Source organism: Chlorocebus sabaeus, chromosome 8, assembly GCF_047675955.1.
Source record: "Chlorocebus sabaeus isolate Y175 chromosome 8, mChlSab1.0.hap1, whole genome shotgun sequence".
Classification (NCBI taxonomy): Eukaryota; Metazoa; Chordata; class Mammalia; order Primates; family Cercopithecidae; genus Chlorocebus; species Chlorocebus sabaeus.
The window spans coordinates 145,041,105-145,321,436 of NC_132911.1; the positions used below are offsets into that span (position 1 = coordinate 145,041,105).

Sequence of the window (280,332 nt, forward strand, 5' to 3'; positions counted from 1 at the left end):
TCGCACTGAGGGGTGGGCTTGCTGAGGCCCAGCTGGGGGTCTTCCTGCAGACCAGCCTGTCCCTCCCCACTTGCCAGTGGTCTGGGCTATACCTGGGGAGGGCTTCTGCTCTGGGTCTCAGGACCTGGTGGGGGCAACTCATGGAGCAGTCTCTCCCTACATTGGTGGGGGTGAAAAGACAGGCCCACCCAGGCTGGTCTCTGGGGGAGGGTCCTGACCCCCGGGAGCCCTGGGTGCTGAGGAGGCCTCTCCCAGGGCCATAGTCTCCATGGATGGAAGTAGGGGGTGGTGGCTGGGCCAGCCCCCTGACACCCACCAGCTGCCAGGCCTGCTCCGAGAGTCCCCGAGCCCTCCACCACCCTTGGGTCCACACCCAGCTGTGGTATCCCAAAGCCCTGCTACTCTCCCCACCAGCAGCTCCAGGCCGGCTCTGCTGGACCCTGCAGGGCAGAGAGGATGGAGCTGGACCCCACCTTGATGGGCCACAGGATGGGGGCACATCAGACCATGAGAGGTCTCCCTTCGGCCGTGCCGTGTGTGCGGGAGCATCAGTCAGACTGTGAACACGCTCAGCCTCAAAGGACTGAGCGGGGGGCTCTGCGCTTGCAGATCGCATCCTCCTTCACCGGGACTGTGGGGTGAGGAGCAGACCCCGGCTGCGGCTCTGCCTCTCGCCCTGAATGGGGTGCTGCAGGGCTGGCATGTGCACGCTTTTTGCTGGCGTCTCCCCTAAATCCCAGCAGATGAGGAGGCCAGGTGGGGCTGCAGGCAGGACCTGACACGCAATTTTAGGGACCCGGGGCCAAATGGAAATGCAGGCCTCTCATTCAAAAATGTTCAACATCGCCCTACAGCAACAGCAGAGCATTCGACCTGGCTGAGGGCAGCGCCCGTGACCTGTGCCCAGCTCGCACCCAGTGCAGCAGCCCTGCCCACAGGCCCCACGAGGGGGCGCCCGTGTGGCGTGCCTGAGGCCCACTCCCCGCAGGCCCGCCCGCCCCGACCCTCCCGGGCATCCTCAACGCTGCAGCGTGGGTGTCCCGGCCTCCTCACTGGTGGGAGCATCTATGGACAGTGGTCCTCAGGGAGCTGGGGGTCACAAGTGCAATGGCAGGTGCCAGATGGGGCTGAGGCCAGCAGGGCTGTGTATGGTGGGACACCTGGCCACGGTCACCCCCAGGGAGGCCCCATCATCCCCAGGAGACACCCCAGCTCTTGCCTGGGACCCTAGCACCAGGCCACAGGGTCCCTGCTGACTCCCCCATCCTCCCTCCACCAAGGCGCCCCTCCTGCCTGCTGAGTACCAGCCCCTTTCCTCCAGGAAGAACACTTGGCCGGCAGGTCCCTGCTCAGATGCAGTGCCTGGGACGTGCCTCCTGGGTGCCCCCAGTATGGTAGCTGGGGCACTGTCTAAGGGGACTCCCACTGCAGGTCTCAGTGCGGCCTGGCACAGGTCCTCAATGAAAGTTTGCCAAACACAGGAGCCGTGGGAGCCAGGAGCCCTTTCAGCTGTCAATGGGCCACACAGCTAGAGCATACAGGCTTAGGGGAGCCCCACCAGTGCAGTGGTCCCAGCTCAGTGTCCCACTAAGCTCCCATACCCTACCTCATTGGTGGTCTCAGAAGTCCAGGTCAGACACTGCCCTACACCCACCCCAGCCCCCAAGGGGCCGGAGCTCAGCCTGCAGTGGTCTTCCCTCATTCTTGCAGGCAGCACCGGCTGCAGGCTCAGGAAGTCGCCCCACCCTGCCCATGCCAAGTCAGGGCATGCCTGGGTGCCCCACAGAACACAGTGAGGTGGTGCTGGGTGGCTTATGAGGCCAGATCACACATGTCTTGCTCTCCTGGGTCACTCCATATGGGGGAGGCCAGCCCCAGCGCTGGGAGGACACCCAAGCATCCCTACAGAGGGGCGTCTTGAGGAAGACTCTGAAGCAGCAGCTAATAACCTGCATGGCCTGGCCAGCTGGGACAGTGAGAGGGCTCCAAAGGGGATCCCCCAGCCGCAGTCAGGCCCTTGCACGTCTGGAACCCTGGCCATCTGACTGCATCTCATGAGACCCCCGACAGAACCGCCCAGCCCAGTCACTCAGAACTCTGACCACAGATGCACAAAGAGAGCAGGTTTCATAGGCACCACTAATACACAAACAAAAATTGCATCATCATAGTAGCATGGTTGCATTAATGAAAGTGGGGGAAGGAGGGACATGAAAATGACCTTCGCAGCTCCTGCATGCCAGCCCCCCAAGTCCTGGCCTCCCTCAAGCCTTACTTCCTCTTCGCATCAGGGGCATGGCTGCTTACGCTGGTTCCCTCGATAGCAGAGCCTGAGATGGGGACATGGGCACAGGTGGTTTATTTGTGATGACCAGGTGAGGGAGCCAACACAGGTGTGTGATCGAGGTCTCAGCTGGTTTCAGGACCTCCTGGGAAGTGTGCCGGACACCTGAGGAAGGTCCTTCTGCAGATGGGAGGCAGGCGTATCCGCCACAGCCTGGCCACACTGCGTAGGGCTGGCCCTCCTCTGCCCTTTGGGGCTTGGTACACAAGGAAGGCAGGCACTGAGGAGGAGGGTCCAAGCTCGCTCAGAATGGGCCACTGCCACTGAAATCAGGGCACAGGGGGGATGTGAGGTGGCCCAGAGAGCATTGTTCCCCACACTTACTCTCTTCCTAGATGTATACTCCTGCACCCCTCTTCTGTTTACCTAACTTACCACTAAACAACAAGCTCTTTTTAATCTTGTTTGACCCTCAGGGCTGGAGGAGGATTCAAAAGACAGTCATAAAGACATCTACTGAGCACCTGCTCTGCGCAGGCAGAAGCAACGCAGCACTTGACAGGCACCATCTTGTGGGGTCTTCCCAAGAGCCCTGTGAGGTTGGAGCTGTTACCATGACATTTATAGATGGGGAAACTGAGGCCAGGAGAGGTGAAAGTGTGCAGCACAGTGATGGCGGCTCAAGAGCTGCTGCTGGTGCCATTAGCTCACCCATGCCCTCCGTGGCTAGATCTAGGTCCCCTAGCCTGGGCCCCTCCTGTAGGGCCCTGGGAGGAGGCTTTCCAGAAATCCACTTAGCGCTGACCTCGTCTTTGTCCTCCTTGGAGCTAATCTGCTAATCCTGCCAGACCCAGAGGGCTCACCACCGTCTAGACCGTCCTACACGGTCGGCGCCCCCTCCAGCAATCCCCTGCCTGCTGGGGGCCTCCTCCTGGCCATGCCTCCAGGGCAGGGCAGGTCCAGTGACTGGGGCAGGTGGAGCTGGGATTCTTTCTGTGGAACATACCTCAATCCTGGGGGAGATTCTGGAGTCTGGAATTCAGAAGACTGGGCCTGGCTTCTAACCCCACCTTTTCAAGGCTCAGCCATCATCTCTGAGGCCCCATTTTCTCCTCTGTCAAACACAATCACTTTGAGCTCTCTTCCGGCTACGAAATCCCAGGATTCTCCCCAAGCCTCTTCATGCCCGGCCCTTCCACTCACAGCAGTTGGACGGCTCTGGCTTCACCAGGACTGGGTTTGAATCTTGACTCTGTTTTCACTTAGCTTCTGCTTCCTAATCTGCAAAACGGGGGTGTCAGGGATTCCTCTGCAGGGCTCAGTGTGGACTTGGTGGGTAGGTGTAAGTCCCTGGCATGTGGTCAGCACTCGGTGAATGTCTGAGAACCGAAAAGAATCCGGCAAGGAGGAGTCTCCTCCTTTGCTCCCAACTCCCTGCAGGATGACAAGAGTGTGGGGAGGAAGGAGACTCCAGCCTCTTGGGAGCCCACTCACCCCAGCAAATTTGGGTGGCTGGGATAGAACCTCTCTGGGATTTTGGGCAGGAGAAGAGGAAAATAGCATGAAACAGGCAGGGGGAGTTGGTGCTGCTCAGGCTAGATGAAGCCAAACATTTAATTATTCATGCTTTTTTCTGAGACAGGCTCTTGCTCTTTCACTTAGGCTGGGGTGCGGTGGTGCAATCAGGGCTGACTCTAGCCTTGACCTCTTAGGATCAGGTGATCCTCCCCCCTTAGCCTCCCGAGCAGCTGGGACTATAGGAGCATAACACCATGTCTGACTCATTTTTTATTTTTTGTAGAGATAGGGTCCCACTATGTTACCTAGACTGGTCTTGAATTCCTGGGCTCAAGTGATCCTCCTGCCTCAGCCTCCCAAAGTGCTGGGATTATAGTGTGAGTCACTTTGACTGGCCTGAAGCTAAACATTTAAAAAATAAGAATTAAAATGCAGCCACAATGAAATGGGAAGGGGCTGCTTTTACAGGTGCTGAACTTCCCGGCAATAGAAGCATTTAATGGGAGGTTCCCTTTTTCCTAGGACCTCACAGCTGGAGCACCAGGGATGTTGCCTTGACCTTCCCATGTGTGGATCTCTGCTTGAACACACCAAGTACAGGACACCCTATTTAGCAGTTAAACATGGGAATTGTACCAGCTTTACTCCCAACTTGCTGGGCAATCTTTGGGAGTTGCTGACATTCTCTGTGCCTCATCAGCAAAACAGGGAGAACACTAGCCCTCCCAGTATGGGCTGTGTGAGGACTAAATGAGCTGATGAGCCCAGATTTGAACCCGGGTCTGCAAGGTTATGTCCTCTGAGACATCCCCACCCCTACCCTTAAGGACCAGGGGCCTCTGGACACCATCAGCTCACCCACCTGTCCAGGATTTGCATGCACCAGCTCTGTGCCAGATGCTGGGCATGGGGACATGCCAGATGAGGTGTGGACTGTGACCTGTGTTGTCACTGATTGGGGGACTTTCTGGCAGAGTGGAGAGTGTAGTGGGCTGAGAGACAGGAGGGCCAGCGGAGGCTGAGCTCTCAGAGGTGGCGGCAGCTGATGGGGACCACGCAATGGGAAGGACAGAAGCCCTGGAATAGTCTGGGGTGAACTTCCAGGCAAAAGGAGCAGCAGGTGCAAACGCCCTTAGCTGGGAAGGAAACTTTGGGTTGGAGGAAGAGCTTGGCGCTGAGAGAGGTGGCAGCCAGGTGGCAGGGAGGCAGCCCAGTCAGGTGGTCTTGGGACAGTTTAGGGTCTCTGGCCTTCACCAGTGAGGCGGTGCCTGGAGGCTTTTGCAGAGGAAGGCGGCTCTCACTCCCACCTTCCCGGGGTCTCTCTGGCTGCTGAGGGTGGATGGGTGGAAGAGCATCTTTTGGGGAAGTGGAGGCAGGACTGGGGCAGTTGAACATCTGACTGGGCCAAGGGCCCAGGGATTGGCATGGAAAAGGGCTGGGTGGGTAAGGCCCCCTGGGAGACCCCAGCTTGCCTCTGTTTCCCCCTGTCCTGGGGCCTTCTGCATGAACCAGCACTGGTTTTTCCAGTAACCGGAGCCACAAGCCTCCCTAGGAAGGGTTGACCTAGAAGAGGATGTCCTCAAGGTCCCCAAGGGCTAGAGGCTGAGATGCCGCCCTCACCTGGGCTGGCCTTGCAGCCTGGAGGCACGGGGTGGTGCAGCTCAGGCAGGCCCCGTCCACAGGCCTTCCCGCTCTTCTGAGCACCACGTGTCCCGTGGGCGCCCTACCCGTCCTGATAACACGGGGGTCCGGGGGCCTCGAAGCCGGTCTGACCGCAAGTACCCGGGCCGGGTGGCTGCTGTCTTGTCGCCCCAGCCCATCCCCTCAGTCAGCCCGCCTGGCGGCAGGGGACCCAGCCCCAGTCGACTTAGGGGGAAACTGAGAACTCCAGAAGTTTCGTCAACTCCATGGCCTCGTCCACATCCCGCCCTCTGCCTCCTCACTCGGGCTTCAAAACTGCCCCTCCGACGCCCGCCCGCCCCAGGCCGACCTGGCCTAGGCGCCCGCCAGGTACACGAGCCAAGGTCAGCCCCCGAGGCCGCCCGCGCGGCCGCAGCCACCTCCTCCCAGCCCAGGGGCGGCCTCGGGGGAGGCGAGCGCGCGGCCGCGGCGTGGGGAACGCTCCCATTGGGCCGTGCCCCCACGTGACCCGGTGGGTCCGGCGCGCGCCCCAAGCTGGCGGCGCCGCGGCCGCGCCTGTGCACGAGGGCGCGCGCGTCCCGAGCCCTCCGCCCGTCGTGCCGGCGCCGCCCGGACCGCCAGGTCAGTCTCCTCCGCGCCCGCTCGGGGCGGGGGCGCGCGGCGCTTTGTGCAGGCGCGTGGGGGGCCGTCCGCGCGCGAGCTCGCCGCCCGCTCTGGGCACGGCTCGGGGCCGCGCAGCCGGGAGGGCCGCCGCCTTCCCCCTGCCGGCGCGTCCCGGGACCCTTCGCCTGGCGTCCGCTCCGGCGGGAACGTGGGCCTGGAGGCTACCACGTGCCGGGGCCGAGCCCCGGGAGGCTGCTGTTTCCCCTGGCGAGCCACAGGACACCCCTGGCTGGAAGGGGTGACCCGCTCCCGTTTCTGGGTGCGCGGGAGACCTCCTACCCTGAGTTCATCCTGCCCAGGGTCCCGCCCAGGATCTGGCTCTACCCCCGTTAAGCGCTCAGTTTCCTCAGCTGCACAGTTTGGAGGGCTGGAACCCCACAGCCTTCCGTGCCTCCAGGGCGGGTCGTGGATGTCAATGGAGGTCACGGGGAAGCCGAGCGTCAGGTCTCAGGCCGGGTGGAGTCCGGCTCAGACCATACCAGTGTTGGGACTCGGGCGGCGCCTCAGCCCTTCAAGCAGCACCCCGGTAGAATCAGGTCAGCAGCCTTGATCCACGTGCCTCAGGATTAAACGGGTGACGCCTGACACGCCCCTGGGCAGCTGGTGGCCGCCGGGGTGGGGTGGTGGCATGCTTAGCTCCAAGTGGGCAGAGCAGTTTCACCCTGGCCTGTCGCTTCCCGAAGGGAAGCCCTTTATGAGGGAGGCTTCCCTGGTCCTCTCTGATAGCGGCTCCAAGGGCAGCGTGGGGTCCAGGCTAGCTGGTCACACTGTGTGCCCGAGCACCCTCAGCCAAGGCAGAAAGGCACGTGCTGCACCTCCTCTCTCTGCCTGCAGGCTCTGGGGTGTGCCCTGCTCATGATGGTGAGTGCTGGGCGTCCACCTAGTCTGCGGACCCTGGGGGCCCTGTTCCCAGGCTGGAGCAGTGTCCTCAGCTGCAGACCAGAGGAGTTCACTGAACACAGGGTGCCTGTGGCCTTACACAGACAGAAGCCCCCTGGCAGCCCTGTGCAGAGCCGTGCTTCACAGAGTTCCTGCAATCCTCCCAAGAAGTTCATTAACCCCATTTCTCAGATGAGGAGATGGAGGCCCAGAAAGGTGGAGTTGGTGCAACCCCTAGCCTGTACGGCTAAGCAGAGCCTTGGTGTTCCCATCTGTGAAGGCGGCGTTGGAGCTGCTGTCAATGGGTGGCTCCGAGCCTGTCACCTGAGTGGAATTAGCCACTGGGGGTCTCCCAATCACCATGCTGGCCCCCCTCACTCTGGTTACTAAGGAGGAGAAGCTGCCCTGTGTAGGAATTCCTGGACTGTTTCCAAATAGCCCTGCTAGGGAACTGGTCACCCCTCAACACCCCCAACATGTTCGCCAAGCACTCTGTGCCAGGCCCAGTGCTGGACCTGGAGCTGGGGCATGGCTGGCTGGTGGAGCAGGGCAGGTTGCGGACAGGCCCCCACAGGCAGTCAGCATGAAGAGTGCTGGACCTGGAGGGGGGGCATGGCTGGCTGGCTGAGCGGGGCAGGTTGCGGACAGGCCCCCACAGGCAGTCAGCAGGAGGGAGAAAATGCAGGCGGGGATGAGACGCAGCCTCCAGGTGGTTTCCTCAGCTACCTGCTCCTCTCTGCCTTTGCCCTCCTCCCGGAAGCCTGCCCTGAGTAAGGCTGGGGGCCTCAGTTGGTCCTCTCTCTGTCCTCAGTACCAGCCCAGGACATGGGGAGGGTGGCTGGCTGAGGCAGTCAGGCACTGGACATGGGAGACAGCAGGAAGGCCGGGTGGGTGGCTTCTTTCTCAGACAAGTGGGCAGTTTGGATGGTGAGGAGGTCTTGGAGTCACCATGGGTGGCTGGGCTCAAAAATGACACGAGGGCACGCTTAACAAATACTTAACTAAATCCTGAATTGGCATTGGCCAATTTCTGTGGTGTAACTACACCCAAGCTACACAGATGTGACTTTACTGGCTGAGGACTCGGGCAGAGGTACACACAGCCTGAGAGGGGCACATAAGCTGGTGTGAGCCCTCCCGCTCACCGCCAGGGTGGGCAGAGTGTCCGCTGGTGCCCAGTGCCTATGCACGTGACCTCCTTAGGGAGTTACATCCAGATGGCGGTGATACAGCTTGGGGAGGCCTCTTCCTGGTTGGCAGGTCCTGGCGAAAGGGAGAGTTGAGTGGAAAGGGTACCGGGTTGGTGCCCAGGTGGCATTTGGCCAGAGGGGCTGAGCGGCGAGCTTCTGGGCCTGGGGCTGACAGATAGCAGTGATTTTTTGCCCCCCAAGACCTTGGGCTTGCCTTGTTCCATGAAGGTCCCAAACCTGACCAAAGGCTGTAACCAGATGGCTGCTGTCCCAGACCACCCCAGGGCACTTTCTCACCTCAAGAGCACCGCTTCTCCCTACCTCCACCTTGGCCACCCTTGCTGTCACCTACTCCGTCTGATCCCTGGCACCCCTCCCTGCCCTCAGTGGCGTTTCCTAGCAAGTGCAGCAGGCCGAGGCTGGGCTAGAGGCAGGAGGGCCTGGTTTCCCAGTGTCTTACTGGATGCTTGACTTCTTTTTTTTTTTTTTTTTTGAGACAGAGTCTCGCTCTGTCACCCAGGCTGGAGTGCAGTGGCCCGCTCTCTGCTCACTGCAAGCTCCGCCTCCCGGGTTCGCGCAATTCTCCTGCCTCAGCCTCCCGAGCAGCTGGGACTACAGGCGCCCGCCACCTCGCCCGGCTTATTTTTTTTGTATTTTTAGTAGAGACGGGGTTTCACCATGTTAGCCAGGATGGTCTCGATCTCCTGACCTCGTGATCCGCCCGTCTCGGCCTCCCAAAGTGCTGGGATTACAGGCTTGAGCCACCGCGCCCGGCCTGGATGCTTGACTTCTTGCTCCTCTGTTTCCACACCTGTAAAATGGGAGCAATGATGGGTCTTCCTGGCAGGAAATGGTGAGGCTCGGTCACACGGGTGAACATGTGTGAGGTAAAAAAGACTTCCCACCCCTCCTTCTGACCTGGACCTGCTCGCAGGACCCATAGGCAGGAACCTGGGCAAGGTCCGAGGGCCGATGAGCCCCGCCCTCTCTGCACAGTTCAGAGTTGGGTGGGAATGGCCGTGGGCCGTGGGTGGAGGTTCAGAGTTGGGTGGGAGTGGCTGTGGGCCGCAGGAGGAGGTACTGCACTTCGCACAGGTACGTGGTCGGGGTGGCATCGCCGCTGCCTGATTTCGGTGTGCTGCGAGTGGGGTGGGTGCGGTTGGGGGCAGCCCGGGGTGTGCCCCATGCCTGCCAATCGGGTAGGCTGGCCTCCCTGGGGGTCGGGTGGAGTGGGGCCTCCCGGAGGTGGGACGGGGACATAGACAGGTGTTTCCTTCCACCCAGGAGCCCGAGCAGAGAGTGGAGGGTCCTGGCAGCCGCCTATGGCAGCTGAGAGCTGCGCTCTTTAGCCAAGTGGGATCAGGGCTACGTGGACACAGCCGGTGCCAGTGTGGGTGGGGCAAGAGCTGTGGGTTCCGATGGCCCAGTAGTTCACCTGGCAGAAAGGGTGCACATGTCTCCCCTCCTTGGGGCGCCTCAGGTCAGGATCCTGAGAACCTCACTTATCTTTTGAGCTGCGCCAAGGCTGTTGTACAAAAGACAGTTTAGAAAAGGTGAGGCTCTTCTTCCCAGCCAAGGGTGTGGCCCTAAGGACCCCTCTCCAGGTCATCAGGTGGCATGGAATCTGGCCCCGGGCCGCCCGTCCAGCATTCCTCTCTCACCGAGCCCCCAACCCTGGAGCACCTACTGTGTATGCCTGCTCTGGCCCATTGGGAACAGGACAGTCTCAAGCCCTGCCCCGAGGAGCTGGCACCAAGTGGAGCAGCTGTGCCACAGGCACACGGGGGACAAAGGGCACCTGCTGATGATTGGGCCTGGAAGAGATGAGGTGGGGATGGGGGCTACAGAGTGGGGGGAGGTGGCCTCGGGAAAGGCTAACTTGGCCACGCCAGCTTGGCTATGTCACCTTCTGAGCCTCAGTGTACCCTTCTCTCGTGGGACGAGACCACGCATAACCTGATGGGCTGCGTGTGCGGAGCAGACAAGCTGACGTGTGGGCCCTGAGTGCACTGAGCCTGCTGGGGTTCCAGGCACAGTGGACGAAGGATCCAGGGAACGAAACAGCCTGGGCTGCACTCTCTGTGACCTGCCCTTGAGCCAGGTGTTCCTGTGGGAGGGTGGCCGGGCTGGCTGGGGGCTTGGATCCTGCAGCCTCTCCTCCCTTGCTGTTTTGCTGGCCAGGGAGAAAGCCAGGCTGGAAGGCCCCAGAGGGCTCAACGGGATGAACGCAGGTTGATTGGTGTTGAATGTGGCTTCAGCCACCTCCTCAGGGCCAGAGTGGCTCCTGGAGCAGGAGTGAGAGCTGTGTTACAGGCAGGGAAGCCAGGGCTTGGGGAAGGTAGTTGCCAGGGTGTGCAGGGCTGTGCCGACCCCATTCTGGTAGGTCTCTGTGACAACAGGGCAGGCCGTCTGCCCATTGTACAGTGAGAGGCTGAGGCTCTGTCACTTCATGAGGTCACACAGGCTCCAGGCAATGGGGGCTCTCTGAAGGAGGTCCCAGTGACCGGGATGGAGCCCCCCGGGTGGGCTGGGACATCTTCCTGTAAGGCCTGTCCTGGGTTGGGGTTGGGTGGCAGAGGACAGGAGTCCTGCTGGGAAGGGCCTCTGCCATGCCCAGCTCCTACCACAAGTACAGAACAATGACAGCTCTGCCACCTGGCTGCCCCACCCTGGGCACATGCTCCCCGCTGGCCTCAGTTGGGGTACAGTGAGTCAGGAGGTGAAGGTGGGGTGCACATCCCCTGCAAACCCTCACAAGGCAGGTGGGGGGGGCGGGTACTGGGCATGAGAACCCTGCCTCGGGGCCTGAGTGCCTCAGTGGCTGTGGAGCCTGGTTTTGACCTCTTTGGGACCAGTGTTCTTGTCTATAAAAGGCAGTGATTTTTCTGGATAGTTCAGTAAGGTTCTGTTATCCTTGCCCATCGGAGCTGGAAGGGAGTTGAACAACATGTTTTGCAGAAATTAGACCTCAGTTGGGCATTGCTCCTCCTGCTGCCCCTGGTTCTGAGGCCTTGGCACCACTAGCCCGCTCTCTGTCCAGGGTCGGCCTGGCTCCTGCGTTTATTATGTGTGAGCCTGGCTGTGTGTGGCTGAGTCCTGGACGGGCCGAGACCGGGACGTGGGACCCTGGACAGTCAGCACAGGCAGAGCAGGGAGGGAGGTGTCTGCTTGAGGCCTGCCTGGAGGTGCCCAGGCTGGAGCCCTTGGCCCTGGAAGATGTGGTCAGGGTCCAGTGGTGTTGGGATGGCCGAGAAGAGGGCTCCTGTGCCCTCTGCCTGGGGCTTGGCCTAGCCAGTGCTCAGGGTTTGTCTGCTGGATGAGAGGTGGAGTGGGCCAGTGGGGCCCAGGTCTCTTGCTAGGTGACCCTCAGAGGTGGGCATAACATCCCTTGGAGTCTCTGCTCTGCACTTGCAAATAAGAGGCTGGACCAGATGAGTGGTTGTAAGGTGGGGAAGCACCCCCGGATTGCTTGGTTCTGTTTGAGGCACAGCCCCCGACTCCCAGAGATTCCACTACCCCTGCAGGAGCCACCATTACTGATGTGGGCAGATGGGAGTCTGGGAACCCCCTAGACTGCGGCATGCTAGGGTTCAAGTCCCTGACTCCCATCCTGGGGCATGGAGTGGCAGAGCCAGGGAATGTTCTAGAGCAAGGCTATGAGGTGGGGCAGGGCCTGGGGGGATCAGATTTCCCTGGGGTGGGGTCTGACTCCCATCCTGGGGCATGGAGTGGCAGAGCCAGGGAATGTTCTAGAGCGAGGCGGTGAGGTGGGGCAGGGCCTGGGGGGATCAGATTTCCCTGGGGTGAGGTCTGACTCCCATCCTGGGGCATGGAGTGGCAGAGCCAGGGAATGTTCTAGAGCAAGGCGGTGAGGTGGGGCAGGGCCTGGGGGGATCAGAGTTCCCTGGGGTGGGTCCTGGAAATGGGGCATTAGGAGGGAGGCTCTAACCCTGGGAGTTGGAGGGTCTCGGGTCCGTGGCTGAGCGTGGATGTGCTAGACCTGGACTCTGGAAGCTGAATACCCCCGGATGAGGGTGCTCGGGGCCTGGCTGGGGAGACGCTTGCCTTGGTCTTCCCAGTGTCCGGGCCTGGGCTGCCCAGGGGACGCTTCAGTTGATGACGTCATTGTCCAAGAGGCTCTTCTCTTGGACCTCAGTTTCCCCTTCTGCAGGATGGGCTGGACCCAGTCTCTCTAGCTTTACCACCCCCCCGTCCCTCCGGAGAGCTGCAGGAGCCTGTTCCCACGGCCTCGTCCTCACCCGCCACGGAGACCTCGAACCCAGGCCTGGCCCAGCTAGAGGAGGTGACGGGTGGCCCTGCCCTGTCCCTGTCCCCATCTCGGTCCCCTTCCCACGGGACCGGTGCTCCCGGCTGCTCTCCTGGCCCTGGGGCCCTCCTGTGACTCAGGCTTCCTGGAAGAGGCTTGGGAGGGCTTGGAGGATTCCCCGCCACCCCACCCAGGTTTTCTTCCCGCCCGCCTCAGGTCCCCGTCACCACCCGTGCTGCGGCACACAGTGTGCTTTACCTGCTCATCCACTCTGCCCCTGCCCCTAGAGCGGGTACCTCTTACTCCTGGCACCCCCACTCTGGCATCTTCTACTGATGCCTGGAACGCTGGCCCCCTCCTCTGGCTCGCCTGGTCCTGGGGCCCCTGCCAAGGCAAACATCTTCTCCTTTAATCTCCCCGTCCTGGGTCAGCCGCAGAGGCACTTCCTCCCGGGCTTTGCTTCCCTCTGGCCAGCTGCCCAGAGGCCCATCTGCTGGGAATTGCCGTGTGGAGCTCAGGGGGTCCCTGGGGGTGCCCGGGGCTCCCGGCTGCCCCTCCCCTTGGTGGCCTCCCTGTCCTCTCTGCATGGCCCTAGGGAGCTACAAGGCCTGGCCCTGGCTCTGCCAGCTCTCCCTGCTCCTGCCCTTTCTGGGCCTCAGCTTTTGTGTTTGGAGAATGGGGAGACCCCAGCCCCCACAGCAGATGGGTGAGCCCCAGCCAGCTGAGCCAAGCTGCTTGCTTCTGGGCCGGTGACTGCCATGGATGGACCGGGTTGTGGTGGCACGCCTCTTACTCTCTTCCAGGCCTGTGACCTGGCAGAGGGCTGCCCACGGGTACCTCAGTTTCCCCACCTGCCAGGTTGTGTTCTTGGGGCAGGCTGGGGACCTGCAATGGCAGCACTACGGGACCCACGAGGAGCTCACATAGGGGAGAGGTGACATTTGAACAACACTTCAAACATGTAGTTATTGTTTTCTCTTTTTTGAGATGGAGTCTCCCTCTGTTGTCCAGGCTGGAGTGCAATGGCACGATCTCAGCTCACTGCAACCTCTGCCTCCCAGGCACAAGCGATTCTCCTGACTTAGCCTCCTGAGTAGCTGGGACCACAGGCATGTACCACTATGCCCAGCTATTTTTTGTAGAGATGGCATTTCACCATGTTGTCTGGGCTGGTCTCCTGGACTCAAGGGATCCTCCTGCCTCGGCCTCCCGAAGTGCCGGGATTACAGTGTGAGCCACTGCGCCTGGCCCACTCTGTGCCCGGCCTGCCACTGCGCCCGGCCCGCCTCTGTGCCCAGCCCAAACGTGGTTATTGTTTTAGTTGCACATTTGGTCACGTTCATTATAAAAATTCAAACAGCCCGGTGAATACATGGCTGCAGTAGCTCTGGGCTTCTGCTTCATTTCACAAGAACCAGGCCGGCCTTGGGTGCGGTTCTGCGGTGTCACTTGAAATTTCCCTGGGTGTTGACTGGGGTCCTCTCCCGATGGCACCCTTGGACCCTGGTCTCTGGGTCTGGCCAGATGCTTATTAACCAGCCAACTCCCCACCCCCATGATGGGCTCTCCTAAGTGAGGCCGTGGACAGCCAGGATGTGCATCTCGGCACCGGGGTGAGTCTTTCTTGGCCCACTGGCAGAACCCTGGCTCAGACGGGAGGGTTGTTGGTGCCCGGCTGTGTGTCCTGCCACCCCCTTCATCCCTATCCTGGCTGCTATGTAGTTCCCGCCTCCCCATACCTCTTGGGGGGCTGCCCGGGCCCACACTGGCCCTGTGGGGATGACAGTAGGCAGAGAGGGGCGGTCGTGACCCCAAAGAGATCCCATGGATGAGTAGGACTTATAGACCTAGAGACGGCAGTTCCCTAGAGATTGATAGACTTGGAGATGGCAGTTCCGTTCCTGGAGCGTGTGTCCCCAAGACTTAGAAGTCACGGTGGGGCAGGAAGCAGCTAGTCAGGGTGGGCTTTTGGGAGAAGATGGCATCACGGTGCAGAGGGAGTCGTGCACGAGGCACCAGGAAGGGGCAAGCCGGGTGAGGACAGGCTCCTCCTGGGCACCCAGCACCTGATGGAACAGCATCACTCTGAATGGTACCGTCGCGAGCCTCTTCTGGGCCGGCAGCCTGAGCTCACCCAGGGCACATCCTTAAACCTCAGGGTCCCCTGGTGGCAGCTGCCATGGCTGCCCTGTTTCCCAGGGAGGGAAGCTGGTGTCTGAGGCTGGCACTCTGCTAGGTGACACAGTTGGGGAGTGGCAGTGCGGGACGGAAGACAGACGAGCTGGCACCTGCACGCCTGCACGTCGTGGTGTTGTGGCCTCCAGCCAGCCAGCTCGTCTGCTCCTTTGCAGATGAGGCCAGAGTCAGGAGCCTCTGGTGTGGAGGGGAGGGCACTGGGTTTGATGGGCTCAGGGGTCTCGCGGCTGGCCTTGGGGTAACTTGCCTGCCTGTGCTTCAGTGTCCCCCTCTGTAAACAGGGTGTCACATCCCCCCCGGCCATGTCGGAGGCTCCAAGAGGGCAGCGGGTCCATCTCAGCAGATGCTCTGCTGATGGATACTGCTGGCCGGCCCCTGCTCCCACCCTCCCCTCCTTTGGTGGCGTCCCTGGGCCGGGCTGTTCCCACGGCTGCCCAGCCACAGGAAGCCATCTGGAGGCCTTGTTTACCCCTCCCCCAGCCTCCCTGGCAGGAAGTCACCGGAAGGGCCGTCCCGAGGGGCCCCGGGCCTGTGAGGACAGCCATCGGCTCAGAGGTCTGTGCCGTGGAGTCCCAGGAAAGCATGCGGGGGCAGGGAGCTCAGAGAACAGCAGGTGGAGCGGGGTGCTGGGGCACGTGGGCCGGAGCGTGGACCAAACCATTCACCGAGCGCATCCATCTGTCCATCCACACAGTCACCTACCCATCCCCCGCTGTGGCCCCAGCAGGACCCAGCCCCATGAAGTTCACAGTCTCGGGGCACAGACAAGGCCACTCCAGCTTCAGCCCAGGGTGGCCTGTGTGATGTCAGGGCCATTCCTCCAGCTCCCGGGATCCCACACCTCTCCTGACATCACACAAGCCACCCTGGGCTGGGGCTAGAGGAGGAGACCTGGGTAGCAGCTGAGGTGTCCAGGAGAAGGGAGTTGGGGAGAGGGGTGCCGGCAGAGGGTGCAGCCTCTGGGAACATTGGAGGCCGCCCTGGGTGACGGGTCTGAGGCTGCAAGGTGTGGGTGAGGCGGGTGAAGGGAGAGGTGGGCAGGTGCAGCCGGCGGGAGCTGAGGGCATGAATGGGACCAGTCGGGGTGCTTGTGGCCCTGCAGAACCCCTCTCTCCACCACCTCCTTCAGTCCTCTGGTGCCCTGCTCAGGGCTCCCTCAGGTCACCCTGTAGGTCTGGACCCTCCTGGAGCGGGCTCAGGGGCCTGGGCTTCCACTCCACAGGATGGGTCCAGCTACCCTGGCATTTGCGGCAACCCCAGTGCCCACTGACAGGCCTGAATGTAGCAGGCTGGGTCCAGGGCCTTTCCCATAGACACTGCCAGCAGGGCCTGCCTGGCCATAGGGGGATCTGTGACCTCCGTGGGGCCTTGCGCCCTGTGTTCTTGGCGGACTCGCACCTGTCCTGGCCTCCTGCCTTCAGGAGTCTGGTGGGGTGGGGCGGGGCGGGCAACCCTGCCCCCGCCCACATGGGGAGGCTGGGGAATGGCCCTTCCGCCTCTGGCTACCCCTCTTCCCCTCCCCCATACCTCCTGCTCCCCTCTTTCCTCACTTTCCCTCCACCCCTCCCCGCTTCTGCTTCCCCTTTCCCATCCCTTTAGAAGGTGTCTACACAGGATCTTCTAGGGTGAGCCCTCCCTGAGAGTGTGTTGGGGTTTTGGGCCTGGTGGGCGTCCCCAGCCTCCCATGAAGAGGAAGTGAGCGTGAGAACCTGGGCTTTGGCGGATCCAGGTGCCTGCAGGCAGCCCTGGGGCTTGTTTGTTGGGGGCCTGGCCAGCGGGCTGGTCCAGAGTAGGAATAGATGTCTCAGGAGGGTCCCTGGCTGGTCCCAAGCACCTCCTGTGTGCACCAGGGCCACTGTTCTTCCATCCAGCCTCCCAGCAGCCCTGGGGTGTGGTGCCCCTGATTCGGAGGGAGTGACAGGACTTAGGGTTAGCCACCTCCCCAGGTCAGAGCCGGGCCAACCCCAGGATGAGCCCCGTCAGCCTCTCCATCCTGACTCGTTACGAGACAGTAAGTGAAAGAGGACATGCAACCAGCACGCAGCCCCAGAGGAAAGGCTGCAGTGGCCTCGCGCAGGGCCGAGGAGGCTGGGCACCGTGTGTGCAGCGGCACTGCCCTCCCTGGTGTTGCCGATGCTGCTGAGAAGGGAGGATGTTGTGGGATGTTGGGGGAAGCTCTGGTCTGAGAGTCCCGGGCCTCGCTGGGCCCAGGCTGGCCACAGGGCACCCCAGACTTTTTTCCTGGGCACGGTGTACAGTGAGTCCTCATGTCACGTCATCCATAAGTTCTTGGAAGCTGCGACTTTAAGCAAAGTGATGCCAGTTGTCAGTGAAAATTGGTTTAAGGAAACTAGTATTACCATAAGTTGATAGATACAGGTAAGACTTAAGTTCCTGCCAGGTACTTCTGGTTACAAAAACATCACCAAGCTTCAAATGAAGACCCCAAACACTTCTAATATTAAACACTGAAGTAAATGTGAGCTACACATAATGTAAGAAAAGTGAATTAAACAGGGAAGAGAATTGCTTCCCCAGCTTTCCGCGCGTCAGTGAGTGACAGCGGAACACACATCTGCACGGTGACCGTAGTCTCCCGGGAGTGCCTCCTGCCACCACGCACTTCAAAATCAAACAGTCACAAACGTGGTGGCTTCCTGTATTGCCATGCGTTCGTCTGACTGTGTCTATTTGACGAATTTTTATTTTGCAATAATTTTTATGCATTTATTCATTCATTTTTCCAACCCACTTTCCAGTTCAAGGTCACGAGTGGCCGAGCCTGTCTCAGCAGCTCTGGGAACGAGGTGGGACCCGACCCTGCTCAGAACACCATCCCCTTGCGGGGAACACTCACATGCACACACCCACTCAGCCAGGGCCATGGCGACACGCCTGTTCACCTGATGTGCGCCGCGTTGGGGTATGGGGGAGCTGGAGGATAGGGAGAAAACCCACACAGACCTGGGGAACTGATGCACACGCCACGCAATGGCCCTGAATGGGAAGCGATTTTGTTTTTCTCATCAGCGTTATCACGAAACCACGTTGAAAGCAACAGTGTTATTTGAGGAGCTGCTGTACTTGATGGATGGTGCAGGACAAGGTGGGCCATCTTCGGGGCCTCTGTGCCTCTCCCCCTTTCAGGGGTTCGGGTAGAAACTGGGTCAAGGATAGGGGATTCTCATGGGGTTGGAGGGTCCACTGGGGCAGGGCTCCCCAGCAGCTGAGGGCCTCTCTCCCCCTGTCCTGGGGTCCTGGGGTCTCTGGCTGCCATGAGTCCAGCTCCTGATTGCTCTGCCAAGTTTGCTGTGATGCCAGGAACTGCACCTTTCTCCTCGTGAGCTCCCTTGGACCCGCAGTATAGCCATGGTATTCAGTAGGTGCCCAGTAAGTGTGGGCTGGTGAATGGGCCTCCAGGGAGGTGGGATTTGGATGGACAGAATGGACAGGTCCTCGGGAGGTGATACCGAGTCAGCCCAGAGGCTTGGAGGCAGAGCATCTCTGCAGAGGCAGGGGCTCCATCCTCAAGGATCCCCTGAGGGCCTCCAGGAGGAGGCAGCCATGGGGCGGGCGCAGAAGTAGGGCATGGAGCAGCGCCTGGCACTCAGGAAGTAACCACCAACTGGCAGCACTCATTGGGCACTGACTGTCTACATTGCCAGGAGTGTTCAAGAAGTAATTGAAACTGCCAGAAATCCTCATCCCACAGCGTTAACCGGCACCTGCTTTGGGCCTGACCCTGTGTCTGATCGTGGGGACCTGGCATGGGTCAGTCAACACTCCCGGTCTGCTGCCCACAGTTCATGACAGGGACAGACAAGTCACGAACAGGGCGGCAGGGGCTGCCCCAGGAATAAGCAGGACCTCTCTGGCACTGTTTAGGGCCCTGGCCCCCTGGTGAGGGAGCAGTGAGGCAGTGGGGACCCAGGTCCCTTGGGCCTTGCATGCCTGGCTCCTTGTCCTGTGGACCCCATGTAGAAGTGGTCCCCAGTTCTTTCTGGGTGCTTGGCATGTCCTGTCTTCCTTGGGGGCTCCCCAAGCAATTTTGGCTAGACACCCAGCAGACAATCCTTCCTCCAGGCCCTCCAACCTCCGGGTCCCTGAGGTTGGAGTTAGTTTTTCCCAAGACCACCCGAACAGTGACTTTGGGTCCATCCACAGATGCCCTGGTCACTGTGTTGCTGGGAGTGCTTGGGTGAGAAGGAATGGCTGCTGGCGGGTGTTCCTTTCTCTGTCCTCAGCATCCTCATCCCTCACTGGGAATGCTTGTCTCTGCCTTACTCCCACTCACAGGACAGTCAAATGTGTTCACACACCCACTAAGCCAGCACCTGCTGTGTACGGGGCTCACAGAACCAGGGAGCCGAGGTTGGGGCTGTGGCTGGGCTCTTGTCCTGTGCGGGGAGAGAGGTGGACGAGTTTGCCAGAAGGGGATGACCCCTACCGTGGGTGGGGGACGGAGGACAGGTCTCGGTGGCTAGCAGGAGGAACAGGAGGATGCTGAACCTGAGATCTGAGTGATAAGAAGGGGCCAGCACCGGACAACGTGGGGACAGAGCATGCTCCTGGCCACCGGCACAGCCAGTGCAAGGGGACGGAGGCAGGACTGTGCTTGGCAAGTTGCAGGAACAGCTGGGAGGCAGGTGAGGCTGCAGCAGATGAGGAGGGGACAGTGGTAGGAGGTCAGAGGGCAGGGAGCAGGTCGTGTGGGGCCTTTAGGGCGATAAGGACTTTTGGCTTTCCTGAGTGATGTGGGCGCCATTGGAGGCTTTGAGCAGAGGGGGCTGTGATCTGACTTAGGTCAAGGACAGTGGTGGGGGCAGCAGTGGGGATACTCAGGATGCCAGTGGGTATCCCAGATTCTTGGTGACCCTCGGTGGCCCCTCTGGGCGGTGGCTTTAGGTATCTGGGCTCAGGTGTCACCATTTCACTTGTCAGCCACCCATGGCTGCTTTCCTGCCCCGTCTGGGGATTCTGGGGACTTTCCACTTCTTCACCTTGCACTTGGTTCCGTGACGTGCCTGCACTGGGGATTGTGGAGGCCTGTCCATGCCCTGAAGCACTTCTGAGAAGCCGGGGAACAGTTCCCTGGGGTGTACCCCTGGGAAGTCCTGCCCTCCTCTCTCGCTGCCACCCAGAGCCCACCCTTTCCGGAGAGCAGTTCCCTGGGGTGTACCCCTGGGAAGTCCTGCCCTCCTCTCTCGCTGCCACCCAGAGCCCGCCCTTTCCAGAGAGCAGTTCCCTGGGGTGTACCCCTGGGAAGTCCTGCCCTCCTCTCTCTGCTGCCTGCCTTCCTGCCTCTGGCCCTTGCTCAAGCCGCACCCCCGTCTGGATGCCCACTTCTTCCACTCTGCTCTGTTGGATCAATTAGGCCAACTCTGGGGATGTGTGTCCCCAGTGTTTGTGATCAAATGGGGCCCAGACTCATTGACACCCTGCATGAACTACAGTTTTGGTAGAGGTGCAAGTGGATTCTTTGTGGCAGAGAAGATGGCGAGTGGTGACGGCTGTGTTGCCTGCACGCCACCGACAGCCCACCTCTTCTTTCCATCTTAATCCATCTCGCCAGCTCTCAAGGGCTGTAGGCACTTCGCCCTGAATCCTCCTCTGAGCCGGCTTTGCCTCCTGCCGTTCCCACTGAGCGAATTAAATAAGCCTTTGCCCTGTGCCCTGTGTGCAAGGTCATGCAGGTTATGCTTTGAACTTCCAAAAATGTGCTCAGAAATCTTTCTTGTCCTCTAAGGCCCGTCTCTGATGCCACCTTCACCTTCTGGTTTCTCTCTCAGGCCCTTGGGGGGTACCCTTTGCCCTCTCTTCGGGGATCCTGGAGGGTCCCTCCCCAACTCCCCTGGCCACTGGGACCTCCCTCCACCCTGACCTGCCCAGCATCCTCCCTCAGCAGCCTGGCACAGCCCGGACAGACCCTGGAAGGTGTGGATTCTGCCTACCTGCCTTGTGTCCCCACAGTCTACGTGCTGGCCTGGACTCCCAGGCCTCCCCACCCCCAGTCCCTCTCCTGCCCCCTCCATTCCTTCACACATGCGGACACAAAGCTGGGACTCCCACAAGGGTGCATCTGGTAGGACCTCAACCTCCTGTACGCGATGGGGTCTTGGGAGAACAGAAGTTGTGGGGTGACGGTTAAGGTGTAGCTCTCCCTTCAACCTTGCACAGTCCCCTGGCTCGGTCCCTGAGAATAAAATTCAGATAGACCTGGAAATGACCCAAATGTCTGTCAGCTGAGGAACGGACAAACGAAATGTGGCAGGCCCATATGGTAGAACAAGCTTGTCCAGCCCGCAGCGTGGCCCAGGATGGCTTTGAATGCAGCCCGACACACATTGGTAAACTTTTTTTTTTTTTTTTTTTTTTTTTGAGATAGAGTCTCCCTCTGTTGCCCAGGATGGAGTGCAGTGGTGGGATCTTGGCTCACTGCAACCTCCACCTCCTGGGTTTAAGTGATTCTCCTGCCTCAGCCTCCCGAGTAGATGGGATTACAGGCGCCCACCACCATGCCCTGCTAATTTTTCTATTTTTAGTAGACATGGGGTTTTGCCATGTTGGCCAGGCTGGTTTCAAACTCCTGACCTCAAGTGATCCACCTGCCTCAGCCTCCCAAAGTGCTAAGATTACAGGCATGAGCCACTGTGCCCGACCAAATTCATAAACTTTCTTAAAACATTATGAGGGTTTGTTTTTTGGTGATCAGCCATCATTAGTGTTAGTGTATTTTATGTGTGGTCCTAGACAGTTCTCCCAGTGTGGCCCAGGCCCAGGGAAGCCAAAAGATTGCACACTCCTGCAGTAGAATATAAGCAGCCAACGAGTGGAGCGGGCACAGACCCAGGCTGCGCTGTGGCCGAGCCTTTAGAACGCCAGGAGAAGCAAAAGGAACGAGGCACAGAAGGCCACGTGGTGAGGCCATTCATAAAAAATGTCCCGAACAGGCCAGTCCACAGAGACAGAAAGCAGACTGGTGGTTGCCAGGGGCTGGGGGAGGAGGGGCGGAGCGGCTGCTGGTGGGAGGGGGTGGTGGAAGTGTTCTGGAATTAGTGGTGGTGATTACACAGCACTGTGAACATATTAAAAACACTGAAGGGTACACTTTAAGATGGCTAAAATGGCTGGGCCTGGTGGCTCACGCCTGTAATCCCAGCCCTTTGGGAGCCCAAGGCGAGTGGATCACCTGAGGTCAGGAGTTTGGTACCAGCCTGGCCAACATAGCAAAACCCCATCTCTACTGAAAATACAAAAATTAGCTGGGTGTGATGGTAGGCGTCTGTAATCCCTGCTACTTGGGAGCCTGAGGTAGGAGGGTTGCTTGAACCCGGGGGTGGAGGTTGCAGTGAGCCGAGATCGTACCACAGCACTCCAGCCTGGGTAACAGAACGAGACTCCGTCTTAAAAAAAAAAAAAAAAAGACTAAAATGGTGGATTTCATGCGTTATGAATTTTATCTCAAAAAATAAATTAGGATAGCATCCCCGCCTACACAGGCTCTGTCCTGAGCAGCTCTCAGAAGTCTGTAAAATAGGGTGAAAGTGTCCTTGCCCTGCCCCCGGATTCCCAGTGCTGTGGGGACGTCACCGGCTACTGGAGAACACAGGGATGCTGGCACCCATCCAGGGCTCAGGGCAGGGCAGGAGCTTGGTGGGCACTACAGACTAGACTGAGAAGGCCCTTCCCCAGCCTTCGCAGAGTGCCTTGCCTCTGGAGAGTTGAGTGAAGGCACAGACAAGGTTGTGACGTACCCACGCTGCTGTGTAGCGTCACCAAGCCCTGATGTGGATAACCTGTTTTCTTTGCTCATCTGGGTGGACTGGTGGGGCATTTGATTCTGGAGGGTGGGGTTCCAGTCTGCATGGTTCCTTGGGGATTCCCGGCCCCAACATGAAGGCAGTGTGACCTGAGCGTCTCCCAGTCCCCAAGGTGCTGACCCACGGCTGCCTTCCCAAGTCCTCCCTGGGCCCTGCTGGGGGAGGCCTGGGAGCTGCCAGCATCCAGCCGGCCCATGTGAATGGCCTGGCTGCAGCACTGCCAGACAGGGCAAAGTTCCTGGCCCGGGGCTGTCTCTGAGTCCTGGAGCTGGCGGGGTAGGGACTGGCTCCTGTGAGCTCCCTCCACCCCCAGCTCCACCCTTCAGGTCCAGGGCTATTTGGTGGCAGATCCTGGTGGGGCAGGGGGATGGGAAGGATGGGAGCCTCCATCCGTGGACCTGGTGCCTAGTCTGCCTGCAGGCCTGGTGATTGTGGCCTGACCTCCTGCCCACCCCTTCTGGGCACCACGGCAATGCCCAGAGCCCCCAAGGGGCTGTGCAGGAGGGCATAAGATGGCACAGGGCTCTGCGTAGCCACTAGGCTGGCAGGATGCATTCTGAGCTGAGGTCCTTTGGAAAGCGCCTGTAGGTTTTTGGCTTCTCCCTGGCGTGCTCCCCACCTGCCTGCTGAGTCTTCAGATGCCTGGGAGAGCAGGTCTCCCTTAGATCTGCTGGTTCTGATGGTTCCCCTCCTTCTCTCCTGGGAGCTGGGCAGGTGCTCAAAGTGGGCAGTGTAGGCTGCTCAGCGTGCCCAGCTCCCAGGATGCGCCATGTGACCCAGGCCCCCTCCTGCCCTGCCTGGGCTGGTGAGGGGCCGTGGCTGGGTGCCCAGTGGTGCCTGCTAATGGGGAGCCCCCTCCCTGGGGCAGTGCCTACCTGCCACCCACCTGGGATGGGCATCCAGTCTGGCCTTGGCTGTTGTCATGGCAGCCAATGCCTGCAGCCAGGAGCTAAACTTGCTACCCTCAAGCCACCGTCACCACGGCTGTGATGAACATGGGGACATACAGGCTGGGTCGGGGAGGTGACCAGGCCTGGTTCTGCCCAGCCCCTGCTGCGGATGGTCACCATGGTCACAGCCCACATGGCCCGCCTGCCATCCCCTCATGCCATGGCCTGGGTTATCTGAAGTTCCATGTCACGGATGAGGCCCCAGAATCACAGAACTGCCCACAGCCACACAGATGGGCAGGAGTCGGGAGGCCCCGGCCCTCAGGCTCCCAGCCAGACTAGGGGAATGGGGCTGGCCCAATCTGGTGTTGCCAAGGTGGGGTTCTGTGAGGTACCACTGTTGCTAGTGCCTGGTTTCAAAAACATTCCAGAAATGCCCTGCTGGCCACCCGCCTGGCTCTGAGGTCCCCACATCTATGGAGAAACAGGGGCTTTAATAAGAAGCCCTGCGGGGAAGAAGCCCCATCTGCCCAGGTTCCCCTGAGGGTTGTCAGGTGCCTGCTGGGAACTGTCCTCCAAGTGGTGGTCTTCTTGGGGTGCTTGGTGTCCTCACAGCCCCTGTGGGTACCTGGCACAGTGCCAGTGTTCCAGGGACTCAGGCGAGGCCTCTTGGAAAGGGTAATGTCCCTCCGATCCCAGGAGAACACCAAGGGCAGGTCCACGAAGGACAGCCTTCCAGTGAACCCATCCTACAGATGAGCACACTGAGGCACAGAGGACAGTCTTCCAGTGAACCCGTCCTGCAGATGAGCACACAGCAGAGTGAGGTTGAGGGATAAGCCCACCACACAGCTCACAATGGGGAGCCAGGAGGGGAACCAGGTCACACTCCCAAGCTGGCAGCCCTGTGTGAGGACAGTGGCCACAGACTGAGCAATGGCCAGGCCTCCAGGATTGAAAGGAGCTGTCCCCTTCCCTGGACCCCAGAGAACCTACCTGCCTTGGCTTTGAGCTGAGGCTCTACCTGGGGGGTCACCGGCTGAGTCTCGCACCCTCTCTGAGCCTCAGGTTCCCCATTTGTCACATGGGGAAGGCCAACACCCAGGGTAGATGGAGCCCGGGCCAGTGCTGGCAGCACTGGTGGTGTGGGTTTGCCAGGTGTGGGGCGCCTCTGTGTGCACGGGGTGGACGTGTGTGTGCCCTGCGGCCTCCCTGCCACAAATCACCCTCCTTCTGTATGCCAGGGTCACAGAAGCTGAAGACAGTGGCCAAGCCCCGCTTTTTGTGCCCCACCCCTTGATTGTTTCAGGCACCGGGTCTGGTTTGGTTCTTTGTGTACCCAAGTGCCCAGCACAGGGCTTGGCATGTGGTGGTGGCCTCTAAAAGCCAGTGTGTGACTATGAAACTAATCCACTCATAGCACTGCACATGCCTTTTGGGAGGGAGATGGCTCAGAGAGGAAGGGCCATCGCACCGGTTCCCCCAGCAGGATCTAGGAACCATGGGGAGCCTGCGGGCCCCTCCAGCCCCTCCACCATGTGTCCTGGGGGTAGCCCCATCCCGCTGGGCCTTGGTGGCGCTGTGTGCACTGGCTCTGGGGGTGCCAGGCTGCATCTCACCATCGGGCCAGCCCAGAAATAGCTGTGACCTTCTGCAGCCAGCTTGGCAGTGCTTGGGGCCGAGAGGCCTACGTGCACGCCGGCTGAGTCCCCTCACCGTGCGGGGCTGGCTATTTTGGACGTGGCCTCCCGAGGCCAGGTCACAGCTCTTTCCCGCGGCTCCTCAGGCCCCTCTGACGTGCATCCACTAGAGCCTTGGCCAGTGGCCCTGGCCAGCTCCATGATCTCAAACCCCCCTCCTGCCCCCCTGACCCCACAGGCCCTGGGTGGCACAGAGGAGGGAATCCCAGGGGCTGAGCACGGGGAGACCGCGCCTGCTGGGACGGTGACATGGAGTGTAGGGCTTGGCTGTTTTAAGAAAATGCAGAGAAAGTGCCCACCTTGGGTGGGCCCTGAATCCCGTCTCAGCCTCTCAGAGCTCTTGCTGACTGCACAGCCTGAGCCTCAGTTTACTCATCCATAAAAGGGGGTGATGGGCGCCTTCCAGGACTGATCTGAGGACACACATGGACGTTGCCTGTGCTGAGGGCACCGTGCAAGGCCACTACACAGAGGGGCTCTTGGGCTTTCTCTGCCTTTCACGGGACTGGACACTGGGTTCAGGGAGGGGCGTTGTGGGGTGTATGGGGGTGGTGTGCTGGGCAGTGGCTGAGGCTGGGCTCTTCCTCTTCTGTGATATGGCAGAGGTGTACATGACGGCTGCCCTGCCCAGGGCGTTTGGGTATGGTGGAAATAGCCCCAAGGTCCAGCCACCCTCTGGGACCACCAGCTTCCTGGACACCCTGCTGACAGGGTCCCACTGTGGAGGAACAGGTCGGCCCAGCTCCCCACTTCCCAAGTGAGCACGGGTGGCTGGGTGGGCATGGGGGATGGGCTCCCCTGCTAGAGGGCAGAACTCCCCTTCCCGTGAAGGTGCTGGGTGGGGTGTGACCCTGCTCCTGGGTTTGGGGACAGGCATGCCAGGAACAGCAGGCAGGGGCTGCCTGCCTGCCTAGTGCTGATTGCATGCTCATGGCCCTCAGGGCCCTGTCCCCTGGATGGTCCAGGGGTCCCAAGGGGAAGCCATGGCCTCTTCTCCATGGAGACAGCCCGTGGGCCCAAGGCCTGGCTCCATCCAGGCAGGCACATGGAATTCAGTCAAACTCTGGATCCTTTCTGCAGAGCAGGCTTAGCTTGAGCACTCCCACAGCAAGTGTACCCGCTGCCCACCCTGCCCTCTTGGCCTCTCTGTGGGCACTGCCAGGGGCAGTTCCTGTGTGTTCTCACCTGGTGATGGGTTCATGATTCCCATGTTGTGCGGGTGACTAACAAGGTCTGGGAGCTTGGGAGAGGGGCCCAGAGGCACACAGCATGCACGGGAGGGTTGCGGAGTTCCCAGGGGCACTTGGGTGGAGGCTCAGCGAGGCCCAGTGGGCTCAGGGCTGGCCTCATGCCCTTCCCCCACTGCGGACCACTTTGGGGCCTCTGGCTGATGCTGGTGGGTGAGGACCTTCCTGGGCAGCCTCCTCCAGCCAGCAGAAGGGACCATCAGGCCATGCGGACCCTTGGAGAGCTTGGAGGTCAGTTCCTGTCCTGGAGTTAGCTGTGTCTGCTGAGGGTCCACTGGTGTGTGGCACAGGAGGGGTAGGGGCTGTGCCCTGGTGTGCCAGGGAGGCCCTGAGCTCTCCAGGAGGCCAGATCAGGGGCCTCCTCTGGGCCTGCTGGGGGCCTCTGCGTTCTTGGCAGGGGCTCAGGGACTGGGGCGGGGAGAGGCTCCCTCTCAGAGGCCATGAGCTCCAAATGAAACTCCATGCCCTCTGGGACACCAAGCCCACTTCTGGGTACTGGCCTTTAGGGGCCTTGGATGTGGGTGGCACAGCACGGGCTAAATGGTGCCCAGGAGGAAGGCAGCAGGACCGTGGGCATGCAGGCCTAATGCCAGGGCCAGGGCAGGCTTCATGCCTGCTTCCTCCCGTCTAGAATCCTGGAGCCGCACAATTTCTGACCCAACACCCTGTACTCCAGTGACTGACTCTCAACAGAAGCTGCTGCCGGCAGGTGTGTTATAACAGAGCTCTGGGGTGGGAGGCTGGGGGCAGGGAGGGTTAGGGCCGACAACACAGCTCCCACCTGCCCAGTGCCAGGTGTGGCCGCGTGTGCTCGTGAGTGTGTGAGTGGGGCACCTGAGCTGGGTGTGGCCTGGAAACCTGCATGTTACGGAGGCCATGGTTTTGGAAATACTCAGGAGTCCAGCTGCGTCTGTTCCAAGATGGGTCAGGGTTGCTGCAGGGAGGGCAGTGACTGGTCACAGCTGGTGTGGCTGTGCCATCCTCCTTCCTGTGCCATGCTCCTTCTAGCCTGGACAGAGGCCTTCCAGGCAAGATGAAAGATGGGGTGTGGACAGGAGGACATGGAGGATTCAGGGCTCATGGTGTCCCTGGAGGCTCTGGTGGGCACCGTAGGGCTGGACTGCTGCAGGGCAATGGAGTCCCCATCTTCCCAGCACAGGCATCTGATCTGGTCATCTGCTTCTGTGGCACGTGTGTGTGCGTGTGAGCACACATCTCTGTGTATGCAGGTGTGTGTGCTTGCCAGAGCTCCCCACTGGGCAGTTTCTACACTGGGTTCTCAGGCATCCTGGGAGGTGAGGCATGAGCACTGAACTGGGAGTCCTGTCTGAGCCACTGACTTGGCCTGCCGTTGTGAAGCTGTCCTGTCCAATCGCTGGACATTAGGCCACTTGTGTACAATGATCCCTGAGGTTTGTATCCTACCCTGGGGAGATCAAAAGGGGCCGAGTGTGACCCTGGGGTCTGGGGGCCCAGCCTGGTGGGTGACTCCAGGTAGACCTGGCTTCTGGGACTGTAGTGGGGGATGGTGGCTGTGGCAGGGGAGGTTCACTCACCGGGAGGCTGGAAGAGGTGGCTTGGTAGGGAGAGAGAAGGGCAGCCAGACAGAGTGCGCGTGGGAGCGGCAGCCTGGTGGCAGGTGTGAGTCTCCGCACTCTGTCTGGAGGAGCAGGAGAGGTTTGGGTGGGCGGCTGAGGACAGTGCGGGCACAGAGCTTGGGAAGAGCCCTAGGCTGGGGCGTAGTGACTGTTGGGCAGTCCCAGACTGGCACAGGTGGATGGGGTGCCGAGGCAGGGGTGGTGAGTTATGAGGCAGCTGTCTGGGTGGCTGGGGGGAGCAGGGATAAGTGTGGACTTCTTAGTGGCCACTCTCTGCCCCAGGAGGTAGAGTCCTGGAGGCTGGGCTGGGCTGAGAGACGCCCCCTCATCCTTTCCAGGGTGAGGTAGGAGGGCTCCACCCCCTCCTGATCTCACCAGGCCTGGGGCAGCATCCTGATGGGGGAGGGGCAGGTGACCCTGGCCCTGGACTGCAGGAACAGCCCCTCCTCCCCTAGTGAAGTTCCCACTTCCTGCGGAAGGAACTAACTATGTTAGAACTTGTGTGTGGGGGGTGGGGGTTGGGTGTGGGGGGTGGGGGGCCTGGGTGGGGACCACTAAGTTGCCTCCCCTGTCTGCCTGCACTTCCTCCTGGAGGAAATGGGGACAACAGGATGAAGTGAGGGCCTGCTGAGCCCAGGCCTGCCACCTGGGAGGGAAGAGGTCCAGGGGGCTGAGCAGCTGAGGCGGGCTGCAGGGTCCGGGCCTTTCTGTGTGGGCAGGTGGGCGTGCTGGGGATGCAGTGAGGCTCCCTCCAGCGCAGCAAGGAGCGGGCCCTGGGACCCTCTTCCCAGCCTACTGCAGGAAGTGAGGAGACAGGCCGGAGCCACGGGCAGTCCCCAGTCTTTCCCCACCCCAGTTGCAGGGCCTGGGTCTCCGTGCGCCACCCTCCTCCCGCCCCCTCCCGCTGTTACAGGGCCCTAGGGACAGCCCTGTCCCCTGTGGGCCCCAGAGCCCAGGCCAGCGCTGGAGGGGCCCTCCTGCCCTCTGGCCGGGACCACGGTACCCGCCTCAGCCCTGGGACCGTGCGGCCCCGGTCCCAGTTCGAGGCCCCAGCCGAAGCGTTCCGGGGTCCTTCGGGGGAGTGGCCAGCCCCGCGCCCCCGCCTCCCACATGACTCCGGGTGGGCCCTTTTGACGTACGCGGTGGGCGGAGGGCGGGGGGCAGGGGGCGGGGCGGGGCGAGGGGGGTGGGATGCAGGGGCGGGGCGAGGGGGGGAGAGGAGTAGGGGGCGTGGCGGGGAGAGGGGTAGGGGGCGGGGAGGGGGGGTTAGGGGGCCGCGGGGGGGCAGAGGGTTGGGGAGGGGAGTGGAAGGCGTGGGGAGTGGGGCGGGTAGGGCAGGGGAGGGGGGCGCGGGGGCGGGGAGGGCAGGCGCAGGCGGGGATAAAGCCCGCGGCGCGGCTGGGCTGACTCGGAGCGCGAAGGACCGGCCTGCCGGGTGAGTGTCTGCGCCGGCCTTGGCGGGCCCGGAACGTGGGACAGACCAGGGAGAGCGGCCCGCGAGGGAGGGGGCCCTGCCTTCCGCGCACGCGCGCCGCTGGGCTTGAGCGTGCAGTCGGTCGGGTGGGCGAGGGCGCCGCCCTGGTGGCAAAAGCGCCTCCTCCAGAGCCCCCCTGAATGGCGCCGGGACCCCGCTCTCCCCAGACCACACGTGGCGATGTGCGGAGACGGCTCTTTGAGCTGTGTCCCTATATCGCTGACCTCTGGCCTCGACTCCCAGCTGCACCATCCGGAGGCAGGGGTGGGGGTCAAGCGGGTGGGGGTCAACCTGATTCTTCTGCGAAGGAGAAAGCTCCCGATCCCCTCTGCTCGTGGCCTGTCTTAATAGCTGAGAGTCATCACTCTGTGGCCGCATGGTTTGTCCCTTATCACTCTGTCACTAAAGGAGGTCCTGTGAGCGGTCACTCCAGGACGGCAGGGTGGACCAGGGCTGCCTGGGTCACCCCAGTCACACAGGTGGCCTTGGAGGTGCCGTGGGACCGGAACCAGGCTGGCCACGCGGCCCCGTGGTCGGCATGGCCATTACAGCAGATGCGACTCTCGCCCGCACCGGAGTGTGGGCCAACTTCACCTCTTCATCCTCACAGCAGCCGGTGAGGCTGCTCAACCCCGCTGTGCAGTGCGCGGTCAGCGGGGGTTCAGAGCCGCAGACGCTCCCCATCTAATAAGCAGAGAAGACTCAAGACCTTCTGACCCCGACAGTCATCAGGCTCTGTCAAAAATCAGGTTCCCACCATGTGGCAAACGTCACGATTATTGTTAACAAATGGCAGCTGAGGTGGTCATTGGCTCTTATCTTGGGTTTTAATCATCCCTGTGAGGTCTAAAGTCTCAGTGGCTTTCTGGGTTGGTTGGCCAGTCCCTGGCTGAGTTGGGGATATGAGAAGCTGGCCTGGGGTGCAGTGGCTGAGTCCAGGCGTGAGTCTCCTGCCATCTGCTTGGCTGCTCTGCAGTCTGCTCGTGTGTCGTCAGCCTCCCCTGGGCTCTGAACAGATGAGGCTCTCAGGATTTGCTGGGGTGGAAGAGAAGGAGCCCTGGGCTTAGCACTGGCAAACCTGGTTTCCAGCGGCTCTGCCCCATCCGGCTGGCCTCTGTGTCAAATGGGGCTCATAAGGCTTGGGTCTCTGGTGGGGGTGACATCATGCATGGGGGCGGGGATGATGGAACGTGGGGCATGAAAGGGCTCTGAGATGCCAGTGGGAACAGACTTGATGTGTGCTGGTTTGTGGGGCTCAGTGGAGTCTGATACATTCCCCACCTTTGGAGCCCATACCACCCTCTGGGAGGATCTCACCCTGCCTGAAGGCCACCTCCTCAGAGAGGCCTCCGTGATTGCCCCGCCTCCGCCAGCAATCACAGGAGGGACGGGACTCAATGGTTCTGTGGGTCGAATGCCACTTCCCGTTGCCATGATCCTTTGCCTGGTTAGTGTGTGTCCCCCCGCCCCCACTGACCACCCAACCAGTGCCCTCTGAGGGTAGGTGATGGGGTTTGCTCACCCCTGACCCCCACCCAGCACCTACCATGGGGCCTGGAGCCCAGAGTGTGTTTGGCAGGTACCTGTATGAATGGAAACGTGGTAGGGGAGACCCAGGCACTGAGGGTACCTGCAGGCTTCCTGGAGGAGGAGGGACTCTGGTCTGGTCTTGAGCATGAGGAGGTGTGTCCAGGGACATTCTGGGGAGAGAGAAGAGGGTACCTGGAGGTGTGACTCCTACAATCCCTTCCCCTCCTCACCTGTGAGGGAGGCAAGGGCAGAGGGGCCAGTGGGCCAGGCTGAGAAGCCGGAACTTGGTTTTGTAGGCCATAGGGAGCCATGGAAAGTATGTGAGAAGCAGCAGGGTGGGGACCACCATTGTGTCTCCAATCCTGTGCCAGGCCTCGCTGTAGGGGGGTGGCTTGCCAGGTGGGTGGGCAGATGACGTGGGCTCTTGACCTGAAGTCTAGTCTGGCCTGGAGGTGGGCTGCACACTTACCAAACCTGAATCAAGCTGCCTTCAAGAGACAAGGATGTGTGTACCTCCCTTGATACCTGCCCTGGTGAGGAGGCTGGGCTGGCTGATTGGGTGGGGGTGGGGGATGGGAGGGGTGGTAGACTAGAGACCCCAACCAGGTGGGGAGACCAGTGGGTCCCTGGGGCCTCAATGGTAGAAGCAGGGCTGGCCCAGTGGTGGCCCTCTGGGGGCAGATCTGTGCTCTCCCATTTGGTTCTCTGGTTGGGGTCCTGAGCTGCCTGGGGGTGTCAGGGACATTGACAAGGAGAAGGCATAATGACATGGGTGAGAGGCCTGAGACCTGGGCCCACAGCGAGGTGGGGGTCAGGGAGGCAGCGGCCAGGGGCTCACTGTGGCCTCGGAGGACACCCAGGCCTGAGTGTCCCATTCTTGCCTGGACCCAGACCAAGACCAGAGGAGAAGGGGTGGCATCCTCTCTGGGGTTCGGGGATACAGGGGCCACACAGGCAGCACCAGGCACTGTTCTGAACACTTTTCATGCCCCCATCCATTTATTTCCGATAACTCTGTAAGGGAGGGACAGTTGCTGTCCCTCTTGACAGGAGGAAGTCGAGGTGCAGGGAGTGGCTGTTACTAGGTAGTGAAGGTTCCCCTGAGGAGGTGGTGTTCCCAGCAGAGCATGACCCAGGCCAGGAGGTGGGGAGGGAGCTTGTGGGGGTGGGCTGGGAGGTGAGGTGGGCGGCCCTGTGGAGGCAGCTTGTGGAGGCCTCTGCTAGGCTGATGGCTGGGGACAATAGGGGGGGTGGAGGCCTGATGGCCCTGGGACCTGATCTGCCTGCCATGGCAGTGTCTCCGCTATGAGCCAGGCATCCTATCTTCTAACCCTGTTTGTGACAGCCTGGGAACCTGAGGCACAGGTTGGCATGGGGTCTCTTTGAGGAACCAAGTGACTTGGCTCCAGGGAGGAAGTGACCCCCGACTCAGTAGAGATGCCAGTGTCTCAGACCCCTCCCTGGAAACCCACGATACTGTCATTACCTGGCCCACTCGCCCGGGGAGTCTGGGAGGCAGCTTGGCAGGGCAGGGGGTGGAGGGGTGACTGGGCAACCCCACCTGGGAGGGCAGGAGAAGGTGGGCGGGCTGTGTGCTGGTTCTGTCCATTTCTTTCCTGAATCTTCCAAGCTTAGCCCAGCACCTGGCCCTTGAAGGTGCTCAGTACATATTTGTCAAATTGGATGAATGAACGGATGAATGAGTGGATGAACGCCTGGTCTCCAGTCCTCGTTGGTGGGAGTCCTGTGGTCCAGGGTGGGAGTAGGGAAGGCTCAGAGGCACTGCTGAGCTTCAGGAGGGTGCAGAGCAGTGTAGAGAGCAGGATGCCCCTGCAGGGATGGGGAGGTGGGTGGTGAGCCTTGTGCAGGGCAGGTAGCCCAGGATGCAGGCCTTATGTGCCGGCACCGTGTGGTATCAACAGGTGGCCTGGCTGGCAGTGGCTGCTGGGATGCTTTCCAAGCACTGACACCCCCATCCTTGCCCCCAGGAAGGGCAGACGGGGGGCTGGGGTGCTGGGGGAATGACAAGGGCAGAGTGAGGGGAGCTGGGAGGGGGCCTGGCTGTGTCACACCCCCAGGCAGGGAAGATGCTCTGCCTGCTCTGCCACCAGGTGGGCTTCTAGGGTGGCAGAAGGGGTACCTGGAGGGTTTGCAAGGCCACATTTGGGGTCACAATTCCCCTGGCCGTGCCTCAGTTTCCTCATCTGAGCTGCTGCCAGAGGCTTCGTCTTCCAGCTGTCAGTGTCCACTGTCTCCTCATCCCCTCAAGACCCCGGTGAGCCAGGGCTTGCCATACCTTTTACAGGTGGGGAACCAGGGCTCAGAGGGGAGAAACAGTCACAGACAGCACTGACCTTGACCCCAGGCCCTGTGAGCCCAGAGCCCAGTCCTGACCGCGGTGGTTTGGTGCCACCTTGTGAGTGGGGTCAGAACTCCTCCCTGTGACTGTCCCCCTCCTCTACGTCCTCCTCCTGCCACCTCTGCTCCCTTGCTCCTTTCCTCTGGCATCCCTGGTTCCATTAGGGGACGGTCCAGGCCCACGGGTGAGGCTGGCTGAGCTGAGTCCAGGTATGGGGGGCTGGGGCTTGGCGCTGGGCTATGGGGGTAGGGTCTGAGTCCTGGGTTGGGATTGGTCATTGCAGCAGGCCACAGGGTGGTACTAAGCACCTCCTGGGGTCAGGTTTCTACCCGTCACTGGGTGGTTTTCCTGGCGCCATTGGAGCTTGGGAGGCTCCAGGTGGGCCTGGCAGGGCCTGAGTGGCCACAGATTTGGGAGGCTCCTGGTGCCTGCCTGATGCTGGGTGCCTGGGGCCCAGTGGCAGCCTGAGTGGAGCCGCATGGCCTCGCCCATGCTCTCGCCAGGTGCCCACCTACCTGCCTGCCTGTGGAAGCAGTGGTTACAGCCCCCAGGTCTGTGGTGGAGCTTTGGTCTGCCTGGGCACTGCTGGTGGCTGGCGGCATGTGAGCAGCTTCAGGAGGAGCAGGGCAGGCGTCTTGGGTTGGCAAGTTAGCGCCATGCCCCAGAAGGCACTGTTAAAGCTGTGTGCGGCCCAGAGGAGCAGTGGCTGAGCACAGGGGTGTGTCCTTGGAGCCCACACTCATCTGTAGATGCCCAGTGGGTAGAACCCGAGCCGGTGCCCAACAGCTCTGCTTCCAGGCTGCAGCCAGGCACCCCATGACTGGCTTGGAGCTGACACCATGTCGGAAGGTGGCTTTCCTCTCTGGCAGTGTCTCTATTTGTAAAGGTGGCCATGGGCCCCAGAGGGCTAGCACTGGCCCAGGGTTACACAGGGAGTCGGGGTAGTAGCCTGATGTGAGACTCCAGGCATCAGGAGCATGCCTGCCTCCCTCCTGGCCAGTTCTTCCAGGAATCCTTCCCTGACCTCCCACCCTCCAGATCACCTGCCACCCTGGGGCTGCTTCTGCTCAGGGGCTTTCCTCTTGCTGGTCCCCGTCCCTGCAATGATTGCTCAGAAGCACCAGAGAGGGGGCCTGGGACGGACAGCTTGAGAGGCTGCCTGAAGGTGGAGGTCACAAGGGATGCTAAGGAGTAGTGAGGTCCCCATCACCAGAGGTGTGCAAGCTGGGGCTTAGGTGTGGTGTAGGTGACCTTTGAGGTTCCTCTAGACCTCAGGGGTCGAGATTCTGTGATGGGTTCTGGATGTTTCCCAGATCTGGACCTCTGCCCAGAACGTTGGGTCATTTGTTCCTTCCACAAACAAGTGGGAGCCCTCTTGGTGCCAGGGCCTGTGTGGGAAGTGGGGTGAAACTGAGGACCTCTCAACTCCCCTTCAGTTGGGATGCCTTCCCTGGGGCCTGGGACACTCTGCTCTAAAGGACACATAGCAAGGGGAGAGGGGATGGGATGGGGTGGGGAGAGGGGATGGGATGGCATGGGGGGAGTGGCAGTGAGGGAGCTGGGCTCTTGGAGCTGCCGGGTGCAGGGGCCTGGAGGACTCTGGGAAGGCATCCTAGTGTATCAGGCATGGGCTTGGCCTGCTCGGGTCTACCCTTCTGGCCCCCCTAGCAATGGGCGGACTTGGGCTCGCTCTGGGAGGATTCCAGGAACGGCTCCTGCCCGGATATAAATAGACTTCTCCGAAAGGCCTGGGGCTGTGCCAGCTGTGGCAGGTGCCCCCCAGGCCTGGCCAGAGGGCCCCAGGCAAGGGGGTGGAGCCCGGGTGGGGGTGATGAGGATGCGGGGGTCCACCTTTGTAGCCCCAGAGGCATGATGGGCTCTGTCTGGTTGTAGCATCACAGAGCTTGATGGGAACTTTCACTCTGAGACCCTTTTATGGATAAGAAAACTAAGGCTGGGGTGGCAGGAGCAGCTTACCCCAGAGGTCCTCTCTCCTCGAGGGCTAGAGTTGGGATAAGCAGGGTCTCTGGGGGGCAGCAAGACCCAGCTCCAACTGTGGTTCCTCTGCCTTCTGGCTGTGTGACTCAGGAGGGTTGCTCAGCTTCTCTGAGCTGTTGTGGTTCGCCAGTGCAGTGTGGCAGGTGTTGGTGCCTTGCTCGGGGAATGCAGTGTCTAGCCTGGTATCCTTAGAAAGTGGCTGAGGTTGGAGACTGGTGGGGCAGAGTCCCTGAAGCTGACCCATTCCTGCCTTGGACCTTCACGGAGATGCTGCTGGAAGTGGTGAGCTGAGAGCACTGGGCAGGAGTCAGAGCCTAGTGTCTCCCTGTGATGCTGGGTGCACCCATGTGGGTGGGTGTCCTTGTCAGGGAGCTCACACCCTTGGGGGTCTATGAGCTGGCAGGCAGGGCTACCTGGCTTGGTGCGCCCTTGGGTGGGGGCTCCCATGGGTCCCTTCAGACTGGGCACAGTCCTCCTGTCCTTGGCCCCTGGCCTGCTTGCCCACCTGGGGGTGGGAGGAGACGAGGGTTGCCAGCACAGCTGGGCCAGGCTGATGGTGATGCTGTCTGGAAGTGTGGGTGGGGAGAGCCTGGCAGGGGGAGAGTGGGTCATGCTCTCAGCAGGGTCCCTTGATGACCTCAGATTGCAGGGACCAGGTTGTTTGAGAGCTGCAAGCAAGGCCAGGCCTCCAGGGACCCTGTGCTGGGGGTGCCACCCATGCCCCTCCACCCTGCTCTGGGTGGCCAGGGCAGGCACAGAGTGGATCGTGATGCCAGCTGCACCCTTGGGGCTCATAGTCTGGGGAGCACATGAGTTCCCCGCACAATGCTCCCAGGAGGCAGAGCCAGGAGTCCCAGGGAGGCTTCTGCTTGAGAGGATCTGGGAGGGCTTCCTGGAAGAGGGGACGCCTCTTCGGAAGTGCCCAGCCTCGGAGTTTGTGGAGCCCTCTCCCTGGCTGAATCCTGCCTGCCGGTGTTACCTGAGTGTGTTCCTCGTTTCAGTGCCTCAGTTTCCTCACCAGTACGCTAGGGGAGACCAGCGTAGCAGCCACAGCTGGGTCGTGAGGATTAAGTGAGGGGACAGTAGTGTCTGGCACACGGTAGGTGCTGAGTAAACACATGGAGAAGTGCCGGGGCTGTGGGCTGGTGAGTTGAGCAGGGTGTCTGAACAGGAGGGACTCGGGCGCCCTCCTCCTCTGGGTGCAGGACAGCACCTGCACAGCAGGGCCGCATTTACATTTCCAAAGCTGGGCGTGCTCCCTCCAGGCCTCCCCACCAGGAGCGCAGCCCCGCGGCTCCTGCCCTCAGGACCCCCAGCCCACAGCCCCGTGAAGGGGCCAGGGAGAGCTCCGAGGTTCTAGGGAGGGCAGGCAACGGGAGAGGGCGCTGGGCCGGCCGGCGGGAGGAAGGAGGGGTCCCGGGCTGCAGCGCCCCCGGCCCTCGCCGCGCCCCGCACTTCCCTTTCCTGGCCGGGCTTCCTCTTCTCCGCGCCCGCCCTGCGCGGCCCCTTTGTTTCCCGGGCAGGGCGCGGCTATATTTAGGCGGCAGGTGTGGGAGCCCTCGGCAGCCGGGTCGCCCGCCGGTCACGCCCCCCACGTGACGCCCGGGCACTATAAATAGCCGCAGGCGGCGGTGGCAGCAGCGCCTGGAGCCGGCTCCGCGGCGGAGGGGCGGCGCCCCGACCCGGGCCCAGCACCGTGGGCACCGCCCGGCCGGCGCGTATGGAGGCGGCAGGACGCCTGCGGCGCGGGTGAGCCTGGCAGGTGGGGACGCGGCGGATCCAGGCCTTCCGGGACCTCAGTCCCGCCAGGGAGGAGGTGTCACCCTTCGGAGGGCTGGGCGGGAGCCCCGCTGGCGTCCAGGGAGGGGGCCGCGCCCCTTACCACGACCCCACCCGCGACTGGTCCCCCGGGACTCCCCAGAGCGCCCACTTCAGCCCTGACCGCGGCGCAGCCTTACTTCTGAGACCCACTGAGCCCCAGGCCTCCAGACTCCTTCCCCAGTATCACAGAGGGGCCCTCTCTGAAGGGAGCTGGATTCAAACTTCTTAACCCGCTGTGCCATCGGGAAGGAGGGTGGTAGCCTCCCTGAACCTCGATTTCCTCTTCTGTACAGGGGGCTCCGTGTTGTTCCTGCCTCCTAGACTTGAGGCAGAGAGAACCTAGTTAACTGGACGCCTGGTGTGGCCCTGGCTGAGAATGTCCCCTCTCCCTGGCTTGTTTCCTCGTCTGGCCAACAGGGACAAGGATGGACTCTTCCTTTAAGGGTCTTGAGAAATGGCTGAGGGCTCTGCTGGCCGGAGGAGGCTGAGCCGGATCTCGGGAAGGGTGCTGCAGAGCTTGGAAGCAGGAGGGAAGGAGGGGCCGTGGCTGCCAGTGGGTCCCTGTGCTGTGGTCCACGGGCTTGGTGGGGGTGGTAGCGACTTACAACACACGGAGGCAGGGGCAACCTGTCCCCATTTCGCAGGTGGGAAGCCTGAGGCTTTGGCTTCAGGGAGTTCTCAGTGCCCATCCCTGGGGATCCTTAACCCTTGTTCTATGGGCCCTACCTGGTGACCTCAGTGGGGGCATGCGGTTAGGGAGGGGTGTTCTCCCTTGGGGGACAGCCACCAGGCAGGGCAGAGCCACATAGTGGTGCCAGGGCATCATTGCTTTGCTCTCACCTGGGGCAGGGGTAGGGGCTCCAGGGTGCAGAGACAAGTGGGGTGTGTGGCAAGACCCCAGCCCAGCCTTGTCCAGCCTCTCCCTGGACCCCTGACCCCATTCTAGCCTGGGTTGTGACCCCTGAGGTGGTTCAGAGCCTCCTCCCTCGCAGCAGCCTGCAGCCCTGAGGACCTGTCCAGGGCCACTAGGCAGTAGGGCCAGGCCACGTGCTGTTGCCTGTGGGGTCTTCCCAGGTCCTTGGCAGCTATGGGTGTGAGGGGTTGGTCAGCCCCTCAGGGAGAGGCCCAATGCTGTGGCTTCTCCAGCGCTTTTCCTTCTTTCTTTGTGTAAACATGGATTCGGCTCCCCCGCACAGGGACATCCTGCCGTCCCAGGAGGGACCCAGGTGTTTGTGTGCTGTTAGCACCCAGTGGCTTCCCTCACCCACACTCAGAGCCTATGCTCCCTCCAGCTGGGCAGGGTGGGGGCTGGCGGGACCAGGGGCAGGATCCTTGTCTCCACCTTTACCTCCTGCGGGAGGTCCCACCCCACCATCCTTTTTTTTATTTTGGGGGGGCGGGGGTTTGCTCTTGTTGCCCAGGCTAGAGCGCAATGGCGCGATCTCGGCTCACTGCAACCTCTGCCTCCTGGGTTCAAGCGATTCTCCTGCCTCAGCCTCCCGAGTAGCTGGGATTACAGGCATGCACCACCATGCCTGGCTAATTTTTTTTATTTTTGTTTTTAGTAGAGATGGGGTTTCTCCGTGTTGGTCAGGCTGGTCTCGAACTCCCGACCTCAGGTCATCCGCCTGCCTCAGCCTCCCGAAGTGCTGAGATTACAGGCATGAGCCACCGCACCCACCATCTGTTTTAACCTTCCCAGAACCACACAATGGACAGATCCTGAGGTGTGGCGCTTGCTCGGAGCCCGTGAGCACTGGCTGCCACCCCGGGTGTGGAGGGCAAGCAAGGAGGAGCCCACGGTCCCATGCAGCCACCCTCCGAGTCCAGGGGCCCAGGCCTCAAGCCCTCCCTGCGCCTGGGCTGAGACTCCAAGGGCCCAGCCTGCCTGGTGGGCAGCTGGGAAGGGGGTGCTGGGGCTGGGGCAGGGGCACAGGTGAGAGGGGGTGGGTTGGAGAATGGAGGGCTCTGCTGGACAAGGGACCCTGAAGTGCCTTTCCTTGGGTGGTAGACAGTAGTGACAGGGCCGGGCTTGGGTTAAGTCTAGGGGCCTGGAGAGTCTGCTAACAGCTGGGTCACAGCCGGAGGGAGCTTGGGTCACTTGTGTGGCCCCTCGTTGTGCTAATGGGGTAACAAAGAGGCTGGCACCTTGTACAAAGTCTCCCAGCCTTTCCATAGAGAGGGAAGGGGGCTGCGTGCTCTTGGAACCCCCTTGCCCGGGAGCTTTAGGGTTGTGAGACCCAGAGAGGGAGAGAGGCAGGCGTGGAGGTGCTTCAGGTTACTGTGGCCCCCCTGCAGCCTCTCTCTTCAGGGCCCTGTTACGGTGTGAACCCACTCCTGGCCACCTGTGCTGTCACCACCTTGGCATGTGTGCCTGATGGCTGGCCTGTTGGTGTGGTCTGTCCCCGCCTCTGTGAGCTCCTGGAGGGGCAGAGCTGGCCTGTTTATCCCCTGAGCCTGGCTGAGCCCTGTGTGAGCATCGGAGACACAGTGGCGGGGGGGACACTGGTGGGCAGGGGGCTACTGACAGGAGACTCTGCAGAAAGCAAGAGGCAATTAGGGTGGCCCATGGCTGCGTGTGGGGCCAGGCCCCTCTCCTCCCTGTACTGGCAGCACTGACTGAGTGCCTGGGCCCCGTTCCCTGAGGATGGGCCACCCAGAGAGACCTGGGCTCAGATGTTCGCAGTAGCCAAGAATTGGAAGAGAGGGCAGCTGTCCTGGGGTGGGGTTTCCACAGATCACGGCAGGTGGGCAGGGGCCAGGCTCAGGCTTCTTAGGGGAACTCGGCCTGTGTCCCCACAGAGGGACCCGTCGTCTGTGTGCTGGGTTCATCATGTCCTCGGGAGTGTGTGTGTCCCTGAAATCCCTGTCCCCCTCTGTCCTCCGTCATGCCCTGCTGGCTGTGTGGTGGCTGCCCTATGGCCTTCAGGCCCTGGGTCAGTCCTGGCAGGAGCCGTGCTTCCTTGTGCTCCCACGTAAGGAAACAGACCTAAGAGGGTCATTCACTCAGCATGGCCAGGAGGAGCGCTCTGGGAGAGGTGTCGCCTGTGACTGCAGGCTCAGGGCAGGCATGAACCCCTCGTGGGAGGTGGGGCCCCCTGTGACCCCTTTCTATTCATTTTCTTCATCTTCCCCCCAGATGCTGTGTGCTGCGGACCCGCCTGGGGTTCATGGAGTGGGCCACGGGGCCCAGCCCTGAGCACTGCTGAACCCAGGCTCGCCGCGCCTGCTGCTGAGGAGTCCCTGCGCTGCTGGCTCTCACCATTGCCCTCGCCTGCCGATGGCCTCTGCTGCCCAGCCTGGGGCCAGCTCTACCGCCTGAGCCCCCTGCCCCACTCCAGGACTCACTGTACCCCGATGGGGTAACGTGACAGAGGCCCCGCACGTCAGAGGCCGCTGTCCCCACGGCCGCTGCCTGTGACCCCTGGCCCAAGGCTGCTGGAGTTGGTTCAGTTCAAGTTCATTCTTCCTTTGGCCCTTGGGGGCTTGGGGCCCACCTCTGAGTGGAGGGGGCTGTCTGCCCAGCCACCGATGTGGAGAGGGCGCCCCCAGCGTGGGGTCCAGCTCTGGACACTGCTTGGCGGCCGGATTCTCTTTGGGCTTTTAAGTTTTCTTTGCTGAGCTTTTTTTGGTTGTTCTTTTTATTTTTTGCCTCTTTATGACTATCCAGCTGTGAGAGACAGGAGTTTGGAGTTGCCCGCTTTACTTTGGGCGGGGAGGGGGCTGTTTTTTTCCTTTTCTTTTTTAAGATTTGGGGTTTCTTTTTTAATTATCCAAACACTGGGCAGCTTCCTCCCCCACACCTAAGTATTTGCACAATATTTGTGCGGGGTATGGGGGTGGGTTTTTAAATCCCGCTTTTCTTGGACAAGCACAGGGATCTTGTTCTCCTCATTTTTGGGGGGTACGTGGGGACTTCTCAGGACGTGTCCCCAGCCTTCTGTGCAGCCCCTTCTGCCCTGCCGGGCCTGTTGGGAGGCGCCATGGCTCGGATGAACCGCCCAGCCCCGGTGGAGGTGAGCTACAAACACATGCGCTTCCTCATCACCCACAACCCCACCAACGCCACGCTCAGCACCTTCATCGAGGTGAGTGGAGACGGAGGTGTGGCAGGCAGGGGGCCCAGGTATCTGGGAAGCCCGGCTGAGCTGCCTGAGGCCTCCCGAGAGGGGTCCCCAGCCACCGCTGGCCAGACAGGGCTCACAGCCTTGAAGCAAAGCCCAGTCCCCGTTGCAGGATCCTGGAGGAGGGACATGGGGGTATCCTGGGGGTCGGGGGTGAGGGTGTTGGGGGATCAACTGGGTCCCCTGGGAGGCCTGCAGGGGGCTGGCATGTGATAGGAGGGACTCCATGCCATGTGGGTAGAGGCAGGGGGTGAGGCGGGGGGATACATGGGCCAGGCTCTGCGTGCTCAGCCGTGGCCTGGGCTGAGGCCCTCCCCTGCCCTTTGCTGTCCTTTTGACCTCTGTGCATAGGCTGAGCGGGCAGGAGGTGCCCTGGTATGAGAAGTGGCTGCTTAATGGGGAAACAGGCAGACGGGGGACAAGTATGCAGGGCGGCTCCATGGCTAGCCCAGGCTTCCACACGCTGCTGGGCTCTGGGTGAGACCTCAGGTTCGACGAGGCTGGACAGGGGCCTTCAGGGCCCAGATCTCTATGTGAGGAGGGACTGAGCAAAGGTCAGCACTGACCACAGGAGGGAGGGACCGCTGTGCCCTAGAGAGCCAGCAGAGATGCCTGCCACTGGCAACCCTGGCAGATGGGACCAGATGCATTTACAGAAGCTATCTTGGGAGTGGAGTCTGGAGAGACCTGCGTGGCCTCCTGGAGGAGCCTGGCCTCTGCAGAGCACCCTGCTGTTTGCAGGCCTGGGGCCATTTGCAGAGTCTGCAGCGGTGTGTGGGGCCATTGGCAGCCTCTGACTATGCCAGCTGTGTCAGAGGCTGCAGCTGTGTGCAGGGTCATTTATGACTGAGTCCTTTCCCCTGTGACATGAGATAAGCCATCATGGTCTTGTCATAATGAAACAGGAATTTGGGCATGAGAGGGTATTGAGAACTGTAGAGCAGCCGGACGCATTGGGCACCCTGCCATCAGGGAGCCTAGACCCTGGACACTGAGCCAGGTGCCCTACAGAAGATGGCTGTCCCTCTCACAGCTGAGACCCTTGAGATAACAGCAGGATGTACAAGAAAGATTGGCGAGAGCATCATGATGAGTGGCCAGGGTCAGTCCTCAGAATATGACTGGGATCAGGGTTAAGCCTGTCACCAAGGTCAGGTCTCAGTGTGTGACCAAGGTTGGGACTCTGTGGGTGTCCAGGATCAGCACTCAGTATGTGACCAAGGTTGGGGCTCAGTGTTTGACCAGGATCAGTGCTCATGTGTGACCAGGGTCAGGGTTTGGTGTGTGTCTGGGATCAGGGCTCAGTATGTGACCAGGATCGAGGCTCAGTGCGTGTCCAGGATCAGGGCTCAGTGTGTGACCAGGATTAGAGCTTAGTAGGTCAGCAGGGTTAGGGAGGGCTCAGCCTGTGACCAGGGTTAAGGCTTAGTCCAGGATCAGGGCTCAGTGTGCGACCAAGATCAAGGCTCAGTATGTGACCAGGATCAGGGCTCAGTATGTCACCAGGGTTGGGGCTCAGCATGTGACCAGGGTGAAGGCTTACAGGTGTGTGACTGTCAAGGCTCAGGATGTGACCAGGATCATGGCTCAGTGTGTGACCAGGATCAGGAAGGGCTCAACCTGTGACCAGGACCAGGGCTGAGTCCTGGGCTGGGTGGCCATTTCCTCTGCTGAGTGTGCAGAGGGCCTCTGAGGTACCCCACGGCCAGAGAGCCCAGCACCCCACATGTTCCCTGCATTCTCAGATAGTTGTGTACTGGCCTCTCTGTGTTCTAGGTACCCGTCCCGTGACCAGCAAGACCCAGCAGCTGATTCCTCACCCCTCCCAAAATAGCTGTGAGAGCAGGTGGGGTGGGAACAGCCCTCACACATGACCCCCGTGAAGTGGATCCCCCGCAGTGGGGGTATAAATATCGGCCTGGCTGTGAACTACCACGACCTTTTCCCTGGTCGTGTGGGGCTTCCCTGCTGGCGTGCAGGGCCCAGCTCCCTCCTGGCCGCCATCTGAGTGGTGCCCACCCTCCCTGCTCTGAGGTGCCCCAGCTGACGCCCGCCCTTCTTAGACCCCAAAGTCCCCTGGACTGGACCCATCCCTGCGGCTCAGCTGGGGTCGCTGCTCAGATGCAGGGGCTCACATGTGGACTGGGGGGTCCAGTTCCTGCTGCGGGGACCCAGTAGCTTTTCTGGAAGAAATGTCCTGAAATGTCCTTGCTGGTAGATCTGGGGTCCTGAGCAACCCAGAGGAGGGAGTGGTGTGCTGGGGAGCTGGGGTCCCAGCTGCTGGTGACCATGAATGTAGGTGGGGACACCTTTGCCTTTGCTGGGTGGCCCAAGGGACCTGGGACAGGCTCTTTCACACCCAGACACCACCTTGACCAGTCGTGGAGCCCAAAGTCCACTCTTGGTGGGCCTCACTGCATCAGGGTCTGCCTGGCTGGAGGGTGACATGCCCTTCCCTGGGGGCTTCAGGGACCATGCCCCTGCCCCAGGGGACTGAGGGGACAGGATTCCACCCCGAGAGGTCTGAGAGGACAGGGCTCCACCCCGAAGGGTCTGAAGGGACATGTCCAAGTCCTGGGTGACGGTGGGGGACACAGCTGTGCCCTGGGAGCCCTGGTGAGTGGGTCCTGCTCCCTGAGCACTGCAGCCCCAGCCCAGCCCTGCCTCCTCCATCCTCCCTCCGCAGGACCTGAAGAAGTATGGGGCCACCACCGTGGTGCGCGTGTGTGAAGTGACCTATGACAAAACGCCGCTGGAGAAGGATGGCATCACAGTTGTGGTGAGGCGCCCGCCACGGGGACCCTGGCCATGGGGACCCTCGTCGCTGCTGCCACTGGGGGAGGGTGGGGCGGGGGGCTCTGGGCCTGCACAGAGGGTTTGGTGCCCCTCCTGTGGCAGCCCTGGACATGTTTGTGCCTGGGCCACGTGTGTGTCTGGGTACCTCAAGGGAAGGCCAGGGTGTTGGGCCTTGTGACCTCAAGAAATTCACCCTTGTGTACCCCATCTTTCTGTCTCTAGATCGGGCCAGCCTGGCTCGCCAGGCAGGGGTGGCTGGCACATGCTTGGTGCATGGGCCAAGGTGGGGGTTGGGCTCCTCCGCCTGTCTCAGACCCTCCTCCCGTCCTGTCTTGGGTCCATCTCAGTCTCTGCCCGGGTGGCTGCGTCCCTGTTGCCAGGCAGCAGGCTCCTGGGGAGGACCCTTGGGCAGTTTCCTTGGCTCCTTTGGCCCTGGGGACCCAGGTCTGGGCGGGGTGTGGGGCGGTTCTGCTGCCGTATCCTTGGGGGGTGGGCCACAGCAGCTGCAGGCCCAGAGCTGGCCCCAGGGCAGGGGGGTCCACCCCCGGCCCGGTAGACGACTGCCCCCTGGTGCAGGCCCGCCCAGCTGCGTCCAGGCCTGTCTCCTCAGTGCGGAGCTTGAGTGACCCCTCAGTCACTGCTTTTCATCCCAGGACTCTGCTTTTGGCTGTGGTTGCTGTTTCATAATCTCAGCTTGGCGGTTTGGAGTGGTGGCAGTGCTGGCGCTTTGGGGTCAGATAGGTCTTGGGCTGCGTCCCGCCTCTGCCCTCCCCAGCCTTGTGACACTGCAGGTCACTCCGAGCCTTGGGTTCCTCACCTCAAAGCGGGGCTGCTTGGAAGAATGGGAGGTGAAGGCGTGTCCCCGCTTCTCTCATGGGGTGTACCCACACCCTCCTTCCTCTTCCACAGCAGTGGGAGGGATTGGGGGCAGACGTAAGTAGCTGTGCAGACCAGTTGTCTCTAGGAGTTGCCCTGCCTGGAGGCTGGGGAGGGGTGAGATGCCCCCAAAGGCTGCGTGTCTGCTCAGTGGGCCCAGCGGGCTCTCCCTGGCACCAGACAGCCCCAGGCCTGGCACAGTCCCGCGGCCCTGCACGAACTCTTTCCCAAGACTGAAATGTGTCCATTCCCGCCGCAGCGCTCTGGCCTGGGCCCTCCCCTGGGAAGACTCACTTGCCCACCGATCCAGGGCGCTGGGGAACGGGACAGTGGGAAGCACAGGTCATCTTCTAAGACCAAATTAACCCCCAGGAACAATGGGCTGGGGTCCCAGTGGAACCGCCTGTTTCGAGTGCCCTTGGAAACATGGGTGCTGTCTCGCCCCATAACCCTGTCTTCAGTCCTTCCTGGCACCTGGGCTGTGTGTGGCACATGCCAGCTGTCTTTGCATGCCACCACGGGGGACTAGACCTCTTGCACCAGCTGACCCAAAACCTCTCAGGCTGCCGCCGGCGCACAGGCGTGAGGGATTGTGACCCCAGAACCAGAGCTCGGGCTGACAGGTGTGGAGATTGGATTTGTGTGACTCTGGACGAGGCTCCACTCAGAAAGGGGTGGGGTGGTCTCGGAAGGCTTCCTGGAGGAGGGGACAGCTGCAGTGTACAGGGAATGATGAGGAGTCTAAAGCACCCACCATGGGGTGCCCATGGCCAAGCTGTACGCCTCCTGTGTGCCCTCTGGATCTGCTGCCCCCACCGTAGCGGGCTCCTGGCACCCTCTGCCTCTCAGAGCTCCCTGTTCTCGCCTGAGCCCCAGGGCCACCTCTCCACTCTCCCGCAGCTGGGGGTCCTCATGTCGCTTCCCTCCGCAGGACTGGCCGTTTGACGACGGGGCGCCCCCGCCCGGCCAGGTAGTGGAAGACTGGCTGAGCCTGGTGAAGGCCAAGTTCTGTGAGGCCCCCGGCAGCTGCGTGGCTGTGCACTGCGTGGCGGGCCTGGGCCGGTGAGTGTCGGGGCAGGGTGGGGCTCGCCATGTCAGGTGGTTGGGCATCTCGTGGTCTGATAGCCTTGCTTTTGGATGTGGGTCTTGAACACACATCCATGCGACCTTCCCAGGAGGCCTGTGCCCCAAGTACTGGGGCTCCCAGACTGGTCCTCTCCCAGCATCACAGAGAGGAAGTGCTTCCCAAAGTCTAACCCAACTTCTTCCTGCTGTGGTTGTAACCATCCCGACATCTTGTTCAGGAAAGGGCTGTCGTCCCCCTCTCCAGACACAAAGATCCACCCCCACACAGCTGGGGCCTCAGACCCCTGCTGGGAGAACGGGAGGAAGAATGGCAGCTGGGATGAGATGAAATGACCAGTGGGACACCCCCATCCGCAGAGGGAAGCCTAGGCGAGCAGGGTTGATAGCAGGCATGGATCCAGCTCTTAGCACTTCACCTGGGAGCCCTTATTTAACCCTCCCCCAGCAGATTGCAGAGAGGTTGCCTAGGAGGAAGTCAGGATTTGGACCCAGTGCTCAGGCTGGGCTCTGAGGCTGTGGCCTCCATGGGGGAGCTTCAGGCAGCGGGGAGTCTGGACCCCTTGGGCCCCCGTGCCCTGCGTCTTCAGCGGGTGCCCTGCCAAGGGGACAGGGGTGCGCAGGCTCCGAAGACCCCGGCCCTTCTGTTTGCCCCCAGGGCTCCAGTCCTTGTGGCGCTGGCCCTCATCGAGAGTGGGATGAAGTACGAGGACGCCATCCAGTTCATCCGCCAGTGAGTGGCCGAGGTGGCGGGGTGGGCTGTGAGCGCTGGGGGAGGGGAGATCTGGCTGCCCACGAAGGGCGTTGGTGTTGACTGTGTGGTTCTGTTGCCCTGAGGCTGCGTCGCTCAGCACAAGCTGGGACTTGCTGCAGAAACGGGGAAACCCGAGGTGTTTCTAATGGGTGGGGACAGCAGCCCCTGAGGGACCATGTAGCCATGCAGGGACACAGCGAGGCCGCTCGCCATGCCGTCCTGCCCGCCCTCCACAGACGGCGCTCCTTCCTTCCCAGCCATCCTGACGGGGGTGGAAGGACCCTCAGCCAGCCAGTTCAGTCCCTCCATGAAAAACAAGAGCCTGAAACCCCATGCCACACCGTGTCCACCCCTGGGGACGCTCACACTGGGCTGGTGTCTCAGAGCTGCTCTGAGTCCAGCTGCTCACCACCCCTCCCCTCCACCCTGAGCTCTCCAGCTCAGCCCCTCCCCGCCCTCCTTGGAGGCTTCCAGTCCGGCTTGCCTGCCCCTCCCTGTCACGTGGTAGCCTCCCCGGGGAAGGCTGCCATCTGCCCACTGCCAGGGGGTCCTGGGGGAGTCTGGCCGGGACAGCAGGGCCCACTCTGGAGGAACGGATGCGGCGCCTGAAGCCTGCCCCTGCCCAGCCCACCATGTGCGTGCCCGTGAGTGCCACACACCCGTGCTACTTGGACAGGCTTGGCTAGCGAGGCCGTCTCTTCCTCCCAGAGGCAGGCTTGTTCCCGGCCATACTGGCTGGCCAGCCCTGCGGGTCCGTGCAAGAGCGTGGCCTGCCCTGTGGGTCTGTGTGGGAGCGTGGCCTGCAGGTGCTCAGGTCTCCCTGGGGTCCCTGGGATGTGCACGCTCACACACAGACACACATGGGGGTCATGCAGGCACACACACAAGTACACGTGTGCACACACAGACCCAGACATACGCAGGCACACACGTACAGGCAGGTGTGTGAACACAGGCACAGATGAGTGGGTGTTTGCACACGTAGACACACATGGATGCACTCAGGCACGTACACACGTGTGCACTCATACATGACATGCACTTTCACACATGCGGGTGCACACAGGCGAGCACCTTCCCTGGGGCTTCTCCCGACCCCACGTCTCACCGAGCCAGGGCTTGTCTCTCCCCTGTGGCTTTTGCTGTGTGGCTCCCCAAACCCGAGGCTGCACTGGTCAGGACAGGTTGGGCGGTGCTGCAGAAATGGCCAGGCCCAGAACAGCATGGGTGTTTCTTGCCCCTGTTGCGTGTCTGTGGGTGGGGGCCCTACTCGGAGGCCTGGCTGAGGGCTGCGCCTTCCCCAGCATGCCAGTGGCTGGGCAGAGGAAGCGAGCGTGGTGGAGCCACACGGGGTGCCTGCAGCTTTGCTGGACAGAGACTCCTTGCGCTACTTCCGCTCCCACTTCCTTGGCCAGGGCCAGCCCGTGGGCACGCCTGAGGCCATGGCAGGTGAGGATGGATGAGCCTCCAGAGGCGCTGGGTGGGCAGCCCCAGGCCCCGGACGCCTGTCACCTCAGGGTTTCTTAGGTGTGGCTGCAGCATCCTCTCCTCCAGGAAGTCTTCCTGTCCACCCCAGCCCAGGTACCTGTGGTCAAGGACCAGGTGGCAGGGACAGGGTGAGCACATAGCCCAGGTCCCCGCTGTAAGGACCAGGTGGCAGGGGCAGGCTGTGCACACAGCCCAGGTCCCCGCTATAAGGACCAGGTGGCAGGGATGGTGGGGACAGGGTGAGCACGCAACCGAGGTCCCTGCTGTAAGTGAAGGTCGTGTAGCTGGGCTGGAATTCTGGGCTCAGCCCCTCCCTTACTCACAGGCCCCCACTTCCTGGATGGTAGAGGTGCCCAGAAACCACCCTTGTTGCCTGCTCATGGCCTTGGGGTGGGTCCTACCCATCTGGGGAAGCCTGGGGGCCGTAGGGAGCCCAGAGTCAGCCTGGAGGAGGTGGCGCTTTGGTGAGTTTGGAAGGCAAGCAGGGGTAAGCTGCAGGAGGCCAGGAAAGGGTGACTGTGACTCTGGGAGCAGCCGTGGCAAGGCCCTGGGATGGGAGGGGCTTGGCCAGCCGCAAGGCCTTACTCCAGCTCACTGCACTCTCAGCTTCCAGCTCCCTGGGACAGGTGAGGTGGCCGAGCCAGGGCCTTGGATGAACCCTATCCCTGTCCCCCTCTTCCCAGGAAGCGCCGTGGAGCCATCAACAGCAAGCAGCTCACCTATCTGGAGAAATACCGGCCCAAACAGAGGCTGCGTTTCAAAGACCCACACACGCACAAGACCCGGTGCTGTGTCATGTAGCTCAGGACCTTGACCGGGCCTGGTGGCCCTGCCCAGCCCTGCTCTGCCCAGCCCAGCAGGGGCTCCAGGCCTTGGCTGGCCCCACATCGCCTTTTCCTCCCCGACGCCTCCGTGCACTTGTGTCTGAGGAGCCCCCTGGCCCGTGTGGCCTCCGGGCCTTCTCCTGCCTCTGCCGCTCCCTCTGGCAGCGCTGGCCGTGGCTCTGTCTTTCCGAGGTGGGTCGGGCGCCCTCTTCCCGGGACCCCCGCCCACCCCTCCCACACCAGCCCAGGCCGGTCTCCTCTGGCCTGTTTGTTCAGGGCGGGGGTACATTTTGTAACCACTGGGCCCCCCCAGCCCGTCTTCTGCGACCCCTTGCCCTGACCTGTTCTCGGCACCTTAAATTATTAGACCCCAGGGCAGTCAGGTGTTCTGGACACTCGAAGGCAATAAATCAGGAGCCGTGGCATGGCCGTGTGTGTGTGGAGTGGGCTGAGGCCTCAGGCGGGGCGGGCCGCTGGCCTGGGGGCCCCCGGAGGGCTCGGGAGGCCACTGTCGGGATGCTGGGCAGCTGCCCAGAATGGGGCTCCCGTGTGCTCCTACGCTGCCCTCTGGTGGCCGCTCTGGGTCCCTGCACCCCGACCCAGGGGCCGGCCTGCCTTGTCTTGAAACCCAGGCGGGAGCCCTGCTTTGGACTGGGTGGCCATGTTGACGGTTCTCGGGACTGTGACATTAGAAGGCGAGGTGGGTCACCAGCATTGTCCTCTGCAGGATGGGCTGGGATTCATTTGGCAGTTCCTCAGGGCCTGTGTCCGGCGGGTTGGTCCCTGTCCTGCCCCAACCAGGTGTCCACATTTCAGGCTCCGAGGCGCAGAGAAGGGTGCAGGTGGTGGCTCAGGTGGAGGAAGGCTCCATCCATCAGCCCGGGGAGGGAGGGTACCTCCTGGGCACCTGGGGCTGGATGTGAGAGGCCTGGACCGGGGCCTGCTGGAGGGCGTGGACTGGATGCTCATGTGTTCCTGGGTGCTGTGTCTGTGTTGGTGGCTGGCCCCACCCTAGGCCAGGGTGCACGGAGGGCATGGGAGGCCAGGGTGCACGGAGGGCATGGGAGGCCAGGGTGCACAGAGGGCATGGCCCCGCTGGGAGGAAGGTGGGCCTGGGGCTGGCCCCAGGATTTGGAGACCTAGGAGTGGTCTCTGTCCTGGGGCCCCAGGAGGTTCCAGCAAGAAGCAATTGGGGCAGGTCTGGAGGAGGTCAGTGGATAAGATGGGGAGATGTGGAAACCCCAAAAGCCCTTTCTCAAGCAGCCCTGCCTCCAAGACTGACACACGGCTAAGGGGGCCACAGACCTGGCTCCCCCAACTCCTGTGTAGAGAAAGGGCAACACCTCTCCCGGATGGTTACTCTCTCCTCAAACACATTTGGAACTCAAGTAAATCCGATGCGTGTTGGGTGAAGTTTGCTGTATTTTTTCAATCCACCAGCCAAGTTTTGGGGTCACCTCTGCTGGCCCTGTGTAGCCATGTCCCTGCCCCAAGAGGCTCACAGTCTAGGAGAGTTGAGGGGAAGACAGGCTGGTAAGCCTCCCAGTTACAGCTAGGGGTGTTCCACCTCGGGGGGTGGCGGGGAGCAGGGGCATGGAGGCGGGGCCTTGGGATACTCCACCTTGGGGGCCTGGGAGACAGGGTGCATGGAGGTGGGGCCTTGGGATACTCCACCTTGGGGGGGCTGAGGGACAGGGTGCATGGAGGCAGGGCCTCAGGGTGTTCCACCTTGGGGTGGATGGGGTAATGGGGGCATAGAGGCGGGGCCTTGGTGTGCTCCTCCTCAGGGGTATGGGGGAATAGGGGGCATGGAGGTGGGGCCTTGGGGTGCTCTTCCTTGGGGGGAAGGGGGAATGGGGGCATGGAGGTGGGGCCTTGGGGTGCTCCACCTTGGTGGGGGGCAGGGTTACAGGGGGTGTGGAGGTGGGGCCTGGGGGGCACAGTGCAGAGTACCAGGCTGGGAGGTGGGGGAGATGCTCCATGTGGAAGGACTGCCTGAGCTGAGTGTGGAGTGGGGTCAGCACTGGCCAGGAGGGGAAAGGGGGTGCAGTCTGGATCATCCCATGGGTGGGATGGTGGCTGGCCTGGCAGAATCCCGAGACAGAGGCAGCATGGGATGAGAGCCCAGGCAGAGCCCTGCGGGGAGGGGCTCTCCAGGAGCTGCGTGGACCCCAGGCCAGGTGGAAACCCAGGCCGAGGTGGAAGGTTGGGCAGGTAGGTTCCCTGGTGGCTCTCTGGGAGTCCAGGGTACCTGCCTCTGGACTCATCCCTCCAAGGGTCTTGGGAGAAAGGTCTTACTGCCCATTTTACAGATGGAACAGCTGAGGCTCAGAGAGCCAAGACTCCTGCCTCAGGCCACAGTGTGTCCAGGGTGGGCCTGGCTGGTTCTGCTGCTAACCCTGAATGGACTGAGAAGGATGTTGATGGGGGTGGAGGGAGACATTGGGGTCCCGACTGAGGGAACTCCGTCCCACCATCAGTCCCCAGCCACTGTGGCGCATCAAGCTGGAGACAGACTGAAGATTGAGCAGCCACCCTGGGCGGAAGCTGCCCTCGATTCGAGGGCCTGCCCAGCCCCCAGGACCCTGGGACCCCGGCAGGCTGTGGCTTGGGCTCAGGCCCCAATCAAGGGGACCCTGCCTCCAGGAGTGGACGGGCGTCCACCTGCAGGGCGCTTCACTGACTTCACAGCTTGTCTCTGTCCCCGGGGCCTGACCCTGGGTTTGTCCCCAAGTCCTGCCAGTGTCTCCTGGGGCTTGGCTTGGTCACAGCAGAAGGGCCCCTGGCGGGCAGGGAGCTGACACGCATCAAGCTGCTTTGTTGAATCTAGATCTTTCTTTCAAATGGAAAAACGTTACGCAACCAAGCTCTGGGGGGGCAGATGGGGCAGGGCTGACCAGGTGGGCACAGCGGGGGGAAGGCAGTTGGGGAGGATGGCCGGAGGTCACTGCTTGGGTCTGGCTGACACCTTCTGGAGGAAGGAGAGCTGGCTGGTGGCAAATTCCCGGATGCTGGGCTCGGGGTCGCTTTTGAGATGTTCAAAAGCTCCAGAAGAGGAGGAGCAGGTCAGAGGTGACCCCAGCCCGGAGCAGCCCCTTTACCCCAACCCGGGAGCAGGTCAGAGGTGACCCCAGCCCAGGAGCAGCCCCTTTACCCCAGCCCGGGTGGGGTGGGGTGTGGGGGGTGGGTGGGGCCAGCTCAGACCCCACCTTCTGTGACTCCAGGCCTGGGTTGCTTCCCTCCACTACTCACCCACCACCCCCATTCCCCGGCCCCTTGTTCTATTGGTGCCATGAGGCAGCTGTGGAGTGGGTGTGAGCCTCAGGCCCCAGGTGCCCTGATGGGGGCCTGGGAAGGGGAAGGGTCAACCTCAGCCTCAAGACACGAAGGTGGGATGGGGGCTGGGCACTGCTCAGGAGGCCTGTGTCTTTGTCCTGATGCTGGGTACGGGGGCGGGGGTTCCCCTCTGGGGCCTCAGTCTTTGCTGTCGGTGCCATGGGTCTGAAGAGCACCTGGGCAGGGGTGGCAGGGTGGACAGGGGTGGGAGGGTGTGGGCTGCGGGGGCTCTGGAGGGAGGGCCGCTTACTGCACAATAGCAGGTTGATGTCCCCGGCGTTCAGCATCTGGAACACGGCCTGGGGGTGGCAGCAGATGGTGTGGCCTGTGTGACAGACGGGCAGCTGGCGGCTTGGGCTCCCTGTCTCCTGGGGGGCTCCAGCCCACCCCTGCCCCTCTTCAGCCCCAAGCCCCTCCTCATCCACCCCCTTTCCTGTCTTGTGGGCGGTGGGTCAGGGAGGGTCAAGGGTGTTTGGGTGGGGCAGGCCTGGGGGTCTCCAAGCCCGGCCCTGGCCCCCCCACCTATGAAGAGCGCCGCCCAGGTCTTGATGTGGCAAGAGTGGCTGTGCAGGTAGCTGAGGGCCTGTGACAAGTGGATGCTGAATTCCTCCTGGCTGCGGGTCATCTGGCCGGAGGAGAGCACACCTGGCTGGGGCGGGTTGGGGGGCCCTGGGGATACCAGGGTCTTCCAGCCCCAGCTTGCCTTGCCCAGCCCCTGGAGCTGCCATAGCAGCTGTGTGTGAGACGGGAGTGAATGGGGAGCCGCAAGCCTGGTCCCCACTCCCTGGCCCTGTTCCTCCCCACCGATCCCAGGCCCCTCACCAGGCAGGTCCAGAGGAAGTGGCGGGCGCTGAGGCCCCTCTCCCAGGCCAGCGTGCAGAAGAGGGTGTGCCGCAGCCGCCAGCGGAGAAGCACAGCACAGCGGTAGAAGGTGAACTTGGCCTGCTGCAGGGACAGGCGTGGAGGGTCACCCACCGTGTCTGAGCCCTTTCACCTAGAGACCACAGGCCTCCGTGGGCGCTGGAGGCAGCCTGCTGTGGGGGTGTTCCCTGGCTCTGTCCTGCTTGTGCCCCTTGGCAAGCCTCCGGGACCCTGGCAACAGCACCTGGCCCCCCGGAGCCCAGGCTGGCCTGCCCGCGGCCCTGCCCCTGCCTCTGCCACTTCCACGGTTGTCGCGTATCTTTTTCCCCATGGCAGGGAGACCTGTAAGGCCAAGTTGTGACTTCATGGGCTGTGCACAAGGCGTGTGCTGGCACAGCAGGCAGGGTGCAGTCCATAGTCACACAAGCTCTGTGAACTGCTGCATCCCCCGCCCCGTGACAGGCACTGGGGACACAGCAGTGAGCAGAAAAGACCGGGTTGTGCCGTATTGACGGCAAGCCTCGCTTGCATGCGTGGGTGCATCAGGGACCGGGCAGGCCAACTGTGGCCAGACCCTCTGCCCACCACTTGCTGCCCTGTGGGAGCTCCCCCAACTCTCAGGCAGCCCTGCTGCCGTCCATCTGCCCTGTCCCCTGGCCGCCTCTGGGTCCCAGCCCTGGCCAAGGTGAAGGCCTACCACCTGCCTTTCCTGGGGTGGGCACTGACCGTGGTGACAGCTGGGCATTGATCCTTCAGGTGGAGGAGCAGGGGCACCATGCTCTGGTGCATCTGGGTCCGCAGGCCACTCAGCTCCCTGTCTGCCATGGCCGCCACCAGGTCCCCGAACAGTGCCATGGCTGCTGCCCGAATCCTGTCCCGCTCCTGCAAGGAGGAGGCTCAGAGGCACGGCCAGACCTGTCTAGGGGCCCCAGCTTTTGTCCAAGTTGGGATCCCACACCTCATTGTAGGGGTGTAACTCAGTTCCTTCTGCAGGATTCCTTCACCCAGGCTCTCGGCTCCCAGGGAAGGGCTGGGGCTCCCCGCTCACGTAGGGCTCTCTGGCGTCCCTGAGGACATAAGAATCACATCTCCCTTCTACTCACAACTGCATCCTGGCAGCCCAGGCCTCATGAATGCATTTGAGGGGCGCCTGTCCCCCTGATTTCCCAGTGAAGGAAAAACAGCCACACTAACCGTGCTGACATGTCAGAAAGTTACATCTGGGTAAGCGTGTTGTGGGGCCGGAGACCAGTGCACTTGGAGACTGAACATGAGAACTAGTTCAGCCCTGTGGTGAAGGGGCAAGCGCCAGGGACCCACCCAGCCCACCTGCACAGTGCCCATCTCAACCAAGGGCCACAAGCGGGCAGCTCCTCTGGGCCTGGGCCTCCCTGCCTGCAGCTTGGGGTCCCACCTTTGGCAGAGAAAGGGAGCTGGGTTGGGAGGAGGGTCCTGAAGGGCGTGAGCAGGAGGTAACCCCGCCCTGCCCCAGTGCTCACATCATTAAAGAAGGATCGTGCACTGATAGCAACACTGAGGCTCTGGCTCCCTGCGCCCTGCGCGCCCAGTCGGTGCAGCATATCTGACACGGTGTCCATGATGCACACGATCACCTGCTCGCTGCTCTGGAAGAAGCCGTCGAGGAAGGGCCGCAGCTGTCCCCGGAGCAGGCCTCCCTGGGGGTGGTGGCGGCTGGTGGGCAGAGAGCACCAGGACCCGCTGGCCCCATGCCCCACCTCACCCTCCCAGTTGCTCCCCTCACCCCATCTGCACCGCGGGCCGGGGGGTGGTGATTCAGAGCTGTGGGTTCCGGCCTGGCCCTGCCCGCCACGAGGAGCTGTGCCCCTACCTGGACTTTGTCCACCAGGAGCTGTGTGGCCTGGACAGGGTGGCCTCTTTTCTTTTCTGAGACAGGGTCTCACTCTGTCACCCAGGCTGGAGTACAGTGGTGTGGTCATAGCTTACTGCAGCCTTGACCTCCCAGGCTCAAGCAATCCTACATAGCGTCCTGAGTATCTGGGACTACAGGTGCGTGCCACCTGACTTCTTGTTTTCGCTTTTGTTTTTGGTAGAGATGGGGTCTCACTCTGTTGCCTAGGCTGGTCTCAAACTCCTGGGGTTGAGCAGTCCACCCGCCTTGGCCTCCCAAAGTGTTGGGATTACAGGTGTGAGCCAACACATTCGACTTGTCTTTTTTTTTTTTTTTTTAAAAATTAATTTTCAGCCAGTTCTGTCTGCTCCACTTGATTGCGTGTTGCAGTGAGTTCCTGAGTTACCGAGATGAGTGGTCAGAAAGCAGTGTGCCCACCAATGGATGTTTCCTGCCATTGGGCCCCTTAGCAGTGACTTGTGTGCAAACCAGGGTGATTTTTACAACTTTTAAACAAGTTTATAGCAACTTTGTTGGCTTTCAAAGCTGTTTGCTTTGAAAATATTAAATTCATTTTCAGCAAGTGAGTCATTCAACAGACACACTTTGTGAACATCTGTGTGTGCAGCCCGTGCTTGAAGACCAGGGTTCTGGCCAGGTCAGAACAGGACAACAGAATGAAATTGTAATGGAAATGGCGAGAAAAGAAAATAAAAATGCATAGCTTGGCCTAGTTCTGCTCAGTGAGAGTGCAGCGGGTGGCCTGCCCCAGCCACACCTGGTTCAGCCTGCACATCTCCAAGCCGGCAGGCCTCTTTGGCTGGCAGTGCTCTCGGGACCTGTCTCCTCTGGCCTGCTGTGGCTGCTCGCCCACATCCCACCTGATGCCAGGTAGGGAACCACTCCCTCTTCTCTGGACCTGGTCCTCCTGATCTAGCAGGGCCCTTCTTTGCCTTTCTGTATTGCCTGTATTCAGTGCAGGGTACAGGGGAGGCACATGGGAACTTCCCACTGATCATCTCTGCCTGGGAGAACATTTGGTGCAGATATAACCAAACACTGAATGAATGAATGAATGAATGAATGAGGGAGCAAATATGTAAATAACTGATTGAGTGAATGAGTAGACATATAAAGAATGAACAAAATAAATATTGCAAGAATGACTCATAGATGAAGGACCCGAAGAACAAGTGGGTGGGTGGAGGGATATGTGGGTGGATGGGGGGATGGAGGGATGGATGAATGGAGGGATGGATGAATGGGTAGATGGATGGAGGCATGGATAGAGAGATGAATGGGTGGGTCGATGGTTGGATGGAGGGATGACTGGAGGAATGAATGGATGGGTGGATGGATGGAGGCATAGGTGGAGGGATGAATGGGTGAGTGGATGGATAGGTAGGTGAATAGTTGGATGGTGGTTGGATGGATGGAGGCATGGATGGAGAGAGGAATGGATGGGTAGGTGAATAGCTGGATGAATGTGTGGGTGGATGGATGGATGGATGGGTGGAGGGATGAATGGGTAGGTGGATGTGTGGGTGGATGGATGGATGGGAAGATGATTGGGTGGGTGGATGGATGGAGGCATGGATGGAGAGGTGAATAGATGGGTAGGTGAATAGCTGGATGAATGGGTGGGTGGGTGGATGGATGAAGGATGGAGGGATGAAGAGATCAATGAGGAAGTGCTATCTAGTCTCCATCTTCCATTAAGCATCTACGATGCATCATGCACAATGCAAAGGGCTTTGTCAACTGTGACCCTAATGGAGGTCAGTCTTCTTAACCATGTGGAGACCTGTGATTGGAGGAGAGTCAGAGTGAACTAGTCTGCTAGGCAAATGACTTAGGGATTTCTTTGGAAACTGCCCCTTCTGCTGCCTTCCCATGATCACACTTTTCTCCCACAAGCCCTGAAAATATTTATGTTCATAACAGCCTTCTCCAGCAGCAACAGAAATAGGTGCTGGGCATGTCGCCTTCCCTCTGGGGTCCTAATGCAGCCCTGGGGTGGATGAGGGGAGGCTAAGCCTCCACACTTCCTGATCAGGTGAGAAAATCTCCGCCTCAAACTCAGCGTTTTCATGGTGCAGAGTCAGCCAGGTAGGAAGTTTGCTGCTGCTGCTGCTGCCAGCCAATGCCTCTAGGGCTGACCACGTGCCAGGGACTGGTCTCCGCATGGCACTCATGACCTGCCTACCACAAGAGGCAGGCACTATTACTGCTCCCATTTTACAGATGTGGTCACGGAGGCCTGGAGAGCTGACAAAGCCTGCCAGCTAGAAGGTGCTGGAGCGGGGATAGGTCCAGGGCCTGGACTCTTAACCACTGCATGGTGCCCTGGTGCCGTGGGGGCTGTAGCTGGGGTAAGGCCAGATCCCCCAAAGGTGGCATTGCAGGCCTTCCCTCCCACAGCTGTCCATGATGGGATATGGGTTATTATGGTGAAGAGGTAGAATTGGTTGGGACTGGAGAAGTCAGCAATGGGTTGGAGAGGCCCATTCATCAGATTCTCAGAGGGCGTTCTCCTCTCTGGGTGAGCCCTGGGATGCCACCTGGCGGGCTTCACGGTGGCCACCTGGACACCTGCAACAAGGCCCCTCTCTCTTTCAGGTGTGGAGGAGACTATCCCCGGGGAATAGATACTTTGACCCCTCCCACAACCTGCCCCATTCTACATATGAGGAAACAGGCCCAGAGAGGTGGAGTCAGCTGTCCCAAGCCACACCACCCAAAGTGACAGAGCTGGGATTCCAACCCTGTGGCCCTTGCCTACACCCGGTGCACTGGCTGTTCTGTGGGGTCGGACGTGCGCCAGCAGCCGTGTCCGACAGCCCTTACCTTATCTGGGTGGAAGACGATGTTGCTTAGGCCCTGCAGACTCAACACACGGACCTCGGGGCTGGGGTCCCGGAGGCCTTGTGTCAGCACGGTCAAGGCGGCTTGTTTGGGAAGCACCTCCAGCAGGGCAGGGCTGTAGAGGAACTGGGGTGGCCCCCGGAGGGCAGGCAGGTCACTCTTTTTTGAGGCGCCTGCATCTGTGTTGAGGGGTGGGGCTTTAGGACCAGGGTCCAGTGGGAGTTTCAGGGAGGGAGGTTAACCAGTGCCCTCTAGGTATCTTGGTTAACAAGTATTTGAAACCTACCTGGTTCAACCCCTCAATGTACAGCTGGGGAAACTGAGCCCCAGAAAGGGAAAGGGCCTTGCCTAAGGTTACACAGCGAGGTAAGGCCTCACTTGTTATCAAGAGCTGGGCTTGTGGGGCAGCTGGGGATAGAGCTCCCACAGAGGGCGACCCAGGCAGCTGGTGGGTGGAAGCTGGCATGAGGCTTGCGCTTGGGTTCCCGTACTAGTGTCAGTTATGGAAACAGCGCCCTCCTCACCCCAGTCCCACCCCTGCCTGAGCTCACAGCTGCAAAGTGTGCCACGCCCAGCGGCATCTGCTTCTACCCATTCCCCTTTGGCTTCACCCTGAGTCCCACAGGCAGGACAGGGCTGATGTTGGAGCCTGGACCTACCTGAGTCTGCTCCCAGTGCCCCTTCAGTTCTGCAGGGATTGTGCCAGGGAGGGCCGAGTGGGGAGACAGGTCCCCAAAAGCTGCGGCCCCCCTCCAAGGGCTGGGAGTGGGAAGGCAGGGGTACGAGGGGGTCTGTCTGGGTAGCCTCCCTGCTCAGGGTGAGCTCTGGCATGGGTTTTGCTAGGGTGTGAAGGAGGCTGGAGAAGGAGGCTCAGGCATCTGAGGTGCTCCCTGCCGGCCTGCACCCCTACCTCGGTGAGGATGAGGATGGCCACCTTCCTCTCACGCTCCTCTGGGCTCTGCAGGCTGGGCAGCAGCTGACGCAGCACCGCTGTGATCTGCCTGCAGTGATTCTGCACCATGGCCCTGCAGGGGTGGGCCTGGGCTGGTGGTCACTGCCCAGAGCCCACCCTCCTGCCCCCACCCATCTCATCAGGGCCAGCATCCTGGAGCGCCCCGATGTGGCGGGCACGTTCCCACTCCCTTTGCACTCACTGGCTGCCCACTGTGTGCCAGGCTTGGGCTGGACATGTGGGAGACAGAGAAGCAGGCATAGCCCTTGTTCCCTAGGAGGTCACAGGCCAGGGTGAGGCCTGGGGGAAGATGCTGCATCAACGGGCTCTGAGTGTGTGCCTGTGACCGGGGGCAGGGGGCCGTGGCCTGTTGCTGCAGTCCAGATAGCCCCCTGGATGGGCGTGGCCTGAAGCAGGCTGCCTTGACCTGCCCTGGCCCCACCGTACCTGGCAAGGAGGCCCACGCCCTTCGGGTAGGTGTGGATGGTGGTGAAGAGCTCCCAGGATCCCTGCAGCTCCAGGTGGGCAAAGTCACGCCAGTGCCCCGTGGTGGACAGCAGGCTCTTCAGTGCCTCCAGTGACGTGCTGCAGCTGAGCAGAGGGGGCTCAGGGCTTGCCTCAGGCCACAAGCGGCCCCCTGGGTCACCCCCTGCCCTGGGAAGGGTGCCCAGCTGACCCAGATAGAAAGGCACATTCTGGTTCCTGTGCCTGGCGTCACTGAGGCCTCCTGGGGTTGCTCTCTCCTGCCCTGTTTTACGTGGAAATGCTGGGGCCTAGGATTGGTGGAGCTGGGCCAGGCACGGGGAGGCAGCGTGTGCCCAGTCAGACCCTGGGCCTTGCTTGGGCAGAGATCGGGGGTGCCCTTCTAGGGAGGGGCACCCTGCTGAAGGGCACCTGCCCTTCAGCTCGAGGATGGCAGCATTTAAATATGGGCGAAGAGTACGGAGGGTAGCAGCGGGCGAGGGCGCGGGAGAGCCAGGGCATGTCGCATAGTGGAGCCCAGAGAAGTGTCCATTCTCCACTCCCGAGATTCCTCTGCCCTCAGAGGACATGGAGAAATGCGGCAGCACTGGTCCTCACTTGTGAGTGACGGAAAAAGATGCCGTGCATGGCTTGTGGTGTCACTGTGTGCTTGGTACTTGCCAGGTACCATGGGCAGTGCCTCACCTGCCCAGCTGAGGTGGCCCTCTACTGTCACTGTCCATCAGCAGACGAGGGAGCAGTCCTGTCACACAGCCTGGCCAAGGGCACAGAGGTGGGGTCAAGCTGGGCCATGGCTCCAAACCTGCCAGTGATGTCACTGTCACAGGATGTCACTGTCACTGAACGCAGTCCCTGGGGCACAGGTAGACAGCCCCAGAATGCCGGCCCATGAAACATGAGATGGCCTGGCTTGCTGGCCTGTCTCACTGTTCCAGCCGCACACCCCCACCCCTGCCCCCCGCGCTTGGTCAGTGTGAGTGCATCACCCTGGATGTGTGAGCATGCCCGGACGAGGCTGTCGGCTTGGACCAGGCACGTTTCTGAGCAGATTTGCAAAACCGAGTGTCAAATGATGAAATGCCATCCGTGAAAGTTCTGACAGTGCCAATCCAAATGCCAGCTGGCTTGTCCTCTCGCCCTGAGCTGTGTCATAAAAAGAGGCAGCGTTTTCCAGGTCACTGGTCTCAGCCACAATGTGACAGTCGTTTTCAGAAGAAGGGGACTTGGTAGGGGGAGTGGCATTTTGTTTGCTCTGGGAGGACTCCAGAAGCTTCTGGTCCTATGACTTCTTGGGCACTGCGATGGCTTGTTCTTCGAGATTGCCTTGTCCCTGCAGTCCCCGCAGGGCTTCCAGAAAGATGCGCTGATTCAGCATTCTCGGGAATCCATGCCCAACTCCCCTGCAGGTCTGTAGAACTCACCTCCAGCCCAGGACCCCACGCAATGCTCAGGGACATGTGTCTCCTGAAATCCATACATAGCCCCAAGACCGATGAAGGCAGAGCCCCTTGAGTCCCTGCCTGCCCGTGGACTCAAGGAACCACCCTCTGTTCCTGCTGGTCCCAATGTCACTGCCTGCCTTCAGCCTCTTTGGACACTTGGCATCCTAGTGATGCCTGCCCCATACTCGACCAACCCTCCTTTCCCCACTCTGGCCCCAGAGAGGGTAAAGGCGCTTGAGAAAGAGGAGGCGAAGCCCCTCTGCTCTCCACACTCCTCCGCAGCCTGAGGGTCCATGAGACCCCCTTCCCTCTCCCACTACTTCCTGCTCTTCTGGTTTTGTTTTTATTTTTAATTGTGGTAAAATACACGTCTCATAAAATTTACCATTTTGTAAGTGTACAGGTCAGTGGCATTGAGCACATTCATAATATTATGCAGCCATCACCACCATCCCTCTCCAGAATGTTCTCCTCTTCACACTGAAACTCTGTCCCCATTAAACATTAACTCCCCGTTCTCCCTCCACCGAGTCCTGGCACCCAGCATTCTACTTTCTGTCTCTTTAGATCTGGCTACTCATGGACCTTAAGTAAGTGGACTCACACAGTATTTGACTGGCTTATTTCACTCAGCAGAGTGTGCGCAAGGTTCATCCATGTTGTAGCATCAGCATTTCCTTCCTTTTCAAGGCTAAGTAGTATTCTGTTGTATGGATGGACCACGCTGCTTATTCTGATTCACCCATTGATGAACACTTGTGTTGCTTCTACCTTTTGGTTATCGTGAGTAACACTGCTGTGAGCAGGGTGTACAAATATCTGTCCCAGGTGCCTGCTTTCCTTTCTTTTGGGTGTACACCCATTAGTGGAATTCCTGGGCCATATGGAAATTCTATATTTAATTTTTTGAGGAACTTCCATATTCTATTCCAAAGCAGCTGCACCGTTTTACATTCCCACCAACAGTGCACAAGGCTTCCGATTTCCATCCTCGCCAACACTCATTTTCTGATTTCTTTTGGACAGTAACCAACCTAATGGGTGTGAAGTTCCTCTTCTTCTTTTGATCACAAGCCTTTGGCCCCAAATCCCCGGGGGACAGAGGGAAAGATGAGGATGAGCTGAGGCTGAGAATGATGAGTATCTTTGAAATGAAGAGAAACGATGTAGCCCGTTCGAATTAAACAGAGTTGGCCCACATGGATGACATGTGAGAACAATGAGAATTCCTCTGTGGGACAGGGTGGAGACTGGCTGGAGGAGGACCCAGCTGAGAACTGACCGACGCAGGAAACGTCTCTAAGGAAAAGGCTTTGTTAGTGGAGGAGCAGGGGAGAGGGAGGCCCCTCTGGCAGGCCTGGCAGCACCTGTTGCAGTCCTGCCTGGGGAAGGGTGCCCTGCCCGACCCCACTCGATGCTTGCTGGTCTCAGAGGCCTGCCCATCTAAGCAGGACATGAGAACTTCAGAGGCCCAGGGCTAGCCCAGTCAGGCCTCAAGACTCGCCTGCTGCCCCACGGTGCCCTGTGCCACCCCCGCCGTGTTGGGCATGCAGAGACAGTGGCTACTCAGCACTGCCCATCCAGATGTCCTTCTGGGCCCCTGTCCCCACCTTGACGGTGCCACGGCAGCCTGGCAGGGACCTCAGACACTGGGCCACCGGGATACACCTGGGTGACCCTGTGCTCTCATGCCTCCCTTCCTCCCTGGCTCCATGGTGGCGCTGGGTGGCGTGGCTGCTGGTTTGGCAACTGGAGCCTGGGCCCCTTCATGGTGGTTGAAGAGACCTGGGCCCATCCCGCTCTCTGGAGGGCGTGGGAGCCAGGCCTGGCCAATCAGAGCCGCACAGGCCCCTGTGGCCAAGGTGATTGGTTCAGGAGTGGGCATGTGAACCAAGCTAGGCCAATCAGAGCCCAGGACTCTGTCCATGGTGAGAGTATTTCCTCTTGGGGCTGCGGGGGCTGCCGGGGCCACCTCCAGGGCTCCAGGAGAACCCGCCCGGAGAGGGGCCAGGATGGGGGCGCAGAGCGGCCTGAGCAGAAACCATCCGTGGCCCTGTGGGAGGCAGACGTCCCTGCTGTATGGGGAGCTTGAGAGAGAGAGAGACGGCCTTGCTGGTGGGGGAACCCGCGAGAGACAGACAGCTTTCTCAGCTGTGTGAGGAGCTCCCAGTGAGACAGACAGGCGTCCTTGCTGTGTGGGGAGCCCAAGAGAGACAGACAGACGTCCCAGCTGTATGGGGAGCCCGAGAGAGAGAGAGACGTCCTTGCTGGTGGGGGAACCCGCGAGAGACAGACAGATGTCTCTGTTGTATGAGGAGCCCCCAGTGAGACAGACATCCCTGCTGTGTGGGGAGCCCAAGAGAGACAGACAGACAGACGTCCTAGCTGTGTGAAGAGCCCGAGAGAGAGAGACGTCCTTGATGGTGGAGGAACCGGCGAGAGACAGACGTCTCAGCCGCATGGGGAGCCCCCAGTGAGACAGACAGACGTCCTTGCTGTATGGGAGCCCGCGAGAGACAGACAGATGTCTCTGGCTCTTCGGGACCTTCCAGTCTATGGGTGCGGGCAGGAAAGCAGGTCAAAGGTGCAGATCGCAGATGGTAGCTGACGGCGGTGCTGCGGAGGGAATCAAGCGGCAGAGGGTGGGAGGCGCCGAAGGGGCTGCTATTTTAGAGGGTAGTGGGGGAGGCCTCAGCGAGGTGCGGGTGAGCAGAGCCTGCAGAGGCAGAATGGCTGCGGGAAGAACATTCCAGCAGCGGGAGGAGCAGACGGGGTGAGGCTTTCTCCCAACCCTCCCACGTACCAGGAGGAGAACGTTTTATTAGCTTATTAGGAAAGATTCATGCATTTTGCATGGTTGAACTGAATAAAAAAGGAACTTCATGCACATTCGAATTTAGAGGCAAGATGAGAAGAAGTGGCATTTTTTTTTTTCAGTGACTTGCCTTGGGGAAAGCTGTTAAAACTGACAAATTGCGTGACGCACATCATAATACAAACAAATGAAAAGAGTCGGCCCCAGCGGTTTTTAAAGACTTGCTTATTGGATTTTTGGAAGTATGACCCGGTGCAGAGGGAAGATGAAGGCAGGCAGCCCTACTGAGGCCAGAATATGGCGGGCGGGGGAGCGGGCAGCTGGCCATGATGTCAGTCTGAGCATGTGCCGAGGGGCAGTGAGATGCCCAGGAGAGCCTGGAAAGGCATCTGCCCCCATGGGTGAGCCCAGGTCGCCTCTGCGTGGACATACTGTGTGGCCCAGGGGAAGCCTCTGACCCTCTCTGAGCCTCAGTTGCCTCATCTGTAGAGCAGGGACAATGAGATTCATCTCGAGTCCTCGCAGGAAGCCCGTTGGGGTAAGATGTGGCTCACTGCATGGGTGCTCTTGGTAACTGCTGTCCCCTTGGGGTCCCTGTATGGCAGCGACACTAAGTATCTCTACTGCCAAGCACCCTCAGGTGACGGGTAAGTGGGCCGAACAAAGTACCGCAGCCCCTGTGGCCCTGGCCGTGGATGGAGCTTTGGGTTCATGACTGTTGTGGATTGAATTGTGTCCCCCCCGAAAAGAAAGCTATTGAAGTCAACCAACAGTACCTGTGACTGTGACCTTACTTGGAAAGAAGGTCCTTTGCAGATGTTATCAAGTTGAGGTCGTTAGGGTGGGGCCCTAACCCAGTGATTGGTGTCCTTATAAGAAGGGAAAATTTATTCAGATGCTAAATTTAACTGTTCAACTGCTGAACCACTCGACAGACATGAACTAAAGCTTAATTCTGACAGAGCTGGGAAAAAAAAAAAAAAAAAAAAAAGAAGGAGAAATTTAAACACCGGCACACAAGGGAGAATGTCAGGTGACCATAGGGGTAGAGATGAGCGTGGTGCAGCCTCAGGCCCAGGAGCACCCGATGTGGCCACGAGACACTGGGAACCAGAAGCAGTGAGGAAGGCCCCCTGCAGGTTTCAGGGGAGCACACCCTGGTGACACCTTGGTTTTAGACTTCTGGCCTCCAGTACTGGGAGATGTTGCTTTGAGTCCCTGGGGTGTGCATCTTTGTCACTGTGCCCTATGAGGCTAACACAGTCTTTGCTCTCGGATGCCTGTGGAACCCTGTGTGTGTCTGGCCAGGCCAGGAGGCCTGGGAGGCTTTAGTCTTACCTTTGGGGGCTGGGTGCAGCCACCTCCGGGGCCTGCTGCTTGGGCTGGGGCTCCCAGGGTAGGTTCAGCTCCAAGACATAGTGCATCTGGGTGAGGAGGGCCAGGAAGAGCTTGGGGTAGGCCTCCTGCACGGCCTGCTTGAACTCCGGGGCGAACTGCAGCTCATGCAGCATGTTCATGGCCTGTCGGGGGCAGGCATGGAGTGAGGCTCCTAGGCCCTGGGTCCCGGGACCAGGGGTTCTGACCTACTGTCCCACAAAAGCCACATCCTAGCATGCTCGTCCTTCCCCGCGCCAAGCTCTCCAGGACCAAATCTGAGTGTCCACATGCCGTCCCTCCCTGTGGGACCTGACCCTGTGCCTCTGCAGCCTCAGCCTGGCCCTCTCTGGCACCCTCTGGACCCACTGCTTGGGTCTCGCTGCTGCTGGATGGCCTAGTGGTCCCCAGCCTCCCCCAGCTGTCCACCTGGATGCTGTCCACCCTACACCCCTGCAGACCTCCACCTCGACCCAGGGGCTCCCCCAGACTGCACACTGGATGCCACCATCTGCCCTCTGCACTTTGCTCCTGTCTGAGGGGTGGCCCACTGGCATCTGGGCCCTCTGCTCTGTTGCCTTGAAGGCAAGGTCCTATGCTGTGTGGTCCCACGATACCCTCAGCTCTGTGGCTGGCACACAGCAGGGCCTGATGCCTGGGAGTTGGGGAACCCATGGCCCTGGAAAGCAGAGTCAGCTGATAGCAGCCCCCAGCCCCAAAGGCCCTGCAGTGCCTGCCAGGGCACTCAGTCCAGAATGTTCTCAGGGTGGGGCCAGCACTGAGGAGTGACAACTGGGGGAGGGCAGGAACTGGCAGTGTGGTGGGATGCAGGGAAGGCTCCCCTGCTGCCCCTGGGTGGGTCTCACCTGTGCTGCTGTGGGGTCTTCTGGTAGGAGGCAGCATCAACCCAGGGCTGACCAGGGTGGGGTGTTGGGGATGGCCAGCTGACAAATCCCTGGGCCGAGGGGCTGCTTCCCACCGGCCACCATTGTTAAGCCCTCATCACACGCCTGCTGCAGGCAGTAGCTTGTCTGGCGGGCTCTGGGTGGCAGGGGAGCTGCTGTGAGTTCTGGGCCACTGCTGGGGGGCCTTTGGGGCAGGGACTCAGCCTGGAAAGCTCTAAACAGGAACACAGCTGTGGTCTCATCAGGGACCAGGTAAGGGGGACAGGTGTGGCCGTGCCAGGAGGGGAGCTCATGGCTCCTGGGAGTGTAGAAGCAGTGCTGGGCTTATGAGGAAAACCGGGGGCTTCCTACAGGGGGGTGGTGGCTGCAGAGGGCAGCCTCTAAGATTCCTCTAGAATCTATGACCCCCCAGAACCCAAGCATGGGGAAGGCTCTCAAGTCTGTCCACACCCTTCTCCTCTACCTGAAGCCCCTTTCTGAGGCCTCCCCACAGTGACTGAGTGAGTCCCCTTGCCAGCCCGGGGGACGGACACGACTGTCCTGGTTCACAGACAGGAGCCCACAGCCCTTGGCCAGGAGGTGGGAGCTGGGCCTGTGTGGTCAGCCCTGGGCAGCTTTCCTCCAGGCTGGGGCTGGAATGGGTGTCTGCGGCCTGGATATGGGGTGCCCCCCTACAGCCTGGCACAGAGAGTGCTTGAGGTGCTACCAGTATCTGACAGGGCGGTGGCAGAGACTCACAGCCAGTGAACGCAGGTAGGTCTTCTCCTTGGGGCAGGGGCTGCTGTCACTGGCACCGGTGGGCAGAGGCCGCTCCTGCAGCCAGGCCAGCAGCATGGTCAACACCAGGTGGCTCGTGGGCTGCTCGGCCCCCAGGGCCCTCCACAGCTGGAAGGTGTGGCTGTGGGCAGAGAGGGCATGTGAGGGCAGTGCTGACACCCAGGCCTGGCTGGGCTCAGCCACATGAGCAGGCCACCATCGCCAGGGCCTAGGTGCCTGGAACAGCAAACCTAGACTGGGTCCTGAGCCGGACCCTAGTGGGATGGGGCTCAGGGCAGATACGAGCATTGCAGGTCGGTGTGGGAGGGGCCCAAGGCAGGGGCTGGACAGGGGGTCCCTGGTCCCTGCCTGTGGTCTCACATCAGCTTCCTCCTGGGTCTTTCCACTTTTAGGGTCTCTCCGCTAGCTCCTCACTCATGCTGGAGGTTTCCTAATGTGCCCTGTCTCCCAACTGCTTGTCATCTTCCTGGGCTCCCAGGTCCTGCAGACCAGAGCCCCAGCTGGCAGTCAAAGCCACGGCCTCCAAGCCCTCTGCTCTCTGACCTCCAGCCCCTGCCTGTCCTTCCCTTCCTCTCCTTCCCTTCCTCTGGGCCCCCACACATGCATTCCTGCTGTTTGGAGCACTCCTTGTCCCTGACTAGTTCCCCCTCAGCCCTTAGGGCTCATCACAAAGTCACTTCCCTGTGGAAGCCTTCCCTGACCACTCCCTCCCAGTCTGGGTTTGCTGGGCCCCAGCTCCTCAGGCCCAACTTGCTTCAAGTGACAGGCCATCACTAGCATGAGCACGGTGCTTTACAGTTTGTAGAGTGCCCATTTTGCAGATGGGGCCACTAAGGACCGGAGAGAGGAGACCTGCCCTGATCAAGGCCCTGTCTTGGAACTGGGGAGCCTGGAGGCCAGGGCTGTCCAGTCCTGTGACCTTTCCATGGATCCATGGGGCATGGCTCAGTGAGGCCTGGAGGGAAGGAAGGCACAGCTGGGCTGCCCTGAGATGCTGGTGACCACAGTGGTCCTGTTTACTACCCTAAATGGTCTTTGGGTCTGAGTGTTGGGTAGAAGGGGTTTGAGGGGCAGGAGGGCCCCTTGCATGAGGAGGCTGGGGCTGGGAGGACCACAGGAGGGTGGCTCCATGTGTTCCCACCCCTGCTTTAAGACAGACTCAAGGGCAGCTGCCCTTAAAACCCTGGGGAAGCCACTCCAGGACCATCTAACCCTTGGCTGGGTGGGCACCGCAGCTCGGAGGACTCCAGGAGTGTCCACTCAGCTGGAAAGAGCTGGGCCTTTGGAGTCAGAAGGGTCTGGGCTCAGACCTCCACTCTGCCCGTGCTGGCTGTGTGACCTTGGGGAAGTCACTTAACCCCTCTGAGCCTTGGATTCCTGACCACAGAGTAGTGGGCAATGCCTGCCTCCAGAGGCTTAAGCGGGAGGATTCTCCCCTGAGCAAGCGTGTGTGCCCAGAGGGCGGGTGTTTCTATTCTGCTGCCCGCGGGCCTGCCCCTCAGTCAGCAGGTGTGAGCCGAGCGCCATCGCGTGCAGTGTCCCAGGGGACCAAGCAGTGGTGGAATCGGCAGGAGTCCCCGACCTCCTGTGCATGACAGCCTCGTGGGAACACAGCAGGAAGCGCAGTGTGCTGGATGCTTAATGCTGCTCGAGAGATAAAAGCAGTGTGGGGAGCAGGGGGAGAGTCTGGGTGCCTTTGGTTTCAGACAAGGCAGTCAGGGACGCATCCCCTGAGAAGGGGACACTTGAGCAAAGCCCTGAGGATATCGGGAGGGAGCCAGGCAGCGATGCGGGGGAGAGAAGCTTCCAGACAGCCCTGAGACAGCTTGATTCCTGGTGTGTTCAGGGGACGTAAAGGAAGGCCAGTGTCATTGCGGTGGAGTGGGGAGGGGAGAGGAGGAGAGGGAGACCGTGATATCATCGGGTCCACAGCACGACCTTGATGGCTGCTGTGGAGACTTTGGCATTGGCTTTGAATGAGATGGGACCACTGGAGGATTTTACGTAGAGACGTGGCACAGGCCTACGTGTATTCTTCAAGTACGGTGGGGGACGACTGGAAGTAGGCAAGTCACTGGAGGTGAGAGCCAGTGGTGTCTTGGACTACGGTGGTGGCAGCGGGGGCGGCACACAGGCAGAGGTGGAGCTGGCAGGGTTTCCTAGGGGATGGGATGTGGGTGTAGAGAAGAGTCAGACGGCACCAAGAATTCCAGCCTGAGATGCTGGGAGCAGAGGCACCAGGTGTGACATGGGGAAGCCTGCAGGAGGGGCAGGTTGGGAGAGGCCGGGGTGTGGCCTGGTTGGGTCAGTGGGAGGTGCCTGTGTGACATCCAAGGGCTGCTGTCAGGGGGTTGGGGGAAAGGCTTGGGCCAGAGGTGTCAACATTTATGGGATATTTAAAGCCATGGGAATGGATGTGGCCACCGTGAAACTGAGTGTAGCTGAGGAGGAGGATCAAGAGTCAGCCCTGTGGCCCCAGGGCTATGAAATTAGGGAGATGAGGAGGAGCCAGTGGAGGAGGCTGAGCAGGAGTGGCCAGGGAGGTAGGAGGAGAGCCGGGGAGGGCAGTGTTCCCAGGAGGAAAGAGTCACTGACTGAGTCAAATTCTGCTGACAGGTCACATAAGGTGGGGACAGAGAATGGACTATTGGACCTAGTGACGTGAGGTTACTGGTGACCTTGACGAGAACCATTTTATTGGAGCAGCAGTAGACAGTCTGGTTCATGTGGGTCTAAGAAGGAATGGGAGCTATAACTCACAACCCAAACACAAACAATCCAATTCAAAAGTGGAGAAAGGGCTTGAACAGGCATTTCTCTAAAAAGGACAGACAAGTGGCCGATAAGCACACGAAGAGATGCTCAATGCCACTAAGCATCAGAGAAACACAAATCGTCACTTCACACCTCCTAGGATGGCTACAGCCCCAAGATGAGAAATACCAAGAGCTGGCAAGTATGTGGAGAAACAGAAACCCTGGTACCTTGCTGGTGAAAATAGAGAACGGTGTAGTTGCTATGGAAAATGGTACAGCAGTTCCTCAAAAAGCTAAATATAGTACTGCCACATGGCCCAGAAACTTCACTCCTAGGTACACACCCAAAATAACTGAGAGAAGGGACTCAAACATGCTCGTATGCCAATGCTGACAGTGTCATTATTCATGACAGCCAAAAGGTGGAGGCAACCCGAGTGTCCATCAACAGATAAATGAATAAATAAAATATGGCGTACCCATGCAGTGGATTATTATTCAGCAATGAAAAGAAATGAAGTTCCGATACATGCTACAGCATGGATGAACCTTGAAAACATTAGGCAGAGGGAAATAATCCAGACCCAAAAGGACAAATATTGTATCATTCCACTTACATGAAATGTTGAGAATAGCCAAATTCATAGGACAGAAAGTGGATTAGAGGTTATCAAGCACTATGGGGAGGGGAAGATGGGGAATTATTATTTAATAGTTACGGAGTTTCTGTTTGGAGTGATAAAAAAGTTTTAGAATTAGACAGTGGCAATAGCTGTGCAGCAGTTGCAAATATAATTAATGCCACTGAATCATACACTTAAAAGTGAATAAAATGACAAAGTTTATATTATACATATTTTACTACAATTAAAAAATAACATAATATGCCAAACCCATTGAATTGTACACTTTAAATGGCCAAATTGTATAGTATGTGAGTTATATTTAAATAAATCTGTTTTTTAAAAAAGAGAATGAGAAGACTTCTTCATCTTCCAGTAGTGGTGCACTAAGCTTCTTGAATCAGCTCCTCCATTGAAAACAACTACAAAGGTTAGAGAAAATATAAACATGTAGGCTGGGCATGGTGGCTCACACCTGTAATTCCAGCACTTTGGGAGGCAGAGGTGGGTAGATCACTTGAGGTCAGGAGTTCGAGACCAGCCTGGCCAACATGGTGAAACCCCAATTCTACTAAAAATACAAAAATTAGGTGTGGTGGCACATGCCTATAATTCCAGCTACTTGGAAGGCTGAGGCAGGGGAATAGCTTCAACCTGGGAGGCAGAGGTTGCAGTGAGCCGAGATCGTGCCACTGCACTCCAACCTGGGTGACAAAGTGAGACCCTATCTCAAAAAGAAAAAAAAAAAAACACAAAAAACCAAGGATCCTGAGAGTATTAAAGAGATGACGAGACTGTAATAAATTGCAAGGCCATCATGTGGGGAATATGATGACCCTGAGGGGTTGGGAGCAGGAAAGCTACTGATGTCCTGGGGGCATCTGACAATTCTGGAAAATCAGATCCTTTGTTCTGACAGCCCTTGTGGGATGAAGGGACAGAGACATAAGCTCAGAGACTGCACAACGTGGTTAATCTCATAGGAGACCCTCTGCCACTTCCAGGCTGGTGCGTAAGTGGATGTGAAAAAACTCAAGCATATTTCAGCCATGTTTGAATTGCATGGGGGGCATCTAGGGCATCTGAAGCACTGGGTTTGGCTTAATGTAATCATGGGCTGCAGTGTCCTTAGGTGCTTGGTGGAGACAAAGACAAGTTGTCTTCATAATACCTTAATTTTGGGCCCCAAATAATTCCTACATTTTTTTTTCCAAAAACAACATCCAGTATGTAGTCAAAGATAATCAGACACGTAAGGAAGGCAGACTCTATCGGTAACATACAGTAAGAATAACAAATAAAGTAGACCTGAAAACTTAGATATTAGGATTGTCAGGCATGAACTATAAAACAAATATTTGATTATGAATAAAGAAATAAAAGACAAGCTTAAAAATGTCTTCAGGGACGAGGAAACTACAAATGATAGAGCAGGTGAGAAAAAGAACCAAAATGACATTTTAGAAATAAAAAATACCAAATCTGAAATAAAAAAAAGTTTTTTAACTTTAACATCACATTGACATGGTTAAAGGAGAATTAGTGAACTAGAAGATAACTCAAAATAAATTATACAGAATTCAGCAATGAAGGACACAAATATGGGGAAGCAGAAAGGAAGTAAGAAATTGTGCTGAGTATCTTCCACTTGCCCCTGCAGATATAATCTCTGCTGTTCCCCATCCTACCTCATGCCCCAGGAAGTTGACCTGTATAGATTGCATCAAGAAGCTCTCTTGACCTTTGGCTTCCAGTTGACTTGGCTAATGGTAAGCACTAGCAGGAGGTCAGAAGTTGGGAGTGGAGGAAAGTCAGGGTATTTATACCCCAGAGTCTCTCACTGTGGGTGGCCACAGGATTGCTGTGTCCATCTGTCCTGTGGTCTAGCCATATAGACATCCTTGGTTCTGGGAGGACTCCCATTCCCTGACCCTTTAGTTCTAGAAGTTGGCAATGATTCAGCATTGTTACTTTTCCTGGGGCACTGGCCCTTCCCCTGTCCATCACATTAAACTCTACCCTTGTCCAATAGCTCTTTTATTAATTTTTCCAGCTCAACCAATTTGAGTGTGTTATCTGTTCCTGACAGCGCTCTGAGTGATATAGTGAAATAGAGGATATGGCGAGATATTGACATGTGCCTAATGAGTGCCCTAGAAGGAAAGTGAGAGAGAATGCAGGAGAAGCACTATGTGGAGAGATAATGGCTGGGATTCTTCCAGAACCAGAATATTCCAGAACAGGAATTCAAGACAGGATAAACATAAAGAAATCCATTCCTAGACACACTGTGGTGACTTATCAGACAAATAAAAACAAACAAAACAACAAACTTTCCCAAACCAGAAGAAACTAGAGTACTGTAAAACCAGTCACAGGATAAATCACATAGAACCATGAAAAAAGCAGCAGTCCTACTAACAGCTGACTTCTCAACAGCAGCAATGGAAGCCAGTTGACAGTGGGATGTTAGCTTGGCGTGCAGAAAGAAAATAACTGCCAACATAGAATTCTATACCCAGTGAAGTGTCTATCAAGATTGAAGATGAAATAAAGACATTTTCATATAAAAACTGAAAGCATTTGCTAACAGCCGACCCAAATTAAAGACAGTTCTAAAGGATGTGCTTTAGGTTGGAGGAAAATGGCCTCAGGTGAGGGGTGTGAGGCTTAAAAAGAAATGAAGAGCAAAGAAAATAATGAAAATGTGGGCAACTCTAGATGAATATTGACTTGTGAGATTTAAAAATATACAGAATTAAACAAAAAGGGCATTAAAATTGGGAGTGTGTTAAGTCAGTTGAAGACTTTGAAGGTTCTGTTTTTTGGTCTGGAAAGAAAGTAAAGATGGTAAATTCAATCCCAAATATATAAACAACTATATTACATGTAAATTGAATAGGTGCTTCAATTAAAGACAAAGGTCATCAGGCTATTAAAAACCCAACTAAATACTGTTTACAAAAGACACATCTAAAATAAAAGAATGTAGGAATAGCAAAAGTCTGGAAAAAGACATATTATGCAATATCAACAAAAGAAAACTGGTGTTATATGACTAGAGCCTTAATATTAGACAATATAAACTCTAAAAAATGATAGTAATATTAGGCAAATGGAAATCTCCAACAAGTATATGCAGCATAATGCCCTTCATATGAAAATATAAAAAGTATAACTTATATGAAATTATAATTTATATGAAATTAGAAAAACAATAAAGTACTTTTAGGAATATGTTTAGGTGCAATAAAACCAAATAAAAGGAAAGCAACGGAATGATGAACCTTAGATAGGGTGAGCCAGGGGAATGCAAATTAGCAATGGTGGACAACACAATAGAAACGTATGCAGGATACTTGAATAGGCATATCACCAAAGAGGCTAAAAAGAAATGAAAAGATGTTCAACTTCTTTATTTAATCATGAAAGTGGAAACAAATACCACAATACTGATTAATAGCACCACCAGACTGACTAAAACTTTGATTACTGGCTGAAAAGTGAATGCTAAGTGTTAGTAAACTGCAGAGTAACAGGAACTCTAAAAAAAATACTGCTGAGAGTGTGAATCAGTACAAGCTCTTTGGAAACATTTTGCATTATGTATTAGAGTTGGATATATGTATAGCTTTATGATGCAGGCATTTCCATCCTAGATGCATACACTTTGGAAACAGAGCTTGTGTACATCCAGGCACATGTATAAGCAAGTTCACTGCAGCATTGCTAACCATAGTACCAAATAGGAAATTGTTGACTTATTGTAAAAAGACCCAAATGTTGACCTATAGTAAAAAGAATAATTGACATTCATAAAATGGAATACTATACAGCAACAAAAATGAATGAACTACAACATGTTAAAATGAATCTTAGACACATCATATTGGAGGAAAAAAAAAAAGCCAGACAGGCTGGGCATGGTAGCTCATGCCTATAATCTCAGCGCTTTGGGAGGAGGCCAAGGTGGAAGGATTGCTTGAGACTAAGAGTTTGAGATCAGCCTGGGCAACATAATGAGACCCCATCTCTACAAAAAAAATAAATTAGCCAGGTGTGGTGATGCATGCCTGTACTCCTAGCTACTCATGAGGCTGAGATGGGAGGATCACTTGAGCCCAGGAGTTTGAGGCTACAATAAGCTATGATTATACCACTACACTCCAGCCAGGGCAACTAAGCGAGACCTTGTCTCAACAAACAAACAAACAAACAACAAACAAACACCCAAGCCAGACAACAGAAGAATATTAGAAGACTACATATTGTACAATTCTGTGTATACTTTTAGGACACACCCCACCATGGTTTCATGTACTTTTAAAAATAAAAAATGGCCAAGATGGGAGTCTTATAGGAGACGCCAACACAGAGCTGGGACCCAAAGGTCTGCATGTACAGTTTAAGGGTGATCAAAATAAACAAACAAAACTCGGCCCTGCAGGAAGAAAAATCGAGAAAACTTTCATGCTTCAGTCAGCATACTGGGTGGAAGTGGGAAGGGGTACGGATATCCTGAGAATTTGAACCCAAACCTGTTTGGATGCCTGAATTCACACCACCAGTGTGGCCCAATGAAATCTCAAGCAGAGACTTTTAAATGTAAAGTGGTCTCATACTAACAGTGTCCCCAGGTGACTGGCAGAAAACTACATAAATCCAGGTGTAAGGCACCATCAATGTAAAATGCACCCTGACTTCATAAATGTTAAAATGTAAAAAAAAAAAAAATGTTTCTTAGAATTGAGGAAATAAGATAAAAATTCCAATACAATAAAATAGAACTGTAAACTTCTAGGTAGCTGAAGACAATACAATGCCTGTTGCCTAGGTCTCCGCCTCCAAAAATTTCCTTGAGATACAACAAAAAAACCAAGAAGGAAAATAAAACTGCACAAAAACTGTGACTCCAGTGCAAATTCAGAGAGTTCCCAAACTTCAAAATTACTCTAAGCAGAGAGAGAAGAGTGTCAACCTTAGCATGAAATCTCCACCGCTCCCGCCTCATCCCGTTCTACCATCAGGCTTTGATAAAGGCAGGCTGAGAGAAACTGAGGGGGAAGAGGGAAGGGAGGAGCTAGCAAGAGGGCTTGAGATTGATATAAAGCCTAAAGCACCTTCTGGAAGACAAAGTCCACTCTAAGTCTTTAAAAAAAAAAAAAGTTCAAGTGTCAGAGCCCCAGTCACAGAGAAGTGACTTAAAAGTATGCCAGATTTGGAGGGCGGTCTTCAAAATGCACAGATTTTGGGAAAGAAAAGGGCAAAAAAGAAAGCAGAGGTATCCTTTGGAGATTAGGTAGTGATAGGGAAAGAGGTAAGTAAAAGGGAAAAATGTAGGGCCCTGCAATGGAAATGGAACCAAAACGTTGGAGGATCCATAATCCTTTTGTTTACCACCCAAACAGTATATTAAATTATCTGGACTTTGTTGTATTGACAGAAGAGGGTGCCATTGAACTTAAAATCATATAAAACACTCAAAGAACAGAAACATGAGCAGGAACAAAATTAACAGATCCATAGAATTATTGTAAAAAATGAGAAAACAAAAATCAGCACACACAGAATAAGGAACTCCCCCTGGAAAAAATCACGATGCAGGAAAAAAAACCCTAAGACAACGTTCATTCTACGTGTCATCAAATATGCTCAAATAAGCATTTAAAGATACGAAAACTACCTGAATTATGAATTCAAAAAAGGACAAAAAAATCCAACGGGAGCTGAAAAGAGAGTTGATTGACTTCAGGAAAGAAATGGATGAGATAAAAAAATTATCTCAGAAATGAAGAAAAATTACAAGGTGTCCAAGAGAGATAAGACTCTAATGATAATTTAATAAGGGGCATTTAGGAAAACAAGGAAAGCAACCAAGAGAATGAAAGTGAATTTAAGAAAAAGTAAAAGGGATCAGAGGGAAAGTAGTGAAAATGGAAGACAGGAGGAATAGCATTTGTATTATTGGCGTCCCTGAGGAAGAAAAACAGCAATGGAACATGACTAATATTTAAAACCATAGGCCAGGCGTGGTGGCTCATGCCTGTAATCCTAGCACTTTGAGAGGCTGAGGCGGGCAGATCACAAGGTCAGGAGATCGAGACCATCCTGGCTAACAAGGTGAAACCCCATCTGTACTAAAAAATATAAAAAATTAGCCGGGTATGGAGGTGGGCGCCTGTGGTCCCAGCTACTCGGGAGGCTGAGGCAGGAGAATGGCGTGAACCTGGGAGGTGGAGCTTGCAGTGAGCCGAGATTGCACCACTGCACTCCATCCAGCCTGGGCGACAGAACGAGATTCCATCTCAAACAAAACAAAACAAAACAAAACAAAAGAGAACTGTAACCAAGAAAATTTTCCAGAAATAACCTCAAAAAAATCTCAATTCTTTTTTCTTCTGTCCGTGGATGCCCCTGAAGAAGCATTGTTAAAGTCTCTCTTCTCCCTGCCATCATGTGTAAGTCAGAGTCTCCTAAAGAGCCAGAACAGCTGAGGAAGCTCTTCGTTGGAGTCTTGAGCTTTGAAACAACTGATGAGAGTCCTGAGGAGCCATTCTGAGCAGTGGGGCACGCTCCCGGACTGTGTGGTCATGAGGGACCCAAACACCAACACTCCAGGGGCTTTGATTCGTCACATATGCCACTGTGGAAGAGGTAGATGCGCCATGAATGCAAGGCCACACAAGGTGGATAGAAGAGTTGTGGAACCAAAGAGAACTGTCTCAAGAGAAGATTCTCAAAGACCAGGTGCCCACTTAACTGTGAAAAAGATATTTGTTGGTGGCATTAAAGGAGACACAGAAGAACATCACCTAAGGGATTATTTTGAACAGTTTGGGAAAATCGAAGTGACTGAAATCATGACTGACTGAGGCAGTGGCAAGAAAATGGGCTTTGCCTTTGTAACCTTTGACGACCATGACTCCGTGGATAAGACTGTCATTCAGAAATACCATACTGTGAATGGCTACAGCTGTGAAGTTAGGAAAACCCCATCAAAGCAAGCGATGGCGAGTGCTTCATCCAGCCAAAAAGGTCGAAGTGGTTCTGGAAACTTTGGTGGTGGTTGTGGAGGTGATTTTGGTTGGAATGACAACTTTGGTCATGGAGAAAACTTTAGTGGTCATGGTGGCTTTGGTGGCAGCCGTGGTGGTGGTGGATATGGTGGCAGTGGGGATGGCTATAGTGGATTTGGTAATGATGGAAGTCATTTTGGAGATGGTGGAAGCTGCAATGATTTCGGCAATTACAACAATGAGTCTTCAAATTTTGGCCCCATGAAGGGAGGAAACTTTGAAGGCAGAAACTCTGGCCCTTATGGTGGTGGAGGCCAATACTTTGCTAAACCACGAAACCAAGGTGGCTATGGCAGTTCCAGTAGCAGCAGTAGCTATGGCAGTGGCAGAAGATTTTAATTAGGAAACAAAGCTTAGCAGGAGAGGAGAGCCAGAGAAGTGACAGGGAAGCTACAGGTTACGACAGATTTGTGAACTCAGCCAAGCACAGTGGTGGCAGGGTCTAGCTACTACAAAGAAGACATGTTTTAGACAAATACTCATATGCATGGGCAAAAAACTTGAGGACTGTATTTGTGACTAATTGTATAACAGGTTATTTTAGTTTCTGTTCTGTGGAAAGCATAAAGCATTCCAACAAAGGGTTTTAATGTAGAATTTTTTTTTTTTTTTTTTTTTTTTTTTTTTGCTCCCATGCTGTTGACTGTGAAATAAGTCTGATTGTGATGCTGAATAAATGTCTTTTTTTTTTTTCTAATGTGCGGTGTAAAGTTAGTCTACTCTGAAGCCATCTTGGTAAATTTCCCCAAGAGTGTGAAGTTAGAATTCCTTCAGGGTGGTGGATGCCAGGTTCTATTTGGAATTTATATACAACCTTGGGTGAAGCCTAGGTGGAGACGTCATGGTCTTCAGAGACCTTGGTGTAGTTGAACTGATAGTAACTGTTGTGACCTGAAATTCACCATTAAAAGGGATGGCCCAAGGAAAATCATAGAATTATTGGTTATAAAAATGGTCATTGACATATCCTATGAAATATATTGAAATTGAATAATGGTACCAGATAAAACTATAGATGGGAATGAAGCTTGTGTATCATCCAGTATCATGTGTAATCAATAAACGATTTAATTCTCTTGAAAAAAAATTTCAATCTACATAATCAAAGGATATACCAGGTGCCTGGGAACAGTAACCCAGAATGATCAGCTGTGAGACATTTCCTAACTAAATGATTAGATTTCAAAGATTACAAAAAAATCTTAAAGTCTCTGGGCAAAAAGATCAAATAACTTACAAACACCAAAAAAACCCCTGTTGTCATGAACTTTTAAAAAACAATGCAAGGCAACCATGAAACAGCATTTAAAAAATACTTAATAAAAGAAAATGTGAACAAAGAATTTTATATCCAGCCAAACCATTCTTCAAATAAAGAACTTTCAACATAAAAGAACCTAAAGAATTCTGAGTCTTTTGGAGGATGAGCTTCTTTAGACTAAGATGACTGGAAAACTTCAGCCTAGGAACTGCTGGTGTGTGTGTAAACACAGTGTGGAGATGAGGGTGGAGCAGTGGAGTGTGAATGTTAAATGTTTTGACAAAGTACAAATATGTAACTGAAAAATGGGAGAAGAAAGGAGACAGAAAGAGGAAAAGAGAATAATCTCACTGATTGTTGTGCAGAAAACAGGTGGGAATTAAAGAGTATTGGGGTAGGAGGTGGGACACGGGCACAGGACCAAATTGAGGACTAGCTATCATAGGGACGGGGCAGAAGCCCCTTTCCATAAGGTACGCCCACAGGTGTGCCATGTCAGTTTACTATTGCCGTGGCTACACAGGGACGTTACTACCTCTTTCCATGGCAATGATCTGACGACCCATAAGTTACCACACTTTTTCTAAGAATTTCTGTATAACCTACCCCGTAATTTGCACATCATTAACTGCAGAAGTGCTTCTGAGCTGCTCATCTGGGCTCACTGCCTCTGGGTAGCCCTGCTCTGCAAGGAGCAGCCCCTCTGCTGCTGCTGTGCACGGCTGCTTCAATAAAAGTTGCTGTCTAAGACCATGGGCTTGCTCTTGAATTTTTTTCCTGGGCACAGCTAAGAACCTTCCTGGGGTAAGTTCCACTTTTGGGGCTCACCTGCCCTGCATCAGAAAAAGGATAAACCTGGCCGGGTGCGGTGGCTCACGCCTGTAATCCCAGCACTTTGGGAGGCCTAGGTGGGTGGATCACCTGAGGTCAGGAGTTCAAGACCACCAGCCTGGCCAACATGGCAAAACCCTGTCTTTACTAAAAATACAAAAATCAGCCACGCGTGGTGGTGCATGCCTGTAATCCCAGCTACTTGGGAGGCTGAGGCAGGGGAATTGCTTCAACCTGGGAGGTGGAGGTTGCAGTGAGCTGAGATTGTACCGCTGCACTCCAGCCTGGGTGACAGAGCAAGACTCCGCCTTAAAAAAAAAAAAAAAAAAAAAAAAGTAAACCTGATGTTAAAGGGCTGAATAATAAAATGGGGATTAAGGGCATTAAAATAGGTTAGGAGCACAAAGGTAACAACTAAGACAAAAATACGTTTCCTAGATTAAAACAAAATTGAAATTAAAGAGCAAAGAATGCACCTTTTGTAGAAAAAGAAGCAGCAAATATCATGAAATACACACAACTACAAAATGTCATGACAGACCAAACATATCATGTGCATCAATATCAAGAGGCTTCATTCACCTATTACAAAAGATTTTCAATTTGGATCACAGATCAGGACAAACTTTGTGCTGTATATAAGATGGAGACCTAAAACAAAGGGATTCCCAAAGGTTAAAATAAAGAAGTAGACAAATACACACTGGGCAAATGGAAAAATAAAAAAGCAGGGTTAATGATTCTGAACAGATAAAGTAAATTCAAGTCCTCAAAGCATTAAGCATGACAAAGCAGGGCATCTCAATGCTGAAAGTCATGGTTCATAAAGATAGAATACTTATGAATATGTATGTGCCAAATAACATGGCAACCACGTTCACGAAGTAAAAGTCCAGGGATTGAAAGTATAGAGACACACCAACATTTCTTTAGTGAGACGTTAACACACACTCAGTCCAAGACAGATCAAGAGGACAGAAATGAAGTATGTAGAAAACCTCGACAACACAATCAAGGTAAACCTTGTACACAGAGAGGCACACCTCGTTTTACTGTGCGTCACTATCTTGTACTTTGCGGATATTGCATTTTTTTTTCTTTTTTTTTTATTTTTATTTTTTAATTTATTTATTATTAAACTTCAAGTTGTAGGGTACATGTGCACAACGTGCAGGTTTGCTACATATGTATACTTGTGCCATGTTGGTGTGCTGCACCCATCAACTCGTCATTTACATCAGGTATAACTCCCAATGCAATCCCTCCCCCCTCCCCCCTCCCCATGATAGGCCCCGGTGTGTGATGTTCCCCTTCCCGAGTCCAAGTGATCTCATTGTTCAGTTCCCACCTACGAGTGAGAACATGCGGTGTTTGGTTTTCTGTTCTTGTGATAGTTTGCTAAGAATGATGGTTTCCAGCTGCATCCATGTCCCTACAAAGGACACAAACTCATCCTTTTTTATGGCTGCATAGTATTCCATGGTGTATATGTGCCACATTTTCTTAATCCAATCTGTCACTGATGGACATTTGGGTTGATTCCAAGTCTTTGCTATTGTGAATAGTGCTGCAATAAACATACGTGTGCATGTGTCCTTATAGCAGCATAATTTATAATCCTTTGGGTATATACCCAGTAATGGGATGGCTGGGTCATATGGTACATCTAGTTCTAGATCCTTGAGGAATCGCCATACTGTTTTCCATAATGGTTGAACTAGTTTACAATCCCACCAACAGTGTAAAAGTGTTCCTATTTCTCCACATCCTCTCCAGCACCTGTTGTTTCCTGACTTTTGAATGATCGCCATTCTAACTGGTGTGAGATGGTATCTCATTGTGGTTTTGATTTGCATTTCTCTGATGGCCAGTGATGATGAGCATTTTTTCATGTGTCTGTTGGCTGTATGAATGTCTTCTTTTGAGAAATGTCTGTTCATATCCTTTGCCCACTTTTGGATGGGGTTGTTTGTTTTTTTCTTGTAAATTTGTTTGAGTTCTTTGTAGGTTCTGGATATTAGCCCTTTGTCAGATGAGTAGATTGCAAAAATTTTCTCCCATTCTGTAGGTTGCCTGCTCACTCTGATGGTAGTTTCTTTTGCTGTGCAGAAGCTCTTTAGTTTGATGAGATCCCATTTGTCAATTTTGGCTTTTGCTGCCGTTGCTTTTGGTGTTTTAGACATGAAGTCTTTGCCCATGCCTATGTCCTGAATGGTACTACCTAGGTTTTCCTCTAGGATTTTTATGGTATTAGGTCTAACATTTAAGTCTCTAATCCATCTTGAATTAATTTTCGTATAAGGAGTAAGGAAAGGATCCAGTTTCAGCTTTCTACTTATGGCTAGCCAGTTTTCCCAGCACCATTTATTAAATAGGGAATCCTTTCCCCATTTCTTGTTTCTCTCAGGTTTGTCAAAGATCAGATGGCTGTAGATGTGTGGTATTATTTCTGAGGACTCTGTTCTGTTCCATTGGTCTATATCTCTGTTTTGGTACCAGTACCATGCTGTTTTGGTTACTGTAGCCTTGTAGTATAGTTTGAAGTCAGGTAGCGTGATGCCTCCAGCTTTGTTCTTTTGACTTAGGATTGTCTTGGAGATGCGGGCTCTTTTTTGGTTCCATATGAACTTTAAAGCAGTTTTTTCCAATTCTGTGAAGAAGCTCATTGGTAGCTTGATGGGGATGGCATTGAATCTATAAAGGATATTGCATTTTTTACGAGTTGAGGGTTTGTGACAACCCAGCATTGAGCAAGTCTGTTGGTGCCATTTTTCCAGCAGCGTGTGCTCCCTTCATGCCTCTGTGTGATATTTTGGTAATTCTCACACTATTTTAAACATCCTCATTATTATTAATCTGTTATGGTGATCTGTGATCAGTGATCTTTGCTGTTACTATGGTAATTGTTTTAAGGCACTGTGAGCCACGCCCATATAAGGTGCCAAGCTGAATCCATAGATGTTGTGGGTTCTGACTGCTCCACCCACTGGCTGTCCCCCCCATCTCCCTTCCTTTCCTTGGGCCTCTCTATTCCGCAAGACACACAATATTGAAATTAGGCCAGTTAATAACCTAACATGGGCTCTAAGTGTTCAAAAGGAAGAGTCCCATTTCTCTCACTTTAAATTGAAAACTAGAAATGATTAAGCTCAGTGAAGAAAGCATGTTGAAAGCCAAGATAGGCCCAAAGCAAAGACTCTTGTGCCAAACAGTGAGGCAAGCTGTGAATGCACAGGAATAATTATTGAAGGAAATGAAAAGTGCTACTCCAGTGAACACACAAATACGAAGAAAGTGAAACAGCCTTATTGCTGATATGGATAAAAAGTTTTAGTGGTTTGAAGAGAAGATCAAACCAACTACAACATTCTCTTAAGCCAAAGCCTAATCCAGAGCAAGGGCCTGACTATTCCACCCTATGAAGGCTCAGAGAGGTGAGGAAGCTACAAAATAAAAGCTGGAAGCCAGCAGAGGTTGGTTCACAAGGTTGAAGGAAAAAAGCCATCTCCATAGCATAGAAGTGCAAGATGAAGCAGCAAGTGCTGGTGGAGAAGCTGCAGCAAATTATCTAGAAGATCTAGCTAAGATCACTGATGAAGGTGGCTACACTAAACAACACGTTTTCAATGAAGAAATCACCTTCTATTGGAAGATGCCATCTAGGACTTCCATAGCTACAGAGGTAAAGTCAAAGCCCGGCTTCAAAGCTTCAGAAGACAGGCTAACTCTCATTAGGGGCTAATGCAGCTGGTGATTTTTTTTTTTTTTTTTTTTTTTTTTGAGACAGAGTCTTGCTCTGTCGCCCAGGCTGGAGTGCAGTGGCGCGATCTCGGCTCACTGCAAGCTCCGCCTCCCAGGTTCACGTCATTCTCCTGCCTCAGCCTCCCGAGTAGCTGGGACTACAGGCGCACACCACCATGCCTGGCTAGTTTTTTTGTATTTTTAGTAGAGACGGGGTTTCACCATGTTAGCCAGGATGGTCTTGATCTCCTGACCTCGTGATCCACCGGCCTCTGCCTCCCAAAGTGCTGGGATTACAGGCATGAGCTACCGTGCCTGGCCTTGCAGCTGGTGATTTTAAGTTGAAGCCAATGCTCATTTCCCATTCTGAAAATCCTAGGGCCCTTAAGAATGATGCTAAATCCACTTGCCTGTGGTCTAGACATGGAACGACAAAGCCTGGGTGACAATGCATCTCTTTGCTTCATGGTTTACTGAATATTTTAAGCCCACTGATGAGACCTACTGCTCAGAACTAAAAGATTCCTTTCAAAATATGACTGCGTATTGACAGTGCACCTATCACCCAAGAGCTCTGATGGAGATGTACAAGGCGATTGATGTTGTTTTCCTGCCTGTGAACACAACATCCATTCTGCAGCCTATGGACCAAGGAGTCATTTTGATTTTCAAATCTTATTATTGAAGAAATACACTTTGTAAGAGGGTAGCTGCCATAGATAGTTGTTTCTCTGATGTATCTGGGCAAAGTACATTGAAAACCTTCTGGAAAGGATTCACCATGCTAGATGCCATTAGCAACATCCATGACTCATGGGAAGGAGGGCAAAATAGCAACATGAACAGCAGTTTGGAAGAAGTTGATTCCAACCCTCACAGATGACTTTGAGGGGCTCAAGACTTTGGTGGAGGAAGTAACTGCAGATGTGGTAGAAATAGCAGAAGAACTAGAATTAGAAGTGGAGCCGGAAGACTGAATTGCTGAATCTCATGATCAGACTTGAACAGATGAAGAGCTGCTTCTTATGGATGAGCTAAGAAAGTTGTTTCTGAGATGGAATCTACTCCTGGTGAAGATGCTGTGGAAATGACATCAAAGGATTTAGAATACTCCATAAACTTATTGATACAGCAGTGGCAGGGTTTGAGAGAACTGACTCCAAATATGAAAGAAGTTCTACTGTGGGCAAAATGCTATCAACCAGCACCAAATGGTACAGAGAAATCTTTCGGGAAAGGAAGAGTCCATTGATGCTACAAACATCATCGTTGTCTTATTTTTAAGAACTTGCCAGACACCTGAACCTTCAACAGCCACCACCCTGATCAGTCAGCAGTCCTCACCGCCCACCAGCAAGAGGGTTCCAACTTGCTGAAGGCTCAGATGATCATTAGCATTTTTTAGAACTGAAGCATTTTTAAATTAAGGTAGGTTTTAAATTTTTAAGATTCTTTGAAAAAACATAATGCTATTGCCTACTGAATAGACCACAGTATAGTATAAACAGAACTCTTATGTGCACTGGGAAACACGGAGGCACATGTGACTTGTTGTATTGTGGTATCCTGGAACCGAATCTGTAATATCCTGCGATATGCTGGTACCTCAGACTCTATACACTGATAACAGAAAATACACCTCCTTCTTGAATGCCAATGGGACATTCACAAAAAGCGTTTAAAAGACTAGTAAATTCCATAAAAACTTTACAGACAACACTTTCCGACCACAGTGCAGTAAAACTAGAAATTATTCACAGAACCACAGGTGTGTTTCCACATGGAAACTAGACATCTTCCTGGAAACAACTCGGGCTCTGGGAGCTTAGGACACCCCTGTTCTGTTGGCTTCTAAGTGTTCAGTGAAATGGGAGCAAGGCCAGCAGCTGGGACCAGGGACCTGTGTGTGTGTGGGAGTCACTGTCTCACTACCAGGTGCACCCCAGGCTAGAAGGAGGGTGACAGTGAAGACAGGTAAAGGGGAGTAAGAGGGGCACAGGGCAGTGCATGGCGGGTCCTGGGGGCAAGGCTTGCTGGGTCTGGAGGCGAGCTGTAAAGGTGGGAGTGTCTGAAACTGGTGATGGTCACACCAAGGGATGGGCAGGGGAGTGGGTGGCTGTGGGGGATGGAAGACAAGGTCCTTGGGAGAGAGGAGATCCAGGCCTGGAGAAGTCAGGGTGAAGGGAAGACAGGGAAATCCCCCAGGAGTCAGGCATGGGGAGTGAGCTGGGGGTTGTCCCTGACTGGAGTGAGGGGCCATCCAGGACAGGTGCGTAGTAGGTAAGTGGCAGGGGGTATGGACTGAGGACTTGGGAGGCAGAGCTGGGACTTTGGGAAGGAAGGGCAGTGAGCAGTGACAAGGACCCTGGCCCATCTCCAGGTGCAGGGGTCTGAGGGCTGTGAGAAAAAAGCCAGCCCCACCTGAGAGGGCTTTGATGGCCTCGGGGACATAGCGGGGTGGTCTGTGGAGGGGCAGGAAGGAGAAGAGAGTGTCTGTTGATGAGGAGAGACAGAGGGGTTTGCTGCTGGGCGGCGAGGCTTCAGTGTGGGCTGGGGTCTTGCCAGGAGCACCCAGGGGCCTGCGGCCTCTCCATCAGGTGACAGTGTGGCCCGGCTGGGTCAGGGGTTTCATGTGGAGCCAGGACAGGAGACAGCAGTGCCTCCCCTGTGCCCACCCAGGAGGTGTGCAATGATGAACAGATGTGGGCTCCCTCCAAGCACCCAGCCCTATAGGGATCCCTGTGGGCCATGATGGTGGCAGACAGGAGGGCAGAGATCACCACCCCTGCCTGGGGAGAGGACAGGGGGTGGGCAATGAGGGAAGAGGGGTAGGCACCTGTCCAAGGGGATGGAGATGTCCAGGAAGGTGGTCACCAGCTCGCGGGTGTGGCTCCGGGCTAGCAGGGTGATGGCATGCAGGGTCTTTTCCTTGGCTTGTGGGATGTGGACAGAGCACAGGCGGAGGCAGATGGCCTGGGCCATGCCGGAAACCTGTGCAGAGAGGGAGAGGTCTGACAGGGTGGCCCAGCCCTGCCCTGGGAGCTTGAAGGCAGAGGGAGGTCTCTCCCTGATGAGCCCCTTCAGATATGGCCCTGTCCTGAGCCGGCCCGCCCAGATGCTTGGTCTGCAGAGAAGTCCCAGTCTTGGGGGGACAGGTCCTGCCATGTGCTGCATGACATTTGGGGTCTTCATATGCTGTCCACGTTGCCCAGGCAGATGTTGGAAGGTCCAGCCCCCCGCCTCCCATCTCATTCCTAAACATGCCACTTTGCCCATGAGGTGCCCTGTGCCTGGGGCACCCTGCCTTCCCCTTGGGGTCTCTCCTGATCATCCCTAATGCCCAGTGCCAGTCTCCCTGTCTGAGCTCTCCCACTTGCAGGACTTGGCACTGGGCATCCTCTCTCTGGGGTGTACCCCTCACCTCCTTGTGGGGTCCCCCTCCCCCAAATCACATCCCCACACGCTGTCTGGGCAACATCTGGCTGTGTGTCCGTCTTCCCTGAGACCTCAAGCTCCTCAAGGGGCTGGTCTGTGCCATTCCCTTCCTTTCCCACCATTCCCATATTACAGCACACAGCGACTGCTCAGACCCGGCAGTCACCACCCAGGACCCAGGGGACTTGCTTGGGCCATTCATTCATTCGCTCATTCAAAACCATCAGACTAGTTGCTTCCCAGGGTGGGATCTGTGACTCCCCCATCAGGCTCAAGGACCTGAGCCCTGGATGCTGACCGCTGGGTCCTCTCTCCACCCCCTGGCCCTTCCTGGCCCGGCCCCAGCGCCCTTACGATCTTCAGCTTGGCCCCATGCTCCTGGACGGCTGTGAGCAGCATCTCGGAGGCCGCCTGCACGCGGAAGGGGCTGGTGGAGCCCAGGCTGTCGATGGCCGTCCAGATGAGGTCATTCAACTCTGCCAGTGTGAGCTGCTGCATGATCTCCTGTACAGCAGGGGTGGAGAGAGGCCATCACCTTGGGCCACCTGGGCCCAGGCACCTGCCTCCCCACTTCTGCTTTTACCCCTTCTCCTTTGTCCCAGGATCTCCCAAGTCTCTGAGCATATCAGGCCTCCTAAGCCCCACTCCTCCAGGTTCCAAGCACCTGCCAGCGATTTGCAGTCTAGACTTGCACTTGTCCACATCTGTCAGAGCCAACCATGGCCCAGGCTCTTTTCCACACTCACACTCTGTGCTTGTCCCAGGACTGGGTGGCCGGGCTTCCCCTCTCCCCTCGTCTGCTGTCCTCTGCCCGTAGGGCTTCCTCATCTGCCAGCCTCAGCCCCGTGGGGTGCCCCCTGCCAGGCTCCAGTCCTCCTTATGAGCATTTATCAAAGAGAAAGTGAACTTCCGGGCTGTGAAGGAGCTTCAAGTTCACCTGGGCCAACCCTCAGGCCCAGAAGGGTGTGGGCTGCCCTCAGCCTTGGAGCAGGTCAGGGTGGGTGCAGCCGGGACCTGGCTCCCGTCCCAGGACAGGCAGCGCTGTCCCAGGACCCTGACACCCTCTCCATCTCCTCCCAGGAGTGGCTCTAAGGGTCCAGGAAGGTGAGTCTCACCTTCGCAAGTAGCCATGAGCTCAGGGGTAAGGAAGGGGCTCTCAAGAAATGCAAGATGGTGGGTGTGACCCCTGCCTCATAGCCTCAGACTACAGCCTCCCGGAGCGGGGACCGGGCCTCAGTCACTGCTGCAAAGGTAGAATTTTCTGGAAAGACTTCAGGCATTGTGCCACTATCTATACACAGCTATTTATATTTCAATTTAAGTAAAATTAAAAATTCAGTTCTGCAGTAGCACTAGCCACATTTCAAGTGCTCCATGGCTTCCTGTGGCCAGTGGCTACCTTGGGTAGCACAGAGATAGAACACACCCATCCTCCCAGAGCGTTCTCTGCACAGTGGGACACACAGCATTGAACCAAAGGAAGTTAGCAGCTGAAGGAGGGATGGGAGAGCAGCCTGACAGGAAATTAGGGTGTCTGCAAGGATGTCAGGATGGCAAAACTCTTCTTTGCATGTTAGGATATTTGTTGGAGTGCCTGCAATCTGTTAGGACATTTCTAAGTATATTAGAACATCAAGTTAAGTGTTAAATAATGGATGTTAGAATATTTATTAGAATCTTTTAATTCTAAAATTTTGATACAGTGTTTGTGAGAATGTTAGAGTGTTAGCACAATGGTTAGAACGTTAAAATAATTTTAGTGGAAGATTTGTGGTAAGAACTTTTTACAAGAATATTGTTATTATACATCGGGCTAGAATATTTGTTAGATGATTAAAATCATTTGCTATAATGTTAAACTTTTGGTTAAAGCTAGCATTTAGAATGTTTGTGAAGAGATTCAACTTGGAATGGTGGTTAGATTCTCAGAATACTACAGTCTCAGGATTGGTAAAGACTTTGGAGCCATCTTCCTTCAATCAAGGGCAGCAATAAATGTGAGATAAAGGTGGCAGTGATGGTAGAAGTAGTGGTGGTGGTGATAATGATGGTGGTGCAGGGTCATAGTAATGCAGATGGTGATGGTGGTTGTAGTCATGGTGATGCGGTGGTGGTGGCAATGGTGGTTATGGTGATGGTGATGGTGGTGATAATGGTGGTGGTGACTATGATCATGATGGTGGTGATGCTGTTGGTGGTGATGATGATTGTGGAGGTGGTGATGGTAGTAATGGTGATGATGGAGATGGTTGTGGTGATGCTGTTGGTGGTGATGATGATTGTGGAGGTGGTGATGGTAGTAATGGTGGTGGTGGAGATGGTTGTGGTGATGGTGATGGTGGTGATTGTGGAGGTGGTGATGGTAGTAATGGTGGTGGTGGAGATGGTTGTGGTGATGGTGATGGTGGTGATGATGATTGTGGAGGTGGTGATGGTAGTAATGGTGGTGGTGGAGATGGTTGTGGTGATGGTGATGGTGGTGATGATGATTGTGGAGGTGGTGATGGTAGTAATGGTGGTGGTGGAGATGGTTGTGGTGATGGTGATGGTGGTGGTGATGATTGTGGAGGTGGTGATGGTAGTAATGGTGGTGGTGGAGATGGTTGTGGTGATGCTGTTGGTGGTGATGATGATTGTGGAGGTGGTGATGGTAGTAATGGTGGTGGTGGAGATGGTTGTGGTGATGGTGATGGTGGTGGTGATGATTGTGGAGGTGGTGATGGTAGTAATGGTGGTGGTGGAGATGGTTGTGGTGATGGTGATGGTGGTGATGATGATTGTGGAGGTGGTGATGGTAGTAATGGTGGTGGTGGAGATGGTTGTGGTGATGGTGATGGTGGTGGTGATGATTGTGGAGGTGGTGATGGTAGTAATGGTGGTGGTGGAGATGGTTGTGGTGATGCTGTTGGTGGTGATGATGATTGTGGAGGTGGTGATGGTAGTAATGGTGGTGGTGGAGATGGTTGTGGTGATGGTGATGGTGGTGATGATGATGCTGGTGGTGGTGGCTGTGGTGGTGGTGGTGATGATGCTTATGGTGATGGTGGTGGTAGTGATGATGGTGATGGTGATGCTGGTGGTGGCTGTGAAGGTGATAATGGTGGTGATAATGGTGGTGGTGGTGACAGTGACAGTGACCATGATGGTAGTAATGCTGGTGGTGATGATGACAGTGGGGGTGGTGATAAAGATATTACGGATCCAAGACCAAATGAGGAGTTAGGGACAAACTTGGGACCAGAACCCAGGCCCAAAGTGTCTGTTCCTCAGCTGGAACCTTCTCAGCCCTGTGGTTCTATGATGGCTCTATAATTAGCAGACCCTCCCATCCTCTCTCTTCTCCTGCTCCTGTCTGTCTGGGGAGAGCCAGAGCTGGACACCCATGGTCTGTGTGCAGGGACCACATGGGGTGAAGCAGCTGTCCCTTCAGTGAAACTCTTCCTTCCCAACCCTGACTCTGCCTTCAGGGCAGGTTCTGTAGGGTAAACTACAGCCAAGTGAGGTATTTCCCTTCTGGACACAGACAGTGAGTTGGCCCTAGGGCTTTAGGTTTTCCACACTAAACTTCTAACTGGCCTCAGCACACCAATGGCTTGCAAAAGTTGCTGAGAGCATGGGTTCTGGAGTAGCTGGGGCTGGATCAGATTCCAGTGGGGCACTGACCAGCCCTGTGCCACCATTTCTTCATCATTTGGTTCAATTCAGTTTATAGAACTTGAGGAAGGGATGTAGTAATGTCTGTGAAGCCCCTGGCATAGGTAATAAGTAGGCATCTAATGTGTGCTGGCCCCCCAAACCTTCCTGGCTCCACCTCAACAACGTGGGAGAGAGCAAGCGAGCACATTTACCCACCACTCCCCACTCCCCAGATATGTGGTGTGCTCTGGTCATGCCCCTGCCCTGCCCTCCACTCTAAGGGCTTTGACCTTGATGATTTGGGAGTTGCCAAACTGGAAGATGCGGTTCTTCACCATCTCCTGGGGGCCCAGGGGAGTGACCTTCTGGTCTCTGCTGCTCCAGAGTGGGGCTCCGTCTGAATGGGCCTGGGAGAGCTCCGTAGGGGCCTGTGATTCTGCCTTCAAAGCTTCTCCTGCTGGCCAGGGACAGGGTGGGGTGAAGGCAGGGTGAAGGTGGGCTTGGGGTCTAGTCTGGGACAGGGCAGGGTTAGGGTAGGGTCATTTGTAATCAGGGTCAGGCTTGTGCCCAGTTTGGGGACTGGGATCAGAGTGGTGGGGGTCAGGGTGAGGCCATTACAGGGTTATGGTTCAGATCAGGGTTGGGTTTGGGGGCAACTTTGGGGCAAGGTTGAGGTCAGGGGTGAGGTTGCAGTTGGGGTGGAAGTTGGTGCACCACAGAACTCACCTTTGTGGCACATCAAGAGCTGGTAGAGATGGCTCGCCCCTTCCAGGCTGCAGTGCTGGATGGCCCTGTCTGGGTCCTGGCACAGCATCCCCAGTATGCCCACCAGTTGCCCAATCCTTTTGAAGTTCTCCTTTGGCTGTGTTGAGAGTATGGGAATCACTGATGGCAGAACCTCCCTGCAGAGCCCTGCTACACACTCACACAGCATGGCCTACATCAGAAGTGACCCCTCCAATGGTGTGGCAGGGCCAGGACTTGGGGCTAGGCAAAACATTCAGTAATCAAGAGAAGTAATATTTTAATGCAATATTTAGAAAAATCAGAATAAATGCAGAAAACTCTGTGATGAGCAAAATCTCAAAACTGTAAGCAAATCTGACCCTGCTTTGCATGTCACCTCGGCTGTCCTACTCTCATCCTGGTCCTGGTTTAATAAAACTTTATTTACAAAAGCAGGTGGTCAGCCCATGGGCCATAGCTTGCCAAATTGAGTTTTAAAAACATCACATGAAAATATGAATCATCTTGATTACAGAGTTTTTTGTTTCTGACGTAAATTTTGTGCGCAAGGTGAGTACCTTGCTTCCCTTACCCTGGTCCAGTCCTGTGATGTTGAAATGAATTTTGAGTAAATTGAAGCCACTTTAATTGTCCTTCTCCTCCTAGGGGTGCAGCGTCTTTCCCTTGACAGAACAGTCCCCCTCCCTCCAGCATTTCTGCCCCCTGCCCTCATTAGACCAGGCAGCCACCAGGCATTAGAGCAAGGAACGAATTTCCCCATCCCCCTGAGTCTGCTTAGGGAGTTAACACGGGTTTGGGCTCATACTCGCGGAAGTGCACTCTCTGACCATGTGCTGATGCAACCCAAGGGCAGTAGCGACAGATAAGCCATGTCATGATGGGGGCTGCACTGGTGGAGGGGTGGTGGGGTGGCCACTCCACACAGCAAGGAACCCCTAATCAGGTGCAGGGTCGTACAATTTACCAGCCTTCTCACGCCTGCATCCCATCAGAGCCCCACCATATCCCTCTAGGAAGGGGTCATTTCCATTCACTTTACAGGTGAGAAGCTAGGGCTGGTGGAGGAGAAACACCTGTACAAGGCCTTAGGTGCATGGACAAGTGCCTAGCTCCAGGGTCAGGGGTCAGGGGTCAGGGTGACCTGCCTTCAGATCCCAGCTGTGAGGCCTCGGGCAGGTCCTGCCCCTCCCTGCCTGTTCCCTCACTTGCAAGGAGGGAGATGGCCTGGGCCGCCTGTCACTACGGAGCTCGGCCGTGCTGTGGGGTACTCAGGAGTACCTGTCCTGGAGGCAGGTGTACAGGGGGCCTTGAACCCTACGAACCCTGGCAGGATCTGGGAGGAGGGCGGCTCTGGCTGGGCCCCTGCCATCCAGGGCAGGAGGCCCAGCCGTAAAAGCCGGCTCGGAGCGTGGGACTGGTGAACCGCATACTCACGTCCAAGTTGCCTTTGTGATTCAGGAATTTGAGGAGGATCACGCAGCTGTGCACAGCCCGCTGCCGCTCATGTGCCTTCTCCGACGCTAGCCAGATGTACAGGTGCTGCGGGGTGGGCAGGGTCAGGGAGAGGGTGCTACGGGGCCCTTGTCCCAGGCCCCGCCCACCACCGGCCCAGACTCCCGCCCACTCGGCCAGGCCCCGCCCACCACTGGGCCAGACCCCCCCGCCCACTCGGTCCAGGCCCCGCCCACCCCGGCTCTGCCCCCTCCCTAAGGCGCCATCCCTCCTTGGCCAGGCTCTGCCTGCTGCGCTTACAAAGGCGTCTGGAGACAGGTACGTTAAATAGTTTTTAAGCCGAATCTGAGCTCTTTATTAAGGTGATATATGATTAGATGTATAATTAGTGACTCTGAAGTAGGATGAGGGTACATGGTATTTGGAGATTTCGTGACCCGGTGGTGTCCCAGAAACACATCTGTGACTTCCCCAAGACGCGCTGGGCTCCTCTGCACTGCTTACCTTTGCCCTGCGTGCCCTCTGACTGCTGGGCCCCTCCCTTCCCTTCTCTGCCCGTGGCTGTCTTAGTCCTCAGCCAGGGCTGCGAGAAGTCCCGTTGGACTTGACCTCTGAGGCAGAGCCAGCCTCCCCTCCCTGGGCCTCCGCCTGCCCCAGGACTATCATTGCCTGCTCTGGTCTCCCTCCTGACAAGGTGAGGGAGGGCAGGTGGGAGTGGGGGCAGCAGGTTTGGGAGACCCTTCAGGGGACACTGCAGGGGAAGTTCTCTAGGAGGGAGGGCGGAACCCTCATCAGCCCTTTTTTTCTTTCTTTCTTTTTTTTTTTGAGACAGACTTTCTCTCTTTTGCCCAGGCTGGAGTGAAGTGGTGAGATCTTGGCTCACTGCAACCTGTGTTCCCCAGGTTCAAGCAATTCTACTGCCTCAGCCTCCCGAGTAGCTGGGATTATAGGCCCCCACCACCATACCCAGCTAATTTTTTTTTTTGTATTTTTAGTAGAGTCAGGGTTTTGCCATGTTGCCCAGGCTGGTCTCGAATTCCTGACCTCAAGTGGTCCACCCGCCTTGGCCTCCCAAAGTGCTGGGATTACAGGCGTGAGCCACCGCGCCTGGCCCATCAGCCCTCTTTCTACCAGGCCACCTGCTGTCTCTCCCTCCCCAGTGCCCCCAAATCACTGTGATGCCTAAGTGGGGGTGGCCCTCACCCCTCCTGGTTCCTGTACCACTCAAAGCCCCCAGGTCCCGCCCTGCCTCCTCTGGGATGCCCTCCTTTGGGGTCTGGCCATAGGCTAAGGACCCCTTGGCCCCAGCCGTCTGGCCTCCCCGCAGCCTCACCGACAGCAGGAAATGCAGCTCGTCGGTGGTGGGGTTCTGCATGATGAGGCTTTGCAGCATGAGGTCCAGTGCCTCCATGGTCCTGCTGTACAGGCTCTGTGTAGAGACGAGGGTGGTCAGGTAGTGCCACGACCAGGTGGACACAGGGCCTGAGGAGCGCCCACTTCCTGCATGTACCGGGCTGCTCACCACTGGGGCTCGCCACCATGCCTGCGAGGGGGCTGCCATGGCCCCCGTTTGGCAGCTGTGGGGACTAGGTGGGGAGGCCTCTAGTGATCACCCAAGGGCACAGGTGTCTTAGTGGACCAGGCGGTTCATTCCTAGCAGGGCTAGCTTCACAGGAGGGTACCCTTGGGGTCCCAGGGTCCCGGGCTGAAAAGGGCCCTGTGCTGGGTGAATGTGCTGGAGGTTCTGAGGTTTGAAGCAGGGGCTGGCATTTTCTTTTTGCCCAGGCCTTGCCAATGACACAGTGGGCTGAGTCCCGGGTCCTACATGCCGTGTTTCCAATCTTTACTGCTTTGCTTGCTGGGCATGTTCAGGGAGGGTGAGGACCAGAGAAATGCCCCCAGCTACCCTCCCCTCCAGGGCCCACCAGGAGCAGAGCCCTGGGGCTCTGGTCACTCACTCACTAGGTACCACGGGGAGACTTGCTTTGCCTCTCTGAGCTTACCTTCCTCACATGAGAATGGCATGAAGCCAACCCCACCTGCCAGAGTGGAGGCAGGCAGGGGATTGGAGTCAACAGTTCAGTACTTCCAGCTCCTAGTGCCAGACCCCCAGACACCGCATGGCACTCCCTGGATGAGCCAGCCTCAGTGTCACTGTGTCATCATGTAACAGGGTCACTCTGAACTGCGGTGGGATTGGGGTGTGGCCAGGGGCCACCCTTACTGGGGGCTGTGTTGCTCTGGGCCCAGGACACCCTCGTTCTCTCACCACCCCACCCTAGGTGTGTGTCTGTCTAGTTCCAGCCTGGACTCAGCCTCGGGGGGCAGGGTCGGGGTTCAAACCCTGCCTCTCCCACCAGACAGCCTCATTTCTCTGAGCATTTCTTTACTCTGGGATCACCGCTGGGAAGGTGATATAACTGGTCTAGGGCCTGGCACCTAGCAGGGGCTCAGTTAACACTGGCTTTGGCTATAGGCCGAGGACTGCAGACACTCGAGAAGTCAGGTGCGGTGACTGTGCTCAGGAGCCACACATGTACCCGGTGGTGGCCATGAGCAATGGCAGGCGTCTCTCTGCAGGGGTGGCTTTTACTGAACAGAACCCAGGAAGGGGTGGGCACTGGCCAAGTGCTGAGAGCAATCCTGGAGTTCCTTTCCCCAGCCTCCTGGGGTGGAAGGGTGGGCTCGCACGGCCTGGGCATGGCACCACCTCTGAGTAGCTGTGTGGTGAGACTAAGCCCACCTTGCAGGGAAGGTGACTCATTCCAGGTGTTGCAGGGACCACTACAAGGTTGGGGAACTCCTCCCTTCCTCTCCACTTCCCTTGGGCTGCTGGGGAGCTTGGCGAAAACTCAGACCTGACCCTGCCACATAGCATGGTGGCCAAGGCCTGCAGGGCTGGGCAACACGGGCTTGCCAGTTTCTTTCTGCTGGCTCTCAGGGCCCGCAGGGAGGGAGGGAGGCCACACGCGCCACTCTTTACAGGGTGCTCCTCCGTGCCACTGCTCACCCAGTGTCTCAGTTTAGTTGCCAAGTGTTAAGTACCATCGACCCTGTTAGTATCACCCCCATTTTACAGGTGGGCAAACACACCGCGGCATATAGCATGCAGCAAACCTGCAGGTGCTCAGAGCAGTGAAGAACTGCCCCGGATCCCCAGCCCTGGTGCATCCAGCCTGCCCACTCCCGAGCCATGGGCCACACCTGGATGTTGGAAGGCTCCAGAAAGAGGCAGGTGTGCTTCTCCAGGGCATCCAGCAGCGGCAGGGCGAACACGCTGCGGAAGCAGGTGGACAGGAGCTGAGATTTCCTTTCCAAGTCTATAGGAGGCCTCAGCTTGCTGTTGGGAAGACAGAGGGCCATTAGCATGGGGCTGGGGCCTGGGGAGGTTGCTGAGTGGCATCTGCCTTCATCCCTGCAGACTCCTGGCCTTTTGCTGTTCATAGAGACTCTTGTGCACACATTTGCCTCCCTGGCCCACCTGCCTCTGCAGGGCCTTAAGCTGGGGCATCCTGGCCAGGTGATGTCCTGGTCCATCTCTCTTCCCAGTCTCTGACTTTAAATGCCACCCTGATGCTGTCTAAGGAGCATCTCCATCTTGATGCATCCCCCCAGGGTAGCTGCACCCACAGCCTGCCCCGTCACAGTGGAACGCAGTGCCATCCTCCTTGTTGCTTGGACAAAACCTCAGCACATTCTCCATTCTTTCCCCTCCCTCGAAAGCTGCGTGCAGCCCTCCAGCAGCTCCTGACAGCTCTACCATCACAATTTGACATTTAAGGACTTCTTACTTTCAATCAGACCACTGTTACTTTTCTCTTGGATTGTTCTAGGGGGTCCTGACTGGTCCCCCATTTTCTCTGGGGAGCTCCATCTACTCCCCACACTAGATCCAGACATTCCTTCTCCAGTGTGACTCCCCCAAGGCCCCACCTCGCTCAGGCAAGAGCCAGTGCCCTGCAGTAGCCTGGATGACCTTCCCCGTGGCTCCCGGGGCCCTCATGCATTCCAGCCCTGCCACCCTGGCCCCCTGTGGGTCCTCCAGCAACCCTGCTGTGCACCAGCCTCAAGGCCTTTGCACCCGCTTTCCCTTTAGCCAGGCACTGCAGCGCTACTCTCACCCTTTCAGGTCTTTGCCCAAAAGTCCCCTTTGAGGGCCGTCTATCCCAGCCTCAGGCTGTATTCTGGAGCCTAGAAGAGCATGGGGCTGGTGCTGGGCGCCCAGTCCACCAATATTCGGTTAGTCAATTCTCCTTGCAGAGTCTCCTGTAGCCCTCAACCCGTGAGGATCTTACCTCCCCTCCACCTCGCTCCCCCAGCTCCATCTGCTTTCAGGCAGCAGCGTCACTGTCGCTGAGGTGTGTGGTTTGTTCATGGTCTGTCCCCACCCCCCAAGTGTCAGTTCTTAGAGAACAGGGATGTTCCCTGCTGACCCAGAGCTGGGTCCTCAGACCCCAGAATGGTGCCTGGCACACAGAATGGTGCTCCATTTCTGACCTCTCCACCTCGCTGCCTGCCAGCTCCAAACCCGAGTAGAGAGGCTGCTGCATGGCGCTGAGGAAGCCCTGTGTGAGGCAGGGGGCCTACCAGAGGCTGGACGCGATGTGCATGGTCTGCTGGCGACTCCGTGTGTACAGAGTGTCCTGGGGCTCCTTCTCCATCAAAACCTGTAAGTCGCAGGTGGCACCAAGCCACTCAGGCCTGGTCCGTCTCACTTCCAACACCAGGTCTCCCTACCCCCAGAGGGGCCTCTGTGAGCTGCCCCACCAGGAGGCCAGAGCACCAGAGCAAAGCCACTGCGGTCAGGTCAGGACATGCCCTAGAAACCCACCCCACTCCTTCCGCAAGGGGTAAACTGAGAGAGGCTGCCCGCCTCGCCCAGGGCCTGGAACGCACCATCAGACACTTGAGGAGCTCGGAGGTCTGGGAGAACTCGTAGCTGTGGGCGCCCTCACTCCGGCTCACCGCGCCCATCAGCATCAGGGTGGCCGTGAGGAAGCTCTGCTTCAGGGTCTCATCCTGGAATGGCGGACAGGGTCAGGGCCCGGGACGTGGGAGCGTGCAGTGGGAGCAGGAGCGTGAGGCTGTGATCCGAGGGGCCACAGAGACCACCCACCCGGGCTGCATCTGGGGGGCTTCGTAAGGGGTGGGGCTGCATGGTTTTGTTTAAAACTGTAAATTGACAATGTTTAAACACTGGGAGAGTGCCTGTAAGTCTCTTGAGATGTGGCAACCCCATGGCCCAGGGCCACAGCAGCGGCGACCCGGGGCAGCGATGTGGCTACTTTGGGGTGGGGGCAGCCCTGGCAGGGCCTCTCACAGTGACCTGGGTTGGAGGCCCCTGGTGTGGGGTGTGGAGTCAGGGGCTTGTCATCAAGGCACGATGGACGTCAGCCTGGCCTCTCCACACCCATGTCCCCCACTCCCAAAGTGAAAACCCAGGGTTTGCTTTAAGAGCAGAAGTGAGGGTAGAGGCACCATGAAGCCCAGAGAAGTTTCGGTGGGACGGACAGACGAAACCGTGGGGCCACCAGGAAGCTCGGCCTGGTTCCTCATGATTCCAGGGTGGGGTGGCGGTGGGCTCCAAGGCCCTGGGAGGTCCTGGAATTCTCCACTCTCAGAGGCTGGCAGGGCGGCTGGGCTGGGATCCAGGACTTGGTCTCGGTGGGGACGGGTAGGTGTTGGGATCTTGCCGGGGCAGCCAGGGGCGTACCCATGAGCTGTAGTGGAAGTAGAAGACCATCCTGGACACGATGTTGTCCACCCACGGGAGGATGTGGGCCCGGGCTTTGGCCGCCATCTGGCCGTATGCCAGGAGGATGGTGCTGCTGGCCCATTTCCAGTGCAGGTCCTCCGAGTTCTAGCCGAGGGGTGGCAGGCAGGTGAGGAGTGTCAGCACCCCGCCCTACCCTCCTCCGGAGAGCTGTGGAGGTGGTTGCCCAGCTCTAGCAGGGCCCTGAGGGCAGGCGTCTGTCCTGAGGGGCGGTGGGCCTCCATGGCCCACAGAAAACAGGTGGACTGGGACTGGCTCTTTGGGGGATGGCTCGGGCCTTTTTAGGGCCACGGTTTGGGCAGGGTGTTAGGGTGGGGTGTGCACGGGGCGCTCAGCTCTGCTGGAGCTGGCTGGAGTCCAGGCCCCTTGCCTTCCCCTCCTTGTGGGGGCCCCTCCCACACCCACCTCTTCCCCTCCTGCTGAACGGGGCAGTGTCCTGGGAGTCCCCAGAGGCTGGCCTTCATGGAGGGTGGGGGTCCTGCTGTCCCAGCCCCCTGCTGGTCTCTAGGGCCCCCTGAGCCAGTACCTTCGGGGAGGAGCTGTGGAGGCTCCATCTGATGGGTCTGCTCCGGCCAAAATGGTCCAGGACAGCCCAGACGTCATCCAGGTGGCGGGTGGCCGCCAGCCCCAAAGTCAGAGCCATGCCCTGTAGGTCGGGGTCAGGGTCACTCATCAGGGGACCCCAAAGTCCAGGAACAGACCCGGCTTCTCCCCTAGCAGGAGTGAAAACTGAGGGGGAATGGGACCTCCAGAGGGGGTTGGAGCTCATCCAGGGTCCTAGGGCAGCCAGCACCCACCCCACTCTGTCAGGACCTGTGACCGAGCCCATGCCAGAGGACACATGGCTTATGGGGTCTGGTAGGGGGAGTGAGGGGTGCGGGGGGCAGAGGTGGATCCCTGGAGGCCCATTATCCCTCACTGCCGGCTATGAGCTGGCTGTGCCGGAGTGGGAATGAGGAGATGTGTTTACCATGGAGGAGGAGGGCTACGCTGCGGCTGAGATCACGGCTGTAACTGGGGTCAGGGGTTAGCCTGTGATCAGCATCAAGGCTCAGCCATAGACCAAGGTCAGACCTTAGTTTGTGACCAGGGTCAGGGGTTGGAGTGAGAACAGGGAGAAGGCTCAAGCTGTGATCAGGATTAGGGCGTGGTGTGAGACCAGCCATCAGGCTCAGCCTGTGGTCAGGGTCAGGTGGTGGTGGGGACAGGGTGGGGCCTGGGTCCTTACCTCCCTCTGCTTGGGCCACTGGTGGGATGTTTCCAGGAGGGCTTGCAGGTGTCTCCTGACTGTGGCACTGTTTTTTTCAGCTTGAAGGGTTAGCCCGTAGTAGGTGAACAGGAAGGCCTGTGGGAAGGGCAGCATCTTATCTGTGCTTGACCCCCCGATGGCCTGCCACCTCCTCTGAGCAGCTGCCCCTGACCACGCTCGCTTGGCCTCCCTGGGCCCCTGTAGCCACTGCGACACCGGCTGTGGACTGTCCAAGCCTCTGCCTGCAGCTGCAGCAGGTGAAGCTCAAGTCCTTCTGTCCAGGCCCCACCCCTGCCTCAAGTCCACCAACTTCTTGCTAGGGCCCTGGGTGTCCTATGGATAGAGCCCCTGGGGCTGTGTAGGGGGCAGGCAGGGGCTGCTCCTGGAGGCAGGGTGGGGCTCACCTTCTCAGGGGACTGCTCCTGTTGGGTCCAGCTGGGCGTGGTGAGTGTGCACAGCAGCTCCTTGGACCACACATCCATGCTCAGGAACGGGACTGACTTGATGGCCATCTGTCAGCAGAGGGGCATGGGGGGCTGGAGCCGTCTCTCCCTCTACCTGAGAGCAGGGCCTGGGATTCTAGCTGCCCCTGCCCACCCTGGCCACCCTGAACCCTGAATCCATCACCCCCTTGTCCCTCCCCTCTTTTGAGTCCCCAGGGCCCAGCTCTCTTTGTTCTACGGCTCTGAGGGACAGGGAACTCATTCCTGAAGATTCTTTCTGCGGAAGGGTTCAAGGTGAGGCTGGAAAACCAGGAGGCTGGAGAGTGGAGTCCTGACTGTGTCCCAGGCACCACCCAGGAGTCTCTGACAGAGCAGATGATTAGTGAGTGCCAGCGGAAGGTGGCCCCTCTGTGGTGGGTGCCAGGAGGGCAGGGCCTCGTCTGGTAATTCACAGCTGGATCCCCAGCACCCTGCGTGGTACCCGGCACACAGCAGATAGGCCATTAATTTTATAAATCAATGAAGGGGAAATCAGATCAATGAATGAACTGTCCCTTCAAAATACAAGGTCCTGAAAGTTCCGTTCCTACCATCACGTGATTTTATAACGATGACTACAATATTTCTCAATTTCAAGTGTTCCCAGATTCTGTGATTCAACATTTCCAAGATTTTTTTTTTTTTTTTTTTGAGACGGAGTCTTGCTCTGTCGCCCGGGCTGGAGTGCAGTGGCCGGATCTCAGCTCACTGCAAGCTCCGCCTCCCGGGTTTACGCCATTCTCCTGCCTCAGCCTCCCGAGTAGCGGGGACTACAGGCGCCCGCCACTTCGCCCGGCTAGTTTTTTGTGTTTTTAGTAGAGACGGGGTTTCACCGTGTTAGCCAGGATGGTCTCGATCTCCTGACCTCGTGATCCGCCCCTCTCGGCCTCCCAAAGTGCTGGGATTACAGGCTTGAGCCACCGCGCCCGGCAATTTCCAAGATTTTTGATCCAAAGATTCTTTGGGGTTGGATGATAGCCTCCAAAATTATGATCCCAAACCCAAAAACTTTAAAAGCCAAAATTTGATAAATGTGAAGATAAACATTTTAAAAAGCTAGTTCAGCAACATTACTATAAATTAAGTTGAAGATGAAGCAAAATTTTGTTTTGATCTTTGTTGCCGCCTATTGCCAAGGGTTAACATCAGAGATCAACGACCTGCACTTTATAAATCGATAAAAAGATGACAAACAAGACATTGTAAAATGATGAAGGGATACATACACGATGAAGACACTGTAAACTCAACCTCACTAAGACTTCAGGAATGAAAACCAATGTAACGTTTTGACTAAGATTGGCAAACGGTCAAACACTGACTATCAGCAAGGAAGTGTCCTTTGGTGGGAGGGTGGTTGGATCTGCATTTTTGGAAGGTTTTTTCAATCTCAATTAAAAGGCAATGTCAATATCAAAGTTTAAAATATGGACAATTTCCCCAAGCAACCCCATTTCTAGAAGTTTATCCTGAAGGAATACTAAGTATGTGATGCTGTGAGCACGAGGGGACATCTGGTGGGGCAGAAGACGTAGGCAGGACCATTTGCATCCTCCTTGGGGTTGATCCCTTAGTTCCTGGAATGGAAATGCTCCCCTACTTATGGCAGAAGCTGGATGAGCTTGTCTGCCCAGGGTAGACCTCCTCCTGGCCATCTGTAAAGCACTAGGGTGCAGTAGGACCTGTGGGGCTCTCTCACCCTAAAGACAGGTGTCGGCAGAATCTCTATGAAACCTCAGCCCCCCAGGAAGTCCTGAGGTCGTCCCCCAGAAGGTCCCCTCCCCCAGACATTTACTGTCTTTGTTCGCTGTTGCATGTAACAATGCCACAGTTCCTTGTCTAAAATTCAAATTCCCAAGCTCAGAAAATTAAACATTTTTCCCCCTTAGCTTTGCAGCAACCTCATTGGATAGCAGACACTGAGCCACACTGACGTGATGCAATTTGTGGGACCTGGTGTGACTATTTGCTTCTGTAGTAGGGATCCTAATCTATTTCATTCTGCATCTGCCCAGACCCTGTTAAGGATATTCTTGGAATATACAGTGTGTATATCATATTACTTTTTAAAAAATCTAAAATATTCTGAATTTTGAAGCCCATCTCTTCCCCAAATTTTTAATTTTTAAAGTTTTAAGTATTTAAAAAATTGAGGTATTTTAACTCACAATGAAGTGCACAGATCTTTCCTGTAGAGTTCATGAATCCAGCCCATGTAATTCACATCCTTTCAGGATATAGAGCATTTACCACCACCCCAAAAAGCTCTGTCACGCACCTTCCTGGTTAAGCTCTATCACTACAAAACGGTTCTGATTTCCCTGCAGATTAGTTTGGACTTTTCTAGAATTGCATGTAATTGGAAGCATGCAGTCTGTGATCTTCTGTGTCTGGAACTTTTTTCACTCAGCATGTTTTTGAGATTCATCCATGTCGTTGCCTGTACCGCAAGTTCATTCCTCTTTTTCTATTTTAACTTTTATTATTTCATTTTCTTTGTTTGGTTCAGGTTTAACTCGATCCTTCCCTAGTTTCCTAAGATGGACACTGAGATGATTGACTTTAGATCTTTTGGGGGAGTGTGCAGAATTCTGCCTGTCTGGGTTGTTTCCAGCTTGAGGCTAGAATGAATAAGGCTGCTATGGCCATTTTTGTAGAAGTAATTTTGCGTATGGATGTTTTTACATCCCTTGAGTAAAATGCCGAAAAGTGGGATTGTTGAGTCATCTGTTAACTTCAAAAGAAAATGTCAGTTTTTCCAAAGAGGTTGCGCCATTTTCCCATCCCGTCCTCAATGTTCTGCTTGCTCCACGTCCTTGCCAGCGTCTGTTGTGGTCCTTTCTTCACCTGCATCCCCTCGGCGCAGACGCGGAGGTGGCTCCTTGTGGTTTTAACTGAGTCTTCCCTGAGGACTAACATTGCTGATCGTTTTTTCACTTCCTTATTGGTCATTGAGATGTTTTCCTTCCTGCAGTGTGTTGTGGCCTTTTTGCTTATTTAAAAAATTGACCTCTTTGTCTTTTGCTTACTGAGTTATAGAAGTTCTTTATTTATTCTGGATACAGTCTCTTTTCAGATACACAGGTTGTGAATAGTTTCTCCATGTCTGTGGCTTGCCTTTTCATTTTATTAGTGATATTAGTTGATGAAACATTTCAATTTTGATGAAATCTAACATCATTTTTTTTCTCTTTATGATGATTACTTTCTGAGCCCTAAGAAACATCTAGCTACCCTAAGGCTGGCAAGATTTTCTCCCATTTTCTTTTAGACACTTTTGAGTTTTACCTTTTACCTTTTAGGCCTTGGCTCTATCTCTAATTAATATTTGTGAATGGTTTGAACTAGGCACTAAAGTTCACTTTTTTGCTTACATATATGAAATTGCTTCAGAACTATTTTTTCAAGACTTTCCCCTTTGAACTGCTTTGACACTTTTTTTTTTTTAAAAAAAAACCTGTTTACATATGGTTTGATATTGGATTTTCTATTCTGTTCAATTGATTTATTTGTTTAACCTATGCCGATGCCTCATTTCTTGTTTGCTGTAGCCCTGTAGTAAGTCTTGAAATCAAGTAGCAGATTTCTTGCAATTTTATTCTTTTTCATAATTGTTTTGGCTATTCTAGGTTCTTTAAAATTTCTTTATAAAAATTTATTCTATAGCTTATATTTAATACTACAACACAATTTTCTGAGACTGATTGGCATTGCATTCAATCTACAAATCAATTTTGGGAGAACTGACATCTTACTATTATTGAATAATTTTGTCCACAAACACCATATGTCTCCATTTCTTAAGGGTTGTTTTAATTTCTTTTTGCAATGCTTTGTAACAATATTGCATATATTTTGTTGCATTTATCTTTGAGTCTTTTATATCTTTAATGCTGCTGAAAATGTCTTTTTTAAGAAAAATTTTATTTTCTAATTGTTTGTCACCAATATATAGTTCAATTGATTTTTGTATATTGATCTTGTATCCTGAGATCTTGCTAAATCCAAGTATTAGTAAATATTAGTTCTAGTATTTTAAATATGATTCTGTAAGATTTTCTAGGTGTATAGTCACATTGTCTACAAAAGAGATAGTTTTACTTTTTCAATTGCAATCTCTATGTCTTTTTTCCCTTCTCCTTTTTCTTACCTTATTGCATTGGCTAGCAACTTCAGTGTAGTGTCGAGTGAAAGTGGAGAGAAAGGACACCTTTGCTTTATTCCTGATCTTAGTGGGAAAGTGTTTGGTCTTTGATCATTAAGTGTGTTAACTGTAGCTTTAGATGTCCATTGTCACATTGAGGTAGTTTTCTTCTACTCCTAGTTTGTTGAGAGCTTTTATCATGAACAGATATTGAATTCTATCAGATGCTTTTTCCATATCATTTTTTATAAATATGATCAAACTTTTTCTACTTTATTCTGTTACTGTGTTGAATTGCACTTATTGCTTTTCAAATGTTGAATTGGCTTTGTGTCCCTGGGATAAACCCTCCTGATCATGGTGTATTATCCTTTTATTCCATTTGTTAATATTTTGTTAATATTTTTGAGTCTATTTTCAGGCAGGCATGGTGGCTCTCGCCTGTAATCCCAGCACTTTGGGAGGCCAAGGCGGGCAGATCATGAGGTCAAGAGATTGAGGTCATCCTGGCCAACATAGTGAAACCTCATTTCTACTAAAAAAAAAAAAAAAAATACAAAAATTAGCTGGGTGTGGTGGTGTGTGCCTGTAGTCCTAGCTACTTGGGAGGCTGAGGCAGGGGAATCACTTGAACCCAGGAGGCAGAGGTTGCAGTGAGCTGAGATTGTGCCATTGCAGCCTGGCACGTGCCTCCAGCAACAGAGCGAGACTGTCTCAAAAAGAAAAAAAAAAAGATTTTTGAGTCTATTTTCATCAAATATATTGGTCTTTAGTTTTCTTTCTTTTTTTTGTAATGTCTTTGGGTTGTGTAGCCCTCATAAAATGATTTAGGAAGTTATTCCTTCCTCCTCTATTCTCTTGAAAAAATTTGTGTAGAATTAGTACTATTTCTTTTCTAACTTTTTGATAGAGTTCACAGTGAAGTGTCTGAGTTTGAAGTTTTCTTAGTGAGAATGTTTTAAATTATGATTTCAATTTCTTTAATAGATATAGGACTATTCATTTTTTGTTTCTTCTCATTTCAGCTTGGTAACATGTATTTTTTAGAGAATTTGTCTATTCAATCTAAATTATCTAATTTATTGAATATTTATGATTTTTAAAGTCTGAAGGATTTGTCATGTTGTTCTTTATTCCTTTCTGAAATTGGTATTTTGTGTTTTCTCTCTTTTTGATCAGTCTAGTGAGGGGTTTATCAATTTATTTATTTATTTATCATTTTTTAAATAGAGATTGGTCTTGCTCTGTTGCCCAGGCTGGAGTGCAGTGGTTTGATCCTAGCTCACTGCAGCCTTGTACTCCTGGGCTCAAGTGACCCTTCTGCCTTTAGCCTCATGAGTAGCTGGACTACAGGTATAAGCTACTATGCCTGGATAATTTTTAGAAGTTTTTTTTTTTTTTTTTTAATCTCATATTCAACCCCAATATAAGTTTTTTAGAGACAGGGTCTTACTACGTTGTTCAGGTTGGTCTTGAGCTCCTGGCCTCAAGCAGTCCATTTGCCTCAGCCTCCAGAGTAGCTGGCATTACAGGCGTAAGCCATGGTATCTGGCTCAATGTATTGATCTTTTTGTTCCAGTCATTCTCTGTTGTTTGTCTCTTTTTGTTTCTTTGATTTCTGCTCTAGCTTTTGTTATTCCTTCCTTCTACTTACTCTGAGTTTATTATCTGCTCATTTTTTGGCTAGCTTCTTAAAATGGAGGCTTAGATAATTGATTTTATACCTTTCTTCTTTTCTAATATAGGCATTAAAATATAAATTTCTTTCTAGGTATTGCTTTTTACTGCATCCCACAGATTTTCATCTGATTTTCATCTATTGTGTTTCATTATCATTCAGTTCAAAATAGTTTCTAACTTTCTTTATGATTTCTTCTTTGACTGATGGGTTATTTAGAAATGTGTTGTTTAATTTCCAAGGATTTGAAGTTTCTCCAGATATATTTCATATTGAACTCTAATTTGTATTTTGGTCACAGAATGTACTCTGATTACAGCTGTTTTAAATTTGTTGGAACTTGATATATGGCTCAGCATATGGTCTATCGTGGTGATTTTTAAAAAAATTTAATATTTTAAATTTTTGTAAGTATATAGTACATATATAAATTTATGGGGTATATGGGATATTTTACTACAGGCATGCAATGTGCAATAATCACATCAGGGTAAATGAGGTATCCGTCACCTCAAGCGTTTATCCTTTGTGTTACAAACAATCCAATTGTACTCTTTTATTTTATTTTATTATTATTTTTTAAGACAGGGTCTCACTCTGTTGCCCAGGCTAGAGTGCAATGGCACGATCTTGGGTCATTGCAACCTCCACTTCCTGGGTCAAGCCGTTCTCTGCCTCAGCTTCTTGAGTAGCTGGGACTACAGGTGCATGTCACCACGCCTGGCTAATTTTTGTATTTTTTAGTAGAGACGGGGTTTCCTCATGTTGGACAGGCTGGCCTTGAACTCCTGACCTCAGGTGATCCGCCGGCCTCAGTCTCCCAAAGTGCTGGGATTACAGGCATAAGCCACTGTGCTCGGCCCTCTTTTACTTTATTTTAAGGTGGAGTCTTGCTCTATTGCCCAGGCTAGAGTGCAGTGGCATGATCTTGACTCACTGTAACCTCTGCTTCCCGGTTTCAAGTGATTCTCCCACATCAGCCTCCCAAGTAGCTGGGATTACAGGCATGTCCCAGAACCCTGGACTAGTTTTTGTATTTTTAGTAGAGATGGGGTTTCGCCGTATTGGCCAGGCTGGTCTCAAACTCCTGACCTCAAGTGATCTGCTCATCTCAGCCTCCCAAAGTGCTGGGATTACAGGGGTGAGCCACCACACCCAGCCTCTTTCAGTTATTTTAAAATCTACAGTTAAATAATGGACTATAGTCACCCTTTTGTGCTAGCAAATAGTAGATCTTATTCATTCTTCCTATTTTTTGTACTCATTAACCATCCCCACTTCCTGCCACATCCCCTGGCGAATATTTTGTTTGCACTTTATTAGATGAATTTGGTTAATGTATTGTTCAAGTTTTCTCTATCCTTGGTGATTTTTTGTCTTCTTGTTCTATTAATTGCTTGTGTTGCTGCTGGTGCTACTTCTATTGGATACCGCTCCATTCCAAGTATTCTCCTGCCGCCACCGCTGCTGCTCCTGTCACTACCACTACAACTCTTACCATGGAACAATAATGACATTAGCGAGGGCTTCCTGTGTCACTGGCATGGTGCCCGACACTTTACACGGATTACCTCGTATACTCGTCATACCCACCATTTGAGTGAAGTGCTTGGATTCCCATTTGACAGATGAGGAAACTAAGGTACTGAGAGGTGAAGTGGGTCCCCCCAGGTCACAGACTGGTGATTGGTTGAATATGGACTTGGATCCAGGGGACGGGAGTCTCATGTCCCCTCCCTCAGCCATGTCAGACCCTCACTCACGCGGGTGTGTGTTCAGGGATGGGCCTGCACAGACTCTGTTTCTTGGCTGGGGCTCCCTCCGTCCACCCCAACCTGCTTCCTTCCTTCCAGGTCCACAGCTCTGGCCCAGTGTGTTGGGTATGTGCTCTGAGCCAGGCATGTGGAGACCGAGGTTTGAATCCTGATGCCTCAGTGACTGGCCCAGTGACTGTGGTCCCCTCCCCAGTCCCAGTGCCACAGTGACCGGCCCAGTGACTGTGGTCTCCTCCCCAATCCCAATGCCGCAGTTACCGGCCCTGTGACTGCGGTCCCTCCCTTTTCCAGACTTGTGTGCTCATCTGCACAGTAGAGGTCCTCCCTCCCTACCTCCCTGCTCCCTCTTGTTCCCCCATCTTCCTCCCTCCCCTTCCATCCCCATTTCTTGCCTTCCCTTCCTTCTTTTTCCCCTCCCTCTCATTCCTCCCTCCTTCCTCCCCCACATGCCCTCCTTCCTCCCATCTTCCCTGTCTCCCTACTATCCTCTCTTCCTCCTTTCCCTCCCTTTCTCTCTCCCTTTGCCTTCCCTTCCTCCTCCCTCCTTCCACCTACCCTTCCTCCCAGGCACCCGTCCTGCTGCCTCTCCCCTGTTGCCCCCACAGAAGGCCTGGTGACTGGGAGCTGGGCTGCCTCCTTACCTGGATCAGTTGCTCTTCCCAGCAGGCCTTGTCTTCCTGGCTGAAGAGCTCCTCTGTGGGAGGAGGGATGGGTCATAGGACCCTGTCTAACAACCGTCTCCTCCTGCCTTTAGCGCTGGCCTGGGCTGATGCTGCTGGCCTCTGCCAACCCTAGCTCTGTGGGGCGTGGGAGCTGGAGGGACGTGAGCCAGGCTTGGCTCTGGGTTCAGAGAGCTGGGGTGGGTTTGCAGCCGTACTGCCCTTACTGTGTGTCCTCAGGTGGGCTGGGCTCCCTCTCCGGGCCTCGGGCTCACTCATGGTGAATGGAGGGGCACTACCAAGCATGGCCCCTCAAGAGTGGGAAAATAAGTCTTTGGGAGGGAGGCATTGTAAGAGTGGAGAGCTTTTCAGGAACTTTGGAACTTACCCCAGAGGGAGAGGCTGCTTTGGGGAGGGATCTGGTGGCCTCAGCAGTACCCCTGGGGTGCAGAGGGACCTCTACCCAGCCTGCTAATCCTGGCGTCGGGGGTGTAAGGCCAAGCCAAGCAGGGTCCTGCTTCACCCCCGGTCTTAGGGTCCAAACACTCCTGCTGGGGCTGGGCCTCCCTGCAGGTCACAGGCCCTGCCACACCCCAACCCCACCCCTCACTGTGGCTGCCGACCAACTCTTCCTGAAAGCCCTTGGCAGAGGGAGCTTCCCTCCTCACCCTCCTATGCATCCATCTAGATGTGGCCTATACTGGCTGCCTCCTCCAGGAAGCCCTCCTTGATGGCCCCAGGGCAGTTGGTCCGTCTCCTCTCTGGGCTCTCCCAGCTGCCCTCAAGGCAGCCCTGCATCTCCCAGTGGGAAGTGCAGCAGCATATGGTTGTGAATGAATGAGTGAATGAATGAAGGCTGGCCCTTGCCTCTGTGTGGCTGGGAGCCTGGCATTAGGTAGGTGCTCAGTCAGTGTTTGCTATTTTGTGTCAGCAACTCCCTGAACATCCTTCCTCTGGGGTCCTCAGAGGCCACACTGTCTGGGCCGGCCCTTCCCACAGCTTGGAGGCAGCGGCTGTGGTGGACGCAAGGCCCAGACACTGCGGGCTATAACAGGCTGGGAGTAGCCCTGGCCGGCCATGCCGCCTCTCTGAGCTCCATCTCTTCATCTGCCCGGGGAGGAGGGCCCACCTGCCTTTTGTGACCAAGGGAGGAGACAGATGCAGCAGCTGGCGGTGGAATTGCTCGGCCATGTGCCAGCCTCACACCTGTCCTGGGCCACCTCCCGGGACCTCCTCTATCATCCTGGCTCCGCCCAGGTCCAGCTGTTGCAATGCTGGCAGCAGGAGTGGGTGAGCCATCAGAGGGGCTGACACGGCTGGGCCTGGTGTTGCGCTTTCCAGGGAGGTCTTGAGCATGGCCTGGGCCCTCTGAGGGGTGGTGGGCAATGGGGGTCCTCGGAGCAGCAGCCTGTTGCTGCCAGGCACTAAGTTACCTCACGGTGCACAAGTGACATGCAGCCCCTGTGCCCTGCCCATGTGGGGTCTCAAAGCCACCTCTTGAATCACTCTCCATGACCCACCCCACCCTGTCCGCAACCTCGCGCCCGACATACCACTGGAAGACAGGACGCCCATCACATAGAGGAGGCTGCGGTGTGGGAAGACGCCCGTCAGGAGCTCCGTCTCCAGATGCTGTGCCACCGCCCGCCACGAGTGCCTGCAAATGGCCACCAGCACGTTGCTGGCCGCGTCCTGGTATATGTCTTCCAGCTCCTGGGGTGGGGTGGGAGCAGGCAGGGTGGGAGGTAGAGTAAGAGCAGCTTGTTCTGAGACCTCGCTTTTTCACATGCCAGGGCTGGTTTGAGGGGGCAGGACAGCTGCCACAGTCCATGTTTCTTTTTTTTTTTCTTTTTTGAGACGGAGTCTCGCTCTGTCGCCCAGGCTGGAGTGCAGTGGCCGGATCTCGGCTCACGACAAGTTCCGCCTCCCGGGTTTACGCCATTCTCCTGCCTCAGCCTCCTGAGTAGCTGGGATTACAGGCGCCCGCCACCTGGCTCAGCTAGTTTTTTTGTATTTTTTTAGTAGAGATGGGGTTTCACAGCGTTAGCCGCGATGGTCTCGATCTCCTGAGCTCGTGATCTGCCCGTCTCGGCCTCCCAAAGTGCTGGGATTACAGGCTTGAGCCACCACGCCCGGCCACACAGCCCATGTTTCTTTTGGTAGAAAACTGAGGCTGAGGGAGCCTGAGGCCTTCCTGGTCTGCGTCCATTTCCAGAGCACCTCCTCCTCTTCCTCCCTGCCTCTGAGCCCTTGCTCACGCTGTGTGCCTGCCTGCACCTCCACTCCCACCTAGAGCCCCCTCCATGGCCTGAGTTCAGGGCGCTCATCCTGAAACCCCAGCCCACATCACCTCTCCTCCTGAGCTCCTGGCGGCTCAGGACGTCACATCCTTTAATTTTTTCACCATGAATTCAGAACCAGAGGCTACGTTCCTGTCCAGGAGAGCCAGGGAGTCAGCTGCTCAAGGGCAGAACGATGCTGACTGGGTCCCTGGCCTCCCTGACCTGGGCCCAGCCCCAAGTGTCCAGCGGCGGGGCATCTTCAGCAGGAAGGAACCACACGGGCCCGGAGTCCGGCTCTGTGTGGTCATACCTGGGACCTTTCTCCCTTTACATCTTGCTGCAATTTTGACGTCTACTCTTTTCTCTGTCTTCATAGGAGCCATAAGGCAGCTTCTGTGGCTCTGAGGCAGGTGAAGAGGAGGCCTGCCTGCACTTGAGGGCGTCTGAAAGTGGGGGTGTCTGAGCCCCACCATGCAGCTTGAATCACCGCGTGAAATGGATATATCATTTATAGATCATGGTAAGTATGGTTATGGGGGCTTCTTGTGAAGATGGTGATTGAATCTGATTTTGCTTTCTAAAAACCTACCTCAGTTAACACTACATTCAGGAGATTTTTTTAAAAGGGATAATAATAACCACACTGTGGAAGCGGGAAGCAGGTAGGTGAGGGACTGAAGACCATGTATAGGCTAGTGGAGCAGAGGCCAAGGCCAGCTCACCCACATGGCACCATCCCCCACTATTTGAAGTTAGGGGGTCTCTTGTCTCCCAACCTCTGGAACTGGAGTGGCAGTGGAGGGGGCTGAAACTAAAGGTGACATGGTTTTAGAAGTAGTTGAGTCCCTCGATGTACCTCCCACACTCTGCACACATGGCGGGAGCCGGCCCTCTCCCACCCCAGCAAGAGTCTGGGGTCTCAGTCTCTGGAGGGGGCAGATGAGTGTCTCCGTCCAGGGGTTGCCAGGCCCGTAAGCTCCAGGAATACTCACTTTCCAGGCCAGGCCTGGCATGACTGCCGTGGGATGGGACCCTGATCTCTAGGCAGGGCCCCCAGGTGAGCGTCTCCCTGGGAATCCTCAGAGCACAGAAGGGAAGACAGAGAGACACTGACGTAACTGGGTGAGGGTGGCAGCAGTGGGCTCACCTGGTCACTCTACGGTGGAACCAAGGGCTCAGGTAGCCAGATGGAAAGGATACGTGACCTTAAAGCCTGGTGGCTAATTCTGGACCCAGAGCAAATTCCACTCCCGCGGAATGGGCAGGGCAAAGACTCCACCAGCCCGAGCTCCCCAGCAGACAGCAGGTCGCATGTGAAGGATCACGGTTCAGAGTGACCCTGGATCCTCGACAGCCATGAAGGCCAGAGGACAATGGACAGTGGTTGCCAACCCACAGTCCAGTGTGAAATCGAATCCAGAGATTTCTGGAAATGCACAGGCTCAGAATCTTACTTCCCTAAAGCCCTTGCCCAAGAAGCCGCCTCGAAGAAGCCTAAGTCTGTGTCTGGTTTAAGAGTAAATCGCGAAAGGGGAGACAGGGTGTAGGAAACACAGTCCCCCCACCGGGGCAGGGCAACAGGAGTGTGGGGCCAGGCTGGTCCCTGCTGACCCCAAGCTCCATGCTGGGCTGGAAGATTGTTTGAGTTTGGCTGGTCCTGACCTAGGTGACAGTGCCTGATGCCCCTCTGTGCCCCAGGTGGTGGGTAGGACCCGCAGAAGTGTCCACTTACTCTGGGGGCTGGAGTGGGGCTGCGGTGTGTTCAGAAGCAGAAATGTAGACGGTTCTGGCCTCGTTCATGCCAGACTCCGTGCAGGGCCCCTCCTCATGAAGCCCCAGGGGGTCTTGTCCACCCTCAGAGAGGCTGAGGCCAGACCACACCCCTGAGAGTGTCCCGAAGCCCTCGCCTCCCTGGGGGCACTGCTCCCCAACCCCAGCTGCCTAGGATCGTTGATCTGTAAACTGCAGAGATGCCTGATAGACTTCACAACGGTCAGTGTGACAAACACACGCTTAGGATTCCAAAAGAAAAAGAAACGAGGTGGAAAAAAGGACTAAGTGGACATGGCCCTTGCTCCCCGTTTTTCTGTCTCTCACACTTAGGGTGGCCTCATTCACTTCTCTGGGGGAGCACAGGGGCGTGTCCCACCTGCCGCCCACCAGCTGGGCTGTGACTGCAGGCCAGTCCCTAAGCCTCTCCATCGGTAAATGGGGCCACAAACCCCTGTGTGGAGGGTGCATTGGCCATGCTTGTAGGCCCTGCGCTGGCTGTTTGATGTCTGTTATTCCTAATAACCTCTCCTTGAGTTTGCTGAATCGTAGGGCCAGGTGAGCAGCCGAAGCTGCTTACATCTTTTGGGGAGTATGGAAGTCCCATTACAGTGCCCCCAACCTGCCAGTGTCCCTGTAGCTCCTAGGGGATGTCTCTACTTCGTTACTTCCTGCCACCATGGCCCTGAAGGCATGTTCAGATAGATGGTCCCTCATCTGCTTCCTGACCCTGTGTGGGACAGGCCTGTGTGGCCCTGTGGGGTGTACTGTGCTGTGCCTCCTGCTTTGGGAAGAGCTTTGAGTATTAAAGAACTTTCAGTGGCCTTTGCCTCCTGCGCGATCACATGAACTAAGACTCGGCACCACACGGAGGGTAAATGGTATCTACTCCTGCTCCGTGGGGCACCCTGGTGTGTGTGTATTAAGGTGTCCCCTGGGGCCGCTCTGGCCTAGTCAGTCTAAGCCACCTTGGAGTGGAGACTTGGCGGCCAGGGCCGGCTCTCGGACTGCAAGCTGCAGGTGGGGTGGGGTGGGGTGGGGTGAGTGTGGGTAGTTCAGGTCCAGACCCCCAAGTCTCCATCAAGCAGAACCCAGGAGGTAGAGGCCAAGGGCAGAGTTATAGCCTGCAGCCTGGGTTAGACTTGCAGCAGGCCTTCCAGAGGCTGGGCTGCAGGCAGCTGCCATGCAATGGTGAGGAAGGTGGTGCAGAGGGGAGCCATAGCCTGCTGCAGGGAGAGACCTCCTTGGGGGAGAGGGCCCCCCACTTATGGGCCCCTTGGCCTCAGACAAACAATGTTCTCTTGAGCCTCACCTTCCTGACATGGGAAAGTGAGATGGAAAAGTGTGATTGTCCCGCTGAAGGGCTAGGGGTGAGAACGCGAGTCACTGGATGGAAATAGCTTCACAAGGCTGGGCACGCCTAGCATCACTTGGGTCCCTGGGGCAGCTGCTGGCATTCCCAGAACTCGTGGGAGGTTGGCCCACTTGCTGGGGGAGGGGAGGCCCACCGTGGCCTTGGTCATGTTCTCCAGGGCGAGCTGCATGAAGGTTTTCTCCCAGGTCTCCTCCAGGACGTCACTGGCCCTGATGACCATCTCCAGGGTCTGGAACAGCCGGAACTTGTGCCTGCTGGAGATCTGTGGATGGCAGAGCAACGGTGGCTTGGGGACAGAACAGGTCAGATCGTGTGGGAGATGTGGGCACGGGCGTGGACGGGAGCGGTGTGAGAGGAGTCATTTATCTCTGCCACTTCATGGTTCTATGAGTCCAGGCAAATCCCTTGGCCTCCCTATGCCTTAGTTTCTCCACCTGTGAGGGTCAGGATCACCACCTCATGAGCGCATTCCGAGGGTGGTCAATGCATGCAGGTCCAGTGTTTCTCCCTCCCCACTTGGCCCATTTGACATGTGAGGAAACTGAGACTTGCCTCAAGTCATGTAGCTGTTCTAGGCAGGATCCAGGGTTTGAGCCCACCTTGGGGTCCCACCCTCCCGCTCTGCCCCCTGTGCCTGCCCCAGTGGCCCAAGCTGTCCCCACCTCCGGGTTGTCTATGAAGTAGTCGTGGATGGTTTCCATCACCAGCTTGGGGGAACCACGAGCCATGTTCTTGATCTTCTTGATGATGTACTTCAAGTGGAAGAGGTCGGCACTATTCATGTCCTGCAGTATCTTGAGGCAGGTGGCTAAGGTTGGCAAGAAGGCACGTGTGAGCAGGCTGTGGGCTGTGGGTAGCTCACACCGTGGCAGCCAGGCTGGGCGGGCAGGAGGTGGCTCTGGGGATGGAAGGAGTACTCCGAAAATGAGAACTGGGGAATGGATGCATGAGAAGTCCAGGACCTCCTGACTGTCCAAATGGACTTTCTGGGGTTCAACATAGGTAAGGAGCAGGAGTGCAGGTGCGTGAGCATGTCCTCACTCACCATTCATATTCCCATCTGCCCATCGTCCACTCATCCACCTGTCCATCCAGCCATCTGTCCATCCACCTACACGTTCCATCTGTCCATCCTTCCATCTACTAATCCACCTGCTCATCTATCTTTCCATTCATCTACCTGCCCATCCACCCAACATTCAGCTATTCATAAATTTATTCACCCACCCAACCAGTCATGAATTCATCCCTCCATCCTCCCATCCATCCTATCCTCTCACCATCTGTCCAGTCATTCAATGGTGTTTGAATAAGGGAGGGGCCAGGCCTGGACTGTGGTTCTGAGGTATGAAAGGGAATGGGAGGATAGCGGAGGTGGGGTATAGGGTGAGCTGGGGCATCATTTGGGCTTTGGATGGTGCTTCAGGAGGCATGAAGAGGCCAAGTCGTGTGTGCAGGGTTCTCTGCTGAAAGCTTCACTATATCTGCACCACTTGATACCCTCAAGGTCCTGGAGCAGAGACTCCCTCTGGTCGTCACCCTCAGGACTGCTGTTGGTGGAGGGACATGGGGTCTGCTGGAGCCTGACCCCATCTGGGCCGACCCGCCTCTGCCTGTCTGAGCACAGGGCTGGCAGTCACCTGCACTGTAGGCCTCCACCATGAACATCCCGTGCTCCTGTGGCATCAGTGCGGCCTGGTTGCTCTGCGACTTGTGAAGCAGGATGGTGCTGGGGTGTGACCATCTGTCCCTGCAGGCAGAGTCCTGGGGTGCCTTCATGCAAGATGAGTCCTTCGTGGATGTGGAGACAGGGAGGGAGATTCTGAAATGGAGGAGGGACCCTGGGTGTCAGCGTCTGAATGTGTGTGTATTTCTGCGTTAGTACAGGGGGTGCTGAGCGCAGCATTGGCTTCCATGGGGCTCAGCTACATCTTTCCATGTGTTTGTCCTTCCATTCAATGGACTGGCTGGGCCCTTGGAGGAGGGCAGGAGTCTCGAGGCCTCAGGGACACTGTTGAGTAGGCAGCATCACCTGTAGGCCTGGTGGGGCCTGACCTCCCAGCAAGTGTCAGGCTCTGAGGTTGGGTTCGAGACAGACATGGCTGGTGGGACGTTGCAGGGTTCAGGGTATGGCATCCCTAGCTCAGGCTCTTGACTCGAGAGAGCCAATCTCATTCTGACCACATGTGAGACTGCTCCGGTCACCCAGACATCACTGGGGAAGTCCCTGAGGGGAGCAGGGGAGCTGCAGGAGCAGTGAGAACAGAGCAAGGGAGGATGCAGGGGCCTCCAAGGAAGGCCTCCTCTCCTTCCTCTAAGCTGGCCTCTGCCTTCTCCTCCCCTTCCTCTAAGCTGGCCTCTGCCTTCTCCTCCCCTTCCTCTAAGCTGGCCTCTGCCTTCTCCTCTCCTTCCTCTTCTCTTGCAAATGTGGGGAAAGCACTATCTCAGGCTGTGTTAGTGGCTGTAAGGGGCCAAAAGAGACCATGTCCTTCCATTCAGGGATGTGGCCCAAACCTGGTCGCCCATCACAACTCCTGCCCGTGGGCTCCTGGGGCAGGAACAGGCTCCTGCTCCACCCACTTCCTGACCTTATTCATTTGTTCACTCTCAGTACCCACTTCCCAGGTGCCTACCATGGGTGGGACATGTTCTAGGCTCCTGAGATGCATCAGTGAATGAGGTAAAGTCAGCAAATCAAATCAGTAAATTCTGTGGTATATCAGAAGACAGTTCGTCTCTCAATATTTTACCCATTCATTTGTCCTACCATGGGAGGGATGCATGTCAGATCATGCCACTCAAAATCCACCCATATGCCTCCCATTTCACTCAGAGTAAAACCCAAAGTCCTGAAAATGACATATAAGACACTGATGCTTCCATCCATGAGGGTATAACAAGGACCAGCTTCACCCTCCTGTCTTAAACAACTCAAAAATTGGAAAAATATACAAAACCATGATTATCAGACATCAGACAACAGCAGCACAGGACGAAGATCCCTGAAAATGGAAAATCAGCAAGGTGAGCCCAGCATGGCCACAGCCAGCTGCCTGGGAAGTTTCCAGTTTGCAGTGCGGGGAGGGGGAGCCCAATAAAACCCAGTACTCTCTCTGAGTTGAGGAAGTGGACGTGAAAGTCTGGGGGAGCCAAAGAGGCTGGAGTTTGCTGGGAAGAGTCACAGGAGAGAGCTGCACAAGGAGGAGAGAGAGTTCTGGGGCTTTGCAGGGGATCCCCTGCATTCCCTGTCTTCATCTGAGCTCAGTACATTTGGGAAAAAAACCACAAAGCTCCAAAAGGAGTAGAGGGAACAATCTTTGGAACTCACACAGGGCTAAGAAGAGTTCCTTTTCTCATCAGCAAGAGTGGAAAACCTGGTAATTCACAGGGCATCAGGTAGAGTGTTAATGGTATGACCTCAGTAATGGGGGAAAAAAGTCTGCCCTAAACAACAATGCTTTGGCTCTTCCTACTAAAGCTTTAAAATCAAAGCCTCAAAGGAACCAAACTTTTCAAGTAATTAAATTGTGTTAAAGAACAAACCTGAAGAATATTTAAAAAGTACAGGAATATCCAGTACCCAACAAGGCAAAATTCACAATGTCTAGCATCTGAAAAAAAATTTGCTAGGCATGGAAAGAAACAACAACAAAACAAAACAAAACAAAACAAAACAAAAATCCCTAATGAGGAGAAAAATCAATTAATTTAAACAAACACAGAAATGATATAATTAGTAGACAAGGACATTAAAACAGTTATAAGGTTGGTGCAAAAGTAATTGCGATTTTTGCCATTACTGTTAGTAATATATTTCTCTGTTCAGCATGGTAGAGCAAAACATGAGCATGGTAAGGAGAGACATGGGAAATATAAAACAATGAAGATACATTTCGCATTATGAATACACTAGGTTAGCAGGAGATTAGACAATGTAGAAGCAAAGATGAGTGAACCTGGAGACACAGCAATAGAAACTACCCAAAAATGAAACATATAGAGAAAAAAGACTGGAAAAAATAAAACAGAGCGTTAGTGAGATGTGGGACAACATCACATGGCATTTTGTATGTGCAATTTGCATCCCCACAGGAAAAGGAAAGGGAAAGAAAACATATTTGAGGAAATAATACCTGAACATTTTACAAATTTGATGAAAAATATAAATCCACAAATTTGATGAAAATTATAAATCCAGGAAATTCAATGAATTCCAAGCAAAAGAAATACAAAGAAAACTACATGAAGACACATTGAAATAATATTGCCCAAAACCAATTATAAGAGCAAATCTTAAAAACAGCCATAGAAAAAAGACACATGAAAGGAATGAAAAATGAGAGCACAGTTCTTGTTGAAATCAGTGCAAGCCAAGAGATAGTAGCGCAACAATTTAAAGCCCTGAAAGAAAAAACAAAACGAAACAACAACCTGCCAAGCTGGAATTTCATACCTAGAGAAAATATCTTTAGAAACGGAAGGTGATATAAAAACACTTTTCATGTACACAAAAACCAGAAGAAGTTATCATCAGGAGTCCTGCACTACAAAAAAATGTTTGAGAAAGTCTTCCAGACAGAAGGAAAATGGCAACAGTTGGAAATAGAAAACTACACAAAAGAATAATGAGCACTGGAAATGGGAAAAATGTAGGTAAATAGAATTTATTTATTTATTTTATTTTATTTAATTAATTTATTTATTTTTTGAGACGGAGTCTCGCTCTGTCACCCAGGCTGGAGTGCAGTGGCGCGATCTCGGCTCACTGCAAGCTCCATCTCCCGGGTTCACGCTATTCTCCTGCCTCAGCCTCCCGAGTAGCTAGGACTACAGGCGCCCGCCGCTGCGCCCGGCGAGTTTTTTTTTGTATTTTTAGTAGAGACGGGGTTTCATGTGATCTCGATCTCCTGACCTTGTGATCCACCCGCCTCGGCCTCCCAAAGTGCTGGGATTACAGGCATGAGCCACCGCGCCCGGCCAATTGTTTTATTTTTAAAATTTAAAGTAAAAATAATAATGCATTGTGGGTTTATAACAAATATAGAAGTAAAATATATAACAATAATAGCACAAAAGCCAGGAGGGGGAAATGAAAACAAAATGTTGGAAGATGCTTATATTTTAATTTTACTTGAAGATATAATTTCACTTGAAGGTAGACCGAGATAAGTTGACATGTATACTAGAAACCCAAAAGCAATGACTAAATAATAAAACGACACAAAACAAAATATGTGTGGCTAGCAAGTCCACAAAGGAGAGAAAGTGGAGTCATAAAAAATACCCAATGCAAATAAAGGCAGAAGAAGAGAAAAAAATTGCACAAAAAGAGATGAGGCAAAGAGAAAACAAATTGCAAGATGGTAGACTAAAACCAAATCATATCAATAGTCGTATTAAATATAAATGATTAAAGCACCACAATCAAATAGCAGAGATTGTCAAATTGAATAAAAAAGCAAGAGCCAAGTGTATATTGCCTATACAAAATCCACTTGAAATATAGTAGAAACCAATCAATCAAAAGTAAAAGGATGGAAAACGATATATCATGCTAACACAAATATAAAAAACTGTGTGGTTATATTAATATCAGGCAAAGTATATTTTAGAGTAAATAACAGGGATAAAGATAATCAGTTCACTAATCAAGGAGATATAAAAATCTTAAATGTTCATGCATCTAGTCACAGAACTTCAAAACACATAAAGCAAAGAAGTTAGAGCTAGAAGGAAAAACAGACAAGTCAACAATCTTAGTTGAAAATTTCAATACCCATCGATAGATAACTGATAAAATAAGTCGACAGATAACCAGTAAGAATATAAAAGGCTCAAACAATTATTAACCAATATAACTGAATTGACATTTATAGAACTCTAACCACAAAAGAATAAACTTTATTTTCAAATACACATGGTACATTTACCGACGCAGACTATATTCTGTGCCATAAAAAGTCTTAGCAAGTTGGAAAAGATTCAGATCCAACAAAACATGATATCTGACCACATGAAATTAAATTGGAAATCAATAACAAAAGATAGGTGGAAAATACCTAAGTATTGGGAAACTAAACAACATACTTTTAAATAATCCATAGGTAAAGAAGAAATAAACGGTAATGAAAGTAAAAGGTATCTTGAACAAAACAGAAGTGAAAACACAGCATATCAAAATACCTGGGGTGCAGCAAATTAAAACACTTGTATTAGAAAAGAATGAAGGTCTGAAATCAGCTTGTAACTGAATAAATTAGGAAAAAACCCAGCATATTAAACTCAAGAAAAAAAGTAGAGCAAAAATTAATGAAATAGAAAATAACAAAAAATAGAGAAAAATCAATGAAACCAGTAGGTGATTTTTTTGAAAAGATGAAAACATTGATAAACCACTAGCAGGATTTATTAGGGCAAAAAAGTGAAAACACAGATTATTAACATCAATAAGAGTGGGTACATCATTACAGGTTCTACAGACATTAAAAGAATAATGAAGGGATATTCTGAATAACTTTGTGCCAATAAACTTGGTGACATAGATGAAATGGACGCATTTCTTAAAGTCATAAAATACCAATGCTTACTCAAGAATTAAATAACAAGAATAACCCTATATTATGAAAATTGAATATGTAGTTGAAAACTTTCCCACAAAGAAAATTTTAGGCTGTGTTGGCTTCACTCTTGAATTCTATCAAGTGTTTCAGGAAGAAATAATACAAATACTACAAACTCTTCCACAAAATTGAAGAGGAAGGAACACTTCCAACCATTCCATGAGGCAAAACCTGACACTAAAACTAGGAAATAAAGAAAACTACAGCCTAATACCTTCCATGAACAGACACAAACTTTCTTAACAAAACAATTCAAAGTATACAGAAAAGCTTATCCATCATCTCCTAGCGGGGCTTATCCTGGGAATACAAGGCTAGCTGAATATTTTGAAAATCAGTCAATGTAATTCACTATGACTGACTGAGGAAAGAAAATATAACGATCTCGATAGATGCAGAGGAACATTTGGTGAAACTAAACATCTATTCAAAAATAAACATAGGAACTAAGAAAACTTCCTCAAGCTGATAAAGAGTATCTATAATATCATACTTTATGGTGAAAGGCTGAATATTTTTCCACATGACTGGGAATAAGGCAAAAAATATTCTACGAATATTTTTATTCGTAGAAGGCATTATTATACAAGTGGAAAATTCCAAATCTACAGAAAAGCCTACTAGAACTAAAAAATAAGTTCAGCAAATTTACAAATTGTAAGGTCAATAAAAAGTATTCATATTTATGCATACTGGCAATGAACAATTGGGAACTGAAATAAAAAAGGTACCATGTACACTAGCACCAAAAATCATGAGTTATTTAGGCATAAATCTAACAACAATTGCAAGGTCTATATACTGTAAACTACAAAATATTGATGAAATAAATCAAGAAGATAAATAGATATACCATGTTCATGGATTGGAAGACTCAATATTGTTGAGATGTTAATTTTTTCTAACTTTATCTAAATATTCAATGCAATTTCAATAAAAACCCCAGCAGGAATTTTTTTTTGGTAGTTACCAACAAGCTGTTTCTAAAATTCATATGGGAAGGTAAAGAAACTAGGAGAGTCAAAATGATTTTGAAGGAGAACCAAATTGGAGGACCATTACCAATGTCAAAACTTATTGTAAAGCTATAGTAATCAAGGCAATGTAATATTGATAGAAGCACATAAATATAAATATGTGTAACAGAACATGGATTCCAGAAAAAGGCCCACACATATAAGGTCAATTGATTCTTTTTGTTTTGTTTTGTTTAGAGATAGGGTCTCACTCTGTTGCTCAGGCTGGAGTATAGTGGTGTGGTCATAGCTCACTGCAGTCTTGAACTCCTGGGCTCAAGCAATTCTCCTGCCTCAGCCTCCTGAGTAGTTGGGGCTATAGATGCATACCACTGTGCCTGGCTTCAGCTGATTTTTGATAAGGGTGCAAGAGCAACTCTATTAAAAAAGCATTCAACAGATGGTGCTGAAATAATTGGGTAGACACATGCAAAAAATAACCCCTAATCCATTCCTCAAATCATATGTAAAAATTTACTCAAAAAGATCAAAAAGACCCAAAAGTAAGACCTAAACTTCTAAAACTTTCAGAAGAAAATATAGGAGGAAATCTTTATGATCTTGGGTTAGACAAAGATTTCTTAGATGTGACACCAAAAGCACTATATAAAAGAAGAAATGATAAATTTGATTTCATAAAAATTTAAAACTTCTGCTTTTTGAAAGATATGTGAAACTTGTTGGAATCAAAATGGAGTCACTGTGTTAAAACTCTGATAAATGGGGCTGGAGGAAACCATAAAGGAATGGTTCTCATGCACAAATGCCTGACAGCAAGAACTATCACAAAAGACTCTGCAAAACCCACAACCTTGCACAAAGGCCAATTGCAACCTTACACACACACACACAAATACTTCTGAGAGGTTGTCTACCCAGAAAACTGTCTTTCCAACCTAGGACTCACCCCACCCTTGTTATTGACCCTTGTAGCCAAGAATTATTATTTCAGAGCAACTTATGTAATCAATCATTTTAATTTTGCCTTTAAAAACTTACCCTTGCCCCAGCCTTGAATAGGCATGTGGTTTACTATGGCACACGTATTACTATTGCAATGCCTATTCTTGAATAAATATCATTTTCTTTTAGAGATCCCCTCTGTCTTTATTTTATTTTTGTTTTCTAGAGAGAAAGCTGCCTAGGCTAGAGTGCAGTGGCACAATCATAGCTCGTTCATTGTAGCCTCGAACTCCGAGGCTCAAGAGATGATGCTGCCTCAGCCTCCCAAGTAGCTAGGATTACAGTTGCAAGCCACCTTGTCTGCCTATTTTATTTTTATTTTTTTACTGTAGAGGCAGGGTCTCTGTATATTGCTCAGGCTGGTCTTGAACTCCTGGGCTGAAATGATCCTCCTGCTTCCGCCTGCCAAAGTGATGAGATTATAGGCATGAGCCACTGCACCTGGTCCCCCTCTCTTTTATTTAGATTAAGGGATATGCATTAAGAAATGAGCAGCTGTAGACTTGGAGGCAGTATTTGCAAATCACATATCTGATAAGGGACTATCTCCAGAATATGGAAATAACTCTCAAAACAAAACAAAGCAAAGCAGCCTAAGAAAACACAGGCAGGAGACTGGGACAAGGCTTCAGAGGAGGCAGACGGATGGCAAAGAAGCACCTGAAAAGCACTCATTCCTCACGAGGGAAACCAACTAACACCACAGTGAACTATCACCACACATCTACTAAAACGGCTAAAATCAGAGACACTGGAAATACCAAGTGCTGGTGAGGTTGCAGAATAGCTCTGGGCTTCCATGCATTGCTAGTGGGAATGCACAGTGCCATAGCCCTCTTGGAAGGTAGCCTGGTATTTGCTAATAAAGTCAATGTACACTTACCAAACAGCTCAGCTACCCACTCCTAGGCATTCACTCAAGTGAAATGACTACTGACTAAAATATATACACAAACATTTATACTGGCTTTATTTATGATATGTCCACATGGAAATAATCCAAATGTCCTTCACCCTGGGAATGCATAAACAAACCATGTCACATTCACAGTAAAGTTACTCAGCAACAAGAGAGGTGAATCACTGATGAACACGAAAACATGGATGCTCCAGGAGGGAAACCAGACTCCACAAGCTACATGTGGTGTCATTTCACTTTTATGACATTCTGAAAAAGGTGAAACTACAGACAGAGAGCAGGTCAGTGGTTCCCAGGGGCTGGGAGTTGGAGAGAGTTCACCTCCGAGGGACAAGAGGGAGTGTCTGGGAGGCGGAGCTGTCGGGGAGTCATGCACCCACTGCCATATTTTGTTTGTGATGGTGGGTCCATGACTATATATATTTATCAAAATTTGAGAGCTATAAGCTAAAAATAGTGAATTTTATCATCTGTAAACATACTGTAATTGAAAAGAAAAAAGACACAGAAGAACAAAAGTGGTCTCTCTGCCCTTATTTCCTTCTGCTCTCGCTTGCTGATTCCACCGCGGCGGTGGGGCGCTCCCACCACCGGGTGCACGTTTACCTCTGGACCTTTGCGTGGCCACTCCTTCCGTCTGGGGAACACCCTTCCTCCAGATGGCTGCCTGGCTCAGTCCCTCACCTGATTTTAGTCTTTGCTCAATTGTCACCTTCTTGAAGAACTGATTTAAAATCCTAACCCCACACTTCCTCCTCCCCATCCTCTCTTTTTTCAATGTCACTTTTCGCCCTGTAACATCATATCGTTTACTTTCCTGCTTCTGGTCTCACTGGCAGTCTCCCTACCTGGAAGGTAAGGCATGAGGACAGGGTCTTTATCTCTTTTGTTCACAGCAGTATCCCTGACACCTAGAACACCTGGTCCACACAGCAGGTGCCTAGCACATACTGGTGGAATGAATGGAGTGCTTCATAGCAGGGGATGTATCCAGAGCCACCACCGGCCCAGTCCTGACCTTGGACATGGCACTGTGACAGCCCTCCCACCTCTCCAGGATCCAGTCTGTCAATCATCACACCAGATCCAGCTTCCCAAATGCCTTCTGGTGGACCCTGTGAGGCTCTGCTTCCCTGGCCCCTCTGCCCAGAGCATGTCTCCTTCTCCTCCTTTCTTTCTGTCCCCTTGCCAGGGGTGTAGGAAGATACCCACCAGTCTTCTCCATCCCATAACTGCATCATAAGGTTGGGGTTGCCTGAGAAGCTGCATTTCTGCACATCTGAGCTTTGCAGTAGGAAGAGCTCCAGAGCCTGCGTCCTGGAGATCACATGTTCTGACATCTCTTGGCATCTCAGGGCCAGGGCAGCTCTGGGGAGGCCCTCAAACCCTGCCGTCTTGACCTTGAGAGGTCAACACACAGTTTACTCCTTCTAGAACCCACTTCCTTCCTGTGGCCTCTCCAAAAACTAGCCAGTTCCCTCATCCTGGAAAGGGTGACTTTCCAGACAAACCTGGCTGGGGCCGACTCTGGGAGTGGGAGTGAGGATCCTGTTGGAGCTAGAGCCCGGCTTCCCCCAGGCATAGCAGCAGTCACAGCATGGGCCGCAGGCACCAGCGAGGCCCGTACCTTGCCCCTCCAAACCCACATCACAGCCCCTGTGGCTTCCAGAGTTAAATGTATTTTTAAAGATAGAAAAACGATGTGAACACACTATTAGCAAACATCTGCAGAGGAGCACTCTCGGCTTAGCAACAGAAGCTATGGCAGAGAAGGGAGGCCTGACAACATTCAAACCGGGACTGCGAGGGCTGGAAATGCCTGAGTTCACAGGCAGGTACCGAGACACTCCCAGAATATTCACCAGCGTGGATTGCAACTGGGAAGCCTACTCTGACCCCATGGCTTGGCTGTGGGCCCCAGCCCGGGTGGATGAGTGTCTGCGCAGCAGAACCTGCTTTGGGTCCCCATAGAGGGGGCAGGTGGGGCTCTGGGCTGGGGGCCAGACAGCTCTGACTTGCCTGTCAGACACAGGAAGGTAGAGATGCCCTTTGTGTCTGTCCAGGTCCCTGGGACACTGGGGCGCCCTGGGGACCCTGGAAGGCTGTGGAGGAACCTTCCTTTATTCATGTCCCTTAAATCTCTGCAGAAACACTGGCTGTGGTATCATCTCCACTGTGCTGAATAGAAGCCGAGGCTCAGAGAAACAGGTGGACTGTCTGTCCATCCAGTCACTGACCCGTTCACAGAGCCTGCAGGCACTGCTGGCGACACAGGCCACGGTCCCTCTGGCCCTCACAAGTGCAGGCTATGTGGGCAAGGCCCTCGCTCCAGTTTAAGCTTCCGCTCTCCTGGCCTCCTCTCCTCCAACCTGATCCCCACTCCAACCCTGGCAGGCTGCTTCTGGGGGCAGGACCCTCCTTCCTCAGCACAGGGGCCCCTGGATGGCCTACAGGGAGGCTCCCCTGACAGATAAGGCTGAGTACTGGTGAGGGGTCAGAGGGTCCCTGCTAGTGCTGAGCTGACCTGGAGTTTTGGGACACGGCTGACGACATTCTACCCGTCGGGGTGTGGCTATGTGGCCTTTCAGAACACTGCCCGTCCATTGTTCTGGTTGGGGTGCAGTGCAGACCCACAGGAACCCACCACTAGCTCTGGCCTCACGCCTGTGGGCTGGCCCTGTCTCTGGCACTGACCCTCCCCCGCCCTGGCAGGCCTGACCTCACCCCTGAGGTCACAATGGTTCCAGTGTCCACAGCATCCTTTCTAGGGTCTGTGTTGTGGGGACAGCAGGCGTGCGTGTGTGCCTGTGTTTGTGTGTGCGTGCTCAGACGTGTGTCCTCAAGGGGTCCCGGCCCTTCCCCTTCCTTCTCTGGGCCTCAGTTGTCTCCTGGGAGACCCATGGATGCTCTGGCCTGGGCTATTTGTTTGCTAAGTCCAGGTCCCTGTGCAGGTGACAGGTCCCGGGGCTGGAGCTGTGACTTCCCCTCTGGGCCTGAGTCTGAACACCTGCGATGTGCTGGGCTCCCCTCTGGGTGCTGATGCTTGACTCCTCTGGGATCCTCTCCAGTGGAAGGAACCAGGAGCGGGGACAGCCTGGGAGCTCAGCCTGTGGGGCTGGGCAGGCTGTCCTGAATCAAATCCAGCCCCCTCTCTGCTGACCGCGTGCCCGGGAACCTCGCCGTACCTCACGGTGCACTCCTCTCCATCTGCAATACCGGAGCAGGACCGAGGGTCAGCGTGGCCGCTTTCTCCTCTCCCGGCCTGGGCCTCTCCCTGCTCACTACCCCGGGATTGGGGCGGAGCTCAGAGAGGGCCAGGAGCCAGTGACTGGTCGCACAGCAATCAGTGGTGGAAATGAGTATCAAACTCAGGTGTCTAGATTCAAGTCTAGCGTGAGGACGAGTCCCCTGGACCAGTGGCACCCGCCGCCTCCCCGCCGCCGGCTCCGCGACCCGGCCTCCCGTGCGGCCGGCAGATGGCGCTGCGGGCCCAGGCAGGACTCGCGCGGCGGGAGGGCACGGCCTGGACCGGGGGCCTGTGAGAGGCACACGTGCCACCCAGCCCACGCGCCCTCCCCGCTGCGCCCTCCCTCCAGCCAGAGACCCGCAGAAAGGGATGCCTGGCATCCCACCGTCTTAGACCTGGGGCTGCAGGCACTACCCCTGGGAGGAGTGACTGCCTGAGGGCGCCACGTGGCTCCCACCACCAAGCCTTTGCACAGGGCGTTCCCCCTCCTGCTATTCGCCTGCAATGAGGAAGGGCCGGACTCAATGAGGAAGGGGCAGCTCCCTGGCCTCTCAGGCTCCTTCTCTCTGTCCCTGCCCAACTCCCTGGGGTTCCTAGGCTGCAGCCAGGTTTGAGGCTTTGTGCAGTGCTTTCCTCCTGGAATGTGCCCTACCCCACACTTTCCTAAAGAAAGAGCGTTTTTGCCCTTTCGTATCTGTCCTTGGAGACTCCCACCCAGGTCACCTCCTTGGGGAAGCCATCCCTGATTTCTTTGGGCTCCCATAGCATTTATTCTCGATATGGTTTGTTCAATCATGCTGGGCCTGACTGGGTGGTGGGACGGTGGGGGCTGTGCTGTGACTGGAGGTGACAGGAGGGGCCAGGTGGACACCCATGCCCCTCGTTCAGCTGGGTCCCACTACCAGTTCCCCTGGCTGCTGCCTCAAGGCCTGACTCCCTGAAGTTCCCTTCCCAGGAGACAGTGGCCCTGTTTGACCAGTGGACACCCCCACAGAAGACGTAAACGTAAGGCCTGAAGCTGTAAAACTCCTAGAGGAAAACAGGGGAAATGCTGTTTGACATGGGTCTTGGCAATGATTTTTTGGATATGAAGCCAAAGCACAGGCGAAAAAGCAAAAATAGACAAGTGGGACGACACCAAACTCAAAAGCTTCTGCACAGCGAAGGAAACAACAAAATGAAAAGGCAGCCTGTGGAATGGGAGGAAATATTTGCAAACCCTCTCTCTGATAAGGGGTTAACATCCAAGATCTATAAGGAACTGCTGTCACTCAAGAGCAGAAAACCCAATCAGCCAATGAAAAAGTGGGTAATAAGTTGACATTTATCCAAAGACGACAAATAATCAACTGGTATATAAAAAGGTGCCCATCACTAATCACCAGGACATGCAAATCAAAGCCACAGTGAGATCGCCTTGCACCTGTTAGCATGGCTGGCATCAAAAAGACAAGATGGCAAGGGTTGGCCGGGGTGTGGAGAAAGGGAAGCCTTGTACCCTGTTGGTGGGAATGTAAAATGGTGCAACCAATATAGGAAACAGCACGGAGGTTCCTCGGAAAACTAAAGATAGACCTGCCATCTGATCCAGCAATCCCTCTACTGGGTTACAGCCAAAGGAAATGGAACCAGGATCTTGAAGATATAGCTGCACTCCCATGATGGCTGCGGCTTTGTTGCAAGATAGCCAAGATATGGAAACCCTGCAGCGTCTCTGGTCAGATGAATGAAGAAAGAAAATGTGGTATATACACACAATGGAATATTAGCCTTTAAAAAGAAGGAAACCTGCCATATGAGACAACGTGAATAAACCTGGAGGATTTCATTCAATAAAGCCAGACCCAGAAAGGCCAATTCTGCTTGATTCTGCTTCTACATGGAATCTAAGAGTCAAAGTCAGAAGCAGAGAGTAAAATGGTGGTTCCCAGGGCAGGGGGTAGGGGGGAAGGGGAAAGGAGGCATTGCTGCTGAATGGGGATAAGTCTCAGTGAAGATACGTTGCAGAAGTCTGCTGTGCCACGTTGCACCTATAGTTAACGAAGCTGCACTGCACACTTAAATGTTTGTTAAGTGCATAGATCTCATGTTAAGTGTTCTTACCACAGAAAAACAAAAACAGCCACCACTGAGCACTCCCCACTCAGCCTCTAGCAGTAGCGCTGGGATCCCCAAGTGGGGCTGCAGGGCCTCAAGGTTGGCCCTTCCCTAGCAGCTGTGGCCTGGCGGGGCTCCGGGCTCTTGCCAGGGCTCTGCGCTCCCGCCTGAGGGAGTGTCTGTCCTCTCTGAGCCTTGCTGCTCTCAGGAGCACAGCAGGGATGGACTGAGGCCCCCCTTGGGGGGCAGAGACAGTGCTCACCTCCCAGCCCTGGGCGGGTCCCCGTCCTGCAGATGGGTGATTCCCTATGCCAAGATTGCCCAAGGAGGGTCCCACTGGCAGGGTGGGGCAGCCCCGGTCAGCAGCAGGCCCGGGTCCACAAGCTGGGACACTGCCCAGGGGCTCCTCCTCGCCTTCCAGGGCTCCCCTCCTCCTCCACACCCGCTCCTACACTTTCACAGAAAAAAGAGTAGAGAAAAGGCAAAAGAAAGAGGTTTTCTCCTCCGCTTTCTGAAAATGAGATTTTAAAAATAACTCCTGGCGGGGGGAGCGCTGGGAGGGGCCTTTCTGGGGAGGCCAGCCAAGCCTGCTCTCCCTTCTCCGTAGGCAGCCACCACCTGGGGCCTGGGGCCTGGGGCCTGCATGCCTCCACCAATAGGCTTCCTCTGCCGGACACCCTTCTCTGTCCCTCAGGAAGGCGGGGCCTTCCTGATCTGCTGGAGGAGAAAGCAAAGGCCAGTGTGTAGTGGGGAAGCTGCTGGGGGCAGGGGGTAATGCTGATGGCAGAGGAAGGAATGTCGGGCCATGGCCCCAGGCAGGAGAAAGGGGCTGGCTCCTACACGTCCCCCACATTTCCCCTGTCTCGCCAGTGCCCTCGGCCTCCTCTCGGCTCACTGCTCACCAGCCACAGGCCTCCTGGGCTGATGTTTCATGGTCCTTAGGGGCTGGGGCTTTTCCTGCCACAGGACCTTTGCACACACTGCTCCTAAGGCCCACCTAGCCCCTGCTTCAGCGTCATTCCCTGAGAGGCCATCTCAGATCACAGAATGGACACAGAGTGTCCCCCGCCCACCTTGATACTGTCAGAGCTCCCTGCAAATTTCCCTTTCCTAACGGCATTTCCGTCTGGGTTTCTCTCTGTTGCCCTCCCAGTTTACAGTCAACAGGCTCCAGAGGGTGGGCTGAGCGCAGATACTCTTGCCCCCTCACCCCGCACTTGGGCTCTCGTCATTCCTATTCTTCACCTGCCATCACCTGTGTTTCTCTCTCTGGGGGGATCTCTGGCCACTGCTGAAGCTACCAGGGAATCCAGCTTTCCTGGGAGCAGCCTTGACCTGTGATTTGGGGGCAGGGACAGACAGCTCAGCCCTACCCCTCTGATGGGGTGACCCAGTGAGATCACGCCCCGGTGGCTTCCAGGATGCTGGGTGCTTGACAACGCCATTCCGGCTTCCCACCTTCTGAGTCTCTCTTCCTCCCCCATCCCACGGTGTTTCCTGGGATCACGTCCCAAGAACACGCCTGCCCTGAGTTACTGCCTTGGGATCTGCCTGGTAGGCAGAAGAAATGCCCCCAAAGTATCAATGTTCTCATGCCCGGAACCTGTACTTGTTACTTTTTATGGGAAAAAAGGACATTGTAGCTGTGATGAAATTAAGAATCTTTAGGGACATTATTATCCAGGTGGTCCCCCAATGCAATCATGTGTGGCCTTACAAGAGGGAGGCAGAGGCAGGTTTGACTACAGACAGAAAGGAGGCTGTGAGGCCCCGGAGGCAGAGGTTGGAGGGAGGCAGCCACCAGCTTCCGGCGGAGGTGAGGAAGGCTCCACCATAGCCTCTGGGGCAAGCGTGGCCCTGCTGGCTCCTTGGTTTTGGCCCAGGGATGTGACTTTAACCCAGGCTGGTGGTAATTAGTTACAGCAGCTCCAGGAAGTGCACACTCTCGGCTGCAGGGGAGCCCACACTGAGATGCGTTGGGTCGGTTTCATTCTTGCCGCCAAAGGAAGGTTGTCCCTCCAGATGCTGGGCACATGGCCAGCCAGGAGTGGATGGCACGTCCCAGCCTCTCTTGCAGCCAAGGGGGACCACAAGACAAAATCCTCAGCCCTGGAATTTGAGAAGTGGTGTGGGCAGTGTCTCCTTGTGTTCTCCATAGGAAGCTGTCAGCCCATGACTGCCTTTGCCCCTCCTGGGCTGGGATGCAGTACGTGCCACTGCACCTCAGTCTTGCAGATGAGGACACCCACCCCTGGGTGAGGGCAGAGCTGCAGGCCAAAGAGCCTGGGCCCCTGAGTGTCCCCAAGGAGCAGAGCTGCCCTCGAGGCCAGCACTGGCTGGACTGTTGCAGGAGGGAGACAAACGTTCTGTCTTGTTTTAGCCACTGTATTTGGGGGTGCTTTGTTACAATAGCTTAGATGTCTCCCTGACTGACACAGCTTGGTTTAGAGGCCACTAGCCAGCTAGGGCGAGGTCCCCAGGAGGTGCTCGGTGGCGGTCGGCAGAATGAGCATGTCAGGATGAACTGTTTCTTCCTCTCGCAGTCACACAATGATATTGATAGCCGAGCCGTCATTCAGGACCATCGCTCAGCCGCAGCCCACCAGGCTGAGCTGAAGTTGACTTGCGCCTGCCTTGAGAATTGGTGTCAGGGGGCATCTGGCTGGAGCACAGGAAGGTGGAAAACACATGTGGGTCATGTGAATACAGGACTACACTCACCATGGCTGACTCTGAGGTCTGAGAGCTGGGTACACTCCTGCCTACAAGTGCCGGGAGGGCTGGGCTTCAGCCTTCCCGTCCTTCTCCACGCCCAGCTCAGAGCCTGGCCCAGCAGGGGCTCAGGAAAGGCTTGGGGGTGGAAGCTGGATAGGGCACTGGGACGCTGCTTCTTGGGACCACAGATGGCGTTCAGGGCCTGGATGGAAGAAGCAGAGGGCGTAGACCTCATGGCTGGAGGGCAGATCCCAGGCACACTCCACATTCCTGAGCACTGTGCCTGTGGGGGCGATCCCAGCACTGTGACCTCACTGGGGGGCTGTCACACAGGACAATAACGGGAAGGAACTGTGCAGGTGCCATGCATGCCGGAATGCAGGGAGCTCGATTTCCTGTTCCACGTCTGTCATTTTATACCAGTGAATGTGAGACACATGTGTGCCTTTCAGAGCAGCACTGTGGCAGGTTCCAGGCCCAGCCCCACCCCGCATAAGATAGGAGGGTCTTCAACTACAAAGGTCCCCTCATGAGGTGGCCATGAAGTCAGGCCTCCAGGGTGAGGGGATGTTCCAAGGGCAGGTTGAATTCCAGCTTTGTTATACTGTATTTTCCCTTCTCAAAGGCCCATTTATTTCTCTGTTCACCTCAGGTCTTCAGCCCCATTTCACAGACGGGCCAGCGAGGCTCAGGGAAGGGAGGAGGTTGCATAGCCCACAGGTTTCGAGCATCCCACTCAGAGCCTCGGCCTCTGCTGGATCTGCTTGGCTGCACCCCAGCCTTGCTGGAGGTGGGGGAGAGCATGGGGCGTGGCTTATCTGGGGAGAAGGGTTCCAGCTCACCTGCTGGGGCTGGGCAGGCCTTTCTTTAAGTCTGGCTCAGAGGAGGTGGCCCAGGGCTGTTCTGAGGGGTTCTCAGGGGGGTGGGAAGACAGAGTGGGTACAGGGTTTTGCCATGACAACCCTGGCCTTCCCTACCTCCCACATGCCCGCCTTCCTAAGTCTGAGGCTGGCACTGACCTAGGAATCTCAGCGGAGGGTGCTGGAGCCCAAGCTGCTCAGAGGGTGTGGTCTCGAATGGCAGGGCCCTGGACATGAGACCGTGTGCAGCCTGAGGTCATCACCAGGACACATGGGAGCCCACAGAAGGCAATGGAGGGACCACATCCAAACAGGTGACTTCTGATGGGGGTGCCAGCCAGGCCTGGGAGGCTCCAAGGTACAGAGCAGGCCAAGTGGGCTTCCTGGAGGAGGTAGTATGAGCCAGAACCTGAAAGGGTTGCACTGCAGAGGAGAGTGGGAAGGGCACCCTCTTAAGTCAACTGCACAGAGAGGTGGAGGCGCAGAAATACAGAGACCAGGAGAGGGAAGGAGGCCCCTGTTCCCTGGTCAAGCCCTGTCCTGCTCTGTGTTGCAGCCCTGCTGTACGAGAGGCTATGGTAACAGAGAGCCTGGTATGAGTGACACTCAAACACCAGGGGCGTTGACTGCTCGATCATATCCCAGTCTGTGGCTGGGGTTCTCCTTGTGAGGAGCCAGGCCCCAGCTCAGGCCCCTGGGAGCACTTACCTTTCTTTCCCTGAGGCCATCTCTGGCTGCCAAGCTGCTCGCAGGCCACACCTGCTGGGGACACAGCAGCCCACCGCCGTTCGTAGGCAGGCGAAGTAGCTCTGAAGCCATCCCTGGTAAAACTGTGCCAGGATGCGTCTTCCCAGGCTTCATTCCCTTCTCTGTCTCGTGTCCCCACCAACGCTTGATCCCACTTTGAGGGAACCGAAATCCTCATGAGCTCTTTGTGGCTGGGGCGAGGTCTGACCCACTTCACAGGGACTACTGGAGTTGCTGAAGATGGGGACTGCTGACTGGGCTCTGAGGACTTTGGGAATGCCTGTGGGAGCCCCGTGGTCTGGAGGGATAGGCCAGCTGAGGCTGGATCAAGGCCTCAGCTGCCCTGAAAGCACTCACAGGCTGCAGCTGTGGACACCAGGCTGACCCGAGGCGAGTCAGGAGGAAGAGTGCTGGTGGGACAGGCTGGTGGTCTCTGGGTGCCAGGTTGTCATGGCCCCTGAGCAGGGCAGGTGAGCAGATGTGACTGGGGATTGATCTCAGAGGGTTGCTGGGTGCAATGGGAAGGGTTAAGGATGGGAGGCTGGCCCAGAGGGTGGCCCTGCAGGGTCCAGGTGAGGGTCAAGGTGCTGGGTGAGGGGCTGCAGTGATGTCCACAGAGAGGTTAGTGCACAAGAGGCCACCGAGCCCACAGGTCCCCACTCAGCCTCTCCCACAGCCCCAGCCCACTCCTGAGTGGAGGCCCTTTAAATGCAAGGTTCTGTCCTCCCCTGGGAGGCCCCGCCCATTTCCTGGGCAGCCAAGTAAACAGAAGTCTGCCCTCTGGGCTGCTGGCATGGCTTCCCCCTGTCCTGGGACCCCCAGCCCGGCAGGTCTGCCCCCTCCTGTAGCCACTCCAGGTGAGACACTTGGTGAGGGAGGGGAATGGAGGGGAAGGGGGACAGGGCACCTGGGGATCTGAGAATGTGGGAGCAGGAAGCGGCCCTCTCACCATCTTCCAGAAGAAGATGCTCTGCCAAGGTCATGAAGGAGAGTGGCAGTGGGGCTGGGCCAGGGTGGGGGCATCAAAACTTCCCCATAAAGTTCCTTCTCCTCCCTACCCTCCCCAATGCTCTGATGCTCTGGAGTCCTCAGGGAAGGGGCTGGCTCTCTTCCTGAAGCCTTTGGACCTATGGACCTGGAGGCATGCAGGGTCCTTCTCACTCTTTAGGGCCCCTTCCCGATCATTCTCCTGCCCTTGCCTCTTCTAAAACCCAGCTCTGGATCTCAGAGGCAGTGGGAGGGACAGTCAGCCATCCATTCACTCACCCATCCATCCACCCATCCACCCACCTATCCATCCATCTACCCAACCACCCACCCATCCATCCATCCATCCATCCATCCATCCATCCATCCATCCATCCTTCCACCCAACCACCCACCCATTCACCCACCCACCCATCCATCCACCCACCCACACATTCATCCATACATACATCCATCCACCCACCCATCTACCCACCCTTCCATTCACCCATCTACCCACCCATTCACCCACCCACCCATCCACCCACCCACCCACACATTCATCCATACATACATCCACCCACCCACCCATCTACCCACCCTTCCATTCACCCATCTACCCACTCATTCACCCACCCACCCATCCATGCATCCACCCAGCCACCCACTTATCCACCCACCCACCCACCCATTCACCCATCCACCCATCCTGCACTTGGCCAGGCCTACAGCAGCAAGGAGGCTGGCTCTGCTGCCCTCCCTGGTCTGCCCAGCCTCTCCTCACCTAGCAACTGCCTTGCACCTTCTCTCCCTCTGAGCTGCCATCCTCTCTCTCCTCACACTGTGCTGCTGGCCTTGTGCCCTCCTTCCCTGAGAAGCTGAAGCCATTGGAAGAGGACTTTGTAGGTGCCCACCCACTGTACTTGTGGCACTGGGCACTGTCCATCCTGGCCTGCTCCCATGAATGCCCGTCCCTCCTCCCAGCCAAAGGCAGCATTCAGCATCTCCCATTCCATCCCCCACCTCACGCTGTCACTCCAGCAACTCTTCACCCTCTCTCTCCTGCATCATGACACCACTCTTTCCCAGGTCATTCCCACTGGCATGAAAGCATGCTGCAATTTATCCTGTCTCTTGACCCCACTTCCCTTCCAGCTCCCGCCCTACTTCTCTGCTCCTCATTCAGAGCCAAACCTTAGGAAGGTCATTTGTCCTGGCTGCCTCCATGTTCTCCTCTCTCATTTGCTCTTGAACCCACTCTCATGGGGTTTTAATTTCCAGTGCTTCACTAAAGCAGCTCTGGCAAGGGTCACCAATGACCTCTGCGCTGGTGAGTCCGAGGTCACTTGTGGGGCCTCATTTGATGTGATGCACTGGCAGCACATGGCTCAGGTCCCTTCTCCCACACTTGGCTTCCAGAGCCCCTACGCTCCCATCACTGCCCGCTCCCTCTTGGTGCCCTCACTGGCTGCTCCTCATCTCCTTGACCTGGTGGTCAGGAGGGAGGACTCTAGGCTCTGTGCTTGGGCTTCTGCTCTTTCTAACCCACTCAGTGATTCATCTAGTTTTGTGGCTTTAAACATCACCCCCACAGTGTCCATCTCCAGCCTCAACCCCTCTACAAGCAGAGCAGTCCAGGCTCCGTGTGAGCAGGATGCCTCAGGGCTCCACTGTCACCACCAGTGTAGCGCTGTCCACGGTGCTGATTTAGGAAAGTACTTCCCATTGATCAAACAGGCTGGTCAATGTCATCTCATCTGCAAGGGCAGCAGAACAGGGTTGGTTGGTTCCATTTTCAGAGGCTCATGGAAGGTGAAAGATTAGCCCAGGCCCTGACAGGTGGAAGGACCCCCACATCTGTGCTGCTCATGGCTGTAGCTGATGGTTCGAACAGAGCCTGCCTGGCACACAGTAGGTGCTCAGTGAATATTTGTGCAGAGGGAAGAGACTCTTAATCAAAAGGCCCTTGAACCAGGGGCATGGCATAGTGGAAAGTGATTGCCTAGCCCAGGACTTCAGTTCGGCATCTGCGTATGACTTCTCTGGGTCTGTATACCCACCAGTAAAACAGACTGAATATTGTTACCCCTCCCAAGGGTGTTGGGAGAAGGATCTGACAATTCATGGTCATATTCATCCATTCCCACCTCCTGGCCTCCCGGTGTGGCCATCCCCAGGGAGCTGCCTGGTCTCACTCCTGCATCCACCTGGGGCCTGACAACATTCCTCCCTGGACTGTGTGCCCAAGTGAGGTCCCATGGCTGCTTTGCTCACTTCAGTATCCCCACAGCTAAGCACATTTGCTGAATGAAAGAAAGAAAGAAGGAATGTAGGGGTCTCTCCTGAATGGAGGGCCTAGACTTGGGCAGGGTGTGGACCATGGGCCAGCAACCTGGGTGCCTTCTGGGGACCACGGATAGGCTGAAGGGTGGCATGACTGAGCCAAAACCAAACTCCCCTTCCACCTCCTGTCCCTCCTGGGGTCGCACCTCCCTCTGGATCCCAGGGTCAGCTGTGTCCAGGCAGGGAGCCAGGCTGTCCCCGCAGGCTCCTCCCCATCTTGGTCTACAAGGCCTGGTGATTTGGCCCTGCAGCCTCTCCCAGGTGGTGTTTTCCCATCCTCATGTTCATCTTGTCCTCCCCTGGCTCTGACCAGACCTTGAAGCTGGGCCCCCAAAGTCCATTCTCTGCACAGCGGCTGGATCAACTTTCAACTGAGAGTCACCGCTTCACCTTCTGCCCCAAGCTGGCCACTGCCTTCAGGGAGAACCTCAACATCCCAAGCTCACTCAGTCTCCACACGGTCACGCTGGCCAAACTCTGCATTGGGAACGCTCCCCATTGGGAACGCTCTTCCCAAATAGCACTTAGTGAGCGTCCCCTTCCGTACACCCAGGACCTCCCCCTCTTCATGGTTTGCTGATGCTGTTCCTCAGAAATGCAGGGCCCGGCCTCGCCTCATCACCAGGTGGCCCTGGCTGTCACCAGCTCTGCCTTTCGAGCTCATTTGGCGGCTCCTTCCAGACTGGCCACCTCTCTTCGCGCCCGGCCTCCTCGCCTCTCGCCTGTGCGGGCCGCTCCCGGCCCTGCCGGACGTTCACTGTCCCCTCTGCCCGCAGGTCCCGCGGCGCCCCCGGAGCCCGCCTTCCCGGACATCTACGGCGGGGACGCGCAGCTCTGGGAGGCGCATTTCCGCGGCATCGGGCGCGCCTACCGCGCGCTGGGCAAGCAGGACGACTTCGCCATCCGCGTGCTCACCGAGGACTTCACGCTGCCCTTCCCGTTCGCCTGGCCGCCCGGGCCCGACCCCGCCTGCGGGCCGCTCTTCTACGACCCCCGCGACCGCGCAGACTTCGACTTCCTGCTGCGCGGCCCGGGCGCTTCGCCCCCAGTGCTGCTGCGGCCCCTGCACGCCACCGCCCAGGCAGCGATGCGCAAGCGGCGCCTGGAGCGGCTGGCCCTGAGCTACGCCCGCGCGCGGGGTCCGGGCCCGGCCTCGTCCTGCTGCTGCCCGGCCCCGCCGCCGCCTTCCCGGAGCCCGAGGCCAGCGCTTCCGGCGACCGCACCCCCAGGCTGGCCCAGGCCCCGCCGCTGCCCTGAGAACGAACAGAATAAATAAATAGTTTCCCCAGCTCTCCCGCGCCCGGCGCTTTTCTGCACACACTCCGACAGGCCTGGGCGGCTGGGCCCTGTGGGGAGGTGGGGCGGTGGGGCGGTGGACCAGGAGCCCAACTGGGACACCGGGCCAGGCCGGGCAGCAGCGGTACTGGGAAGCCGCATGGCTCCGAAGGTACAGCGAACACATTCGCAATGGAAACGGTGAGGCAGGCAGGCCTTCTTCAGAGGGAGGAGGACCTGGGTACGCTGGGTGAGGGACCGGGCCTCCACCCTCCGTACCCACGCCCTGGGACCCTCCCCACAGCTCTACGGTGGGGACTAGCGTCCCCATTCCACAGACCAGCATACCAAGGCCCCATGCCTCCAGGAAACAGCTAGGATTTAGTTCCCCATGTGCAGACACCAAGTCTGGCAGCTTTCCCGTTTCCCATGATAGAGGGCAGCAGGCTGGGGGTGGGGGGTGGGAGAAGGGCGACGCAGCAGAGCAGAGGAAGAGGAAAGAAAGGAGTGGAGAGCATGCGTGGGGCAGAGGGACGCAAAGGAGGGGGCACCACGAGGCACCTGCTCCTCACTTGCTGCCTCCCCGTTCCTGGTCCCTGGGGAGGGGCTGCCTCCTGCTTCCCCCGTGCGGGGCTGAGAGAGTTTGCTGAGCCCAGCGTGGCCAGCAATGACCTGGCCTCTGCCCTGGGCCACCTTCCTCTGCAGGTGACAAACCCCTGCCAGAGGCCTGGCTCTGCTGTGGCTGGCTGGTGGCAGAGCGGAAAAACTGCATGAGCCCGGTGGCCTCCTCCTCCCCCTCCCCACAGAACACCAAGCAGGGAGGCCCAGTGGTCTTTTGGAGAGCTGCCCTAGTCTCGTGCTGGGGAGCTTGGAACCCAGGCGTGCAGGGGAGACCACACCAAGTGCAGGTGGAATCCAGGTTTGTTTGTTTGTTTTCTTTTTTTCCCGAACCCAGGAGTTATTTATCACATCCCAGTTATGGGGAGAAAAGGTTTTTCCAAGCCCTGGTTTTGCTGAAGGAGCAGTTGTGGATGGGAACACTCATCTTTGGAGAAGGAGGAAGCCCTGGGCTGGGAAAAGGCGTCCCCAGCCTCCCGCTCCTCTGCTGCCACTGGCCCCAGCTGAGATGCCAGCCCCTGCTTCAGGCTTCTCCCCGCCGGGGCCTTGTTTCTTCAATTTTACAGATGCACAGTTACATTGCAACAATAACCATGCATTTTGAATTCTGACAGGGCAACAGCAGCAATGACATTATGTACTATATATCCTATATTATATATGAATTGGGGTCCCCAGGAACAGTCCTGGAACGTGGATTTTGGTGCAAGTGGTTTGTTGGAGATGTGGTCCTTGCAAACACAGGTACAGAGTGAAGACACACGACAGGCAGGGAAGGAAGCCAGGAAATGTGCAATGGGAGCAAGTTACCTCTGTGGACACTGTAGGTCAGTCCTATGGGGGACCCCTGGGAGACAGCGTGGCGCGTGGCCCAGAGCCGTCCCACCCAGGGAGAGTGGCGCCAAGCACTAACACTTCCTCGTCATCACTGGCAGTTTGGCTCGCCTGTGGGGTATGCATCCACCTCTCCTGAAAACAGCAACTCACAGTGACCACTGAGAAATGTTTATAACAATTTGATAGAATAATTTTATGACTGGAGAGTGTAACAAGATAAATGTGGGGTTTATACATTGTGCTTTTTTAAACCACATTTTTCTAGAAATTTATTTTTAAAGTAGTTTGCAGCAGTGTGGCGCTGTGACAGATTGGAAACAAAAACCTTGATCCTTCACCACCGCTAGCGTGAGAGACTTGGTCTAGGGGACCCAGACCCAAGGCAAGCAATCAGACAGGAAACAAACACGGTGAAGAAATGCAGAGTGCTGTGAAGGACACGAAGAGATTGACTGTACTTCAAATAGGGTGGTCAGAGAGGTGAGTCACCCTGGAGAAGGCAGCGTTGAAGCTGAGGATGGAAGGATGAGGAGCAGCCAGTTATATGGATATTGCGGAGGACATTCCAGGCCAAGGGGGCCATGTGGGCAAAGGCTGGGGAATGAAACAGAGCTTCAAGGGTCAAAGAACGGGAACCAGGGCTCTTTGAGGCTGGAGCAGATGGGGCAGTATGTTATTTGAAGCTCTGACTGGCTTAAACCACAAAAGGGACTAAGTGGTTCATGTAATTGGAACATTCAGAAATAAGATGAGCTTCAGGGAAGGTTTGATCCAGGGGCTCAATGTTGTTATGGAGGCCTAATCTTCTGTGATGCCACTTCTACCCTCAGACTGGCTTCCCCAGTAGCGGCAACATGGTAGCTACAACTCCTGACTACACAGTCTGCCTGGTCACTGAGAAGGCCAGAGGCCACTGTCTTCCATGAGCTGTCTCATGAGCAGCTGTATGTTCTGCAAAGCCCTGGGAGCCTCCTCACATGACCAGTGGGTCCAGTTGGGTCATATGCCTAATCCTGCACCGTCCCTGCAGCCCAGGGAGTACCATGCATTGATTGGCTTAGGCTTGTGTTGCCTGAATCTGTGGCAAGGAGGTAGGGTGATGTTGCCTGAATCTGTGGCAAGGAGGTAGGGTAATAAGGTCCAGAACACTGTGTGGCCCACAGTGGGGGAGCTGACCACCATGTCCAGCACCACCAAGTGGTATGAACCCTGGGATTTGCTCCAGGGATGACTTCTGCTAAATCTCATGCCTTCCCTCCAGTCAGACCTGCTGCTCCCACAGAAAAGCATGGTCAGAAACGACCCCAGGCTGAAGTCTCTGTCTTGTGTAAAGCAGAGTCGACAATCTGTTTTCTCAGCATCTGTTCTGTGTCTGATGCTGAGGCTGGGCATTCATGGAGGGAAGCTGCTTCCTGCCACTAGGAGCTGGCAGACGGAGGGCTGGGAGGGTATCAAGACAATAGGCTGCCCGCATTGCCCCCTGGACGACTGCCTGGGCAATGTCTCCTGGGACTCAGCTTCCTTGCTCCCCTCCATCACATAGAGAGAGCCAGGTAGCCCTCATATTGCCCTTTTTGCTATGGCTGCTGGGATGCTCAAAGCACATTTGTGCTCCATTGTTCTGACTTTGCCAGGCTTGCCATTTTGGGGCAGCTTGCCCCTCCTCTCCAGCTGCCTGGATTTCCAGTCTTACAATGCCTGGATTATAATTGTAAGAATGATGTTTCAATTATTTTTGGAAATTAGAGGGAAATACCTTTTTTGTAAAGTCACGGATTCCAGTTCTGGTTAGCAGCACTTCACCCCTGAGCTTCCTCCCACTGACCTGCCAGGAGACTCTGCCATCTTTTCTAAACAAAGCCCGGTGGCCTATGTGGAAATACCGTGGCTGTTTCCTCAGGAGCCAGCCACAGTGTCGTTGGGCCCTGGTGCCACTGGGGTGGGCAGGGGCTACAGCACAGGCTTTGGGAGATGACAGAACTTGGCTTGCGTGCTGGGTCCTCCAACCACTGACTGGGCGCCCTCAGCTGCTGCTGCTGATTTTCGTGCCTTAGTCCTCGGCTGTGAGGGGGAACACAGCAACAGGACCTCCTGGGGAGCTGCTGGGGGGATCATGAGAGAGACTGTTGGTCACGCCCCCGGTTTCAGCCTGGCAGTGAGAGCCCAACAGAGAGAGGGCATCTGTTTCCCCATGATGGGCCACACTCCCTGCCCATATGCAGGCTGGCACAGACACCTTCCCCAGGGCTAAGGGGGGCCATCGGCTTTTCCCCAGCACCAGCTAGGGAAAAGAGGGTTCTGGAATCAGAAGCACACATGTTCCCCCATTTTGCAGCTATGTGGCCTTGGACAAGCCTCTTGACCTCTCTGAGGTACCATGTCCTCACCTGTAAAACGGGAAGCAGAAGCATGTCTGGTGTACGGCCTCGATGAGCTGGTGCGACCAGCCGGGGACCTGCCCATGCGGTATTCTGTAAATGTGGCTATTACTTGTTTCCTTGTCTGGCCACCCCTCCTCTGTCCAGAGAACAGAGCTGCCTTGCAGGGTGCCTCTTATCCTCCCTGGAGCCAGGGCTGCCTGCCTTCTCTTCGGCTCAGCCCAGGACATACCAGCCTTGACAGGGAGTTGGAGTTGCCAAGGGCACAGCCGGGGCATGCTGTGTGACCTGTTTCATTCCCCGTAAGGTGCTGCTCCGAGAACCATGATTGGCACGCAGGAGGTGCTCAGTTAGTATTCTCTGAATAGGCCACTGTGATCTGGGAGATAAGCTTGCTGAACAGAGAGGCTGGGGCCTCCTGGGGCCCTGCTCATTCTGGGGGCAGGCAGAGCCCCAGAGGGAGGGCAGGAATCCGGGGCATTGGCTGGAATCGGGAGGCCAGGTTCTTTCCACCTCCCCAGCTGCCCCCGGAGACTTCATGCCCTTCGATATTCAAATGAGATGGGTTTCCCCCTTTGATTCTGGGACCACTGGGGACAGGGGTCAGGTACCCCCCCTCCTTGCTCCTGCTCCAGTTTCCTGGGAACGGACTCTGAGGAGCAGCGAGGATGTTTAATTAATTGCAATTACCATCTTCAAAGGAAGCCCAGAGTTGAAAGTTGTTCCTAATTACTGTGTTATGATGTCGACCAGCTACTCAAATTGATTGTGTGAGAATTTCCGATGGAGGATTAATTGAGTTACTGCGAGGACCCACTCTGTGTCCCTCCCCTTTAGATGTTCAGCCTCGGCAAAGGCATGTGGGGCTGGAATGACAACGAGGGCTGGGAGCCGGGCGGCAGCTGCTTGGATGAAGACCTCAACGCCAAGGTCGGGGCCGCAGGCTCGGCGTGATGGCCTGTGGAGTTCATCGCGCGCTTTCTGTGCTGGCCTCTGGCACTTTGCAGGGGACACCGTTCCTCCTGGCCCCTGCAGTGCATGAGGTCGGCAGGTGACCAGTGCTGGCTGATGAGTCATGGGCAAAATGACATCTGCCACTTCTGGGCTGTAGCATTTATGGCCAGTGTGAGACCCTCGGAGCTCTCTGTCTGCCACCACTAGTGTGCTGGAGACAGTGGCTCCTTCACCACCCGTGTCCTGGGCTGGCCCAAGGCGGGGGACCTGAGGTGTGAGTGAGAGGCAAAGCATCATGGCGCCAGCCCCTGAAAGTTTGGGAAGGCTTTCTCACGGTGTCATCGAGCCTCTCTGGACCAGCACAGGATCCAGCAGGCAGGCCCGGCTGTGTAACATGCAGGCCCCGTGTGAAGTGAAATGCATTGTGGGAAAATTACTAAGATTTGGCATGGCAGTGGCAGCACGTTAGAGCCAGCTGAGTCCTTCTGAGCATGGGCCCTCTGTGACCATTCAGGTTGCCTCCTGCGCCGTCAGCTCTGCTGCAGACCCAGGCGTCTTTTGGGGTCTGCAGGCATGGATATGTGGCTTTGGCTGAATGGCTTTCTTCCTCTGTGCCTCAGTTTCCTCATCTGTGAAATGGGAGGCTGTGAGGCCCGAATGGGATAGAGCAGGGGTGTGACCGTGCATCAGGGGCCACAGGGAGGATGAGTTGAGGTTTCTTCCTGTCCCTCTGCCTGCAGGCAGAAGCTTCCTCCCTCAGCAGGTGGTCATCTGTTGCATTTCAGACACTGGCCTCTGGCCCTGGACCCAGCGGGAGCCCCTGCCTTCCCAAAGATGGAGCACAGGGTATGAGGGAGTGTGTGCCATCTTGGTGAGAAAAGTGCCTGCAAGGGCATCAGGCAGGCCTGAGGGTGGGGGAGAGGGGCATCCTTCCCCACTGGACAGCACGGAGGCCTCCCTGAGAAGGGGCGCTGAGCAGAGGCCCCAGGGAAAGGAGGGCTCTGTGGAGGCAGACGGTTGCGGGCGGGGAGCCCGGTCAGAGGAAACACAAGCACAGGCATCTAGACGCCAGAGGGAAGCGAGAGACTGCAGCCCACGAGGGCAGAATTGGAGGATGCGGCAGCTCTCGGGGCCCAGGCCTGATGGAGGGAACTGGGACTTGTCACTTGGGTGGGTCTGGAGCCAAGAAATGCCATGATCTCATTCATGCATTAGAACAAGCATTCCCAAGGGGGTGGTCTCAGCCCCAAGGGGAGCGTTTGGTTCTTGGGGCATGAAGAAATCTCACTGTTTATGTAGAAAGCCGGGATACTTACACGGCATCTAAACAGAAGCATATTCATCTGTGGTTTTAAAATTCCACGGTGGAGGGGTGGGGGCGGCAAATTAAAAAAAAAATAAGCAGCTTATAAAGGTTCCTTAGGTTAGAGGGCAGTGATAAGGAAAGGACATGCTGATCTGGAAGGATCGTTTCACTGCCATGGGCTAGAAATAGGTTTGGGGTTGGAGGCGGGAGGTGTTCAGGGCTGTTGTGAGGAGCCCTGCCAGCTCTCTTGTTGGGTGGGTCTGGCAGTGTCAGAGATGGTGGAGAAGTGGGTGGATTCGGGGTCCTCCGGAAGGTGGACCCAGTGGGGACTCCTGAAGGGCAGACACAAACTCAGAGAAAGAGGCAAGGCTGGGGCCGGGGTGGTGGGAAGGGTGGGGTTTCTGTGCACTGAGATGGGGCTGCTGGGGGCTGTCTGGGGAGTCTGAGGTGTCCTGGGGCAGGCGGTGGGCTCAATACGTGAACGCTGCAGGCAAGCAGCACTGCGGGACACAGGCCGGGGGAGCAGTGCGGACCTGCCTGCCGATGGCCGAGACACTTGAAGAGCCCCTGGAGAGATGCACTTGGAACCCCCCGATTGTGGCAGGCCCTTGGGCTTCTCATCTGCAAAATGGGTCAGCTGACTCTCGCCCCTGGGTGGGTTCCTGTCCCTGGGGTGGGGCCGGAGTTGCTGAGGCCCATTTCAGGCCCGAAGGCCAGGCTGTTCCTGGGAGGTGATGAGTGCCCTGTAGCCCTTTCATTACTGAACACTACCTAGCCCTGAAATGCAATCAAGAAGCGGGGTACCCTGCCTTCTCTCCGGGCCTAGGAGGAATATCAGGGACAGATAGAGGCCCGGGCAGGGAGGCTTCCAGCAGTCCCTGCCCTGTGCCACTGAGACTGTGGCGTATGGAGGCTTACAGGGTATTCTGACATTCAGGCACCCTCTGGGTCTCATGCAGGACCCATGAGAGGTGAGTGGATCAGCTGGCTCCAGGGTGATGGCGGGTCAGGGGCAGGCGTGAGAACACCCCAGCCCCAGACCTGGTGGGTCCCACCATCCCACCGTTTCGCAGTTGGGGAAACTGAGACACACAGCAATGGCAGGCAGAGAGTGACACTGCAGGTTTCTGGTCCCAGTGTCCATGCTGCTAATGACTGCCCTGTGGCCTGGCTGGATCCCCCAGCTTCTCTGAGCTCCGGTCTCATCTGTGGAATGGGGTGATGGGCACCACTGCCAGAAGATCATTGCGGATTACAGAAGAAGATGCGCACGGTGTCTGTGTCCAGCCCAGGACCCAGCTTGGACCACAGGACTGACTGGGTCTCTCCCCACCATCAGGGCTTGGGTCTGATGCCGAGATGCCTGTGTCTGTGACTGCAGGGCCACCCTGGGGTGGGCCTCAGCGCTCTGACCCCAGCCCTACCCTTGATCATTGGCCACCCCATGCCCTTTGCCCAGTCCTAGGCCAAGGGCTTTGGAAAACATCCCAGGGAGCTCCCTGCTCCCCCATTCAACGTGTTGGTTCCAAATTCATGAATATGCAGTTGTTGCCCACCCACTCCACGAACTTCCTCCACTTCTACAGCCGGCTTCAACATTAATCACAGCTAATTGCTAGCGGGAGTCGTTTATGTCAAGAGCCATTATTCCTGGGAATAAAGAGACATAAAAGAGAGTTCCTTTTTGGAAGCCTGGCATTGCCTGGGGAGGAACAATGCCAGACCCGGAAGAGGTCCCTGGCCAGCCCCAGCCCACTTCCAGCGGCTCCAAAATGCATGTGGCAAACTTGAGGCCTCTGGCCTTTGCTGCGTATTCAGTGAGATGAGTCCATCCGTCACGTTCATGCGGTTCTCTGAAGTTGTGAGTTTCCTTGAAACCATGAGGGTTTTTTCTTTTTTCCTTTTTTTGGCAACAACAGCTGGGAACAAGTTGACACTTTCTAAAAACTGCCACTTACCGCCCGGAAGGGGCTGAGGGAAAGATGCCCCATGTGTGCCAAGTCCCCAGGTCCAGAGCTGAGCCCACATGCCAGGTCCTGTCCATTCTCAGCATCTCCAGGGTGGGCGGCCTCCAACTTTTTCAGGAGGTCAGTGGGGAGAGCAGTCTGGGTAGGAGGAGGTACAGGGTTGAGTTTTATCCACAGGCGTTATCTGTGGGCATTATCCGTGGACATTATCCCGTGGGCTCTGGGCCGGGCTCCCCTCACAGGACCCAAGGACAGAGTGAGGGGAAGGTAGAGAGGAGTTTCTGCATGTTGTTCATTTTTAACCCTGCTTCCATATTTTCATTTTTTATTGCAATAGGTCATACATCAGTTTATTACCTGGAATATCTGGTTGTTATTTTCTTAGAATGGAGCACCATGTCTGTCTATGTCTGTTGATACTGACTGCAGCCACACACGAGGCGTGGGAACAATAGATGGCTGTGCAGAGCTCTGAGCACTCTGTGCTTGTGCACGTGTTTGCTGGTATCGGTGCACATGCATGCATGCTTCCCACATATGTACATGTGTGCACCTGTGCATGCATGCAGCTGTGCACATCGCTTGCTAGTGTGTGTGTAGACATGTCGGTGGCAGTACACATGCACACCCGTGTGTGAGTGCCTCGTGTGTGCGTGTCTCCAGGTGCCTGCGCTCACTGTGGTTTCTGTACATGGGTAATAGAAAGCTTTTGTAATTCTGAAAGCTCCATGCCTGCCTCGCTCCCTCTCTGTTGCAGGAACTCTCTGAGCTCTGTCATTTTTATGCATATTCTACGGAGGGGGAAACTGAGGCTGGGAGGGCTCAGAGGACCTGCCAGCTGGGATGTGGGTTGGGTTTCTGGTTTTAAGTCTCGTCTATGTCAGTAAGGCCCCCCTGGGAAGGGCAGAGGTGGCCGCGTGGTGGATTGCAGCAGCAGGCAGGACACGGTGTTCTGAGGCCCCTCCTGTCTTTGTTGCCTTGCCTCCTGGTTGGTCTCACTGCGATTCTCACCAGCCCCACTTTCAGTGCCCACTCCTACCACACCCTCCACGACCAATGATGTGGTCCTTCTTCCCCTCAAGAGCCTCTGGCTCCCACTTCAGTGGTTTCCTGGGCGTGCACCTCTGAGCTCCACAAATGGCCCAAAGGCAAAATGAGACTTGCGATCCTCCCTGAACCGGCTTCCCCCGCTGGGCCTCTCCCAAGATGGCCCTGCCATCTGTGCAGCCAGACTGTGGGGAGTCTTCCGGTTCTCCCGCCCCTACTCGTCCCCACCAGGAGCCTGCTCACCTCCCCACTCTTCCTTCTCTCTCCCTCTCTGTGGCTCAGATGGTCCCTGACTGCACATCCTCATCCTGGCACACCTCCTCCTGGAAGCCTCCCCAGATCCTCCCCACACTCCAGGCTGGGGATCCCCCGGGCTTGTCCCAGCACTGCCATCACTCTGTGTGACTGCCACTCTGTTCATCTATTCCCAGCAGGGTTGAGTCTTGTGGGCCTGGATGCACAGGGCCAGACGCAGAATGCTCTGTGGTCACCAAGGTGACATGAGATGTCAACTAGAACTCAGGATGAACTGGATCCTGACCTCTCCCAGCCCCATGTCATTGGCGGATGACAGGCAAGTTTCATGCTGTGTGCTGCTGCTGGTCCTTGGGTGTGGGCTTCCTCTGGTGACGTGTTGAGAAAGACCCTGAAGTGAGTTCTTGGCTCAGTCAGGCATGCGCCCTGATGGATTGGTGATGTCTGCCATGGTGTGGAACACCCTGATAGATTGATAATGTCTGCCATGAGTGTGGAAAGGGTCTGTCAGCCTGCATGCCACTGAGGTCAGCTCAGCTCTTGGCTTTCCTTTGGCTTGTAGATACCTGAGGGGATGTGGGGAGGGTCTCTCCTGTGTCTGTGTTTGTCCTGTCACAGGCCTAAGGCACAGAGTGTGCCCAAGAGTGGGTGGAAGTGGGCAGAGGAGGGAGGAGGGAGCAGCAGAAAGCAGGGAGAAACACAGAGGAAGAGGCATGGAAGTCGAGGAGACTGAGGGAAGCTTCCAACCTGGGCCTGTGTGGGGCTGACTTGGCCTCTCCTCTGGCTCAGAGCTGCATGGGTGTGGGAACTCCCTCACCTCAGCTGGCAGCAGGGCCCTGCCCTGGCAGGCCTGGAGCCCAAGAATCAGCAGGTTTGGCAAAAGGCCCCCGACCCCCCAGCAGGCCACCCGTCCAGCCCCAGGGGGACTCAGGGCCCCTCCCCAGCCTCAGGTGGAGCGCCCTTGGCGAACTGATGAAGTGCTCCTGGTACAGTTTGCAAAACATTTTCCACGTCTCCCTTGTAAGCCTCCTGAAGGGTGGGCTCTTGCCCTGTCCCACCTAGCCCTGGGGATGGTGTCTCTTGGTGAAAACCCTGCAGCAAGACAATGACCGCGTTCCTGACCCCGGCTCCCCTCCACCAAATGCTGAGGCTGCCCTGCTGCTTCCCCCTCCCTGCCTCTAGGCCCTTTCTGGAGAGAGCCTGGGCCCAGAGTCAGAAAAACTCAGGTTCACATCCAGGCTTCTTCTCTTATTAGCCGCGTGATTCCAGGCAGGTGGCTCCTCACCGCCAAGCCTCCATATGCTCATCTGTAAAATGGAGGTGCCATGAACTGAGGTGAGGTGAGGTGAGTTGAGGTGCACCTGGGACCCCAGGATGCTTGGGGAGCTGGTGGGAAAGCCAGTCTTGCTGTCCTGCTGGGAATCTCCAGGTCTCCGAGCGTGTTAGGCCACCTCCGCGATGCTTCGGAGGCTCAGCTAAGGACCAGATGGTGTTTTGAGCATTTTAATAAGAGCTATTTGCAGTGTTGCTGCCATAAAAAAAATTCCTGCTTAATGAGCAAATGCACGTTGGTATCAAGTTAAAGGCGCTTGGATGTTTTAAATATTATGTACGTCGTGTTCGTGTTAACAAACCTGATTTTTAATTACACCTTCGCCTGCTGCCTGGCTGGGCTGAGGGTAGGGGAGGGGAAAAAAATCAGGCAAAACAAGTGTGTCTTGCTGTCAGAAACGACAGGCAGCTTCTCCGGATCTGTCCTCTGCAGACACCGCTCTGGCGGCACACGCAGTACTGGAGCGTGGCAGGGGTGCAGGATGGCTCCCCCTTGCTAACCCTCATTTTGCACTCCCAGCCTGAGCTCTGACCCTGGTTGAACATTGAGCCTAATCCTGGTCATGTACTGAGCTCCTATGCCAGGTCATCCTTGGAACTTTGAGCCCTGACTCTGGCCACACACTGAGCCCCAATCCCAGTCACATGCTAAACACTGATCCTGGTCATAGATTGAGTCATGACTTCAAGCATAGGCTGAGCCCTAATCCTGGGCACTAACTGAGTCTTGACACTGGTTGCAAACCTAGCCCATTTCCTGGTCATAATCTGAGCCCTGATCCCAGCCATGAACTGAGTCTTGATCATGTTCACAGACTAAGCCCTTAGACGTGAAGGGAAGACCTCAGCTCCCTTCGCTGGTGTCCCCAATGGGAGGCAGACATGGTGGGTCTGGGCATGCAGGAAAGGCCTTGTGGGCCCGGAGTAATGGTGTGGGCCTCAGGGACAGAGGTGCGGCGCTGGGCTCCTTTGCTGATGATGGAGACGTGATCCTTGGCTTCCCAGTCACTAGGTGTAACATGGAGATGCCCCTGTCCACGTTCTGTCCACAGCATCCCTGCCTCCTTCCCAGTGAGGATCCCTCAAGGACTTTGTGGTCCCATTGCATAAATGAGAGAGAGGGCTTGTGCTATGGTCCTATGTCTGCTGGGAGCTCCTCCTACCAGATCCCTCCACCCATCTCTTCCTTTCGCAAGTGATAAAGGGGGGGCTGCGGGAGGTGAGGTGACTTGCCCAGGGTCCCATGGCTGGTTCCTTGCAGAATCATTGGGTTCCAAAGCCTGCAACAGACAAACGGAAGGGGCCCCAGGTCCTTAGGGCCAGTGGATGCCTGCCTGTAGGGTGTGGGAGTGCTGGGGAAGTCCCATGAGGAGTGACCCCATCCCCCTTGGGGACAGATGGCTGCATTCATAGAGACGGTGATGGTGGGGATGCGTCCTGCCTTCGCTCTAGCCCAGCCCAGCCTCCAGCCCCATCCCCCTCATTCCAGGGAGAAGGTGAAAGCTGTGCCCAGGGACAGAGCCAAGACGCAGGCCCAGACAGCTCACTCGTCCCCTCGGCCCCTCTGCCCACCTGTGCACACTGTCTTCATTCTCTTCCCTTTAGCTGGGCCCCTCCACTGGGAAAAGATGAAATGCCTTCTCAAATCCAGTTCAAAAAGACTCCCAGGGAAGGTGCCTGCTTGGTCCACTCTGGGTCATGTGCTCACACCCTGGACCAATCAGCTGCTGTTGGGCCAAAAGGCTGCTGTGATTGGCAGCTCCATGGGGCCTCGTGTTTGGGTGTTGCCCCGCCCCAGCAGGCCAACTGCCTGAGAGGGGCACGGGGAGCCTGGGGGAGGGGCATGTGACTGCCACCCACTCCCTTCACAGGGAGCACGGCTGGCCAGGGACAGTGCAGTGCTGGGGGCGCTCAGGGTGGACTTTATTTATTTATTTATTTATTTATTAATTTATTTATTTTTGAGACAGAGTCTCACTCTGTCGCCCAGGCTGGGAGTGCTGTGGTGAGATCTCGGCTCAACACAACCTCCCACTCCCTGATTCAGACGATTCTCCTGCCTCAGCCTCCCGTGTAGCTGGGACTACAGGCGCTGCCACCACGCCCGGCTAATTTTTGTATTTTTAGTAGAGTTGGGGTTTCATCATGTTAGCCAGGATGGTCTCGATCTCCTGACCTCGTGATCCACCTGCCACGGCCTCCCAAAGTGCTGAGATTACAGGCGTGAGCCACTGCACCTGGCCGGGGTGGCCGTCTTTATGGTTGTTCTTTATGGTTGTACAGTGCCACTTTCATTTTGTGGCAATAATGAAAATATTAAATTAATGAAACCATCATGCTACTTATAGATTTTAATGTCATATTTGTGAGTTTTTGCACAGAGATAAGCGGCAGCAAGAAATGCGATTAACTCCTTATGAAGTCTTCTACTTACATTTTTCAAAAAGTGATGCTGATTTTTGATTGGGGACTGCGGAGAGCCTGGAGCCCCGTCACGTCCCTGCGCTTCCCCCATTACTGGATCAGGGTGCGGCAGAGCTGCGAGGGAACCTCAGGATCTGCATGTGAAACCTGCTGCTTCCCAGAAAGGAAGTGGGGGCCAGAGGAAGCCGGGGCCCTGCTGAGGCAGCACAGCTCCTCAGAGCAGGGGCAGGAAGGCAGGTCCCCTGAGTCCCAGGCTGCCTGTCCCGGGCCTGTCCACCCTCACAAGCACTGGCATGTCACAGCCCAGAGATGCCAGCCTGCATGTGATGGTTAACACTGAGCGTCAACTTGATTGGATCGAAGGATGCAAAGTGTTCCTGGGTGTGTCTGTGAGGGTGTCGCCAGAGGACATCAACATTTGAGTCAGTGGACTGGGAGAGGCAGACCCACCCTCTACGTGGGCGGGCACCATCTAATCAGCTGCCAGAATGGCTAGAATAAAGTAGGCAGAAGAACATGGAAGGACCTGACTTGCTGTCTCCCGGCCTTCATCTTTCTCCTGTGCTGGATGCTTTCTGCCTTCGAACATCGGACCCCAAGCTCTTCAGCCTTGGGACTGTGGGACCTTCAGCCACAGACTGAAGGCTGGACTGTTGGCTTCTGAGGTTTTGAAACTCGGACTGGCTTCCTTGCTCCTCAGCTTGCAGACGGCCTATTGTGGGACCTCACCTTGTGATTGTGTGAGTTGATTCTCCTTAATAACCTCCCCCTTTATATGTACATCTATCCCATTGGTTCTGTCCCTCTAGAGAACCCTGACTAATACACTGAGGAACAGAGGACGCGCTGGACCCTTCTTTGCTCAAGAACCTTCAGAGGCTCCCAAAGCTCAGAGGAAGAAGCTAATGTTGCTGAGCTCGGCCCCTGGAACTAGGTCCTCCCTTGGCCCCCAGAACGTTCATGGGCCTCTTCTTCCTTCAGGGAGTCTTTTCTTCCAACTGGAGGGTTGGTGCCTGCTGATGAATGCATGTTTGTGAGATGAACCTGTGAGTGAATGAGGGTCCTCCATAGCTATTTGCCTAGCATGTTGGCTGTTAGATTCCGCACTCTGCTGGCTGCAGTGGCTCATGCTTGTAATCCCAGAACTTTGGGAGGCCAAGGCAGGAGGATGGCTTGAGGCCAGGAGTTCAAGACCAGCCTGGGGAATATACCCAGACTTTGTCTCACAAAAAACTAAAAAATTATCTTGATGTGGTGGCATGCGCCTGTGGTCCCAGCTCCTTGGAAGGCTAAGGTGGGAGCATGGCTTGAGCCCAGGAGTTCAAGGCTGCAGTGAGCTGTGATTGTGCTACTGCACTCTAGCATGGGTAACAGAGCAAAACTCCATCTGTAAAACTAAAAGCACAAAACAAAAAACCCCCAACTGAATAGATTCTGAAATCTGAAGATCCTGAGATGTGTGGGAGTCACATTGATGGAGATGCCCCGTCCCACCATCTGTGCCCCTTACTCACCCCTCCCATTGCCCCCTGGAATGGGTTTGGGCTGTTGGAATGCACCCTCCTGTACCCTGCCCCCTCCTTCCTCCAGGCATTCAGCTTTGCTGTTTCCTCCACTAGGAACAGCCTTCTTTCTCTTCTTCGAGAATTCCTACTGATTCTCAAGTCCCAGTTTGGATACCGTCGGGGGCCATGGTGTCTCCGGCCAGTGGCTGGGCAGGCTCTGTGTCCCGTGGGGCCCTGAGGGGACTCCCTGACGTAACACTTGTGTGCTTCTCTCTGCTGGTGTCTGTCTCCTGCCAGGCAGTGTGTGCCCTGGGACAGCTGCCTCTCCTTCTGCTCAGTATCCACAGGAATAGTAGCACCGACTCTGCCATTGTCTGCTTCCCGAGGCAGCTAGCCACATGCCTGGTGCTTTGTATGGGTTTTGGAGCTGCTCCTTCCTACCAAGGGCCGGCATTTGGTGATCTCAGAATGCATAATTTTCGGTGAAGGAAGGAATGGACAAAGGCATGATAAACATGCAGAAGTCACCAGGCAGTGGGAGTGACTGCTTGCTCTAGATGGCCCCGCTACCCCCAGCCTCAGCCTCAGCGTGGCTGCTATCAGCATCCCAGGGCTGGAGCTTTGTGCAGGGGCCTTTTCAAGAGGGGGACCCCAAGAGGAGTGGCTCCCCAGAAGGCTGGGCATCAGCCTTGGGATGGAGCTGTGCAGGGTCCAGGAGCTGGCCAATGGAGGTGGTCCCTGGGCAGGACATGGAAAGACCCCACCACCACGCCGGGGTTGAAATGTTTTTGATGTGCCTGATGAGGCCAAGAAATTAATATGTGCTGCCGGCTGGGTGGGCTGGACTGGGTTGGGCTGGATTGGGGTGGGCTGGATGAGGTGGGCTGGATTGGGGTGGGCTGGATTGAGATGGGCTGGATTGGGGTGGGCTGGATTGAGATGGGCTGGATTGGGATGGGCTGGATTGGGGTGGGCTGGATTGGGTTGGGCTGGATTGGGGTGGACTGGATGAGGTGGGCTGGATTGGGGTGGGCTGGATGGGGTGGGCTGGATGAGGTGGGCTGGATGGGGTGGGCTGGATTGAGATGGGCTGGATTGGGGTGGGCTGGATTGAGATGGGCTGGATTGGGATGGGCTGGATTGGGGTGGGCTGGATTGGGTTGGGCTGGATTGGGGTGGACTGGATGAGGTGGGCTGGATTGGGGTGGGCTGGATGGGGTGGGCTGGATGAGGTGGGCTGGATGGGGTGGGCTGGATTGAGATGGGCTGGATTGGGGTGGGCTGGATTGAGATGGGCTGGATTGGGATGGGCTGGATTGGGGTGGGCTGGATTGGGTTGGGCTGGATTGGGGTGGGCTGGATGAGGTGGGCTGGATTGGGATGGGCTGGATTAGGATGGGCTGGATTGAGATGGGCTGGATGAGGTGGGCTGGATGAGGTGGGCTGGATTGGGGTGGGCTGGATTGGGGTGGGCTGGGTGAGGTGGGCTGGATTGGGGTGGGCTGGATGAGGTGGGCTGGATTGGGGTGGGCTGGATTGGGATGGGCTGGATTGGGATGGGCTGGATTGGGGTGGGCTGGATTGGGGTGGGCTGGATGAGGTGGGCTGGATTGAGATGGGCTGGATTGGGATGGGCTGGATTGGGGTGGGCTGGATTGGGATGGGCTGGATTGGGGTGGGCTGGATTGGGATGGGCTGGATTGGGATGGGCTGGATTGGGGTGGGCTGGATGAGGTGGGCTGGATTGGGGTGGGCTGGATGAGGTGGGCTGGATTAGGGTGGGCTGGACTGGGGTGGGCTGGATGAGGTGGGCTGGATTGGGTTGGGCTGGATGAGGTGGGCTGGATGAGGTGGGCTGGATGAGGTGGGCTGGATTGGGTTGGGCTGGATTGGGGTGGGCTGGATGAGGTGGGCTGGATTGGGGTGGGCTGGATGAGGTGGGCTGGATTGAGATGCGCTGGATGGGGTGGGCTGGATGGGGTGGGCTGAATTGGGGTGGGCTGGATGGGGTGGGCTGGATGAGGTGGGCTGGATTGAGATGGGCTGGATTGGGGTGGGCTGGATTGGGTTGGGCTGGATTGGGTTGGGCTGGATTGGGGTGGGCTGGATGAGGTGGGCTGGATTGGGGTGGGCTGGATGAGGTGGGCTGGATTGGGGTGGGCTGGATTGGGGTGGGCTGGACTGGGGTGGGCTGGATGAAGTGGGCTGGATTGAGATGGACTGGGCCCAGCAAAGCATCTGAGCTTGAGCCCCCAGGATGCTCTCAGGGGATCTGCAAGTTCAAAATTGTTTCAGTAAGAATACTCAGATGCTGTTGTCTCTTGCTGTTTGATGTTTACCCCGATGGTGCCAAAGCAATGACCGGTAATGCTGCAGAAGTGTGAGCACCATCTCCATGGTGGTCCCAGTGCTGCTTGGAGGTGGGCATCGGGTTCTGCCATGCCACATGCTTGCAAAACTCCCAAGCTCCAAAACAGTCAGTTTCACCTAGGACTGTCTTTAATGAAGCACAGAAAATACTTTTTGTTAAATCATGACCTTGAGGTCAGGTGTGTGGTGGCTCACACTTGTAATCCCAGCACTTTGGGAGGCCAAGGCGGGAGGATCACTTGAGGCCAGGAATTTGAGACCAGCTTGGCCAACATGGTGAAACCCTGTCTGTGGTAAAAATCCAAAAATTAGACAGGTGTGGTTGTGGGCGCCTGTAGTCCCAGCTACTCAGGAGACTGAGGCGTGAGAATCACTTCAACCCAGAAGGCAGAGGTGGTGCTGAGCTGAGCTCGTGCTACTGCACTCCAGCCTGGGGCAACAGATGAAAGGAGTTCTCCTCCCTGGGACGTTCCCTGAGACACTCTTCTCTCCTCTGGAACATGGGACGGTTGTCATTCTTCACAGGTGTCCTCTGAAGACCGAAGAGTATTTGTAAAGTGCCTGGCATTTGTAGAGGTTCTAAACCTGGTACCAGTTATTGCTGGGAATGATCATCTTCCTGCAGACCTTATGGAATATGCCGCAATGTGTCTGTTTTTAAGAGGGGAAACTGAGGTTTGGGGGAACTGCTCTGTCGAGGGTTACACAGCCAGAAAGGATTCCAACTGGGCTGTTTCACTTGCTAGGGCTGCCTGGCACCCTTCCTCCCACTGGTCCTCCTCAGACCCCACCATAGGGTCCTCCCACCCAGGTGGCTGTACCCCACCCTGGCCTGCAGCTCAGGCCTCAGCAGAGCCAGTTTCTCAGGACAGCCTCCTATCTGAAGCTGGCTTCCTGGCTGTTGTCATGGGAACTGCTTCCTCGTTGCCAAATGCTGCTGACTGGGGAAACTGAGTTGGATGGGTTGGATGGATGGGACGGATGGGATGGATGGGACGGATGGAGGGAGGACCGGAGCTGGGTGGGCAGGAATGAGGAGCCAGGAGGGGAGACAGCTTCTGGGTGGGCCTGGATGGGCAGCACGAGGGGGAGGGAGATGGTCATCTCTGTCCCATCAATGGGCATGCAGTGGGCACTCAGAGTGGGTCTCTTCAGGGTGCCAGGCAGGAGTGGGTGAGCAGAGGGACTGAATCCCCTGGGGAATCTGGGGAGGAGGGGGCAGGTAGGGCTTAAGGCAGGCCCCACAGTGGCCTGTAGGTGGGAAACATTCCCTCTTTTCCTGAGTGAGGGGCTTAACAGTGACTGCCCCCAAGCCTGTACCTGGGAGAACTACATGAACCCCAGACTTCCTGCAACTTTGGCCAAACCAGGGAGTCTGGGGCTGCACTCCATAGCCCTGTGGCTGGCTGACCCCACAATCCTGGGGGGATGGGGGTCCTCCTCCTCCCACTCCCTGACCTGGGCCTGGACACTTGGGGGTCTGTGAGGCTGTGGAGTGGAGGCCAGCCAGCCCAGGACACGGGCCCAAGGCAGCCTGTGTGGGTCCAGGGTTCCCGGCCCAGCCCTTCCCTTGACCTGGAGAGTGACCTTGGAACTTGGCTACCCTCTCAGCATGGCCTCCATCTCCTGGGCTTTCGGGCAGTGTTTGGGCCTAAAAATCCAGCTTCGGGCTGGTGCCCTCTCCTCCCCCGCTGGGATGGGACGGGACTGGCTGGTCCCTGGATGCCGGAGATGCAGAAATGTTTGCTCTCAGAAGCAGAACATGCTGCACAAAAATAGCAGCCTGGCGACGGATCCGCCTGCCGGGAACATATGCTGCCTCGGGAGGGGGCGGTGGGCAGCGGGGAGGGGCTGGGGCCTCCCTGCTGGAGGCATGGCTGAGTTGGGGTCCCTGTCGTTGGCTGTGGGTGGAGAGGGCCAGGCCAAGCTGCTGCCTAAGGCTCTCCTGGGTGCCAGGTGCTGCCTGTCTGTCCTCAGGGTCGCTCTGAAAGGACCTGCCAGGCAGGGGCTCTTGTCCCTCCCCAGATAAGGATGCCCAGGGAGAGAGGCCTCGGGACTGCCCGGTCACACAGAGGAGAGGCAGAGCCGGAGATGGCCTGCCTGGCACCAAGGGAGGGGCCCTGCTGTTGGCATGGGTGGGACAGATTCACCCCCTCATGCATTTGCTCATTCATCACTTACTGTGCTGGGTGTGACTTCTCACCTCATTTCCCTCACTGCGGACCCCAGGTGGCTCACCTGGGGCCCTGTGGAGCTCTGTATCCTCAAGCAGAGAGTGACACCTCCCCATGAGCCCTGCTGGCGGCGCAGGAACCGCACCCTCAGCCTAGTCCCCCATTCCCGCAGGCCGTCTGGAGAGGGACCGGCGAGGCCTCTACCCCTCCACCCCCACTTCTGCCTCACTGGCATGGTGGCATGGACTCAGAGCTGGGCTGCTGGGTCTGCTTCTGGCCCCATTAATGGATCTCTCTGTGTGCCATCCGTGTCCTCAGCTGTGAGATGGGGGACTAGTCACCCCACCTTAGTGAGTAGTTGGGATAATCCAACTGGGCCATGGATCTGGAGCCTGACAACAGGTGGGCTGTTATGACTGTCAGGGTCCATCAGCTCCCGGGCACCCACTCAGGGCTGGGCCTAGTTCTGGGGTCCAGGGATCCAGAGTTGAATGGCCCTTGTCAGGCCTTGTCCCCAGGATCTCAGGTCCAGCTGGGGGCCCGACAAGCGAAGGGACATTGGCTGTATGATGTGACCAGCCATGGGGCAGACGAGGTGGACAGCTCCATGGGGGTGTCCTGCCCAGCCACGTGCCTCCCGCCTGGGCAGGGCCCCAGCCCTGGGCTGCTCTCCTCTGGCCATCCCTGTACCTGGGCAGCTTGGAGGGGAGGGCACACAGCCGGGTTGGGCAGCCAGAGGAGGGACAGGTGCCACCCACACGTCCTTCCCAGCTCCCCGGGGCAGGGGCCTGTGAGCACCACGGGCTGGGATCCAGCCTCCATCTGGGCTGGCCTGGGCAATGCAGGGCTGGGGTGCTCAGTGATGAGAATCTGTAATGGCCTGAGCAGGGCTAGAGACCTTCCTAGGTTGGTGGGGGTGCTGTAGCAGGTCCCACACCCTCCCCTGCTTCCTGGGTCTCCCTAGGGGTCTGGGAAGTCCTTCTTCCAGTCTATCCCAGCTCCCACCCTCTGCAGCTCTGGTCAGCCTCCCCTCTGGAGCCTGATTAGGACAGTCAGTTGGAGGGAAGCTGTAGGAGAGGCATCGCCTGGCTGGGAGGGAGGGCGGCACGTGGGCTCCCTCAAACGTGTCCTCCTTGTGCCCATGGCAGGGCTGTTGAAGAGCAGCTGGGAGCTGGCGTGCAGGACGGAGAGCAGAGGAGCTTCTGAAGGAGAAGGGACACTTCTCTGGGCAATAGAGAGACGCAGCTCTGCCACCTCCTCATCCAGAGGGGCTGAAGGGAGAATGAGAGGATCACTTATTCCCTGTAGAGGAGGCTGTCCGGCAGACAAGGAACTGGCCTCTGCCATCTTTGTCATCATGACAAAGGCCACCCAACCTCCTGCGTCCTCTCCCCAGCAGCCCTGCCCTCCCCCGGGCTGGGTCATGGTCCTGACCTGTGGGCTCAGGTGGCTTCAGAGTGTCTCCCTTCCTGGGCATCTCCCAGCCTGGTCTTTGGTGCCCCCGGAAGCCATTTGGAGACAGGATTTCCACATAAGAGGTCAAGTCTTGGAAACCTGTCAGGCAGAGGGGGTACAGGAGTCACTGAGGTTAGGTCCAGAGTGTCCTTGGATGGATGGGGTGAGAGACACTGTGATCACCAATCGTAGGGTTGTGGACGGGCCCAGCACGGTCCTCACCGTGGCGGATCCAGGAAGGCCCAGCAGGTCAGAGCCTCGTGGGGGCATCTCACAGATGGGGAAACTGAGGCTAGGTGGGAAGAGGTGTCATGTCCAAAGTTGCTGCTCTGGACAGGTGGCTCTCTATGGGAGTGGCAGGGAGGAGCTGGATGGATCTCAGCCCCAGTCCAGGGAGCAGGGCACTTCCCAGAGCTCACCGACTGCCTCTGCCTCCTCCGTCGCACCCGCACGGGGGTGTTTCCCTCACTGGGTCTGTTGGCGGTGGTGGCACCAATCCGAGTCACATGGCACCAGAGTATGTCACGGGCGGCCCATCTGGACGGGGCTGCAGAGCCTCACACTTCCGGTGTCTTGTGGCCCTTCTGCCCTGACGCTTCCCTTGGGGTGCGCTGTCTGCACGCTCATGCTTGAGCCCACTTGCCCAGCTCCTGAGATCTTATTGGGAAGCGGCTGATCACATTTCAGGTGTTTCCTATCTTTTGGGAGATGGCCTTTCCCTGGCGCCGGCTGTGGCCAATTATTACTTTAGAGAGACAGTTAACGACCGCCTGACCATCAACCGAGTGTTGGCTGACACTCCTGTGTGTGGGGGCCTCTCCTGTCCTGCCCTACCGGATTACCCACTGGGACAGTTCCTGGGCCGTCTCCCCGCCAACTTGGTTTCCCAGGAAAGGGTTCTGTGTGATGTTTTCAAACCACGCTCCCGTCCAAGGCCCCTGGGCTAGAGCAGGTGATAGTCAAACAGTGACTGAGTGGCTGCTGGCGTGGCTATGTCATGAAGGGTGCAGGGCCAGCTGAGGACTTGGGGGCTGCAGGTTGATGAGTGCACCATGCCCCACCCCAAGGCTCCTGCACGAATTGCTCATGAACCACAGCACCGCTTCTCCGGCCCAGGTGCAGAGAGCGTCTTGGTCACCCTCCACATGGTGCTCCAGGGGCCTCTCCCCCGGAAGCTTCCTCACAGTCCTTGGCTGGGGCAGCGGGAGCCTCTGAAGGTGGTTGGACAGGGAGTGACGTGGTTGTGTAGAAGCTGTAGGAGTGACTGATCCTGGCTGGATTGAGGGCTTCCTGTGCAAGGGCCTCAGCGGTGGGGAGGTGTGGGTCAGCAGGGAGAGCTGGCATGACTGGGGGTGAGACAGCTTCCCTGAGGAGGCTGGGCTGGGGCTGTGCCCTGCAGAAGAGGTCAGGACCCTCCTGTGTCTGAGAAAACTGTGTGTGAGAGCCCTGAGCGGGGAAGCTAGGGAGCCTCGCATGTGCTGGCCTCCTCCCATGATCCAGGCACAGAAAACGGGTCCCCGCTCATCATCTTGGTCACTGACCACCTTTCTAGGCGAGCACCCTCCACCCACTGCTCTGGATGAGGAGAGAGAGGGTCGGGGCTGTGATAACCGCCTGAGGTCACCCAGCTTGGGGTGAAGTGTAGAGAGGGCTGTGAACCCTGGGTCCCCCTCATCCACACACACACTATGCACACCAGCACACATGGACACTTGCACATGCAAATGCGCACACACACACTCTCAGACACATGTGCACAGTGCAATATGTGCACACACACACAGGCACGTGCCTGCACATAGCCACGCCCACTCAGACACGTGAGCAGACACAGGTACGTGCCCACACACAGCCACGCCTACTCAGACACGTGCGCGCGCGCACACACACACACACACACACAGAGGCACGTGCCTGCACATGGCCACGCCCACTCAGACACGTGCACGCATGCGCGCGCGCGCACACACACACACACACAGAGGCACGTGCCTGCACACAGCCACGCCCACCCAGACACATGTACACACACACAGGCACGTGCCCGCACACAACCACGCCCACTCAGACACGTGTGCACACAGGCACGTGTCTGCACACACAGCCACGCTCACTTAGACACGTGTACACACACAGGCAAGTGTCCGCACACAGCCACGCCTACTCAGACACATGTGCACACACATGCAGCACACACAAACGTGTCCATGTGCACACTTCCACACGCACATGAGATCCACGGTGCGCCCAGGACCCGTCCTGGCATGCTCTCTCGCTCCTTGGCCTCACTGAGGGTGACATCTGGGTCAGGAACTCCCTGGGGGACCTTCTCACTGTCTCCGTGGCCCTGGCTTGCAGGGTGGCTGGGTCTTTGTCTGTGTACACAGGGAGCATGGACAGGACTCCCCCGGGTCAGGACAGAGCAGGAAGTGCCCTGGTTGGCCCCTGTGTCTCCGTGTCCAGTCCTGCCCTGGGAGCTGGCCCCGCTTCCTGCCAGTCTCAGCCCTCATCTGGGCCAGCAGATCCCGCCTCATCACCCACCAACACCCCCTGGTCTGAAGAAGAGATGCCCAGGTCCTTGTTGGAGAACAAGGCTGGGGCCTCCACTCCCAGCCCCTGAGGCTCCTCCAGGTCTCCTTTTTCTTTGCAAGCTGGGGAGAGCTCCTGTGTTAGTTTCCTGGGACTGTGGTACAAAGCACCACGGGCTGAGTGGCTGAGACAACGCAGACGGTCCCCACAGTCCTAGAGGCAGGACCCCAGATCAAAGTGTCCCTCCTAGGGGGGCCTGCAAGATGCCACTTTCTCCCTGCGGCCTCACATGGTTGTCCCTCTGAGTGTGCCTGTGTCCCCATCGCCTCTTCTTATAAGGACACTAGGCATCCTGGATCAGGGCCCACCCCACTGGCTTCAGCTTACCTTCACTGCCTATTTAAAGACCCTATCTCCCAATATGGTCCCATTCTGAGGTCCTGGGGGGCAGGACTTCCACAGAGAAATTTTTGGGACACTTGATTCAGTTCATAAACCTCTCCTTCTCCAGGTCTGGGGAACTGCCTGCGCCACTTCCCTGCAGCGGGGCGGAGACTCTTGTTATTTAGTGTCATTTCTTCAGTGCTCTCCATTGCTGCAGGATAGAATCTACACAATCTACACAACCCTGTCTGCACACACACCTTTCACACACAGCACACACACACTTGCAAACTCCATGTCCCTTGTGCATTCCTGTCATACTCAGCGCTCCACGTGCACAGCCCAGGAAGCACATAGACCTTTCACACGCTTGGCTCATGTGTTACACAGACACATGCATTTTACAGAAGCCGTGGCTCTCCTTCACACGTGCACAGCACACATGTGTGCAGGCGGAGCATGGCCAGGTCCTACACTCTCTACACCAGGGCTCTCAGGCTCCAGAGGTCACTGGGATTGCCTGGGGTCTGATTCACTATGCCTGGGTGGGGCCAGCCAGGTGTGTCTCCGTGAGCAGGGACCCAATGCTGCAGCCTCGTCCTCCCAGGCTTCACCTTTGCCCTCCTATTCCATCCAGGACAGCTTGGACCCAGGGGGCTCCCACCTGCTGGAGGCTGGAGGTGGGCAGGCAGCCCCCGGAGGAACCAGCCCCACACAGGACCAGCCGACTGCATGGAGGACGCTTCTCATCCCATCACTTCCTTTTTAATCAACCAGCCCCATGCTGGCTGGGATGCCCCTCTGGGGGCAGATGTCTGCGGTGCCCTTTCAGAAGCCAGCGCATTTGGGAGGAACCGGAATCTGTCACTGGGCACCGACATTGTTCACTGCTGGAGGCCAAGCTGCCGAAAATGTAAATTTCTAATTAAAATAGAAATTAATCCTCTCTCCCAACTACCTGCTATCTCCAGCTGGATGAGCAAAAGTTTTATGCTGCTAATTAATGTTATCACCCGGAAGCTTTATTTACATAAGCAGATAGAATTCACATGGCTTTGCAGGAGCTGATGGAGAAAGTAAAAAAAAAAAAAAAAAAAAAAAAATTAAGTTAAAAAATTAATTACCTTGATCCTCCGTCTTGTATTCTAATCACACACTGGCAGAGGTCCCTCTTCGGCTTTCCCTAAAACCCACCATTGGTGCTTTCTTTGATGAACCGGGCACTCCTTCCAAATGCAGAGAGAAAAAGTTGAAAATTGCCACGAGCGGCTCAGAGAAAGGAAGAGCAGTCGCTGGCACATGGAAGGCCCGATGGATGGGAAAATTATTTACCGTTCCTGGCGTCGGATGTTTTTGTTACCCAGCTAAGTAGATTCTAAATTTCAAATTGAGATCTTGAAAAGTTCCTGGCCGATTAATAAATCACACTAACTGCTCTGTGTTCTGCGTGTTTTTCAGGGAGGTTTGAGCTGGGGATGCTTCTGTCACTTCCCTGGAGGGTCCATGCCTTCCTGTCCTCCAACTGGAGGAGCCCCCAAGACAAGTGGAGGCTGGTGGCCCTGGCCCCTTGCTGGAGGTCTCTTTCCTTCTTTCCTTCAGGCTGTGGGTGGGGACCCAGTCCTCCTGCCTCTCTCTCTTCTCCCATGAAATGAAAACTCAGACGTTCAAGTCAGCTGTGAGTGCCTGGGTGACGCTGGCCCACGGTGCTGAGAGCTGTGCTCCTGAGGAGGGCGTGGTGGAGTGGAGCCATTATTCAATCAGCAGACGTACTGTGTGGGGAGCGCGCCACGTGGCTGTCTTCTGCTTGTCCCTGAGCGATGTAGACAGGCTCTATATTTTGGGTTGAATTGTGGCCTCCCCAAAATACACGTTTAAGTCCTGATCCCAGTATCTGTGAATGTGAACTTATCTGGAAAGAGGGTCTTTGCAGATGTCATCAAGTTCAGATGAGGCCATACTGGAGTAGGGTGGGTCCAAATCCAATGTGACTGGTGTCCTTATGAGAAGAGGGGAATTTAGACACAGACAGATGGGGAGGATGCCGCTTGAAGACAGCGACAGGGAGGCCCCAGGAGAAGGTGGCATGATGCTGGGGGCGGAGGTGAGAGCAATGCATCCCCCAGCCAAGGAACGCCAGGCACTGGCCACCCCGAAAGCTGGAAGGGAGGCCTGGAACTGACCACCCTGAAAGCTGGGAGGGAGGCCTGGCATAGCTCCCCCTTCACAGTCTCCAGAAGGTGCCAGCCCTGCCAACACTTTGATCTTAGACTTCAGGCCTCCAAAACAGGGAGCGAAACGATGCCGCCCAGTGCGTGGGAATTTTGCTACGACAGCTTAGGAGGCCAGTTCACTGCCCCCTGGGGCCTCTGTCCAGTGGGGAAGACAGAACCTCAATCCCTGCAGACACAAAGCTCAGGATGCCCTGGGCAGGTGAGCACAGGGCACCAGGCTCAGCCCCCAACTCACAGAGGCTTCCTAGAAGAGGTGAGAGATGAGGCTGAGCCCCGGCGCAGGCTGCCCCAATCCTCGTTCCACCTTGTGTCTGTTTTCACCAGCCTCTTGCCCCATCCCATTCTGAACCTTCCACTGCCACGCCTGGGCCTTTGCCGTTCCTTCCACTGCAGGGTCATTCCACTCTGTCCCCCTTTGACACCCTACCCCACCTCCTGGCACCACCTCTCAGAAGCTTCCGGAGGCTGGGACCTGGGAGAGGCCTCTCCCTCTGTCTCCCGCACACTGCTCTCCTCTTATGCCCAGCTGTGTGGCTGTGATTTCCACTTTCCTCTCTCTGCAGCTGGAAGCTCCTTGTGTGTCTCCTTCCACCCATGGTCCACAGTCTGTCCCTGTGCACGGCACACTTAAGCTTCTGGGAACTGTTGGCCAGACTCCAAGGAGCGGGACCCCCTTCTGTGATTGCAGGATCAGAGGGCACCCCAGAGCCCCTATGTGGCACTGCCAGCCCTGAGCACCACTCTCTGCCTCCATCTCCACACCTGTGAGATGCAGGCTGTGCCCTCCGACCTGGGGCCTCAGGGTGGGGCAAGGTGGTCAGGTGGGAGGGTCTTAGTGTGGCCCCTCTCTGCCCTCATCTCTTCCTCTCCTGCAGGGGGACAAGCTGGCTGTCGGCTCCCCGATCTGCCAGGCTAGGGGTCTCGGATCAAATGCCACTTGGAGATTAGAGAGGCCTGGGGTTTTGAAGACCCCCAGGAATGTAAAGATCACCAGCCTCCACACTCCCTCAAGAAAGGATGGGGCATCTCTCAGGGGACAAAAGACAGTGACACTTTGAAGAAGTCTTCGTCCCCGCCCTGCAGAGAGCAGCTGTGCAGGGCCTGAAAGAATTTCCTCCCCTCTAAAGAGATGCTGGTGTGTTTCTTCCCCTCCTTGAATGGAGGAAAGAAATGATGCTGAGTAGAGAGTAATTACTCCAATTGAGGCGGAAATCAGTCATGAAAGGGAAAGAAATGAAGAGGATCAGCCAGGAAATGCCCCCTCCCCGCCTCGCCCCTTCTTCCACCTGCTCGTCCGCCTGCCTCCCTGCCCAGGCCCTGAGGGAAACGGCCCTTCCCAGGAGGAGGCCTTGATTCTGGGGGCTGGCCCCCCACCTGCCACCCAGTGGGGTCCCCAACCCCGAGAGATCTCGGCACTCCCAACCCCCTCACTGGTGGCTCCCGCTGCCTCCAGGGCTGGGTGGAAACAACAGAGCCCTGGCTTCACAAAGTTGTGGAAAACAAATCTGAACATGTTGGAGCCAGCTCATTCTTTTCTTTCCTCTTTTTGAAATCATGCTCATTCTTCCTGTCCAGTGGGGAAGGATGAGCTGATACCAGCAAAGGAAATGCAGGTGGAAATCCCCCATGCGGCACCCTGCAGAGCAGAGACGGCCACTCACCCATGGTATGGCCTCTTCCCTCTGGTCCTTTGCCTTCCACGTAAGGGCTGCCAGCATCGATGCTGCACTTCCTGTTTACACAGTGACAAGCGCCCGCTGTGTCCTCTGCCTCCCACAGCCAGGCTGCTGCTCTCTTTCCGTTTGTGGAGACACAGCGGCTCCAAGCCAGGGGTTGTCAGTGTTGAAGCCCGGTCACCTGTCCTGCTCCAAGCCAGGCCTGTTTCAGAGCTTCTGGAAGCAGTTTTGTAGAAAACAGATCAAGAAAAGTGTCAAGGTCAAATCATCAGTGGGGCCCAGGGACATCTGCAGACCCCAGAGTCAGCCCAGGAAAGGCTCCCAGAAAGCCTCCCAAGAGGAAAACTGGGCAACTTTGAAGAAAAAGTTTAACACTTCTAACAATCAGTTTTATTGAGATACAGTTCACACACCATACAATTCACAGCTTTAAAGTGTACAGCCCATGGGTTGGAAGCATATTCACAGGGCCATGCCACCAGCACCATGGTCCATTTTATGGGAGGGAGGCTGAAAAATTTCAAAGAGAAACTGTGTGTTCTTAGCCCCCACCCCTTCCATGCCCCCTGGCAGCTCCCTGGCAACCCCTGCTTCACGTTCTGTCTTTGGATTTGCCTGTTCTGGGCATTTTCATATGAGTGGAATCAGGCAATGTGTGGTTTTCTTGTCTGGTTCCTTTCAGTTTCCTAGGGCTCTCAAGGCTCGCCCACACTGTGGCCTGTGACCGTGCAGCGCTCCGCCTCACCATAGCACATTGTTCTGTTGTGTGGATGGACTGCATTTTGTCCGTCCTTTCATTAGTTGATGAGTATGTGGGCTGTTTGAACTTTTCGGCTGTTAGGAATACTGCTGCCGCGAACATTTGTGTACAAGGTTTTGTGTGACATAGGCTTTGGTTTCTCTTGGGGATATGCCTGGGAGCGGAATTGCTGGGTCACATGGCAGTGCCATCCTTGACTGTTTGAGGATGTGCCCAACAGCCTTCCAAGGTAACGGCATCATAGCACATTGACGTTGGCAGTGTCAGAGGGGTCCACTTTCTCCAACTCCTCGTCAACACCTGTCATGGTCAATCTTTTTGGTTCCAGCCATGTTAGTGGGTGTGAAATGGTATCTCACTGTGGGTGTTCAACATTTTCTATACTCAACTTTTACAAATGTTTTGGACCCCACATCCCTCTCTCCCTAAACACCTGTTCACTCTCTGCAAAACCAGGATGCAGGGCACCCCTTGGGACATGCTGACCTCGCATGGGGTTACTGAGGGTGAATGGTGACATCATGACAGCCCAGGGTCTCCATGGGGTGCACTTAGTGTGTGTCTAATAAATGCACAGAGGTATGAACGGCTGAGGGGCTCAATGGATGGCTTGGAAAGAGTACGTGGGGCCTCATGAGGTTGGAAAGAGAGGATGCGTAAGCGTACTGACCATTGGCTGGGCCTTGCACCTTGTGGAGGTGCAGAGCCTGGAGCCAGAGTCAAATGGTGGTAGCTCGGACCTGGCATCCCCATCTCCTCTCTGTGGGGCCCTAGCCACTCTGCACTCCATGCCTTGTTTTCTCCATCTGTAAAATGGAGGCTTCAGAGGGTTGTTCTGTTTGGTTGGATTCCCTTAGAAGCAGATTCTAAAGCCAGGAATCTAGTGTGTGTGGCTTATTTTGGGGTGTGTGAGATGTCTCAGGAAGCAGCCGTTGGGAAGGAGGGGTCTATTATCAAGGCAGTTACCACTGTGGCACCTGAAGCTCAGCTGGGCTGGGACCTGGGATGTGGGTCTCACAGCTCAGAAGGGCCCTACCCCAAGGGTGGGGACGTGGATGCTTCAGTCACCACTTCCTGACAATTCCTGGCTGAGGGCCGCTGCCTAGGCCACACCTGTGGCCTGTCCCTAAGGCTGAGGATCTTGGGTCCTTGCAGAAGGTCACTGCCAGCATTGTCACCAGAATTGAACGGGTCAAAATGGCACAAACCCTTGCCACACGGCCTGGATGTACAAGCTATGCCAATGCGCCTTTGTCACCCGCTGTTCATATCCTGGTTGAATATCTCTGATCTGAAATGCTTGGCACCAGAAGTGTCTTGGATTTCTTTGGATTTTGGAATATTTGTATTATACTTACTGGCTGAACATCCCAAATCTAGAAATCTGAAGTCCAAAATGCTCCACTGAACATTCCTTTGAATGTCATGTTGGTGCTCAAAAAGTTTTGGACTTAGGAACATTTTGAATTTGGGATCTTTGGATTTGGGACGCTTCACCTATATTAGGATTACTTGTCTCCGTGCCAAGAGTTGGGCCCCAGAGGATTGCGTTTTCAGAGGATTGGCCTCTGCCCCGGGGAGTACTTGGTGGATGATGGGCACTAAGGCAGGAGTAGTGCCGCATGTGGCCACATGCATTCAGTTTCTCCAACAGCTCCCAACTTTGGCAATGTGACAGTGGAAGTGGCTATTTCTTGCTCATGCAGTCTGCTGTGGGGTGGCGGGGGTGACCAAGTGAGGCTGGGGGTTCTGCTCCACAGAGTCACCCAGGGCTCCAGGGCAACAAAAGACCCACCTTTGGAATATTGCTGGACACTGCAGGAAGGGGAGGGGGAACTGCAGGTGACCACTGGCTCTTCTGGACTTTGGCCTAGAAGGGACGTGGTATCTGTCCTCATAGCCCATTGGGAGAATGGAGGAGCAGACAGAATGTGTGGGAGCACCACTCTCCCGGTCACAGTGCCTGTGGCAAATGACTCTGCTTCTTGAAGCCTGTTTCCTTAGCTGTACAATCAGGAAAATCGTCTTCTGTTGAGGTCGTGTGGGAATTGAACGTGATGGTCAGTGAAGGAGCGTGGTGGAAGCACTGCATCTGTTGGTGCTTGATAAATGCATAGTGCCCACCACTGTGGTTAGCTTTAGGTGCAGGGGGCATCCGCATGCCTTGGAGCCCTGCTTTGCCTCTGCTTGAGGGGTGGGATATGGGTCTGGGAAGGGCAGTCAGGAGGTCTGACTGCCCGTGTCCTGGGAGGGGCCCGCAGCTCATTGCGTCTCTCCAGAAAGTGACATTTGGAAGGAGGGGGGCCTGGGGCTCACTTAACATTTGAGTGCAGTTGGTGAGTGCTCCCTGGGGCCAGCCAGATGCCTTTGCAGCGACATTAGGCGGCCGTGGAAGCTGGCAGAGAACATGCAGGCAGGATTTAGGGGCTCCAGGGGCATGCTTAATGGTGGAAGCTTCAGCCTCTGTGCCCCAGAGAGGGAGGGAGGAAGGACGAGGAAAATGGCCTCAGAATTATCCTCGCCCCTGTCTGCAGTCCTGACCTGGTTCTCCGTGGGCCGTGTTCTGGGTCAGGATTGAACGCCCACTGCCAGCTGTCACCCCGTCCACCCTAGGTCTGGCCGGCAGCACGCTCCTCCCCCTCCTCCCCACCCAGGTCTGACCTCTGCAGGGCGGCAGGGGCGGTCCGAGCTGAGTCCCCACAGGGCTTCAAGGAGGGCCCGGGTGGGGGTGCAGATCCAGGACCCGGTTCGGGCTCAGCGTACCTGCCTGTGCTTCCGCTTCCTGAGCAGCACGTCGCCCGCCCCCAGACTCCCAGGGCCCCAGGCTGGCAAGGTGGCTTTCTAGAGTGCCCGGGGCCTCTGCAGTTCTGTGCCCGCCATCACTGTCCTCACAGGCACAAGCACCTCGTGGATGCTAGTGGGACAGGTGGGCTGGCATCTCGCAGACCCCTTCCACCACCGCCCTTGAGGGTCCTCAGAGGCGGCCCCTCAGGGATGCTCTCAGCCGCCCTTACCTTCCAGCGTAGGGCTTCCTCAGGGCCGCAGGGCAGAGACCTAGAAACGGGACTGTGGGCCCGGGTCTGTGGCTGGGAGCTAGGCTCTGGGTGGAGTAAGTTTGGATCCTGGGCTCCGATAGGAAGAGTCCTGTGGGGCCTCCCAGCCCTGCTCAGGGAAGCGGTGCAGAGGTGATGGGGCCCAGGTCCACTGCCTTCACTTCCTTCTCTGCTGGCTGCACCTGCAGTTGGGGGCATGAGCGGGGCAGGGGCCCTGCCACCTCTGCTGTGCTTCCTTCGTGTGGCATGTGGCCCCTGAGGGAGGAGGACAGACTGTGCCTGTTTCCTCCCTGGACTGGGCCCCTGGGGACTTGATGACGTGTCTGCCTTCCTGGTGTGTCCCCTGGCCTACTGCCTGGCTGGGTGTGCCTCAACCTGGAAAGTCCCCTCCTTTGTGTCCTAGGCTGTTCACCATTGGCCATGGTGGCCTTGGTTGCTGTGTGTGGCTCAGAACCAGGGTCTCCAGGACAGAAGGTGGAGCCACAGGTACGCCTGGGGTCACTGGGTGGCAGGCCTCTTGTCTCTGCAGGCAGCTCAGCCCAGCCCAGCAGTCAGGGTCCCAGCAGCTGTGTACCCCGCGGTTGCCACTGGGCAATGGGTGCCTTCCTGAGCCATCCTATCTGCTTGAGGCTCCACCCCTCTGCTCGGCCCAGGAGGCCTCACAGTGGAGGGCACTGCTCCTCCTGTCACTCAGTGGGCTGGCCCAGCCCAGCTGTCCCCAAGGAGTCCTCAGGCCCCACAGGCAGCCCAGGCCCTGTTCTCTGAAGCCCCATGACATGGGCCAGGCTGCCCCAGGCACCTAGCCTTCTTCTGATGCTGTCCCTCCCCACGTGCTGACACAGGCACACCCTGCGACTCCCCGGCAGGCGTCACTGCCCCCAGGGCTCCACGTGGCCTCTCCTGCATGTGCTCAGGGCTGGGGGGCCGCTCCCAACTGGACCCGATGTGTTGAGCCACCCTTCACAGTCAGGCCTGTCAGCTGCCCACGGGCCCAGGGCTGGGCCTGTATCTGCCAAGCACGGTGATCCAGTGGGTCGGGGTGGACATCAGAGAACAAACCAGGTGAGCAGGGAAGAGGATGGCCACCGTCAGGCAGATTTCAGACTGAGGACTCCTCAGCAAGGCTGGTGCTGCAAAAGCACACGCTGTAGAGGGACCAGGGGCCAGGGGTGCTTCCGCCTGGTGGGCAGGGGTCTCTCTGGGGGCCAGGGTCGCTTCTGCCTGGTGGGCAGGGGTCTCTCTGGGGGCCAGGGGCGCTTCTGCCTGGTGGGCAGGGGTCTCTCTGGGGGCCAGAGTCGCTTCCGCCTGGTGGGCAGGGGTCTCTCTGGGGGCCAGGGGCGCTTCTGCCTGGTGGGCAGGGGTCTCTCTGGGGGCCAGAGAGTTTCTGCCTGGTGGGCAGGGGTCTCTCTGGGGGCCAGGGGCGCTTCTGCCTGGTGGGCAGGGGTCTCTCTGGGGGCCGGAGAGTTTCTGCCTGGTGGGCAGGGGTCTCTCTGGGGGCCGGGCCGGCACCCCTCTAGAGGACCTTAGTTCCTGCCCATCCTGAGCAGGGGCTGTCTGCAGAGTTGCTCCTCTGTGTGCTGGGCACACCTAGGCCTAGCATGGAGGCACAGTCAGTCCTGCTCCCTTGGGGGCCGCATGCCACATGAAGCGAGTACAGCAGAGGTGGCAGAGCCCCCAACCCCCTCACGCCCCCAACCACAGGTGGAGCCACACCTGCCCCCTCCCCAACACCTCCATGCTCAGCCCCATTCCCTTCCACCCTGACCTGAGCCACATCCCTCCTGCAGGCACCTGCTTCCCTGCATTCTGGCCCTGCCGTGTCCACCCCAGCTGTCCTGAGCTGGGATACCAGGAGAGGCAGCTGCCAACCCCATCCCTTCCAGACCTGGCCAGCTCCTGCTCCTGCTCACGAGGCCCCACGTCTGGCTCCTCCTTCCTCCCTCTCTGAGCAGTTTCTCTGCCTCTCTTTGCCTCCTTCTGGCCCCTGGGCCTCTCCCCGGGGTCTCTGGGAGTCTCAGCCCACCTCTTGGCTTTGCAAGACGCCTGCTGCTCTCCTGTGGGAACCGTAGTTGAGATGCTCTTCCTGATTTCCAGAAAGACACCAAACCTAAGTGGTTGCCAGGTTGAATCTTCCACTACTCATTCACTTAACCTCTTCACATTTTGACAGGAGACACAGAATTGCTTCTTGCATTTTCCTTGGTCGAGGGCGACCCTGCACACAATTACTCAGAACAGAGGGAGGGCCAGTAGCAGAAAGAAACTTTCACACACCCCAGTTGCCCCCTCCCTTCCTGTTGTGCCCTGCTTCTCCAGGCACCGCTTGATTCCCCTACTGTACCCTTGAACCTGCAGTTTTGCTTCCCTGACCACAGCTCCCCGTGCCAGTAACTTAGGGGCAGAGGGGACACTGGCGCCTTGACTGGCGTGGCACGGTGGCTCTGCATGGTGGCTCTACTGTCCATAGGGAGGGCATGTGGCCCTGGTTGGGCCGTCTGAAGCTCACCAGGACTCAAGGAGACTCAGTCATTCAGTCCTTCAACAAACACTGCCTGAGCACTTACCAAAGATCCCTCAGCTCTCCCATCTCTTGCTCTGGGCAGCTTGGAAGGGCAGCTGGCCTCAGCTTCCTGTTCCAAACGCTTGCTCATAACTCCGGTCTGATGCCGGCAGTGGTAAATGGGAACAGTGGAACTTCCTGCTGCCTGCTGCCATCTTGATCTGTGTAGGCTGATTTTAGTCTAATGGTGGCACCACCTCTCCTCCAAGCAGGGAGTGGTGTATGTGCATGAGTTTGTGTGAGTGCGTGTGTGTGTGGGGGTGTGTGTGTGCACAAGAGTATGAGTGTGTGGGTGTGTGAGAATGTGTGTGTGTGTGTGAAGGTGCGTGAGTGTGAGGGTGTGTGTGAGCATGTGTGTGCAAGAGTTTGTGTATGAGTGTGAGTATGTGCAAGTGTGTGTGAGCATGTGTGAGTGCAAGTGTGTGAGAGGGTGCAAATGTATTTGAGTGTGTGTGAGGATGTGTGATTGTGTGTGCGAGAGTGAGCGTAAGGGAGTGCATGTGTGTGAGTGTGGATGTGTGAGTGTGAGTGTGTGAGAGTGTGAGGTGTGACTGTTTGCCGTGGGTGTGTGAGTGTGCATGTGTGTGAGAGTACGAGTGTGTGAGAGTGTGTGAGAGTGTGAGTGTGAGTGTGTGCGAGTGCGAGTGTGTGGATGTGTTGGTGTATGGAGTATGTGTGAGTGTGCGAGTGTGTGTGTGAGTGTGCGAGTGTGTGTGAGTGTGGGTGTGCGAGTGTGTGAATGTGTGAGAGTGCAAGCATGTGAGTGTGTGTGAGTGTGAGCGCACGAGTGTGTGTGAGTGTGAGTGTATGGGAGTGCAAGTGTGTGACTGTGTATGAGGGTGTGAGAGTGTGTGTGGGTTTGTGAGTGTGAGTGTGAGAGTGTGTGGGTGTGTGTGGGGGTGTGAGTGTGAGTGTGTGGGTGTGAGTGTGTGGGTGTGTAGGTATGTGTGTTTGGGTGTGTGGGCATGTGTGGGTGGGTGTGGGTGTGTGGGTGAGTGTGGGTGTGTGGGTGTGTGAGGTGTGAGTGTGTGGGTGTGAGTGTGGGTGTGAGAGTGTGTGAGGTGTGAGTGTGTGAGTGTGTATGTGGGTGTGTGTGAGATGTGTGTGGGTGTGGGTGTGTGGGTGTGGGTGTGTGTGAGTGTGTGGGTGTGTGGGTGTGTGTGTGAGTGTGTGTGTGAGTGTGTGGGTGTGAGAGTGTGTGAGGTGTGTGTGGGTGTGTGTGTGAGTGTGTGAGTGTGCACCCACCTGTGAGCAATTGTGCATGCTCACATACACCCAGTGCGCATAGCTTCCCATATGTTCCAGATGTTCACTCTAGGACTAAGATGCCCACACAGGTGCTGCAAAGCAGGGTAGACGTTGACACAGCATGAGCCGCCCAGCTGGGAGCATCCCCCAGGCATCAAGGGGACTCGGCTTAACCTTCCAGAGCTTGCTTCATCATACTCTCCTCGTTGTCTTCGCCATCACTGTACAAAAAGCTTTTGTGTCTCTCATCTCGTTTTATAGGGTCCTCATAGCAGCCAGGGGTCCAGCAGTGGAGGGTAGGACATGCATTTTACAGATGTGGACACTGGCACTGGACAGGGGAGACGGCCCTGCCCACAGGCCAAGGGTGGACCTGGGTAGGTCAGGCTGTCAGGCCAACACGCAGGGGACAGGCACTGGTAGGCCCTTCAGGTAGTTACCTCTTCACAGATGGGCACTGAGAACTGACAGATCAGGAAGGGCTTCCTGGGGGAGGTGTCCTTAGGAAGTGGCTTAGAGCTAGCCAGCTTAGAGCCAAGGCTTCTCTGTGCATTGAGTAAACTCCCTGAGTTCTCAGCCTGGGCTTGTCCTGTGTAGCATGAGGCAGGCTACCTCGGGCTTTACCAAGGTCCTTTTTGCTCTCAGGCTTTGTGACTTTGACTCCAGGTCCAGGCTCTTCCCTGATGTATCAGCACTGAGGTCTTTGGCATGTGAGATGGGAGAGGGCCAGTGAGGGACTGGATTCTAGCAGTGGCAGCAGGACTGTGGCACCATGTGAGGCACACACATGGCCCAGCCATTCCCACCGCTCCTGTCAGATGTGCAGGTGAGGCCAGCAAACTGCAAAGGCTCGTGTGAGCCCAGACAGCATCCTGTGGAGCAGAGGACCCATCCCAGCTGAGCCCTGTTCAAACGACCAACAGGATTGTGAACACAGAATGTTACTGCTTGAAGCTGCTTAGTTTTTGGAGTGATGGTTACACCACGACAGGAACTGACGCACTTGATTCATCACCACCACTGCTTGGCTAATCCTTATGATAGGGACATCATACTCCCTATGGGGAAGTGGTTAAGAGAACAAACTTTGGAGACAGAGAAATCTGGATTCAAAACCCTGCATCTCTTAACATCCCTGAGGCTGATTCCTCATCTGAAAAATGAGGATTAAAAATACTAGACTCCAAACTCATTGGTTGTTGTAATGATTAAACACACACGAGTAATTTAGACACTCCTGACCTGGCTGCAGTGAGGCTGGGGGAAGAGTGAGAGAGGGGAATCTCCTGGAGTAGAACCAGGGAGAGGTGAGGGAGCTCAGGCACAGGGACAGGGGGCCCGAAGGCTGCTGGCCAAGAAGGGATTGCATCACACAACTCCTCAGGCCCCAAGCACCAAGTATTATGCAGGGTTGGGCAGGTCTGCAGAGAGAACCAGGCCACCGACATCTCCAAAGAAAAGGCCCCAAGCCTAGTCCTGCTGGCTAAGATTACTTAAGATTACTTTTATTTTGCCTTTAAATGAGAGAGAGAGAGAGAGAGAGAGAGAGAGAGAGAGAGAGAGAGAGAGAGGAGAGAGAGAGAGAGAGAGAGAGGAGAGAGAGAGAGAGCCTGTACATGAGAAGAGAAATGGGCAGAGGACAAACTGGAGGCTGAACACTGCACTTGGAGGAGGGGTAGTGGCTTTCACTACCTGGTCTCCAGTGTGGTCAGGTCTCACTGGACTTGGAACTGTGCACCTGCCTGTTCAAAAGGCAAGAGGCAGAGGAGTGGCCATCTTCAGGCCTCCAGGATCCAGGGAAGGGAGGCAGAGAGGGAAGGTAGAGGTTTGTTGAGAGAAATGGAGGAGGAAAATGGAACCACAGAGGGGGCACATGTGGAGAGAAGCTCCTGTCTGGGCAGAAGCTGAGGTGCGTCCATGGTGTTGGAGGTGTGTCCATGTTGGTGGAGGCAAGTCCATGACACTGGAGGCATGCCTATGGCATTGAAGACGTGTTCATGATGTTAGGTGTGTCCATGGTGTTGGAGGTGTGCCATGGTGTTGGAGGTGTGTCCATGGTGTTGGAGGCGTGTCCATGGTGTTGGAGGTGTGCCATGGTGTTAGAAGTGTGTCCATGGTGTTGGAGGTGTGTCCATGGTGTTGGAGGTGTGCCCATGGTGTTGGAGGTGTGCCCATGGTGTTGGAGGTGTGTCATGGTGTTGGAGGTGTGTCCATGGTATTGGAGGCGTGTCCATGGTGTTGGAGGTGTGCCATGGTGTTAGAAGTGTGTCCATGGTGTTGGAGGTGTGTCCATGGTATTGGAGGCGTGTCCATGGCGTTGGAGGTGTGTCCATGGTGTTGGAGGTGTGCCCATGGTGTTGGAGGTGTGTCATGGTGTTGGAGGCGTGTCCATGGTGTTGGAGGTGTGTCCATGGTATTGGAGGCGTGTCCATGGTGTTGGAGGTGTGCCATGGTGTTAGAAGTGTGTCCATGGTGTTGGAGGTGTGTCATGGTGTTGGAGGTGTGCCATGGTGTTAGAAGTGTGTCCATGGTGTTGGAGGTGTGTCCATGGTGTTGGAGGTGTGCCCATGGTGCTGGAGGTGTGTCATGGTGTTGGAGGTGTGTCTGTGGTATTGGAGGCAATGTCCATGGTGTTGGAGGTGTGTCATGTCATTGGAAGTGTGTCCCTGGTGTTGGAGGTGTGTCATGGTATTGGAGGTGTGTCCATGGTGTTGGAGGTGTGTCCATGGTATTGGAGGCGTGTCCATGGCATTAGAGGTGTGTCCATGGTGTTGGAGGTGTGCCCATGGTGTTGGAGGTGTGTCATGGTGTTGGAGGCGTGTCCATGGTGTTGGAGGTGTGTCCATGGTATTGGAGGCGTGTCCATGGTGTTGGAGGTGTGCCATGGTGTTAGAAGTGTGTCCATGGTGTTGGAGGTGTGTCATGGTGTTGGAGGTGTGTCCATGGTGTTGGAGGTGTGTCCATGGTGTTGGAGGTGTGCCCATGGTGTTGGAGGTGTGTCATGGTGTTGGAGGTGTGTCTGTGGTATTGGAGGCAATGTCCATGGTGTTGGAGGTGTGTCATGTCATTGGAAGTGTGTCCCTGGTGTTGGAGGTGTGTCATGGTGTTGGAGGTGTGTCCATGGTGTTGGAGGTGTGTCCATGGTGCCAAAGGTGGTCCATTGTGTTGGAGGCATGTCTGTGGTGTTGGAGGCAAGTCCATGGCATTGGAGGCATTCCCATGGCATTGAAGGCATACTCATGGTGTTAAAGGTGTGTCATGGTGTTGAAGGTGTGTCATGGTGTTGGAGGTATGTCATGGTGTTGGAGACATGTCCATGGTGTTGAAGGTGTGTCCATGGTGTTGGAGGTGTGTTCATAATAGTGGAGGTGTGTCATGGTGTTGGAGGCATGTCCATGGTGTTGAAGGTGTGTCCATGGTGTTGGAGGTGTGTTCATAATGGTGGAGGTGTGTCATGGTATTGGAGGCATGTCCATGGTGTTGGAGGTATCATGGTGTTGGAGGTGTCATGGTGTTGGAGGTGTGTCCTTGGTGGTGGAGGTGTGTCATGGTATTGGAGGCATGTCCATGGTGTTGGAGGTATCATGGTGTTGGAGGTGTCATGGTGTTGGAGGTGTGTCCTTGGTGGTGGAGGTGTGTCATGGTGGAGGCATGTCATGGTGTTGGAGGTGTGTCATGGTATTGGAGGCATGTCCATGGTGTTGGAGGGTGTGTCCATGGGGTTGGAGATGTGTCCATGGTGTTGGAGGTGTGTCATGTTGTTGGAGGTGTGTCATGGCGTTGGAGGTGTGTCCATGGTGTTGGAGGTGTATCCACACCATTGGAGGCATGTTCATCATGTTGGAGGTGTGTTCATCCCATTGAAGGCATGTCCATGGCATTGGAGGCATGTCCACGCCATTGAAAGTGTGTACATCTTGTTGGAGGCCTATGCACAGCATTGAAAGTGTGTGCATGGCATTGGAGGCATGTGCATGCATTGAAGGCTTGTTAAAGGAAAGACTAGAAAGGAGGGTTGGACTCTTGTTGAAGGGTCTTTGATGGGGGACTTGGGCACTGGAGCAGTGGAGCTTTGGGGGGCCCTGGGAAGGCATGTGGCTTGATTTGACAGGCGTTTAGAGAAAAATCACTGGTATGGTTTTGCTGTGTCCCCGCCCAAATCTCATCTTGAATTGTAGCTCCATAATCCCCACATGTCATGGGAGGAGATTGAATCACGGGGCAGGTTTTTCCCGTGCTGTTCTCCTAATAGTGAATAAGTCTCATGAGATTTGATGGTTTTATAAAGGGAAGTTCCCTGCACATGCTTTCTTGCCTGCCATCACATAAGATGTGCCTTTTCTTCTCCTTCGCCTTCTGCCACAATTTTGAGGCCTCCCCAGCCATGTGGAACTGTGAGTCCATTAAATCTCTTTTTCTTTACAAATTACCCAGTCTTGGGTATTTCTTCACAGCAGTATGAAAATGGACTAATACAATCACCCTCCCAGTGGAGGGTGAGAGTTAGGCTGAGGCTAGGAGAGACAGACAAGCCTGGGAGGGGACAGAGAACGCAGGCTGATGGAGGCCATATAGGAGGTAGAATGACAGAACCCTGGGGAGACAGGGAACTGCCAGTTGCTGCTTTTCCTGGGTCATTCCATGGGATTGCCTTGAGTTTCCTTCCAGGTGGGCCTCCTACCCACAGTGGGCTGGCCCAGGACCCCAGGCTCTGTGAGCTTGGTGCTGGCCAGGGTCCTGCAGTTGGTGTTGGTGGGGCTGAGGCTTAAATCTCACCAGCTTTCCTCCAAAGCCTGCGAGAGGGCCCAGCCCAGGCCACTGAGTCTGCCAGGGTTGGCTTGTGGGTGGTGCGGGACGGATGCCGTTGAAATTTTGTCTTAATTTGAGGCCCCACTGAAGATTTCGAGACAGAGAAAAGGGTGCAGGTCCTCTGGGAGCTGGCCAGGGATGCAGGGTGTGTGGTCTTCAGGTGGCCAGAACAAAATACCACAAAGTGAGCACCTTAAACTGCCATGTGGACTCTCTCGTAGCTCTGGGGGCTGAAGCCTGAGATCCAGGTGCTGACAGGGCCCCTTTCTCTGAGGCTCCTGGAGAGGCTCCTTCCTGCCTCTTTTAGCTTTCGGTGGTGCCAGGCATTCCTTGGCTTGTGGCTGCATCCCCCAGTCTGCTTTGATCGTCTCATGGCTGTCTTCCTTCTGTGTTTGCATCCATGTTTCTTGTTCTCTCTCTCTCTTTTTTTTTTTTTTTTTTTTAAACTGGCTGGCTCTGTCTGGCTCTGTCACCCAGGCTGGAGTGCAGTGGTATGATCTCAGCTTGCTGAAACCTCTGCCTCCTGGGTTAAAGCAATTCTTCTGCCTCAGCCTCCTGAGTAGCTGGGACTACAGGTGCACACCACCACACCCGACTGATTTTTTGTATTTTACTTTATTTTTTTAGTAGAGACGGGGTTTCACCATGTTGGCCAGGCAGGTCTTGAACTCCTGACCTCAGCTCATCTGCCTGCCTTGGCCTCCCAAAGTGTTGGGATTACAGGTGTGAGCCACTGCACCTGGCCCCATTTCTCTTCTGCATAAAGACCCATCCCATTGGATTAGGGCCCACGTGAATCCAGTGCCACCTCATCTTAGTGGCACTTGCATAGACCCTATTTCCAAAGAAGTTCACATTCACGGGGTCCGGTCATGTCAGCTGCTAGGGGGCGCGATTCAACCCAGAGCAGGGGTGACACCAGGAAGGGAGGGCAGCCCAGGCAGCCCACTGGGGGCGTGTGGCCCAGTTGGCCACTGCTCTGGGAAACTGGCATGTAAACCTGTTAGAGACCCTGGAGGGTAGCCAGGGAGGCCAGATGCTCAGCTCTGGTGTGAGAGAGCCGTGGTTCATCCAGCACCTCCTGCCCGCCGCTGGTGGCTGAGTTGACTCACAGGCAGACCAGTTGGGTCAGAGGCACGGGAGGGCTTCCTGGGTCCCTCTCTCCTTGCCATCACCCAGTTGCCTCCTGCCTCATCTTTGAGATTCCTGTGGCCTGGACAGAAGAGGTGCATGTCTGTCCACTGGGATACTCGGGCTGAGAACTCCCACTGGCCCAATCCCCAAGACCCCCTCCCCACATTCATGTGTCTGTCTAGGGAGAGCTGCTCTCCCATTATTTCTGAGACTATTTTTATTCATCGTTCATCTTGGCATTTATTTTTGACATTCCAAAAACAGTCAAACAAGATAAATGTCCCATCTCCAGGACCGACAAACCACTGCCTGTCTCTGCTATAAATTCAGTTCTAGCTATTGAGCAGTCAGGGGTGCCTGCGCCAGGTTAGGTGTAGGAAGGCGGATGCTTGGCCTGCTGGGGGGAGCCACAAGCTGCTGGAGGGAGATAAAGCCCTGAGACCAGATGCTATGACACCCGGCCAACGTGTGAGGGCCCTGGGGAGCCCGGGTTCCGGCACAACCTGCCCATGGGGGTGCCCAGCCCTGCCCCGCGTGGGCGTGCCAGCCTGTGGGACTCTGAGGCTCAGGTTCCTGTGTGGGTCTGCACAGATGGCTCACTGCTCAATGTCCTGTTGATGTCGCTGACCTGGGCTTCTCTACCTTCAGGTGGGTGTGCATTAGTCAGGGCTCTCCAGAGAAACAGAAACAGTAGGCGTTAGGTAGATAGACTGCTGGATCCATCAAGAGAGCTTTATTGTGGGGGACTGGCTCACACCATCGTGGAGCCTGAGAAATCTCACGGTCCACCGTCTGTAAGCCTGGGACCCAGGGGAGCTGAGTGTAAGGCCCAGCCCAGGTCTGAAGGCCTGAGAGCCCTGAGTGCTGACGTCCAAGGGTATACCCAGAAATCACGTTTTCTTCATGGTGTTGGAGGTATGTCCATGAGGAGCACAAACGCCTAAGGCACTGGGCACTCATTGCCCATCCCAGGTGCTATGCAAGCCTGTGGCCTGCGCTTCCCCGTTTCAGCCTCACACTGACACTGTGGGTTGGCTGCCGTTCCCAACATGTTTTATACAAGGAGAGAACAGAACTGAGAGAGGTCAAGCCACCTGCCTGAGATTGCACAGCTGGCCCGTAGAGAAGTCGGGACTCTGCTACCCAGGTTCGCTTGATCTTGCCATTGTCTGATTCTCTTACCAAGGGCACCACATGGCTGCAGAAAGGGTAAGTGACGTGATGAGCACAACGCCCTTCAAAGACCAACCTCTGGGTGAACGTCCACTGTCATGCCTCTCTCTGGACCCCAAGCCAGGCCATCCCGTAGCCCAGTCGGGTTAACACATAAATAAAGCATCACAGCGTTTCCCATTTCTACCGCACAGGATTTCCGAGGTCGTTAGAGATAAATAAGGTTCCGAGATCGTTAGAGATAAATTAGGTCAGCCATTGGGATGTATTGACACTTAATAGATGCTCCGTAAATGGGCTCTGCTCCTCCCATGAGCCCCTCTCTCCTTCTTGCGGTGCTGGTGGTGCTGCTGAATAAAGGCCCTCGCTTCCTGGGCCCTGTGCTGGGAGCAGGGCTGGGGCTGGGATCTGAAACCTCGTCCTGCACCTCAAATGGCTGGTCTGGCTTGGGGACCAGAGAGAGGCATGACAACTGACAGTCGCCCAGAGGTTGGTCTTCAAAGGGCATTTGCGCTCATCATGTTGCTTACCCTTTCCATATCCATGTGGTGCCTTTAGCAAGAGCATTGGATGGAGGCTGTGGGACAAGGTCAGGCAGGCCTGAGTAGCAGAGCCCTGGCTTCTCCACGGACCAGCTGTGTGACCTCAGGCAGGTGGCTTGACCTCTCTGAACTCTGGTCTCCCCATGTGTAAAACATGTTGGTAACAGTACCCACCCCACAGTGCTAGTGTGAGGCTGAAAGGGGGAAGTGCAGGCCACAGGCTTTCATGGTGCCTGGGATGGGCAATGAGTGCCTAGTAAGTGCAATCTCTTGATATGACCGTCCCCATTTTCTAGATGAGGAGACTGAGGCTCAGGAAATTAGAGGCCTTACTCAGGGCCTTTACCACATGATGAGGGCTGGAATGAAAATCCCAACTCCGTCCCAGGCCCTGGCCTCTGTGTGCTGAGAACATTAGGCAGAGAGAAGTTGTGCCTGGCAGAGGGAAAGATGACCACAGCAGGACCAGTCAGGGAGGGCTTCCTGGGAGTGGGGGCACCTAGGCAGTGGCCCACAGGGTGATTAAGACTTTGCTGGGCTGAGAGGCAGTGAGAGGTCACTCCTGTTCAGAGCAGGGAACAGGCCACACCCTTCATAGCTGAGCCAGGGAACAGGCATACTGTTCACGAGCAGCCAGTGGAGACCGAGGCTCAGAGAGGACAGGCAGCCCAGCAGAACCGCTCAGGGTGGGGGGCAGGGGCTGGGACTCATTCCCACACTCTCATTCCCTCACCCCTGCCTCCTCATCCTCTCCTTCTGCCATGGTAAGTGTGGAGCATGGCTCACAGATAGGCTCACTTGCCTGTCGGGACTTGGCAGCGAGAGCTAAGGGGCTTGCTCTTAACTGACCTGGAGTTGGACGCACTCAAGTGCTGGCCAATGAAGTGGGCATTTGGAGGGATGTGGATCCCAGGAGCAGGTGCTTGCAGGACACAAGTTGCCAGGCTTGGGAGGTCAGGGGCGACATCCTCAGACTTGATCTCCATGCCCCAGGCCTGGAATGTCTGCTTGAGCTGGGGATGACCTGAGTGAGCTTGGGTCCCGCCATGCAGCCCGGCGGGCCTTCCCATGACAGTGTTGGTAGCTGGCATGGGGCCAGACAGTGGAAGGCCACGCCTGGTGAATGGCCAACTGGCCACCTCATCCTTGTGGGGCCGAGGTGCCTCCCCCAGCTCTGCTGTGCACTGAAAATGCAGGAGAAGGGGCGAGGTGGGTGGGGTGCAGGGGTGTGTGGTTTGGGGCTGGGAGGCAGGAAGGGGGGCATCTTTGAGTGGAGACAGAGTTCAAAAATGTAACAACTGCCTTTCAGGGGACACAGGAAGGCAAGCACTGGCCATTGCTAGGCTCTGTGCTGAGGGCCGGTGCTCTCTGGGGTCTGAACCGTTAGCGTCCTCCAGCCCCAGGTGGAATCTGAGGCCTCTGTCCTCCTCCCAGGAGGGAGCCAGATGGAGGGCAGGGGAAGAGGGAGGGAGCCAGGGGAGGAGGGACTTGAGTGCAGGAGCCGTAACACTAAGGCCTGCGAGGGCAGGCTGGGCAGTGCCCAGAAGCCCATGCCCATATCAGGCGTGGCTGATGACGGGCCACGATTGGCTTTCCAGGGAGGAGCGACTGATGCCAAGGCTGCAGCTATGACTGTGTTTTCCAAGACTGGAAACTGAGGCCCAGAGATGTGTGTGACCAGCCTACTGTCAGCCAATTTGCAGCAGTGGGGCCAGAATTGGCATCAACCTGAAAGGTTCTTGCTCCATGTCCATCAGCGGTAAATTCCCTGTCCTTGCAGGAGCCAAGGTTGTGTCTGAGAATGTATCTGTGTGGATGTCGAAACGTCATGAAGTCACCGGGGGCTGTCTCTAGGGCCTGGAGGTGAACTGACACGCGCATGTGAGCCTGTGTGTGTGCGCATGCATGTACACGCGTGTGTGATTTGGGGCTCTGCCTCTCTTTGCTCTTTTCCCTCAGCTGCCTTCATTGTTCTGACCCATCCCCCTCAAGGGAGGAGCCTCTCAGTGTCCTAAATGACAGGCTTGTTGGGAGAGGGAGGTAACCTGCTTGCACACCTCTATGGCCAGGAGGCTCACCACCTTGCAGACAACCCACTGCCTTGTGCACATCGTGAGCCTGTGAGAAAGTCCCTCCTTGGGCTGAGCCAAGCCACACTTGTGTCCCTGCTCCTCCTGGCTGTGCCCATGGAGGCCCTGGATGGCCATGTGGCTGCCCCAGGCCCTCCTGCAGTGACAGTCCGTCTCCTTCTAGTCCAGCCCTGGCCACTGTCCTCCAGATGAAGGCCAGGTGCCCCGAGGAGGCTCCTGACTTCACCAGCACCTCCCTTTGCCCATTCATGCTGGTTTGGACTGAGGTGTGGAAAGCACACTTGTGCCTACATATGCACACACAGCACACACACAGGGACCCAGATACATGCAGGGATGTAGGCATACCACATACACACACATAGCACACACACAGGGACCCAGATACATGCACAGAGGCAGGTATACCACATAGGCACACACAGCACACACAATGGACACCTAGGCACACACATGGATGTAGGTATACCACATCCGCACACACACAGCACACACAATGGACACCTAGGCACACACATGGATGTAGGTATACCACATCCGCACACACACAGCACACACAATGGACACCTAGGCACACACATGGATGTAGGTATACCACATCCGCACACACACAGCACACACACAGGGACCCAGATACACGCACAGATGCAGGTACACAGATGCACATGCCACACACAGGCATGGCTATATGCGCACGCATCCCATGAACCTGACAGACACACAGACACAGATACATGAACGTTAGAACGTGGACCTCCACAGCCACATGCAGGTGCATGTCCAGACACACACATGAGCACACAGACACATACACCTCTGTGTGGGACACAGCCGGTGGCTCTGGAGAGCTGGCAGGAAGCCTGGAGTGGCCCTGAGTTTGCCAGTCATGTGTGCACAGCTTGGTGCACGCAGCTCCGAGGCTGGGAGAGGTCAGCCCTTTCAATGAGGGTTTTATGGTTTTGTTTTTTTTTTAGAGATAGGGTCTTGCTCTGTCACCCAGGCTGGAGAGCAGTGGCACAATCATTGCTCTCTGCAGCCTCAAATTCCTGGACTCAAGTGATCTTCCTGCCTTAGCTTCCCAAGGGGTTGGGATTACAGGCGTGAGCCACTGTGACTGGCCTCAATGAAGCTTTTTGGGGAGGCCTTTGGTCTTTTCCCGTATCTCTGCTTAAACATTAAACATTTCCCTGGGAAAAGATGCCACCTCCTGTACCAACTGACTGTCTCATCGGCTGCCCAGGTTTGTGGGGACAGAGTGTTCCTCCTGCACCCTCCAACGTGGCCTTTCCAGCCCCTCCCACCATGCCCACTGGCTGCTGGGCCCTCTCCAAGCCCAGGCTGGAGCAGGCTGGCAGCTGATGTGTTTATTTGCCTGGCAGCAGGGGTGGCTGGGAAGGCGCGGAGGTAATTGGTACATTTTGTAAGCAATCATCTCCTGGCACCCTCTGCCGCAGCGTGTGGGCCGCCAGATCCCGTTAATCATGGCCTGGAGGCCTGGGGCCCCCGCCACCTGACAGCCTCGTTTCTCTCCTCAGAAGGATGGAGCCGCTCTGCCTCCCTAATGGCGTTATCTGTTATTCCCGGACACACCGCCCTCTCCTGGCACACTGGTGGAGCCAGGGCCTGTGCACGGGGCCCAGCGGGTGGGTGAGGGGGTGGCAAGCAGGGGAAGACACTGATTCTGCAGCCTGCGGCCGGCCAGGCCTCAGCAGAGTGTCAGGGGCTTCATCTGCACAGTGCTGCACCCATTTCAGCGGCAGAGACAGCGGGAGAGGCTGGTGCCCCATGGGAGGCCACGCTACTGGAGGTAGGTGGCATTTGATACCAGGTGCTGCTGACTGTAGCCTCCCGTGGAATTTTGGGGCTCACTCCAAAATGAAAACTCAGAGTCCATTGTTAAAAATTATTAATCATTCCACGATGGCAACAGCAGAGCATTAAACCAACCAGCAGGCCTGGAGAGCTCGGGCCCGTGCGAATGCACAGGCCACACGGCATGCCGCTGCCCTGTCCACGTGTTCTGACACAAGCCTATGCATGCACACACATCCACTTCACATGTATGCACACTGCACAGACACACTCGGCCGCAGGCAGTGCTGTGGGGATCACAGTGGAGTGACCCAGACCCAGGCCTTGCTCATCGGGGATCACCAGCCAAGCCCCTCCCTACCTCAGTTTCCTCACCGCTGGACACAGCCCAATACGATGACCAAGATGGTGCCCAGTTGAGGGAGCAGGCTGGTGCCCCCTAGCTGGCTTCCTATAGGGAAACGTGCCCGACATCGTGATTGATGTAACTCTTTTTTTTTTTTTTTTTTTTTTGAGGCAGAGTTTCGCTCTGTCGCCCAGGCTGGAGTGCAGTGGCCGGATCTCAGCTCACTGCAAGCTCCGCCTCCCGGGTTCACACCATTCTCCTGCCTCAGCCTCCCGAGTAGCTGGGACTACAGGCGCCCGCCACCTCGCCCGGCTAGATTTTTGTATTTTTTAGTAGAGACGGGGTTTCACCGAGTTAGCCAGGATGGTCTTGATCTCCTGACCTCGTGATCCGCCCGTCTCGGCCTCCCAAAGTGCTGGGATTACAGGCTTGAGCCACCGCGCCCAGCCCGATTGATGTAACTCTTAATGACGGAAATGACAGCCAAGTATGAAACGCACAGGAGCAAATCATCCCTGCATGATTAATAAAGGGCCCAAGGGGCGCCGGTGTGATTAATTCCTGCATTTACTCTACCTCACATGCTATTACACGCTCACACACATGCACACAGCACCCATGGGGTGCTAGGGCTTTGCAGGGGCTGGCCCTACCTGCATAGCACTCCAGCTGTACCCAATCCAATCCTTCATTCTAAGCATCCATCCATCCATCCACCCACTATCCACCAATTCATCTGTTCATCCATCCACCCATTCACCAGTTTATTCATCCAGATAAATCAGTTTATCCATCCATCTGTCTGTCCATCCATTCATCCACCCCTTCAACCTCATTCATCCATCCATCCACCAGTTTATCCATCTGGCAAGCTCCCATCCCTTCTGTAAGTATTCACCAAGTTTCTTTTTGTGTCAGCCCCTGACCTGGAGGCCTTCCCAGGCAGGCGAGGGGTCAGTGGCAGGCAACACCAGCCCCTCATCGTCGAGCTCTGTGCTGCAGCCAGCCGAGGTGTGGGGTGGGCTGTGGAACTGGGGGCCAAGTTGGTGAGGTAACTACTCTCTGGGCAGTAGGGAAGGACTCACCTCCCCACTTAGGGCAAGGCACTTCATCTCTCTGTGCCTCAGATTCCTCATCTCTGAGACGGGGATCGCTATGCTACCTCCCCTGCCAGGATTGTCACAGGGGATTAAAAGAGTTAATTCAAGTCAAGCATTTAAAACAGTGCTGGCCATATTGCCAGGGAGTGCCATGTTAGCATGAGACACACATGTAACTTCTAAATTTATCCTTTGCCTTTAAAAATAGTACAGCCTGATAGAAGGATCTGTGTGATCCCAGCACAGATTCTAGTTAAGAAAAGGAAGTCGGAGAGAATATTCAACATAAAGTAATACATGTGAAATTCTTCTCTGGGTGGACAATCACTGATTCCCAAAGGTGTGTTTGGCGTTGCTTCTGGAAGATTCTATCACATACTATGGATGAAAAATGCTTTTCCCTTGTTCCTGGAGCAACTGATCTGGACACAAATCCTTGAAACCCAGTGCAGTCAGAGCAGTGATTGGGGCTGAGAGGGACACAGCGCCCCGGGAGCTGGGAGGAGGAAAAGCTGTTTCTGTTCAGTGGCTATGAAGATTAACCCAGGTTGTTGTGGCAAACAAGGAGAGGTGGGCATTCCCACAGGAGAGGCCAGTGTGTGCAGAGGCCCGTGGTGGTGATGGATTGGAAGTTATGCCGACACCTTCCAGGAGAGAAGACAGGCTGGGCTTGGAGATCACGCCCATTCTGCAGGTGGGTAGACTGAGCCGGGAGGAGGAAAGCTGTGATTTGTTGAATTCCCCCACCCTCCAGCCATGGTGCAGGATCACATGCTCTGAGGCAGCCAAGCCACCTCTCTTCATGAGATGAGCAAACTGAAGTTCAGAAAGGTTGGATGATGCACCCAGGGCCCAGCTGGTGAGGAAGGGGCTGGACTTGACCCCAGGTCTCCCAGCTCTTGGTCCAGAGCTCTGTTCATAAAGGATGGGGGATGCAAATAGGAGCAGAGGGAGGAGAATGGGGTTTGTTTCTGGATGAGAGGATCCCTGACTCCCATCTCGCTCTTGACTTTCCATGGCAAGGCCAAACTCTGGCCCACTGAGTCCAGCTGCTCCTTCAAGAGTTAATGTGGCCAGGTTAATGGTCCCCAGGAGCTGCAGCTGAGGGTCCAGCAGTGCAGAGTTGGGGCTTTCCAGGCCTTGCCTGGCAGGCAGCCCCAGCATCTCCTGACAGCAGTGTGACCGCCTGGAGTGTGACCCCAATCCAGGCAGTCTCTCTGTTTGCAAAGATAGCTGCTGCAGTCCCCTCCCTAGGTCCCTGCCTCAGGCCTCACCTTTCCCTCCATCACAGTCAGATGCTCCTTCTCAAACCTCCACCCTGATGCCATCTCTCCCTGCTCTAAAACCTTCAATGGCTCCCTATCACCAGCCCTGTACCATCTAAAGGCATGTGGGTTCAGGGTCTCATGAGACTTCCAGCTGCTCTCACTGGCTGGCTGACTGTCTTCCCCTTGCCCTTCCCTGCCCCAATCTGAAGCCCATGAGCTCATCTCACTCAGCTCATGCTCTGCAGCGTTTTTCTCTGTTCTCTGGAAATCATGTCAGGGTCCTCTTCTCCTTGGAGTCACCCACAGCTCCCTGGTGCTTTCATCCTCAGACTGGACTTGGAGGACCCTGGATGACAGGCTGGGCAGGGCCTCTGCCTTATCCCCCATCAGGCCTTGCCCCTCCCTGAAGTCCCCCCTCAGGTTTCCCAGACTTTGCTCTGTGAGGGTGGGGAAGGAGGGGGCACATGCATTTGGGAACCACCACCTCTCCCATGCCGCTCTTGGGGAGTCGGTGCTACCAGCCTGGTGCAGGCTCTGCGAAGCCTGTTGAACTCAGTTTGTCCCAAACCTCTAACCCCAGAGCCTGGCTGCCCTGCTCCATCCATGTGGGGCGACTTGCGGTTACTGTCCCCCACCCCCAGCCCTTCCCTGCCTTGTTTCTGGGCTTGTCCTTTCTCTCCCCCTTTACCCCATGGTTGCCTGGAAGCCCTGGGTCCACCTCTTTGGCACCCGGAGATCTCTGAAGCTGAATTAGCTCACAAACCAAGATTCTTACCTGTTCCCAGTAGAGACACAGGCATCCCTGCTGGCCTCAGGTGCGGGATGTACTGGGCTCTTCAAGGCGGATGAAGGAGCCTTCTGGCTTGGGGTGGCCTGTGGTGCACTTAGCAGCCTCATGGCCTGAGCTAGGGGGTTGTCTTTGAGGGAGCATGAGGCTCCTTTAGCTCTGGCTCTGTGAGTGGCGTTCTGTGTGCTGCTGAGTGGTCAGTTCTCAATCTGTTTGTCACTGTGTTTGTCCTCAGCAGTGGGAAAAGAACCATAGAGAACCTCCAAGAGCATCGGAGCTTGGGGGCCGGGTTCAAGCCCCAGCTCCAGTCACCACTGTGCGACCTCAGACAAGTTGCTTAACCTCTCTCAGCCTCAGTCCTCCCATCTACAAATGGAAGGATTTTTATGTTTGTTTTGAGTTTACAATTAGTTCACAAACATAAAGTGCCTAATACATGAAAGCTCCTGGCATTTAGTTGGCTGTGCTGGGGGGATGTCTGGGATTCTCTCTCCAAGCTTGCCATGGCCCCAGGTGGGCCTGGTGATTGCGTGATTCCGTTCCGGAAAAGCTGTGGTCACAGCCTCTCCTTTGGGGCTTTGAAGATGAATGTGACCTTTCTGTCCTTTTGCAGAAGAACAAGGCTTTCTAAGAAGATCAAATGATGAGGCTCTGATGCTCTCAGTGATAACAACCTGTCACAGAGATGCAGACGGCACTCCACAGCAGACACTGCCCCCGGAGGGACGAAAGCCCTGCCTGGTCAGCGGTCCTGCTTTCAGGCTCGTCCTTTTTGACCCTGTAAAGACGGTCAGGCCCTGCAATGTGAGGTCCGGCCATCCTGGGGACAACTGCTGCCAGGCCCTGATTCTAGAATTCCCGAGAGCAGTTGTGGAGGCCGCTGCCTCTTGCTGTGGGGCAGGAAGGGACAGACGCTGGGGCCGGTTTTAGACTTACTTGAAAGGAGAGACGCTCTGTCGGTCAGCACCATGGACAGCACCAGAGGATAAGCGAATTTGTCACGGCAGGGGAGCCCTGAGGAGCAGAGCTGGGCATGAAGGCAGCTTGGGGGTGTGAAGACTAGCTTCCTGCCGGAAGACCACAGGGAGGTTTGAGATGGACAGAGCACCTCACTGCCCATCACAGGCCACAGGGCTTCCCAAAGCACGACTATGCTGGTGGCCAGGGGGCCAGTGTCCAGGCAAAGTGGGAAGGTGGGTGGGGTGCCCCAGTTCACGGGCCTGAGAGGGCATCGTCTGTGTGGGGAGAAATAGAAGGGAAAACCCCTCCTTGGCCAAGACCTGTGCCATCTTCCAGGTGGCAATCCCTGGGGACTCCTTGGAGGGGGATTTCTTGACCCTGCCCTGCACACCTATGGCTCCAGCCTCAAGCTTGCCTGCGCCTCTCAGTGCTTCTGTCCAGTTGTCATGGGAGCCCCGGGAGGTGCTCAGGATGCACGGGGGCAGCTGGGAAGATGGGGGTCGCATGCCCCAGGAGCAAAGCTCTACCCATGAGGGCAGACAATGCCAGCCTCCACATCTCCAGCACAACACTTCTGAGAGGTGTTCAACTCCCTGTCACAGCCTCCAAGAGGGACCCTGAGTTTTCTGTGTCCCAGGTCACCTCCTCTCCTGAACTAGGTCAGCCCTTTACAGCAGGGATGAGGGTTGGACTGACCCGAGCTTACAGGCTGGGCATGCAGTGCCCCTGCCAGAGGAGTCAGGGCCTGCTGTAGACTCTCTCAGCCTCAAGGCCTGAATTCATAGCCTAACTCCCTGGGCTGAATATGGATAGAAACAAGGCTTAGTGGGAGCAGTGCCGAGCATGGTGCCGGGCATGGGCTAACTGCAGCAGTGCTTGTTCAGCATTTGCCATGGGCTCGGTGCTGGGGGTGTTTGTTATGCACGGAGCCCTCGCTGATTTCTCCCAACAAGCCCACCATGTAGCTAATTCCCCCATCTCCTGGCTGTGTGACTTGCAGCAAGGTACACTCTGAACCATGACTTTCTCCTCTAGGAATCTAGCACTAACACTTCCCCCTAAGTGAGACTGCACCTCACTGAGAAAGCACCTCGCACCTGCCTGCTTATCAAAGTCCTCAGGAGTGGCGGGTTGGAGGTGGCAGTCTGAGGCTGGACCTGGCCAGGGGGGACCCTGCCTTGTCTTCCTCCTTCTGGCCATAGTCCCGCTGCCCTTGCAGCCTGGTCAGTACTGGAGGTTGGCTACCTGGACACGCTTGGCTCCAGACAGACCTGTCTCAGAGGGGAGGCCTGTTTAGATGGATGACTCGGCCATGCTAGGCTCAAATGGGACCCATGGGGAGATGGAGAGAAGTACAGCCTGCCTGCTTCACGGCAGTGTGCGGTGGCAGTGGGCATCAAACACGCAGGACATTTATGTGCCCTAATAAAACAGCAGCTGTAATTTTCTCTCTGTTCTTTGGCAGAACCTTGGGCACCAGCATGCCCTCTGAGTCACCTCTGGAAGGAGCGATTCTCCCAGCATTCCTCCTTGGAGATCCAGGGAGCCCAAGCAGCTGGGAAGCCTGACTGAGTCACGGTGCTTGTAGGGTCAGTATGCAGGAGGGGCCAGGAGGCCATGAGGAAATGGACAGAATGCTGATTCAGGGAGGGACCAGCGAGAGTGGACGAGGCAGGGTATGGAGGACTGCAGGGAGAATGTGACCTGTTCAGTGAGGCCAGGGCTGCACCTTGAGAGGGGATGGCAAACTTCTCTCCTGGCCGCACTGTGGCCATGGGCTAGGCCCCTCCTTGAGAAAGGGACCTAGTGCTCCCTGCCCCGCTAGCAAGCACGGGGTGAGGCATGGGAGGTCAAAGCACTTTATCTGCAGCCTGCAGCCCCCATGACCAAGGCCGCTTTGTGCCGGGTCCACTGGTGCAGCTCCCCGCCGGGCCACTGTTTCTGACACAACAGGCCTGTCTCATATTGTCTAGGTCCTGGTCAGGGGTTCTGGGGGACCCTCACACTCCTGGGGTTCTGGGAGGCTTGTGGGTGCGTGGAGTCTGGGGGTCTCAGGGTTGGACACAGTTGAGCAGGGGCCTCTGCGGCAGGACTTTGACGAGCTTGTGCCAGCGGTGACTCTCCAAGAGCAGAGGCTGTAGGAGGCAGCACTTCCTGAGATCTTTTGGACCTAGAGTCTTTCTTCCTCAGCACCTCCTGGGGTTTTGTGTTTTGTGAGACAGGGGTTTTGGGGTTGCCATCTTGGGAACCTGGTGCTGTGCATCCATCCATCCGGTGAAGCAGTAAAAGACTCACATTCCCTGTCCTGTCAGTGTCCTGCACTGACAGCCACATTGCCCCCACCATGGGACCAGGAGACCCTTGGAAGAGGCAGCAGGGGTGGGCTGGCATGAGAAGGCCTCAACCCTATGCAGAGCCACCTGAAACACCCAGTCAGAACAAAGGTGAGGAGTGGGGGAGGGCTTCAGGGACAGTGGCTTTGGGACATGGATGGGGCCCTGGCCCCAGGCGGAGTGGCCTGGAGTCTGCTGGCCTGGTGGGGTGTAGGGAGGAGTGGAGAGGTATTAGGGGGAGAAGCCCCTTCCCTGGATCCAGGTGCTGGCCTGGATGTGGTTGCTGGTCAGGGTCCCCAGAAAGAATACGGCTCCCACAAGGAAGAGGGGAGGGCCTCTGGATCCCCCGAGCACCTGTCACAGGCCAGCCTGCCCGTGCCTCACCCCGGAGCACCACCTGCTTCTCATCCTGCAGGAGGCTGAGGCTGGGGAGGCTGAGCAACTTCTCAGGGCTGTGCAGGAAGCGCAGGGCTCCCTCAGCCTAGCCTCCTGGACAGACTCGCCCCAAGTAGGCCTGACCCCTTCAGCTTCCAGCTCTCACCAGTTATGTTTCCAGATTCCTTGACATTCTCTCCTTGCCTGAGGCCGGCTTGTTCAGCCCCTCCTATCTGTGTGTTTCTAGTTGGGAGAGAAGCCTCTTTAAGTTGATGGGGGTGGGCTGTGTGCTGATGAGAAAGTGATGCTGGGGCCATACCCCTGCTGAGGCCCCTCTGGCGAGTCTGGGGGTGACCTTGGGCTGGTTATGCTCCTTCTTATCTGTAAGGAGGATATCTGACTCAGTGGGTGATGAATGATTTGAGCTGGGAAATCCAAGACCTTGGCATGGGGGGAGTTGTGGAAGGAGAGGTGACATGGGGTGGTTGGGGGAACTCGGGGCCCACCAAGACCTGCCTGATTCCTTGGCAGCTGGATGTTTACTGACACGACCTGCTGTATGTGACCTAGGTAGGGGCAAGGGTGGTAACCTAGAAGCACAATCAGGCCCTTCCCCAGCCACTGCAGGGGTCAGGCGGCTGGGATTTGGGGAAAGGTGTTGTTCAGCCAGAAAGTTGTTTCCTCAGTATGCTGTGGTCTGAATGAGAAACCCCCGGGTGATCGTGGTTATAAACACCACACTGTTGATGACACGCTGATGGTTGCACAGGGTGAACAGCAGGGCATGGGTGTGTAGGCCCTACTTGCACCAAGGGCTTCAGGACCTGAGGACAAGGCGGGGGCAAGAGACTGGAGCTTTCTGATTGAGCTCCTACTGTCCGCTGTACCCTGGCCAAGACCTGGACAGTGGACCTGGTCTTCTTGAACTCTCATGCTTGAGGGGTGCCTTCGTCTGTTCTCACACTGCTATGAAAAATATCTGAGACTGGATAATTTATAAAGGAAAGAGGTTTAATTGACTTACAGTTCAGCATGGCTGGGAAGGCCTCAGGAAACTTACAATCATGGAGGAAGGGGAAGCAAACGTGTCCTTCATATGCTGGCAGGAGAGAGAAGTGCCGAGCAAAAGGGGCAAAGCCCCTTATAAAACCATCAGATCTCACGAGAACTCACTATCGCGAGAACAGCATGAGGGTAACTGCCCCCATGATCCAGTTACCTCCCACTGGATCCCTCCCACGGCATGTGGGGATTATAGGAACTATAATTCAAGATGAGATTTGGGTGGGGAACACAGCCAAACCATATTGGGGGCAGGGAGCTGGGTGAGTGCCAACTGGGGCTCATGTCTTAGGTCAGGGACTGAGGGTCCCAGGAGCTCCCCAGCAGGGTGCGGGTGCCCCTCAGACCCAGGGCTCACAGTCATGGCAGGAATACCCAGCATAGCCCCCCTCCCCAACCCCATTGACTTGCTGGGGAGTGTGGGCAGCCAGCCTGTCTGGTTGTCTACACTGGCGGCCTGCTCTGGTTGTCTACACTGGCGGCCTCATGCAGCACCCAGCAGAGCAGCCTTGGCTCTCCAGGGTGAGGGTTGGGCAGTGGCAGTGGGATCCTGTTCACTGGGATGCTTGCCCCATACACCAGAGATGGGAGGTTCCCACGTTCCATACCCCATGGGCTTCCTCCATGCAGGCCCAGTCGTCCATGTCCAAGTCTGCTTTCCGGTGGGGTGGGGGCGGGTTGGCAGGGACAAGCCTATGGTCAGCTCTGCTCATGGCTGTGGTTTGGGGCAGGTGTCATCACCCAGCTGGTGGCAGATGAAGAAATGGAGCCTCCCGCATAGACAGCAGTCCTAGATCTGCAGGAAGGACAAGGGGGCCCTGGATCTGCCATCATCCAGTTCACGGCCACCTCTCCTTCCACGGTCCTTTCCCACACTTCCCTCCACGCCCCATGCCCCATGTACCAGTTTCTTCCTGGGCTGCCTCCTGGAGCCCATGCTCTGCTGTCTCTGCTTTTCCCCCCACTGTCCAACCGGTGACCCAAAGGAGCCAGGCTTGAGCTGCCTGAACCAGGAGCCCCTCCCCAGGGATGTCCCTGGACACTTTCAGTCCTGCTATTGGGACCACATGGCAGAGGGGGCAGAGTGGCCCAGCCCCAGTCAAGAAGAGCTGCCTGGATGATGAGGGGGTGTCTCCTGGAACCAGATGGAGGGAGCTGCTCAGCCTCAGTGAGGTGACAGAGGAGGAGCTGGGGAAGCAGCCATGCTCACGTCTCAGCTCCCTACTGTCAGGGACTGAAAGTAGCCCCCTAGGAGATGTTCACACTCTGATCACTGGAACCTGTGCAAGGGGTGTTATTTGGAAAACAGTTGTTTGCAGATGTGTTTAAGTGAAGGATTTTGGGAGGAGGAGCATCCCTTGCAAAGGGTCCTTGTTAGAGGGAGGGAAGGGCAGTTAAGGCGGTGGGTGGGGATGTGTGACCTGGAGCTGAGATTAGAGTGCTGTGGCCATGCACCACGGATGCCTGGAGCCCTGGAGTCAGCAGACGCACGGAAGTTTGAAACGCTTGGCTCTCTCGGTCTTCTTCCTTGGTGCCTGCCTTGCCCCCGGGGATTGATGCTCCTTGGGAAACTGACAGGGTCTGATCCCCTGGCCCCCACACCCAGCTCTGAGTACACTTCCCATGACTAGTTGTCAAAAACTTCAGGGAGGGGTCCTAGAGGCACAGCCCACCTTCCTGGGAAGCCTCTGGGCACCTGGCTGGGGTGGTCTCATGGCTGGGCCTGTCTCAGTGCTAGGGGGAGCCTGAGTCCTCGGTGGGGGGCAGTGAGGCAGAGGGGTGCGCAGAAGAGGGCTCTGGGGCTGCTCTGGCCCCACCTGCAGAGGCCAGAACTTTTCCTCAAACATCTTCCAGGTACGACCTTCACACCTTCTCTGGGGAGCGGTCAGTGGGGATATCTTTAACCGCTCTGGGAGGCCGTGACTTACTCTTCTGCCGGTGCACCGCCCTCTCGGCTGTACTTTTATGACTGCCAGGGACGCTTTGGTGGTGAGTGGCCTGCACGGGGCCTGAGAGCAATGCAGCCGTGTGCAGGGGGGACGGGGAGGGTGGAGGAGCCACTGGAGTGATTATGATGGAGCTGGCACTGGTCATAAACTTTAATCAACTTAAAACTCACTTTTGGTATTAAACTTTACCAACCATTTAATATTCCTGGACAGGCCTAGAGTGTGGCAGCAGGTGTCTGTCAGAGCCACCTGCTCGGATGTGCCAGACCTGAGGCTGGTACGGGTGCCTGAGGACACCACTGTCTCCCACAGGCATGCTGGGGTCTGGGGTGGGTTGGCAGGAGACAACCCTGAACTATGGCCTGAAACAGGATGGGGGAGCTGGTTCTGGGGCTCCCACTGGCCTGTGTGGCCTTGAGCAAGGCTGGTGAGATGGTCTGGTCCTCAGGACTCCCAGGAGGTGATTCTGAAGCAGGAGAATAGGGTCTGGAGGCAGGGAACCTAACGCTGATTCATGCCTGCTGGATATCAGAGGCTGCTCTTTTCCCTGCATGGCAGCTGAGAAATGAAAGTACCTCTGATTGGTCCCCTCCTGCAACCAATCAGACTGGTCACAGGCCTATGCTTCACTCTGGTTTGTCCCCTCCCACAACCAGTCAGGCAGATTGCAGGGCTACTCTTCATTCTGATTGGTCCCCTCCTGCAACCAATCAGACTGGTTGTGAGCCACTACTTCATTTGCATAGAGTGAACCAATGGGAAAAGTTTAGAGGGTATTTAAACTCCAGAATATTTTCTGATTGACAGCTGTTGAGCTGCTTGCTTGAGCCTGCTCCCACCCTGTGGAGTGTACTTTCATTTAAAATAAATATTTACTTTTGCTGCCTTGCTTTATTTGTGCATTTTGTCCAATTTTTTGTTGGGTAACAATTCCAGAGGCAGGTAGCAGAGCCAGCAGCCCCTGGGGAGTGACTCCACCTCACATGCTCCTCAGTGACTCATGCCAGCTTCAGCTGGACCTGGGAGTGGAGTCTGCTCACCTTCACAGTTGGAGAAACTGAGGCTCTGAGAGGGTACAAAGTGGTCACAAGTCACACAATCAGGAGCAGCAGATTCGGGGCACTCAGTGGACCCTGGGTTGGACACACTGCAGATTGTCCCCGGAGGGTTTCTCTCCATCCTGCAGCCTGGGGGACTGAGCATGGTCCAGTGTCTTGGCAGAGCAGGGTGCTCCTTCCGGAAAGATGGGAAGCAGCACAAGAGTTGGCTGCTTGTGTCCTTCACTGTGCACTCAGGAGCCCTCTGAGCTGCGGGCTTCTGGAGACGACCCCCAGGCTCCTCACACCCAGGCAGCTGCGGTGAGTCCTCGGGTCACTTGCTGTGTCCAGTCCTGAGCAGGGTATCCCCTGCCCCTCTCCGCAGCTCTGTCTGTGGTGACCTGGGAGGCCCACGGGGCAGTTTCCAAACTCCTGGTGCTGATCAGGCCAGGGAGGAAGCTAAAGAGGTCCCAACGGGCTCCAGTCCTTCCTTTGTTCATGTAACAAGCATGTATTAGACCATTCCTGTGTGCTAGGACCCGTGACAGGTGATGAGTAGGGAACATGCCTTGGCCTGCAGGGGGAGAGGAGCTTCCATAGGCAGTTCCAGGCCAGAGTGGGACGTCCTGTGGTGGGGAAAGCCCAGGAGCTCGTGGAGGACACAGCATGCTTCCATGTGCAGGTGAGCCTTGAGTTGGGTATTGAGGGATGAGTTAGAGTTTGTCAGGAAGAGAAGGGGAGGAAAAGACTCTTCAGTGCACAGTGAACAGACTGTGCAATCAATAGCAGAAAGGCACACAGCAGCTCCAGGAGGCTTCAAATAACCCAGAGGAGGCACTGAAGAGGAGCAGATGTGCTGAGAGAGTCTGCAGGAGAAGAGATGCCGTCCACGGGCAGAAGTCTGCGTTAGGGAAGGCTTCCTGGAGGGGGCGGCTCTGTGGTGAGACCCTGAAGCGGTGAGAGGACTAGAGGTGGACATTCCAGCTGAGGGAACAGCCTGGCCTTTCCCACTTGCCTTGGCTTTTTCTTTTCTGTGCAGCCACCATGGGTTCTCACCTTCTTTGTTTTTACAGCAAAGCAGAAAGTGGCCTTGGTGTGGCTGCACTTGAAGCACCTGCAGGCTGTCTGACGTCTCCGGGACTCACAGACACCCTGCTGCAGAGACAGGTGGGGCCGCCCTCCCCAGCCTGAGATGCTAGGACACCTGTGGCTCAGCCGTGTGGGGCCCAGTCTGGGCACAGACCATGGGCGGGGGCTGTCCCTCAGAGGGGTGCAGGGCCCGTGGGCAGACATCTGATTGAATAGTGGTTGTGTTTCTAGGGCACTGGCCGAGCCCCAGGCCCTGGGTAATCTGCTGTCCTAGTTATCCCTGATCCTGGGCAGTGGGGACATCCTTGTAGCTGCATTTCTCGAGTGAAGTGGAGGCTCGGTGAGATCCAGTGACTTGCTGAAGGTGCCAGCCAGCCCCACCACGTGGTGGTGGTAGGACATGAACCCAGGTCTCAGGTGGCAAATGACACGTTGTCTTCAGGGCAGGTGCTGAAGTCCTTCGCTTCTGAGTGGGGCCGGCATTTACATTGTGAGCTCTTTTTTTGTTTGTTTTGTTTTGTTTTGTTTTGTTTTGTGTGTGACGGAGTCTCTGTCTGTCACCCAGACTGTTGGAGTGCAATGGCACGATCTTGGCTCACTGTGAGTTCTTTGACGATGGGCCACTAGCTTCTCATCCTCAGGCCTCAGTTTCCCCATCTGTCCAGGGAGAAGCTGGCCTAGATGCTCTCTGGGCTCCCTGCCGGCCAGTACTCATCTGCCCCACATGACCCAGGTGGTCCCTGCCCTGCGCTGCCCCTCCCAGTGCTGATCCTGCCTGCCTGCCAAGAGCTGTGTTGACCTCGGGGGACAACAGTGATTTCATGTTCCCTCCAGGAAGCATGCCTGGGGAGAGGAGAAGACTCAGTGCTCACTTCCAAAACCCCCATGTGCCCAAGTAGTGGGTGGCAGATGGATGCTGAGGAGTTGAATAAATGAGGGCACGATCAGGTTTTAGCAGACGTCATAGGAAACAACTCGAGGCCCTGTTAGTCAAGCATGCCGGGCTGTGTGTCAGAGAGGACGGGGTCTCTCCATGACCCAGGGATGGTTCTGAGATGCCAGGGCCTGTTCAAACCCTTCCAGGGGCGGCGGCTTCGGTGCTGCTGCTGGGGTCCCGGCCTGCAGGCCCCCCAGCCCTCAAAGTTCGGGGTACCAGGACTGATGAGGGTGCAGCTCAGAAGGACTCGGTTCACTGCTGCCCGCTCACTGCAGGAGCCACGTACCCCCAGGCAGGGATGACCCGGGATGCAGGGGACTCCTAATCCTTGTCCCCAGCACTACGCTGGAGCTTTTCCTAGTTTCATGACAGCTTTGCTATCCTGGAATGCCTAGAGCTGGAGCTTGTCTGCTCATTCAAGAAATATTCCCTGAGAGCTTCTGTGAGCCAGACACTATCATAAGTTTTGGGATTCAGAGGTGAACAACAGAAGGCCCAGCCCCTAGAGCGGCCATGCTGGGAGAGAGGGTTGAAGTTTATATTTCAGATGACAGAAATCCACAGGGCACTTCCTGCGCCCAGCCTGGCATTAAGTGCTCCGTGAATCTGACCCCATTCAGTCCTGACCACAGCTCTCAGGGTAGGCTGTGCCTGCCTGTGCTACAGACACGGACCCTGGGCATGGGGGCGCAAGTGACCTCCAGGGTCACCACTCGGGAGGGACAGGGCCAGCATTGGCACACAGGCAGTCTGGCTCCTGCTCCCAAGCCCTGCTGGATGCTGGTAATAAACACCTGAGAACACGGCGCCCCAGAGTGAGGAGCGCCAAGAACATGTGTCTGTGAGTGGCTGCTCTGCTGGCTGGGCGGGCAGTCAGGGCGGCCTCTCGGAGGAGGCGGCCTTTGAGCAGAGACTACAGTGGAGAGAAAGGGCGGGCTTGGCTGCAGCATGCGGACTGAGGGGTGAGTATGAGGAGCGTGGCCAGTGGCTGGTCCAGACACAGAGAACCAGGAGTTCCCCTTCATGGACGGCTGCCCAGGGAGCTCCTAGATGTAGACCTGCTGTGTTCTCTGCAAACTGCCAGCCTCAAGATCCCATCACCCTGACCTTGTAGTTCCACCAGCTCAGGCCCTGGCACCCCCAGCCCCCACTCTCTCTGGCTTCTCTTTCCTAAGAGGAGAATCCAAGTGGGCTCCATGACCCCTTCCCGGGCCTGTCTCACTCCATCTCCTCCCCTGCCCCTCGTTCCCGGGTTCCATCCCAAGCCACCTTCTCCAGGAAGCCCGAGGTGTTTGCTGCTTTCTTTGGGCTCCTACAGCATCTTCACTGGATTACCAGCCTCTGCTATGAAGTGTCCCTTTTTGGGACCACAGCTCCCCTCTGGCTCTGGAGTGAGTGTTTGTTTCTCTGGGGTTGCTGAGGCAATAGTAGGAGCTAAGATTGGCCTTGTATCCCCACAGTGTCCAAATACCCCTCAGTTGGCCACAGGGTCCAGGGTGTGTGCTCCGAAACCCTCCCCTGGAATCTGGGGACATTGGCATTCGAATGGAGGTTGAGGCTCTGTCTTCCTCTTGTTTCCCTGCCAAGATACAGCAAAGCAAAATAATCACAGCCCTGATTTGCAGCTCTGATGGGTGGAGGTCTTAATGAGAAGCCTCCTCTGGGGATTCCCCCTCTCCCTTTGCAGGTGAAAGGAGCCCTGTGGACAGCTGTGAGGTCTCCCCAGCCCTGGGGAAGTGGGGCTGGCCTATGGGAAGTGGTGCTGCCTGTCGCACGCTTGGGCACACGTGGACTGCAGCCAGATCATTTAGAGAAGGAAGGCGGAGGCTGCTTGGAGGAGGGCACATGGGCAGGCGGAGGCTGGAGAGCCCCAGGAGGGAACTGGGGCAGTGCCCAGGTGAGAGGCCTGAGCAGATACGCTGTGGCTGTGACCCGGACCCATAACAGGAGCCCAAAATGTGGGTGGGACTGAGGCAGGCAGACACTGTGCTCTAGCAACACGGGCACCACCAGGGCAGCCACCATTTCCCAGCAGCCTACGGGTGACCCGCGTCAGCCTGGACAACACGGGCACCACCAGTGCAGCCACTATTTCCCAACAGCCTACGTGTGACCCGCGTCAGCCTGGACACTTGTCACGCATTGTGTCAAATGCCCACAACCACAACAAGCAGCCGCTGTTGTTCCCATTCTGCCTCCAAGGAAGCAAGTTCTGAGAAGCAAAGACATTCAGCACGGTCAACCAATGGGAAAGTGGAAGAAATGGGGTTTCAAACCAGGTCAGAACCTGGTTCTGAGCCTAAGCCTCTTCCCCTGCAAAGTCCTGAGGGGTGACTAGCAAGGCTGGCTGGGAGCTTGGCTTTGGACAGGACAAGGTTGAAGTGCCTGAGGGACCTCCAGGGATATGGGGCCGCTTGGTTTGGAACCTGGAACCTGGCAGAGAGAGCTGGGATGGAGATGAGGATCCCGCAGATGGGGCTGGAGGTGAAAAATCTCACAGATGGGGCTGGAGGTGAAAATCCCACAGATGGGGCTGGAGGTGAGAGTCCCACAGATGAGGCTGGAGGTGAGGAACTCACAGATGGGGCTGGAGGTGAGAGTCCCACAGATGAGGCTGGAGGTGAGGAACTCACAGATGGGGCTGGAGGTGAGAGTCCCACAGATGGGGCTGGAGGTGAGAGTCCCACAGATGGGGCTGGAGGTGAGAGTCCCACAGATGGGGCTGGAGGTGAGGAACTCACAGATGGGGTTGGAGGTGAGAATCCCACAGATGGGGTTGGAGGTGAGAGTCCCACAGATGGGGCTGGAGGTGAGAGTCCCACAGATGGGGCTGGAGGTGAGAGTCCCACAGATGGGGCTGGAGGTGAGAGTCCCACAGATGAGGCTGGAGGTGAGGAACTCACAGATGGGGCTGGAGGTGAGGAACTCACGGATGGGGCTGGAGGTGAAAATCCCACAGATGGGCTGGAGATGAATATGCCACAGATGGGACTGGAGGTGAAAATCCCACAAATTGCGTTGGAGGTGAGGAACCCACAGATGGGGCTGGAGGTGAGGGTCCCCCAGATGGGCTGGAGGTGTAAATCCCACAGATGCAGCTGGAGGTGAGGAACCCACAAATAGGGTTGGAGGTGAGAATCCCACAGATGGGGATGGAGGTGAGGATCCCACAGATGGGACCTGAGGTGAAAATCCCACAGATGGGGCTAGGTCATATCAACCCCTCAAGTGCAGGAGGAGAGGAGGAACCAGCAGGGTAGTTGCTCACCACTCCTCAGCACCCCGCTTCCACCAGCCCATTCTGAAGATTGCAAACTGAGGCAGGAGGTGCGATCACCGGACCTCAGTGCTGCAATGCAGCCTGGATCCTGGGCCAGCGTCTTGGCGTCGCTGACCCCATGGCTGGACCCCGTGTGAACCCTCAGCATCCTCCCTCTCATCCCGCAGCTCAGAGATGGCTCAGGGTTTTGTGGGAATCATGACGAATTGGTTGAGAGTCTCACAATTGCTGGGAAGGGGAATAATGAGTTGGAGCTCGCAGTGTGGAATGCCAGGGAAGAGATGGCCAGGGAGGTGCTGGCAGCTCATTTCTCCTTTCCAAGGCCCAAGAGGCAGGTCCAGCCAGGAGGGTGAGATTGAGGCATGAGGCTGAGAGCCAGGAGGGCCTGCCAGAAAGGCTGAGCTGGGCTCCTGCTCCCTCAGTGGACATAGAGCAAACACGGCCGTTGGAAGGTCCGGCTGGTCCCGAATTTTCTTCCAGTTTTGCAGAATTTCCCACTCTCGGAAGGGGCTGTGGAAACAGCCTTGCCCCTGGTCACACTCGGAGTCCTGGTTCTGGTCCCAGACTGAACTCTTACCCTGGTTATAGTCTGGGCACTGATCCCCTTATATACTGAGCCCTGATCCTGGCCACTGACGAAGCCCTGATCCTGGTCACGGACTGAATCTTGGTGCCTTCTCACCAATCCCTCTAAAGAGATTACAGTGTGACCACAGGGATGAGAGGGACGTTCCAAACACAGTTAAGTAACAACACTGGGCTGGGTCCATCTGTGCTCTGGAAGTCCAGGAAGTCAGCTTGGCCACGTGGCCAGGACAATTCAGGCAGGCTTCCTGGTGCGGAAGCTGTGCGCCGAGGGACTCCAAGAACAGCTGGGTTGGTGGGGAGAGGGCTGTGTGGATGTGGGGGCAGCCCCTGGGTGTCGGGAGGCAGAAGGCCCGCTAGTCCCGGCTGTGGGAGGCCAGCGGGCCCTGAGGCAGGCATGGCAGACCCCTGCATCCTTCTGTCTTCTCCACGGGGCCTGTGGGGCCCTGGGCTCCTGGAGAAGTTTCTGTGGGGGTGATGTGACTCTGGTCTCTCAGGCTGTTGCTCAGGCTCCCTGCTCCTGCTCTGCCGCCTCCGACTGTCTTGGGGTCCCCAAAATGCTTGGAGCAGTGGCCTGACTGTGCAAGAGCCCACAGGACCTCTGGGCCACATGACAAGATGAGGCTCAGTGCGCAGTGGCCTGGGCCCACCCCTACTGTCCTGTTGCCTTCAGGAAGGAGGAGGGCCAGGAGTAAGGGTAGAAAATGGGAAGGACGTTCTGGGATGTGTTCCTCTCCCCTGGAAAAGAGGGTTTAACCACCAGGATACTTTGGTTGCCAGTGGAAGAACATGAAACTCAAGAAGGCTTAAACATGAAAGGGCATTTATTGGCTGGTGTAACTGAAAAGATCAGCGTTCCGTTCCAGCATTCAGTTCCGGCTGCACAAATAGTATCTGCAGCACTCAGCCTCTCTCGTTTCCTTTGATCCTCCCTGAGTTGGGTCCATCTGTGGGCTCCTGCGGAGGCGGAGTGACAGCCCTCGGCTCCTGGCCAGATTTCTGCCAGGCTGACGTTCGCGGCAAATGGGAAACATCTTAGCAATTTCCCCTCAGTTCCAGGGGTCCCTCTGTTTGACCACCTGGTGCCACAGGCTCGGCTCTTAGCTGGCCACTGTGGCCAGGGGCATTGGTGCTCTGACTGGTTCACTCTCTGTCAGGCACCTCCAGGGAGAGGAGGGGGTTCCCCCAAAAGAAATCCAGGTAATTCTTTGCTGATGGGCAGCGCTTCTCACTCTGGCTACACAGTCCTGCGGATGCCTCCACGCCTGAGTCTGTCTCCCCTTCCCCAGCAGCCCCCAGGCCACAGTGGACCTTCTAAAGTGCTCAGGGCCTGGAAAGAACTAGATGCGGCTGCAGTCTCCTCGGCCCCCCCGGGGGTAGTGGAAGAAGATTCTCCACAGAGGATGAGGAAGGGGAGGTCTCAGGCCAACCCACACGGCAGGCCCATCAGACCGTAACTGAAGAAGACCCTTCCTGCCTGGGGGAGCCACCAGCCAGGAGCACCCCTCGGCTGACAACACTGCCTGGGGGAGCCACCAGCCGGGAGCGCCCCTCGGCTGACAACACTGCCTGGGGGAGCCACCAGCTGGGAGCGCCCCTCGGCTGACAACACTGCCTGGGGGAGCCACCAGCTGGGAGCGCCCTTCGGCTGACAACACTGAGATGGGGCTGGACCTCGAGTGTCAAGAGTCGGGGTCCCCGGGGCAGAGCTGTCCTGACTAACAGCGAAGAGACCGAAGGACCCTCCACCCAAAGCCCTGCGGAGGAGCCAGAGCCACAGAGCCGTGGTGGGGCTGGGAGCCTCAGGATCGTGTGCAGTGGACGGGAGGCTCTGCATGGGGCAAAGGGACTTGGGCACTTCCTGCGTCCTGAGGCCTTCCCCTCACAGCTTTGTGATGAGTGATGGGAGAGGCAGCTGGGGCAACACTGTGAAACGACCAGGCTGTTCAGGAGCTGATGGCAGGGTCCGGGCCGCCCACCCCTTGAGAGAGGGTGGGGGACAAAAGGTTGAGTCAGAAAGAGACAGAGAGCCTGGGAGAGAGACAGAGAGATGGGGAGAGACAGGGAGACAGAGACAGGTGGAGACCGGAAGAGAGAGACAGGAAGAGAGACAGAAAGAGACAGAGAGACTTGAGGAGAGAGAGACAGGGAGATATAGAGAGACAGAGAAAGAGACAGAGACAGGGAGACGGAAACACACACAGAGAGAGAGACAGAAACAGAGAGAAACTTGGGGAGAGAGAGACAGGGAGATAGAGACAGACAGAGGGGAAAACCCAGGGATGGGGAGACGCACAGGCAGATGCACAGAAAGAGAGACAGACAGAGACCGCCTCGGCGAGGCAGCAGGAAGGGAGAAGGCAGGAGAGAAGGAGGAGGGACCAGTGAAGGGAGGGGAGGGACTCAGCAAGGAGGCAGGCTGAGGTCAGAGGGCAGAGGGCAGAGGTGAAAGGGTGAGTCCAAGGAGGGATGTAGAGAGCTCGGCCCTGTGCTGGGTCTTCCCCCAGGGCATGGTCGGGGACCCCCAGGTGGGTCACCCTGTGTCTCTCTCCTCAGCCCAGGCCTTGCTGCTTCCCATAACAGTGACAAGCTCTGGCTCTGCCATTGGAGATGAAAGGGTACGTGTGGGGCTCTCTGACCTTCCAGCTGTGTGACCTCAGAACTGTGAATGGACCTCTGGGCCTTGGTTTCCGAGTCTTAGTTACTTCATAAGGAGGCGGTTGGGATGAAATGAGTTAATCCATAGAAAGTGCTCAACCAGGGCCCAGTCAGTGCTGGCCATGGTGTTGTGCTCTGGGCCCCAGATGGGTGTGGGCTGAGGGCAAAGGCCACCTTCCTGCCAGCACCTGGACGCTCAGCCCCCGCCTGCCAGCAGGCGTCCACGCTGTTTCTTGGCTGAGCCAAGCAGCTGTCCTAGGTCCTAATCCAGCTGCATTTGACTCCCATTCTCTTTTTGTCTAACTTCCCAGGGGGACCAGAGACCTCTGTTTGCTTAGCTCCCTCCACTTGCCTTCCTCGAATGTGGGAACCCTGGACTCTGTCCTGGAAAAGACCCGGCCCCTCCTTCTCTGGGTTGGGTCCATCCGTGGGCTCCTGCGGAGGCCTGTGGCTGCAGAGACTGGAAGCTGCAGCCGCAGGAAGGTAAGTGACTGTGTCCGGGAGCCGCACTGAGCAGCAGCGCACTCCGCGGGGCCTCCAGGCTCCTCAGGGCGCCAGTGAGTCCTGCTGCCTCCCCCTTCGCTGTGAGCTGGCACTGTGAGGCCAAGGGGCACAGGCTGGGGCAGGAATCTCGGTTCTTCCCAGCTCTGGGAGAACTGGGAGATGCTCGAGAACTATCCCATGCCTGGGTCTCAGTGTCCCCATTGTAACAGGGCAGCTGGACGCAGGGGTCTCCAGTCCCCATGCTGGATCCCACCCTCATCTCGCTGTGTGAGGTGGGGGTGGTGTCCTGTGTCCCACCCCATCCCCGGGCCTGAATTCCCAGCTGCTGTCCTGGTGCCCGGGACCCTCCCACCCTGAGCTGCCTCCAGACCTGGCTATTGTCTCGGATACAAGCAGCCAGGCTGGCTGGGCCTGGAGCGGGCTGGGTGGACTGCGGGGTTGCTGGGCCAGGAGGGGAACAGAGCACCTGCTTCCCTGTGACTGCCTCTGGAGCGCTAATCACGGAGATGTCCCAGAGCAGGGCCCCTCACTGAGCCCTTCAATATCGGATCTGTCATGGAAGGAAAATGTTGCGTTTTGTGTCTGAGACCTTTCCTTGGTCCTATCTTGCGAGAGAGAAAGAAAGAAAAAAGAAACAACAAAGGCTGCCGGGAGAGTGAGAGATTTGGGAGGAGCGTTTCTGAGGGAACCGAGTGTTGGGAAGGGTGGGCCTGGGCTCACAGAGCGCTTTCTGGAAAGCAGTGGCGAAGCGTCATCCGGTCGCAGCTGCCTCGCTAGCTCTTGCCACAGCAGCGCCGTGAACAAGTGTCCCTCCACTTAGTGGCTCAAAACAACAAGGTGCTGTGGTTTGTCCTGAGCCTTGGGTGGGTCTGATCCACCTGCTGGGCTTGCTGGCACATCTGTGGTTAGCAGCGGGTCGGCCGGGAGGCTCTGCTGGTCCAGCCTGGTGGCCTGGGCCATCTCACATGCCGGGGACAGTGGCCGGGGGTGGGCTCGCTCCCCTGCGGGCTTCTCCGGCGATTCTCAAGGCAGGGGCTGGGTCTGGGGAGGCAGCGGGTAGAAGCTCCTGCTGCATCTTGAGGCCCAGGCTCGGGTTATCTCTTCTGCCGTATTCTGTAGGCCAAAGCCAGTTCCGGGCCAGCGCTGCTTCCAGAGGTGGAAAGTGGGCTTGGCAGCAGGGCAGCTTTCAATGGTGCAATGGAATGTTTGTGTCCTTCAAACTCACACGTTGAAATCCTAACCCCGAAGGTAATGGTATGAGGCGGTGGGGCCTATGGGAGGTAAGGGTGAGGAGGGTGTGAGAATGTTGTCCTCATGAATGGCACCGTGCCTTGATAAATGGGACCCCAGGGAGCTGCCTGGTCCTGTGTGAGGACTGAGTGAGAAGGTGGGTTTGAAACCTGGAAGTGTCCCTCCCCAGACACTTCCAGTGCCCCGATCTCGGCCTCCAGCCTCCGGAATGGCGAGAAATAGATCTCTGTTGTTTCTAGGTCACGTAGTCTGTGGAGCTTGGGTGTAGTAGCCCAAACAGACTGAGACAATGACAATGGGAGAGGAAAATAAATCTCAGGATGTCAAATCACTAAGCTAGAGGGAAAAGTCAAGCTGGGAACTGCGTGAGGCAGACCTGTCTCCCGTTTATTACTAAATAAGACAGCTACGAAGATAAAAAAAGCTACACATCTCCCTCACCACTTGCCCACAGGGAATTCCCTGTGGACCTCAAGATCTTTACTACGAAGCAGTTCTGTTGAATTTCACCACAGCAATGTAAACTGATAGCTTATCTTCACAGGCGTGGGACAGAAAGTCATCCCTCTGCTCACCTGAGACAAATGCATATCTGATTGCTTTCTGATATGATTTGGCTCTGCGTCCCCACCCAAATCTCATCTCGAATGGTAATCCCCATGTGTTGGAGGAGGGGCCTGGAGGGAGATGGCTGGAGCACGGGGCAGATTTCTCCCTTGCTGTTCTCATGATAGTGAATGAGTTCTCACGAGAGCTGATGGTTTTCAAGTGTAGCACTTCCCCTGCTCCCCCTCTCCTGCCACCATGTAAGACGTGCCTGCCTCCCCTTCCGCCATGACTGTGAGTTTCCTGAGGCCTCCCCAGCCCTGCAGAACTGTCAGTCAATGAAACCTCTTTTCTGTATAAATTACTCAGTCTCAGGTAGTTCTTTCTAGCAGTGTGAAAACAGACTAATGCACTTCTTCTGCCCTATTGTTTATGTAAAAATGCAGATTCACTGAGTTACACTAAGGATTCAGTGAAAGGCTAATCAGAGACTCAAAAGAATGCAACTGCTTGTCTCTTATCTACCTGTGACCTGGAAGCTCCTTGCATTGAGTCGTTCTGCCTTACTGGACTGAACCAATGTTCATCTTACATATATTGACTGATGTCTCATGTCTCCCTAAAATGTACAAAACCAAGCTGTGTCCTGAACAACTTGGGCATATGTCATCAGGACCTCCTGCAGCTGCATCAAAGGTGTGTCCTTAACCACGCAAAATAAACTTTTTAAATTGACTGAGGGCTGTCTCAGATCCTACAGGGTCACAGCAATGAGGGAGAGTTGTCCTCCCCAAGCCCCGAGAGACTGCAGTGGGTCGAGGCTGGGTACTGTCAGGAGCGAAAGGAATGAGAGGTGTGGATGGAGTAAAAGGTCCACAGTGGGACCTGTCTATGCAATGGATGTACCTGAGGGTTTCCCCATCCTGCCTGTAATTACACGAATGCTGGGGGGGACTGTGGGGGCACGAGTCCACTGTACACCTACCCACCCTGGACCAACACAGAGTAGGTGCTTCACACACATTTGCTGAAGGTTCAGCCCAGCCTCATGCCCCCCCAGAAAGCCCTCCCTGGTCATTCAGTCTGTCACAGAGGGAGGCGGGGCAGTTTTATGGTCCAGGACACAGACCCCAGGGCCAGGTCGGACAGGTTTTCATGCCACCTGGGCATTCCCTGGCTGCAGGGTCTCGGGCACGTGTCTTAGTCTCCTCGCATCTTAGTTTTGTTGAAGAAAAGAGTCAAACTCTGTAAAATATTTGAAGAGATTTATTCTGAGCCAGATATGAGTGATCACGGACCATGACACAACCTCAGGAGGTTGAGAACCTGTGCCCAGGGTGGTCAGGGCACAGCTTGGTTTTATCCATTTTAGGAAGACATTAGACATCAATCAAATACATTTAAGATATACATTGCTTTGATCCAGAAAGGTGGAACAACTTGAAACAGGGGCTTCCAGGTCTGTTATGATCTGGCTCTGTGTCCCCACCCAAATCTCACCTTGTAGCTTCCATAATTCCCACATGTTTTGGGAGGGACCTGGTGGGAGATAGTTGAATCCTGGGGGTGGATCTTTCCCATGCTGTTCTTCTGATAGTGAATAAGTCTCAAGAGATCTGATGCCTTTTTTTTCCCTTCCTCCCTTCCCTTCCCTTCCCTTCCCTTCCCTTCCCTTCTTTCTCTCTCTCTCTCTTTCTCTCTCTCTCTCTCTCTTTCTTTCTTTCTTTTTCTCTTTCTTTCTTTCTTTCTTTCTTTCTTTCTTTCTTTCTTTCTTTCTTTCTTTCTTTCTTCTCTCTCTCTCTCTCTCTCTCTCTCTTTCCTTCTTTCTTTCTTTCTTTCTTTCTTTCTTTCTTTCTTTCTTTCTTTCTTTCTTTCTTTCTTTCTTTCTTTCTTTCTTTCTTTCTTTCTTTCTTTCTTTCTTTCTTTCTTTCTTTTGAGATGGAGTCTGGCTGTGTCACCCAGGCTGGAGTGCAGTGGCACAATCTCAGCTCACTGCAAGCTCTGCCTCCCAGGTTCACGCCATTCTCCTGCCTCAGCCTCCCAAGTAGCTGGGACTACAGGGGCCTGCCATCACGCCCAGCTAATTTTTTGTATTTTTAGTAGAGATGGGGTTTCACCATGTTAGCCAGGATGGTCTCGATCTCCTGACCTTGTGATTCGCCCACCTGGGCCTCTCAAAGTGCTGGGATTACAGGCGTGAGCCACCACACCTGGCCAAGATCTGATGGTTTTAAAAATGAGAGTTTCCCTGCACAAGCTTTCTCTCTGCCTGCTGCCATCCATGGAAGATGTGACTTGCTCCTCCTTGCCTTCTGCCATGATCGTGAAGCCTCCCCAGTCATGGGGAACTGTAAGTCCATTAAACCTCTTTCTTTTGTAGATTGCCCAGTCTTGGGTACATCTTTATCAGCAACGTGAAAACGGACTAATACAAGGTCATAGGTAGATTTAAATTTTTTGAATTGGCAATTGGTTGGAAGAGTTATTTTTTTTCACGCAGATGAAGCCTCCAAGCAGCAGGCTTCAGAGAGAAGAGACTGCAAATATTTTTTATCAGACTCAGATTCTGTATCGATGTGAATGCCGGAGAGGTATAATGAGGCGTGTCCCACCTCCTGCTTCCTGTCATGACCTGAACCAGTCTTTCAGGTTAAATTTTAGAGTGCCCTGGATGAGGAGGAAGTCCATGAAGATGGTTGGGGGGCTTATACATTTATTTTTCATTTGCAGTTTCCTTGTCTGTAAAATGGGGAGAAAAGGCACAGCCCTGCTGTGTTGTCTTGGGGCCAGTTCTCCACTGGAGGGCAGGGGGACAGCTGCCCACAGCCAAAGGGGCAGCACCTGGCACGTGGTCAGTGCTTAAGAAGTGTTAGTGAAAGGGGAGGAAGCCAGATTCCAAAGGCCTCACATCCCACCCAGGAGATACCCAGGACGGGCGGATCGGCAGAGGCGTGCGCAGTGCAGATTGGGGCTTGCCAGGTACTGCAGGGAAGGACTCGGGTGACTGACCACGGGTACGGGCTTTCCCTCTGGGGTGATGAAAATGTTTTAGAACCAGGCAGAGGGGGCGGCTGTGCAATATTGTGAATGTGCTCAGTGCTGTTGGGTTGGACACTTCGAAATGGTTGGTTTTGTGTGATGTGAATTTTGCCTCAATTTAAAAAAAGGGTTAGCTGTGATTCTTCACCAGATACTCCAGAAATACCAACCGAGCACCAGCACTGTGCTGGGCACAGGCTGGGGACACGGAGGTCGGCAGGGCAGGTGGGTCTCTTGTTCTCACAGAGTCTGCATTCTGGTGGCTTGTTTATTCACTCAACAAACTCCTGCACAAGGCCACTAAGCCCCATGGCGTGCCGGCTCCTGAGACCAGACTCCACTGTGGCCGTGATTGCCTTCAATTTCCTGCTGGCTTGTGGCCCTTCCTGCCTCTTATCCACTCCTGCCCACGTGTTTGTGCCACTGGATGTGGCTCTAGCCAGACTCCTGGATGCCTGAACCCTCAGTCCACACCACGCCTCGCCTTTCCTGCCAAATCACTTCACACCTCTGCCTCGCCTTTCCTGCTCAGTGTGTGGGGCAGGGCCTCCAGGGCTGCTCATTGGAGCCTTGCTGGATTGAAGGGAGCATAGTTCATTGCAGGCTGGTGCCCCTCCTGGGATTCTCCAACTCCCAGCAGCGACTTCCTGGGAAGCCTGGGACATGAAGGCTCACACTGAATTTGGGCAGTTCACGTCTTGTCTCTTCATCCAGAAGTTGAAAGTGTCCACTGAGCAACCCCTGTGGTCCTTCTAGATCCAGCCTCCTCTGGGCCTGTCCAGTGGTTTTGTGACCCAACCCCATGGTAATACTTAAGTGCGGTGATTCTATTCTGGGAGGCTCAGATTCTGTTTTGACTACATGACTTGTTTCTGTGATCTCATTATTTTATTCTATGATCCGGGTGTAGTCTTCCATTGTTAATGTCCGTGACTAGATGATTCTCTGGGTCCTCTGGAGATGTGCTTGAAAGCTGGGGTGTGTGGAAAGCCAGAGGAGGGGATGGCAGGCTCCCACAGTCCCCATAGTCCCACTATATTCGTGTAATTACAGGCAGAAGAGGGAGCCCTGCAACCCTGCCCCAGATCAGCGAGCTGTGTCCCGGCAAGGACCCCACCAGCAGGACAACTTTCGGGGCCCTCAGACTATCTGCCATTGTATCTGCCCCAGGAGGGTGCCAGCCTGGGGGTGGGGCTGAGGGACAAGAGGCAGCTTCCCTGATGGACAGAGTGAGCCAGGAGGAGCCCAGGTGGAAGGGGACGTGGGCAAGAGCTTGCGAGTGGACAGGAACCTGGAGCAGAGGCACATCTCAGCAGGGACGGAGGGGACAAGAGGCACCACGGTCATAAGGACAGTGCAATTGGAGGCTGCGGCTAAGAGCCATTGATGATTACAAGAGAAATTGAGACACTCAGATCTGTTAGTTATCAATTTAGCACAAATTGTGGGGATCGGAGGGCCTCCTTGGAAGCATTAGAAGAGAAGTAATTCCCTGCGTCAGGGGCCAAGCAGGCTTGGGAAGACACACAGGACTGAATCGGAAGGCAGGAGGGGAGCTGAGTTCTCAGAAGCTGGGTCTCCTACCACCGCTGGGTCCTGACAGAGAAGGGGCAGACCCTGAGCCTGGGGGCATTTCTGGAGAGATGCATTGAGAACCCTAAGCCCCCTCACCAACCTCCCCTGCCCTGGAGTTCTACAGACACAGCCCTAGAGGCACTGAGTAAGGTGGGCACCGCGGGACAGCATGGTCCCTTCCTGGATCTGCCAGTTGGGCTCACAATAGGGTCAAATCCCAGGAAAATGGGAGGGAGGAGCTGGGCCTCCTAAGGGGCAGCCGCTAGTCTGGTGGTGGTGCCTGCAGGCCTGGGGCGAGGTGCTGCTGGAGGTGGCAGGGAGGTGGGCACGGAGGGAGATAAAGGAGCCCGTGGGTCTGGGGGTGTTCTCCCCTGAGGCTGGATTTTGCCCCACAGGGCCCCTGGGCAGCTGGGCTCCTGTGCTCCTGGGGCAGCTCCTGGAAGCTTTCCATTAAATGAAGGAGAGGCCAGGACTCTCACGCCCAGCCCCAGAGGATGGGGTCAGGAGGCTTTGAGGAGTGGTCTTGCTGGGAGAGTTTCACTGCATGGAACCGGAGCCCACCAGGTGTTCACCAAGGTGATCAGGACTGCCCCAACAAGGGCCACCTGTGTAAGGAGAGGCTCGGCGATGCCTGTACTCTCTAGCTGTCAACAGCAGGAGTTGCTGTTACCGAACTGGGCTCCCCCAGAAGCAACGGGGTGAGAAGGTGACAGACTTGCAGAGGCTGGTGGGGGACACCACTTCATTGCAGAAGCAAGGTGGGGGGAATCATAGGGGGCCCTAGAACACTGTGCTCCCAGGGGCAAGATAATTGGGCAGGCATGAGGATATCTGCTAATATATAATCAGAAGAAATCAAGGATGGATGAGTGGAAGGTCAATGTTAGCTGCCTGGTGCCAGATCCAAGCAAGTTCTCAGACCCAGAGTCCCTCAAGGTAAGGAGTGATGGGATCCCCATGTCTGGGGACAGAAAAGCTAAGAGGGCCTAGAGTGGTCAGGGAGCTAGAGGAACTGTGCAGGGGGGAGAGCCAGTGGGGCTGGGAGGCTGGATGCATTCCAGAGGATGGCTGTCAACCTTGACATATCAGGGATGTGTGTGCATATGTGTGTGTGTGTGTGCGTGCGTGTGTGCACATGTATGTGTGTGCAGGCGTGGGTGTGCATGTGTGTGTGCATGCATGTGTACAGGCGTGCGTGTGCGTGCGTGTGTGCACGTGTATGTGTGTGCAGGCGTGTGTGTGCATGTGTGTGTGTGCATGCGTGTGTACAGGTGTGCGTGTGCATGCATGTGTGCACATGTATGTGTGTGCAGGCATGTGTGTGCATGTGTGTGCACGCGTGTGTGTGTACAGGCGTGTGTGTGCATGTGTGTGTGCATGTGTGTGTACAGGCGTGCGTGTGCGTGTGTGTGTGCACATGTATGTGTGTGCAGGCATGTGTGTGCATGTGTGTGTGTGCATGCATGTGTACAGGCGTGCGTGTGCGTGCATGTGTGCACATGTATGTGTGTGCAGGCGTGTGTGTGCATGTGTGTGTGTGCGTGCATGTGTACAGGCATGCGTGTGCGTGTGTGTGCACGTGTGTGTGTGAGAGAGAGGAAAGAATTGAAGAGTTGGAGAGCTTTACTGGACGCCTTGCCTTTGCCTTCTGATAATGCCTAACACAGCTTGTCTCTACCCCTCCATCGGTCCCCTAGAGTGGGTGTTCTTCCCATTTCACAGAGGAGAAAGTTGAGGCTCAGGAAATCAATCAACCCCTGGAGCTTCCAGGGCAAGGGCAAGGCTTTAACCTCTAGTGTGTCCATCTCTGAAGCCCACTTTCCCCCGCTGTCCCTACTGGGAGTCAGACTGGACAGGGCCTGTGAGCAAAATTGCTGAAGCCAGCCACCCAGACCTACGACCGGCAGCCTGACCTGCTTGATGCAGGCTCCCTCTCCTGCAGCCTGCGTGACCCTAGGTGAATCACTCAGCATCTCTGACCTTCAGGTTCCTCATTTGCAAATTGTGCATGCGGGTTCACAGCCCCCATCTGCAACATGAACCCAAAAAGTGCTTGAACAAACCAACCCACTTGAAATGCGTGTGGCGGTGCACCTGACCTCCACGAATACATTTGGGATCTCTATCTGTCTCACCCAGTGTGAATATGAATGGATTTTGCTGTGAAACTATCGCTATCTGTGTTGTGGGGGCCCCCAGCCCCAAGAGAGTGTTATATGATAGGCACTTTGTGATAGAGAACACCATACTGCTCTTCTAAAATCCCAAACACTCTGATTCACGCTCCCTCTGGACCCAGGGCTTCGGTCAGGGATCAGGGCTTGCAATGACAGCCATCATCTGCAGGCAGAGGCGGGGCTGCTGTGGGGGCCGCCTGAGTCAGGCAGGGGCAGTCCTGACTGGTACCATCTGTTCCATGCCATCCTCATATTCCTGCAGGCAGACCCAGCTTTCCAAGGCCCCACAGCTCAGGAATGCCCCATCCTGGACTTGAACCCATGTCCATCTGAGCCCCACACTCTCTCCAGCTCCTCAGCATCTGCAGCATAAATGACAGCGGGGCTACCTGCAGGGGCAGGCAGGGAGAGTGCTGTCCCTGCAAGGGAACAACAAGGAAAGTTCAGCCCTGGAAACCATCTCAGCCCCATCAGCTTTCCCAGGGGCCACACCTCGGGGCAGTGCAGGGCACATCCCTAGAAACCTACAGGGCACTTGGTGCTGTTCTGGACGCTGGTGGCTCCAGCTCCTGCTCCCCTGGAGGGGCCCGGCTCCCTCCCCTTCTGAGTGAAGGTGGGAGAGGTCTCCTCACTTGGAGTGCTGGTGATTAGTGGAGATTGTCCCCCGCGTTCCCAAGCCCCCATGCTGGAACACTGAAAAGGTTCCCTGGAGGGTGACGCCCTCATCGCGGGTCGGGGGAGATGGTGCATACTTTACCCAACACTGGGGAGAGAACTGTTGGCCTTTGCGGGGTTGTGGTGGGGGAGGCCCTGTGCTGCGTGGAAGTGGGTTTGTCTGAGCCCTGCCATCCTTGCTTCTGCCTGGAACTTACAGAGCCTCAGTTTCTCTGTCTGTGAAACAGGGTCATAGCAATTCTCTCTCATGGAGGTCGTGCAGCCTGAATGAGGCAGCGTCTCAGTGCCCGCCCTGTGTGGGACCCCAGGCAAACACAGCCCTCGTTCCTCATCCTCCTCCACCCACCCAGGCTGAGGTCCAAGTTCCTTCAGCTTGGGTGTGTGATGCTCCCTCGGCTTGGGTGTGTGTTGTTCCCTTGGCTTGGGTGTGTGATGCTCCCTCGGCTTGGGTGTGTGGTGCTCCCTCGGCTTGGGTGTGTGTCTTTCCCTCAGCTTGGGTGTGTGTTGTTCCCTCCGCTTGGGTGTGTGATGCTCCCTCTGCTTGGGTGTGTGATGCTCCCTCGGCTTGGGTGTATGGTGCTCCCTCAGCTTGGGTGTGTGGTGCTCCCTCGGCTTGGGTGTGTGATGCTCCCTCAGCTTGGGTGTATGGTGCTCCCTCGGCTTGGGTGTGTGCTGTTCCCTCGGCTTGGGTGTGTGCTGTTCCCTCGGCTTGGGTGTGTGTCTTTCCCTCAGCTTGGATGTGTGATGTTCCCTCGGCTTGGGTGTGTGCTGTTCCCTCAGCTTGGGTGTGTGGTGCTCCCTCCGCTTGGGTGTGTGGTGCTCCCTCCGCTTGGGTGTGTGGTGCTCCCTCGGCTTGGGTGTGTGATGCTCCCTCAGCTTGGGTGTATGGTGCTCCCTCGGCTTGGGTGTGTGCTGTTCCCTCGGCTTGGGTGTGTGCTGTTCCCTCGGCTTGGGTGTGTGTCTTTCCCTCAGCTTGGATGTGTGATGTTCCCTCGGCTTGGGTGTGTGCTGTTCCCTCGGCTTGGGTGTGTGTCTTTCCCTCGGCTTGGGTGTGTGGTGCTCCCTCCGCTTGGGTGTGTGATGTTCCCTCGGATTGGGTGTATGGTGCTCCCTCAGCTTGGGTGTGTGTGATGCTCCCTCGGCTTGGGTGTATGATGCTCCCTCGGCTTGGGTGTGTAATGTTCCCTCTGCTCGGGTGTGTGATGTTCCCTCGGCTTGGGTGTGTGGTGCTCCCTTGGCTTGGGTGTGTGGTGCTCCCTCGGCTTGGGTGTGTGGTGCTCCCTCGGCTTGGGTGTGTGTTGTTGCCTCGGCTTGGGTGTGTGGTGCTCCCTCAGCTTGGGTGTGTGGTGCTCCCTTGGCTTGGGTGTGTGTTGTTCCCTCCGCTTGGGTGTGTGGTGCTCCCTCGGCTTGGGTGTGTGGTGCTCCCTCAACTTGAGTGTGTGATGCTCCCTCGGCTTGGGTGTGTGTTGTTGCCTCGGCTTGGGTGTGTGGTGCTCCCTCGGCTTGGGTGTGTGTTGCTCCCTCGACTTGGGTGTGTGGTGCTCCCTCGGCTTGGGTGTGTAGTGCTCCCTCTGCTTGGGTGTGTGGTGCTCCCTCGGCTTGGGTGTGTGGTGCTCCCTCGGCTTGGGTGTGTTGTTCCCTCGGCTTGGGTGTGTGGTGCTCCCTCGGCTTGGGTGTGTGTTGCTTGGTTCAGTTGAGTGTGTGTATCTGTTTTGGGGCCAATCTTGAGCTCTGAGGGGTGTGTTTAAATTCCAGGGATCAAATTGCCCTCCTTCCTCTTTCCATCCCTGCCTTCCCCAGCTCTATTTTCTCCCTGGGAAGCTCTGGGATTGGCTGTTGCCACCGATTCTTTGCAGAGATGGACTTTTCCCAGCTTTTCATACCAGCCTCTTTGGTTGAGAGCTGTGGGACTCACACGTTCCCTAAATCTCCTGTCCCTGGTGTCTTCTTGCCATTTCATAAATCTCAGCCTGGCTCCCTCTGGCCCGGGAGGCCGCACTGCCTCCATGGCGACCTCCTCTTGGGAGCTCTGGGTACAAAACACGCCATTCATCATGGAGATGCTGCAGGCGTCACAATTTCTCCTGCCAGGGAGCGTGGTCAGGCCCACTGTGGCCACACAGCCAGGATGGCCACACCTGTGTGTGGGCATAGGAAGGGCATAGAGATCACAGCCACGCCTGGCCACGGGGACAGGTGGGTGGCATGGCTCCCAGGTGTGGCTGAGGGCACCTGTGTCTGGTTCTCAAGGGGCCTCCATTGTGCAGGGAGACCCAAGCTGGTTCCCAGACAGCTCCCACGTGTGGAGGTACAGGCTGGGAAGGGGCACCCAGGGCCTTGGAGCACGATGAGGGTGGCACCCTGCCCTGTCCTAGGCATGCGGCAGGACCATGAAGGGGATTTGTACTGTGAGAGGGGAGAGGGTGCTTCAGGTTGAGGGACCAGGGTATGCAAAGGCAAGGTGATGGGGCAGCGGGGTCGTGTGTGTCGTCAGCAGAACCCCAGAGCCATCAGTGACAAAGCAGGCGTGTGGAGCTTACCTTCCGGTGCACATGCACATATGTGTTTTCATGCACATGGGGGTGTGTGCATGTGTGCAGGGGTGTGTATGTGTGACAAAGTACATGAAATATTGTAATCAAGGCCTTCTAGGGCAAGCTGGACAAACAAGAGAAAGGAAAAGCTGAGAGGAATGAGGGGGATGTGGAACTGAGGGTCAAGGGCAAGGTTCAAGAGGGATCTGGGTAGGCTCCATAAGCAGGGAGCTCTGAGCAGAAACCTGAAGGAGGTGTGGGAGGGTACCCAGTTCCCACAGAGGGAGCGGTGCTGCAGGGGTCCCAAGGCAGGGGCCGGCAGGGGTCCCAGGAGCAGAATGGAGCTCAGTGTGGCTAGAGCAGAGTGGGCCAGGAGACACGCACTGTGGTGTGGAATCCGGGTTTACTCTGAGCAGGGCAGGGGCCACAAAGGGAGGGACAGGGTGTGACTTGGGCTTTAACAGGACCCATAGCTATGGTGGAGTCCGTGACTGAGAGACAGAGAAACTTGGCTGGGACCTGGGTGTGCCTTGATGGAGAAGCCAACAGAATTTGCTGCCAGGTCAGATGCTGGGGCTTGTGGTGTGTTGGACAAAGGTGACATGTCAGGGTGGCTGTGACAGGGAGCAGGGGTCCAGATCCTGCGGCTGGATGATGAGGGTTTCTTCCACTGCATCACATAATGACAGTGATCAGGACCTCTCACGGATGCTTCCCACTTCCAAATAGGCTGCAACAGTCTTTCCCATGCCACACGCTCTTTTGCCGTGTGGCTTCGACATTCCTCCCAGACACAGGTAGAGTCTGTGTCCCCATCCCCTGCATCCCAGTGGCCTTGCGATGAGGCCAGAGATAATGCCAGGTCACTTCTTAGGCTAGGTCACGGAAGGTCGTAAGCTTCTGCCTTGTTCTCAGAGGACACTTACACTTAGGACCCAGATGCCATGTTGTAAGGAACCCAAGTAGCTCCTGGTGAGGCCCATGTAGAGAAGAGCCAAGGCCCAGGGCCCACAGCCCTGGCTGAGCTGCCAGCCACTTGGGTAAACCACCTAAAAAGGAAGTCCTCCAGCCCCGCTTGAGCTGCTCTCACTGCACAGATGAGCCATCCTTGCAGGGCCCTGCCCATCTTGCAGGTTCATGAGCACCTGGTTGTCTTCTGAAGTCACTAGATTCTGGGTAATTTGTTACAGGAGGGCGAGTGGTCAGCTGAGTGTCCAGAGAAGTCCCAGGTCTGAGGTTTCCCTTTAGTGTTCATCTGCTGTGACTTCCCTGTCTGGGCCTCCCTCCTCAGTGTCCCTTTGTCCCCAGAAGTGCCTGGAGGCCATTTAGGAAATACTGGGGGAGTGTGGACAGGCTTCTGTGTGTGTAGCTTGGAGAGGGTCTGTGGAAGAAGAGAGAGCCCTCAGGCTCCGGAGCTGTTAGCTTTCGCTGACCCTGTTTGATCATCTCTGAGAGTGCTAACAGCTGCCGCAGCTGGCATTTTTGGAGCCTCCCCACCCTGCCGTGCACCTTCCTAAACACTTGGCATGCACTCATGGGTGGTTCTTTCTGGTGCGAATGTTCCAGAGCCCAGATCTCACCCTGTCCGCGTGGCCACCCTGAACAGTAAGCACTGCTTTGACCCCATTTTACAGATGAGGACACTGAGGCCCTAGTGAATCACAAGTGGCAGAGCCAGGGCATGGCCTCTTGTTGTCTCCCTGCGAGTCCTGCTCTTGGCCTCCACTCCCTAGAAGAGGCCCCTCAGGTCCTGCACAGTGTCCCCACACTGTGCCAGCACAGTGGGATCTACCCCTTGGGGTTCCATCCTGTAGGCCTGTCTGCAGTGCACGGGGCCTTCAGGCTCCAGAGCAGAGGGGGCCGTGGCCCTGAACCCTAGCACGTGTGTCTCCCTTGTGCTCTGGCTCCGAGGAGTCTGGGGAACCTCAGAGAGGCAGATCCGAAGCTCCTGCACGTCCCCGCATGGGAGCCAAAGGCCAAGGACCTGGTTCTAATCTCAGTCCCTGCACATGCTCTTCCGGAAGCATTACTAGCTTCCCTAAGCCTCAGTTTTCTCATCTGAGCAATGGGGCTGGAGGCTGAGAGCTGCTTGGTGGTGAGGAGCAGACTCAAGGTGACTAAGCACCCAGCACAGCACCAGCCCAGAGCAGGCACAGGGCCGGGCCTTCAGGGGTTATCTGAAAGCGAGAGGCACTCTCTCCCTTAGCACCCAGCTCCCTCAGCCTGATTCTACATAGAATCCTTCTTCCTCCGCTTCTCTGTGGTGACATTTAATCTATGCAGGGGCTGGCGGATGCTTTATTTCTGGAGCTGGCTTTGATTTGGGGAGGGTATTGTTAGCTATGTACCTTGGGAGTAGATTTAAGGCAAATATTACTGTTTCTTATCAGAGGCATCTAGGAGCCTCTTGCAGACGCCTCCTTCCAGCAGTGAGATTCTAGATGTTGTTTGTTTGGGTCTCTGCCAGAGTGGGGAGCCTGGCTCATTTTCTCTAAGTAGAATGAAGCAGGGGGTCTAGAAAGCACCTAGCCTGGGGGCTTCCTGCCCCGCTCCACCCAGACATGCAGGGTGATCTTAGGGGCACCCATCCCTCTCCCTGGCCTCAGTTTCCCCAGCCGTAGGTATGTGACGGCAGATGACAAGGTCCCTCCTGGCCCAGCTGCTTGGGCGGAGCTGACCCTCGGGAGGAGGACAAAGAGCCACACTTCCCTGCAGCTGATCTGGGGGTGGTGTGATTTGCATATTATTTGCATGAATATGCAGGCAGATTTCATAAAGGCCTTAGCTCCAGGCATTTAAGAAAATTCCAACCAATAGATTCCGGCAGAATGCCTGCCATTGTCCTGGCCCCAAAGGCAGCTTTTCTGAGGACTGTATTCCCTGCATCCCCTGCGTGCCCTCACCTGGGCCCTCATCTAAGACTCAGGGGGAGGCTGGGGAGGGGTGTTAGCATCCCCTCGCTTGGCTGGGCTCCACACAGGCCTCAGGACTTCCCAAAGGCTGTCCAGTGGGAGGAGGAGATTCCTGGACCCAAGGTCAGGGAGCCCTGGGGGAGCCTCCCATCCTGGCAGGCCTCCTCTGGCAGCCCAAGAGGTTAGCCTGTGCCTCCCCTGAGAGAAAGAGAGACAGGCTCTTTGAGTCAAAGCTGCTCTGCTCTCCCCCTCCCTCCCTTTCTGTCTCTCCCCTGCTCTCCCTCCAGCCTGGGGAGGGCCCTCCTTCCACGGAGGATCTGAGCCTGGAGTCTGGATTCCCCTCACCCCACCCACCACCCTGCCTTGTCAATTTTTCCCCCTAAATAGCTCTCCCACTCCACATTGTGAAGCTGATCATAGCACACCCCCGCCCGGCAAAAAAAAAAAAAAAAAAAGCCCAAACCCTAAACCCAGACACTCAGTGGCTTCTCTTTCTCTTGGAATAAAGACAAAACTCTTTCATGTAGGTCCACAAGGCTCCTTCCGGCTTCTGCCACCGCCGCATCCCTGATTCCAGCTGCGGCCCTCGTCCTCCCTTCCACATGCTCTGTTCCTGCCGGATGGAATGCTGTTCCCAGTCCCTCTCCCCTGCCGAGCTGGGTCAGGTCCCATCAGAGTGGCTCCCAGGGCCTGCTCCCTCCACAGAGGTTTGACGTTGATTGGTGAGCAGCTGTGCCTGACCCCTGCAGGACTGACCGTGGCCCTGGGGTGGGAGCCAGGCCTGCCTTCTGCTCCCCTGTAGGACTGGTGCGCAGTGGGTGCCCACTGGATAAGTGCGTATGTGACTGTCTGCACCACCCCTGCTTTTGTGTCAGGCGCACACGTAGACCACAGGCTCCCTTAGCCAGGGCTGGGTCTCTCATCCCATGTTGGTCTGGGCGGGGCGGAGTGCACACTAGGGCAGGCTGGAGGGAGCCTCTCTGGGCTCCCCACATGCCCCAACAAGAACCATGGGCACAGCAGTGGCTTCCTGTCTTCATCAGCATGGGGGGCACAGGCTTTCAGAGGCGTTTGTTCTAATGGCTGTATTTGGCTGTATGGCGTCCTGTTCCGATACCGGCAACAGAACAGCCCTGGCAGAAGACGCTGCTCTGAAGATGGCAGAAAACACCCGGCGTGGTGGCTGGGTGGGGGAAGGAGGAGGCCTTGTGGGGGTCTCCACCTGTCCAGCAACTCCCCCTTTTCTTTCTTAGCTCCTGCAATCCATCACCCCACACCTCTGCGTTCTGGCAGAGTGGGTGAGTGTGGTCTCCCAGCCCTGCTCCAGACTCCCATAACACAGTCCCCGTCAGGCAGCCGGAGGGCTGGGTCCCACTGCCCATAGGACAGAGATGGGCTCCTTGCTGGGGCAGAGACGCCCTGCATGCTCAGTGCCGATAGCCTTGTAGCCTTGGCTCTTTCTGCCTCCCTCTTTAGAGACAGGGTCATGCACTGTTGCCCAGGCTGGAATGCAGCGGTGCGATCGTAGTTCACTGCAGCCTTGACCTCCTGGGCTCCCGAGTACCTGGGACCATAGGCACAAGCCACCAAACCCAGATAATTAAAAAAATTTTTTATAGAGACAGAGTGTCACCAGGTTGCCCAGGCTGCTCCCAAACTCCTGGCCTCAAGGCATCCTCCTGCCTCGGCCTCCCAAAAAGATAGGATTACAGGCGTGAGCCACCTCACCTGGCCTCCTATTTCTTGACTGTGTTTGCCGTCTCCCACGTGGGCCTCTGCACAGGCTGTTCCTTCAGCCTGGGAGGCTCTTCCCCACCCATTTTCGCCTCCTAATTCAGGCCTGACCTGCCCTCACTTTCCTGGGGCTTCTTCCGGAGCTTGCTATTTCCAGGGACCTCGGCTCCTCAGCTGCAGGCTGCACGAGCCTGGGGCTCCCTGGCAGGCACCGCCTCAGAGGTTGCAGCCCCCACACACTTCGTGGCTATTCCTGCCTCGGAACTCGTACTTCTCACACCTTCCACGGCCTGAGGACTCTCCTCTGAGGCAGGAGCACTGCAGAGCCTCCTTCCTCCTCCCCCTCGGCCTTCGTCTCTTCCATCCCTACAGCAGGAGCTCTCACTGGCCCCGCTGGGCGGGTGAAAGGCCAGTCTTAGAACACAGCACAGGTATGCTGCCACGGCCATGCCCTTGAACTGCACCCCTCCAGGCTCCCTTGCCCTTAGGTCATGGTTGTGTCTGGCTCTGGGAGGCCCTGGTGGGAGATTGGGGGTGGGAAGAGAAAGAGGTCTGCGGTTTTTTCCTGTGGCCATGCCAGCTGTGGTTGTGTGGTGGTGGCTTCCTTCACCTGACCCCCAGTCCCTGCCGACCCTGCCCTCTGGCTCTGGCAGAGTCTCCGTGCTTGCTCTCCCGCCCAGCTCCTGTGCCACAGGCGGGTCCCTGCTCCTGCCACCGCCAGTCTCTAGGTGACTCGGTGTCCCTTGCTGGGGTCCTTAGCCCTGCATGTCCCCTCTGTGAGTCTCCTCCCTTAGATTCTCCCCAGTGACCCGTGACTGTGTCCTCTTGTTCCCGCCAGGACCCCAGCCCAGGTGCCCACCACATTGCTGTGCCACCCGGGGGCTTCCTCCCTCTCTGAGCCTACAGCCTGGAGCTGGGTTTCTGGAAGCTTCCTCTGTCCCCCTTCTTAGGTGCTCTGTGATGAGGCCTGGCTGCCAGGGGTGGGGGGGTTGCTCCCCCATGATCAACTCTGGGCTGAGAAAGCCTTCCCCTGGGCAGAGTGGGGGGTCTCAGGAAATGAGTGGCCGGGTCACACAACTGAGGCCCGTGAGCTGCTTGTCCTGAAGCTGGGATGTGAGAAGAGGCAGGCTGGGTGGGGCTAGGTGGGCCTGGGCTTGCCAAGCCTTGGGGGACTCCACTGGAATGATCACACTGTCCCCTCCTCTGGATGTCCCGTTTCTGGCTGTCTTTCTCTGTGTGAGCTCAGCCTTCAAGGTCAAACATGCAGACCTCCAGGAGGGCTGTCGGGGAGCAGAGTGTGGCCTGGCCTGGGGGAGCTCAGCCTGGGATCCAGTCTTCTGCCTCCAGGACATGCTGCTGTGCGGCCCTGGGAGGTCCTCTGACCGTTTCTGAACCTCATCTTGTTCTGCGCCAGCTCACGGGCAGGTGCTCACAGGGAGAGCAGTCACTCATGGAGGGGGGCAGTCAGGGTCAAAGGTAAGGGTTGGCAAGCCTTTTCCGGAAAGGCCCAGATAGTAAACATTTCAGGAGTCATGGCTTACATGGTCTCTGTGCAACTGCTCAATTCTGCCATTGTAATCTAAAAGCAGTCACAGTCAATATAGAAACGAATATGCATGATTGTTTCAATAAAGCTTTATTTATGAAAACAGACAGTGGGCTGGATGGGATTGGCAGGCTATGGGATGCTGACTGGTCAAAAGGAAAGTAAATCCATTTGTGCACGCTCAGATCCTGGAGAAATGAACATCATCATTAGGTAGTCTTGCCATGACCTTGTCAACAGCACCGATTTCTCTGTCATGAACAAACTCAGCCTTAGGGAGGCAGTCAGGGAGGGCTTCCTAGAGGAGGTGATGTCTCAGGCTGCCTTGAAATAGGAGGTGTCACCTAGAGGCTGGAGGGGGAAGGGGATCCCAGTTAAATAACTTTTCTCTGTTAAAAGAGGAGTGGTGGCAGAGGGGAAGGGGCTGCAATTTGTAAACTCGAGAGTGAACAGGCTGTCAACGTCCCAAAACCATGATAAATGCCCCCGAGCTTCCAGCGTGGGCCCACGTGCCCCTGAGTGATGGTGATTTATGATGGCTGAGATTTTTCTTAAGCAAGTGGTTTTCGGAGGAAAAAGAAAGGTCACAGCACGTCAGGCCTTACACATCTTATCTTGTTCTCCACCAGCGGCAAATTCCCTTTGAATGCAGCGGAGCCCGACGAGGGTGTCAGCTGCCAGGGATGGACATTAATATCAAATACACAAAGGCAGCGATCACATACCTGGCTGAGCAGGCAACGCCGTTATTATTCTGGGGGTTGGCTACAGGGGCGGGCCCGTGAGGGCTGCCAGTGGAGCCTAAGGGCGAGATGAGAAATCTCAAGCTGAGCTGGAGGAAGTGGTTGTGTCGGGGGCTCTGGGGCACAGGTGGGGAAAAGGCAGGTGAGGCTGGCTGACCTGAGGGGGAGGGCAGCCTGGCCTGGCATCTGCTGGTGGTGGAGACTTGGTCCTGGTCCTGGCTGCAGCCAGGCACCCTCTACACATGCAGGTGTGAGCAGGCCTGCTCTACTCCTTCCGAACTGTGTGGTCCTGGACAGCCTGTTCACCCTCTCTGGGCCTCCTGTTATTCAACCATCTACCCCTCACTGCCACCGGAAGTTCACTGCTACAGAAGGGCAGAGATAGCACATCTGGACCTCAGAACCCTGGCCCCAAGACACCTGCACTAGTGACCTTTGGCCCTGAGACACTTGTGCCAGTGACCTTTGGCCCTGAGACACCTGTGCCAGTGACCCCCTGGCCCTGAGGCACCTGCATTAGTGACCTCTGGCCCTGAGACACCTGCACCAGTGACCTCCTGGCCCTGAGACACCTGCATTAGTGACCCCTGGTCTCATGATACCTGCACCAGTGACCTTTGGCCCCATTGCTTGCCCTTTGCCCCTCCCTCTCAAGGTGGAGCCTGGAGCCAGGGCCTGGATGCAGGTTGAACTAGGGTGACCTGGTCTCTCTGTGCCTGCTTCCTTGGCTATAATGTGGGGTTGTGATGGCACTGACCTGGTAGGTTGTGAGTATGAATGGAGATCATACCTGGCTGGAGCCCAGCACATACATATGTGTTAGCTGCTTAGCTGTTGTTTTTGTCAAGCAATGTGTTTGTTTTCACTTAATGATTTGGTAAAGATGAAAAATTTAATTATTCAGAGCAGATATGCATTGAGTGTCCTTCTGAATCAAGGACTGCTGTTTGAATTATTTGGGTCTGTTTGGATACAAACACAATCTTTCTCTGCCTTTCCCTACCCTCCTTCTGAGGTAGCCGGTGGGACTCAACTCCAGAGGCAGGACCAAACTGAGGACTAGTTAAAACAGGGAGCAGGTGGAAGCTGCTTTCCCTGAGACATGCCCCCCAGTGTGCCTGTCAGTTTACCATTGCCATGGCAGTGCCTAGGAGTGAAGTGACCACCCCTTTCCATGGCAATGACTCAATGACCCAAAAGTTCCCACCCTTTTCCTGGACATTTCCACATGAACAGTCCTTTAATCTGCAGGCAGTTAAAAGTGGGTATAAATGTGACTGCTGAACTGCCCTGGGCCACTACTCTCTGCCTTCAGGGAGCCTGCTCCGCAGGAGCTGCCATGGAGCTGCAACCTGAGCTGCCACATCAGGAAAGCTCTTCCCTTCTACCTCTGGCTGGCCCTTGGATTCCTTCCTGGGTGAAGCCAAGAACCCTTGCTGGCTAAGCCCCGCTTTGGGGCTAACTTGCCTTTCATCACTTCCACCACCAACACAAAAAGAGCCTGTGCAGTAAACACCCTGTTATTACTTGCCAACTGTCCCTAAGATGTCATACATAGTATGTTACTGTATGTGTGTGTACAGATATTATATAATATTATCTACATATACACACTTAGCTTCTTCATGGGGTATTTTGATACCCAGCTGATGTTGGCACTTATGTGGAAGGTAGGGAGGAGAGAGAGAAGGAGGAGGGAGGGAGAAGGGGAGAAAGAGGATGACAGAGCACAGGAGTGACAGCGAGAGTGTGTCAGCTGAGGGAGGTGCTGGGGAACATAGTACCTTTCCTGTGCATGTTACACTGGGGTTTGATCAGATTTTGCTTCCTCAATACCCAGGAGGAGCAAAGGGCAACTCCAGCAGTGTTAATGGTGGAGATGATTTGGGAACACAGGGCCCTGGTGTTGCCTTATAGCTCTCCATGCTTAGAGGGTCCTGTGACAGGTATGGGGCAGCCAGAGGGCAGCTTGGGAGCTCCTGCCCTGCTGGGCTGGTTGATGGACAGGGTATACAGGGAGGCCACCGTGGATCTGCCTGAGGGAATTTCAGAGACAGTCTGGTTTGACTTGGCCACGTTGGACACACCCTCATTCTGAACAGTGGCTTGCTGGAGGGCAGCTGTCTCCTCAGGGTGACTGGTAGCTCCTGAAAGAATCGGTCCATGGCACAGCTTCTCATGCCCAAAGTCTCAGCCTCAGCAGGCGGGTTTGAGCCTTAGGGAACACGAGACAAACCCACAGTGAGATGGGCAAGAACCTAAGTTCTGCCACCTCACACAAGGCGCAGCTGGGCCATCAGAGGATCCCAGCTCTCGAATGTGAAATGGAGACATTATCTCTGTCTTCTCTTCCCCTCCAACCCCCCGGCCCCCGGGAAAATCGATCCCTCTCTTGGTCCGGTTGTGCCTTCAGTTCCCCTGTCCTCACCATTTTAGTGAACAAAACCCCGAGCCTTCAAGGCTACGGTGTCCCTGGAGGCCCCCCATCCTGGCATAATGCCTGGCACATCGCAGGCTCTCAATACGAGTTCCCTGGAGAAGGAGAAGAGGCGTGAGAGATGATGGGGAGGGGGCCTTGGCCTCCTCTGGAGACCATAGGGATTTGTGTGGTTTCCCCACCAAGCCCAGCACACAGCAGGTCCTCAGTAAATGTGTGTCAGCGTGAGCTGGTGACGAGACCAGACGGTACCAATCTCTTCTAATGGAGCAGGTGGCGGTTTTTCCAGGTCGGACAGCTGGGGGTGAGCAGAGTCTCTGGGGTTCTGAACTCACTTCCCCTCAGGCTGGGGGCTGGGTCGGCCCTCCCAGATCCAGGGCCTCCACAGCTGTCTTTCCTCTTTGGCGGGTCTGAGGCGCACTCTCCGGGGGAGTTGGGCGCGGTGGACTCTGTGAAAGTCCCGCTCAGGCCAGGAGGAACCAGCTGCTATCAATATCTGGCTTTGGGTTTTTGGAGAGGTAGCAGGTATCAGGGAAAGAGGGGCTCTGTGGCCTCCCAGGCCTGGATTCAAGTCTTAGTTCTCTCCCTGAACAGCTGGGTGTCTTTGGGCAAGTATGCTGGCCTCTCTGACCCTCAGTTTTCTTCTCCCCAGAAAGAAGCTCACACAGCGTGCTGGGACGGTTAGAGGAGATGGCCAAAATCGCCCTCTGCCTCTCCTGCAGTTAAGGATGCTTGTCCTTGGATTTAGGGCCCTCTCGGATAATCCACGATGATTTCCTCATCTCAAGATCCTGAAATTAATTACTTCTGCAAAGGCCCCTTTTCCAAAATAAGGTTTTTCACAGGCTCTAGGGGTTAGGGCTTTGCCACATCTTTTTTTAGGGCCACCCTTCAGCCCCCGCCAAGGGAGCCAGATCTGCATCAGGCCACCTTTTCCTGTCCCTGGGGGTGAGCGGGGCAGAGGCTTAAGGGGCCCGGCTCCCTCAAAGCTGGGCAGAGACCCCAGGACGGGTCAAGGGTCTGGAAGGAGCAGCCTCTGCTGGGCCCCAAGAGGGACGGGACGAGCCCAGGCGAGGCTCAGAGAGACAGTGTGGGCGGGGTCTCGGTGAGCGAGGCCAGAGGTGGCTGGAGAAGGGAAAGTCCAGTGTCCAAATCCCTGCTCGGTGTGACCATGGCACGACCCTTAATCTCAAAGCCACAGCGGCCCTGTTAAAAAAGGGTGCTTAATACTGTAAGGCTGCGATGAGGGTTGGTGAGACCAATCACAGGCTGTGTTATCTTTTGTATTTTATCCTTTCTTACGTTACTGGATCCCCATCTCATTCCCAAGAAGCTGAAGGCATGTGGCAGTGCGCGGAGCTCGAGGACCGTGGCTGTCATTCATACCAGGGCCTCTACTTTGCCCTCCAGAAGGTTCCCCCTTCCCCGAGAGCCGCTGGCCTCTCCTGTCTAAGGCCCTTGGGGCCACGCAGACGGGCCCTGACTTGGCTGCCCTGTGCGTGGGTGTGTGGGGGTACCCCCTGCTTGGGGAGGGCCCGTGGTGTCCTGTCAGGGTGACAATCCTGTGGGCCCCCAGCTGTCCTTTCTGTGGAGGGGCAGGGTCTTTCCTGAGCGGCCTCCGCCTGCATGGGAGGCAGAAATGAGCCCAGAGGCCAGGCTGGGTGTTGCTTGGGCCTTGCTGGCCCAGCCTGACCATGGCTGGTGCTCCCATGGCAGAGGCCTTTGTGGCAGTGTTGGCAGTGCTGTGCACAGGCAGTCGGGCACGGGGACCTCACACCTACCCAGAAAGGCTGCCAGAGGGTCTGGAGTGAGGAGGGGGCGGAGGCACTGGGCCCTTGGCTGTGTGCTCCGTGGGGCACCTGAGTAAGGTGGTGAAGAGCCCTGGGCAGCCAGGTGGCAGGTGAGCCCAGGCTGGTATCCTGAGGCTTGAGGGAGTGAGTGGGGACCTGTGGGCAGCCAGTCCTGAGCTCAGAGTTTCCACAGGCTGGATCCAGGGCTGCCCTGTCCCCTGCACTTGGGGCACCCTGGATGCCAGGCGGTTGTTGCCAGTGTGGGTTTGAAGGATACCGATGCTGGCCCTGCCCTCTGGAATTACATCCTAATGGGGTTAGACAGAGAAGTAAATAGGGGCAGCAAGCTCCAATCAGGCGGCCAGAAGGGCCTGGAGAAAGCCAGAGCCTGGAGGCGCGGGGAGGCTGGGGCGGTTTCTAGGAGGTAGGCAGGAGAGGCCTTCCTCACTCAGGACCTTTGAGCAGGTGGGGTGAGGGGTGCCCTGGAGGGGAGCAGAAGGGGCATGACCGGGGCGCCTCAGGGCTGGGGAGCAGGCATGGCAGGCTTGTGAGTGTTCAGATCCTTCTTCACCCTTATCTCACCCCTGTGGGCGGGTGGCTGTGTCCCTAAGCCGTGGAGTCATCCTTTGTAAAGTGGGTCCGCGGAGGCCTGGCTTACCTGGAGCTGATCGTAGCAGTGAGGCTTCTCTCAGTGAACAGCGCTCTTCATTGTCCCCTTGTTATGATGATTGTAATACCAGTCGCCTCCTCTGCCACTGCCTCAAGGTGGGCAGTCATCTGAGATGGCAGCTTCTGAACACCGGGCGTCCAGGATCCGCATCTGGGTTGCTCTCCACCCTCTTTCCTGGCAGCAGTGGAGGCTGGAGGCTCATGTGTGTTCCTGCCTGGCTGAGCGACCGGCTCCTGCCCCATCCCTCCTGCCCCACCCTCCTTTTCCCTACCCACCCCCGCAGGGTGATAGGGTTAGGGATGGAGTGGGCAGAGGCAACGGCACAGCTGATAGTTTTCCGGACACTTCTTAATTTCAATGTTTCTCCACTTCCTGCTGGGAGGCTGTGGGCATCAGGGCAGGTGGTGACCTCAGCAAAAGCCTTAGAAGCTTCTGGAAGGGCACCTAGGACTGTGTGTGCTTCCACATGGGAGCTGATGCTTGTCTTGAAGAGGGTCAAGTGGGTCTGAGCCCCTCATGTCCAAGTGCAGGTGAGCTGCAGATTCGAGGGGCTTCTAGGCAGGGACTGGTTCCTCTGCCTCCTGGTCCTGCAGGATGACGGCGGTCTGTGGGAGCTGAGGCACAGAAAGGCTGGCAGGGCTGCTGGGGTCTGCCTGGTGCCCACCCTGGTCTCCAGCCTCCCAGCAGACAACTGGATCTGAGAAAAAGGAGCGTCCCATGAGCTGGTTTGGCCCAACCTCCATTTATGCTAGGGAGACATTTTGGCCCAATGAGACTTTAGCTCAGAGAGGGGAGAGGCAGTTGCCTAAGTCTCCCCGGACAGGTGGCAGCAGGGCCAGGCCGTGGGCTGGAGTCTCCTCCTCCAAGGCTCTGCTCTTTTCTAGAGTCACCCGTGGAGTCCACAGGGCAGGGTTCCTTCCTTTCCTGAGGGTGTCCAGGCTTCATGTCTGCCCGCATTGCCAGGTAGGTGCAGGGACACTTTTGTGAAGCTGCCGGGCCCTTAGGAAAGACAGAGGAGAAAAGAGAAGGTTGATAAGGTGTAGGGACTGTCAGCCTAAGAGAGGGAGCAAGGAGGAGGGTACGCATTCATCCTGATGAGCTGGGGAAGCTGGGGTGTCGGGGTGCTCAGGGCACTCCTGGGGCCTCCCTGACCCCCCTCTGTCTCTCCCCTCCCTTTCCCGCCTGCCCTGGCCTCCTGAGCCTCCAGCTTCAGAGGCACTGGAGCCACGTGAGGTCTATTCTCTCCACGGCTTGGTTGTTGCCCAGTTGGGGGTAAGTGAGGACTTTGCTGATTTCTGAAAGCCGTGCATGTCTTCCTGGTGGACTCGGAGACCATTGTCCACCCACCTCAGAGGGCCTGGAGCTGTAAGCCGTGGCCCTGGGTGCTGAGACCCTGTTCCTCAGGGGCGCGGGCGGCAGCTGCCAGGTCCTGCCCGGCTTTGGTTTGCCCACCCTGATTGTGTCGTCGGGACAAGACAGCAGGTGCCGCGTCGCCACAAAAATATCTAAACAGACCGACTGCAGATCCCAGAATTAAGTTTAAAACTGCAGCTATTGATGTTTTCGAAAAATAGCGTGTACTAAGAGGCAGGAAGATGTTTTGCCCAGTAGGCTCCTTTTCCCTTTTTTTTGGGTGTATTTTATTGATTTCTGCACTGAAATAGTGCTTTCGACGTTTTAAAATAGAATCCTAGGCGAAGGTATCCCAGGCTAGGGATTTAAGTGGAAATGGACATGGCTTTTCATAAACGCAACTTTAAGACATAACACTCAGGTGCTGGCTTCTCGGGCTGGCTCGGACGCCCTCTATGCCCTCCACTCTGCAACCCCCTCCTCCATCCAGCCTTTTGGACTAAAAACAGCCACTGGGATGACTGCTCGTCGCTGCTTTATCGTTCTGCTATGGATTATTTTCTCTTCTCCACTGCTAGACAGGTGGGAGAGAGCAGTGCTGCAGTCAAACACGGAGTCGCCTCTGTGAGCCTGGGGCTAAGCTGCCGCCCTCAGCCTCATGGCCCTGTGCCCGAGGCCATCCAGGCCCAACATCAGGCACTGGCTTCTCCCTCCTTCCTCCCTCTCACTGGGCAGCCCCTGCTTCAGGCCAGGAGGGCCCTGAGACTGTAGGAAAACTTGACGAAGTCACCAGTCTTTAGAAAGACAGCCTAGAAAAGCACAATTCCAATATAGAATGCAGGTCCTGTGCTTGGGCCGCGGGCCGGTGGCTGGGCTCTCTAAGGCTGGGCTTCCTTTCCAAGAGTCCTAAACACGCCCGGCTCTACCGGCAGTATGGGCTGCTGCAGGGGGCAAGGCGTGGTGGGAATAAGAAAGAAGCCCTGGTGGGGTCTTGCCCGCAGCTCTTGCCTCCGCCGGGAACTAAGGGCTGAATGTTTGTGTACCTCTAATATTTCCATATGGAAATCCTAACCCCCAGGGTGATGGGATGGGCAGGTGGGGCCTTCAGGGGCCTGAGGAGGTCCTGAGGGTGGAGTCTCATGATGGATCAGCGTTCTTAAACAGTGAGACTCCAGAGAGATGCCTCGCCCTGTCCACCATGTGAGGTCATAGCAAAAAGACAGCCATCTATGGACAGGAGGCAGCCCTTACCAGACGCCAAGTCTGCTGGCGCCCTGATCTTAGACTTCCAGCTCCAGAACTGTGCGAAATAAATTTCTCTTGTTGATAAGCTTGCTTCCCTTCCCACGGTTGTCCAGGCTCCATATCTGCCCTAATTGCCAGGCAGGCTGCCAGCCTTTGACATCTTGTTATAGCAGCTTCCATGAGCTCAGACACCAGGCCTTCGAGGGGTCCAGGCTGCAGGTGGTACGGCCCAAGTGTGTGTCACAGGAAAGGAGGCACTTCATTGCTGTCAGCTGCTTGGCTGTTGTTCCATGTCCCCAGAGACACCTGTGGGGCTCAGTCCCAGCTTCATGTTGGTGCAAAGTGGCTTCCACATGCCCAAGGGCTGGTTTTCAGTCCTTGGAGGCACTGCTGGCACCCAGGGTCATGAGCCATGCCTGAGGCTGAGCTCCCAGGTTGGCTGGATTAGAGGGGGTGAGGGGAATTTGTCCCCGGGCACTGGGGACACCAGGGCTGCACCCCATGTCCAGTGGCTGCAGGAACAGGTACTACAGGGCAGGGACATCTAGGTGGCCAGGGCGGTGGGAGCTGCATGAGGAGTGGGGACCAGTGCTGGTGTCCTCTGATCCACCCGCATTGCCGGGGCTCGTGCTGTGGGGAGTGGGGGAGTGATGGTAATAATGGCCGAGGGCTACTGAGCACGTCCTTTGAGCAGGTGGGATGCTAGGATGTTTCCTGCATTTCCCCATCTGACCCTTCTAGAAATTCCGGCGGCAGGTACTTCTCCATTGTCCAGGTGAAGACAGGTGCAGCAGAGAGAGTGACCTGCATCTCTGAGGTTTAGCAGCTCCAAAGTGGCAGCACTGTGAGCTGAAGCCCGAGAACTTACTGCCAGGCATCTCTTGGAGACTTCCATGGACCGCAGCCTGCTGGGACTGCGTGGCAGGGGTGGGGGCTGGGGGAAAGCCGGGCTGTGCTTGGGGGTTGGAGGGAGGTGGTGGGAGTTAATAGAGCCTGGGGGCTCCAGCTTACTTCCCAAGGCGGGGCTGCCCCGGAGGAGGCCGGAGTGAGGGATGGAAAGGGCCCGTGGGCGGCGGTTTGTACCGACCGGCCACAGCATGGGGTTCGTTAGTCACCGAAGCGTTTCTTAGGCACCTACAGAATCCGATGCCTAGGAGTGATGGCCAGGGGCCCTGCCCTGCCGCCCCCACCAGCAGGCCCATTTCTCCAGCTCTCTTGCGCTGGTATGGTAATTAGGCCCAGCAGCTGGGACTAAATTTTCTGAGCAGATGCCAGTGAGAAGTTAGTTGTTCCGGAGTTGTAAATTATGTCAACTCTTTTGTTTTTATTTAAAATGTCCCTGCTTTCCCCTACCCACTCCTTTTCTTCTAGCCAAGGGCCAGGGGAAGGTGGTTTCAAGGCATAGCTGTGATGGCCGGGATCCCTGGTGGCTCCTGATGGGCGCCCACGAGTCCCCAGGTTGCCAGTGGCTCTGAGTCCAGCGTGAGGGGGCTGGAGGCCAGGTCAGGCTCTGAGAGGGGGTCTAAGCCGGAACCACACCATCCTGCAAGGAGCAACAAATGCCGAGCGGCATGCCAGTCAGGCTCTGCGCAGCTTTGCCGGGCTTCAGAGCCAGGATTTGCCTATCTTTAATTCACTCAATAATTCACAAACGACTAATCTGTGACAATTGTAATTTTCAAACATGAAAGAGTTTTGTGATGCTGCTGAAGGTCACAATGTGAAGAGATGCCCCGGCGGGTCCTGGACACCTGGCCCCACCCCTCTCAGCCCAGGCAGTGCCTGCCTCCTCCCTCTGCTCCTGCCCTGGGCCAGGCTCTGCCCCTGCAGAACAGAAGAGGTGACCCCAGTGAGCACAGGGCCTGGCAATGAGATGTGCTGAGACTGTCCAGATGCCCTCCAGGACCTGTCCCTAGGGCCTGCCTTCCTCTCCCCAGATATCATTCATTTGATGCCTCAACACAGTGCCAAGTCATGCCACTGTCGCCCAGATATATATTAAACAGTGTCTCCAAATCTGGCCCTGTCATCTCCTGGCCATGTGGCCTTGGCAAACCCCTTCACCACTCTGACCTTTTGTTTCTTCTTCCACAGGTTGAACCTACGCAGCTGACTTCATGGTTGGCATGTGGCTTAGTCTTGTGTCTGGCTCCGTGGGGCACGTGGTGCCCTGTGCACACATGCCCACCTCGCCCTGTTGGCCCCTCTAGGCACAACTGACTTTGGGATAGGGACCAGAGCCTGAACTGCCCTGGGGGCCCGATGTCATTGGTGATCTCCTACTTGGAGAATGCTCTCTGGCAGGCAGCAGGAGAGGAAGAGAGGCTGAAGCTTGAGGAGGATGCAGTGTGCATGGCTGACTGGCAGGTGGAGGGGTCACCCAAGGAGGAATGGGGGCCCTAGGACAGACAGCAGCCTCCGTAGACGCCAGCAAGGAAACAGGGGTGTCAGTCCTGCAACCTCGGGGACCCAGATTCTGCTAGTGCCCAAGTGAGCCTGGGCAAAGCTTCCTCCCGGAGCCTCCAGGTTGGAGTCCAGCCCCACCACACCTTGATTTTGGCCCATGGGACCCTAAGCAGAGCCCAGCCAAACTCACATGGCGAGAAAGACCAGAGCTAAAAAGGATGTTGCTTTAAGACACTAAGTGTAGGGCGATCTGTTACACAGCAACAGAAAACCATGGCAAAACCCATGTGGGTGAAGACACTGCATTTGGGTTTGGACGTGCTGAGCTTGGGACACTTTAGGACTTCCGGGTGAGGGTGTCCAGAAGGCAATGTTTGCCCATCCATGGTGCCCTGAAGAGGCCGTGAGGCTCAAGTCAGAAGGTGGTCCCAGAGAGGCCGAGCGTGTGACAGCAGAAAAATCACTTGCTGTCTAGATCCACCCTCCCTCTCTGCACGAGGACGTGGCACCAGAAAATTGGCAGTCTCTTTCGAGCCTAAAGCACTGCAGTGTGCACCAACCTGTGGTCGCCATCACTGGCCTCACTCCAAGTCCAGCTCCTGTGGCGGAGCTGAGCTTTGCAGAGTGGCTGGGGTTCGGGCCTGGGGCTGCGTCTGTCAGGTGCTTCCCCATCTCCTTGTGCTCCAGGGGCAGTCTGGGGACACGCAGAGGTTCCAATGGCACCTATCTCTCATCCTGTATCCCTATCACACTGGCACACAGTGGGCCCCTCATGCTCCGGATGTCACATGCTGACTGCTCGCTGCCTTCCAAGAGCCTGTCCTCTTAATCCAGGTGCCCCAGCAAGTGATGTCATTTCAACACGAACCCCAAGAGCAAAGTTTGTGAATCAGTTGCTTTGAGCCCAGGAGTTGTGTCTTACCTGTGCCTGTCCTGCTTCCTAAATTCCAAGGATGCCTCCTGACCTCCAGGCCCACTCCTCAGCCCCCATCATCTCATCTCTGCTTCCTTTTCAGGTTGCGTTCAACTCAGCCGTAAAATAGACCAGGGCTGCCGGATCCCCGCTGCTCAGAACATGAAATTTTCTCCCTGGCAGTGGGAGGCCTGACATCTTATTACAAACAGAGCAACTGGCATTGGTGGAAAGGTAACTCAGGGCTCCGAGTGATTTGTGCTTCTGGGTAGGGACTTTAGCCTCCCTGGTGGGTGGCCCCTCAGCCCAGCTGGAAGACAGGTGGGCTCCACTGTCTCGGGGAAGGTGTCCCACTGGTATGGAGGTGTTGTGGAAGGCTGAGCAGGGAGTGGCACTGTCAGCCGCATCTGGGGGGCTCACCCTGCTGGAGGGCAGCAAGGAGAGAGTGGGGAGGCCTGTGAGAACTGCTGGGTACCATCCGCAATGCCCCATCCCTGCTGTCCCCAGCTGGAGCCCTCCAACCTGCACTTGCTCAGCGCTGGCCTGGCTGAGAGAGCTGTGGCTCACCCCTGAGGGTCCCACATCAGCCCCAGTGCTGCCCCAGGCTCCACCAGCATCTGGCCACCTTCAAGTGCTGCCCGGGGCCATGGCATCACTGCTACCCTCCCAGCCTTGGATCGGCCCCACATGGGCATCTCTACTCTGCAGCCAACCTGTGGCCCTGTCTCGGCTGGAGATGCCCAGCCTCACTCATCACCCCAGCAGGGGCCAGGGGAGAGCTGGAGGGCTGCAGCTTTTGGACGCCCTGGAGGCACTTGTTGGGGAAGATGGAGAGAGGTGGAGGGGACAGAGCTGGTGTCTGGGGTGCAGAAGCCTGGTCCCTGATGTGCTGTCCTCACTCCTTCCCCTCTGAGCCCCTCCAGGTGCACATTGGCAGGGAACAGTGAGCAAGGCGAGGTCAGGCATCCTGGTGAGCAACACTGGTGCCCATGCCCAGGGCCACGGGCTAACCGGGGAACTGAGGGGCTGGCTGTGCCCGGGGTCCAGGACAGCCTCCCTGCTCCTGGCCAGCTCTCAGCTTCACAGCTAGCTGGGTTCTGATATCTGACTCTTCATCCGCTCAACCCAACAGGTAGTAACTGAGTACCTGCTATGTGCCTGGGGACGTCCTCTGAGTTGGGACTGGAAAGGAGAGAGGAAGGAGAGGCTGAGCTGTGAGTAAGATGTCTCCAGCCGAGCATGAGGCAGCCCAGCCTACTCAGCAGCCAGGAGGCAGGGAGCAGAATTCAGCAGTCCCAGCCGTTTTGGCACCAGGGACCACTTTCATGGAAGATCATTTTTCCATGGACAGGGTGGGGGATGGTTTTGGGATGAAACTGCTTCATCTTAGATCATCAGGCATTAGATTTTCATAAGGAGCGAGCAACCTAGATCCCTCATACACACAATTCACAACTGGGTTCAAGCTCCAATGAGAATCTAATGCCACTGACCTGACAGGAGGCGGAGCTCAGGCAGTAATGCTCACTTGTCCACTGCTCACTTCCTGCTGTGGGGCCTGGTTCCTAGCAGGCCGCTGGCAGCTCCAGGCCTGTGGTCTGGGGGCTGGGGACACCTGGGAGAAGGGACAGCTCGCCCCATGGGCAGGGTTTTGGGGAGCATGGCAGTCCTGGGAATGGCCTGGAATTAGCCACAATCACCCTAGTGCCCCTTTTAGAGTTGCCGGGTAAAATGAGGGATGGTCAGTCATGTTAGAATTTCAGATAATTAATGAATATTTTTTCAGCATAAGTATATCCCATCCAGTATTTGAGATATACTTATACTAAATAATTCATTGTTTATCTGAAATTCAAAAATCTGAATTCCTGTAATTTTAGTTGATGAATCTGGCAAGCCTAGATCTTGCCTGTGGGGGGAAACTTGGAAGAGGGGCTTTCCCTCCCCTGACCCATAGGCCATGGGGAGAGTGGGCTGGGAGGAGAAAGTGGAGACCCGTGGAGTTTGGTGGCTCAGCTGGGACCCATGGAGTCTGGTGGCCACGCCGAAGGAGTGTTGTCTTCACAACATCTGTAGTTCCTTGGCCAGGGCTGGGGGGTCTGGGCCCCCCATACTACATGCATATTCCCCACAGAAAAGTTCATAATAAGATCCCAAATCTCTGCAGCTGAACAAATGAATGCATTTTCCATCTGATTTGGCTGAGTTGCTCCTCCATGTTCTTCTAGGAATTGAATAACTCTAAGTGTGTTTGCTCACTGATTCTGGCCACTTGTCTTAGCCAAGTGTTACTTCCTGTCTGGAACAGAGCCTTGCATCTTGACACCGCAGGCCTGGGTGACCTCAACTCCCACATCTGTCCCCATCTGTCTCTTGGTTGCCTTGAGTGCTCCCTGCGTCCCAGATGGAAGGAAGGCACCTGCTGGTTCCAGTGGTGGAGGCATGGTGTGCACAGTCGAAGGGGATGGATGTGTCCCCCATGAGCTGTGTGATTGTGTGCTAGTGGCTGCCCCTCTCTGGGCCGCCTTTCTATCTGTGGGTCATGGGAACTCTTCCTCTTGTAAGCACTGTGGGGATGTTGCAGTCCCCAGTCATGTACTGCAGGACCTGAGACGGGTTGACATTTGCTTTGTGGAGCCAGCAATCTCAGGCCTTCTTCCTTGGAGCAGGGGGAGGGAGGTGTTATATTTTAATCAAACCAGTTTGGGGCCCCAAAGTCTGATCAAGAACTAAACAGCTGTTTTAGTGGCAGCAGGTTGAGAGGCCGAGATGACCCAACATCAGAGAGGCCAGGGAGGAGTGACAGGAAAGGCCTCCCCTGCCCCGCCACCCCCCACCCCGGGGCTGTTTTCATCGTGGGAGCTGCTCTCCCCCCACCCCGGGGCTGTTTTCATCATGGGAGCTGCTCTCTCCCCACTCCCTGGGGCTGTATTCATCATGGGAGCTGCTCTCCCCCTGCCCAGGGCTGTATTTATCATGGGAGCTGCTCTCCCCCTGCTCCCCAGGGTTGTTTTCATCATGGGAGCTGCTCTCCCCCCACTCCCCAGGGCTGTATTCATCATGGCAGCTGCTCTCCCCCCACTCCCCAGCGCTGTATTCATCATGGGAGCTGCTCTCCCCCCACTCCCTGGGCTGTTTGCATCATGGGAGCTGCTCTCCCCCCACTCCCCAGCACTGTAATCATCATGGGAGCTGCTCTCCCCCCACTCCCCAGGGCTATATTCATCATGGGAGCTGCTCTCCCCCCACTCCCCAGTGCTGTATTCATCATGGGAGCTGCTCTCCCCCCACTCCCTGGGCTGTTTGCATCATGGGAGCTGCCTTCCCCCCACTCCCCAGCACTGTATTCATCATGGGAGCTGCTCTCCCCCCACTCCCCGGGGCTGTACTCATCATGGGAGCTGCTCTCCCCCCACTCCCCAGGGCTATATTCATCATGGGAGCTGCTCTCCCCCCACTCCCCAGCACTGTATTCATCATGGGAGCTGCTCTCCCCCCACTCCCCAGTGCTGTATTCATCATGGGAGCTGCTCTCCCCCCCACTCCCTGGGGCTGTATTCATCATGGGAGCTGCTCTCCCCCCACTCCCCGGGGCTGTATTCATCATGGGAGCTGCTCTCCCCCCATTCCCCAGCACTGTATTCATCATGGGAGTTGCTCTCCCCCCACTCCCCAGCGCTGTATTCATCATGGGAGTTGCTCTCCCCCTGCTCCCTGGGGCCCAGGGTGACCCGTGAGCTCACCGCTGTGACCATGGCAGAGCCAGAGTGGACAAGGACAGAGGATAGGGGGATCCAGCCTTTTCTGGGAAACAGCTGGTGTGAGAGTCAGGAGCAGGGGATCATCGGAGAGAAGCCGTGAAGCGGGGCAGGCTTGGCTCAGCTTCAAGTGTGCCCGGAGGGGAGACTGCTCCTGACCACATTGGCTTCCAGGCCCTGGGATTGGACAGGCCTGCGAGGCTCGTGGAATGGGTCTGATGACCTCCACGGGCTCCAGGGAGGACAGAGAATCAGGAGGACATTGTAAGAGGACCTCCAGGTTTTCAAAACCGATTGTCATGGTTTCCAACAGTCTTGAGGTGGAGTAAAGCGATTCCTCATTGTTTTGTAGTCAGTCCTGCATACTGACAATGAATGGCTTTATAAACCCACAATGCTTACTGCGCCACTGTGGATCAAATAGTTCCTGATGAATTCATTTCTTCTGTTGTAATGCCCTGAGTTGTAAGAAACTCTTCAGGTGGCTAGAAACAAACACTGGGAATGCACGCCTCCGTGATAGCCCAACTCCAGCTGAGATCCTGGGCAGGCGAGGTGGGGGCACCTCCCACAGAATCAGGCGTGGTCCAGCCTGGGGGTGCCGCTCAGTCCGGAGGTGCTTTGGGGAGATCCCCTCCTCCTCCAAGGGCAGGGCTGTGGTTTGTTAGTAAGAATTTGGCTCTCTGTGTCCCCCAGCACCCACCAGGTCTCCCATCCTCCTCACCCCCAAGGAAAGGATGGTTAGAGACAGGCTTTATTCACACTGCCCCGGTGGCCCCGCAGCCCTGCTCTGTGAATGCCCAGACAGAAAGCATTACACACTGTTTGCTGGTCACTGCCCACGTCCCCCAAGCTGCTCGGATGGCTCAGCATCCACGGTGTCCCTGGTTTCTGGACTCTCATTTAATTGGATGAAGAGGTATTGACCAGGCAGTGGGCAGGGGGCTGGCGGGAGCCATCAGGTATGGCCCCCTGGGAGTGGCTGCTCGAAGGGTTCCTGGCAGCCTCAGTTGGAGGTGTGTCCCCCTGACTCACTGCCTGGCTCCCACAGTGTGTGTGGCCCCCCCTGGGGAGCAGTGGTCTTCAAGTTGGTTGTGTGGTCATGGGGGTGTACAGGATCGCCCATCAGAGAGCAGGGAGCAGGTGAGAGCTTCTGTGTGGGGTGTTTTTTTCTGTGCACTGTGGAACTGCAGTGATAGCACTGAGGCAGGGAGTGCCCTGGCCCTTCCTCCTGCTTGATGTCAGAGGGGTGTGCACTGTGGACCCCAGGGCACCCTAGAGTGGGGTCCACAGTGCGGAGCAATGGACAGCAGCACCCACTCTCCCCTTCCAGTGTACTGTGCCTTTTGCAGTTGATGAGTGCCCAGTGCTGTCAATTTATTCACCAACTTCTCCAGACGTGTTTCACATCACTCACAGAATGGACAGATGCCCTGGAACGTGTCCCTGGAGGTCGCCAGGGCTGCTTGGAGGAATTTGAAGTGCCTTCCCTCCCAGGAATGTGGCTCCCAAGCTCCCTCTCACCTCCGCTGTGCATGGCAGCGTTGGAGATGGGGCTGCTGTTTCCGCTGGGTTCCTGGATGACCACAGGGAGGAGAGACTGCTCTAGGCTCCTGCAGCCCTTGGTGGCCACACAGCGTGCGTGAGAAACTAAGCTTTGTTGTTGAAACTCCTGAGGCTTGGGGGTGCTGTTTGCTCCTGCCGTGTAAACCAGCCTGCCTGACTACTGCACCTCCAGAGACTGTGGCTGAAGAGGGTGCAAGCCCCCCACAAGCCTGGGAGCAGTGGGGGTGATGCTCCTCTCAATCCCGACACCAGAGCTCCGCCAGCAGGTGCCACCCAAAATGTCACGATTGACCAGCTCCCAGGAAAAATGGGCAAAATGATTCCAAATAATTAAAAAAATCATTTGAGATATGAACTACATGCACTGTCAGTAACAACGGATCTTTTCCTCAGCATGCATGTGCTTTTAGTTAGAAGCTAATGCTGGCATGATGCTATATGACCTGTACACAAATACATACGCACAGGCTAGGTGTGTACTTACATATTTAGGGGAGCACAAGGAAGATGCTTGGAGAGCGAGGCCGTGGCAGCTCAGGTGCTCTGGGAATGAGATGAGAGCCTCCCATTAGCCTGTAGAAGGGGGACCCCAGGTCTGGAGAATCAGAGACCTGCGGGGGGTGGGGTGTGTTTGTCCCTTGCTGTTTCGGCATTTCCTAAGTGTCATGAACCCCAGGGTCTTGGTTTCCTGTGTTGCTTGGAAGCATCCTATTGTTCACCTCAGGCTGCTGTGAGGTGGCTGTTCCCTGTGCCCCGTGCCCCATGTTCAGGAATGAAGTGGTCTCTGCCATGCGGACTCTCCCACTATGCTCCTTGCCCTCCCTCTTCCCCGCCAAAGGAATTCCTTGCTCTCTGCTCTGTGGTTTTAGAGTCACTCTTTAAATGCTTATCTACCCAGTACACAGCCTCTGAGCACCTACTGAGTGCCGAGCCATGGGGACAGAGGACTCCAACAGGGACTCTCTGATCCCTCCCTCACCACGGCAGCCTCTGTCCTCCCACGGGTGTGACAAGGCCAGCACCTTTCATCCGCGTTGTCCCAGCCATTTTATCTGCCTTATCCGTTTTATCCCACGTATCTACACAGATCCATGGTTTCTCTAACTTTTTATAGAGCAGTGAAAATCTTTTTCTGGAAGAAAATCTTGCATGAGACTCCAACATATAAGAGGTGTTAAGCAAAGCCGCTCGGGGAAGTGGCAAGGGCAGGCGTGGCGGAGGCCCCCGGGCAGAGGTGCCTGCCTCCATCTGCGCCTTTGTCTCCACACCCTGGGATTCCCAAAGGGCTCTGCAGTCGGAACCCCCTGGAAGTCTCTGGAGGCCAGAGGCCGTATGGTCTGCCAAGTACCTGCGTCCTGCATGCAGCTGGCACCAAACGGGCTCAACACATGTGGCTCACGGCAAACACAACCATCTGGTGCAAGGGGAGGCTTCCAAGACTCCAGGGTGCTCACTTTGGGATGCCTTAAATTTGGGTAGGGACAGGTGCTGCATTTTTTGAGAACCACACAAAAAGGCTGTCGGGCAATGAAACATTCACACCTGCAGCTCATACCAGTTCTAGACCAGCTCCAGGAACTGTGGTATTCCCTGCCAAAATGTCCTCAGGTCTGCCCCGTGGCCTGAAAGCGTTCCCATCGGGTTTGAGTTCTGGAAGGCAGACCAGGCTGCTGATGCATGTGTCCCTGGGGTGATGGAGGTGGGCCAGGCTGCAGGTGTGTGTCCAGGGGTGATGGAGGTGGACCAGGCTGCAGGTGTGTGTCCAGGGGTGATGGAGGTGGGCCAGGCTGCAGGTGTGTGTCCAGGGGTGATGGAGGTGGGCCAGGCTGCAGGTGTGTGTCCAGGGGTGATGGAGGTGGGCCAGGCTGCAGGTGTGTGTCCAGGGGTGATGGAGGTGGGCCAGGCTGCAGGTGTGTATGTCCCTGGGGTGATGGAGGTGGGCCAGGCTGCAGGTGTGTGTCCAGGGGTGACGGAGGCCAGGCCATAGGTGTGTGTGTCCAGGGGTGATGGAGGTGGACCAGGCTGCAGGTGTGTGTCCAGGGGTGATGGAGGTGGGCCAGGCTGCAGGTGTGTGTCCAGGGGTGATGGAGGTGGGCCAGGCTGCAGGTGTGTGTCCAGGGGTGATGGATGCCAGGCTGCAGGTGTGTGTCCAGGGGTGATGGAGGCCAGGCTGCAGGTGTGTGTCCAGGGGTGATGGAGGTGGGCCAGGCTGCAGGTGTGTGTCCAGGGGTGATGGAGGTGGGCCAGGCTGCAGGTGTGTGTCCAGGGGTGATGGAGGTGGGCCAGGCTGCAGGTGTGTGTCCAGGGGTGATGGAGGTGGGCCAGGCTGCAGGTGTGTGTCCAGGGGTGATGGATGCCAGGCTGCAGGTGTGTGTCCAGGGGTGATGGAGGCCAGGCTGCAGGTGTGTGTCCCTGGGGTGATGGAGGTGGGCCAGGCTGCAGGTGTGTGTCCCTGGGGTGATGGAGGTGGGCCAGGCTGCAGGTGTGTGTCCAGGGGTGATGGAGGTGGGCCAGGCTGCAGGTGTGTGTCCAGGGGTGATGGAGGTGGGCCAGGCTGCAGGTGTGTGTCCAGGGGTGATGGATGCCAGGCTGCAGGTGTGTGTCCAGGGGTGATGGAGGCCAGGCTGCAGGTGTGTGTCCCTGGGGTGATGGAGGTGGGCCAGGCTGCAGGTGTGTGTCCCTGGGGTGATGGAGGTGGACCAGGCCGTAGGTGTGTGTGTCCAGGGGTGATGGAGGTGGGCCAGGCTGCAGGTGTGTGTCCAGGGGTGATGGAGGTGGACCAGGCTGCAGGTGTGTGTCCAGGGGTGATGGAGGTGGGCCAGGCTGCAGGTGTGTGTCCAGGGGTGATGGAGGCCAGGCTGCAGGTGTGTGTCCCTGGGGTGACGGAGGTGGGCCAGGCTGCAGGTGTGTGTCTCTGGGGTGATGGAGGTGGACCAGGTTGCAGGTGTGTGTCCAGGGGTGATGGAGGTGGACCAGGCTGCAGGTGTGTGTCCAGGGGTGATGGAGGCCAGGCTGCAGGTGTGCGTGTCCTGGGGTGATGGAGGTGAGCCAGGCCGTAGGTGTGTGTGTCCAGGGGTGACAGAGGCCAGGCTGCAGGTGTGTGTTCCTGGGGTGATGGAGGCGGGTCAGGCTCCCTGCTCCAGAGGTCAGAACAAATGAGTAAGTCAAACACAGCATCACGTGTAACATCAACAGTTGAGAAAGTAGCAAATCACTTTCACAGCAATCATTACATTGAAGCCTAACCTCTCGGGCACTAACCCTGCAGAGAAGTGAGTGGCAGCAGCAGCCTCTGTTCATAGACAGGGAGGATGGAGCACAGATGGCATAGTCAGTGGTTTGCTAAAGGTCATGGCCACAGGGCAGAGCCAGGCTTGAAGCCACGCCATCTCCACCCTCCCCACAACCAGACAGTGCTTTATTTGGGTGCGAGAGACAGGGAGCCCAACTCATGAAGGGCCCATGTGCTGCCAATGTGGATGTGGGATTTAGGTATGGCTGGATCCAGGGGTCTAATGATGCCATCAGGACCAGGCCTCTGCTTGCCTCCTGACTGGCTTCTTTCCCAGGCTCCACACGGCAGCAATACAGCCCCATCCACTTCAGCCCACATCTTCCCAGGGCCAACTCCGGAGACAAAGCGCTCCCTGCAACCAGGGAGCTCTCTCTAATTGGCCCAAGCTGGGCAGCATGTTCACACCTGAACCAATCACAATGGTCTGGGACATGAGGGACTCTTATAGGGCAGGCAGGGTGCTCACCATGTCCTCCTGTGTGACCTGTGCTAAGGAGGTGCTCCCCATCCCAGGCCATCCTTCCATCCACCTTCATCCCCCACTGTACTGCTTTGCTGCATGCTTTTCTAATACTTCAAAATCCTAGCCGTGTGGCACCTCTCAGGGTGCCTGCCAGGGCTCCGAGCAGGATTCCTCACCCTCTTCTCCGCGGCTGCCTGTGTGGGGTGTTGCATGGTGCCCATCCTGGGCTCCGAGCAGGATTCCTCACCCTTCTCCGTGGCTGCCTGTGCGGCGTGTTGCATGGTGCCCATCCTGGCTCCAAGCAGGATTCCTCACCCTCTCCTCTGCGGCTGCCTGCGTGGCGTGTTGCATGGTGCTCATCCTGGGAGCCTGCGCTGTGACTCCTCATGAGGTCATGGGCTTCCCCTACCAGCTCCGCACCGTGAGCTACTGAAGGCGGGCACCAGACCTTGCCATCGCCCTTTCCCCGGGTGCAGCTAGCACAGGATGGGGCCCTGAGCAATAGTTGTTCCATGACTGAACACAAAAATAGGGCTCCCTAGCAGTTGGGCCCAGGGTGGGTGCCCTTTAACGCCTGACTCTGGGTTACTTCAGTGCAGACATTGAAATACAGAGCGCGCTCTTCTCTCACTGCAAGCGGAGAGCTTGGCGTTTGCTGAGAAGTTTCTGGCTTCAAGGAGCTTTACCCGCATGGATGCAAGTCCATGCAGCCGAGTCCCGAGGCCGCATTGGCACCCTGTTTGACACAAGGGACCCTGAGGCGCAGGGCATGGAAGTGACTGGCCTGAGGCCACCAGCAAGAGGGGACACAGCCGGGATGGCTGGGTCTTCAGCTTCGGCCTAGTGATGGTTCTTCAGGCCCTTGCTTACCCGACGTCCCCACCACTCCAAGCGAGGATGACGTGCACTAGGCTGTACATCAGTGGAGAGGCTGGGCGTCTCACGGAGGCCTCTCCACACTGCAGTGGCCGCCTTGGGCTCCCCAGGCTCCCAGCTGCTTCTCATACAGGAGCCAATATCAGATAAGTTGGCTGATCAAAGAGTAATTCCCAGGGGGTGGGGAGCAGACCCTCTGCGAGGCTCAGAGGCTCCTTGCTATTAGTTTGACAGACTGGGGTGTGTGGGCACCATCGGATTTGAGCACTAGGACAGGGAGGCAGGACTTTGGAGAAGCCAGCTGGAAGTCACATGCCCAGGGGAGGACAAGGGAGAGCGGCTGGCAGGGAACATGGACATGGGCATCTCCCTCAGGGTCCTGGTGCCATGCAGTGCAGGGAGCGTGCCAGGCTGCTGTTGTGTGCTGATGCTGCAGAGGGGACACGGTGCTGTGGTGGGCGTGCCTGTCCCCTTGTCTCCTCCACGACCCCCTCCCAAGAGAGGGCCAGAGCCACCTGGCAGCCACCATGGCACCACAGAAGGAGCACTGCGTGGCGAGTCCCCACTGAGGGGCAGTTTGCTTAGCCAAGACTTGGAGGGGATGAGGCGTGGGGACTGGGGGGCCAGGAGGCTTCCGGGTTATGTCCTTTCTGGCAAAAGTCATTCAGTTGACGTTTCTCTCCTAGACCCCCACTGAGAAAAGCCATCCTGGGCAAAGACGTCATCACGAGGGCTGTGGAAGGAGGCGAGGGGCCTTCAGGTGCCGAGGGTGGTGTGCACCCTGAGGTGCTGGCGGGGGGTGTTCGCTTTTGTTGCCAAGAGTGCTTGCTCATCCAAGATGGAGTGCTGGGGTGGCGCCTGTGGGTACCAGCCCTGCATGTTCCTGGCTGGCACACCAGTGTGGGGCTCACTCCGGGAACTGTTTTCCTGTCTGGGAAGTGAGGAGAAATCTTAAAGAGTGCCCTGTCACCATGATGCCCCACCCGGTCCTCGGAGCAAAGACATGCCCCCGTGACACTGCCCACTGGGGAGACCCTTGGCAGGGCCTCTCCTGTAGGAGCTGCCTCTCAGGGGCGAGCTAGAGAATGCACAGGCTGGTTGGGAGACCAGGTGTGGGCCCAGCCCTGTCCCTCCCTGTGTGACCTTGAGCAAGTCAATTCATGTCTTTGAACCTGAAATGTCCTCAACTGCAAAGTGGGGATCAGAGACAGCCCAGTCGGAGAGGAACTGAGCAGAGGAAGATGTCCTGAGGCCCAGTACATTTGTTAGGGGCAGGCAGGTTGGCACTGAGCTCCCTGGAGCCAATCACAGAGGAGGCATGGGGTCAGGTCATGGGGTACAGGGACCACAGGTGACCCCACAGCCATCCTAAGGAGATGAAGACTAAGGGGAGAAACACGGCGACTCCTGGGGGCTGACAAGGATGTCTGCGGCTCCTGTGAGGGGCTGGGTGGACGCCGGCCCTCCTGGAGCCCCTCTGGCCAAGGCTGGACAGTGTGGCTGTGAGCTGCCTCCCAGCTGCATCTGGACGATCCTCGAGGGGCGGAAGGGCTGACCCAAGCACATGGCAGCCCAACCGTCCACCCAGGCTCCTGCAGGGGCCTGGAGCTCCCGGACGGCCTCTGGACACAGCACTCTCCACTGGCAGCCCTCACGGGGCTGGGGCAGTGGCGAGTCCAGGTGGAGTTTCTGACACAGACCCAGACGCTGACCCAGACAGGGTGGCCGCTGCCCGTGGAGAGCTGGGTTCAATGTTGCAGCGTGGCTGGGGTGCCTGCCAGCCCCTCACCCCTCGGTGGTCTCAGGCTCAGACCTGGTTTTTCTAGGTGTGGGGTGGCGATCAGGGCCTTTGCCTTTTGAGGTTGTTGAGGAGAAAACGGAAATGGATGTCGGTGTCTAGTGCAGAGTGGCTCCCTCAAGACCCCTCTCAAAGATAGTCCGAGGCACTGAAAATCTGCCCTCAAGTGTCCACAGCGGTGACTCACACTGCCGACCCCTGGAGTTACTCTCCCTCCAGGCTGGGGCTCCTGAGGCCGCCCCTCTATTGAGAGGCCCACAGCCACCCAAACACCGAGCTCAGCCCCGCCCAGGCTCCTCCCACAGCATGCCCGTGGTCCGGCGCATCGCCCCTTGGAACCTTAGTTTCCCCTTCAACTCCTGGCCTCCCAGTGTCTCTGTGAGGCTGTAGGCAGGGTGGTGCTGGGTCAGCTTCCTCCTGGCCTAGGCGGGTCTCTGCTCCACTGGAGACCCTGTACCATCTGGAAACTAAGGCTCTGAAGTAAGAATAAGGAAGATTAGAGACATTAATTTAATTTAGTTCGAGTTCTAATTGTCTGGAGAAACTTCATATGCACTAACATTAATTTATTTCCACTTAGGGCCAGTTACGCTAATTCAAATACACTTTAAGTATTAAAACACTGATATTGTGAATTAGATAATAAAACCGATTAAGGGAAGCAGGGGAGGTGAGAACGGAACTGCGGAGGCAGTGGCAGGAGTCACATCTGTCCAGGGTGGGGCTCCTCCAGCTTCCTCCCAGCCCTCGCTGCTGCCAGAGGATGAGGGGCACCTCCCTTCTCTGCAGGCCCTGGGGAGCCCGGCTACTGTGAGCGCCACCCACGCCGTCCCCACCGCCACCGCCCCTCTGTCTCTGGCAGGGCCCTGATCTTCACTGCAACCTCACTATCACCTCATCTCCACTGTCACTCTCGTCTTCACCACTGATGTCCTCATTGCTGTCCCCGTCAGTGCCTCCATGATCGTCACCACCGTTGCCATCAGATCACCACATCACCCTTGCCATCACTGGTCTCCATCACTGTCACCACTCCATTGTCATCACCCGTCACTAAGAGGCCACCACTCCCATCACCTGGTCAGCCTTGATGCTCACTGTCCTTACGACTGTCATGCGGGTGGTGACGGAACCTCTCCGGTGCCACTGCTCACACCAGTCTGCTCTTGGGTCCTGGCCTGGGGGGCTTGTGCAGGGCCCTGTGAATGTCTGTTTGGAGGCCCCTGGTGCAAGGGCTGATGTGCCCATTCTGACCTGGGGTCTTTTGGGGAGGATTTGGGTCCTAGTGCCTTGGGCATTGTGCTGGCCCATCACATATGAGCCTTAAGTCCAGGCCCAGAGGAGGTGGGGCCAATGACAGCCCACCCAGGGGAGGCTGCTGATGGGAGGGCTGGGCACCGAGGCCACTGGGGCTGCGGCAGCTGTGAAGGCCCCACCAGGGGCACATGTGCCCGGTTCTGCAGGCACTGGGTCCAAGCTCTCAGCCTGTGGCTGCCACATCCCAGGGGCTGTGTGTGTGTGGGCCTGGGCCATGGGCCTGGCTGTGTTCACATCACTGCAGCCTGAGAAGAGACAGTTCCCAGCTGGCGCTCCTGCCCCACTCAGCTGACTCTTCCCAGCATCCTCAGCTGGGCCAGTGTCGCCCTTTCCCAAGGTCCCATTGTTCCATCTTTGCTCACCCAGCACCAATAGGCCTAACTGGCCTGCTATAAGCTGGCTCCCTGGCAGAGGTCGTGGACGGGTTCTCTCAGCAGGGACCAGGTGCTGACCGGGGGACAGGCGCACATCTGCAGAACTCAAGGGTCCCAAGAGCAGGCCCTGGATTCCGAGGCCTCGTACCAGCTGGCACTCCTACACTGTCTCACACCTTGTCCACAGCTGCCAGGCCCTGGAACCTGCTCTCCACCTGGCCGTGAGCTCCGTGGTGATGGCGCCCAGGTCATGGCCTGACCCTCCGTCCCCAGGTGGCAGAGCAAATCGTGGTACGGACAAGGTGCTGCGCTTCTCCACGCTGCTGGAGGAAGGGGTGCTCTTTCTACTACCCGGGGGAGTGAGCATCGTCCCTGGAGATGCCCAGGCAGGCCTGGCTGCCATTCTTGGCATCGCTATGGGGCTGCAGGGTCCTGGTGAGATTCTGAGTTCTGATCTCATGTCTGGACACCCACAAAGTGCTGGGTGGATCCCCCAATCCCCAGGCTGCTCGAGGACAACAACTGCAGGTCCCTTCCCACCCAGTTTGCCATCAGATCTCACTCCAGTCCCTGCTGTTCCCTCGGCTACAGCCTGGCTTCCGCGAGCGCCCAGGGCAAGGCCTCTCCATGTGCTCTAAGGAGGCGTCTCCTGTGTCTCCTGCAGGACACAGCCTTGCCATCCTTGTCTCTATTCCCTGTCATAGGGTGCAGGCTCTGCTTTGGGGTCCTAGGTGGGTCTGGTGAAATAACAGCGGATTCCCAGTGCTTCGTTCCGACTCTCATGTGCTCAGCTGTGCTGGCCGAGCGCCTGCTGTGAGGCTGGTCCTAGTCCTGGTCACAGGAGTGGGCTGGATTGCGGCGGGCAGTCAGGTGGTGCTGAGGGTATCTGCTGGAGGTGTGGACAGGGCCCAGAAGGGGCTCACAGCTGGGAGGGCCCAGGTTGGAGTGGGGTCAGAGGCAGTCAGGCAGGCTTCCTCATAGCTGATGATGGGAGGCCCTCATTCTGTGGCCTGTAGGGTCTGGGACAGTGGACATGTGGCCCTCTCCCCCCAGCCCTAGTGCTCAGACAGGGCAGGTTCTCCCTAGACACTTGCTGCCTGAATGAGTGCGTGAGGGTGAGCTGTGCAGATGGCCGTGCTTAGGGCCCTGTCCCATCCAGAGGCCACACAAAAATCGACAGCATCTCGGGGCCCCTCGGGCCTTCAAACTGGAGCCCCGCATGCTCCAGAGCAGAGGGAGGGGCTGTGGGAGCGGTGGGTGCTGGGGGCAGACGGACCCACTGGCTCTCAATACAGCCACATCAGTTCCTATCCTAAGATCTTGGGCAAGTGATTGGAGCCGCTCAGAACCTTGGCTCCCCTGGCCGGCGCAGCGGCACACCCTTGTCGGGAGTGGCTGGGCCCTGAACCTGCGTGGGTAGAGCCTCTTCTCTTCTGGGGAGGGTGAGGAGTGGACCGAGAGCCCGAGGTGGGCATAAGTGTGGCCAGGACAGGGGCCCTTGCCCCACCTTGGGCTCTGGTGGTGTGAGCCCCACGTGGTGGGAGGGGACAGAGCAGGCAGAGGCAGCAAAACTGGGCTCAGGAGGCACGCTGAGGTCCCACCCTCACTGCCCCTGGTGAGCTGTGTGGCTTTGGGCAAGTCAGGGCCCCTCTCAGGGCCGCCGTGGCCTCACTGTCAAAAACCTCGAGGATGGGCTTCTCCAGGCCTCGGCTCCAGAGCCCCTCAGAGCTGAACCCCACCTGCCTCCTCTTCCAGGGCTTCTCTCTCTGGCGGGGGCAGTGATCACTCAGGTTGTGCCCAGGCTGGGCTGAGTCCTCAGTGTGGGGGCGGCTGGAGCAGGGCCCCCTGTTGCTGGCAGTGTGACTCATCAGGTATTGACTGGTGAGTCATCAGGGGGAGCTGGGGAACGGTCTCCAGGGTCTGAGATGCTGGTTCAGAGCAGGGCTGACTGACAGCGCACCCTATGCCAGCCCTGTGTACTCATCATGGCCCCACCCCCACCTCATGCTTCCGGTCCCCTCCCCGGGCTGCTCTGTGAGTCAGGACGCCCTGGGCCCTGGAGCCTGTCTGGGCCTTGTGTCACCTTGCACAGGTGGGCAGACTGAGGTCCAGACAGGGGTCATGGCAGGGACAGGGTGAGGACCCAGCACGTGTGTGGCCCATGGTGTCCACACCAGGAGGTAGGTGTGCGGGCAAGGACCTGACTTACCTGTCTGCTCCTTAGGGTCTTGTTAGGCGTGGGAGGCAGAGCCCGGGGCCACTTGGTTTTGGTTGCAACCTGAGGGAGGGGAGGAAGTAAAGGTCCAGGGTTTGCATCTCACCCTGGCAGGTAAAATGGGGGTGGGGACGGGGAAATGGGAGATGTGGAATTTGGCAAGTGCAGGCTGCACGTCCAGGGTAGAGCGACAGGGCAAGGAGCTTGGAGAAGGTGGCAGGATGGGAGTGGCAGGAGTGTCATTGTTTTTAAGAATGATTTGTTCCCTCTTATTTTTTGCTCCCTCCTAATCCTGCTATCCCATATGCCTAAAGGGCAGATGAGTTTTGGGGTTATAATGGTATATAGTTCTTGTTGAGTGCACAGCCAGGGCATATAGACACATGTTGGATGAATAGATGGCCCTGAGAGAGGGTGGATGAGTGGTGGATGGATGGAGGGGTGGATGAATTGGTGGGTGGATGGGTAAATGATGAAGGGGTGGATGGATGGATGAATGGGTGGATGGGTGGGTGGATAAATGGGTGGATGGAATGGGTACATGTATAGATGGATAGGTGAGGGGATGGATGGGTGGGTAGATGAATGGGTGGGTGGGTGGATGGATGGGTGGATGGATTGGAGGGTGGTTGGATGGGTAGGTGGGGACATGAGGAAGGGGTAGATGGATGGATGAGTGGGTGGGTCACCAGATAAATGGGTAAATGGATGAATGGGTAGGTGGCTGGATAGATGGATGCATGAATAGATTGAGTGGTGGATGGATGGATGGCTGCATGGGTGCGTGGATGAGAGAATGGATGGACAGCTGAGTGGGTGGGAGGTTATAGGTGCATACGTGGATGGATGTGAGTGGGTGGGTGGATGGTGGAATGGATAGATGAATAGATGGGTGGTGAGTGGATGGATGCATGGGTGGATGGGAGGATGGACGGATGGATGAGTTGGTGGGAGGATGGATATAGGTGCATACATGGATGGAGGAATGGATGCATGAATAGATGGGGGAATGTGTGGCACGGCAGGAGGATGTCTGGATGAACAGATTTTGGGTAAGGGGATGGATGATACTTGCGGCCTTTCTAGTAGTAAAACTTTGGGCTTTCTCTTCTATTAGCAATTAGATAGTGGGGGAAATAAGTGCCCATCAAAGGCACTGGTCTGGTGGATGGAATCTCTGGGCGTAATTTTCACCCTGTCACTGTGTGACCTTGGGTAAGTCATTACCCTCTCTGATGTTCTGTTCCTCATTTGCAAAGTGAAGGGGTTGGAGTCATTGCCTCCAAGCTTCCTTGCTTTGTAAGGGGGGCAGCCAGGAGTCTCCTGCCCTCTCTGCCCTCTGCCCCTTCTCTCACCTTCCCTTCTGGGCAGGGGTCCACTCTCCACTCCCTCCGCCATACCTGGGATTCAGGACCTTCCCGGGGATGGCAGCTCAGCTGACCTGTGGTGAAGGACGGGCAGGTGGTCCTGCTGCGACGCCTTCTGGAGAAGGGACTGCCGATGCCAGCTCCTGGCCAGATTTGGGCAGGTGCCCAGCCGGCTTCAGGTTGTCATTTAAGGGCTGCGGGGGGCGGGCTGTCTGTGTGACCTCCCTGGCTGAGGACACAGGCCCCTCTGTGGGCCCAGACAGCTGCCATCTGGCGGCGGTGGTCTGTGGTGGGGAATCATATTGTTTTTGTTATGATTACTTTTTTGGTGCAGTTGAGGTGTAAGTTTCATCTGGAAACACTGCAGGTTCCCTCCCCCAACCCACGCCCTTCCATCATTCTGTCAACCACCTGATGCTGCCCCGATGGCAGAGTGTCCATGGGACAAGTGAGAAAAGGAAGAGAAGAACTGACATTTTCTCCAGGATGATTACAGAATTAGAACTGGAATAATAGTGATAATGCACGCTGCGCCTGGGAGGGCCTGTGTGGTTCTGAGCATGCACATTGGCATGTGTCAGCGTGGGGAACCTGAGTGGTAATGGTTAAGGTTTCTGGGCCCTGCCAGCCAGAGTCCCTTCCCCAGCTCTGCTCCGTGCGGATGGGTGGCCTTGGGCCTGCCTCTTCCTGTAGTGGGGAGCATACCCTGCCTTCCAGGCTGTGAGGGATAGCACAGTGCCTGCCACAGTTGTCAGTGATGAGGCCCTCGTCTCCTCCTTCCTGCCTGCATAGCTGCTGCTGGTGGGACATGCGACCCTGATGACTGGATCCAGAGGCCCCCAGCCCTCATGCTGGACCCCCAACCTGCTGCGGCTTCCCTGGGACCCAGGGCGGAGCGTGGACCATCACAGACCCAGGGACCTACGTGTTTGATGAAAGGAGGCTCCAGGAGACAGGGAAGCGCCACAGCTGTGTCTCGAGCTCCAGGCCCTGTCCCCTCTCGGGGCCTCAATTTCCCATTTGATGAACGCATGTGACAGGCATTTCCATCTCCGGCGTTTCTTAGGTCCCTTTCAGCCTGGCTTTCTTGGCTCTGAGACTGCAGGAGGGAAGGAACTTTTCACTGGGTACTTCCTCTGTGCCAGGGCCTGTGTAGGGCTCAGGACCCGCAGTGACGGCCCCAGATCCCCTCCCATGAGCTGTGCAAGGAGGTGGCCTCGATGGCTCCCCCTGGGTGGTAACTTCCATCATTTCACAGTTGAGGACGAGGCTCTGTGGGGCGCTGGGCACAGCTGAGGCTCAGGGCTGGAAGATGAGGAATGCTGACTGACAGTCCTGGTCTTTGAGCCAGGGGCTGCGGCAGGAGAGGGTACTCAAGTCCTGAGTGTGGCCCGGAGGGGTGGAGGCTGCAGGGGACATCATCAGGCATGGTTCTTCCTCCCAGGTGATGCCTTGGCTGGACACCTGCCTCTGAAGGGCAGTGGTGGGTGTAACCAGGACACACCCTGTGGCTGAGCCTGGGGGGGAGCCCCAGGGAGCTGCCCATTGCTCCCCTCCCTATGCTGGACGCCATCTTCTGTGGGCTTGGCCTGGCCACTTGGTCACTTTCCCTCATAGGCCTCAATGGTGTCCTCTGCGAAGCTGTTGGGGTGTGGCTGAAAGCAGGCAGCCTCGCTGGAGACAGGTGGGACTGGACGTGCTGGTGTTCCTGAGAGGTTTCTGAGCGGCAGGTCTCACTGGGCTGTGGCCCTGAGGACCTGCTGAGAGGTTTGTAGGGTGCGGGAGAGCCAGTGAAGGGGCACCCGGGGCAGCCACGGGTGTTGAGGGGCTCGGCTGCTGCGTGGGAGACAGTCTGCCCCTCACACCCGTCTGTCCCATCCAGCCCATGCTTTGGAGCTGGGTTATGCTTTTGTTTTTATGACTTTCTAAAAGTTGTTTGTTGTTGTTGTTGTTGTTTGTTTTGACAGGGTCTCTGTCTCCCAGGCAGGAGTGGTTCAGTGGCATGATCATATTTCACTGCAACCTCGACCTCCTGGGCTCAAGCGATTCTCCTGCCTCAGCCTCCCAAGTAGCTGGGACGACAGGTGCACAGCACCACACCCTGATAATGTTTAAGTTTTTTTGTAGAGAAGTGGGGGCGGTGGTCTCGCTATGTTGCTCAGTCTGGTCTTCAACTCCTGGCCTCACGCGATCCTCCCATCTCGGCCTTCCAAAGCACTGAGATTACAGGCATGAGCCACTGTGCCTGGCCTGTTTTTATGACATTATTATTATTATTATCCTGAAGAAAAGCAACTAACAGGCCAGGCCTGGCCTTGGTGTGGGTCTGGGAGGCAGCTGGTGTCACCTGGCAGGCAGTCTGCTAGGTGTGACCAGGAAGCCCAGGTCTGAGGAGAGAACCATGTGCAAGCCTGGGATGCTGGGGGCTGATGGAGGGAGTTGGGGCCTGGCATGGTTTGGGAGCCTCCTAGGATCCTGGTCCCCTTCCTGACTGAGGATACAAGTCCTGGGAGGGGCACCTGTGAGCTCGGAGGAGTGGGCGAAGGCTCTGGAGCCTGCCGCTGGCTCTCGGGGTCCTTGGGCATCTCTGTGCCCCTCTGGGCCTCATGGTGTGGCCTGAAAACTCCCTGGGCCTGTGGAGGGAATTGCTGGGCTCAGGCACACGCCTCCTCTGCAGGGCCTGCTGGGCTGGCTGGCTGGTTCTAGGGCCGTCCCTGAGCTGGCGGCCTGGCTCCCAGCCAGCCTCTGGGTGGCAGTGGTGGTCCAGCTTCCTCCCTCCAAAGGCCAGGGCTCTGCCCCAGGGTCCTTTTTAGGGCGCTGCCGGCAGTCAAGGGCCAGGGACATTTATGGAGCTGCCCTGTCTCCAGGTTGAGGGGCTGAGGTGGGCTGATGGGGCCTCAGCAGTGAACCCTCATCTGCCAGGGCTTGTTGCAGGCCTCAGTCGCTCACCAGATGGGGCCGCACGCCCGCTCCGTGACCTGCTTTGTGCACGCGGCCTCAGCACTTGGCCCTCTGCTCTGACAGAGCTGGCTGAGCACCCCCGCTCCATGTCCTTCGGCCTGTCCCCGACGCTGAGTGATGCCACTTGCACCTCAGAGGTCCTTTGAGAGCTGAGAATCTTGGAGAACATTCCAAGACATCCCTGCCATGTGCATCTGCAGCTCTGGCTTGGCAGCTTCTTGTTTTGGGGGTCTCACTACCACCTGTTTCAAGGCAGCCCACTCCATACAGGAAAGTTCTAGCCTCTGTTTATTGAACGGAGGGGCTACAAAAAATCATGCTCATTGGCTTCGCCCTGTGCGGAGGGTCTAGGGGCTGGACGAGGCTGCCGTGAGAGGTGCCTTTTTCCCTTCCTCCATTTGTGAGCTTCCCCACAAGACCGAGCCAGGGTCCCTAACAGGCCCTGCCTCCCTCTTCTGGCACCACGGAAGCGACCTGCACCTCCGGCCTCGTGCCAGCACTTCAGGGCTGTGAACAGCAATGTGCCCTGCCCATCAGGCAAAGGGAGACATGTCTATCAATGCACCAGTGCGGTGACACTGCAGATGTGGGGCAGCCACCAGCGTGTGGGGTGGGGCAGGATGACCTTCTTTCTTTCTGGGAGTCAGGGCAGGCCTTGAAGGAAAAGTAACATTGAAGGAAATGTGAAGACTAGGCAGCCACTCTGCAGGCAACATGGCACAGTGCCTGGAACGGTGTGGGTGAAGGCCTAGAAGAGTGTGGACACAGCTACCTGGAACAGCAGAAACACACACAGCTGGAATAGTGTGGGAAAGGTCCTGGAACAGTGTGGACATGGCTGCCTGGAACGGCATGGACACAGGTGCCTGGAACACTATTGGCAAAGGCCTTGGAACAGCATGTGTGAAGGTCCTGGAGCAGCATGGGAAAGGTCCTGGAACAGCATGGCCGAAGGCCCTGGAATAGTATGGGAAAGATCCTGGAACGGCATGGGAAAGACCTTGGAACAGCATGCATGAAAGTCTTGGAGCAACATGGGAAAGATCCTGGAGCAGCATGGGGAAGGTCCTGGAACAGCATGGGAAAGTTCCTGGAAAAGCATGGGAAAGTTCCTGGAAAAGCATGGGTCAAGGTCCTGGAACAGCATGGGGAAGGTCCTGGAACAGCATGGGGAAGGTCCTGGAACAGCATGGGTGAAGGCTCTGGAAAAGCATGGGAAAGTTCCTGGAAAAGCATGGGTCAAGGTCCTGGAACAGCATGGGTGAAGGCCCTGGAGCAGTGCGCATGAAGGTCCTGGAACAGGATGGGAAAGGTCCTGGAACAGTGTGAGAAATGTCCTGGAACGGTGTTGGAAATGTCCTGGAACAGCATGGGAAAGGTCCTGAAACAGCATGGGAAAGGTTCCGGAACAGTGTGGATGAGGTTCTGGAATAGTGTGAGAAAGGTCCTGGAACAGCATGGGTGAAGGTCCTGGAACAGCATGGGGAAGGTTCTGGAACAGCATGGGTGAAGGTCCTGGAACAGCATGGGGAAGGTTCTGGAACAGCATGGGTGAAGGTCCTGGAACAGCATGGGGAAGGTCCTGGAACAGCATGGGTGAAGGTCCTGGAACAGCATGGGTCAAGGTCCTGGAAAAGCATGGGTCAAGGTCCTGGAACAGAATGGGTGAAGGCCCTGGAACAGCATGGGAAAGGTTCCGGAACAGTGTGGATGAGGTTCTGGAATAGTGTGAGATAGGTCCTGGAACAGCATGGGGAAGGTCCTGGAACAGCATGGGTGAAGGCCCTGGAGCAGTGTGCATGAAGGTCCTGGAACAGGATGGGAAAGGTCCTGGAACAGTGTGAGAAATGTCCTGGAACGGTGTTGGAAATGTCCTGGAACAGCATGGGAAAGGTCCTGAAACAGCATGGGAAAGGTTCCGGAACAGTGTGGATGAGGTTCTGGAATAGTGTGAGAAAGGTCCTGGAACAGCATGGGTGAAGGTCCTGGAACAGCATGGGTGAAGGTCCTGGAACAGCATGGGGAAGGTTCTGGAACAGCATGGGGAAGGTTCCGGAACAGTGTGGATGAGGTTCTGGAATAGTGTGAGATAGGTCCTGGAACAGCATGGGGAAGGTCCTGGAACAGCATGGGTGAAGGCCCTGGAGCAGTGCGCATGAAGGTCCTGGAACAGGATGGGAAAGGTCCTGGAACAGTGTGAGAAATGTCCTGGAACGGTGTTGGAAATGTCCTGGAACAGCATGGGAAAGGTCCTGAAACAGCATGGGAAAGGTTCCGGAACAGTGTGGATGAGGTTCTGGAATAGTGTGAGAAAGGTCCTGGAACAGCATGGGTGAAGGTCCTGGAACAGCATGGGGAAGGTTCTGGAACAGCATGGGAAAGGTTCTGGAACAGTGTGGATGAGGTTCTGGAATAGTGTGAGAAAGGTCCTGGAACAGCATGGGTGAAGGTCCTGGAATAGCATAGGTGAAGATCCTGGAACAGCGTGGGAAAGGTCCTGGAACAGCGTGGGATAAGACCCTGGAACAGCGTTGGATAAGACCCTGGAATAGTGTGGGCAAAGGCCTTGGGGCAGGAAGAAGGGACAGGTTTCAGAAGTTGGAAGCCATGCATGCATTGTGGCTGGGATGTGGCAGCAGTAGGCAGAACTCTGAGCTCAGGACCCTGCAGGCACGTTCAGGAGTTTGGGCTTCATCCTGAGTACACAGGTGGACACTTGTGAGGGTCAGTCATTGTTGGGTGTCTCCAGGGTCCCCTTTCTGTGGAGACCTTCCCCCACAGCCAGCACTATAGCTCGGTGCAGTTTCCAGCTTCTCGACAGTGTTGAAGGTTCAGCTGCAGAGTGTGGGAGGAGAGTCAGGGTACTTCTCTTCCTCTCTGCCCATCTGCTGGTGCTGGCACACTGTCTTCAGGGCTCTGGTGCCTGCCGGGTACCCTTGCTACCTCCATGTCCCAGTTCCTGCAGGCAGCCCCCATCACGTGGGGCGGGGTGGCCTGGAGGCTCTGGAAACCCGCTCAGCTGGGCCGGGTTGCTGTGGGTACTGATCCCTGGGCAGCCTCTGTGCTCCCTGGTTGGCTCTTGGGTCCCTGCGTGGACATGCCTGGCCTCATGTTCCCTCTCTTTGGAGGTGTTGGAGGATTTTCTGTCCTGACTGGATCCAGACGGATGCCTTCCTCTTCCCTTAAGCTAGTTTGAGTTGGGTTCATGTCACTCAAAGCTGAAAAAATCCTGACTGCCTCTTAGGGACTTACGAAGAGGGTGATGGGAGTTGATTTGAACTTTTGAGGAGTTCCTGGATGTTGGGGAGTTGGAGGTGAGGGCATTCCTGGCAGAAGGAACCGTAGATGCAAAGTCATTAAGTGCAAAACAGCCAGAGCAGGGTCCTGCTCCCAGGCGACATTGGCTATATCTGCTCTGTCTGCCAATGTCCTGGGACATGTTTTATTGTCACAACTGCAGTTGGCGTGCTACTGGCACCGCGTGGGTTGAGGCACGGATGTGGCTGAGCACCCAACTGTGGGCAGGGTGGCCTCATTCTGGGCAACTGCCTGCCCAGGTGTCACTGGTGTGGAGGGTGAGATGCCTGCTATTCACCAGTAGGGACACAGGGACGTTCCTGTCCTAGGCATTGCCCTCTGAGCGGCAGGCAGCAAGGGGGGCCAGGAGGTAGAGGCTGCACAAGGGGCTGCCTTACTCTGGGGAGCATCCAGCCTGGCTGCCGCATGGGCAAGGCGGAACGGGTAGACGTGATGAGGGCTCACTGAGCTTATGCTGGAGCGAGGGCCAGGCAGGGGCACTGTGCCTGCGAGGGGGCACTCATGTATGGAGCAGCGGTCGGCATGCTCAGGGCCACTGAGCAGGTCCCTGCGTGGTACCTGTCAGGAAGCAAGCAGGAGGGACAACTGCCGGGACCCTCGAATGCTAGGCCCCGGGCTCTGGACCAACACCAAAGGCCGCCGATGGAGGAAGGACCCTGCTCCCAGGCCGTGCTCACGGACTTACTCCTCTGGCTCCGAGCTACAGCCAGGCCCGAAGGGACTTTGCTGAACATATGCAATCCCTACTGCAGCTGCTGCCGAGATGGCAAAGTGACGGGTGAGAATCCTGTGCGCTCCAAGCACCGAGCCCGGCACCCTTCCTCCCTCCTTTAGGGAGGAGCTGCTTGCTTCAGTGACAGCGGAAAACGCTCGCATTTAAAGAACGAGATAGGATCCGGGGCACCCTGAGAAAAGATGCTTCCTGCATTCGGTGGCTTCCAAAATTCATCAAGAAATCACACAACAGAGGGGTTCAGAAGAGGCGTCCCCCGGCGGTCAGGGTCACAGAAAGACCAGGTGAGAAGAGATGTCCCCTGGCGGTCAGGGTCATAGAAAGACCAGGTGCTGCAGTGGCGCTGGCTGTGGGGAGTTTCTGAAGTGCCAGCCAAAGGCTCTCGGCTCAGGGCAGCTCAGCTGTGTGCAGGACCTGCATTGATCCACTGGCACGCGTTTGTCATGTGACCTGAGACCTGTCCCCAGCTGGGCCTCCTCCAGCGGCGCTGTCCTCTGTGGCTCTGTTGGGAGGGTGGAGGGCAGGGATTTTGGTAGAAGAATGACAGGTCTCACTCGGGGAGTGAGAAAGGGGTCAGTGGAACGTCCTGCATGGTGCTGGCCTCCAAGAGGGTGAGAGTGGGCACTGCCAGGCCCTTGTTGCCCGGGCTTGGAGCTTGCAGTGCCAGCCCTGCCATGTTCGGTGGGCTGCAGAGGGCTGCAGACTGAGGGCCAGGCAGCTGATACCACTGTTTTTTTTTTTTCTTTTTTGAGACAGAATTTTGTTCTGTCACCCAGGCTGGAGTGCAGTGGTGCAATCATAGCTCACTGTAGCCTCAGCCTCTAGGGCTCAAGCAATTCTCCTGCTTCAGGCCCCTGAGTAGCTGAGAACACAGGTGCATGCCACCATGCCTGGCCAATTTTTAGATTTTTGCAGAGCGGGGATCTTATTATGTTGCCCAGGCTGGTCTCTAACTCCTGCGCTCAAGTGATTATCCTGCCTTGACCTTCCAAACTGCTGGAATTACAGGAATGAGCTCCTGACGCTACCTCTTAATGAAAGTGGGTGCCAAATGCTATGTTCATGATTCTCAACCCCCAACAGTGGGGACAGGCAAGCGCCAGCACACTGACTGGGTGGGCCACTGAGGGAGGTGACAGGTGCCCCCGGGGGGCCCCCATGTCCCCCGCCAGCCTGTGATGGCTTTGATGTGGCAGGCGTGGAAGGCTCAGCAGGAAGATGTCTATGACATGTGCACAGCTGGTGGGTGTGACCAAGGACAGCAGGTGGAGGCAGGGAGATTGCAGGGGCCTCCTCATTTACTCAGCACTTATTTATGAGGCACCTACCATGGGCCAGACCCTAGGGCACACCTGCCCTCATGGAGTTGATATTCTTGTTGGCAGGGGGAGGCAGACTGACTCAAGTGACAAGCTCAAGCATGTCGTCCCTGGCGAGGGAAAGGAGTAGGGCCTGGGGTGGAGTACGCGGGAGGGGCAGTCTGCGAGGGCTGCCTGGAGGAGGAGACAAGGGAGTCGAGACTTAAGACAGGAAAAGGAGCCATCTTCCCTATGAAGAGTGCAGGGATAAGCATTCTGGGCAGAGGAACAGTGTGTGGGGAGGCCTGAGTGCCAGCTGCTGGCGATAGTGAACTTTCTGGAGGGAGAGTGAGAGGGAAGGAGTTGAGGCTGCTCCAAGGTCACTGGTCACCTTTAAAAATGTTTGCAGACGTGAGTTTGTGTCTTTCAAGTCTGCTTTTGCATGGCAGCTCACCCACTCCCCTGTGTTCATTCAGGACGACTGCAACAGTAGAAGGCATGACACCTGCCTGGGCTCAGGCCAACACTTCCTGCGGCCCAGGAGCTGGACACATGAGGACCACCTCGGCACAGGACCGGATGGACTGGCGGCCAGATAAGCCCTGGCTGGGCTCTTGCAGCAAGAACACAACACTCCTGGGAGGTGACTCAGGCTGTGGCTCACTCTGTGGCGTGCACTGGGTGGGCCATGGGCTGGGAGCAGCTGTGGGCAGAGGTCCAGCACTGCCATGGAGGGGTGTACTCAGGGAAGCCTTCGGGGCTGGGGTGGCAGCTGGTGCGCAGCTGGTTCGTGACCTGAGGAGTTCCTGAGAGCATCTGGGGAGTGGGGGTTGCTGGGGCTTTCTGCCTAGGGCAGGGCCTTGCTGCCCCACCAGATGAATTGCCTGAGTGGCTATGTCTCTGCCATCGGACCAGGGCCTTCCTGCAGGAGCTCTGCCTCCCCCGTGAGATTACAGGCCTCTAAAGGCTAGGCCATGCCTCTACTCGAAAATTTCAGCTACCTCCGTGGAGGCTGGGGCTGTGCCATATCTATCCAGCCACGAGAAACTGTTTCCATGTTTCTGGAACAAGCTCTCCCTACCCCCGCCTTCTTTTTTTCTTAAACTTTCCATTTTCTGTGCGCAAATCCGCCTCCCGCCGCTGGTCTCTTGGTTTGATTAGAGCAGTCACTTCTAAGCTTGAAAATACCAAAGTTGAGAGAAGAAGAAAAAAAAAAAAAAGAAAGAAAGAAAAAAGGGACGCAGACTCCATCCCGCAGTCATTCGACGGAGATTTCCTTATCTCCTGGCCACAGTCTGTGGGGCCGTGTGTGCTTAATAACCCAGCAAATCTTGTCCTTTGCAGAGAACATGACAGCGTGTCAGTCGGCAAAGCCCTTCGCGGTGGGACCGGCCTCCCTCGCAGCCTCCACCCGGAGCAGCAGCGCTGGCGATCCGATGGGGGCGGTGGGAAACAGGCCCGGCCCCAGGCTAGGCTCCTTGGAAGCTGGGGTGGGGGTGGGGGTTGGGGGAAGGTTGGAGGCCATCGTCGTAGGCTTGGAGCCTGCATGGCCAGTGTAGGCCTCCCCTGCAGCCCTTGGGCAGGAGGAGGGCTTAGAGACCCATGCTACAGATGGGGAAACTGAGGCCCAGAGAGGGAGTGGAGCATCCAAGGTGGAGGACGAGGCTCACCAAGCAGGACGAGGACTGGAGTTAGGAAGCTTGGACTTGGTCTTGACTTTGTCCCTGGACTAAATGTCCCCACCTGTAAGATAAGAGGAGCAGGTAGAGTAAGTCGTTCTGCAGGAGTCCGAGGGCCCGGTCTGAGGACACGACCAGGGAGGCCTGGGCTCTTGGCTCCAGACTCGGCGTTTCCTGTAAGCGCCCGTGGGAGGAGGGGAGTTTGCACAGGGAGCAGGTGGGTGTGTTCGATGGAGTCTCCCTATCTGGGTGAGCTGTCGTTGCACTTTTGGGAGCCTCTATCTATCTACCACCTGCTAGGGCCTCACCTTCCTCATCTGCAAGATGGGAGCAGTAGACCCTTCCTGCAAGAGCCATCGGGTGGCCTGGCCAGGGTTCACGGAGGCTGGGTGCCCAGCACACAGGAGGGCGTGCTATCTCTCACTCCCCTCCCGCTTGCAGAGTTCAATTAAGAAAGAAAATCCCTGCGACTCCGGGTGGCTTTTACGCGGGAGATTGCAGAGCGCAGATGTGTGGAGAGGTAATCTTTCCTCTCCTTTCTCCTCGTCGGGTCATTATCTGAGCTGGAGAATCTGGACTTGAAGTGGAGTATGGAGAACTCAAGAGAGACTGGAGGGTCCTCTCCAGAATGAGCCCCAAATTGGAAAACTTCTCGTGAGGACGGGCTGAATAAAGTGCAGTGTTTTGGTGCAAGGATGAGAGCAACGAAGGGGGACTCAGCCACGGGCTGGAGGCGCTTGGAGAGCCCCAGAGAGCCTGCAGAGGAGGCTGGGAAAGGCTGTCCCTTTCTCCAGGGGCCATAGGCCAGAAAGCAGGCGGGGCCAGCTGGCGAAGAAGCACGGGGACTGGGAGACACCATGTGGGAAGGGCAAGAAGGAGCAGCATGCTCTGTGGGGCGCGGGTGTGGGCATTGAAGAGCGTGGCCATGGGCACCACACTGCGGGGCCCCCACTATCATCTGGTGGTGCAACATCCGCACTCCAACCAGATCTTCCTCCTGGGGGTGCACTAGACACACAGCGGCTCCCAGGCCCCCTCGGTCTAGTGGGGAGCACGCTGGGCAGGTTGACACAGTACTGTGGACTGATAAATGCTGTGATGGGGAAGGCAGGACCCCATGGGTCACGTCACAGGGACTTGGACTCGGAACATGCAGACCTACTGCAGTGGGCTTCCTGGAGCTGGAGACTTGCCATCATCCTCATTGCCTTCTCCTCCCTCCTCCTCCTTCTCCTCCCCATCCTTTCCCTCCTGCTCTTCCCTGACTCTACCTACATAGCAGCTGCATCGCCACCTACTAGGAAGATTTAAGAAGAAATTCTTGCCGTAATGGGCGATGGGGCCAGGACCCACCAGAGCTGCTTAAAGCCCATCTGACTGGCAGCCCCCAGCGGCAGTCCCAGGCAGGGGCTGTGCCACTTCCTCATCGTGGCTACTTGCTCTGGTGTCACTGCTCCTGGAGCTGGAGGATGTCTGCATTTCCATAGGTGATTTTTTTTAAAAAAGGCCACAAGTTGAGAAAATCGCCCTGGCCACAGGCCTCAGGCTCATCTAGTGGAAACCAAATGGCCCTCCCTTTTTTCCTGGAGCACCTGTGGTCTCCAGAGACTGAGTCCAGAGTCCAGAGACTCTGGCCCCCGTGTGCATGGCTGCAGCGGGCTGAACTAAGGCTGACTGAGCATTGTCTAAGGGGCCTGGCCTCGGTGAGCCCGAGTGCACAGAGCACAGAGCCTGACATAGGGCCACATACTGTGGCCTCAGAGGGAGGTGCAGCCCCAGGGCACTGGAAGGGAGGGTGAGAGGAAGCAGGCCAGGGAGTCGGGGAGAGACACAGAGAGGCATTCCTGAGCTAGCGGCAGCTGCACGGGAAGGCACAGCTGTCTCCATCATGCAGAGCATGTCCTGAGCACCCCGCAAGTGGGAATGTGGTGCTGGGGAGGAAGGCCTGAGGATGCCTGCCAGCGCCTGCCCCCAGTGGTACTGCGATTCCCTCAGCTCTTACCCGCCCCTCTGGGGAGATCCCAGCCCCACAGCAGTGCCCCCATGGAGTCCAGAGGCGGGGTAGGGGTGGGCCCAGGAGAGTCCGCAGCTGTGGCTGGGACAGGCCTGGCGCTCGCCCTGGGGCAAACAGGGACAGTCGGGTATTAGTAAGGGAGGAGACCACCCCTCATATTGTCTTAGGCCCAATTTCTGCCTCCAAAGAAAGAAGAAGTAAAAACGAAAAGGCAGAAATGAAATCCACAGGCAGACAGCCCGGCGCCACACCCTGGGCCTGGTAGTTAAAGATCGACCCTGACCTGATCGGTTCCGTTATCTATAGATTACAGACATTGTATAGAAAAGCACTGTGAAAATCCCTGTCCTGTTTTGTCCGATCTAATTACCGGTGCATGCAGCCCCCAGTCACGTACCCCCTGCCTGCTCAATCAATCACGGCCCTCTCACACGCACCTCCTTAGAGTTGTGAGCCCTTAAAAGGGACAGGAATTGCTCACTCGGGGAGCTCGGCTCTTAAGACAGGAGTCTTGCCGATGCCCCCGGCCGAATAAACCCCTTCCTTCTGTAACTCGGTGTCTGAGGAGTTTTGTCTCCCACTCATCCTGCTACATTAGGAGATGGGGCCTTGGGGGCAACAGCCAGGACTCCCCGCTGGGCAAGGCAGGAAGCACAGGGGCAGGCGGGCTGTGACTCATGAAGCCTCCATGACCACGTCTGTTGGAGCACCGGGGGCTGGCACTGGGAGAGACGCTCAGCCCAGTTGGAGGGGGAGCACGGGGGCTTCCTGGAGGTGGGGGTGCCAGAGCCATACCTGCAGGAAGAAGAGGATTCAGGTGGGAGAAGAAGGTGAAGGACTCTAAGTTGATTTGGACTTTTTTCCTTGACGGTAATGACCTGCTTCCTAATTAGGGAGAGAAATAGAAATGGGGTGGGGAGAGGATGTGGATGGAGCCCCAGCTTTTCCTGCAGATAAAGCTCCAGCTTTTCCCGCAGAGAGAGTGCTCCTCATCGCAGGGCAAGAAGTGGGCTATAGGACCAGGCGTTCCTGTTTGGAGGCGCCATCTCCAGCCCCGGAACCACCCCCTTCTCAGGCTTCCCTGGGCCATGTGCACCAGGCAGAGAGCACAGCCCGGGCCACACCTCAGAGGACTCGCAAGGCCCAGGGACCGCAGGGGACCGTGAGTGGGTGAACTCTGGAGTTCAGGGTCCTGGGAAGGGTGCAGGGTGGAGGGTCCCCTGTTTTGGCTTCTGTTCTACAGGTGAAAAAACAGGAGGACCGGGGCCTGCCCCTCGCCACTCCACCCCCCTCTGAAACTCACATGTAGTCACACAGCCCTGAAACACCTGTTCCTCTCAGAGCTGTCCTGGCTCATGGAGGGGCCACTTGATTTATCAGCTGTCATGAGTTATCCCAAGTACATAACCTTGCTTTTATCTCCCCAGACAAAGGTGCCTCCATGGTTGCACTGATGGTCTCCAGCGCAAGGGAGGAGAAACAGCATTGGAGGAGACAACAGTCTCCCTATGTGTGCAAGACACAGTGCCGAGGTCATCTCCCCAGCACCCCAGCGCCTGCCCACTGCTGCTCAGGACAAGGTCAGACTGCCCCAGGCAGCAGGGCACTCCACACAGGGCTGGCCAGATGGACACAGGCCGTGTTCGGCAGGACACCACGTGGTGGGGTCGGGGGCTTGTAGCAGACACATGGGCTGGCAGCCTCTCTCGTGTGATGTTGCTGGCAGCTGTTGATGGTCAATACCCCGTCCATTAACTCACTGGAGGCCGCAGAATGATGACGTCATTTCACTTTTCTCCACAAAGAAGGATTTCCCTGCCAGGAAGAAGTGAGGGCTCACCTCACTGTTCTTGTGGTCGGGCTCCTCAGGGATGCCCAGTGCCAACACTCTGCATGGCCCTTCTGGATCTTTCTCTGAGTGTGATGCCTCCTAGACAGCTCTCTCTGTTCCTTTCTTTACAAAACAAATTGGATGGCATTCAATGCATTGATCTGTGGCATGCTACATTCACTCCAGGTTATAAATTATGAACATTTTCCATGTCACTGCATAGAGAGCTGCTCAGTTTTTATCCATAAACATTTCAGAGTGCATCTCTGAAAGATGAGGGCTCTTAAAAATATACAGCTGCTACACCCGTCTCCCACCTAAAGGGAAGAACGGCATTTAAAAAAAAATAATGTCCTCCACCAGCCAGGCTTCCAAGTTCCCTGATTATATCATGAATGCTTTTTAAACAGGATTTTTATTAAAATTATTTTCGAAATGAGGCCTGCACACATCCACAAGAGCCCCTCAGATCTCCTAGTTCACAACCATCCCCTCCATCCTTCCCTGTGTGCTCTTTTCTCTTTGCTGGTAACCTGTGCAGGAGGCAGCCTATGTCCTGGGAGTTTCCAGCTCAGACCCTGACGGCACATCCCTGTGCAGTCCCAGTCCTTGGTGGTGAGTTCTGAGCCATAGCAGTGACAGTCTGGCTCTGTCGCCCAGGCTGGAGTGCAGTGGCGCTATCTCGACTCACTGCAAGCTCCACCTCCCGGGTTCACACCATTCTCCTGCCTCACCAGGTGTGTTCCTTGGTGAGGAGGTGCAGGATGGCTGCCTGTCCCTCTCCTCCGTGACATTATCTGCCATTGCCTGCCACATTCCCCAGTGATCAGGGAATCGCAGGATGGTGATGAAAGTTTGTCAGCCTTCTGTGCTCGTTGGCTGGAATGCTTCCCCATGAAAGAATGTTCCCTCATCAGCTGTCGGTGACGTGGATATGTGGTTGTGTACGACGGACCGTCCGGAGACATACCGGATTCTCTGCCTTTATTCGCTAGCTTCCAAAACAATAAGCTGGCAGTCTTGCCTCCTCCAATGCTTGCCCATGAGGGTTTTCGTCATTCTGAATGTGTGAAGTTGCACGTATTTGATGGGTTTTAATCCACTGGAGTTAGGATCTGCATTGATATGTAGTTCCTCCCGTCTTCAGCTTGTGGAAAGCTCTTCGACTCGATTCCCGATGGTTTTGGCATAATTCCAGAAAGCTCTGACGGCTTCCTTGCTTTGGGGATGACAAGAAGCTTCAGGCTCCTCTTGGACATTTCCTGGCCCAGCCTGGTAATCGGCCATTTCTCCAAGGAGCTTGACATGGGGATGAGGTCTCAGTCCCTGGGCACTAAGAGCCGAGTGCTCATTGTTCCTGGTCTGGTTTGCTCCCAGGCAGGCTAGCAAAATTACTTTCTTAAAGATTTAAAAAATCACAAATTCATGCAGATACTACCTGATCCAACATAGGCTTGCAGGATCTTAGGCAATTTCTTTACTTTATGCTTATACCTCTTTTCTCTCATGCTGACAAACCGGTTTCCCCAGACTGGGGGAGGTCAATCGTGTTATTATTTTATCTTTGTGTAAATGCAGTCTTAGAATAGCCACTGATATTATTAGTCACATTGTAATTCCTGGGAGTTAAGTTCTTAATTTTTATTTTTGCTTTTGCATTTCTTTCTGTCCTTAGGGTCTAACCCGCAGGAATATACCTTAAAATGGCTGTGTTTGAAGCTTACATCAAATGATTCCCTCCGTGTGGTTATGCTACCTGCTCCATATATGGTTCTATTTTTCTTTTAATTTTTAGGGATTTTTTTTTTTTTCAAAAATGTAATTTTGTTGTGTAATTACATGAGTGTTGGCTCGGGAGATTCAGATAAATCCTGGCTCTGGTCCTAGTTCCCTCCACCCCGTCCTGTCCCTCTTCTTAGATGTTTCTCCTTCAGCTTAAGCCCTCCATTGTGTTTTAAATATATGCAAATGACTCTCCTTTCCCTTTCTCTCCTATTTGTGGGTACCCTGGCTCAGCTCCTTCACACTTTCCTCTCCCTGTTTTTCTCTTTCCTTTCCTTTCCTTTTCTTTCTTCCTTTCTTCCTTCCTTTCTTTCTTTTCTTTCTTTCCTTTCTTAGATGGAGTCTGGCTCTGCCGCCCAGGCTGGAGTGCAGTGGCGCAATCTCAGCTCACTGCAAGCTCCGCTTCCCGGGTTCACACCATTCTCCTGCCTCAGCTTCCCAAGTAGCTGGCACTACAGGCACCCACCACTATGCCTGGCTAAATTTTTTGTATTTTTAGTAGACGCGATTTTGCCTTGTTAGCCAGGATGTTCTTGATCTCCTGACCTCGTGATCTGCCCACCTCGTCTTCCCAAAGTGCTGAGATTACAGGCATGAGCCACCGCGCCCGGCCCTCCTCCCTGTTTTTCTTCCTAGCAGCATCCTAGAGATCACTCCCCACAGTCACCCCATCAGCTCTTAATGATGCCAGGTCTTTAGCACAGGGAGTAAGTCCTGCAGGAAGGCTCCCTCCCTACCCACTCCCTCCCTGTAGCCTCCAGGCTGTGGTAAAGGGGACCCTGGAGGGCCCAGGTGGCCCCCCGCTGTCTTGGCCTCAGCTCAGCTCCTGCTGTTGACTCTTTCTGGGGTCCCCTCGTTGTCTTCATTTGTGGACCCTGGCACATCCAACACCCAGGGTTGACCTCTCTGTGTTGCAATCCTTGCTCCCCTGTGCCCCCACTCCAGAGGGATCTCAAGGTGACCAGTGTATCTTGTGTCCCTGTCCCCCGGTCCCTCGGTGACCAAGGATGTCCCCAGGGCTGAGTTACACTGAGAGCCACAGCAGCCTATGTGGCCTCTGAGATGGCCGTGGAAAAGGTTCTTGAAGCTGGGGTATCTAAAGGCCTGGGCCTCCCGTCCCTGGTGACATGGAGACCTTGGCCCTGCCTGCTTGAACTGTAACCTCTGTGGCCCCAGGACCACTGCACCCAGTAGCTCTGGCTTCCCAGGCTGTGCTGCCTGAGTCCTCTGGCCGCCTCCCAACTCCGAGGCCTCAGAGTCACTCAGGTCACCTCACTCAACCCCAGCAGATATAGTAGGCAGCGTCTGGCCCCTCCCCAGCTGCCTGTCCCACATTTGCAGAGCAGATGGACTCCCTACGCCTCTGCCCCTGACCTCCCCCACCCATCCCACAGGCGTGTCCTAGGACGGGCCAGGTGCTGTGCGCTGCAGGAAACTGCCGAGAAGCAGGCACCGCACGTGCACCTGCAGCAAACACATGCCTGCCGTGCCGTGCTGCCTGCCCGGCCCCGGAGCCCAGCCTCCCCTCCCTGCTGTCCGAAGCCTGTTTGCCATCTGATCCCTCACTCCAGGCCCCCCTGCCTCTCGGCAGCCCCCCGCCCCAGCCACCCTTGCCTTCCTCCCCTCTGGATCCTAGCTCCCTGGAGATGGGTCTGACACCCACAGCCGCCTCCAGCCCTGGCCCCTGAGGATCCTGGGGCTTATCTGGACGCCTCTCCCCTCCGATGGAAGAGGCCCCTACAGAACCCGGGCCCCGATCCAAGCATCTGAGCCTCCTGCAGCTCCATCTCGGTGATGGCTGTCCCCACACCCTCTTCATTCCAGAAACTGGGATGGATTTCTGACAGCTCTCCCTGCTCACCCCTGAGCCCAGCCACTACAGCCCTGCACATGCTGGAATCCATCCTCTGTCCCACTCCATGCCACCCACCTTCCTATGGAATCCAGGCCACCTCTCAGCTGAAGCACTGCTGAAGCCTCCCCAGGGGCCTCTGGTCCCCCGGTGGCCCCCCCTACTATCCATCCCACACCCAGTGGCTGGGGGATCCGATCATGCCTCCTGAGTGACGTCCCCCATGGCCTCCAGGGCACCTGAGATAAACCCCCAAAGGCCTCATGGGCCGGTAAGCCTGGGGGATGTGGCCCTCGACTTACTCTCTCCTCTCACACCCACCTCACCCTCCATGGCCCTCCCTCACTTCCCTTGGTCAACAGCTGCAGTCACGTGGGTTTCGATTCTTCCTGCTGTCCACATTCTTCTCTGCACAGGACCTTGGCACATGCTTCCTGGTGCCCTGTGCTGGCAAGCTTCTTGGGAGCCCCTTGATCTTACTTTAAATATCTTTTCCTGGTCCTCAGTTCAGCTCAGGAACTCAGGGCTCTCATAGCACAGTGGTTGGGAGCAAGACTGAGGCTCTGGTACCTGGTGGCCTGGGTTCAAATCCTTGTTCCACACCTCACCTGCTGTGTGACCCTGGGCATGTTACTTAACCTGTCTGTGCTCAGTTTCATCACCCATAGAGTGAAAGTGGTGATAATAATAGCACCAATAGTTATGAGGTGCCAACCTAAATCACACAGAGGGAGGCTCTCTAAAAGAAGATGACGTTTATTTGGGAATAGGCATTATTGGGAATCCCCGTGCCACAGTAAACTATGTGTATCTTCCGGGAGGTAAAGGAAGACAAAAGTTTTTAAAGGAAAAATGAGGAGGATTACGTAATTGTTTCGGGACAATTATCCTTGGTTACCAACATCAATAACAAGGGTGGCGTCAGTCTGAGTTTGGACAGGAAGTTGCTGGGCAGATGTCCTTGCAGAAGTGTTTGACGAGACCCTGAGATTTAACATCAGCGGGCGACGGGGTCCCTCTCCCCTGCTCTGTACTGGTCTCAGAGGCCTGCTGGGTCCGCCGGGACAATGTGACTTCTGACATGTGGGGTTCTAACCATGCCCAGACATGCTCTAGCTGCTTTGAGGGTCTTATCCCACTGAGCCTCATGGCAACCCTGTGAGAGGGCCCAAGCACAGAGAGTGTAAGGAATCTGCCCAAGGTCACACAGCATATTAGTGGCAGAGTCGAACTTTGAACCAGGATCCTGGGTCCAGCCAAGCTTCCTGTCTCTTTATTTTGCTCCCTTGAGCTCAGACATGCGTGAGCTCTTGAATTCTGCTGTCCTTGCCTGCAGCCCATGCCTACCTGAGCCAGGAAAGCCATCTCTCCGTAATAGAAAATTTATCCCAACTGTCGAGGCTTCCTAGCCTGCTCTTTGACCTACTTTTCCCGACCCATCTGCTGTTATCCTTTCCTCTCTTGCTCAGCAGTAATCACTTGTCCTAAGAGATGCCACCACCATCCTACGCCTATGTAAGGGCGATGTCCTCCCAGTCCTCAGTGTGGCAACTCCTATACATCCTTCAAAACCCAGCTTGACAACGCTTCCTCTTCCATCTTCCCCTGATGCTCATCTGCTTCAGCAAAGTTAGTCATGCTGCCCAGAGCATAGCCTGTGCCTCAGCCTGCAGCCTGCACCCCTACGTAGCTGTGTGGCCATGGGCCAGGCGAGAGTCTTCCTGAGCCTCACTTTCCCTCATCTGGAAAACACGGGTGATAGTAGTGACACCCCCCACACAGAGGGTGGCTGTGAGGCGGTTCTGCAGCATCTGGAACAGGGCTTACCCCTAGGGGCTGGTTATGGCGACAATGGCAATCACTGTGAGTGGTCTCAGGGCCCTCAAGCTCCCCCAGGCAGTGGGCATCATGGGGACAGCAATAGCCTCTTCTTTGCCGCACCCACGGAGTTGGTGACTTGGGGATATCAGGCTCCACTTGCTTTGTGTTTCTCTGGGCCACCAACCCGAGGGGCTGGAAGTCCATGGTGGCCGGCGTAGGGCAACTGGGAAATCTGGAAATCTTGAATGGTCTGTGGATAGCTGGCATGCTTTGTGCAACATGGGAAACCCAAGGGAGATTTTAAGCACCTATGGGGAGTGAAGTCGCCCGTGGGCCCCAGCCTCTCAGCTGGCGTGCTGCTGAGTCTCCGGGAGCCCTGTGGGACTCGCCTGCCTGCCACACCTGCAGCTGGGCTTGGTGGTGTGTACAAACACCCCATTATGCCTGATTACCAGCTATTAGTGCAATTAGGGTAGCCCCTCCACGTCCCGGGGCTCCAGCCAGCTGTGCCAGGGACCTGGGGCAGAATAGCAAACAGCCTTCTCCGGAGTCTGCGCAGTGGCTGGCAGGGCCAGGGAACCGTGGGCTGAGGAGTCCCCCTGAGCCTGCTTGGAAGGCTGGGGCTCTGGAGCGTGGGGGCCACCCAGTGGGCTGGCTCCTCCTCCTCCCCATTCTTTGTGCTGCACCCCCTCCCCATTCTTTGTGCTGCCTTTGTGCTGCCTGATGCTGTCCTTTCCCTCCTGGCTTCTCACCCTGGGCCCTCCTGATGTGTGGGGCGGGGAGTCTTTTCTGGGACACCCCTCGACCTGCAGGGTGTCAGCTCCATCCGTGGCCTCCACCTGCTGGAGGACAGCAGCATCCGCCTCCCACAGTTGTGTCAACCACAGATGCTTCTGGACCTGACCAGTCCCCTAGGGGCAGGACCAGCTCTGGCTGAGACCCACCGTCCTGGGTCTCAGCTGGTCTTTCTGGCCATCGCTGCCGCGTGCTCGGTTTCTGTATTTGTGTGTTGCTCTGCCAGCGCTGTGCTGGCTCCTCTGCCTGTTCCCATCCTCCCTCCCTCTCTTTCATCCCTCCAGAAGAAGCCTTTCAAGCCCAAACTCACAGTCAGCTCTGACCTGTTGCCCCCAGGGATGCCCGAGTCAGAGAGGCCCCATGTTGTTGCTTCCCTGACCACGCACGCTAGCATGCAGCCCCAGCCTGCGGGACTTCAAAGGGCCATTTGAGGTATGCACTTGACCAGGGAGGAAGAAAAGAGGCCAGTGGCTGTTTGTTCTGGGACTTGGGAATGAGCTGTGGCTCTTCAGAGCTCGGCTGGTGGGCATCCTCTGTGCCTGGCCCCGTGGCCCTGGCCCTGGCCCCACCCCCGTGCGCTGATCACTTTAATCCCTGCTCATGGCGCGGCCGATGCGTCACTGTCCTGTGTTTTAACCGCTGTATTTCACTAGTTCTAAGACAATCACTTTCCCACATTTTAAGTGGCAGGAAGTTGGGATGCATCATATGGGAGTTGGGGTCTGCCAGGTGCTGTCCTCTGGTGGAGGTCAGGACTCAGATGCTGCGGCCTGTGTGTGTGTGAACTTGAACTTACAAGGTGTTGATTGCAAACATGCACGTGAGTCTTCACCCCGTCTTCATGTATTTTTGGCACACGATGCTCATGCTTCTCCCATAAAGAAGTGGCATTGGTTCCCAAGGTCTCCCTGAGACAGAGGGGTTTAGGAGACAGGGGACTTTCAGAGATAAAACTGGGAAAATTTGAGCAAATTGAAGCAAGCTGGTCCTATTTGTCCTCCATTCCTGGGATCGGGGTTGGTCCTGTGACTGGGTTTTGCCCGTAGACCGTGGCTGACCAGTTGTGTGCTGGTGAACTGGGTTCCTGCCCCTGAAAAGCCCAGCCCCTGACTCGTAGCATATTTCCATGGTGCCAACACCCCCACTGAAGCTGCTTTCCAGCCACCAATGTGATGTCAAGGAACTCATGAGGTGCTGGGAGGTGAGGTGCACACCACTGTCTGGCTCCACGCTACACGTGGCAGGAGGGCCTTTGTGAATTGAGTTACATTGTGGGCTTCTGCTCCTGGGAACCTACAACTGCCCTGTGGGCAAAACCCAGGCCAGCTGCAACTCAGGCCAGCTACAACCCGACCCAGTTACAACTCAGGCCAGCTGCAACCCAGGCCAGCTGCAACTCAGGCCAGCTACAACCTGACCCAGCTGCAACTCAGGCCAGCTGCAACCTGGGCCAGCTGCAACCCGGGCCAGCTGCAACCTGACCCAGCTGCAACCCGACCCAGCTACAATCTGACCCAGCTGCAACCCGGGCCAGCTGCAACCCAGGCCAGCTACAACCCGACCCAGCTACAATCTGACCCAGCTGCAACCCGGGCCAGCTGCAACCCAGGCCAGCTACAACCCAACCCAGCTACAATCTGACCCAGCTGCAACCCAGGCTGGCTGTAACCTGACCCAGCTGCAACCTGACCCAGCTGCAACCCGGGTCAGCTGCCACCCGACCCAGCTGCAACCCAGGCCAGCTGCTGGAGGATGAGACCACACAGGCCAGGCCATGCTGCCCCAGCCAGGACCCTGTGGACCGGCTTACAGCCAGCCTGCCCCCAAACACATGGGAGGCCAGAGCTGCCCACTCAATTCACAGCTGAATGCAGATGCAAGATGAGCCCTGCTGACACCAGAACCACATGTGGATCTGTACACTCCTGAACTCGTTGTTCAATTCTGTTGTTTTAAGCAATGATGTTGCTTTAATTGTATTATATGATGCAATTCTTCCTTTCGGGGTGGTTTGTTATGCTGCAGTAGCCGGCTGAGGCCCCGCTGTTCATGCTGCCTTCCCTTCAGTTGAGTTCTGTGTGCTGTTGACATTGCCCGGGTTGGGTCTAGTTGCCACTTGGAATTGCTTTGAAGGTGACACTCTGATTCTGCATGGAACGGGACTTACCACACACAGAAGCAAGGACAGAACGGCAGGGCTCCCTCTTATATCAGGGAAGCAAGTGTTCATCCTGGAGGAGATGACCATGCCTCCGTATTTTTTTTTGTAAAGCAAGAACCAGACACTTTATGTGCCTGGGGAGCTCTGTTCAGTAGAAAGATGTACACAAAGGCTGCCTAGCGCAGGACGAGCAGAGCAGCTGGAGGCAGGAGAAATCGCCGAGCACCTCGGAAGAAACGGGAGCAATTATCCAGCCAGGAGAGGCTGCCGTGACCCTGAGTGCACTGTGGAGGACTGTCGCAGGCCCCATGGCATCATTTCACTGACAGTGACTGAGTGTCACACAAAATCATGGCATCTTAGAATCAACGGTATTTTCAATTTGACAGAACAGAGCGTCAATGACGTATGTCCTGTCCCTTTGCCGTAGACTGCCAGCCCCACGAGGGCGAGCACCTGGGTGAGGACCTTGGCACAGGGGGTAGAGCTGGAACATGTGATCAAGCAGACACAATGGATTCCAGCAGCGGGGATGTCAGATGAGGAGCCACAGCCTTGACCTTCGCTCCTCCTGCCCCTGGGGGAGCCAGGTCACACTGCCATCTCTCTGTTCCTTTGTTTCTCACTCATCTCACCCTCAGAGCAGCCCTGAGACAGGGCAGGGCAGTCACCGACACCACCTGTTTTGCAGCTGAGAAAACAGAGGACACGCGGCAGAGGGACTGGCTTTGCGGGGGTGGCCTGGGCAGTCCCAGGGGCTACAAGCAGAGGGACTCATGCTCAGTTTAATCCTCTGCCGTTGCCTCTGTTTTAAACCAGGACCCTGTATTTTTATTTTGCACTGGTCCTTGAAAGTTGCATAACTGACCCTGGACACCAAGCTTCCTGAGGGCTCATTGCAGAGTTGGGATTAGAGCCCAAGGCTTTGGCCCCAACCCAAGCATATTGCAGCTAGGACTCATCATAGCACTGGGACTTAGGGCCACTGCCAACTGCGTGGCCTTGCCCAGGCCTGGCAGCTAGTATGGGTGGTCACGTTCCTCCGCCCATGGCCTCTTCCTAGCAGGACTGAATGAGTCCACGCCAGCTTTGTTTGTGCTTCAGCATCTGGCTGGTGTTTGCAGGATCCTCGCCATCGCTGTCTGCACTGTGTGAGCTGTGGCAGCGCATGGCAGCCGAGGAACCCAAAGAAGGGGCCAGACTTGGCTGCGGTCCCCACTCTGCCTCCTTCTAACCCCAAGGTGGGCATCAGGGACCGCTGACAGCCTAAGACCCTAAGGGGCTTCTCCATCTCAGCCCTCAGCATCCAGACACCGACTTCCAAGGGGCAGAGGCGAAGGGATGACCTTGAGTCACGCTGGAAGGTGACCGGTGCTAATAGACGCTTATTTCTAAAATAGCACTGGCTCTCCAGCAACCGGTTATTAACTCGGGAAAAGGGAGTGTTATTTCAGGCTCAACAGCAGAAAACCATTTTCCTTTAAGAGCTTTTCCTGAACTTTTCACACAGGTGCCCCCAAGAGGAGCAGGGATGGAGAGCTCAGACCCCTCCTCAGGGTCCCGGGAGAGCAGCCACGACTGATGGGGCAAGCCATGAGCACAGGGGCAAGGGGACAACCTGCCTTCAGTGAGTGGTGCTGAGGCTCCAGCACGTGGATCCAGCATCTCAGCCTGTGACCCAACAGGACAAGGGCTGCACCTGGCCATCCATATCCACTCCCTCTGCCCTGAGCACCACTCCCTCTGCCCTGAGCATTCTTCAGGTGGCTGGCAGTTAGGATTTATGTTTATAGCTGGGGTCAGGGCCTAGTTTAGGATTAGAGTCATGGTTCAGCCTGTGTGCAAGGTCAGGACTTAGCCTGTAACCAGGATCAGGGCTCAGCATGGGTCAGAATCAGGGTTCAGCATGGGTCAGGATCAGGGTTCAGTGTGACCAGGATCAGGGCTCAGCATGCGTCAGGATCAGGGTTCAGCATGGGTCAGGATCAGAGTTCAGTGTGACCAAGATCAGGGCTCAACATGTGATCAGAATTGGGGCTCAGCATGGGTCAGGATCAGGGCTCAGTGTGACTCTCTGAGGGATAGGAGTGGGATCAGGCATCAATCTGAGGCTGGAAACTAGGGTGTGCATCCCCCCTGGGGGTCACTCTTGTCACTGTGTTGAGTCCGCCCCCTAAGAGTTGTGCAGTTCTCAGGTCTCTGCAGCCCAGGCAGCTCTGGGAGAATCGTGGCCTGGGAGCTTTCCTGGACATCAGGGGAGTAAGCTGTGTCTGCAGCGTGGTTTCCTCTCTGGCTAATCCCCTCCCCAACCCCAGCCGATGGTCCTGGTAGGGTTAGTCAGGTTGGGGGAGGCCTGCACCTTAAATAGGTGGTGGAACCAGACCCAGGTAAGTCTGTGGGTTCCCCTAAGCACCAGGCCCTGACTGCAGAGTCTAGACCCTCAGAAGGAGCATCCAGACCCCAGGGGAAGGAGAGGGGAGAGTCGAAACCAGCTCCTTCATGGGACTTTGCATGTACATCCCTCCCTCCTTCAGGTGTTTGCTGCAAAGCAGGCAGTAAGCCTCTATTAAAACTGTTCATCAAAGGAAAATGCAAAACCAGGAGCAGTAGGGAAGGTAGGCACATACAGGGCAAGCTCACCTGGCCAGGCCGGGCGTTTCCTGCAGACTGGACCTGGGGGATTGGAAGGGTCTCCTTTCATACATGGCAGCTTTCTGCCTCAGTTTCTGCACAGTGCTGTCTTGGAAGGCCCAGGGCCAGGCGCTTCTGGATAATGGTGGCGGTGAACACATTCACAGAACTTACCGAAATGCAGGAACTTGTCCCTTCACCAGTTTATTCTCACGATAACCTCTGAGGCAGGGACTATGATTCTCATTTTGCAGATGAGGAAATTACAGTGTAGGGAGGCTAAGTCGGTTGCTCAGGGTCCCACAGCCAGCAAGAGGAAGGGCTGCATTTGGAACCGAAACAGTCCGACTCTAAGGGCCATGCAATGAACCTCCTGTTTCCCTGCCACACCCCATTGATGGCATCTGCTGGCTCTGGAGATGGGTCACCAATCCTCAAAGTACACCTGGACCTTAGTCAGTGCCAGCTGAATGTGCACAGGTGGATGACACAGCTGAGAGTCATCTTCAGGCCTTCCCTGGTCAATTCTGGGGGGTCTCCGTCCAGTTTCGAGTCCCATTCCAGCCTGAGCAGAGGAAGGGACTCCAATCTGAGAAAAACACAAGGCCCTGATGCCCCCACCCCGCCCCCGCAAGCCACGCCACATCTACTGACAGCGAGAGTGGGGCCGAGGGTTGGCCAGCCTGTGTTCTGATCATCACCCTGCTCCTTACCGCCTGGTGATCTTGAGCAAAGCACACAGCTCCCTCTAGCCCTTATTTCCTCAGTGCTAAAGTGGCCATCAGCATCTGGTCCACAACCTAGAGTTTTCCTGGATGATTCAATGAGGCCGTGGACTCTGGGGTGCTCTGAAGACTGGAGGTGCCGCCTGGAGACGGGCTTCCCTCTGAAACAGTGGGAGGGGAGTGAGGAGGAGGAAACTCTTTCGTCCACCACGTTAGGGATCTGTCAATGTTATTGATCATTTCAAATAACTAGCTTTTTGTTTCATTGATTTTCTCTGTTGTTTTTCTGTTTTCAGCTTTATTGACTTCAAATCTTACCTTTATTCTGTCCTTCCTCCTGCTTGCTTTGGGTTTATTTACTCTTCTTTTTCTAGTTTTTGAGGTAGGAGCTTGGACTATTGATTTGGCACATTTCTTCTTTTCTAAGGTAAGTATTTAGTGCTGTAAAATTCCCCCTAAGCACTGCTTCACCTGTGTCCCACAAATTTTGATGTGTTGTATTTTCATTTTTATTTGGTTCAATGTAGTTTTAAAAACTTCCCTTCAGGCTTGCTCTTTGACTCATGGATTAAGTCATTTCCAAGTGTCTGGAGATTTTCCTGTTGTCTTTCTGACATTGATTTCTAGTTGGACTCCATTTTGTTGGAGAACACACTCTATTATTTCAATGATTTTTAATTTGTTGAGGTTTGTTTTATGGCCTGAGGCAGGTTCTGTCTTGGTATATGTTCTGTGGGCGTTCAAAGAGAATGTGTATTCCACTGTTGTTGGGTAGACTGTTCTACCAATTGTTGATTAGATCCTATTGGTTGATGGCATTGTTCAGTTTTTCTATATCCTTGCTGATTTTTTGTCTAGTTGTTCTATTCCTATTACAGGCATATAGAAGTCTCCAACTGTAATGGTAGATTTGCCTATTTTTCCTTTTGGTTTTATCAGGTTTTGCTTCATATATTTTGCACCTCTGTTGTTTGGCACATGCGCATTTAGGATTGCTATGTCTTCTCAGTGGATCGACACTTTTATCATTATATATTGTCCCTCTCTTTGTGTCTTTCATTCTTTCCCTTGGCCTATTTCATCTGACATTAACATAAAAAATCCTGCTTTCTCATAACTGTTTGCATAATATATCATTTGCCATCCTTTTCAAACTGTCTATATTACCATATTGAAAGCAAATTTCTTGGGCAGTTTATGATCGGGGCATGTTGTTTAATCCACTCTGTTATCCTGTCTTTTAACTGATGTATTTAGATAATTTACATTTAATGTAATTATTGATATGTTAGGACTACCATTTTATTTTTGTTTTATGTTTCTTCTTTTTTTTTTGGTTTCTCTCTTTTCTTTTCTCTGTCTTGCTGTTGGTTACTTGAATAGTTTTATTAAAAATGTCATGTTTCATCTGTTTATAATGTTTTTGAGTGTATCTCTGTATCTGAGTGGTTACTGTATTACATTATACATACATATGATCACAGTATACCAGTGCCATTGTATTATCAGTTCAAGTAAAGTGAGGAAAACATACCTCCTTATATGCTGCTTTACCCTCCCCTGTTTGTAATATAATAGTTTTAAATATTTTCTCTACATAAATTTCAAACCTCAGACACAGCGTTATAACATTTGCTTCAACTTTCAAACATGATTTGGAAAACGTAAGAGAAGGCAAATTTATTTTATTTAGCCATATTTTCAGCCTTTCTGTTGTTCCTTCTTCCTTCCTTGTCCCACAATTTCTTCTTTGACTGTTTCCTTTCTGCTTAGAGAACCTCCTTTAGCCATGTTTTAAGGGTATGTCTGCTGGTGACATTCTTCACCTGAGAATGTTTTGATTTCCTTTTCATTCTTGAAGGATATATAATTCTGAGTCGACAGTTTTTTTTTCTTTCAGTATTTGAAAAATGTGTCACTTCCATCCAACATCCATGATTTCTGATGAAAAATTCACTGTCATTCTACTTGTTTTTCCACTGTAGATAAGATGTCACTCTTCTCTGGCTGCTTTCCATATTTTTTCTCTCTCACTTTAGTTTTCAGAAGTTTGACAATGATGGGTCTTTATATGAATTTTTTTTTCAATCATCCTGTTTGGGACTCATACACCTTGAATCTGTATGTTGATGTCTTGAGAAGTCCTCAGTCATTATTTCTTCAAGTACAATTTTTCAGCACCTCTCTCTTTCTCCTCACCTTCCAGAACTCTGATGACAGAAATCTTTCGTTATTGTCCACAGGTACCCAAGGCTCTATTAATTTTTTTCAGTATACTTTCCTTCTGTTGCACAGATTGGGTCAACACTATTGTTCTGTCCTTAAGTTTTGGACTCTTCTCTCTATTCCCCTGATCTGCTGTTGAGCCCATCCACTGAGTGTTAAAGTTTCAGTTTTTTAATTTTTCAGTTCTAAAATTTTAATTTGATTCTTCTTTATGTCTCCTTCTTCTTTGCTGAAACTTTTATTTCTCTGCTGATACTTCTTAATTTTTCATTTGTTACTTGTGTGTAATTGTTCACTGAAGCATTGTATGATGTCTGCTTTAAACTCTGTCAGATGATTCTAACATCTTTGTTGACTCAGTATTGGCATCTACTGCCTGTTGTTTATCATTTAATTTGAGATATTCCTGGTTCTTGGTATGATGAGTACTTTTGGATTGAAACCTGGACATTTTGGAGATTATGAGACTCTGGATCTTATTGAAACCTTCTCCACTGACACCTGCATGGGTTTTGTTATCATCTGGAAGGGATGAAAATCTTGGCTTTCCACTTGGCCTTCTCTGAGACTACTCTGATAGGAGAGGGAAAGGGAGATATGGCAAAGGACACTCAGGAAGAAGACGCCAGAAGAGCAAGAAGAAAATGGAAGAGACAACAATAAGGAATATAGAAATCAGAGCCACTACATCAGATACTGAGAGAGAGATTTCCAGAGAGGCAGAGTGAAGTCAAGGCATAGATTCATGGAGATAAGACTTAGTGAGACAGAGAGACAGCCCCACATCAGTAGAGATGGGAGCAGGAGAATGCAGGGCCACACATACAGCCTGGGGGCTGTAAGTGAGCCAGAGACCCTCCTTCCACCCCAAGAGAAAATAGGGTGCTCATCTCAGAGAGAGGCCCCAAAAACCTGGCTGATGAGTCCTGAGATAACCTGGAGTTCTTCTCCTAGAGAAGAAGGCCTTTCTGCCTCATCACCCCTTCCCCGCCCACTCATCTGTTTGCTCATCCACAGGTCTGAGGTGGGCCCATCTTTGGTGTCTGACTCTGAGCGGTGGATGACAGTGTTAGGCTCTCTGTCTCCTAACGGGAATGGGTTATGCAGAAGGTGTGGGTTATGAAGCCTGGTGGCTCCAGCAGTGCCCCCTGGCTAGACCTTCACTACACTAGACCTCTCATCAGGGATTGCAGTTACTGGCTACCATTTTCCTGGTGCACCTAACTTGTCACGGTGAGAAGGAACTTGACTGAACTAATCCCAGCTCAGCCCAACTAAAATCACTAATCTTCAGAAGCCTCCCAGACAACTCTTCCTTTCAGATGTAGGAACTATAGTGTCACAGGAGAGGGAACAACATGACCTTGAAAGATATTACCAAAAGTAGACAGGCGAGAGAAACCCACTTCCCTCCTCTTCCTAAACTTGCACTGGATCCCACATCTCAGGGGGTCTGGAAGAAACTGTGTGCTTTTCTTTAAGCCATCATCACCATCACCATCACCATAATGACCATCACCACCATCATCACCATCAACACCACCACCATCACCATCACCACCACCACCATCACCATCACCATCACCACCATCACCACCACCATCACCACCACCATCACCATCACTGTCATCATCACCATCATTACCATCACCATCACCATCATCACCATCACCACCACCATCACCACCACCATCACCATCACTGTCATCATCACCATCATTACCATCACCATCACCATCATCACCATCACCACCACCATCACCATTACCATTATCTCCATCATCATCACCATCATCATTATCGCCATTATTGCCATCACCATCA

At 55.7% G+C, this 280,332-nt stretch overlaps 4 protein-coding genes and 1 non-coding gene across 7 annotated transcripts; 4 read left to right on the plus strand and 1 right to left on the minus strand.

Moving 5' to 3' along the window:
- Window positions 1–5,957: 5,957 nt before the first annotated feature.
- Window positions 5,958–49,445, plus strand: PTP4A3 (protein tyrosine phosphatase 4A3). Of its 3 annotated transcripts, none has more exons than XM_038000088.2 (6): window positions 5,958–6,064; window positions 40,215–41,163; window positions 43,886–43,978; window positions 45,803–45,933; window positions 46,613–46,687; window positions 48,880–49,445. In XM_038000088.2, the coding sequence occupies exons 2-6, from the start codon at window positions 41,059–41,061 to the stop codon at window positions 48,995–48,997; spliced, it is 522 nt and encodes a 173-aa protein (XP_037856016.1). In that variant the 5' UTR covers window positions 5,958–6,064; window positions 40,215–41,058; the 3' UTR covers window positions 48,998–49,445. The 3 variants fall into 3 exon arrangements, with proteins under 3 accessions (XP_037856016.1, XP_037856017.1, XP_007999844.1); XM_038000089.2 differs by lacking the exon at window positions 5,958–6,064 and adding an exon at window positions 29,276–29,328; XM_008001653.3 differs by lacking the exon at window positions 5,958–6,064 and adding an exon at window positions 36,827–37,003.
- A 1,534-nt stretch (window positions 49,446–50,979) lies between these two features.
- LOC103237517 (maestro heat-like repeat family member 5) lies at window positions 50,980–128,046 on the minus strand. The gene is made up of 30 exons (XM_008001659.3): window positions 125,488–128,046; window positions 115,086–115,267; window positions 114,108–114,253; window positions 113,579–113,707; window positions 109,572–109,731; window positions 108,001–108,053; window positions 99,685–99,792; window positions 99,260–99,376; window positions 98,558–98,677; window positions 97,972–98,118; window positions 97,155–97,277; window positions 96,846–96,925; window positions 95,376–95,598; window positions 93,592–93,687; window positions 92,241–92,345; window positions 90,786–90,921; window positions 90,350–90,516; window positions 86,778–86,927; window positions 85,825–85,979; window positions 66,662–66,821; window positions 64,983–65,164; window positions 59,352–59,495; window positions 58,863–58,977; window positions 57,935–58,078; window positions 54,717–54,893; window positions 53,944–54,099; window positions 53,179–53,301; window positions 52,879–52,981; window positions 52,607–52,681; window positions 50,980–52,065 (listed from the first exon to the last, which is right to left on the minus strand). Exons 1-30 carry the CDS (start codon window positions 125,565–125,567, stop codon window positions 51,965–51,967), a joined length of 3,957 nt encoding a protein of 1,318 aa, XP_007999850.3. The 5' UTR covers window positions 125,568–128,046; the 3' UTR covers window positions 50,980–51,964.
- LOC119624974 (small nucleolar RNA SNORD5) lies at window positions 64,534–64,608 on the plus strand. The gene has a single exon (XR_005241133.1). It is a non-coding gene; the product is annotated as a small nucleolar RNA SNORD5 (small nucleolar RNA).
- Window positions 76,766–77,930, plus strand: LOC140712340 (heterogeneous nuclear ribonucleoprotein A1-like 3). Its single transcript, XM_073018661.1, has one exon. The coding sequence runs from the start codon at window positions 76,967–76,969 to the stop codon at window positions 77,492–77,494; it is 528 nt and encodes a 175-aa protein (XP_072874762.1). The 5' UTR covers window positions 76,766–76,966; the 3' UTR covers window positions 77,495–77,930.
- Window positions 128,047–128,143: 97 nt separating the features above from the next.
- On the plus strand, window positions 128,144–137,228 carry C8H8orf90 (chromosome 8 C8orf90 homolog). The gene is made up of 2 exons (XM_073018421.1): window positions 128,144–133,498; window positions 136,715–137,228. The coding sequence occupies exons 1-2, from the start codon at window positions 133,237–133,239 to the stop codon at window positions 137,212–137,214; spliced, it is 762 nt and encodes a 253-aa protein (XP_072874522.1). The 5' UTR covers window positions 128,144–133,236; the 3' UTR covers window positions 137,215–137,228.
- Window positions 137,229–280,332: the final 143,104 nt, after the last annotated feature.

What these genes read in the sequence shown, in the direction of transcription:
- PTP4A3 (XM_038000088.2), top strand. Translation starts at nt 41,059, where the DNA reads ATGGCTCGGATGAACCGCCCAGCCCCGGTGGAGGTGAGCTACAAACAC. An exon ending in CGCTCAGCACCTTCATCGAG is followed by an intron (nt 41,164 to 43,885) that starts GTGAGTGGAGAC and finishes CTCCCTCCGCAG; the next exon opens with GACCTGAAGAAGTATGGGGC. An exon ending in AGGATGGCATCACAGTTGTG is followed by an intron (nt 43,979 to 45,802) that starts GTGAGGCGCCCG and finishes TTCCCTCCGCAG; the next exon opens with GACTGGCCGTTTGACGACGG.
- LOC140712340 (XM_073018661.1), top strand. Translation starts at nt 76,967, where the DNA reads ATGGGCTTTGCCTTTGTAACCTTTGACGACCATGACTCCGTGGATAAG.
- LOC103237517 (XM_008001659.3), bottom strand. Translation starts at nt 125,567, where the DNA reads ATGGACGGGCAGTGTTCTGAAAGGCCACATAGCCACACCCCGACGGGT. An exon ending in ACTTCCACTACAGCTCATGG is followed by an intron (nt 97,278 to 97,971) that starts GTACGCCCCTGG and finishes CCGCCATTCCAG; the next exon opens with GATGAGACCCTGAAGCAGAG. An exon ending in AGCTGCATTTCCTGCTGTCG is followed by an intron (nt 92,346 to 93,591) that starts GTGAGGCTGCGG and finishes CCCACCCCGCAG; the next exon opens with CACCTGTACATCTGGCTAGC.
- C8H8orf90 (XM_073018421.1), top strand. Translation starts at nt 133,237, where the DNA reads ATGTCCACAGAGAGGTTAGTGCACAAGAGGCCACCGAGCCCACAGGTC. An exon ending in CACTCCAGGTGAGACACTTG is followed by an intron (nt 133,499 to 136,714) that starts GTGAGGGAGGGG and finishes CTCTGCCCGCAG; the next exon opens with GTCCCGCGGCGCCCCCGGAG.